The 288,358-nt window shown below is 45.5% G+C and overlaps 4 protein-coding genes across 12 annotated transcripts in view; 1 reads left to right on the top strand and 3 right to left on the bottom strand.

The window, feature by feature from the left end:
* INPP5K (inositol polyphosphate-5-phosphatase K) overlaps positions 1-44,042 on the bottom strand; it is a 153,443-nt gene extending 109,401 nt beyond the window's left edge. The window contains exon 1 of one of the 2 annotated variants that reach the window (XM_078780531.1): positions 43,626-44,042. In XM_078780531.1, the coding sequence (XP_078636657.1) occupies positions 43,626-43,909 (284 nt within the window). In that variant the 5' untranslated portion in view covers positions 43,910-44,042. The remainder of the gene's footprint in view (positions 1-43,625) is intronic. The other variant, XM_068121063.2, reaches the window with a different exon arrangement.
* A 14,982-nt stretch (positions 44,043-59,024) lies between these two features.
* Positions 59,025-131,142, bottom strand: HPD (4-hydroxyphenylpyruvate dioxygenase). The gene is made up of 14 exons (XM_068121057.2): positions 130,996-131,142; positions 107,846-107,872; positions 107,665-107,727; positions 102,721-102,825; positions 102,532-102,574; positions 96,153-96,235; positions 95,903-95,992; positions 95,683-95,786; positions 81,058-81,135; positions 80,802-80,964; positions 71,162-71,233; positions 70,851-70,973; positions 70,620-70,736; positions 59,025-60,969 (listed from the first exon to the last, which is right to left on the bottom strand). The coding sequence occupies exons 1-14, from the start codon at positions 130,996-130,998 to the stop codon at positions 60,856-60,858; spliced, it is 1,185 nt and encodes a 394-aa protein (XP_067977158.2). The 5' UTR covers positions 130,999-131,142; the 3' UTR covers positions 59,025-60,855.
* Positions 131,143-137,352: 6,210 nt separating this feature from the next.
* Positions 137,353-259,569, bottom strand: LOC137430284 (huntingtin-interacting protein 1-related protein). 3 transcript variants are annotated; one of them, XM_068121054.2, is made up of 31 exons: positions 259,328-259,569; positions 246,850-246,913; positions 246,466-246,608; positions 246,305-246,361; positions 239,808-239,888; positions 239,623-239,699; positions 231,393-231,454; positions 231,137-231,277; positions 230,882-230,939; positions 230,577-230,652; positions 223,646-223,753; positions 223,473-223,519; positions 216,213-216,285; positions 203,419-203,596; positions 203,081-203,169; positions 197,365-197,481; positions 193,511-193,612; positions 193,222-193,395; positions 187,381-187,528; positions 187,172-187,258; positions 177,717-177,824; positions 173,070-173,206; positions 171,537-171,647; positions 170,800-170,858; positions 170,324-170,354; positions 168,354-168,416; positions 166,297-166,397; positions 157,405-157,510; positions 155,208-155,331; positions 155,059-155,120; positions 137,353-138,122 (listed from the first exon to the last, which is right to left on the bottom strand). In XM_068121054.2, exons 1-31 carry the CDS (start codon positions 259,430-259,432, stop codon positions 138,021-138,023), a joined length of 2,991 nt encoding a protein of 996 aa, XP_067977155.1. In that variant the 5' UTR covers positions 259,433-259,569; the 3' UTR covers positions 137,353-138,020. The 3 variants fall into 3 exon arrangements, with proteins under 3 accessions (XP_067977155.1, XP_067977156.1, XP_078636656.1); XM_068121055.2 differs by having other exon boundaries at positions 246,466-246,532; positions 246,828-246,913; positions 259,328-259,563; XM_078780530.1 differs by having other exon boundaries at positions 246,466-246,532; positions 246,815-246,913; positions 259,328-259,538.
* Positions 259,570-272,160: 12,591 nt separating this feature from the next.
* ZCCHC8 (zinc finger CCHC-type containing 8) overlaps positions 272,161-288,358 on the top strand; it is a 38,819-nt gene continuing 22,621 nt past the window's right edge. For 3 of the 6 annotated variants that reach the window (XM_078780529.1, XM_078780527.1, XM_078780526.1), the window contains exons 1-7: positions 272,161-272,647; positions 280,385-280,427; positions 283,712-283,786; positions 283,881-283,983; positions 284,078-284,149; positions 288,034-288,137; positions 288,331-288,358. The exon at positions 288,331-288,358 is cut by the window's right edge and continues 38 nt beyond it. In XM_078780529.1, coding sequence (XP_078636655.1) covers positions 272,545-272,647; positions 280,385-280,427; positions 283,712-283,786; positions 283,881-283,983; positions 284,078-284,149; positions 288,034-288,137; positions 288,331-288,358 — 528 coding nt within the window. In that variant the 5' untranslated portion in view covers positions 272,161-272,544. Of the gene's footprint in view, positions 272,665-280,323; positions 280,428-283,711; positions 283,787-283,880; positions 283,984-284,077; positions 284,150-288,033; positions 288,138-288,330 lie in introns of all 6 variants that reach the window. The other 3 variants (XM_078780528.1, XM_068121051.2, XM_068121052.2) reach the window with 2 other exon arrangements.

Genomic DNA, 288,358 nt, shown 5'->3' with positions numbered 1-288,358 from the left:
TTTTGTACGCAGTCAAGTAGGCGAAAGGATGGTTCCTCAGTGTGTGACATCAACTGTCAAACATGGAGGAGGAAGCGTGATGGTCTGGGGCTCTTTTGCTGGATCCAGAGTCGGCGACTTGCACAGAGTGACTGGCACCATGAACCAAAAGGGCTACCACAGCATTTTTCAGTGCCATGCAATACCCTCTGGTATACGCCTTGTTGGTCAGGGGTTCATCCTACAGCAAGATAATGACCCTATATACACCTCCAGGCTATGTCAAAACTACCTTCGATGAAAAGAACAAGACGGTAGGTTTCAAATCGTGGAATGGCCAGCACAGTCTCCAGACTTAAACCCCGTCGAGCTGGTTTGGGATGAACTGGACAGAAAGGTGAAAGCAAAGCAACCTACAAGTGCAACACATTTGTGGGAACTTCTACAACAGTGCTGGGAAGAACTTCCCGCACAAACAATAACAGGCATTTTAAGGCCATTTTCCCTGCAAGAGCGGGGGTTAGCCTTGCGGTTCCCATGACAATGTTCTCCATTTTGCCCTATTTTCTGCATCTCCCCTTGTTAACCCCCATGCCCGCATTTCTTCTTCGACCATCTTTAGCCAAGTCTTTCTCGGTCTTCCCCGTCCTATATTTCCTTCTACATTCATTTCCATCACTATTCTCAACCAGTCACTTTCATCCTTCCTCAACACATGACCAAACCATCTCAAACTGTTTCTCTTCACAGCATCCATCACAGGCTCTATTCCCATCGTCTTTCGCAATTCATCATTTGTCTTCCTCTCTCTCAACGATACTCCACACATCCACCGAACCATTCGCATTTCCACCCTTCGTTGCTGCTCTACGTTCATTACCCATGTCTCGCGCCCATAAATCATACCACTTCTCACACATGCCGCATACACCTTTCCCTTCAGCTTCAACGACACTCCCCTGCTCGTCAGCACGCCACTCAGTTCCCGAAACTTCTTCCATGCACATCTCACTCCAGCAACCGTTGCCGAGTTTGATCCACCTTCTCCATTCAGCATGTCTCCTAGGTAGCAAAATGTTTTCACACCTTCCAGCTTCACGCAGTCTCCAAGATCCAACTCAACATTTCCTCCATCTGCAGCTCCCTTTTTGCACACCTTGCACTTGAATGTAGCTGCCACACTGGTTAATGACCCTCTCAAACCACTACATTTTTGATGAAGCCACTCAGCGCACATTGTACATTGAATGGAGTTCACTCCGACACCCTTCCTGCACACAGCACACGGCCACTTCCCAGTTCTTTCAACCTCACCACATGCTTTACCACTTGCCATCACCTTCGTTTTTCCGATATTCACCTTCAGACCTTTTGTCTCCATACATTCCTTCCACTTGTTCATCTTCTCCTTCAGTCCATCCATACTTTCTGCAATCAACACCAGATCATCTGCATACAACAACTCCCACGGTAAACCCTATTTTACGTTCCGAGCCAGCACCTCCATCACAGCTACTTCCCTAACAATATTTGATTTCCATTGTAGAAAGAATGCCACAAGTGTGTTCGGCGGTTATATCTGCAAAAGGTGGCTACTTTGCTGAGTCAAAAATTAAAATTTGTTAAACAAAATGATTTTATGATTTATTTTTTATCTCCAATTGTTTATTTGTTCTATGCTTAATTTCAGAGTACATTGAGACATTAAACTGCGTAAATTTCAAGAAAAACTGGAAAAATTGAGGTGTTCTAAAACTTTTGACCAGTAGTGTATATATATATATATATATATATATATATATATATATATATATATATTACACAGTTTGTGTGTGTGTGTGTGTGTGTGTGTGTGTGTGTGTGTGTGTGTGTGTGTGTAATGTTACCGATAGACTCCTAAACGGAGAGGCTCACGTGCTTGATATTTGGCATAGACATGGCCATTGAGCCTGGGAAGAACATGGCCTACCTAAAAATATTTGACAAGATCCATATTTTTACCTCAGCGCATTTCAGCGAGGAATATTATACACGGAATCTGAGCCGGTGGCAGAGCAGCGCGCTGATTCGCTCAGAGCGATCACGTGATGTTCCATCCTTGCCGCCATAATCTCACAGTTACGCGTTCGCACGTAATTCAGAGCGAAAAGCGATTGCGTTTTTTCACATTTCAGCGAGGAACATTGCCATTCACACCACATAGGTTTTTTTTTCTTTCATCTTTAGATCCATATTTTTAGCCATAACGTAGCGAATGTAGCATAACGTAGCGTAGCTAACGTAGCGTTAGCATAACGTAGCGTAGCGTAGCGATCCTCGCTCAGGATCTTCGTCAGGTTCGCGAGCGAGTTAGCCAAAACGTAAAAGTGAAAATATATCGAATGACCATTGCCATTCACACCACATAGGTTTTTTTTTCTTTCATCTTTAGATCCATATTTTTTGCCATAACGTAGCGCATTATGGCTCGCTCGAGCTCGAGTTAGCCAATCACCTGGGGGCATGAGGCCACGTTGGCCACGTCCACGACACGACGCAGAGTTGCAATCTTGCGTTTGCGTCGTTTGTTTGATTGCAGAAGTTGCAATCTTCATTACCATGTGTAAATGTAAAAGTGAAAAGAATTGAATTTGTCTACGAGTGAGTGACTGGAAGACTGACTGTGATAAAGGCAATGGCACCGAAGAAAAGAAATTTGTCGCGTTCAACCTCCCGAGCAAGGAAAATCGCTGATCGGAGACTCCATGAAACCGATGAAGATACTTTTCACCATCGACAAGCCAATCAAGAACGTGTCTCTAGATTCAGACAGCAAGAGACAGAAGATGAGAGAACGGCACGTCTAAACACCAATCAACAACGTCTGGCGAGGGCCAGACAGCGAGAGACAGATGATGAGACAGAGGCACGTCTAAACGCCAATCAACAACGTCTGGCGAGGGCCAGACAGCGAGAGACAGAAGATGAGACAGAGGCACGTCTGAACGCTAATCAACAACGTGTGGCGAGGGCCAGACAGCGAGAGACAGAAGATGAGACAGAGGCACGTCTAAACGCCAATCAACAAAGTGTAGCGAGGGCCAGACAGCAGGAGACAGAAGAATAGCGCCAAAAACGACTCAACAACTGGCAACCATCAGGCAGACGGCAGCCGGCCATTGCATGGGAGAAGGCTGCATTCAGTTACAATCCGAACACTGACTACTCCTCAAACGTTGATATTGGCTCCATGTCGTTCACCTGTCAGTTTTGCCATGCCTTGAAATGGAAGGGAGAATCACCAGGAATGTGTTGCAGGGGAGGCAATGTCCTTTTGCCTTCTCTCCAATCTCCACCGGAACCTTTGAAAGAACTACTTCAATCAACTACGACTCAATCCAGACACTTCCTGAAGGAAATCCGTAATTATAACTCTTCGTTCCAAATGACTTCGTTTGGAGCAGATCGCGTCGTCACTGAGCAAGGATTCATGCCTACATTCAGGGTGCAAGGCCAGGTATACCACCTCATTGGCTCTATCCACCCTCAACCAGGTGAGCAACCGAAACTTTTACAAATCTATTTTATGGGTGACCACCGAGAAGAAGCTGCCCGACGAGGACAGAACTTCCCCAACCTACGCTCTGAACTAATCCTCGCCTTACAAGATATGCTCCACTCAAATAATGCGCTGGTCAACAGCTTCAAGTCGACATTGGAGAGAATGCCTTCACCTGATTACAAGGTCGTAATTCGAGCTGACAAACGTCCTCACGGAGAGCACGAACGTCGGTTTGTGTGCCTCCCCACATACTCCATCTAAAGGAAGGTGCTCCAATCATGCTCCTGAGAAATATCGATCCTCCAAAACTGTGCAACGGCACACGACTGGCTATCAAAACGTTGATGCCTCATGTAATTGAGGCCAACATACTTACGGGAAACTAAAGCGGGGAACAGGTCTTCATTCCGAGGATACCAATCATACCATCTGATCTGCCATTCGAGTTCAAAAGGCTCCAATTCCCCATACGGCTCAGCTTTGCCATGACCATCAACAAGGCGCAAGGACAATCTCTCAAGGTGGTCGGACTGAACCTCGATTCCCTGTGCTTCTCCCATGGCCAACTATACGTAGGATGTAGTCGGGTAGGACAAGAGAACAATCTGTACATCCTATCCGAACAAGGAAAGACAAAGAACATTGTTTACAAGGAAGCACTGCGTAATTAACTACGTGTCTGGTGTGTTGTGATGATTGTGAGAATATCGATTCTGATTCTGATTCTGATCTGATTTTTATGTGTATTTATGTGTATTTTATGTGATTTTACGTGTATTAAAAAAAACACACAAAAAAAGGCACGAAGGAAAATAGTTAACTACTCCGACACATTTAGCTGCGGTGATTGAAAAATCACCGGACAATTGTTGCTGTTTTGATGCTTTTTAGTGCTGTTTTGATGCTTTTACATTGCTGTTTTGATGCTTTTTCACTGCTGTTCTGATGCTTTTTCATTGCTGTTTTCATGCTTTTTCACAGCTGTTCTGATGCTTTTTTGCCGTTTTTTTAAATATAAAAATCTCATTTCAAAAAGAAAAAATCCAAAAAAATCTCACAATGATGACATATAATTCACCGAAAACGTTGAAGCAACCACGTAATATTGCGGTGATGTTTAACTCTGAGTGAGAATAGTTCTAAATTTTAAAAACTTTCATCTGATATTTGTGATTTATTTCAAACAAACTGTATTTCCCATCTACACGGCCATTACATGTATTCCTATTAACGTTATGTAAAGTACATAAATTGTGTGGATTACATCATTTGTGGATGTGATCAATTGCCAGTAACCATCTATATCCCTCCCCTCCCCTCCTCCCCCTCCCCCTCCCTTTCTCTCCTCCCCCTCCCCCTCCCTTTCTCTCCTCCCCCTCCCCCTACCCTTCCCCCCTCCCCTTCCCCCCTCCCCTTCCCCCTCCACACTACCCTCTCCCCTCCCCTTTCCCCTCCCCTCCCCCTTCCTTTCCGCCCAGCCCCTCACTTTCCCCCCTACCCCTTCCCCCTCCCACCCCTCCCTTTCCCCTCCACCCTACCCTCTCCCCTTCCCCCTCCCCCACCCCCATCTTCTCCCCTCCCCCTCCCCCCTCTTCTCCCCTCCCCCTCCCCCCTCTTCTCCCCTCCCCCCCCCTCCCCCCCGTTCCCCTCCCCTCCCCCACCCTGCAATGCTGGGTACTTCTGCTAGTATATATATATATATATATATATATATATATATATATATATATATATATCACAATATCTCAGAAAGTTATGGACGGATTCAGCCAAAATTTGGTGGACAGGTTGGCTGTGTGACAAGGAAAAACAAGAAAGAGCAATCAGAGATTGCAAACCCTCGCCAGGATGTAGTTTCAGTGGTTTTTAAGGCTTTTGTGTTAAAACAAATATGGCGGCCCAACCACGTTACCTATGACGTCATCATTATGTTTTTTTCTCCACTAATTTATTCCTAGATTATGCTCAAGAAGTCTCAATTGGACAAACAGTTGCAGAGAAAATCATATTTATTCTGTGCGGACAAACAGACAGACAAATGAAAAATCACTCATAGAGCGACACTTGGCAAAACAGAACAAAGCAGAATGGCACTCAGTAGAGCATCCTTTTGACCTCAAAAATAGTTGTTGGTTGAATTCAGTTAACTGATAGGTAAATCCCTTTCAAATTTCAAGTGAATCAGATGAAAATTGAGGATTTTAGAAATTTGAAATTAATAATAATAATAATTCATTTATTTTGTATAGCGCTTTTCATGAAGCCCAACGGCGCTTTGACAGAGTGCAAAACATAATGCATAACAAAACATGAAAACAACAATTGCAAAAAGACAAGAATCAATAGGGAAATATTTAAAGCAAAAGGAGGGAGAAGGAGAAGTGATAGTCAGGGGTTAAATGCTGTGGGTTGGGTTGAATGTTGAATGCAGTGCTGAACAGGTGGGCCTTGAGTGATGTTTTGAATGTGGTGAGTGAGGAGGAGTCTCTGATGGTGTGAGGTAGTGAGTTCCAGAGGGTGGGAGCAGCGATGGAGAAGGCCCTGTCCCCCCAGGATCTGAATTTGGTCCGGATGGGGGGGGGTCAGGAGGTTGGTACCAGCAGAGCGGAGGTTGCGGGTGGGAGTGTGTCTGGAGAGGAGGTCAGCCAGGTAGGATGGGGCCAGGTTATGGAGGGCTTTGTAGGTCAAGAGGAGGATTTTGTACTGGATTCTCTGGGAGATGGGGAGCCAGTGAAGCTTGTAAAGGATGGGGGTGATGTGGTCACGGGTCCGGGAATGGGTGAGTAGACGGGCAGCGGAGTTCTGAATGTAATGTAAATTGTTGTTGCCTTTGGCCTATGTTGACATTTTGGCCTTTGCTGATCTCCAAATAGTTGGTGGTTGAATTGAGTTAGCTGATGTAAATCCCATTCAAATTTCAAGTGAATCGGATGAATATTAAGGATTTTAGAAATTTGAAATTGTTCTTGACCTTTGGCCTATGTTGACCTTTTGGCCTATGCTGATCTCGAAAATAGTTGGTGGTTGAATTCAGTTCGCTGAAATGAAAATCCTATTCAAATTTCAAGTCAATCGGATTAAAATTGAGGATTTTAGAAATTTGAAATTGTTGTTGACCTTTGGCCTATGTTGATATTTTGGCCTACGCTGACCTCAAAAATTGTTGGTGGTTGAATTCAGTTTGCCGATATAAAAATCACATTCAAATTCCAAGTCAATCGGATGAAAATTGAGGATTTTAGAAATTTGAAAAACGTGTTTGACCTTTGGCCTATGCTGACGTTTTGGCCTATGCTGATCTCAAAATAGTTGGTGGTTGAATTCAGTTAGCTGTGTAAATCCACTTCAAATTTCAAGTTAATTGGATGAAAATTGAGGATTTTAGGCATTCAAAAAAAAGTGGTTGACCTTTGGCCTATGTTGAACTTTTGGCCGGTGCCGATGCTGATATCAAAAATAGTTGGTGGTTGAATTCAGTTAGCTGATGTGTAAATCCTCTTCAAATTTTTAAGTCAATCAGATGAAAATTGACGATTTTAGAAATTCAAGAAAAGTGGTTGACCTTTTGACCTGAAAAATATATATGATTGTGTCAGAGCACGAACTCTACCATTTGGTGAAGTTTCGTGAAGATCGGTTTCAAATTGTGACCTGTAGGCAAGTATAAGTAAGCGGACAGACAAACACACACACAAAACGGAGTGATCAACATACTTACAAAAAAAAAAAAAACTGCCAAGTAACAAACTGACAAAATGCAATGCCCTCTCCTCAGGCGAGGTTAATAATTGATTATATTTCGATGAAGATTCGAATCCGAATCCAGATCAGAGAACTAAGTGATTATTCACCATTGAGTGATAGGCTAAAACTAATATGCAGCACAATATCTCAAAAAGTTGTGGAGGGATTCGGACAACATTTGGTGGACAGGTTGTGTGTGTGACAAGGAATAACTGATTCAATTTTGGTGAAGATCCGAATCCAGATCCGGATACGAGAATGTTTAATTATTTTTTTAAAGTTGAGTGATCCATTGAGGGATTGGGCCAAAAACGATACACAGCATGATGTTTCAAAACTTGGTGGATGAGTTGGATGAGTGACACGAACAAGCTGATTAGATTTTGGTTCATGTCCGGATCCAGATCCGGCCTATAAATGGGATACAAAATGTAAACTGTTCAACATGGTGGAGGTATGCTCTCTTCCAAGTGCCGTACTGGTTGTTAATGTCGTGATTAAAGGCAAAAGCACAAGGCTGAACCCTAGTGGATATAATAAAATTGTCCATCCCTCAAACATTGTGGTAATTCTGCAAAATTACATCTCCTGTATTCTATAATGCTCTCATCAATATTTTAAAGAATGATCTGAGGTTCATGGAGGATCACATGATCAGGACAAACACATTAGAAAACATTGGTGTACTTATACACCAATTAAAAGGAAAAACATATGGTATATGGAATTGGAACCTGAGTACCCTGCATCATGGACCAAAGGTTCCGATGGTAACAAGCGTTACGGATTCGTCACTTCCGTCTTTGTGGTTTTCATCCACTGGAAGCATTTTTAGTTTCATATACTATTATTGTTATAGTTTGAGTGAAATGGAGATAACTGTCTTCAAAGGTAAAAATTAGTGTTTTAAAAGAAAAACGAAATGGATCGGGAGAAACCGGAAGAGGAGGAGGCTGGAGCGGGTCAAGTGAGATCGGAAAAGAAAGGCCAATCTGCTTGGAGGTGTCGAGCGGACGCTGGCGAACGTTGGTCACGAGCGAATATTGGTTTACCCGGGAAAGGGATTCCTGGGACAGAGTCGTTATCGCTGTGGCAGATAAACCTGCGTGACGGGTTTGCGGTTGATTCCGAAAGTGAATCATTGTTGGAGAGCAGATACGCCTCCATTACGGGCCCGTCTGCCATTTCACCTTGCTCCAGCCTTTTCACCGCGCACCAACCATTAACCTGGTTCTCGTGTGTGTCGTGGATTTCGATTGGGAATTCGCTGTTTTCCGCTTGGGAGCCGCTGCTCGTTCATATCAGCGTCCTTGTCTGGTGAACTGAAGGTGTGAATTCCCAGTCGCCTTTTGGGTGAACTTTTGCCTGACCGACGTCGGCCCGACACCCACCCAGCGGCTCTTCGGCAGCGTCGACTGTCAGCTGTCCTGGGTTCAGGTCTCAGTACAACCTGTTTTCTTGTGATCACCGGAGCGTGGATCGACTTTGGGCCTGGTGCCGTGACAGTGACTTTGGGGGTGTTACATTTCGTTCACGTGGAGTACCGTGAGTGATTGAGTTAAGAAACTGGTGGTACCATCATAGGAATTATATGGTGTTTTGTTGTGCAATTGAAGTTATATTGTACTTGTGCAAGTTGTTATTATTGTGCGATATTAATACAATACTTGTTTTTTTTGTAACAACTGATTGGTGTGGTTTCACCATTGGTCATTGGCACACATAATAGCACATCTTTCTGCCGTGACTCCTTTCGGGGCTCGGAGGTACACCGTGACCGGAGTTTGGGGAGGAGCACGTAACAGAAATTGGGGGCTCGTCCGGGATCGAATTCCCTAACATTCCCAAAATTCCCAAATTTGGAATTTTCTAACAATCCCAATTTTTTCTGAAAATTTGGAATTTTTTGTGTGAAGGTTAACAGGTGCTAACTAATAGTCACCATGGTGTTTGACGTAGAAAAGTTTGCGACGTCCCCTAACGAGGCACAGTTCCAGGCGTTAAAAAGATCGGAACTCATGCTATTGGCTAAATATTGTAACTTGGAGGTCCGAGTTAGTATGAAGAAAGCAGAGATTCAGACATTGGTGGTGGAATCTCTAGTGGGCCAAGGAACATGGGAAGAGGTAGCCTTGGATTGGTTACCAGAGGAAAAAGGAAATCTGGAGCTCCAGAGAATGGAGATGCAACTGCAGAGCCAGGAAAGGTTAAAAGAGTTGGAATGGAAAGCAGAAAAGGAAAGAGCATAGGAAAGGCGAGCCGAAAGGGAGTTAAAGGAACGGGACATGGAGTATCAGAGGGAACTTAAACTCAAGGAGCTTGAATTACTGGGGGAACGGAGAGAAGTAGTATCCATGCCGGCTAGTTCGACAACCAGTCAGAACTCTTGGGATGTTGGTAGGCATGTGAGGCTGGTTCCACCCTTCAATGAAAAGGAGGTAGCCAAGTTCTTTTTACACTTTGAGAAGGTGGCTCAAATGTTAAAATGGCCTGTGGGGTCATGGACTATGTTAGTACAAAGTGTTCTGGTGGGTAAAGCTCAAGATATCGATTCGGCTTTACCGATTGACCAATGTGCAGATTATGAGATAGTGAAGAAAGCCATTCTCAAAGCCTATGAATTGGTCCCTGAAGCTTACCGACAAAAATTCAGGAATGCCAGGAAGAGGGAGAGTGAGACCAATGTGGAGTTTGCCAGAATGAAGGAAACTATGTTTGATAAGGTGGTGTGACTCGAAGGAGATTGGGAAAGACCTCAACCTTTTACGACAATTGATCTTGGTGGAGGAATTCAAACAGTGTGTCCACGTGGGCATTAAAGTGCATCTGGATGAAAAAAAAGTACCGGAGTTATATGAGGCAGCAACAGTGGCAGATGACTATGCCTTGACACACAGGATGGGGTTCCACAAACCTAACTTCCCGCCTAGAGTTAGCCAGGGGAGTTACGGTAAATCAGGTTTGGAGAACAAATTTTCATGGAGGCAGCCTAGAGAGGACTATGGGGACAAATCTGATACCGCGACTTTTAGGGATCAGAAGACTGCAGTTCCAAGGCATACATATCTTCCGGGGGGCCCGAGGCAGACCACGAGTTTTTTCCTCCGGGCCTACTTGCGCTTTTTGCAAGAAACCTGGGCATTTGATGTCCCAATGTTACGCGCTGAAAAGGAAAAATCAGGAGCGGAGTCAGACTAGTGCAACTCCGAATGCTTTGGCCAATGCGAGAAATCGTCCTTGGAGGACAGTGCCTTGTGAAGGTTCCCGTGCCAAAGTTACGGCATCACAGAACGACCTTGTCCTAGAGGGTTACAAACCTTTTATTTGCGAGGGGTTTGTGTCACTGGATGGGGACTTAACGAACCAGAGACCTGTTAGGGTATTGAGTGACACAGGAGCACATCAATCTTTGATGCTTGAGGGCATTTTGCCATTTTCGGAGAAGACCGCCATGGGGGTTAGTGTTCTCTTACAGGGGGTTGGTGGCTATGTTATAGCTCCTCTTCATGTCATCCATTTAAAGTCTGAATTGGTGTCAGGACCAGTCACTGTGGGGTTACAAGCCACTCTTCCTGTAGAGGGAATCTCTTTTATTATCGGGAATGATTTGGCCGGTGGTCGAGTTTCTGGTCATCCGATGTTGGTTGAAAAGCCCAGTATGGAAAATAACAGCACAGTTAGAGCAGGAGATTCCGGGTATCTTTCCATCCTGTGCAGTGACTCGTGCTATGGGTAGGAAGTGCTCTGAAGAGAAGGAGAAGAAAGGTGATGTGGATTTGGGTTCCTTAGAGATATTGGAGGAAACGTCTGGAAGAGATAATAGGAAAGGGAGTGACATCAAGGAACCTAAGGAAAAGGTGGCTTCTGGACCAAAAGAGAAAATGGAGTGTCCGTCGGAGACATCTGGGAACGAGGCTGAAAAAACGGTGCTTGTTTGAAAGAGCCTTGTTGAAGAACAACACAGAGATTCGGAGCTCCGGAGTTTGATTGGTAAAGCCATTACAGAGGAAGAGGCTATGAAGATAACTGTTCGTTACTTCATGAAAGGGGAAATACTCATGAGAAAATGGAGACCACCGGAGGTGCCAGCAAATGATGAGTGGAAAGTTCATTACCAAATTGTGGTGCCACAGCTGTACCGGAAGGAGATATTGAGTTTGGCACGTGTGACACCTTTGGCCGGGCACCTTGGAGTGAACAAGACATGTGACAGAATTTTGGTACATTTTTTCTGGCCAGGATTGCGACGTGATGTGGCAGAGTTCTGTAAATCTTGCCATTCTTGCCAGCTTGTGGGAAAACCTAATCAGAAAGTTCCTTCTGCACCTTTAAAACCAATTCCAGCTTTTGAAGAGCCATTCAGCCAGTCATTATTGACTGTGTAGGCCCTTTACCTTAAACTAAGGCTGGACATCAGTATTTGCTGACCATCATGTGCGCTTCCACGAGGTTTCCAGAAGCAGTGCCTCTTAGGAAAATTACTGCGGCAGTTATTGTGAAGGCCTTGATTAAATTTTTCACTTTGGTTGGCCTACCTAAGGTCATCCAGTATGATCTGGGTTCCAATTTCATGTCAACGCTTTTTCAGCAAGTGGTACACCTGTTGGGAGTGGAGCAAGTAAGATCAAGTACTTACCATCCCGAGAGCCAAGGGGCCTTGGAAAGGTTTCACCAGACATTGAAGAATATGATCAGAACGTACTGTTTTGAATGTGACAAGGATTTGGATGAGGGAATACCCTTATTGTTGTTTGCTACGAGGGAATCTGTTCAGGAGTCATTGGGATTCAGTCCTTTTGAACTTGTGTTTGGACACACCGTTCGAGGACCATTGAAATTGGTGAAAGAACAGTGGCTACAGGAGGAGTCGCAGTCAACAGTGGTAGAGTATGTGTCACCGGTTAGGCACAGATTGGCAAAGGCCTGTGAAGTTGCGAGAGGAAACTTGAAAGTGACACAGGATAAAATGAAAGTGAGACATGACAAGAAATCTCAGATAAGAAATTTCAGTCCTGAGGACCGAGTGTTAGTGTTGCTTCCTGTTCCAGGTCAGCCACTACAGGCTAGGTATTTTGGGCCCTATGCAATCGAAAGGAGGGTTAATGAAACAGATTACGTGGTGACAACTCCCGACCGACGGAAAAAATATTGTGGGAGGAAGCCTGGAAAAAAATGGTTCCTGTCTCACCTGTCGTGCCTGTAGTCGGGGTGCAATAAAATCCAGAGTTAAAAGTCTTCACTGATCACAACCCCTTAACCTTCATTCAAAAAATGAAAAATAAAAATCAGAGGTTGATGAGATGGAGTTTGTCTTTGCAGGAGTTCAACTTGGAAATTGAGCATGTAAAGAAAGGGCAGGGACAATGTCGTGGCCGATGCTTTATCCAGAGTGAGCTCTAACCTTGAAAATCCCTTTAGGTTGTTTGAAAGTTTTGTTGCTTTCTTCTGGGGAATATTAATTCTTGTTGCTCACGTGAGTTGATCATTTGGGTGTGAGTTTTACTTTTGTTTGTTAAAAAGGGTTTTTGCATGAAAATAAAGTTTTCACGATGTTCAAACTTTCTTTCTTGTGGGTGGGGAGTGTTACGATTCGTCACTTCCGTCTTTGTGGTTTTCATCCACTGGAAGCATTTTTAGTTTCATATACTATTATTGCTATAGTTTGAGTGAAATGGAGATAACTGTCTTCAAAGGTAAAAATTAGTGTTTTAAAAGATAAACGAAATGGATCGGGAGAAACCGGAAGAGGAGGAGGCTGAAGCGGCTCAAGTGAGTTCGGGAAAGAAAGGCCGATCTGCTTGGAGGTGTTGAGCGGACGCTGGCGAACGTTGGTCACGAGCGAATATTGGTTTCCCCGGGAAAGGGATTCCTGGGACAGAGTCGTTATCGCTGTGGCAGATAAACCTGCGTGACGGGTTTGCGGTTGATTCCGAAAGTGAATCATTGTTGGAGAGCAGGTACGCCTCCATTACGGGCCCGTCCGCCATTTCACCTCGCTCCAGCCTTTTCACCGCGCACCAACCATTAACCTGGTTCTCGTGTGTGTCGTGGATTTCGATTGGGAATTCGCCGTTTTCTGCTTGGGAGCCGCTGCTCGTTCATATCAGCGTCCTTGTCTGGTGAACTGAAGGTGTGAATTCCCAGTCGCCTTTTGGGTGAACTTTTGCCTGACCGACATCGGCCCGCCACACACCCAGCGGCTCTTCGGCAGCGTCGACTGTCAGCCGTCCTGGGTTCAGGTCTCAGTACGACCTGTTTTCTTGTGATCACCGGAGCGTGGATCGACTTTGGGCCTGGTGCCGACAGTGACTTTGGGGGTGTTACATTTCGCTCACGCGGAGTACCGTGAGTGATTGAGTTAAGAAACTGGTGGTACCATCATAGGAATTATATGGTGTTTTGTTGTGCAATTGAAGTTATATTGTACTTGTGCAAGTTGTTATTATTGTGCGATATTAATACAATACTTGTTTTTTTTGTAACAACTGATTGGTGTGGTTTCACCATTGGTCATTGGCACACATAATAGCACATCTTTCTGCCGTGACTCCTTTCGGGGCTCGGAGGTACACCATGACCGGGGTTTGGCGAGGAGCACGTAACACAAGCCAATATAAACTTCCTATAATGTATGAAGCACCATCGACAAAATCAGTAAAGGAGAAAAGTGAACACCGGAAGGAAAATATTTTACTCTGCCACAAATTGAAGTCTGCTGCCTATATACAGACATAAATGTATTCCAATACGTTTTTGAAAAGGTTTATTTTGTTTTTAAGCATGAAGCTACAAAAATAAGTTATGAAAAATGCAGCAAGGTTTGCGACAGTTGACGAGTAAAGTGAAAAAAAAACTCACTGGTGTTCATTCGTCAAAAACATTCCTTGTTTGCGGAACTCGGTACATGCGTGGGGGACTTTTGTTTCATGTCTGCCTCCCACTCCAACCTTTGAAAACTGTTCAATTTGAAATGTATGCAGTCATTTATTATTAGTTTTGTCCATTTCTCCTGAATATTCCATGAGCTTTACTTAATCAAGAAGCATTACTTACAGAAATTGTGAGATGAAGTAGCGCAATTACTTGCTGTCCTGTCATTGTTACTGTGGCCCCAACTTTACCTGGGCTTAGAGCATCCCATTAATTAGAAACTTGTGTAGAATTTTCCAAATTTAAAACAATGACAATATAGACATTAAAAAAGTAAAATCACAGCCAACCTCTACCCCCCATCCACCTCTACACCCATCCACCTTGACACCACACATTTTCACGATTCTCAAACTCCTCACCCCCCTTTTCAACCAATGATAATTATGTACTGCACAAAAGCCTATTAGTTCAAGTTTCGACTTGCGGAGTTGTGAATACAAGAGCACACTGAATGGAGAACGGGTTTAGCGATAGGAAGCAAACACTGGTTGTCAGTGGGAGGATGTCAGACTGTGAAATTATCAGTAAAGTGGATTAAAAAAAATTGCAAGCAAAATCGAGGCTCATGAAAGAACGAGGAGACATAGCAAAAGGGCATCATGTTAGCAGTCAGGCCAGTGTTGTAGATGCAACGACCATGCAAGGGAATGGAGAGGAGCGAGGGGAAGGAGAGAGAGAGCAAATAAGAGAGGTGGTTTAGGTAGGGTTACTGTGGCACTGTGGCAGGTAGGGATGAGAATGACATGAGATGGTGGTGTACCACAAACTTTAAGTCTGGCATCGAAGAATGGGATTGACATCTCAGGAAGGCAGTTCCACAAACGAGAGAGAGAGAGACAGAGACAGACAGACAGACAGACAGACAGAGAGAGAGAGAGAGAGAGAGACTTTTTGAATTTTGAGGTCCTTTTATTACAAAATTATAAAAGTGTGTATGTACAATTTACAAATAAAAAAATCCCAACAAAACAGGAGAGAATAAGAAAGCAAGGAAACAACAAATACAACAATTAATCATTCCATTTTCACAAAAACATAAAATAAAGCAATACTACGAAAATATAGAAAGACTTGATTATTTAAGAAAGAGATAATACCAACTCATTTTGGCAAACTTCACAAACATTTTCCAAACACCATTTTTCCACAAACACATCAAGTTCAACCATGGTCTTGGAAAAATAAAATTCAAAGTTTTAACCTTGCAGAAAAAAGCACAGTGAAAAACGTCATGACGTTGCATTGGTGAAGCGGTTTACCGTTACGCTCCTCCTTTCTGGACAAGTATATAGCAAGTTTTGCTGTTGCTACAAAAAAACACAACAGTTCATACTTTTTGTCATGTTTACGTTTCTATTTGAACCCAAAAATAAAGGAACGAAAAGTAAATCTGAAATTCATTTTGTGTGACACAAAGTTTAACCAGTTAAATAATGGAAAAAGTCTTTCACAGCCAATACAAAAATGAAATACATCCTCATTTACAGAGCAAAAGGGGCAGCATGCAGATATTGGGGCAAAATTCCTCACATATGAATTGAATGGGATGATCCAGTGGGCAATGTGCCACTGGAGATCTCCTGTTCTTTTGGTGATTTGCTTACAATATATCGATTCCCATACAGGTTCAGTGGGGGGCCCGGCAGAGAGTAGTCTCTTCCAGCGTGCTACTCTGTTTAATGGAGAAACACCGAGAATTAGACACACACAACACTTATACAGGCTCTTGCTGCTTGCAGCTTGTAATTCATTTGTCCCTGTGCTAACAGGTCAAAGTTATCTGGGGGAGCAGTCAAAAATCAGTTTCGGGAAATATGACCCATCAGGATGTCCATGTGTATTCTGAGTCCATAATACCCGTAAGCTGATGACCTTTTTGTACGACTTTCCTCATTATTAAGCCGATTGTCCTCTTGGACCGAATTCCTGTCATATTTGAAATTTCTTCCACAGTCTTCCACCCTACACCAGAGTTTGGCCGTAGGTGCCATACTTTGTTCATGCCTGCATCAATGAAGCGTTGGCACAAATCACGGCTCTTGAATACATCAGGGAAGAGAGGGTTGAAAAACAGAGGTTCAACTTCGAACATCCCTGGGGAGTATGTGTCCACATTGCGACACGGTAAGACCTTTCCAGGCATTGAGAAGGCTCTGGTAGAATATAGGAAGTGTTGATGTATCCACATACTTGAGGTGGGTCAGGAATACTTCAAGACCATAGCCGAGTCTGCCCGCCTGTTGCAAAATATGACAGGCCAATGGGTGGTTTGGCAGGTGCTCAACATATAGAAGGCGCTGAATGGAGCACAAGCGAAAGGCCATGAGGCAGGATTTCACGTGAACAAGGCCTTGGCCTCCTTCAGATGAAATATGGCATATTACGTTTGGCCGCAGCCAATGATGGCCTCCCCCAAAAAAGTCCATAAGTTTGGCCTGGATCATTCTAAGCAGCACTTCTGGTGGTTGTACGCAAATAAATCGATGCCATAAAGTTGCAACAACCAAGTTATTGGCAACTAAGACACGGCCCTTAAATGAAAGGTGCGGTGCGGTAGGGCTCTTTTGCACAGGTTCAGTCTCCTCTCCATTTCTCCAATCAAGCCTTCCCAATTCTTTTTCATAAATTGTGTGGAACCAAGGGACACACCAAGGTAGTCGATACCATCTGCCTTCCATTCTACGTTTTCTGGAAGAGGAGGTAGATGTGTCGAGACAGGAAGGCAACTATTAAGGTAAGGCACCCAAATAGCTTTGCTTTTCCTCCAATTAACTTTCAGGGAAGAGGCCTGGAAAAAGGTTCTCAAGGCTTTAACAAGAGCATCAATATCCTGGTTGTTTCTGATTATGACGCACACATCATCTGCATACGCTGATATAGTCAATGGTGGACTCCTTGGGAAACACGTCAGGCCAGAGATATTCTCCCTGAGCGTACAAAGTAATGGTTCCATTGCTAATGCAAAAAGCAATCCTGAGACTGGGCAACCCTGCCGTACCCGTCTCTGAACCTGTATGGGGGAAACGAGTTCATTGTTTACCTTAATTACACAAGAGATGTCAGTGTACAATAGAGATATGAAGGCACTGAAATTAACCCCACAGCCACATACTTCCAGAACACGCCACAAAAAAACATGATCAATACTGTCAAAGGCTTTTTCAAGGTCTAGAAAAATTATTCCAAAATCATTTCGATCGTGGTAAGTGCCCATTAAATCCCGAACTAAAAAAATGTCATAAATGGATCGACTGGGGATGCAGAAAGACTGATCGGGTAGGACCAGATCACCAATGACTTTCTTCAAATGATTTGCCATCGCTTTTGAAAACAGTTTGTAGTGGGTGCACAATACTGAAACTGGTCTCCAATTCTCCATTTGCCGGAGATCTCCTGACTTTGGGAGGAGACTCACCACTGCTCTCCTTAGGCTTAATGGCATTGCACCAGTTCACAGGGATCCTTGGATTACATTTAAGAATTCTGGACCTAAAAGGTCCCAAATTCCCAAGTAAAATTCAGCTGGTAGACCATCAATTCCTGGAGCTTTTCCAGATTCCATTTCAACCAGAGCACATTCTAATTCAGAAAGGGTTAACGGCACATCCAGCTCCAGCCGTTGAGTCTCAGTCAGAGATGGGAGATGGGAGGTAAAGAGTTTCATCTTATCCTCACAAACATCTTTTTTTGCAAACAGTTCTGAATAGTACTTTGTAATGGTATTTTTTACCCCATCAAAATTTGCAATTGCATTTTCACTGGGGTCCATAACTGATAAGATAAGCCAAGCTGGCTTCGTTTTGGATTCGAGGTGAAAAAAGGATTTGCTCGGACTGTCTGATATTTTAATATTTTTTATTCTTAATCTAACTAATAATCCTGCAGCTTTCTCCTGCAATAGTTCTCCAAGTGGGTCTTTCTTTCAAGGAGTAACTTATAGTTTGCCTCATTCTCTTGTTTTGCCAGTTTGTTCTCCAGTTTTAGAATTTTAGTTTCTAACAGAGCCAATGTGACTCGACTTTCATGGGTGACATATGAATTAAACTGTTGACAAAACAGCCTTATATGGGTTTTCATATTGTCCCACCATAGGTTAATGGAAGCAAAACGGAGCTTCTTTTCAACTACTGCTATCCATAGATTGTGAAAGGCTTCTTTAAAAAAGGTATCATCCAAAAGACTAGTATTAAATTTCCAAAAGGCACTAGTATGCTTGAAATGAGGAAAGAATAGGCCAATAGTGACCATGTGGTGGTCAGAGAAGATAGATGGGACAATATTTGAGAAGGTTATCATATTCCTAAAACGTGGGGTGATGTACCATCTGTCAAGTCTCGCAAAGGACACTTGACCATTGGAACATCGACACCATGTGTACTGTTGGTCATTTGGATGTATCAAGCGCCACACATCAAGAAAACCCACGACGGAAAGGAAATGGGAGAGGTCACCATGGGCTTCGGGATGTGATTCTGGTGAGTTTCTGTCCAATTTGGGCTCAAACGTACAATTGAAATCACCCCCCCCCCCCCCCCCCCCCCATGCATATGCACTGATTGAGGTCAAAAATTTTTAATTGTAAAGAAAGTTTTACGGTCAGTACTTTCACTTGGTGCATATACATTAAAAATAATAAATTTTATGTTATTAATCACCAGATCCAGGGAAGCAAACCAGCCCTTTATCACCTCCTGAAAGAGGCAAGAGTCAGGTGCAAGTCCTGGTTTTAACAAGAACCCAACTCCAGCAGATACAGACATGTTACTGAAGAAGCATTTACCTTTAAAAATGCTGCTCCAGTCATGTTCAACCTTCTCAATGATATGAGTTTCCTGCAGTAAGATCACATCAACTTGTTCTGTTTGAATAAGCTATTTACTTGGATCTGGCGGATGTTATTCGCCCCACCACCATTTATATTAAGAGTTGCAAGAGTGAGTGTCTTCATATTTGTTTGTGAATTTTGGCTGACGCTGAGAAAACTCAAACTTTGCCTTTGTTATTACTTTCTTTAGTCGATGGAACTGTGATTTTGTTAAGTTTAGTTCCTCAGATTTTTTTAGGACCAGTTTTGCAGCCTGAATAAAGGAAGCCAAGTCGGGGAAATGATAAAAAATGACAACATTCCATTGTCTGTACGTTTCATTGAGAAACGAGGAATAAGATGAGGAGGGACTTGGGGCTGATCTACCATCGATTGTGATACAACAGTCACATCCACCTCCTCCTTTGATTCCGATAAGTCAGACATTGCCCCAAAGGGGTCTGGGTCAATACCCTCAGCCATTCCTGTTTTATGAACAAGTATGCCAGGGTCTGGGGGGTCCCCAGAGTGCTGGGTTTTGGAAATATCGGCAGTCTGACTACGACTTTCCTCAAATGGAGTCAAATCATTGTTTCCACACTCCTGTGGATTTGCGCTTACACCCTCATTTGTTAAATGGGCATAATTATGTTGGACCATAGTTTGATCACCTTCATGTGGTTGGATCAATGACGTATCATTCACTGACTCACTGTCAGCCATATTTACCTCATCACCCTCGTCCGTGCGGGAAATGGAAGCACTTTGTTGTACCGTTTGAATCCAGTTACACTTCTCCAGGTGTTCCGTTTCATTTATTTGGTCCACGTTTTGCACTGAGATTTCATGAGTATCCTGAAGAGTTTCTGCACGGAAGGTCTGCACATCGAGCACAACCTTTTTAACAGCACCTGGTGTTAACGACTCATCAGGTGCTCTTCGTTTACTAGTCACCAATATAGATTTGGTTTCCATAGCAACGCTTTGCCGAGGAGGAATAACATTGGCGATTCACCCTCATTGGGAACATTAAGCCGTGCATTAACGTTTACCTCCTCCTCGTTGGGAATGTTAATTTGTGTAGTAACGTTAACCTCCTTCCCAATAGGAATGTTAATTCATGGAGTCACAGTAACCTCCTCCTTACACACCGCATCAGTGTGACCTTTTTTTTTTTCCCCACACCTGACACACGAGGTTTTGGGACAAAACTGTTTTAAATGCCCGAAAGCTCCGCACTGAAAACACGTTAAGGTGGCGGACGATGCGTACAGCTGGTAGTTCGTGTCCTCGAAGTTTATTTTAAATGATATATTGAGGCCCGTATCGTCCCCACGGTCTGGTAGGACCATGCACACCTGCCTTCGGAAACTCATGACGTGTTTAACACGTTCATTCCGACAGCCAAGAGGAATTGTCGAGATCCTGGACACCATTTTACCATAACGCGATAACACGGTCATAATATTGTCATTGGAAATAAACGGAGGTGCGTTTGATATAACAACTCTCGTCGCGGGAGACAACATCGGCGACGCCCTCACAAAATGACCACTTTCTGTGCTTATTGCGGCACTTACAACATCATGGACGAGTTCATTGTCTGAAACGAAAACAACTACTTTCTGATTCATACGTGATGCAGCTCGAATTTTTTTGTCGCCAAGAATATTCCCAACTGCGAGGATAATGTCCTCGACAAGAAGTCCGTCGGGAGGAACGCACACAAACGCATGCTTCCGGGTTAAACCCTCGAAATCCTCACATCGAGAGCGTACATTCGCCATGTCGGCGATATTATCGCCCCCTTCTTGTCCGAACCGGACAAGAAGGTATCAAACCTAAATAAACAAGCAAAAATGAAAAACCAAAAACGCATTATAAGCATAAACAAGGCTTACAAAGCGTCAGAGAGAGGGGAGAGAGAGAGGGGGGAGAGAGAGAGAGGGGAGAGAGAGAGGGGAGAGAGAGAGAGAGAGGGGAGAGAGAGTGTTATAGGTGTTAGCTTGTGTTGATAACACCGCCCAGTGTACTGTGCACATGTACTTCCGGAGTCACCTCCGGGCCGGGAGTGCCAGACGCGGAACATGGATTGCTTGAACTACTAACGGTTCCGTGTCCTTTTATACGAGCGTCTGAAACATGGTGACAGAAGTGGCTTGATGCAAGTTACCCCATAACGGACTCCTTCAAGCACCACCGCGTGTACAAAAGTGAGTGAATAACTGTGATCTCCCGCCGCAACGTGCTGTGCTGAACCGCCTCGGGCATAGGCCTGGATCAACATGGCTGCCAACATTCCACCCCCGGACACGAAAATGAGTGGTGACTGGAGCAGTAATTGGGACAATTTTAGAGCTGAATTTGAGGATTATCTACTCGCAACCGGTCTGAATGAGAAGCCAGAGGAAGTGCAAGCGGCAACTCTGAGAATGGCGATGGGCAGCGAATGTCGTCATGTTTATAAGCACAACTTGAATCTCACAGCCGAGCAGGAGAAAGACGTGTTGGCCATACTAATTGCATTGGCGACGTACTTCAAGCCGGCAAGAAACGTGATTTTTGAACGATACGTGTTCGGCAGCTGTAAGCAAGAAGAGGGAGAATCGATTGACAATTTTGTTACGCGTCTCAGAGAGAAAGCGGCATCTTGTGAATATGGCTTATTGAAGGACGAGCTGATTAGAGACAAAATCGTTCTCGGCATTGCTAATGAGAGTACACGCCGTCGCCTCCTGAGGGAACGGGATTTAACCCTAAACACAGCCATCGGGACATGCCGGGCAGCGGGGCTCACGGACATGCGGATGAAAACAATGGAGCAGGAAAAGCCAGTGATCGACAGTGTCAATGTCACAGCGAGGCAACAGTGCAGCAGGACCGGCCCTCCAAAAGCAACAAGGCAAAACGACCACCCTCCCAGATGTCGACAGACGACCGGGCCACATGTAAATACTGTGGCAATGCACACAGACGAGGACGAGAACACTGTCCAGCCTATGGTAAGGCATGCAGGTTATGTGGCACGGCTAATCACTTTGCCAAAGTATGCTTTAAGAGCACGAGAAGGCCTGCAGCAGGGCAGCTGCACAAGGTGGAAAATACTGAATCTGAAGAGGAAGATGATAACAGTGGCAATTTCATTTACACAAGCGAGTGCATCGGTGCTTTGAGGTCGAGAGGGAAAAAATGGTTCATCACACTACAACTGCATACCAAGTTACAGCAATGCCAGCTTGACTCTGGGGCAACGTGCAACGTAATGAGCCGTAAAGACAAGATGAATCTCGCACCGAAAGCGCGGCTCTTACCAAGTAACACGAGACTGAAGTTGTATTCTGGCGAGTTGTTGAAGTCACTGGGACTTTTCAAAACAAAGTGTGTAATACGTGGACGAACACACAAGCTTGAGTTTGAAATTGTGGAGGTCAGTCAGAAACCCCTGTTGTCAGGCTCCACATGTGAGCGCTTGGGACTGATGCACTTCACTGTCCCTGCTGAACTGCACAAAATGGAGCACCACCTGACTCGGCCTTTGACCAAACAACAGCTCATAAGCATGTACAACGATGTTTTCAATGGGCCAATAGAGTCAGTTCCAGGAGAAATACATTTTGAACTGGACGCCAAAATCAGTCCAGTCCAGTGCTCCCCACGCAATGTACCCGTGGCCATGAAGTCCGCCGTGAAGGCACAGCTGGACAGACATGAGGCAGATGGGCACATTATCACTGTGACCGATCCGACAGACTGGATAAGTAACATGGTCATAGTAAAAAAGCCTGAGAAGCTGAGAATTTGCATAGATCCAAAGTTTTTGAACCAAGCACTGCGAAGATCGCACTACCTCATGCCAACACTTGAAGATGTCTTATACAAATTACCAAAGGCACGGGTATTCACACTCGTAGATGCACGTGATGCCTTTTTACAATGCAAGCTAGACGAGAAGAGCAGTTACATGACAACATTTTGGACTCCCTGGGGCAGGAAACGGTGGCTCAAACTGCCTTTTGGAGTCTCCGTAGCACCAGAGGTGTACCAACGCAAGCAGCATGAGCTATTGGCTGGGCTAGATGGAGTAGAGCCCATTGCAGATGACATCCTCATTGTTGGCTGCGGGGATACAGATGACGAGGCAGATAATGACCATGATGCAAAGTTACTGGTGCTGATGGACCGCTGCAGGCACGTTAAACTAAGACTTGGCCTGAAGAAGCTGCAGTTCAAGGTAGCAAAGGTCCGTTTCCATGGACATGTACTGTCTTCAAATGGCCCGATGGCTGATCCTGAAAAGGTGAGAGCCATTCTGGAAATGTCACACCCAACAGATGAGAAGGCGGTCCAGCGTTTCATTGGCTTTGTGACCTACCTTGCCAAATTCATGCCACACCTTTCTGAGGTTTGTAAGTCATTGAGGAGACTGCTGGACAAGAATGCGATATGGCATTGGCTACCGAAACACGATGCTGCAGTGCAGGAAATAAAGCGCCTGGTCACCATGATGCCTGTATTAAGGTACTATGACATCTCAAAGCCAGTCACTATACAAAGTGACTCGAGCCAAAATGGACTGGGGTGCTGTCTCATGCAAGAGGGACAACCGGTTGCATTTGCATCAAGGGCGCTAACGCTGACGGAACAAAACTATGCACAAATCGAAAAAGAATGCCTGAGCATAGTGTTTGCCTGTCAACGCTTCCATCACTATCTGTATGGCCGGGAAGTGATCACCGCAGAGACTGATCACAAGCCGCTCATTGCCATTTTCAGCAAGCCTCTCCTAAGCGCACCTAAGCGACTCCAGAGCATGCTGCTCACACTCCAGAACTACAGCCTCAGGGTTGTGTACAAGCCTGGGCCTAAAATGTATATCAGCGACATGCTCAGCAGGGCAACAGCAGCGGTCAGTACTTACTTCCAATGTGGAACATGAGTGACACACAGTTTGTAGCATGCAGCAGGAGCAGTATGATGTGGAGCAGATAAATCAGGCAGATTACCTGAACGTCACTGATCGACGCCTGCTTCAGATCAGACAGCACACAGACAGAGACGAATACCTGCAAGCACTAAAAGCTGTTGTCTTGGCCGGGTGGCCTGACCAGAGAGAGGAGACATCTCTTGCTGTTAGAGATTATTGGCTATGCAGAGATGAAATCAGTGTGCAGAATGGTGTGCTGTTCAAAGGTCAGAGAGTTATCATACCGAAGTCTTTGCGCCCAGAGATGCTGGCACGAATCCACTCCAGCCACATTGGAGGGGAAGCATGCTACAGGCAAGCACGCGATACTCTCTTCTGGCCAAACATGCAAGCAGAGATCAAAGACTTTGTCAGTAAATGTTCCGTGTGCAATGAATATGCACATGAGCAGCAAAAGGAGACGATGATGTCGCACGAGTTGCCCACACGGCCCTGGCAGATCATCAGCATGGACTTATTCAAGTACATTGGGAAAGACTTCCTGCTGATGGTCGATCACTATTCTGACTTCTGGGAAATTGAGCTGCTCCCAGACCTGTCTGCTGAGACAACAATCCGGCGATGCAAGGCACAATTCGCACGTCACGGTCAACCGGACCGTGTAATCTCCGACAATGGGCCTCAATTTGCAGGCGAGCAATTCAGACGCTTTACCATCGAATGGGAATTCGAGCATCTCACATCCTCTCCACGACACCCAAAAGCCAATGGCAAAGCTGAGTCTGCCGTCAAAATCGTAAAGAACCTGTGCAAGAAAGCTACATGTGATGGCAATAATAATAATAATAATAATTCATTTATTTTGTATAGCGCTTTTCATGAAGCCCAAAGGCGCTTTGACAGAGTGCAAAACATAATGCAGAACAAAACATGAAAACAACAATTGCAAAAAGACAAGAATCAATAGGGAAATATTTAAAGCAAAAGGAGGGAGAAGGAGAAGTGATAGCCAGGGGTTAAATGCTGTGGGTTGAATGTTGAATGCAGTGCTGAACAGGTGGGTCTTGAGTGATGTTTTGAATGTGGTGAGTGAGCAGGAGTCTCTGATGGTGTGAGGTAGTGAGTTCCAGAGGGTGAGAGCAGCGATGGAGAAGGCCCTGTCCCCCCAGGATCTGAATTTGGTCCAGATGGGGGGGGGGGGGGGGGTCAGGAGGTTGGTACCAGCAGAGCGGAGGTTGCGGGTGGGAGTGTGTCTGGAGAGGAGGTCAGCCAGGTAGGATGGGGCCAGGTTATGGAGGGCTTTGTAGGTCAAGAGGAGGATTTTGTACTGGATTCTCTGGGAGATGGGGAGCCAGTGAAGCTTGTAAAGGACGGGGGTGATGTGGTCACGGGTCCGGGAATGTGTGAGTAGACGGGCAGCGGAGTTCTGAATGTATTGGAGTTTATTGGTGATTGTTGAGGGTGAACCATAGAGGAGGCTATTGCAGTAGTCCAGACGGGAGGTGATTAAGGCGTGGATGAGGGTTTCTGCAGCCGTGGAGGAGAGGGGTGAGCGGAGACGGGCGATGTTTTTCAGGTGAAAGAAGGCTGTCTTTGTGATCTGTTTAGTGTATTTGTCGAAGGAGAGGGTTTGGTCAAAGATGACGCCAAGATTCCGGATGAGAGGGGAGGTGGATACTGGGATACCGTCGATGTTGAGGGCAAAGTTATGGGTGGATTTTGTGAGCGTTTTTGGGCCAATGATTATTATTTCAGATTTATCACAGTTAAGTTTGAGGAAGTTGATTTGAAGCCAGGATTTTATTTCAGAGATGCAGTTTGTCAGGATAGAGTGGGTGTCGGTGGAGACGGACTTGGTGGAGATGAAAAGCTGGATGTCATCGGCGAAGCAGTGGAATTGGAGACCATGACGGCGGATTAAGTGACCGAGGGGGGACAGGTAAAGGATGAAGAGGAGGGGGCCAAGAACAGAACCTTGGGGGACACCTTGGGGGAAGGGAGCAGTGGGGGATTTGCAGTTATTGATGGAGATGAACTGGCGTCTGTCAGAGAGGTATGATTTAATCCAAGAGAGGGCAGTGCCGGTAACGTTAAAGGTGGATTCAAGTCGGGTGAGGAGGATGGTGTGATCGATGGTGTCAAAGGCAGCGCTGAGGTCGAGGAGGACGAGAATGTTGAGGTTGCCAGCGTCAGAGGAGAGGAGAAGGTCGTTTTGAGGAGAGCAGTTTCAGTACTGTGGTTGGAGCGGAATCCGGATTGGAATGTTTCATACAGGTTATTGGCAGAGAGGTGATGTTTGAGTTGAGTGGCTACAGCGCGTTCCAAAACTTTCAACAGAAAGGGTAGGTTGGAGATGGGTCTGAAGTTGTTTAGGGTGTCAGGGTTTAGACCAGGTTTTTTTAGAATGGGGGTAACAGCAGCAATTTTGAGGGATGGCGGGACGATGCCTGTAGACAGGGAGGAGTTTATTGTTGCAATGATAAGTGGAGAGAGAGCAGGGAGGGAGGCCTTGACAAAGCTGGAGGGGATGGGGTCAAGAGTTCAGGTGGCAGTTTTCATTCCTATGAGGAGTTCAGAGAGGTCAGTAGGGGAGACCGGGGAGAATTGAGACAGGGGAAGGCAGGATAAGGGGGGAGCAGGTGGTTGGAGGGGGAACGGGTGCGGCGGTGGTCAAGCTGTTGTAGATGTTGTCAATTTTGCGTTGGAAGAAAGAAAGGAAGGAGATGCAGTTGTCTACTGTGAATGACTGGGTGGTGGTGTCCAGGGGGCGGAGGAGTTTGTTTATTGTCGAGAAGAGTGCTTTTGGGTTTCCGGAGCCAGAGTGGATAATTTGAGAGTAGTAGGCGGAGCGGGCGTGGGAGAGGGCATCTTTGTAGTGTTGTAGGTGGTCCTTGTCGGCTTGGGAGTGAACTGTGAGACCTGTTTTATTGCGGAGTCTTTCAAGTTGGCGAGCACGAGTTTTCATCAGGCGGAGTTCAGGGGTAAACCAGGGAGCAGAATGGGTGAAAGAAACTGTTTTGGTTTTTACAGGCGCAAGCTGGTCAAGGCAGGAGGAGAGAGTGTGGTTGTAGTAGTCAGTCAATGACCCCTGGAAGGCCATACTCCAGTGGAGGAACACACCAACTGAGGGCATGGACAGCAGCCCAGCGCAACGCTTGATGTCAAGAAGGCTGAAAACACCTTTACCTGTGACCAACAAGTTGCTCAAGCCTTGTGTGGTGCCAGGTGTTTTGGAGAAACTGCGTCAAAAAAAGCAGATATCCAAGCTCGGCTATGACAGGTCAGCCAGAGACTTACCTGAACTAAAAGTTGGTGAGTGCATCCGTATGAAACCACTGCCTGGAGACCGAACTGGTCGCTGGAAAATTGGAACCTGCGTGCAACAGGTTGCCCCACGCTCCTATCTCGTGGACGTGGAGGGTGCCCTGTATCGCCGCAATCACGTGGACCTGAGAGTAGCTGAGTCAGCACCACCTCCCTGTTATGGACAGCCCTCGGATTTGCTAGCGGAGGAAAGGCACAACCAGAGCATCACAAGACCGGATGTGCAAAGTGAAGACAAAACTGCCATTGAGCCTGAAGGCTGCAATGCTAAGAAGAATTTAGTGAGAGTGAGCACACCAGCAGGGAGGACCTGCAGCACACCCTCAACACCGGCGATAGTCAAAGAGCCTCCCTCACACAGGAGCCCTGTTTTCTCCCGCAGTGGAAGACTGTCAAAACCCCCAAACAGACTTGATCTGTGAACTGTTACAAGTAACAGCAAGGACATTTAGTTATTGATTTGATGTCATTGATTGGTGGAAATGTTCAGCTCCTGGCATAATCCTATGTTATAATTTAGCCAGAATATTGTTATGTTGTGTTACCAGTTTACATCTCTTTTCGAAATTTTGGTAGAATAGATTGCATCACATGATATTAGTAATGTTAAAAAAGGGAGATGTTATAGGTGTTAGCTTGTGTTGATAACACCGCCCAGTGTACTGTGCACATGTACTTCCGGAGTCACCAGGAGTGCCGGACGCGGAACATGGATTGCTTGAACTACTAACGGCTCCGTGTCCTTTTATACGAGCGTCTGAAACAGAGAGAGGGGAGACAGAGAGAGGGGAGAGAGAGAGAAGGGCGAGAGAGAGAAGGGAGAGAGAGAGGGAGGAGAGAGAGAGAGAGGGGAGGGAGAGAGAGGGGAGAGAGGGGAGAGGGGAGAGAGAGGGGAGAGAGAGAGAGGGGAGAGAGGGGAGAGAGAGAGAGAGGGGAGAGCGAGAAGGGGGGGAGAGAGAGAGGGGGGGAGAGACAGAGAGGGGGGAGACAGACAGAGAGAGAGAGAGAGAGAGAGAGAGAGAGAGAGAGAGACAGAGAGACAGAGAGAGACAGAGAGCGAGACAGAGACAAAGACAGAGGAGTAACGAAAGAGTAGAGGTTAACAGTAGGCCTGGGTTTTAGAAGCTAACCAGGTGTGCCTTGAAGAACGTGTGCATTCTGAAGTAGTTGGAGAGAATGAGAGGACAGAGGGAGTAAGACCAGAACAGAGGCGAAAAAGAAAAACAGAGGCTTCCAACCTGTACATAACCTCCGAGCAACAGGCCTTGATTTTATCGTAGCCAGGAGACAGATACATATTGGGGGTGGCAGCCCAGATGGGAGAGCAGTAATCCATTGAGCGACTGACAAAGGTCTTGCAGTCTGTGAATAGTTCTGCTTATTCAAGGAATGACTTGGACGACGAATAATACCAAGTCAACAACTAAATTTGGAGACCAGCTTTGCTGTATGATTGGCCCAGGAGAGGTAATGGCTAATTATGTGGCCTCGAGGTTCAAAAGACTGAACCTCTTCCATTTCCTGACTACGTAAATATATCGGTGGGTTCACTTGACAATCCTTCCAGTGACAGGGTAAGATTGGGATATTTGCCAGGATGGAAGGTTCCATTTATCTGACCAGTATCGAATAAATTCCAGATCAGCAGTGAATGACGTAGGTACTTTCTGCCCATCAATGGGATGGAGGCACTGTACACACTATGTTCAGTCATCTAACAAAAAAGGAATAGCACTTTCCAGCACATCAGAGAGGTCATTAATGTATTATTTGGAACGACACTGGGCTTAAGACTGCTTTGGGAGATTACAGTCTCCATTGGGAGAGAGAGAAAAAAAAAAAAAAAAAAAAAAGAGCAAAGGATTACATTGACAGCAATGCGTTGACTGCATGAGTTGAAGAAGTCAGAAAAGCATGTATGACGCTGGCCATGTATGCCACAGGCAGCGAGCTATGTTGTTGTTGTTGGACCATTGCTGAGAGAGGAGCGGCAGAATGTCCAGCACAAGAACAAAACTGATGGTTTGAGGTGAGGTTGTTTAAAGAGAGGGTTGTCGGTGAGGAATGAAAAAGTGGGTTGTAGGGTGAGGAATGAAAGGCAACAACAAGAAAAGCATGAAGAATTTTCACAAGGATTCGCAGAAGCATTGTTTATATATTGTTACGGTTTTTAGAACCTTCACTAGTAAATTTTAGTAAATGTATCCCTTATAAATGTTTCCCCTGTAAATATCCCCCTCAATTGCCTGGTTAAAGATCGCACCCTAGTTAGTCCATGAACAACATGTAGCGAACCATAGGCCCTCTTCGTAGTTATTTCATTATTATGTGTTTCAGTTAAGGATCTGTTCCCAGTAGTTGAATCTGTGTTGCATTAATCAAATAAGATAGTAAAGCGCGGCGTTACGCGCGCTGCTTGTGAGCAAGGAGGAAGCGGACAAGCGGTAACATATAAACGTCTTTATTGTAAGACTACACTGTAACACTGAACTCCTCCGGGCTGGTCGCCCGGTGTATATCATGAGGCCACGCCTACCCCTCGGGCGTGGCCACCGCCCACTTGGTGCGTGGAATGATGTCACCACGCCAGTGGGCTTTTGTGTCCGCCACACGCGCCCCCCCAGAATTCCCGCGCACCTGGAGGGCCAGTTTGCGGGGCAGACGAATGACCCGGCCGAAGCGCCCCCTGGCGATCGGCGGCGTCCGGGGTGCAGGGATGCTAGGTGGGATGCCCCTGGCTGCCCCTGGGATGGGTGCAGGACCGGGGGGCGGCGTGGCGGCGGGGCTGGGCGGTGCCGGGGGTCCGCCCGCAGGAGGGCGGCCCCGACGTGGGGGTCGGGCCACTGGCGGTGGATGGTCCACATCGAGGTGGGCCGGCTTGAGGCGGTCTACCGAAACGCGGTCAGGAGTACCGCCGATGTCCAGGGTGAAGTGCTTCGCCCCGGTCTCCAGCACGCGGAAAGGCCCGTCGTACGGGGGCCGCAGTGGTGTCCGATGGGCATCGTGGCGGACGAAGACGTACTCCGCCGTGCGAAGCTCCGGGGCGACGTGCGTCGGTGGGTGCCCGTGGCATGCTGTTGGCACGGGGGCGAACCTCTGGGCGGTCTCTTGCAGAGCGGAGCGCTGCTGTGCCGCGGACCATGGTGCCGTGGAGTCGGGGAGGAACTCGCCCGGCACCCGCAGCGGTTGCCCGAAGACCAACTCCGCCGCGGATGCGCGCAGGTCCTCCTTGGGCGCCGTCCGGAGGCCCAGCAGGACCCAGGGGAGCCTGTCGACCCAGCCGCCGTCACGGAGGGTGGCCCGGAGCGCGGCCTTCAATGAGCGGTGAAATCGCTCACACATGCCGTTAGCCTGGGGGTGGTAGGCCGTGGTTCGGTGCAGCCGGACCCCGAGCCCCTGCGCAACCGCCACCCAGAGCTCCGAGGTGAACTGGGGGCCGCGGTCGGATGAGATGTCTGAGGGGGCGCCGAACCGGGCGACCCAGGTGGCGATGAAAGCCTGCGCGACATCGGCCGCCGTTGTCGACGCCAAGGGCACGGCCTCCGGCCACCGGGTGGTGCGGTCCACCATGGTGAGGACGTAGGTGAAACCCCGCGAGGGGGGCAGAGGTCCCACCAGGTCCACGTGGACGTGGTCAAACCGGCATTCCGGCACCGTGAACGGGGCGAACGGGGCCATGGTGTGCCGGTGCACCTTGGCGCGCTGGCACGCGAGGCACGTCCTGGCCCAGCCGCGGACGGCCTTCCGGAGGCCATGCCAGACGAACTTGTCGGCGATCAACCTTTGGGAGGCCCTCGCGCCCGGGTGGGACAGGCCGTGGATGGCGTCAAACACCTGGCGCTGCCAGCCCGCGGGCACAATGGGGCGAGGACGCCCGAGGGAGACGTCGCACAAGAGGGCCGCGCCCGCGCCGTCGAACGGCACCTCGGTGACGCGGAGGCCCGTGACGGCGGTCCGCAAGGCCTGGACGTTGGGGTCAGCGGCCTGGTCCGCTGCCGTCCGGGCATAGTCGATGCCGAGGTGGACTGCATGGGCGACGGCCCGGGAAAGGCAATCCGCCACCGGGTTGTCCTTCCCCGCGACGTGCTGGATGTCCGTCGTGTACTCGGACACGGCCGAGAGGTGACGCTGCTGCCGGGCCGACCACGGCTCGGTGACCTTGCCCATCGCGAAGATCAGCGGCTTGTGGTCGACGAAGGCAGTGAACGCCCGGCCCTCGAGCAGATGGCGGAAGTGCCTGACTGCCAAGTGAAGTCCGAGCAACTCGCGGTCGAAGGTACTGTAACGGCGTTCGGGCGGGCGAAGCTGCCGGCTAAAGAACGCCAGCGGTTGCCAAGCTCCACGCACCCATTGCTCGTGCACCGCGCCCACCGCATAGTCCGAGGCATCGGTGGTGAGGGCGATCGGTGCATCGGGCGCCGGGTGCGCGAGCATGGTGGCGTTAGCCAAGGCGAGCTTCGCGCCCATGAACGCCGTGTCCATCTGCTCGGTCCAGGTAACGTCGCCTTTGCCCGGCTTACCTCGGAGAGCTTCGTGCAGGGGGCGCAGGAGCTGGGCGATACGGGGCAGGAACCGATGGTAAAAGTTCACCATGCCCAGGAACTCCTGCAGCCCTCTGATCGTGCGGGGGCGCGGAAACCCCTTCACTGCCTCCACCTTGGCCGGCAGGGGGACGGCTCCGTGCCTGGTGACACGGTGCCCCAGAAAATCGATTGTGGCGGCGCCGAACCGGCACTTTGCGGGGTTCACAATCAGGCCATGCTGGCCCAGGCGTTCGAAGAGCGTGCGGAGGTGGCGTAGGTGCTCTTCGCGGGACGCGCTGGCGACGAGGATATCGTCCAGGTAGACGTAGACAAAATCCAAGTCGCGCAGGACGCTGTCCATCAGTCGCTGGAACGCCTGAGCCGCATTCTTCAGACCGAAGGGCATGCGCAGGAACTCGAAGAGTCCGAATGGCGTGATGACCGCCGTCTTCGGGACGTCCTCCGGCCTGACGGGGACCTGATGGTAGCCGCGTATGAGGTCCACCTTCGAGAAGAAGGACCTGCCCGCCAAACGGGCGGAAAAGTCCTGAATGTGGGGGACGGGGTAGCGGTCGGGAGTCGTGGCGTCATTGAGACGGCGATAGTCCCCGCACGGTCGCCATCCCCCGCCGGGCTTCGGCACGATGTGCAGCGGCGACGCCCAAGCGCTCTCTGAGCGCCGAACGATGCCGAGTCGCTCCAGGGTAGCGAACTCCGCTTTTGCCACCGCCAGCTTCGTCGGCTCGAGGCGGCGTGCCCGGGCGTAGACCGGTGGCCCGACGGTGGGGATGTGATGGGCCACCCCGTGCTTGACGGCCCCCGCCGAGAAGGTGGGCCGCGTGAGGGCCGGGAAGCCGGCGAGGAGGCGGGTGAATGCGTCCGCTGCCGGAAGCGTACAGACCAACGTGGCCGGAACCGAATCGTTCGGCAAGCCGCTTGGCAAGCCGCTCGTTGAGCTGGGCAACGCACAAGCGAGCGAGCTGAACGTCTCGGCCTGGACAAGCCGTCTGCGCTTGACGTCGACCAGGAGCCCATTAGCGCACAGGAAGTCCGCGCCAAGCAGTGCCATGGGCACGTCGGCGGTGACGAACGTCCATCGGAAAACCTGCCCTCCAAACCGCAGAGAGAGGCAGCGTTTTCCGTACGTACGGATGGGCGTCCCGTTCGCGGCAAGCAGCGCGGGGCCCCCACCCGCGGCGTGCTTGTCTGACGTGCCGGCGGGAATGACACTCACCTGCGCTCCCGTGTCGCACAGGTAACGGCGCCCGGAGAAGGTGTCCGTTATGAACAGCAGGCTGCTCGAACGGCCGGCGCTCATCGCCACTATTGAGCGCCGGCCCTGGCGTTTCCCGACCCGTTGAAGGAGCACGGCGGATGACACCGCCGAGCTTCGTGGCCGAACTTGGCGTGGAACCAGCACCAGGTGGTGGAGCTGGAGGAGCGCGGCTGGCTCCGCCAGGCCGGTGGAGTCGACGGGTTTCCCCGCGGTGGCGGTTTTCGCCGCGGCGGTGGGCGGGGCGTGGCGGCGTTCACGAGGTGCGTATCAGCATGCTGCTGAACATCAGCATGCTGCTGAACATCAGCGTGCTGTAGAAGATGATGCTGTGGAACATGCTGCTGAACATCAGCGTCGAAGGCCGTGACGGCCACGCCGACGCTCGCTCGCGTGTCCGAAGCGGCGAAGTACTTGTCCGCCTCGGCCGCCAATGCTCGGGGTTCCGTTAGCCCGGTCCCGGCCAACGCGAGGCGAACCTGCGCTGGAAGTTGGCGACGGAAAAGCGCCCGGAATAGCGAACCGGGAGCTTCGTCACCCAACAGTGACAGCATATGGTCCATTCGGACCGACGGGCGCGTCTCACCGAGCTCGGGGAGATCCAGGAGGCGGTCGGCCCGTGCGTCGTCCGTGAGGCTGAACGTGGCTAGGAGTAGCCGCTTGAGTGCCTCGTACTTGTGGCCTTTCGGTGGGTGGCGAAGGACGGACACAACTCGAGCGGCCGTGCCGGGCCCGAGGGAGGCGACGACGTGGCAATAGCGCGTGTCATCGCCGGTGAGGTGCCGAAGCTGAAATTGGGCTTCGGCCTGGACGAACCAGACTTCGGCCTGAGCCTCCCAAAATTCCGGAAGTTTGACGAAGTCGGCCATGGCGATGGCGTCGCGTGTGGAAGGATCGCTCCGGCAGATCCAACGTCGAGGGTCACCAGTAAAGCGCGGCGTTACGTGCGCTGCTTGTGAGCAAGGAGGAAGCGGACAAGCGGTAACATATAAACGTCTTTATTGTAAGACTACACTGTAACACTGAACTCCTCCGGGCTGGTCGCCCGGTGTATATCATGAGGCCACGCCTACCCCTCGGGCGTGGCCACCGCCCACTTGGTGCGTGGAATGATGTCACCACGCCAGTGGGCTTTTGTGTCCGCCACAATAGGTCCCTTTCGTTCCCTTCAAAAGCGGTGCGAGTGGTGTTCTAACTCCCCACCAGCCGCCATTGGCTATGCGGTCGGGCCGAGCAGAAGGGGGAGGAGCCGCCAGATCACAGGCTTGGCACGTCGACGCGTCATCGAGGTGGAGTCAGCAAGCCCTTACCGGCCAAACCAGCACCGCGGTGAGCTAACCGGTAGGCGTGCCCTCGGAGCTGGCGGCTTGATACGGCCACAAGCAATAAAAGCGACTGCAAGGGACTGCTTGGGAGTTGAGTGAGAGGGTTCTGAAGGGGGTGGACGGAAAAGGTACGAGTCGGTGAGAAGGCACGAGAGAGAGAGGTGATCCGGCGAGTGGGTCCGTGACGGCGACCACAATACAATCGTCAAGTGACATTGGCCTGGCAGTGCGTGTGAAAACGAATATGTGGAGCGGTGGCTGGCTGTTCGCCTCGAGCCCGTAGCGTGGACTGGAGCCACCTTTGACGCTGCGCACCGGCCCGGACTACCCTCTCACCTGCACGGACCCTTCTTCTTCGTCCAGTGATTCCTGCCTGCTATTCCCTTTCGTGTGAGTCTGTGTTTGTTCTGTCTGGGAATTGATAATTAAGACTGTTTTAAGGCTTGCCCTGTGTATCTTCTTCTTCTTTGTCCTGTATATTACTTTTGTCTCTTCCTTTGGTTTTCTGTACATAATTAATAAATGTCTGTTATTCCTTACCTTTGGTTTCTTCTTTCTCATCCGATCGCTTTCATCCCTTCTTTCGATTGACTACCTGTGGCACGATTTGGCCAACGCTCGGAATCGGGTTTAGTCAATTGATAACGGCTCGGACCGCGGATTGCTAAACCGCTCGGCAAATACCATCTTGTCCGCGGTTTGAGCGGTACTTGTCTCCCTGTTTTGCGGAGGGATTGGTGAAGGTATTCGGGAGAACACCTCGACCAATAACCCTGATCAATCCCACCCCGCAAAAGAGCGTTACAAGTACCAGGACCAGAGACGGCCGGCTTAACAGGCCAAGGGGATTAACCCCCCCCCCCCTTGCTAAGGGGAGTGCCGTCTCTGAGATCCATAACAATATTTAAGGAGATGGTGTTGAAGTTAAACAGGAATTTCATGAGGCCTTGCTTCCATTATTGGGTAGTTTTGGTTGCCTTGTTTGAGGAACAACATAGCTACCATATGTATAGGGTTCAGCGCAGACCTACTGAAACATTTCCAGGGTTAGATGGGTTAATATGAGGGAATGTCATGGAACTGTTAAAGAAAATGAAGGAGGGTGTGGATAAAATGATACAGGAAATTTTTTTTAATCCAGGAAGGATAGCAACAGGATGAGGAGAGGAGGATTAAGATAACAGAAAGGCAAGATTGGAATGATATCCCTGGGAAGGTGGTAGCAGCAGGGATACAAGGTAGATTTAAATTTCAATGATAGGTACCGATAAGTAGTGGGGATAGAAGCGGACAGAGACAAAGATATAAGTGTTAGGCAGATTTGTGATTGCATCATGGATGTAATCTTCAGGCATGAGCAGGGACCTGTGGAAATTCCACTTAATGTAGAATGTGATCTCCTTCAAGTCCTCAACTCCCACCCCACCCTACATCCCAAGTCCTCACCCACCACCCCCACCCAACCACGAGTCCAACCATCCAGCAAGGAGATGGCGTCTCCTAAAAAACACCCATCCGGTTTGGACCGGTACAAGTCACACCAAAAGACTTTAAAAATGGTACGTGCTGTGCTTCCTTGTGTTCAATGATAGGTACCGAGACGTAGTGGGGATAGAAGCAGACAGAGACAAAGATATAAGTGTTAGGCAGATTTGTGATTGCATCATGGATGTAATCTTCAGGCATGAGCAGGGACCCGTGGAAATTCCACTTAATGTAGAATGTGATCTCCTTCAAGTCCTCAACTCCCACCCCACCCTACATCCCAAGTCCTCACCCACCACCCCCACCCAACCACAAGTCCTCAAACGCCCACCAAAGCATCAACCCGAGTCTCTGAATTTTGTCCCCTCTCTGTAACACACCATAGCCGAGCTCCCTATCCTCCCTCCACCTTTCTTCTTCAAGTCAACAACCCCCCATCCAAACTCTGTCACTTCTCTGCTGCTCTCCCTCTACACCAAATATCTGTCCTCCCCTGCCACTTTCTTCTTCAAGTCAACAAATCCCCCTCCCAACTGAACCAAAGCCTCAAACCACCCTCTGTGCCCCCCCCCCCAACTCTGTCCTCCCCTCCCCCTTTCTTCTTCAAGTCAACAAATCCCCCTCCCAACCGAACCAAAGCCTCAAACCACCCTCTGTGCACCACCCCCCCCCCCCCAAACTCTGTCCTCCCCTGCCACTTTCTTCTTCTTCAAGTGCTCAACCCCCCTCACAACCCTAAGTCCTCAACCACTCTTCCCTCCAGTGCTTCAGCAACTTCTCTCAACTCCCCCCCCCCCCATCCTAACTCTCTTTCCTCCCCTCTCCTTTACCTTCCATTCTTAACAATGTTAGCTAAGGAACTTTGGTGCAGGAGTAGGCCATTTAGAGAAGGAAGCCAATCATTTCATTTCATTTCATTCTTTTTTATTGTCCACATGAAACCATAAACCATTTCATTCTTTTTTATTCCAGGTCAGGTCAGTCTTTTGGGACTGCCACTGGTAACATGTAACCCAGTGCTACCTGCCGCATGGTCGGGTTGTCGGTGACTAAACCGACACCCCTCACTGGCTTTGCTAGTGGGGAGGGTGAGTGTGACACCCTGCCACGACCAAAAACAACACATGGAAAAGGGCAGATGAGCTCCCGTAGGGAGCCAACAACCATCCAGCAAGGAGATGGCGTCTCCTAAAAAACACCCATCCGGTTTGGACTGGTACAAGTCACACCAAAAGACTTTAAAAATGGTATGTGCTGTGCTTCCTTGCTTGAAAAGGATCGAGCACAGACAAGTTGGAATCCATGGGGAGGAGGAAATTCCTCTTGAGGAAATGCCCCACTGAGTATGGCGAGAAAAGTGGCGCCATTGTTATGATGTCGCTGGTACCCAGAGTACCCCAGGAAGTGATGGCACGCCACTTCTCCCAAGCTCAGTGGCTGTGTTAAGTGTTTGCCTCGTCAGTTTGTCCGTGTCCGTGTGTGTGTCCGTGTGTGTGTGTGTGTCCGTGTGTGTGTTCTATTATGAGCCTTAGCCCAATCAAGATCAAATATAAAAATAAAACATGTATATGTACAATATACTAATAATATAAAGTATATTGTGTCTGGGATAACGATTGTTTGCTGAAATGGCTCACAAAGCTTGCAAAAGAAGTCGAAAATGCTTGGAAAAGTGCGTGAGAGAAATGGCTACACAACAAAAGACTTGAATAACTTTCTCAGCTTGCCGGATAGGCAGCTGCTCATACTGCAAACTCCCAACCATGTGGGTTGGTGTAAGGTGCGAATGGAGGGGCGTGTGCTACACAAGCCTATGATGGATCGCTACCTGTGAATGGACTGTGCATCTGGATTAGGTGCTTCGAAACCCTGATGGGAGGGACATATTTGGGACTTGTGAGTGAGTGTACAGGGTAAGTTTAAAATGATGATATTTACTCTTTTAAATCATATTGGGTGAAGGGTGGAGGGGTGTGAGGGGGAAGAGGCTATGGAAACTGTGAGAGCTGTTATAAATATATTGTTGGTTTAGTTATGGGGCCACAAGAAAAAGCATAATGTATTTGTGTGTCTATTGTTAAAAAATCTATTGCTGAAAGGAGAAGTGTGTGTATGTCATTGTTTGTCGTGTGTGTGTGTGTGTGTGTGTGTGTGTGTGTGTGTGTGTGTGTGTGTGTGTGTGTGTGTGTGTGTGTGTACCCTCACTCCCAGCAAAGCAAAGTGTCCAAGTGTGTGTGCAAAGTGTCCAAACCAAATCCCAGACCCTCACTCCCAGCATGACAAAGTCAGAGAAACCCAGCAAGACCCCAGGCCTGGCCTCATCCCAGACAATCCACGCAACCTCGGGCACCACATATACGGCCCTATGCCCCATAAAAGCTGCCGTGCACTCTAAAGTGGCCGCACACGGCACGAATCCTCGATCTCACCTCAACACAAGTCCCACTAAGCCCCAGAGTCAGGTCGCCCAAATGCACATCGAACGGCGTGACACCGACCACCATCTCGTCCATTAACAGCTGCCATTCTCAGGTAAGTCTTAACTGACTTCGAAACTGATTTATTCAACATGGCTCCTTGTCGTCTCTGTCCCAGGCGAGAGGGAGGCAGCATGACCAGCAAGTCATGCTGCCTGTTCTGTGTGTGTGTGTGTGTGGTGTGCGTTTGTGTATGTTATTGTTTGAAATTGGATGTGTAGGTGTGTGTGAGTCGTTGATTGCTATTCCATTATTTTGGTTTTAGAAAGTGGAGCGGAGTCCTCCCAGGACGCTGAAGTATCCACCCCCGGTTCGGTGAATGATTGCGATTCATGTGCTAAGTGGTGAAGTTGTGGTGTTCTCAGGATTTTGTTCCAAGGGCAGTGTGAAACATAGAGCCTCCAACTGTAGTTTGTTTGTGGTAATGTTCCTGGGGATGGTTTTTAAGATCTATGTAAGGTTCTTCTTTATCATTCCCGTTGCTCCAATCATCACTAGTACAATTTTGGTGCTCTTCAGCTTCCAGGATCTTTTCACTTCATTCGTGAGGTCTTAGTATTTCACCTTTTTCTTGATTTCGGCATTATTTAGGCAAAAATCGCTGGGTATTGATATCCCAATCAGCAATGCTGTCTTTTCATTTTTGTTCCTGAGTACTATGTCTGGTCGCAGTGTTTTCCACTGAATGGGATCATCAGGTCATACGTGAGCATTATGTCTTTGTTTTCAATTATTGCTTTTGGTTCATGTGCCCATTAGTTTTCTGAAACTGTGAAATTTCTGCACATGTGCTAGTGGATTACTCTACATACATTGTTGTGCCTTTGGGTGTACAGCTGTTCTGACATACGTGTTTTACATCCTGATAGGAGGTGACTCATGCTTTCTGTTGCTACCTTGCAGAAAGCACTTGTTTGATTGATTCAGTCCTGCCATCTTCTTAAAGCCATTGGTGCAGTGTCCTTGGTCTTGCGCATTAAATAATGATTCGTTCTCCATCCCAGTTGAGCTGACCTCTTCTTAGCCATTCGAATTTATGTTGTCCGTTTTTGTTGATCTACCTTGCACGAATGTGCACTTGGCACACTTGGAGGCCAAATTCCATTTGGATGTCGTCGGAGAACCGTATCACTAATTTCAGTTGTTCTGCCAATTTTCCGTTGTTCGGTGCAAAGAGTTTTAAATTATCCAAAATTATCCATATACAGAAGGTGCATCACCTTTTTTGTTTCGATGGACGCTCTTTTATTTCACGTTAGAGTGTATCCATGTCCGTGCTCATTAATGAGGTATGAGGTTACTTAGTGGATCCAGGTCCAGGCCAAACAGGAGGGGGGGTAGGTGTGGGGAGGGGAGGCTGTCTCCTTGGAAGATCCCACGTCGTATCTTTACTCCTGGTATTTCAATTTTTCTTTCTGTGTGCTGCAGGATTCGTGTGGTATTTCATAGATCCATGGCTTTCTCAATCAGCTTGATTATTTGGGGATTTAACTTGTACATTTGCATGTGCTTTATCATCCATGAATGTGGGACACCATCAAAAGCTTCTTTTTTTTGTCTATCCATGCTGTGGATAATTTGGTTCTTCTCATATTGCAATTTTCGAGTATGGTCTTGTTTAATAGTAGGTAGTCTATTGTTTCATAAAATCCTCTCTTGCATCCCTTCTGTTCTGCCTCGAGGCTTCCTTGTTGTGTTAGGTGGTGGTACATTGTTTCTGTGATGATTCCTGTTAAAAGTTTGTCTGTTGTTGGTAGACAGGTTATTGACCGGTATTTGTGGGGCATTTGGGTCTCTTCAGATTTTGGGATGAGGAAGGTGTTACCTTCTGCGAGTCATTCATTCATTTCCTGATCCCCTTCGATAAGTTCATTGAATGCTTGAGTGTAATGAAAGTGGAGAGCGTCAAATTGCTTTAACCAGAAGTAAGGGAGTGTGTGTGTGTGTGTGTGTGTGTGTGTGTGTGTGTGTGTGTGTGTGTGTGTGTGTGTGTGTGTGTGTGTGTGTGTGTGTGTGTTCCATCTGCTGCACCGGTCTTCATCTCCACTCGCAGGTACCAAGACTGAACGGAGCCTTCCCTGGTCTCGAAGTACCCACCTCCAACCCAGGAAGGAAGCACGAAACATGGACTGAGCTGACTCCTCATTCGTACTCAGTTTCCGCCTCCACCTCTGCAGGTTTGCCCAATCCTACATGGGGACATCCCCGCCCACACAGACACGGCACTGCCACCGGTCAACATTTACCTATATTTCTGTGTGTGTCTTTTATCCACAGCCAATGCTGGCTTTTACTAATAGAAAATGCTACAAGCCTGACAACTCTCATCCACTGATATTTCTCATATTACCAATATTTCCATTAGTCCGATTTGCATTTAGGAACAGAAGAATTATGGTTAACTATTCTGAAATTTCTACTCTTTCCTCTAAATGCTGAAAATTATCATCATAATCATCATACTAAAATATGCAATTTGGTGCCTGTCTGACGATTTTTGACCGCAATATATTCAGTCGTTACTCATGCAATCTCAACCAAACTATACATGGAGACTAACGGCCACCCAAAGGAGGTTGTAGCGCATTCATTTGCCCCCTTCCCCAAGGGGGTTTTCCCCGCCAATGGGGATGCATGTTGAGGTGTATATCTGTGCTGAGATAGTTTTATAGTGGCGTTTTTTCACGGCCGCTTCTAATAACAAAAGCATAATATTAATGCAACTACAAAACAAAATTAATACTAATAAATACTGTATTTCCCCCTTCCCAAAGGATATTATTAACTCTGTGTCAACGTTTATAAATAGTTTATCGTGCTGTTTCGTGGGAGCACTGGCCCATACCAGAAGTAAAAATATTATAAACCACAAACACATATGATTACCTTTTTAAACAGTCGCTAATGCTGTTTAACACTAAACTAAAATAAATTTGTAGGAATCCCGACATCCGTTAGGCAAATTTTACTTATGGAACTTAGCGAAGCTGCACGGTTATCTATATACCCCACAAGGGTGAACTACATGACTCTTCCTGTCACTCCCATAGAAAACGGGTGTACTGGTGTTTAAAAGACAATTTTAACAGATTTTATGCTAGTAACGGCAGGTTAAAAGTGCCTGGCGAGGTGAGCAGACCTGAGTCACTGTAAACACACACAAAGCATGTGCAATGGCCTGGTTTTGCATTCACATGTCATTAGCATTAAACACGTGAATTTCATGAGACAAATTATAGTCGAAAGCGACAGGAGCACGAAGGTGAATGTCTGAACGATTAAACCATGCCTGCATTGTTCCTGTTCCCATTCGTTAAGAACAATGTTAAAAGTAAATAATGACAGAAAGTTAAATTCACAATCCCTTCACCCCGTAATGTTAAATTCACAATCTCTTCACCCCGGAATGTTAAATTCACAATCTCTTCACTCCTTTCTTCCTGTTGTTAACTACATCCCCATTCTCGTTAGTTAAGAACAATGTTAAAATTAAATTTTAAAAGATAAGTTTAATTCACAATCTCACGATATTCCGTCATCTCGCGATTCTTCAGACAAAATAGTGGTTATATAAGCTAAATGATAAAAAAAAACAAAAAAAACATACGAGGTCATTCGTGATAGAAAAAGAATATTGCTATGGGAACTCCTCAGACAAAGACCTTTATAATGAAATAGGTTTTATGGTCCCTGGTCAGTCGTTTTAGAGAAGATCATTGGATAGACAGACAAAGAAAAACAAATAAACAGAAGAAGTGCATTATTATGTAGGATGTGTTGTGTCGATAGGATATTGAAAGGTTTGTTTCTTAGAGGTGTGGGAGTCTTATCCTGTGTAAAACATGTGATCTGTCACTAGGTTATTGTTGTTGTAGTTGTTGTTGTTTTATAGCCCCAGACAGTCTTGTTGAACAAGCCCGCACCACGGAGATAAGTCGATTGAACTCAAAGGAGCGACCCAGAGATCCCTCTCATCTTGGATGGTGTACCCTCGCCTTCACTAAGTGGGGCCCACGACAGAGTTACAAAGAGGGGGAGAGGGAGAGAGGGAGAGAGGGAGAGAGGGAGAGAGAGCGAGAGACAAAAGGGAAAGGGCTGGTCCGTGGGGACCGATCGCCCCTCCCGGACGAATCTGGGCAGCAAGGAAGAATAGGGACGATTTTGCCCACGATTTGCATTGGGGTGGGGGGGGGGGGGAGGGAAGGGGGGTACAACCACCACAAAGAGGCGTCCCTGATAGTTGTCACTGGGTTGTGAAGGGGTTTGTCTGTTCCTCTTCCACCTCCAAAGCTCACACTTTCCTGCCCTGCTTTCCCTCTTTATACATGTTTCCCCACCCCTTTCCTTCTAACCACCACCTCCCCCCCCTTATAAATTCCCCATCCATCCCTTCTTTCTCTGCCAGGACTACTTTCTTCCTTATAATCAGATCTCATCCCCACCCCCACCTTAATCCTTCTACACATCTCACCTCACCCCAATCGTCATCCACCCCACCTTCCTGATATTTTCACCCACCACTCCTCACCACCCCCCATTACTTGGAATTCTACAGGTATCTAGAAAGTGTGGATATAAGGGGCATGAGACGCAGGTAAAAATGTATGTGGATTTGGGATTAAAGAGCTTTGCTCGTTTTAGGAGCACAGGGAGCAGAGCATAGTTTGGCACAGGTGTGATGGATCCGACTGACCCTTTGCTGTGTTTGTGTGACCACGTGACATTGAAACAACGTTTTAAAGTACGTCTGGTCGTTGGACCACGCGCTGAGCACATGATCCGATTTGGTCAAGCTCAACTGTCTGAATCCCTTTAATCCGGTCGCTTCTCTGCCTTTGGTCCCATCCATCTGAAACATTGCATTGTAACATCCGTGCCACAAATCAGATTCCAACCCTATATGCGCTCCACGGTAGATCCTCCAAAGGCAATTCAGGAGAGCATCCTGCTTATCGCAAGGTGGGAGCTCCACCTATCGACCTTCAAAATTCAAGGAAAGACACAACGTATATACATACACCTGTATTTTACAAGTTGAATTTCAGAGCAGTTACACAGATCGCAGGGAATTAACGACTTCAAGGGAATAATTACATTGCAACTCGGACTAAGACCCCATTGTACCACGTTTGTACCAAAATAACCGAGCCGTGACCGGGAACCCTCAGTTGCGTGCACCCAAATACCCGAGCCGTGACCGGGAACCCTCAGTTGCGTGCCACACGCCTCACTGACCCATGAGGTTTCACAGTGTTCCTCTCATTGCCTTTTTCTTATATCCCCTCATTCTTACCGCAACTTCTGCCTCGGTCCTCCGTCGGTCTTCTTTTTCTCACTGTCAGTCACTTCAACGACCTCGCCCACCACAGCTCCACGGTCCTTCCTTGGTTCGTCTCCCTCCGGCTCTTCTTCTTCACTCGGCTCACTCAGACTTTCTTCATCTTTTCTCGCAGCCTCTCCTTCAATCTTGTCCTCCACCGAATCCATTCCTGCTGCCGGAAAAGGCCGCCGTTTCTCTCTCACCGATTCGTTGTTTTTTCCGACTGGTAAACCGCTAGCACACGATAAAGGGAACATGACGCGTAAGCCCCGCCCCTGAACAAGTCTCCTCCATTCTCTGCCTTGTCCATTCACAGGATGTACCCACTGCCAAATTAACCACACACACCCTTTTCCCACTGACTCACTCCACAGTGCCGATACAGTTTAAAGTTACTGCTGCATTGTTGAGTAAACAACATAAATAGGTAAACAAAAATAAAAAAAATTGAGATAATCCAACCACAACAAAGTTTATTACAACTATTTAGGCAAAATCTCGAATACCTACTAATATCATATTTCGAGAAAGGTTGTTTCACAAAATCTTTTTTTATACAAGGACAAGGACATAGATAGATAGATAGACTCATGGAGTGGCTTAACGACGAAAGGTATCAGATTGACAAATTACAAAAGGGTGAGTGCACGAGGTAGTGATGTATGAGAGCACGGAGTAGGGATGGGTGAGGTGAGGGCACGAGATAGTGATGGGTGAGGTGAGGGCACGAGGTAGTGATGGGTGAGGTGAGGGCACGAGGTAGTGGTGAGTGACTGAAGGCACGAGGTAGTGATGGGTGAGGCCACGAGGTAGTGATGGGTGAGAGGATGAAGTATTGATAGGTGAGGACACAAGGTAGTGATGGGTGAGGGCACGAAGTAGTGATGGGTGAGGGAACAAGGTAGCGATGGGTGTGGATACGAGGTAGTGATGGGTGAGAGGATGAAGTAGTGATAGGTGAGGACACAAGGTAGTGATGGGTGAGGGCACGAAGTAGTGATGGGTGAGGGCACAAGGTAGTGGTGGGGTGAGTGCACTCGGTAGTGGTGAGTGAGTGCACTAGGTAGTGATGGGTGAGGACACGAGGTAGTGACGGGTGAGGACACGAGGTAGTGACGGGTGAGGTCACGAGGTAGTGATGGGTGAGGGCACGAGGTAGTGACGGGTGAGGGCACGAGGTAGTGATGGGTGAGGGCACGAGGTAGTGAAGGGTGAGGGCACGAGGTAGTGATGGGTGAGGACACGAGGTAGTGATGAGCGAGGGCACGATGTAGTGATGGGTGAGAGGATGAAGTAGTGATAGGTGAGGACACGAGGTGGTGATGGGTGGTGATGTAGTGATGTGATGGGTGAGGGTGAGGTAGTGAAATAGTGATGGGTGAGGTGAGGGCACAAGGTAGTGATGGGTGAGGGCACGAAGTAGTGATGAGTGAGGGCACGAGGTAGTGATGGGTGAGGACACGAGGTAGTGATGGGTGAGGAAACGAGGTAGTGATGGGTGAGTGCACGAGGTAATGGTTGGTGAGGGCACGAGGTAATGGGTGGTGAGGGCACGAGGTAATGGTTGGTGAGGCCACGAGGCAGTGATGGGTGAGGGCACGAAGTAGTGATGTGTGAGGGCAGGAAGTAGTGATGAGTGAGGTCACGAGGTAGTGGTGGGTGAGGACATAAGGTAGTGGTGGGTGTGGGCACAAGGTAGTGATGGGTGAGCGCACGAGGTAGTGGGGGATGAACACACAAAGTAGTGATGGGTGAGGACACGAGGTATTGATGGGTGAGGGCACGAGGTAATCTTACCATAATAGAGCAAACGTATATGGTTCGCTATGCATGTTTACATGCGACGAAAACGTCTTCTTCTTCTTCGAAAAAAATTACCACCCTGTGGTGCTGTGCATACACGACTCGATTGCCAGAGAGGTAGGCCACAACGCGTTGGTATAACAAATAGTCTTTATTCAAAGCTCGTACTTCAGCACTGGGCGGTAGGCTGGGCCAAATCGGAGGTGATTTTCCTAATTCAATGTAATTTACCTAAAAGTTGTGAGTGAGTATCAGGAACAAAATCATGAAAAAAAAATTCAAAAATATTGACGTTTTACGGTCAGACAGCCCGTTACCATAGCAACAGTTACAGACGACTCAAAAAATGCCTAAATTGACGATTTCTCAAGCTGTGTTTGACCCCCAGAGTTGATTCTGGTACCAAAAGATGCAGAATTGAAAGCCAAGGATGATTGGATAGCTTAACAATGTCTGTGACACAATTCAATACCACTTTTATCCAAAAAACTGATTTTTGTCTGAAATTTCAAGCATATTTATGGAAAAAAATTGAAAATTTTGCTTTTTAATCATAGGATAACCATTAATCAGATTAAATTTACTTTAAATTGTCTTTTACAACCTTGTATTGTCCAGTTTTTATAACTGTTATAACGTTGTTTAAATTTGGCCATCTTCATTTCAATAAAAAAAAGTTAACAAAAGCAGCTTACAATCATTAATTTTAATGCCTGCTTTCGGTTGTTACTGTAACCATTCATCAGGGCGTTCAAGGCGCCCTTGCACACATCAAGGATAGGCGCTCTTGTCTTCGATACAACGGCAGTGAACTCTGGGGTCAAGAGTGGAGTCGTAGTAAGACTGGAGACTGAGTTTGGCAGGAGTCTTCTGCAACTGGCGTGTCGGCACCACATCCACGAATTGGTTGGAGGGGTGTCTTGCTCAATAGTGTATGGCCCCACCACAGGACCTAATGAACAGCTGTTCAAGCGACTGCTCAACACTTGGAGTGAATTGGACCAGGGCAACTACACATTGGTCGAGGTGTCTGCTCAACAGAGAGAGCTGGCTGGCCATGTACATGCCACCATCACCTTCCTTCAGACGTGGATGGACAATAGCACAAAGGAGACTCTTCGACACGACTACCTGGAGCTGGCACACCTCACACTGCTGTTTCTTGGAGGGACTGTCCCTGATGGTATGAGGACCATCACTATCAAAGCTCCTGGGGCATTCCACCACGCCCGTTGGATGAGCAAGACTTTATACACTATAAAGGTGGCACTCTTCCGTTGGCAGCTGGGAGATATCTACACACCCGAAGAGCTGGAAGACATGACCAGTCTCGCTGCATTCATGTCAGTCTTCTACACTAAAGCGTGGTTGACATGTACCAGTGCTGCAGATGCACCATCTAACGACATGTACCTGATGAAGAACCTCCTCAAGGCTGAGGCCAGTATCGCAAAGAATCCAACAAAGTGGCCTGCCAAATTTCTGTCCTTTGTGACTGTGGCCCGAGAGAAGCTACAAAACCATTTGTGGTACCTCTCAGAGAGATTGGTCTCTTTGGCACTGTTCTCGGACAGAACGTCATCTGACAAGCAGACTATGAGAAGGGCTATGCTCAGGTACCATGGGACTGCACATAACATGATACAGGAGATGCCAGCCTCACAGCAATTGGGGAGTAAAGCCCTCAAAGACTTTGTTGGTTACGACTCTTGGAGCATGTTTGAACTCTTGGGTATTGACTCCAGTTTTGTCAAGCTCCCCGTTGCACAGTGGCCCACCTCAGACAGCTATCGTCATGGCAAGGAAGTTGTGGCCAAACTCCCAGTTGTCAATGACGCAGCAGAGCGGACACTTGGACTCGCCACAGATTTGAACACTAACAAGGCCCCCAAATCTGAGGCGCAGCTCCAGGCTCTATACAGGGTTGTGAAGGGCGTCAGGGAGAAGCTGCATGGACTGGCAACATCCACTGAGGTTGTGACTAAGAAGTCATTGGCCTCCATTGATTACAATTGGGACTAGGTTTTTTATTTTGTTATCAATGTTCAATGTCAGACCTTAAATTTGAGACAAAAAAGCTTAATCAATGACAAAAGTTAATTTAAAGTACATTTAATTTGACTATAGCTCTGATTAATGATTATCCTATGATTAAAAAGCAAAATTTTCATTTTGTTTTCAAACAAATGCCTTAAATTTGAGATAAAAATCAGTTTTTGGGATAAACGTTGTATTGAATTGTGTCACAGACATTGTTAAGCTATCCAATCATCCTTGGCTTTCAATTCTGAATCTTTTGGTACCAGAATCAACTCTGGGGGTCATACACAGCCTGAGAAATCATCGATTTTAAGAATTTTTTGAGTCGTCTGTAACGGTTGCTATGGTAACGGGCTGTTTTACCGTAAGACGTCAATATTTTTGAAAAAAAATTTCATGGTTTTGTTTCTGTTACCAGCCACAACTTTTAGGTAAATTACAACCTTGTAGTATGAAAAATTGAAAATCACCCCTGATTTGGCCCAGCCTACAGTGGGCGGGCTCGAGCTGAGAGCCCGCATATATGTCCCGAGGCCACGCCTAGTCCCCGGGCGTGGCCGATCGGTCGAAGGGCGGGGCATGTGCTTTTGCTCCCCGCCTGGACGCTCGCGCCACCCACTGGTGCGCGGAATTATTGCCCCTTGTGCCCGCCACACGCGTCCCCCAGAATTCCGGCGCACCTGAAGGGTGAGTTTGCGGGGAAGCCGGATGACCCGGCCGAAACGCCCCCTGGCGATGGGTGCAGGGCTGGGGGGTAGCGGGACGGTGGGGCTGGGGGGCTGGGGGGTCCGACCGCCGGGGGGCCACCTCGACGCGGAGGCAGAGCTGCTTGCGGGGGGTGGTCCGGATCGAGGTGGGCCGGCTTGAGGCGGTCCACGGAGATGCGATCCGGGGCACCGCCGATGTCGATGGTGAAAAATTTGTTCCCGGTCTCCAGCACGTGGAGGGGCCCGTCGTACGGGGGCCGTAGCGGTGCCCGGTGGGCGTCATGCCGGACGAAGACGTACTTCGCCGTGCGAAGCTCCGGGGCGACGTGGAAAGGTGGGCAACCGTGGTGTGCCGTCGGCACTGGGGCGAACCTCCGGGCGGTCTCCTGAAGGGCGGAGCGCTGTTGCGCTGCGGACCAAGGAGCCATGGAGTCGGGGATAAATTCACCCGGTACCCGCAGTGGTTACCCGAAGACCAGCTCCGCCGAGGACGCGCGCAGGTCGTCCTTGGGCGCCGTCCTGAGGCCCAGCAGGACCCAGGGGAGTCTGTCGACCCAGCCGCCGTCGCGGAGGCTGGCCCAGAGCGCGGCCTTCATTGAGCGATGATAGCGCTCGCACAGGCCATTGGCCTGGGGGTGGTAGGCCGTGGTGCGGTGTAGTTTCACCCCGTGCCCTTGCGCCACCGCGGCCCAGAGCTCCGAGGTGAACTGGGGGCCGCGGTCGGACGAGATGTCCGAGGGGGCACCGAACCGGGCAACCCAAGTGGCGATGAAGGCTTGCGCCACATCAGCCGCAGACGTCGCCGCCAATGGGACAGCCTCCGGCCACCGTGTGGTGCGGTCCACCATGGTGAGGAGGTGGGTGAACCCCCGCGAGGGGGGCAGAGGTCCCACCAAGTCGACGTGCACGTGGTCGAACCGACACTCAGGCACCGCAAACGGGGCCAACAGGGCCTGGGTGTGGCGGTGGACCTTTGCGCGCTGGCACGCGGGGCACGTCCTGGCCCAGTCGCGGACGTCCTTCCGGAGGCCATGCCAGACGAACTTCGCCGCGACGAGCTTCTGGGATGCCTTCGTGCCCGGGTGGGACAGGCCGTGGATGGCGTCGAAACTGGGCGCCGCCGGCCAGTGGGCACGATGGGGCGATGCCGGCCGAGGGAGACGTCGCATAGGAGGGTTTGCGCCCGCGGCGTCGAACGGCACCTCGGTGACGCGGAGGCCCGTGACGGCGGTCCGCAAGGCCTGGACGCCGGGGTTGGTGGTCTGGTCCTCCGCCATCCGGGTATAGTCGACCCCGAGGTGGACCGCGTGCACGACGGACCGGGAAAGGCAATCCGCCACCGGGTTGTCTTTACCCGCCACGTGACGGATGTCCGTCGTGTACTCGGACACTGCAGAGAGGTGACGCTGCTGCTGTGCTGACCATGGCTCGGCGACCTTGGCCATCGTGAACACAAGGGGCTTGTGGTCAACGAAAGCCGTGAACGGGCGGCCCTCCAGCAGATGGCGGAAGTGTCGGACCGCCAGGTGGAGCCCGAGCAGCTCGTAGTCGAAGGTGCTATAGCGGCATTCGTGCGGGCGAAGCTGCCGGCTAAAAAACGCCAACGGTTGCCAAGCACCACGCACCCACTGCTCGTGCACCGCGCCCACCGCGTAGTCCAACGCGTCGGTGGTGAGGGCGATCGGTGCATCGGGCGCCGGGTGCGCCAGCATGGTGGCGTCGGCCAGGGCCAGCTTTGCGCCCGCAAACGCCGCGGCCATCGGCTCCGACCAGGCGATGTCCCCTTTGCCCGGCTTGCCCCGGAGGGCCTCGTGCAAGGGGCGGAGGAGCTGGGCGACGTGGGGCACGAAGCGGTGGTAAAAATTTACCATGCCCAGGAACTCCTGGAGTCCCTTGATCATGCGGGGCCGCGGGAAACCCCTGACCACCTCCACCTTGGCCGGTAAAGGGACGGCCCCGTACCTGTTGATGCGGTGCCCCAAGAAGTCGATGGTGGCGGCGCCGAAACGGCACTTGGCGGGGTTGATGATTAGGCCATGCTGGCCCAGGCATTCGAAAAGTGTGCGGAGGTGGAGCAGGTGCTCCTCCTGGGACGCGCTCGTGACTAGGATGTCGTCCAGGTAGACAAAGAGGAAAGGTAAGTCGCGCAAGACGCTGTCCATAAGCCGTTGGAACGCCTGGGCCGCATTCTTCAACCCGAAAGGCATTCTCAGGAACTCGAAGAGGCCGAAAGGGGTGATGACGGCCGTCTTCGGGACATCGTCTGGTTGGACGGGGACCTGGTGGTAGCCCCGGATGAGGTCCACCTTGGAAAACACGGTCGTGTTTGCCAACCGGGCGGAATAGTCCTGGATATGCAGGACCGGGTAGCGGTCGGGGGTGGTGGCATCATTGAGCCGGCGGTAGTCCCTGTACGGCCGCCATCCACCGCCGGGCTTCGGCACAATGTGCAGAGGAGAAGCCCAAGCGCTGTTGGAGCGCCATACGATCCCCAGTCGCTCCAGCGTGGCGAACTCCGCTTTCGCCACGGCGAGCTTCGTGGGTTCGAGTCGGCGTGCCCGGGCATAGACCGGCGGCCCGACCATGGGTATATGGTGCTCCACCCCGTGTTTAACGGCCACCGCTGAGAAGGTGGGCCGCGTGAGGGCCGGGAAACTGGCGAGGAGGCGGGTAAAGTCGTCCGCTGCCGGAAGCGTGCAAACTAAACTCGCCGGGACGGAACCTTCCAGCAAGCCGCTTGGCAAGCCGCTCAGTGAGCCGCTCAACGAGCCGCTCAGCGAACAAGCGAGCGAGCTGAAGGTTTCGGCCTGGACGAGCCGTCTGCGCTTCACGTCGACCAACAGCCCATTCGCACATAGGAAGTCCGCACCGAGCAGTGCCATTACAAATCACCGAGCAGTGATTCAGTATACAAAAAAAAAAAAAATTGACACGCTGGCAGTCACGAATGACCATTGAAACAGAGAGAGGCAACGATTCCCGAATGTGCAGATGGGTGTACCGTTGGCGGCAAGCAAAGCGGGGCCCCGGCCCGCGGTTTGCTTGTCGGACGTGGAGGCGGGGAGGACGCTTACCTGCGCTCCTGTGTCGCAAAGAAAACGGCGCCCGGACAAGGTGTCCGTGATGAACAGGACGCTGCCGGAATGGCCGACGCTCATGGCCACAAGTGAGCGCCGGTCGTTTCCCGACCCGTCAAAAGAGTACGGCGGGCGACACGTTTTAGCCTGGCGGCCGAACCTGGCATGGTAGTAGCACCAGGTTTGCGGCGGTAACGGCCGCGGCGGCTGTGCCGGCGGCGGTGGTGGTTGCGGCGGCGGTAGTGGACGGGGCATAGCAGCGGCCACGAGGGAAACCGGGGGCGCAGGAGCCTCCGCACCGGGATCCACTACGGCAGCACCGTACACCGACCGCGTGACGCAGGCCGCGAAATACTTGTCGGCCTCTACGGCCAGGGCGCGGGGATCCTTTATTTTGGAACCGGCCAGCGTGAGGCGTACCTGTGCAGGTAGCTGGCGTAGGAAAAGTGCCCGGAATATGAAATCCGGGGGCTGGTCTCCAAGCAGGGACAGCATGGAATCCATCCGGACGGATTGTCGTGTGTCGCCGAGGGCGGGAAGGTCCAGGAGGCGGTCGGCCCGTTCGATCTCCGTGAGCCCGAACGTGGCGGTGAGGAGACGTTTGAGCGCCTCGTACTTGTTGTCGCCCGGCGGGCGCCGAAGGATGGACACGACTCGGGCGGCAACCACGTGGTAGTACCGGGTCTCGTCCGCCGTTATGCCTCGGAGTTGGAATTGAGCTTCGGCCTGCAAAAACCAAACGTCGGCTTGCGCTTCCCAAAACTCCGGGAGTTTGACTGCGATGGCGTTGGTAGCCATGGCGCGTTCGGTGGTCAGCAACGGCTGAACCAATCGGGGTCACCAGTGTGGTGCTGTGCACACACGACTCGATTGCCAGAGAGGTAGGTCACAACGCGTTGGTATAACAAAGAGTCTTTATTCAAAGCTCGTACTTCAGCACTGGGCGGGCTCGAGCTTGGAGCCCGCATATGTTTCCCGAGGCCACGCCTTGTCCCCGGGCGTGGCCGATCGGTCGAAGGGCGGGGCATGTGCTTTCGCTCCCCGCCTGGACGCTCGCGCCACCCACTGGTGCGTGGAATTATTGCCCCTTGTGCCCGCCACAACCCTCTTAATTAACCCTCTGAATTGCGTTAAGACTGCTGAGCCCCTCAGACCTTTGCCGACCCTTTAATTCCCCCAAGACCCTTCAGACCACCAAGACCCCTGAAGGCCCAAAATACCCTGAAGACCCCCAAAGACCCAACATACCTTGAAGACCCCCAAAGACCCCAAAGATCCAAAATACCCTTCAAGGCCCTGAGGCTCAAAAAGACCCTGAATACCCAAAAAATCAAAAGACCCCGAAGACCCAAAACACCCCGAAGACCCAAAACACCCCGAAGACCCAAAACACCCCGAAGACCCAAAACACCCCGAAGACCCAAAACACCCCGAAGACCCAAAACACCCCGAAGACCCAAAACACCCCGAATACCCAAAACACCCCGAATACCCAAAACACCCCGAAGACCCAAAACACCCCGAAGACCCAAAACACCCCGAAGACCCAAAACACCCGGAATAACCAAAACACCCGGAATAACCAAAACACCCTGAATACCCAAAACACCCCGAAGACCCAAAACACCCCGAAGACCCAAAACACCCCGAAGACCCAAAACACCCCGAAGACCCAAAACACCCCGAAGACCCAAAAAACCCCTTAGACCCAAAACACCCCGAAGACCCAAAACACCCCGAAGACGCAAAACACCCCGAAGACCCAAAACACCCGAAGACCCAAAACACCCCGAAGACCCAAAACACCCCGAAGACCCAAAACAACCCGAACACCCAAAACAACCCGAACACCCAAAACAACCTGAACACCAAAAACACCCCGAAGACCCAAAAAGCCCCTGAAGACCACGCAGACCCAAAAGACACCGAAGACCCTTAAGACTCAAAAGCCTCTGAAGACACCAAAGACCCAAATGGCCCTGAAGACCCAAAACACCATGAAGACCCAAAAGACACCGAAATGGTCAAAGATGCCTACCCCTCTGAAACGACGTGTGGTGAGGAGTGCAGAGCGCGCTGAGTCACGCCAATTAATGAACGTAAACTGCATTTGTGATTTCACGTACACTGTAACTACAAGAACAAACGGTCATTTTGGAAGTCAGACCGAGCTACCCATTATAAATATTAACCCCTTGCCCCCTCAAATAGAGAAGTCAAACTATGCCTTTGCATAATTGGTTGAATTAAAATCCATATCTGAAAAATCAGAAACTTCATATATCTGATGTATGAACCGGTGTGAGGGAAGAATTAAATTTATGATGTACTTAACCAATGCTAAGTAACGATGTGACATAATAGGGTGCATGGATGATAGGGCGCATATGTACCATAATACCAGTGGGCCATAATAGTAGTGTGTTCAGTTAACGATGGTATTTTTGTTCAGAATGAATGTGCGAGGCAAGACTATGCACTCTACGAGTGCCATTCTAGCTTGGAGTGCATTTGTTCAATCAAATCCATGTGAAATTTTTCAAAATGCAGTACTTATTACAATAAGCATGACAGTCCATTTTTAAAGACCGTTTGAATTCCCTCGTTTAATGTTCCCAATTTCATGAAGATCGATCGTTTGGTTTTGTTTGAAGGGGATTGAAACTGGGGATTCAAATTTCACCTGCAATCTTGTTTATAAAAGGCAGGGTTATTAGTGTAGATTAATATTTAAAGCTATTTATCTACAGTGCATTCAGAAAGTATTCAGACCCCTTCACTTTTTTCACATTTTGTTATGTTGCAGCCTTATGCTGAAATTGTTTAAATTCATTTTTTCCCTCATCAATCTACACTCAATACCCCCATAATGACAAAGAGAAAACAGGATTTTAGAAAGTTTTGCAAATTTATTAATAAGAAAAAACTGAAATATCACATTTACATAAGTATTCAGACCCTTTGCTATGACACTTGAAATTTAGCTCAGGTGCCTCCCATTTCTCTTGATCATCCTTGAGATGTTTCTACACCTTGATTGGAGTCCACCTGTGGTAAATTCAATTGATTGGACATGATTTGGAAAGGCACACACCTGTCGACATAAGGTCTCACAGCTGACAATGCATATCAGAGCAAAATCAGGCCATGAGGTCGAAGGAACTGCCTGCAGAGCTCAGAGACAGGATTGTGTCGAGGCACAGATCTGGGGAAGCCGACAAAAAAAATTCTGCTGCATTGAAGGTTCCCAAAGAGCACAGTGGCCTCCATAATTCTTAAGGCCCCCTTTACACAGCACGGAGATCGTTGGGTGACCATTGAGCGATCAAAAATTGGCCCGATCTCTCAACGATCTCCGAAGCCTCGAAAAAGCCGTTTCTGTGTAAATGTTTGGGAGATCCTTGTGCGCTCGTTGTGCGACCCGAGCGTTTCGTGGGCGACAGGGAGCCTCTGGGGTATATACAGTCACGTGAAAAAGTAAGTACACCCCATGTAAAGTTTTGACTTTTTCAACATATTTCAACATACAGCTATTTGATCTTCATTTCAACAATATTGATAGATAAAGGTGAGATAATATAACAAATATCATGAAACATTTACATTTTGTAGTCCATTGTATAATTTAAATAAACATAAATGCAAATTCCACATGTGGAAAAAGTAAGTACACCCTTGGCTCTAATAGGTGGTATTGCCCCCTTTGGCAGAAACGACCTCAAGTAGGCGTTTCTTATAACTGTCTACCAGTCTCTGACATCGACTGGGAGAAATTTTTGCCCACTCCTCCATGCAGAATTCTTTCAGCTGTGCGATGTTTGCGGGTTTTCTTGCATGCACAGCTCGTTTCAAATCCCCCCACAACATCTCGATGGGATTTAGATCCGGGCTTTGACTTGGCCATTCCAGAACCCTCCATTTCTTTCTTTTCAGCCATTCCTTGGTGGATATACTAGTATGTTTAGGGTCATTGTCATGTTGCAAGGTCCACCTTCGTTTGAGCTTCAACTTTCCGACAGATGGCCTGACATTATCCTCAAGCACCCTCTGGTACAATGAAGAATTCATAGTGGATTCTATGATGATGAGCTGCCCAGGCCCTGATGCAGCAAAGCTGCCCCAAACCATAATTTTTCCACCACCATGCTTTACAAGTTGGTATCAGGTTCTTGTGGTCAAATGCTGTCTTTGGTTTTCGCCAAACATGTCTTCTAGTACTGTGGCCAAATAGCTCTACCTTTGACTCATCTGTCCAGAGCACATTGTTCCAGAAGTGCTGGTCTTTGCCTCGGTGTTCATTGGCAAACTTTAGTCTTGTCCTGATGTTCTTTCTGGACAGCAAAGGTTTCCTCCTGGCACACCTCCCATGTGGATCAAATTTGTGCAGCCTCTTTCTAATGTTAGACTCATGCACTTTGACATCAACAGTGGCAAGAGCTACCTGTAGGTCCCGTGATGACATGCTGGGGTTCTTAGAGTCTTTTTTCAGCATCTTGCGGTCTGTTCTCGGGCTGAACTTGCTGGGGCGGCCTGGCCTAAACAAGTTGGCAGTTGTTTGGAATCTTCTCTACTTGTAGATGATCTTCCGGACAGTCGAATGATTGATTTCAAATTGTTTGGAGATCTTTTTAAATCCCTTCCCAGACTCATAGGCATCTATAACCTTCTTTCTGAAGGCCCCAGAGAGCTCTTTTGATCTAGGCATGGTGATGCCGCACACTTCAACAACAAAGAGCAAACCAAACTAAATGTCTGAGGTTTAAATAATACAGGTTCCTCCAAGATCCTCTCTAACGATGATCTCATCATTTGCACCTGAGCTGGTGCAACTGATTCTAATTTTAGGTATTTGAAGTAGTGATAAATGTAGGGGTGTACTTACTTTTACCACTTGCGAAATTTGCATTTATGTTTATTTAAATTATACAATGGACTACAAAATGTAAATGTTTCATGATATTTGTTGTATTATATCACCTTTATCTATCAATATTGTTGAAATGAAGATCAAATAGCTGTATGTTGAAATATGTTGAAAAAGTCAAAACTTTACATGAGGTGTACTTACTTTTTCACGTGACTGTATATGAGAGGTTTCTAGTGCTCTTCCATCAGTCTCTGACAAAGTGTTGAAGAAGAAAAATTTCCAGAAGGTCAAGAGTCCAAGATGAACAACGAAGCTTTGATACATGGTGCCATCCTACTAGGTCACCAAGCACTTCTCCAGAACCAGATGGCCATTGCTCTCGTCCGGAGGAGGAGGCAGAGGCACAGAAGAAGGAGACCAAGAACCTGGTGGGTCCGCCCCTGGTTGACACAAACAAGAAGGCTATGAAAAATAGGGGGTTTAGCACCTTCATAGCCCCCAATGCCGCACTTCTCATCACCGTGGCAATCTCTCCCCAATCTCTCAACGAACGCTCAACAATCTCTCAAGCGGAAATTGATCGCCCAATGATCTCTCAGCAATCTCCGCCCCGGTCTTTCAATGAACTCTCTTGATCTTTCATCGAATGCTCAGCGATCCCTTACTGATCACTCAGCCATCTCTACCTTCGGGGTGGAAAAATTTGGCGTTCATTGAAAGATTGCTGAGAGATCATTGGGAGATCGATGAGATCGTTGAGCGCTCCTTGAGCGTTCGTTGAGCGTTCGTTGAGAGATCACTTCCCTTGGCGATCGTTGAGAGATTGTTTTGGACCGAGTCAAAACTTTGAGGAGACCGTGGCAACCGTGGAGATCACTGGAGATCACTGGAAGATCATTGAGAGATCATTGAGAGATCTTGGTGATCGCTGGGCGCTCATTGAGATTTTTTCATCACTCAACGATCTCTCAACGATCGCCACCCCTGTGTAAAGGGGGTATAAAGGGGGTATAAATGGATGAAGTTTGGAACAACCAGGACTCTTCCAAGAGCTGGCCGCCCGGCCAAACTGAGCAATCGGGGGAGAAGGGCCTTGGTAAGAGAGGTGACCAAGAACCCCATGGTCACTCTGGGTGAGCTCCAGAGATCCTGTGTGGAGATGGGAGAAACTTCCAGAAGGACAACCATCACTGCAACACTCTACCGGTCTGGGCTTTATGGCAGAGTGGCCAGACGGAAGCCTCTCCTCAGTGAAAGACACATGAAAGCCCGCTTGGAGTTTGCAAAAAAGCACCTAAAGGACTCTCAGTCTGTGAGAAACAAGATTCTGTGGGCTTTCAGACTGTCAGTCTCAGACTGTGAGACCTTCCTGCTTGTGGCCCATATAACCAACATAACACACATAATTTGCCACTGTATCAACACCCATGCAAAAATATCCATCCCTCTCACCTTTCTACTCTGACGACCTGCTTGCTGACCTCTTTCGATTCTATTATTCTTATGTCATTACCCCTTCCATCCCCACCTGCGTGCAACCATGTCCCCTTCTATCTGGCCTCCTGCACACATAACGCTTCCAACCTCCTTCTCTGCATCATTTGCACCACTTCGACCCCTCATACCCCCCCCCCCCCCGCCTTTCCTCCTCCCCCCACTAATTGATCCAACATTCAAACTACCTAGCCTGACCTCGCTTCTGAACCGCTGCCCACCTGGCAGAGCTAGTACCATCTTGATTAATTAGGGCCACTCAGGTCATCAACCAGCAACGCTGCCTGGGGCTGGCGGGTATCATACAATACTGTGATAAAATAAAAAGTTGGGAAATCCAATTTAGTGGAAGAGGGAAGTTGCTGCATAATGCAACACCCAGGGGGTGGCCATTTAGAAGTGTTTGGGCTTCACCGTGCTATCTGCAGTCTGCACCCAAAGGTTACCAAAAGTAAGCTCTACCACAAGGTCTTTATTTTAATGTGATCAATATACCATGCACATGGTAGCTTTTCTGAAATGTCAAATAAATAAATAAAGCAAAGTGCCTTAGAAATAAATTGGCTCTTGGTTGAGCTTGCACATTATACATTACATCGATTCATCCATATGCATCGACTGGCTGCTGGTTGCATCAACCTGATGTTACATCTATATTATATTTTATTCAATAACCCAAAAGATAATTAGAGCAGGAATTTGGAATAGGGCCATGGCACAATGGCCTATTCTTTAGGTGATGTACCACGTGGTAATATTATCTTCTCCTACTTGGGATAATCTTCAAAGGGCTCTTCCAGCATATCACAAAGGTGACAGCCAAACTTACTTGTCCTACTTTTATGTCCACAAGTGAATGCTGGCAGATGCTTCAGCCAAATTTACTTCTCATACGCAGGAAGGTACACCACTCATTGATGCAACTCTGCCGCAGAAGCACGAGGACGACAAGTCCATATCGTGATGTCAGGCATAACTAGATAGTTCAAAGAAAAATTTTCTACCTTTGAGTTCTCCTGTCTGCCTACATGTCCCATAGAAAGACAAGGATGTATCGGAACACACTGCACTTTCCAAACACATCTAGAACATTATAGGAGACAATGGTCAAACTTTTACTTGGCATAGTCAGAGATACCCTGCTTGAATCAAGAAGAATCAACAATCAATTAAAATAATAATAATAATAATAATAATACAAATAATTAATCATTTCAATAATAATTATTAAAATAATGATAATTAAAATAATGATAATGAAAATAATTAAAACAATCAATAATTAATAAATAAAAATCAATAATCAATAAATTACCCTTTTCACGTATGAATCAAGAAGCTAATCCTGGATATTTTTTTCAATTAAAACAATGAATTGTACACAGAATTTTGACATATTTATTTTGTTTCAAAATGCATTCCACATGCTTGATAATCATACAAGTCTTCATAATAATCACCACCCAATTTGTGTCATAAAGACAGGTGTATTAAAATGTATGGCACAAAACAGTAGAACGTTTGTTTGGCTTTGGTGTTCATTTGGTGCTCAGCTGAGAATTATACAGTACGCAACTAAAGCTCTCATAATCCTGTAAGGCACCTTCGAAAAAAAATCCTAAAAAGTGAAAAAATCCATGCAGAGGAACATGTTGGAGAAAACGTTACCTGATACAATTGTTGCTGTAAATCGAGGGGAGTACAAGGGCTTCCAAGTTGGTGGTTGTTGGAGTTGTAAAGAAAGATCAAGCATTCTTGTAATTAAATACTACATCCATTCGGCAACATCTCCTTGTCTTTTCAAAGCCACAAGCCTGGAATCACACAGCTTTGTCAGCAGATAAGAACAAGATATCCCAGAGTGAATGTCACGTCAGTGCACCTTGATTGCAAGAAAGCAGCCAAGATTGTGCAAATGCGATTGTTTGGGTTCCGCTTCTTACTTTAGGATTGCTCCTCGAGCTGCATGCACAACAATGCCATTGCCTGTCGGAGTACACTCCTAACATGGGCGATCATTCGGAATTGTGAGTAATTATACGAAAATATATGTACGCATGTATGTTTTTTTGTATGTATGCAGATATGTATGTATGTATGTTTTCTGTAGGTATTTATGTTTTCTGTATGTATGTTTTCTGTATGTATGTTCTCTGTATGTATGTATTCTGTATGTATGCATATTATCTGTATGTATGTAAGTATGTTTTCTGTATGTATGTTTTCTGTATATATGTATGTATGTTTTCTGTATATATGTATGTATGTATGTATGTATTTATGTATGTATGTGTTCAGTATATATGTATACATGTATGTATGTATCTATATACGTATGTGTGTATATATGTATGCATGTATGTATGTATGTATGCATGTATGTATGTATGTATGTATGTTTTCTGTATCTATATACGTATGTGTGTATATATGTATGCATGTATGTATGTATGTATGTATGTATGTGTTTTCTGTATATATGTATGCATATGTTTTCTGTATGCATGTGTGTATGTATGACTGTATGTACGTTTTCTGTATGTATGTATAAAATGTATGTATATATGTTTTCTGTATGTATGTGTGTATATATGTATGTATGTTTTCTGTCTGTATGTATGTATGTATGGATGTTTTATGTATGTATGTATCTATGTATGTATGCATGAATGTACATATTCTGTATGTATGTATATATGTATGGATTACATAAGTATGTCTGATCACTATAGAATCGAAAACGGCTGGGCCAATCTCCACCAAATTTGGCATGCTTGCTCGGGGGTAACCAAGGTCAGGTCATGGGCACAAAATGATTCCCAATCTTTCCCCCCCTCTCCTCCCCCACAGCGAGAAATGGGAGACTTTCGATTTTCACTGGTACTGGTACATGGAGAATAGTGCAATCGGTTGCATTACTGACCCTGCCGGTGGGAGCGGGTATTGAGGATGGGGAAACGATGCCTATTCTGAAAACAAATCCTCTCGCTCCTAGAGGAAACATGTATTACTAGTATAGAAAATTATTGAAATATTCCATTGTGGTGGATACTGCTTGTGTGAAATACACCTTTGTCATCAAAATGTGATTGTACTGTTTGCCATTAATTATGTCGAGAGTGGTAGTGCAGGACTGATATTTCTCGGTTGTCGGGTTGTGGTACAGATTTCCTATATTTTTGATGAAGATGTCAGCATATTTATGCAAGACAGACCTATTTCAAGGTTTGAACATCGTTTTGAGGTGTCAGCACGGTAAGGTTCCCCCGAGCAGCCTGTTCATGCTCGATCGCTTCAAAGAGAGACTTGAAATTTCCAGCACCAAAGCCCTGTCACAGAAAGGAGCAAACAAAGTGTGAGAGGAATGGAAATGCAGAACTACAATGTTAAAAAAGGAAAGGGATGTGGGATGAGACAATTACAAGTTATACTCTTTTTTTTTTTTCATTGATTATCTTTGACCATTATATATACTAGGGCATGCCCGTACTATATCTATATCTAAAATTATATCCCCCCCTCTATTTACATGAAATGGTTTGGTCCATGAAATGTTTTGGTCCATTCGCAACGCCAAAGCGAACGGCGAACGCTTTACATGAAATGGTTTGGTGCATGAAATGTTTTGGTTCATTCGCAACGCCAAAGCGAACGGCGAACGGCTTGCGAGTACAGTGACAATCCCCCCCCCCCCCCCTCTATTTAGATGAAATGGTTTTTATTAGTTTTAAAACATAGTTTAACGCCAACATAGCGGCAACATAGTTTGCAAACGTGAAATAAATGAATACGCTCTCAAATGTGCCATCCGAGGCAGAGTGTGTCCGCCACGTTCGGCACACGCGATAGCTCGCTGCTCTCTGATTGGTTGAATCGTTTTTTGGACATAGCTCGGTAAGTAATTGTCCGATTAATATGAAACCTTGAAAAGGCACATCCTCGGGTCCCCAGCAATATACCTGGCAAGTTTAAAGTATATCGGACCCGTGGTTGTCGAGAAACAGCGGTCACAGACAAACGTACAAACAAACAAACACACAGAGATTACTGGAATTATAGATAGATAATATAACTTATCATTAGTAGGTGCACATCTCCTTTTGTAAAATAGTTCCAGCATGTCAAGTTAATTAAAAAAACAAAAATGAAAAAATACAGGTAAAAAGGTGTGACTAACAAAAGGACCCAACACTTTAGGAATAATACTAATAACAAGAGGGGAGAATTGCTTTGCAACACATGTCCCATATCAGTCCCAATGAATGTTCTTCTTCCAAACAAAAAGGACGTAACTCCATGAAAAATTGGCGAAACACCCAAACTTGTTCTGTAACTTGTCATAATAAAGTCATTTACCAAGTTTCAGTTGAATATGTTAAAGGGTATGGGGGAAAAGTCTGAAAAACTACAGGTGGGACGGATTTACGGACGGACGGATGGACGGACGGACGGATGGAGAGCAAGTCGATAGTCTCCTCCGGATAGGGGACTAATAATAAACGTTTTTTTTGTTTGTTTTTTTACAAGGAACTTTCACGAGCAGGCCATTAGGCCCATCAAAGCCTGCACTACTATTGCAACTTATGGTAGTTTGTTCATACTCTATCCTTTTAAATGTTGATCATCAAGCAAGGAAGCAGTACGTGCCATTTTAAAAGTGTTTGGTATGAGTTGGCCAGGATTCAAACCGTTGACCTCCCAAAATCGGAGTGGATGGTCTAACCATAACGACACCGAGTCTGGTTAAAGCATTGAGGGTTTTGTTGTTGTTTTGCTCTTCGATATGAACTTTGGTTCCTGGGTTCTGGCAGTACTCTGTTCAAGAGGTGCACGTAAACCACGTTTCACATTTCCAGGTCAGGTCAGTCTTTTGGGACTGCCACTTGGTAACATGTAACCCACTGCTACCTGCCACATGGTAGGGCTGTCGGGAACTGAACCGACACTCCTCACTGGCTTTGCTAGTGGGGAGGGTGAGTGTGACGCCCTGCCAGGACCAAAAACAACACCTGGCAAAAGGCAGATGAGCTCCTGTAGGGAGCCAACAGCCGTCCAGTAATGAGATGGCGTCTTAAAAAAGCACCCATCCGGTTTGGACCAGTTCAAGTCATATCAAATACTTTAAAATGGTGTGCTGCTTCCTTGGTTGAAAAGGTAGAGAACAGACAATCCCCATCGGTTGGCATCCATGTGGAGGAGGAAATTCCTCTTGAGGAAATGTCCCATTGAGTATGGTGAGAAAAGCAGAAAAGCGGCGCCATTGTTATGACGTCACTGGTACCCAGAGTATCCCAGGAAGTGACGGCAGTGACGGCACTTCCCCCAAGCTCAGTGAATGTGTTAAGTGTTTGTCTCGTCAGTATGTCCGTGTGTGTGTGAGTGTGTGTATGTGTATGTGTATGCCACCTCTATTATGAGCCTTAGCCCAAGTATTTAAAAAAAAAAAACTTAAAAACCCACCACGAGTTATACAGAACTAGCTGAAGGACCCATTTACAATGACACGTTCAGTACTGTTCTTCTCAAACAGCTCATATAATCATGCTCTGTGAGAGTTGCATCATTTAGTTAGTTTTAAATTAACTTATTTTGTGTGCGCATATATCTTTACAATCAAATTATAGCTCGTTTCCCATCCACTTCTGAGCTCGCGCACGCACGTACCACCAGGGGGCGTCATTTCAGCTACATACAGACTTGGCATTTAATATGGAATATTTTTTTTGTGGGGGTGAACTTACTTTTCAAGATGTCTTAGAACCAAAAGTTCATTGGAATTATGTTGAAATTATTGTACACCGCTCCTTTCCTATGCCATCTCCAGGCATTGCAAATCGTCATTGCCAGGCACCAAAGGGGGCTCGGCAGTGACGCACGCTGAAAGAGAGTACTCAGTTTTCACTCTGGTTTCTTTCTTGTTTTCTTGTTTTCTTTCTTGTTTGTTTGTCCGGGCGATATCTCAGCCATCCTTTGAGCTAGGAAGCTGAAATTTCGGCACAATAGTGAGCAAGTCCTTTGTCAAAAACGGTATTTTTTTTTTGATTAATCAATAAATTGAGGAGTTATTTAATTATTAGCGATTAATTAAGTACTTATTTAATTAATCAAATTTCCTTTCTCTTCTGACCATTAACTCAGGCACCTTTTGAGTTAGGAAGCTGACATTTGAACATGCCAATGACCAGGTGATTTGGCTGCAAAGGATATTTTTGATTTACTAATTAATCAATTAATCGATTAATTATTTAATTATTCGATTAATGACAAATTTTTTTTTTTTTAAAGTTACAGATTCTGATGAAATAGTGGTAGTTTATGTGTTCTCTGACCAAATTGATTAGTAATTTAATTTTTTTATGATTATTATTTATTTATTTTCATTATTAATCATTTATTTATTTTCTTTCTCATTTGGCCAATATCTCAGGCACCTTTTGAGCTGGGAAGCTAATATTTGGACATGAGTGACCAAGTGATGTGGCTATCAAGGATATTTTTGATTTATTGATTAATCATTTCATCTATTAATTATTTATTGATTAATCGATTAATTATTTATTGAGTAATCAATTAATTATTTAATTTTTTATAAATGACTTATTTAATTAAATTTCTAAAAGATACATCTTCGGATGAAGCACTAGTGCTTTAGGTATGCTATTAGCCAATTGATTATGAAAATATTTTGTGATAATCTTTTATTGATTTTAATTATACAATTAATCAATCAATTAGTGTACACCTCTCCCTCCCAATGCAGCCTCAATGAGCTGCACTGCGGTATTGCCGGGCGCCAGAGGCGCCCCGGCAATGCCGCGCTGCAGCATATTTAATTATTTGGCATGGGGCGGTGTACTTTGAATGTATGTGTACTTGTTCTAGATTTTGTTAATGTGACCTTTAGAAGAAACAAAAACCACATTTGACATTTCGAAACAAATAAATTGATCCTTGAAAGTGATGTAAACTGATATCGAACTCAATTCATGGACAGTACTGTGTTAAACTTCTGTACGTTTTCCAGAAGTATCTCTTTATTTTGCACATTAGCCAATTTTTTTTTTAACAAACACAAAAGTTAAATTACGACTGGGATTACGGACAGTAAAATTACAGTTCAGTACTTCGTGTAACCCCCACAAGCATTCAGGAGAGCACGTACACGTTGAGGCATGCTGTTCACGAGATTTGCCAAGGTTTGGACAGGAATCGCTTGCCATGCAGTGACAATAGCCTGCTGCAATTCACGCACAGAGGTCGGCTGCTGGTCCAAGTGGTCGATTTGACGCGTTAATTCTGCCCACAAGTTCTCTATCGGATTCATATCCGGGGACATGGCAGGCCACTCCATATGCTCTGCACCATGGTCAGCAAGAAAGTGTTGGATCATGCGAGCACGATGAGGCCGTGCATTGTCATCTTGGAAGACAAAGTTTCCTCCAAAGGCTGCACGAGCAAATGGAAGCAATGTTTCTTCCAGAATGGCCCTGTACTTGAACTGGTTCAGGTTTCCATTCAGAACAACCAGGTCAGTTTTGCCCCCTGCATGAAAAGCAGCCCAAACGGTCACCCCACCACTTCCAGCTTGGACTCTTGGCACTATACAATCTTTGTTGTCGGCTTCATGCACTTGTCTGCACACTCGGACGTGGCCATCTTGACGATAGACCAGAAATCTAGACTCGTCACTGAAGATCACGTGATTCCAGTGTCCTGGCTGCCATTGACGGTGCTCTCTGGCCCACTGCAATCGGCGCTGGTGGTGTTGTCTGGTCAGGCGTGGCTTTCTCAGGGGACGCCTGAGAGAGAGATAGCCTGCTTGAACCAGTCGTTGATTGGCTAGCCTTCTGGATACAGGCACATTTGTCAATTGCTGCCACTCAGCCCTAAGCCGATTAGCTGACTTTGTACGGCCATTGCGGACTAACCGGTGCACCTGGCGATCATCCCTCCTTGTGGTTCTGCGGGGACGTCCTGGCCTCGGTATTGGAGTAGGGACACCCCTCTGAGCATTTCGTTTCAGGATCTTTGACACCTGACCTTGAGTGATGCCATACTGCCGAGCAATAGCATGCTCTTTCATGCCGTAATTTCGTAAAGCCACCACTCCATGACAAAAAGCATTGTCGAGTTGACGGAGCATCTTCAGAGGAAGCGGCAATAACTTTTGGAGACGTGCAGCAGTTGTTTTCCACTAATACAGAACGCAACAACCCTTGTATACCCGACTGTGAAGCCAATCGTCAAATGCACCTGTCCGTACATTTTGCCACGCCACCTGTGATATAATGCTGTTGTTGACTTCTTGTTGCGACAGACAATCAGTGACATGGTTCTTTTAACAAATAAATCACCAAAGTGTAAAAGAAACTCACCAGATTGATATACTGAGTTAAGAAAGTAAACCCAAGTCAATAAAAAAAAAAAATTCCATATTAAATGCCAAGTCTGTAGATGCACACATACCCACATACACGAGAGCTGCATTATAGTAAGATGTCACTCTGAAGCAAAACTACCAATCAAATGGATATGTGAGTTTACGTGCCTCTGGTGTGGAGAAGAGGAATAACGGACAAAACATTTTTCTAACAGAAGAGAGTTGTCAGTGACCACAATGCAAAATGGTGTTCTTGGAATGGACGCGAAGTGGATGGCAAGTATTCTGAAAGAATCACCAGAACTTTTCCTTAATTCCAAAAATACCAAACAATGGATTTAAAACGTTCCCTTTGAAAGTTATCACGGACACATTGGTGGAACATAAGGTCGTTATTTTGGCAGCTGAGTGTATCTTCGCGTCCTTCAGCACCCCATGTCATCAGTCGTGACTTTCTGGCACAAATCTGAGCTAAGCTTTATCTGACTTCTTAAAAACAGATAACGGTCTTTACGTTATCCAAGGCTACCATTGGAGCACAGGCAGGGCTTACCGAAAATCATGGATATATGAATTTAGTGGATATTCTTGGTCTCTGGCATGCATAAACTTAGGTACATAAACTAATAGGGTGTTAAACCACCTAAATTTATTAGAGCCATATATGACTAAGTTTCTGCACAAATACCACCAAATCTGCAGATTCCTAAAAACCATATAACTGCAAGTAAAAAATAATAATAATGGAGGATTCAGTCTGCTTTACGTGCAAGTGATGCAGCATGATGGGCAAGTAAGAATGTGTTTGCTGCAGGGAGTTATCAAACTCAGGAGCAAACTTCAGAAGGCAAACTAGTCCAAAGAGTTATATCTTTCAGCTGCTTCTTCTTTTATTTAGCATTGGGAGAGCAACATTTATAAGTTCATGTCCAGCTGAGATAACCAACTCAATTGCATCCGCAGATGCTGAATGAATACGGTGCATCTCACTTGGGAATGCCTGACAGTGCAATCGTATACATTGTATTGTATGGTCTGACTAGATGAACTACAGTCACTTTTGAATAACCTTTCTTCTTTCATCTAGTCTAGGATGGTGCAGAGGTAGCACAAGAACATCTGAGCTGTCTGGGTTCGATTCTCGACACGACTATCACCTTTCCTAATGGTGAATCTCAGACAGGTTGTTGCACAGATGAGTGTGCCCTCCCTCGGACTGATGTTAAGACTGATACCAACCTGTTAGTGCAAAAAACACAAGTTTGTGAATTTTGAAGATCCCACTGTGTCTTTTGACAACGAGTAAGTGAGGCATTGCCTGCACCTAAGCTAAGTTTCAAATTCCTGTCCTAAACTGCAGGGAGTAAATGGTCTGGTGATCTCAGATATTCCTTGGACTCCAGGTTAAACTGCTTGCCATCTCAAAGTATGGTTGCTGTCTGGGTAGCAGCTCTTTCACTACAAACAAATTCATGCACCCATGATGTTTAACTCCGGCACGTGACCTCTGAATGGCCGTCTTCGTCGATGAAAGGTAACAATGCTTTATTATAATCTTTCATCTAGAAGAAATGATGTCGGCGATGGCTGCAGAGGGCCTCGATTTAAATTAATTTCAAACTATTGTTTTCTCAGTCGATAGAAACCAGGCATTTTGGATGATGTGTAGCAAGAATGTTGGATTTATTTGTCTGGGTGAACCATGACTGACCAGACATTTCTCCAGCGTTCTTCTGCTGGGGATCTCCATGTCCAAAAGTCTCTTGCCTTCTTGTCCGCCAGGTATGATATCGGCCAGCATCGGAAGCCATGGTTAAGGAATTATATTGAGACTGCTGGAAGTTATCCGAGTTATGCGAGACTCCTGGATGGTATGAAAACTGTATTTGGTCATTTTCCTTGTTAGTTGCATTTGGAGATAGTGGCAAAGTCCTGATGACAACATTGCTACAGTACATTTCTAAAAGCTTTTAGTTGTTTAAAAAAACGAAAACCCTGCTCCGCAAACATATTTTCCATCTCCACAAATGCAGAGAGGACAGTCAGCTTGATGTCCTCACTGAAAGATGGAATACTCTATAATGCATCTTTTATCTGTAGGCACCAAAGTAGATGAATTGTCAAAAAACTATAGCAATGCGACTGCGTCACCAATATGCTTCCGCACAGTCCCTGCCCGTGACAATGGGTAAATGCCCTCGTTAGTTGTCCTAAAAATGAAGAAGTTTGATTTAAATCCCTTCAGCTGTTTTGAAGTATCACATTTTTTAACCACAGGACAGGTTTCACATCGATCGGTGAAGTGTTTTCGATATTTTTTTAATATCGGCTTTCAATCTAATAGGGCTGCCAAACCACTTGGCATAAGACATCAAAATGTACACTCTGCATATGTATGGGGAGGGATCACGTTTGTGAAGTTTCGTGTTGATCTAATAAGGTTCGTTTTTCTATCCAAATTTTTCAATTCAGCGGTTTCCAATAATTTTTTATTAATTATTTGCGTTTAATCAAAGATGGCTGCCATACCACGTGACCTATGACGTCACCATTATCGAAAAACATTCTACATGGGCATCACTCCTACCCTGAAAGTTTCATCTCAATCGGACATGTGGTTATTGAGAAAAACGAGGTTTAGCCCATACGGACGGACGTACAGACAGATGGACAACCTGAAAACATAATGCCTCCGGCCACCTTCAGAGGCGAAGGCATAAAAATCACATGACACAACTTTTTTAGGGGATTAAACGAATAACCTGAAGCAAGAGAAGTGACCTATCCTGCTACCAAGTGACTGCTACCAGGTGATGCTACCAAGTGACTGCTACCAGGTGATGCTACCAAGTGACTGCTACCAAGTGAGGGTACAGTTGTGGCCAAAAATATTGGCACCCTTGCAATTTTTTTCAAATAATGCACCATATCTTCCAGAAGATTGTTTAAATTTAAAAAAAAAATTTGGTATCCAAACATGTATTTCTTTGGTTTGCAGTGAAGTATAATTTTTTTTTAAAGCTGAAAAAAGTACTAAATCTCAGCTTTTTCCACACATAAATCCTAAAATGGCCCAGACAATATTATTGGCACCTTTTAGAAGTTGTTAGAAATAATTAGATTTTAAGCAGGTGATTCATCTTTACTTTGGAAGTGAACTCACCTGTGGTGAGTTGCAGGTGCCTGCAATATAAAAATCACTCATTCAACCAGATTTAATAGAGAAAAGGAGTCATTCTGATGTTTTGTGTCACTGTGTGTACCGCCATGAGCATGGAGAAAAGAAAGAAAACCAGAGAATTCTGAGGAGGTCAGACACAAGATTGTAGCCAAGCATGGACAATCTCAAGGCTACAAGTCCATCTCCAGAGACCTTGATGTTCCTGTATCCACCGTACGCAATATTATCGGGAAGTTTAAGGCCCATGGCACTGTAGCCAACCTCCCTGGACATGGCCACAAGAGAAAACTTGGTCGAAGATTGCAGCGAAGGATTGTTCGAATGGTGGAGAAAGCACCTCGATCAACTGCCAAACAGATTCAAGCTGACCTTCAGACACAAGGTACGACAGTTTCAACTCGCACCATCCGTCGCCAACTCAGTGAAATGGGGTTCTATGGTCGGAGACCCAGGAGGACCCCACTGCTGAGAGAGAGTGACATAAGAAAGCCTGACTGGAGTTTTCCAAAACACACCTGAACAAGCCAAAATCCTTCTGTGAGAATGTCCTGTGGACAGATGAGACCAAATTAGAGCTTTTTTGGTGAAGCACATCATCTCCATGTTTACAGAAAACAAAATGAAGCCTTCAAAGAAAAGAACACCTTCCCTACAGTCAAACATGGAGGAGGTTCAGTAATGTTTTGGGGTTGCTGTGCTGCCTCCGGCACTGGGTACCTTGAATGTGTGCATGGCATCATGAAATCAGGAGATCACCAAGGCATTTTGGAGCGCAATGTTCAACCCAGTGTCAGAAAGCTGGGTCTCTGTCAAAGGTCATGGGTCTTGCAGCAGGACAATGACCCCAAACACTTCAAAAAGCACCCAGGAATGGTTCAAGACAAAACGCTGAACTGTTCTGAAGTGGCCAGCAATGAGTCCAGATCTAAATCCCATTGAACACCTGGGGGATATCTGGAAACAGCAGTTGGGAGAAGGCACCCTTCAAATCTGGGAGAACTGGAGCAGTTTGCACAAGAAGAATGGGACAAACTGCCAGTAGAGAGGTGGCAAACTTCATGGATATAGGAAGCGCTTGACTGCAGTTATTTTGTCCAAAGGTTGTGCTACCAAATATTAAGTCTGGGATGTCAATTATTTTATCAATGCCATTTCTTTTTATTTTCTGATTTAAAAGGATTTATTAAGTTCTGTAATATTAACAGTGAAATAAATTTGGAGATTTGGAGAATTGTGGAGACCAAATACCTTTGTCAATTTCAACTTAGTTTTAGAGAAAATTGTGAGTTATTTGAATAAAGTGCAAGGGTGCCAATATTTTTGGCCACGACTGTATGCCGTTGAACTTTGGAGATGCATTTAAGTGGGAGATGGGGAGGGAAAAGGTGCAGAGGTAAAGATAGTAAAGGATTTATTACTTTGTGGTTATGTCTCTGGATGATCTCAAAGAAGACAGTTGGTCTATCCTGCATTGGCTTGGTAAAGATCTGGAGTAGGTAACCGTTTTCATCAAAATCGACCAGGATCTTTAACTCCTATGAAAACAGAAAAGGAACACAAGGCAAATCTGTGAACACAAGGGAAACCTTTGTGATTAGAACATTAAACTTGATCCCTTGCACACAAACCCTCAGACATTGCTCGAGCACCTGCAGTTTATCAAGATCCTCACTGACGGTGATGCTAGCTTTACGTAGGTTGTCTCGGAGGATATCGTAGTACGAATCAGGTATTGACATGAACTGTACACCTCGTGACTTCAAATTTATAACCTGGTGGGAAAACGAGTGACAAAAAGCCAGCAGGACAATGGGAGAGGAAGATGAAACTTTTTTGTTACAAAATCAATTGGGAACATAAAAGTGAAACTTTGGTTCTTGATGTCACATTATGCTGTGAGCATCTCCATTGGCTAACAGCAAGCTCTGAAGAGCATGTATCTAGCAGCATTTGCCCTCACCGATTTGATGATGTTGTCGGTGTTGAGAGCTACATGCTGGACCCCAGCTCCGCCGTAATAGTCCACGTACTCCTGTGGAGGGTATCGGACAGTCACTACATCAGGTAGGGTAAAGAGGTGAGTGAGAGCACCAATATTGATATTGCAATTAAAGATTACACCTCAGTAACGATTATACGTATGAATGCCACAACTTTCTTTTTGAGCTTTTGTCATGAAATCTTCTATAAACCTTTATTGTGTAATTTTTTGAATAAAATTGTTATTCAAAAAAAAAAGAATAAAATGAATCAAATGTAATTTTTTGTTGAACTGTCGTTTTCGTCAAGTTTAGTTCGTGCACAAAGCAGACGAGGACGGACTTCGCATTTTGAGATGCTTTCTTGCTTATTGTCATATTGGGACTTACAGGGTCTGAGACACATGGCAGAAATCTCTCTCTCTCTGTCTCTCTCTCTGTCTCTCTCTCTCTCACACACACACACACACACACACACACACACACACACACACACACACACACACACACACACACACACACACACACACACACACACACCACCAGATTTGACCTGACAAAGCCGCCAAGCTTGAGAGAAGTGACATAACGTCTTAGGGCATTCTGGGTACCAGCGACGCCATCTTGTGATCTATGACATCACTTTTCTCTTTGCACTCAGTAGGGCAGCTTCAGAAGAATCCTCTCCTCCACATGCTTACGGTTGTTTGGCCGTGCTTTCTCCTTTTAAATGCTTAGCATCATGCAAGGAAGCAACAAGTTCCATTTTTTAAACTCTTTTGGTAATGACCCGGCCAGAGTCGGAATCGAGTCACTGACCTCCAATACTCTGAGCGGACACTCCAACCATTATGTCAACGAGTCTGGTTTGTCCATTGGGTTGTTGAAGTGTTTTGCTCAAAAGTGAATGTAACCCAGTGTATTATATCTGATGATGTTTTTGGTGATATTTAAACTATTAATTATATTTTATATCTGATACGATTTGAACGAATTAAACTTAACTGCATTGATTTGTCATGGGATTTAATTATAAAAACACACAATGATAACACTCATTGATCAATACTGAACATTCATTTTGAGTGAAACATGCCAATGAAAAGTCATTCACAGAACGACTTGTGGCACTTCTTGATTCCTTTCTTTGCACTTTGTAACCTTGCGCATGATCAGAAAGGAAGGAGCTTTCATGTATAGAGCTTATAAAACAGGCATTTTGAATTTTTCTTTTGTGACGCTTCTCGTTGTAACTTTATAATTTATAGTGAAAACAGTATGTGTGTGTTGTAGAAGGGAATAGTGGTTGCAACAAAGTGTGGAAGATGAAATAGCTCTCCAACCTTGTTTGTCTCTTTATTGCTGTTATGTAAACAATAAGAAAAGGTTTTGGAGCCTTGTTGCCAGTAATATGCACATGCATATAAAAAAACACACACACACACACACACACACACACACACAATGTGGAACACAAGTGGGCCATTGGTGAGCTAGCCCCAGGGATTTATTGTTTATATAGATAAAGCAAAAACAAAGTCCCAGTTTTTTCTGAGGTTTGCCTTTGTAACTGCCTGTGACATATACTGATGGATGAATAATGTACTGTATACTGTGGTGTGAAAAGTTTTTTAAAAATAAAAAAATAAAAGGAAAGAAAGTAAGAAACTAAAATGCCAATGGGCTGGTCACGTAGACCTAGCAAGAATGTATCATCGTTGGACCAAATAAATCAAGGAGTGGATCCAAAGGGACAAAAACGACAAAGACGAAGAGCTCTTGGATTAAGATGAATTTTTTTGTACACATAGTCGAGGCTCATGGAAGAACTGGGACACAGAACAGATCAGGAGACAACATAACAAAGGTAACAGCAGGAGAAAGGGGAAACACCAATAGCAGGGCAGAGGGAGAAAGAGAAGTTAGACGGATATGGACAAACAAGGGATGCAGGTAACTATGAAGGGTCAGGGACAACGCAAGGGGTGGACAACGTGGATGCATAAGCAAACTTTTGAGAGGGGAGGTATGGTTTAAAGGGTGTAGAAAAGATCATGGTTTGAGATGGGGAAGAATTGGATCGGAGAGAGTGTGGAATGTGGTTCCACAGGCGGAAAAAGAGAGGAATAAATTAGTGGAGGTAAGCTGTGGTTCTGGATTTATGCAGTTTTATTAGGAGGAGGTTGCTGGACCGGGTGTGTCCTGCGGATACTTGAGGGGGGCAGAGCACGGAGAGGGAAGAGGGTGCAAGACCAGAAATAACACGGAAGAAGACAGAGAGACCACCGACCTGTCGGCGATGGTGAAGTGATAGGCCCATCGACTCAGCTTCAACGCGAGAGATTCCAATGATCTTGAAGACCTTGGTTTCTTTCCATGGCGTCAAGCTGAGCAAGATGTGAGGCAGGGAAGCCAGCCCAGAGTAAAGAGCCGTATTCCATCAAGCTGTGGACGAAAGCCTTGTAAATTAGGAGGTTTGCAGCAGTAAGGTGGATGAGACTTGCCAAAGAAAGATGTTTGTGGAACAGAGAAGGACACTCGGTAGAGCGCATACCCCCACCAGGCTGAACAGTTTACGTTTTGTATCCCACTGATGGGCCGGATCTGGATTCGGACCTGAACTAAAATCTAATCCGCTTGTTGTCGTCATCGAAACAAGTCGTCCACCAAGTTTAGTCATAATTCGTCCATAACTTTTTAAAATATCATGTTATATATCGCTTTTCGCACGACATCTCAATGGTGAAAAATCACAAAGAAATTAAATAATTCTCATATCCGAATCCACATTCAGCGCTTCACCAAAATCTAATAGATTCGTCCTTGTCACACACCAAACCTCTCCACCAAGTTTCATCAAAATCTACCCACAACGTTTTGAGATATCCTGATATGCATCGTTTTTTGTCCTATCTCCCAATTGTGAAGAATCACTTTAAAAAATTATGCTAGCAGGATCCGAATCCGGATCTTCACCAAAACCAAAATCAAAATTTCGTCATTGTCACAAAAACTACATCTCTGCCAAATTTTGTCTGAATCCGTCCACAACTTTTTGAGATGTCTTGTTCACAGACAGACAGACAAACAAACAAACAGACAGTTAGGGGTGAAAACATAACCTCCAACCACCTTCGGTGGCGGAGGAAAAAAATCCTTATTCCGGGTTTCTAAAGGGGCATGGCTTGCATTCCAAATCCGGTCACGTTTACCCATAAACATATAAACAAGGTCGCACAAAATCACAAAACCTTGAATTTAAATTATAGCTTCAGTTTGAGAAGGAGGATTGATAAAGAGGGCATATTGATAAACTCAGTCCTACCATTTACCAGCATACGCATACAATGACATCGTATGGTTCAGCGTAAAGCAAATTAGTGTCTGTCGTCAGAGGATTCTGGCTTACCGAATTTGCTTCATCGATCAATATTAATTTCAGAAACTTGGGGAAAGTGAGGAAGAGATTGATATTCATCAAATAAACATAAATACACCAATTTGAGTAGGTCTGACTTATTTGTTCCAGGTGCAGGTGTGTGCAAAACCCATCACTTTGTTGACAAGTTTAGTTAAACCACAGCATATTGTACTTCCAAAACTTTCTGCGGGTGCGATTTTTGAAGTACACAGTCACGTGAAAAAGTAAGTACACCCCATGTAAAGTTTTAACTTTTTCAACATATTTTAACATACAGCTATTTGATCTTCATTTCAACAATATTGATAGATAAAGGTGATATAATATAACAAATATCATGAAACATTTACATTTTGTAGTCCATTGTATAATTTAAATAAACATAAATGCAAATTTCGCATGTGGAAAAAGTCAGTACACCCCAACATTTATCACTACTTCAAATACCTAAAATTAGAATCAGGTGCACCAGCTCAGGTGAAAATGATTAGAACATCGTTAGAGAGGATCTTGGAGGAACCTGTCTTATTTAAACCTCAGACATTTAGTTTGGTTTGCTCTTTGTTGTTGAAGTGTGCGGCATCACCATGCCGAGATCAAAAGAGCTCTCTGAGGAGAGGTGTACAATAATTGATTGATTAATTGTGCAAAAAAAATAAAATAATAATGGTAAAATAATTAATTTCTTAATCAATTGACTAATAGCATACCTAAACCACCAGTATTTCATCCGATGCTGTAGCTTTTTGAAAATTAATTTGTTAATCCAAAAAATCAAATAAGTAATTGATTATTTGATTAATGAATAAATAATTAATCGATAAATTGATTAATCGATAAATGAAAAATATCCTTTATAGCCAAATCACTTGGTCACTGTCGTGTGGAAATATTAGCTTCTAAGCTCAAAAGGTGCCTGAGATATTGCCCAGATGAGAAATAAAATAAATAAGTGATTAATAATAAAAATAAATAAATAGTAATCGTAAAATAATTAAATGATTAATCAATTGGCCAATATAATACATAAACCACCACCGTTTCATCCAAATCTGCAACTTAAAAAAACTTAATTGAGCAATTAATCGAATAATTAAATAATTAATTGATTATTTAATCAATCAAACATACCCTTTACCCAAATCACTTGGTCATTGTTGTGTCCAAACATCAGCTTTCTGGCTCAAAAGGTGCCTGAGATATTGCCCAGATGAGAAAGAAAATAAATAAGTACGGTACTCAATAAATCGATAATAATTAAATAATTGATCAATTAATTGATTGATCAACAAATAATAAATACAGTTTTTGCGAAAGCACGTGCTCACTATTGTGCCCAAATGTTAACATCCTAACTCAAAGGATGACTGAGCAACAAACAAACAAATGGAGTGAAAACTGAGTACTCCCTTTCAGCGCGCATCATCGCGGGCCCTCTTCAGGGCTGGCGATGACGTCATGCAGTGCCTGGAGATGGAATAGGAAAGGAGCGGTGTGCAACACATTCAAGTGACCAACAGTCTCAGTGCCCAATAAATACATCGGCAAACCAAATTGCAAGTGACATATTTACTTCTGGCACCTGAGGTGGACGGAGGGTTATGTATTCACTGCTTTTTTGTCTATTTGACTGTGGAAAGCTCAAAACGTTATGGACAGATTCAGACAAAACATGCTGGACAGGTTGGGTGTTTAACAAGTATGAATTGATTAGATTATGAAGATGTAATCTGCCGAACAGAAACTTTCCTCTTTCAAGATGTCTCTGATTCGTTAATATCTCTTCCTGGTTACTCCCTCCCCCTGTATGATAGACCTGAGCCTCGTCCTGGTGGTGGGGTTGCTATCTTTATCAAAAACTCTCTTCCTCACTCTCCTTGCACTGCCCTCTCTCCACTCAACCCCCAGGAGTACCTCTGGCTACAGCTTCCTCTCTGCTCCCACCTTTTGTTTATATGTGTTTTGTACCGTCCTCCAAACAGTGATGACTCCATTTACATTTCGCTGTCGGACAACATGGATCAACTTCTATCCACTCATCCCAACTCTCTCTTCCTCATATGTGGCGACTTCAACTATCATCATGCCAGCTGGCCGATTGTGGGTACCTCTCTCACCAGCCATGGCTCCTCAGCAAAGGACTTCTGCGACTCATTGCGACTGACACAATCTGTCAATTTCCCGACCCGGATCTCAGTCAACGGAGCATCCTCTCTTCTAGACTTCGTTATGACACTTCCCTGCAAATGTCTGATGCTCCTCTTCTGCACAATCGGTTCTTCTAACCATATGCTTGTGTTACGGATTCGTAACTTCTGTTATTGGGGTTTTCACCCACTTGACATGTTTCTGATATTAGGTATTATTATTATTCTCAAAAGGTTTATTATTCAGGAACAGCTATCTAAAGTTAAAAAGGTTAACTTAAAATGATACAGGAAATCGTGGACCGGAAAACGACGAGCGAGGAAGAGGAGGCGGTGAGAAAAGTCGGAGAAGAAGCTGGTTGCTTTGCGTTCTGGATCGACCGTTGTCGAGCAAGAGACACGAGTGAACTTTGGGGTTTCCTGGAAAGGGATTCCGCGATAGAGTTGTTATCGCTGTGACTGATCAAACCTGCGTGTCAGGTTGGCGTTGGATTCGGAGGAACCATCGTCATGTGATTACCCCTCAAGTATGAGCCGTCCGCCATTTTGACTCGTGCGCTTCGCGCGTCGAGCAAACTTTCTTTGCTTCGTCAACCGTTTCCACCACGTTCAGACGTATCTGTGGTGTGTGTGCATCGAGGCTTCTGACGATTACTTTGCGGCTCGCCGACCGTGAACAGTGAAAGTTCGTACCTGGAGGGGGCCTTTGGATTTCCCAGTCGCCGTGAGTGCGCCTTTGTGCCACTTTAACCACGTGACCCTTTTCTCCGCTTTGGGTCGCGTGCGCCTTGGTGCCGTTTTGGGTGGCGTGTCTGTGCCTGCCCTCGGAACGTGATTCTGGTTTAGAGTCGACATCGTTCCGTTGATCACTGGAGGGGACCAACTCTGAGCTCGAAGACGGGAATATAGAGACATTGGGGAAGGTTCTTTCCACTCACTTGGAACACTGTGAGTTACATTATGCATGCTAGCTGATGGAACAGAGAGTGCACTCTTAATTGTCATTTGTGGTAATGTTATTCCTGTGTGATTTATAATATATTATTGGTTTGTTTGTAATCATTGGTGTTGTTTCCTTATTGATTTCGACACGGAAATATATATATTTTTCTGCCGTGATTCCTCCTGGGGTTCGGAGGTATACCGAGACCAGGAGGTCAGGGAGGAACACGTAACACTTGTTAAAGTGGATATCTGTCTGGCCATTCTCAGAGAGCCTCCTCTGCGCCGACGAGTCTGGCATTTCACTCAGGCCGACTGGCATGGTTTTCAAGCAGCCACCAAACATCTGTACTGGTCTCTCATCTCTACTGTCTCTGCAATCAACTCTTCCTGGGAATTCTCCCAAAGTAAACTGCTCTCTCTCATGCACAGATTTATCCCATCTCTTCTTCAGTTGTCATACCCTTCCTCCCGTCCATGGTACACGGAATCTTGTGGTGAGGCAGTTGCCCTGAAACAACTTGCCTTTGCCTCTTGGAAGGCTAATCCAACTGAAGGCAATCTCAGTTCCTCCCACCAAGCTCGGAACAAGTGTGTGTCTACCCTCAGGAGAACCAGGAAGCACTATCTCTCCACTCTCAAGAATAAACTCTCAAACCCGCCTCCTTCCTCCAAATCCTGGTGTCATCTGGTGAAATCTGTTTCTGGTGTTTGTTCCCCCTCCATCCCCTCGCTTACCTCAAATGGCTACAGAGCTGACTCCGCATGTGAAAAACTTGAATGCCTCAACTCGGTCTTTGCCTCAAACTCTTGTTGCCCAAACCCATCTCTCTTTGTACCCACATTCTCTTCACCCTCTCTTTAGCTCAAGGTCATCTGCCATCAGTTTGGAAATCAGCCAACATTACTGCTTTACACAAAAAAGATGCAAAAACAGATCCTTGCATCTACAGACCAATCAGCCTGCTCCCAATTATCAGCAAAGTCATGGAATCCATCATTGCTTCGGATATCAAATCCTTCCTCTTCTCCAATGGCTTGATCCCTGATCATCAATTTGGTTTCAGACCAAGTCACTCTACTTTGGACATGCTGCTTTTGCTGTCTCAATAATGGATGGAGGTCCTCAATGCCAAACAAGAAATCAGAGCTGTCTCCCTTGACATATCACGTGCCTTTGATACCGTCTGGCACCCTGCTCTGCTCACCAAACTCTCCTCCTATGGTATCCATGGAAATCTCCACGCATGGCTTGCGGACCTCCTCTCAGGTCGTAGTCAACGTGTGGCCCAGAATGGATTTCTCTCATCTCCCCTTCCTGTTCAGGCTAGAGTTCCCCAAGGCAGTGTTCTGGGCCCTGTGCTTTTTGTAGTCTTCATCAATGATGATCTCTCAGACCCTCTGGAAAATCCTCTCTATCTCTTTGCTGATGACTCCACTCTCTGCCGCTCCATTCCTCATCCCTCAGATCGGTAGTCTGCAGCCTCCTCTCTCTCTGCAGACCTGGACAAAATCACAGACTGATCAAACAAGTGGAACATGTCCTTCAATCCTGACAAATCTCACACTCTCACTATGTCTCTCCGAAAAGACTGACTGGACAACCCTCCCATCTACTTTCTGAACAATCCTCTCCAAGAAGTTCTTTCACTCAAGCTTTTGGGTCTCAGTATCTGCCATGATCTCTCCTGGGAAAACCACACTTCCAAGCTGGCCTCCAAAGCCAGTTGCCGACTGGGCATCCTCCGTCGTGCGAAGTCCTTCCTTAGCACACACGAGCTCCTCACCACATACAAGGCTTTCATCCGCAGCTCAATGGAACACTGCTCTCCCCACTGGGCTTGTGCACCTGCCTCACACCTGGCTCGGCTTCACGCAGTTGAAATCAAAGCTTTCAGAATCATTGGAACCTCCCACAACGAAGCTGATTGTGAGGGCTTTTCACTCACTCACTGCAGGCAGGCGCAGGCAGGTAGGTGGTATTTCTGTCTTCTACCGACTCCTATCCGGCCTTGCTCCCCCAGCTCTCTCTGTGCTCTGTCTCCCAAATATTCCTAATTGTCGCACAAGATCTGCCAGCAACCCTCTTCTTGTGACATTGCCAAAATCAAGACCCTCTGCTCACCTTCACTCTTTCATTCCTCTTACTCCTGCCTCTGGAACAAACTCCCCCACTCCCTTCAATCCCACTCCTCCCTCCAGGTCTTTAAAACAGCTGTTCACCACCATCTCTTATCTCTTCCCCCATCCAAAACCTTGATCTTTTCTACCCCCGTTAATTCATCCCAGATCCACTTTTTTGAAATTCCGACTTCTTTCCTGGAAGTCCTTGCAGTGTCCATGTTTTTTTTACCTCTCCCACCCAACCTCTCCCCCTCCCCCCCCCCCCCCCAAGCCCTCTCCCTCCCACAGATCTCCCGATGTCCCTGCTCTCAAATGTTGTACTTGTGTGCCTCCCTCTCTCTCCCCATCTTGTCTCCCGCTCCCTTTGTTATATGTTTTATGTGTCAGTTTTTTTTTGTGATTAATGTTAGCTCTTACACGAGCCACGATCTTGCATACAAAAATAATAATAATGTGGATCCGAGAATCTTTCAAATGATTCTTCATGATGGAGAGATAGGGTCAAAACTATATACTGTTCTGTGTTGCACAATATTTCAAAAACGTTGTATATGAGAAAACCTGGTGGATGAGTTGGTTAGGTGACAAGAACAAGCTGATTCGATGTTGGTTCAGGTCTGGATGCAGATACGGCCTAAACTGCTCAGCCTGGTGGAGGTATGTACCCTACCTAGTGTCATTATTGTTTAAGGTTGTGTTTGATTGATGTTTGCATGGCCGGATGATGGGAAAATTGCAACAAAATATTGCTTACACACTGATCGAATGAGAAATAGGCCCTTGAACAGTAGATTTCAGTGTTTTCATTGTGCTAATGGACTAGTGCAAAATCCCAATGCTTTACAACATAAATACCTGTTGGACAAAATACGTGAATCAACTTTCAGCAAATTGAAACAAAACAATTCCAAAGTGGATCCTCCATCAAAAATAGGTCGGAAAAAGTTATTGGAACCGAGGAACCCGAGATCAACCTGCGAATCGTACTTGAATCTGGGACTTGCGGCGGGCACTCGCTGGCTCGTTTATCGGCATCTTAATCGTTTCTTCATAGTTCGAGACGACGACAGAACGTAGTGCCGAATACGATGTATGCATCTGCTTATCATCCACCGACCAAAAACGATGAAACAGCAAGATCTTTTGGTACCTGCAATGGTAAGTACTGTAAAAAGTACACAAAGCAAGAAGATCTTTCCAAGGACAGAAATGGAAATGTCACCAAAATCAGGATTCAACTTACCATTGCACGGTGGGTTCCATCTGTTCCTCCGGCATGTTTCCCACAATGTGGTCAATGAAGTTCAATTGTGTTGGAGGTCTTTGGAGGGGGCAGCAGGAGTAGGGGTGGGAGATTAGAAATGTGCCACAGTGTCTTGAACTCAAGAAGAGCTCGTAATGATGTTCAAACGGTTACCTCAAACAAGCCTGCTAATGACATTATGTAACACTGCTGATGCCTTGAACTAGCTGGCAGGTGACACCAGGTGTTGCAAAAACAGTTCGACAGACGAGAGCAGTTCATCTTGTAGTGATTAGGGGCCAGATATTTATTACCCCGCGCAGGCAAATCGAAGTGCGAGGTTAAGCAATTGGTTCGTGTCTGTCCGTCGGTCCGTCCATCTTATCAGTTTGTGATCGTCAGTTTATTATTGAGGAAAAACTTGTTCAAATTGAACATTAAATTTTGAACATGCATCGGAACATGAATGGGAAGACAAATTTGCCGTACTTGTGCTTTGCGCATGCACGTACATCCCGATTGCGCATGCACGGAGAGGAATGAGATTATATTTTAACGCTGTCTGCCTGGCAGTCAAATAAAATTGAAAATTATTCCAAACAGGAAAATTACTGTTTTTAGGGATGTTATAAAGGACTCGTACAACAGGCACGAATAACGAATGTAACCTGTTAGATAAGGTGGTGTAATAGACAATGCGTAAAACAGCGGTAAAGGCCGGAATTAATTTATTTGTATGACTTTTACAATCTTTATTTTATTCAAATTGAATTTTATATTTAAACATTGTAGAACACAAATCGCCTTCACAATACTTCCAATTTTTTTCCTGACAAATCTCACACTCTTACAATATCTCTCCGAAAGGACCGACTGGAAAACCCTCCCATATCCTTTCTCAACAATCCTCTCCAAGAAGTTCTGTCGCTCAAGCTTTTGGGTCTCACTATCTGCCATGATCTTTCTTGGGAAAACCACATTTCCAAGCCGGCCTCCAAAGCCAGTCGCCGACTGGACATCCTCCGTCGTGCGAAGTCCTTCCTTGGCACACCTGAGCTCCTCACCACATACAAGGCCTTTATAAGGCCACATACAAGGCCCAAGGCCATACAAGGCCTCAAGGCCAATCCGCAGCTGAATGGAATACTTTTCCCCACTCTGGGCCGGTGCTCCTGCCTCACAACTAGCTCGGCTTCACGCTGTTGAAACCAAAGCTTTGAAAATCATTGGAATCTCTTGCAATGAAGCTAACTCCGAGGGCCTTTCACTCACTCACTGCAGGCAGGTTGGTGGTCTTTCTGTCTGCTACCGACTCCTCTCCGGCCTTGCTCCCCCAGCTCTCTCTGTGCTCTGTCCCCCAGGTATTCCTCCAGGTCGCACAAGATCTGCCTGCAACCCTCTTATGGTTAAACTGCCAAAATCTAGGCTCTCTGCTCACCTTCACTCTTTCATTCCCCTTTTCTCCCGCCTCTGGAACAAACTCCCCCACTCCCTTCAATCCCACTCCTCCCTCCAGGTCTTTAAAACAGCTGTTCACCACCATCTCTTATCTTCCCCCATCCAAAACCTTGATCTTTTCTACCCCCGCTAATTCACCCCAGATACACTTTTTTTGAAATTCCAACTTCGTTCCTGGAAGTCCTTGCAGTGTTCATATGTTTTATACCTCTCCCACCTCCCCCCAAGCTCTCCCTCTCCCACATTTCTCCCGATGTCCCTGCTCTCAAATGTTGTGTTTGTGTCCTTCCCCCTCTCTCCCCATCTTGTCTACCGCTCCCCTTATTTTTTGTGTTTTATGTGTCGGTTTGACTTTTTGTGCGATTAATGTTAGCTCTTTCACGAGCCTCGATCTTGTATACAACAACAACAAAAAAAAACCCCTCCAGTTTTGCAGTACTTGGACATATTCTATAGGGTGGGTATAAGGATTGTGTATAAGACAGCTTCAACAGCACGATACTTCCAGATTAAAAAAAAAAGATGTTTAAAATCATTATTGTATTAAAATTTAAGTACATTATTGAACACTTGTGGGGTGTATCGTGTTCTATTAACTCTCGTAATTACTTCCGCATATACGGCAGAATTTTTGACGCATCTCCTGTGTCCCCAATATACTCCACACAAGCCCCTTCCCTTTCCTTATTCCACCTATTCCTATCTCCTCCCAAACTTCTTTCTGTTCCTTCATCGCCCCTCTCAAATATATTTGCTCTGCTTCCAAATCCATATGCCTCATTCGTACCACAAAGCATTCCATTCTGGGGGGTGCAACCTCTCTGCAATGTTCTGAGTCATGAGCTGAGTATTTATACTTCCTCACAGGTAATGGGTGACGTGCTTGCAAAACAGTAATTGCGCATGATAAGCCATTGCAGGCCTATTCCCAAGGCCATTGCCGAGTTGAGTACTAGGCCGTAATGGGTGCTGCCGCTCTTTTCTTATTGTTGTCCTTCATTTGCTTGGATGCAAATTTTTAGGTTTTACCCTTTATCCCGAAATTGCTTCACACAACGATTCATGTCCTGGAACAACAACTGTGCTGAAATGCAACTGCATACCTATTCATTTCTTGAACTTAAAGCTAGTTCAGTCTTAAATGCGTTGGATGTGTTCAGACTTTGCTGGCTTCGCTGTCTGCCTTGTCTAACTCGGTGACAGAGCGTTATGAGGCATCCCTGAACAACAACCGGCTTCAGATTGTCCCCGTGAGCGTGATGACAGGGTGCTGGCGATGTGATGATCCTACTCTTCCAATCAGGGGTAAGAGATACTTCATTATCGAATCAAGAGTATCCCGCCAGGGATACTTCACCGGCACTGATGAATGAGGGGTTTCCATGTGGCAGGTTGGATTTAGGTGGAGAGGTGGCATTTAAAATTGTTCCAGAACTCATGTTGTCAGCAATGCATTGGAATATAAATCCATAAGACTACTGCCTTCAGCTGGATATGAAACAACAATCAATCCTTTCTCTCCTATCGTCTTCCCTTCTCTTCCTTACTGATTTCTTTCCTCTGCCCCCTTTTGTCAGAGTATGTAGCCTTATATAATAAAAAGATGGCCACAAGTGACTTCAGACACATTTTACACTAAAACGTGGACCTGTTCTGTTCTTGCAAAGAAGCTAAAGCAGAAGAATATCTCAGACTTCTATATGCCAAAATGTTAACCCATTCAACCCCAGACTTCCTCATCAGGTGAACCATAAGCTTCCACATCAACTTCTGACCTTATAAGTACATGGGTATTGTATATTTAGCAATCTTTGCAGTAAGCCAGACACCCTACATCCGGAATAGGCCGAGCCCTAAGTAGTCCATTGATGCGAGGTTTTACTGCATTTGCAAAGCAATCTGGAAAAAGTAAGTAGTCATCGTGTCTAAATAAACGAAGTAACAAGAAGACCCCCCCCCCCCCACCCCCAATACTCGGCGACTCGGGTCAACAGGATGAAAAGTGATGATTTTTCAGATGAACAGTGATGATTTTGGAAGTTTGACCAAGTTCAATTTTCGTGAAGTTCGGTTTGAGGACCTTCGACCTTTTGACCTCAAAAATAGTTGGTTTCCCAATTCAATGAGGCACTATACAAATGCTGTTAAATTTTGAAGTCAATCGGATGAAAATTCATGATTTTGGGAGTTTGACCTTGAGTTTATAATTGACCTTTTGACCTCAAAAAGTTGGTTTTCCAATTTAGTGACTTAATATATAAATGCTGTTCAATTTTAAAGTCAATCGGATTAAAAGGGGTGATTTTAGAAATTTGACCTCCAGATGAACTTTGACATTTTGACCTCAAAAATAGTTGGTTTCCCAATTCAGTGAGGGACTATGCAAAGGCTGTTAAATTTAAATGTCAATATGATGAAAATAGATGATTTTCCAGATGAAAATTGATTTTGGAAATTTGACCTTGAGTTGACCTTTGACCTTTTGACCTCAAAAATAGTTGGTTTCCCAATTTAGTGACAATGTGCAAATGCTGTTCAATTTCCAAGCAAAATAGGATGAAAATTGAAGGTTTTTCAGATGAAAATTGATGATTTTGGAAGAATGACCTTGAGTTGACCTTTGATGATTTGACCTCAAAAATAGTTGGTTTCCCAATTCAGTGAGGCAATATGCAAATGCTGTTATATTTTCAAGTGATCAGATAAAAATTGACAGTTTTTCAAATGAAAATTAATGATTTTGGAAGTTTGACCTTGAGCTGACCTTTGACCTTTTGACCTTAAAAATAGTTTGTTTTCCTATTTAGTGACAATGTGAAAATGCTGTTCAATGTCCAAGTAGTCCAATGTTGTCCAATGATGTCCAATGTTGTCCAATGATGTCCAATGTTTGACCTCCAGATGACCTTTGACCTCAAAATCAATAGCTTCTCAATTGGGACGACCTCTACAACTTGGTGAATTTTCGTGACGATCGGGTTAGAATTGTGACCTGTAGGCCGGTGACAAACAAACAAACAGACAGACAGAATAACAAACGCAACCGACCAATATACTTGAAAGATCTTCGATTTTGCAAGTAATAAAAGGACTAATTCAAGCAATAAAAGAAGAAGATTTTTCGATTTTTCAAGATGGCACCTGTACCACATGAGCTATGACGTCATGATTGTCATTCAAAAAATTATACAGGAGCCACTCATATTCTGAAAATTCGTGCTCATGGGACTAACAGTTGCAGTGGAATTTTTTTTCTTTCATACTGATCAGATCAAGCGTTGTACTTGTCGAATTATGACGTCATAATGAAGGCACTGATGACATCATCATCAACATATCTTATTCGCCATGGGGAGTACTTGACAATGATTTATGTTTCAATTTTTTTTTTCCATTGAGCGCTTTGGGAGATACAGTCACGTGAAAAAGTAAGTACACCCCATGTAAAGTTTTGACTTTTTCAACATATTTCAACATACAGCTATTTGATCTTCATTTCAACAATATTGATAGATAAAGGTGATATAGTATAACAAATATCATGAAACATTTACATTTTGTAGTCAATTGTATAATTTAAATAAACATAAATGCAAATTTCGCATGTGGAAAAAGTAAGTACACCCTTGGCTCTAATAGGTGGTATTGCCTCCTTTGGCAGAAACAACCTCAAGTAGGCGTTTCTTATAACTGTCTACCAGTCTCTGACATCGACTGGGAGGAATTTTTGCCCACTCCTCCATGCAGAATTCTTTCAGCTGTACGATGTTTGAGGGGTTTCTTGCATGTACAGCTCGTTTCAAATCCCCCCACAACATCTCGATGGGATTTAGATCCGGGCTTTGACTTGCCCATTCCAGAACCCCCAATTTCTTTCTCTTCAGCCATTCCTTGGTGGATTTACTGGTATGTTTACGGTCATTGACATGTTGCAAGTTCCAACTTCGGTTGAGCTTCAACTTTCCGACAGATGGCCTCACATTACCCTCAAGCACCCTCTGGTACAATGAAGAATTAATAGTGGATTCTATGATGGTGATCTGCCCAGGCCCTGATGCAACAAAGCTGCCCCAAACCATAATATTTCCACCACCATGCTTTACAGTTGGTATCAGGTTCTTGTGGTCAAATGCTGTCTTTGGTTTTCGCCAAACATGTCTTCTCGTACTGTGGCCAAATAGCTCTAACTTTGACTCATCTGTCCAGAGCACATTGTTCCAGAAGTGCTGGTCTTTGCCTAGGTGTTCATTGGCAAACTTTAGTCTTGCCCTGATGTTCTTTCTGGACAGCAAAGGTTTCCTCCTGGCACACCTCCCATGTAGATCAAATTTGTGCAGCCTCTTTCTAATGGTAGACTCGTGCACTTTGACATCAACAGTGGCAAGAGCTACCTGTAGGTCCTGTGATGACATTATGGGGTTCTTAGAGACTTATTTCAGCATCTTCCGGTCTGCTCTCGGGCTGAACACTGCTGGGGCGGCGTGGCCTGAACAAGTTGGCAGTTGTTTGGAATCTTCTCCACTTGTAGATGATCTTCCGGACAGTCGAATGATTGATTTCAAATTGTTTGGAGATCTTTTTAAATCCCTTCCCAGATTCGTAGGCATCTATAACCTTCTTTCTGAAGGCATCAGAGAGCTCTTTTGATCTTGGCATGGTGACGCCGCACACTTCAACAACAAAGAGCAAACCAAACTAAATGTCTGAGGTTTAAATAAGACAGGTTCCTCCAAGATCCTCTCTGACGATGTTCTAATCATTTGCACCTGAGCTGGTGCACCTGATTCTAATTTTAGGTATTTGAAGTAGAGATATATGTAGGGGTGTACTTACTTTTTCCACATGCGAAATTTGCATTTATGTTTATTTAAATTATACAATGGACTACAAAATGTAAATGTTTCATGATATTTGTTATATTATATCACCTTTATCTATCAATATTGTTGAAATGAAGATCAAATAGCTGTATGTTGAAAAAGTCAAAACTTTACATGGGGTGTACTTACTTTTTCACATGACTGTATATCGGTGTTACGTTTTTCCAAGAGAGCGTCCATACCACGTGACCGATGGAGTCATAATTATGAATTAAAAAATTCTACAGGCGGAGGCGCTTCTATGATAAAGTTTCGGGTCAATTGGACCAAAGGTTGCAAAGAAAATGAATTTTAAAAATGCAGACAAGTACGTATGCCACACGTACGCAACCAAATGCCTAACTCTGCTTTTTGCTTCACGAGTGCAGGGTAATGAAGTTCTAGGACCCGGATCTTCACCAAACTCGAATTCGTCCTTGTCACACACCCAACCTGTCCGCCAAGTTCCGTCCGAATACGTCCATAAAACTTTTTGAAATATTTTGCTGACAGACATAGACAGACAAACAGGGGTGAAAACATAACCCCCGTCCACCTTAGGTTGTGACCGTCCCCTTTTTTCATTTCCCACCTCTTCCTAAATGCAAAGCCAACCTCCATACACCATTCTTCAAGCCATAGGTTGGCATATATTGCTCTGCTCATAATTTCTATTCAATTTCCTAGTCTTGGGTGAATACCAGAAAACGTTACCTCTTAACCGATTGCCCAATTTTCCTGTGGCCTTTCTTCAAATCCTCCGCGTAAACCTTTCCCCACATAATTTGCTCCTTGGTGTACCAACACCAACGTCTTCCTGCCGTGACCTGACATGATCTCATTTAACCTACTTTCGACGTACCTAACTCCTGCTCCTTCAAAACTGCACAGAACTCTCTGTCTACAATCGTTCTTGCAGAATGAAAAATTCACATTCAAAATACACAATCCACACAAAATTCTGCAGCTCAATGGAATACTGCTCTCCCCTCTGGGCTGGTGCTCCTGCCTCACACCTAGCTTGTCTTCATGCTGTTGAAACCAAAGCGTTCAGAATCATTGGAATCTCCCGCGATGAAGCTAACTCCAAGGGCCTTTCACTCACTCACCGCAGGCAGGTTGGTGGTCTTTCCATCTTCTACCGACTCCTCTCTGGCCTTGCCCCCCCCCCCCAGCTCTCTCTGGGCTCTGTCCCCCAAATATTCCTGCAGGTCGCACAAGATCTGCCTGCAACCCTCTTATGGTTAAACTGCCAAAATCAAGACTCTCTGCTCACCTTCACTCCTTCATTCCACTTTTCACCCGCCTCTGGAACAAACTCCCTCACTCTCTTCAATCCCATTCCTCCCTCCAGGTCTTTAAAACAGCTGTTCACCACCATCCCCTATCTTCCCCCATCCAAAACCTTGATATTTTCTACCCCCGCTAATTTCACCCCAAATCCACTTTTTTGAAATACCAACTTATTTCCTGGAAGTCGTTGGTGTCCTTGTGTTTTATACTTCTCCCACCACCCCCCCCCCTTCCCACGCCTCCTCCCCCCAAGGCCTCTCCCCCCCTCCCACACATCTCCCGATGTCCCTGCTCTCAAATGTTGTGTTTGTGTGCTTCCCCTTCTCTCCCCATCTTGTCTACCGCTCCCTCTTTTTATATATTTTGTTTGTCTGTTTGATTTGTTTGTGTGATAAACGTTAGCTCTTTCACGAGCCTCGATTCTGTATCCAAAAAAAAAAAAAAAAAAAAGGATCCACATACTTAGGTTTCATCACCCACAAAAACTGTCTTCCTGGGCTCATTGCCACATATTTCTATTTTATATATGTATATATATATATATATATATATATATATATATATATATATATATATATATATATATATATATATATTGTTACAGACACGACTTTGATGTTAAAGTGGGCCGAGCGGAATGGCCGTCGTGTCCGCACAAATTACCCGACTATACTCGACGTTGACGAAGTCGCGCGATGCTGGCTCAATAAGAAAAAGAAGACACCCGGCTGGATTACAATAACACAATACGACACCAGGGGTTCAGTTCTCAAGACCTCCGGAGGAGGTTATATTAAGGCGGAAGGTTAGATTACAACTACAAGAGGGACAGCATAGAAAGACAAGCACTTAGACACAATCTTATATTATTCCCAACAGACGACAGATAAACGGGACAAAACTGACTCACACGGGGATTGATGGAAAGGACAGGCGGGTAGCGATGGCTCCAGGTGCACCTGGGCTCAAAGGTCAGAATCGACTCGGTCCGGTCCAGAGATGCGGGGAGGTCGCAGCGCTCGGATGGCGTCTTGTCTGCTCAAGCTGGGGGCGCATCTGACTCAGCGCTCGCAGGTGGCTTTCCTTCTCCAAGCTGGGTGCGCATCTCTCTCAGCGCTCGCAGGTGGCTTTCCTTCTCCAAGCTGGGTGCGCATCTCTCGTCACATCCGGCGCGTGGCCGCGTATATCCGGCGGGGAGTGACACGCCCTCGGCTCGTTAGCTCCGCCTCGTGGAATCGGCACGTTGCTTCTCATTGGGTGCGTGCGGGGGGTTTACCAGGCTCCGCCCTTGACGAGGAGCTGACAAGGAGCCCCTTCGTGGTAACCCCGTGGAGCGCATGGTCTGGAGCTAATCGAGCCGGTGTGAGGACGCATCCTCCCCCGCTCCGCCGCCATCTCCTCTGTTGTTGTTGTAATTGTTGGGGAAGAAGATGGAAGGAGGTATGGGAAAGGTCCTAAACTCACTACTGATGCCATATAATCACATTCTGGTGCAACGAAGAGTCATAATTAATGGAGACGAGGCCTTAACTGACATAGAATAAGAATAACTAGGAAGATGTCCGAAAGTTGTCTACGTGTGGTGCGGTGGACCTGGGCACGACATTTAATGGGGGAATAAGGGGAAGGTCGGCTCTACTGATTGTTATTTACATGCAATGGGACTAGGGAATGGGGGATCGGGGAAAGTTGGGGAGTATTGGAGAAAATAGGGGAATATTTACAAGCGGATATGGAGGCCAAATTCCATATTCGCAACAATATATATATACATACACACACAGGCAGTCCCCGGGTTACGAACGCCCGACTTACGAACGCCCGTACTTACGAACCGACCTCCGTAAAGCCTATGAATTTAAAATATATATATATAAATTTAAATTTTTAAAATATTTTTTTGGGATACAGAATCGAGGCTCGTGAAAGAGCTAACATTTATCACACAGAGAAAAAATCAGACACACAAAGTATATAATAAGGGGAGCGGTAGACAAGAGAAATATGAGAAAAGCTCTGTTCAAGCCACCCTTGATGTTTACTTTAAGAAAATTTACCAGCACCAGGTCCATCCTCTCCAGCACCAGGTCCATCCTCTCCAACACCAGGCCCATCATCTCGGAGAGATATATCAAGGTATGATCGTTTCAAGGTTTGCAAGACATCAATTGGAACGAGAGTAAGTGTTAACCTTTAATCATTATCTTTTCTTTTCTATCTAAACAGTTTAAGAAATGTTTCTTTCATGTTTTTTATACCTATAGATGTTTTAGGTAAAACATATATTATATACTAAGACAAACATTTGACTAATTGACGCTAGATGTGAACCGTACGCAACTGTTCCGACTTACATACAAATTCGACTTACAGACAGACTTAAAAACGGAACTCGTTCGTAACCCGGGGACTGCCTGTGTGTGTGTGTGTGTGTATATATATATATATATATATATATATATATATATAAAAACGGAACTCGTTCGTAACCCGGGGACTGCCTGTGTGTGTGTGTGTGTATGTATGTATGTATGTATGTATGTATGTATGTATGTCATAGGTTGGCATATATATATATATATATATATATATATATATATATATATATATATGCCAACCTATGGCATACATACATATATATATATATATATATATATATATATATATATATATATATATATATATATATATATATATATATATATATATATATATATATACAGTATATATATATATATATATATATATATATATATATATATATATATATATATATATATATATATATACAGTATATATATATATATATATATATATATATATATATATATATATATATATGTATATGTATGTATATACAGTGTGTATCAAAAAAAAGGTAATCCGAATTCAAGGGGTTGATATGCAAAGGTTATTTATTTTGACAATTTACATGTGGTTTACTAATTAAGAGGAGATCCTCAGCTTTCCATTGATACATTCCATGCATCATTGCTGTCACACATGACCGAGTACATGTTCATTGAAAATGACAAGTTCAAATCGCATTTTTACAAGTTTGGCTAATCGATGCAAATCAGGATAATTGGTGCAAAATGAACGTCAGATGTGAACTTTTCTCAGGAATGATTGGCCTTTAAACACCCACACCTTCAACATGTCCACCTCCCCTTTCAACACAACGCTCACAGCGGCGGAGCATGCCCTGAACTGCTCGTCTCACCATAGCCGGGTCATTGCGCAAAGCATCCACTTCAAGTCGAATACGGCCCTGCAATTCGTCAAGATCACGGGGAGGAGTTACAAACACCTTGTTCTTTAAATGTCCCCAAAGGAAATAATCACATGGTGTGAGGTCAGGCGATCGAGGCAGACATTCCACTGCATGGTTGAGGGCGATGACTCAGTCTCCAAAGAGTTCCCTCAGTCGATCTCGGACAGCGATAAGATGATGTGCTGGGGCGCCGTCTTGGGCCCACCAGAGATATCTGAAGACACCATGAACCTGTCGCTCAAAGTTCTCCTCCAGCTGCGGTAAAACTTCATCATTGATCATCTGCAGATACCTGTTACCATTGACATTCCTTTGAAAGAAAAATGGTCCGATCACCTGACCACTTCCACAAAGTCCCAACCAAACAGTCCACTTTTGTCGATTCATGTTGGTGTTAAAATTAAATTCCGGGGGTTGTCCTGTCGGTGCATATTCAAGAACATTATGGGTATTGACCTTGCCGTCCATGGTGAAAGCAGCTTCGTCGCCGATAACGAGATACCGCAGGAAATTGACATCTGCTTCGCAACGTGCTATCAACCATCCGACAAGCACCAGCCTTCTGGCAAAATCACCTGGCGTAAGTTGATGCCGGATGTGAATACGATATGGATGTTGGTGGAGGTCCAGTCTTGTGATTCGGTTGAATGTTGCCGAAGGCAATCCCGTCCTATTTCGTCTTGCGCTGGTATCCCTAGGATGCTCCAAAATGTGCTGCATTACTGCTGCAATGTTCATCTCCGATCGCCCAGTGCGCCTCCTACCAGAATTCCCCTTGTTGCGGTTGAGGCTAGTGCCATGTTCTTGATATTTTCTAATATTCGCCCTGATGGTTTTGGCTGCTGGAGGCTCCCGTTCTGGGAAACGTTCCCTGAACTCATCACGAGTTCGCTGCAAACATCCAGTTTGGTGAAAGGTTGTAACCACGAAGGTCCGCTGTTCAGTCGTAAGTTGAACCATCTTTTCAATGACTCAGACTGTCTCTAAACCCATACACTGTAGGCCCATCTTAAATACCCATCTTAAACAAAGGATGACGCAACCGACGATTACCAGACCAGCTTAACAATTTTACACAATCAACTTGGCAGTCGACAAGTAATGCGTCCATTCCAAACTGTCTTGCATCGATTAGCCAAACTTGTAAAAATGCGATTTGAACTTGTCATTTTCAATGAACATGTACTCGGTCATGTGTGACAGCAACGATGCATGAAAGGCATCAATGGAAAGCTGAGGATCTCCTCATAATTGGTAAACCACATGTAAATTGTCAAACTAAATAACCTTTGCATATTAACCCCTTGAATTCGGATTACCTTTTTTTTGATACGCACTGTATATACATATATATTGTTACGGTTCTCTACACCGGCCTTCTTCCCCTTATCAAGGGGGGATTAATCCCCTTGTCTTCCTGGGCCTGGCGGAACCGAGACTTATTACGTCCCTCCCGGACACACGCAGAGTAGGGTTTCGGGACTACTGCTCGCTCATACCTAATTACCCGCGCTGCCCTGGGAGCGAGGAAACAAGCCTCGCACGAACCACGTGTGGTTTGAGTACGCCGAGCGGATTGCGTACACGTGGTCCGCACAGTCTTAATTAGTGGAACCCGATTGGAGCGATCTTAATCGTGCCACGCTTAGTCAAATGAGGAAACCACAGAAACGGTCGAATCAGGAAGAAAGGAAGAACAAATGGTTTAATTATTCCCACACGTATATACAGGTTCAAGGACGAAGAGACACAGAGCAATCCTTAAGCAGTCTTAACTTATCCCTTGGACAACGGGCCCATCTCACACTCACACAGGGAATTGCAGAAGGGCAGGTGTTCCCCAACGCGTCGAGAGATGGTCCCCGTCCGGCTCTCCATGGCCCCCGGCACGTCCCGCGAAGATGGTGGCAGGTGAAGGCAGGGACTCATAGCGCGTCTCTCGAACAAGCAGATGATGGGGCGGAACGATAGAGGGCGGACTTTAGCGCGGCTGGTGGTTACTCAGCCTTGCTCACTCGCGCGTCTCAAATGCGCTGTATTCGTTATAAGCACGTCTGGCTGCACCCGCATATTTGTACTGTTCGCGCACGCGGCCAACTCCTCTTCTTCGATACACTCCGAGCTGGTTAGCGCGTGCGTTCTCGTGCAAGTGCGTCAAGTTCATCAAGTTCATTCGCGAATCTTTTTGCCACAAGTCCTGTCGCGCTTATCCTGCGTTCCTCTGCGAGTCCTTCTATTTTTCTCTCACGCAGCAAGTCCTCTCAGACAAGTCCCCCCGAGGGCTTTCGCGCAGCCGATTTTATAGCTACGCCCCCCGAACCTTCTGGAACTCACCCGAACCTTCTCACCACGCCCTCTGACGCCACGCCGCCGTCACCACCTCCGAGCTCTGATTGGCGGCTCGTGCTTACCGTCATCGCTTCTGCCACTCCACCCTCGATCCCGCACCGACCTACCTAGGCCTGCCTCGTGTTAACTCCCCCAATAATCAACCAATGCTTAGCAAACTGGATCGAGGCTAGCTAGGGTGGCTGGAAAATCGGTGGCAAGTAGGGCCTAAAAGGGGGCATCATTTAATTTAGGGCTGTTCTTTCTTTCTTTCTTTCTTTTTTCTTTTTTTTTTTGTGTACAAGATCGAGGCTCGTGTAAGAGCTAACATTGATCACAAAAAGACAAACTGACACATAAAACATAAAACGTATGATAAAGGGAGCGGGAGAACAAGATGGAGAGCAGGGACATCGGGAGATCTGTTGGAGGGAGAGGGCTTGGGTGGAGGAAGCATGGAAAGGGGATGGGGTGGGGGGGGGGGGGGTGGGAGAAGTATAAAACACATGGACACTGCAAGGACTTCCAGGAAAGAAGTCGGTATTTCAAACAAGAGAAAAATGACCACAGTGTGGTCACCAGCTGCGACGTGTAGAATCATGAGGATATCCGTTGCAATATGCACTACCAAATTCGACCAGTCATTAAATTATACGCATGCACTAGCGTCCTTTTGTCTTTCAGTTCTGGTCTTGTCCTTTGTTTTACGACGCAATATGCTTCATCAACCGATTACATACAATGTATGGACGTGAATGTTATTTCTGTTTATGTTAATGTTAATTCATTAATGTTATTTATTAATGTTAATTCTGGGTGGCAGAGGGATAATTTGAAACGGGCTTGGTCGGTAGGGGAAGTCCGAGTGTATGCGCATGCGCTATTCAATAATTACACCTAATTTGTGTCAAGTTCTGTGAAACGTGATTGATATGAAAACATTAATGTTGTCTTTGTTGCTAAATTTATTTTGGTTTCTTCAAACAAATCGCGATTTTAGTCCGCGATGTTCTTACCTCATACCAACGCACGTCCGAGTGTATGCGCATGCGCTATTCAAAAAGGCACCCCAACAACAAGAACAACAACGCGGTCCTCTCCTAGAGCTGCTCGTCGCAGCTAAAAAGTGGATCTGGGGCGAATTGACGGGGGTAGAAAAGATCAAGGTTTTGGATGTGGGAAGATCAGAGATGGTGGTGAACAGATGTTTTAAAGACCTGGAGGGAGGAGTGGGATTGAATAGAGTGAGGGAGTTTGTTCCAGAGGCGGGAGAAAAGAGGAATGAAGGAGTGAAGGTGAGCAGAGAGCCTTGATTTTTGCAGTTTAACCACAAGAGGGTTGCTGGCAGATCTTGTGCGACCTGTAGGAATATTTGGGGGTATACAAATGCATATTTAATGAAATACTACTCACAGTTTAGCAAGCAATGGGTTTTGAAATGAAGAGGGCTTGAACCCTGGCAGGAAGCAACCCTGATAGTCAATTCTCTCCACCAGAGTATGCGTTGTATCTCCATACTGTGACAGAATAAGATGCACACCAGTGACCCCTCACCATGGATAAGTGCTTACGTTAAATGGATGAAGGCATCACACACCCATTTCCCTCGGTTCAAACAGGAAGTACAACATACCGTTTGTATCACTGCCATCTTCACTTTACCATGTTCGTCCTTCTCTTCCCAAGGTTCCCGAACAATGACTGCGCCACGTGAACGCGCCATCTACATGTGATACACATGCAGACATCAGTGGTCTTACATCCAAGCTAAACACAACTGGACAATGGTTGGTATCGTTAAGACTCCATGACAATCCTTCGTCTCCAACATATTTTGCACTAATTTTGTCGGACGATGTCAGTGAATACTTTTCAGCTCTCACCTGAACCAGGAAATCACAATCCTCCACAGTGAAGGCGATATCCTTCACTCCATCTCCATGCTTCACCAAGTGGTGGCCCATTACTAGAGTACACAAGAGAAATATAACACTACATTGGCATTTATAAAGGACTCTAAATACTACAAGTTAGAGCAGATGGAGAAAAGGCTGCGCCTGAGCCCAATCTACAGTGTGGGCCATAAAATGGTAAAAAAAAAATTTAAAATATGAAAATCAGAATGAATGAAATCTATATATACTAGGGCATGCCCGTACTATATATAAGCTAGGACGTGCCCGTACGTGGGTGCCCGTTCCTTGCCAAAAAAAAAAAAAAAAAAAAAATTTGTGTAGGGGTGTGTGTGTGTAAACATCCTAGGGCGTGCCCGTACGTGGGTGCAAAAAAACATGCGTGCAAACAACAACAACAAAAAAAAACTTTGAAACCACGTGGCAGTAACGACCACAGAACCCCCCCCCCCCCCCTCTATTTACATGAATGGTTTGGTCCATTCGCAACGACCACAGAACCCCCCCCCCCCCCTCTATTTACATGCAATGGTTTGGTCCAAAGCGAACGGCTTGCAGTGTTTGGTAAAGAAATCGCCATAGCTCGGTAACTACTTCTCCGATTAATATGAAACCTTGAAAAGGCACATCCTCGGGTCCCCAGCAATATACCTGGCAAGTTTAAAGTATATCGGACCGGTAGTTGTCGAGAAACAGCGGTCACAGACAAACATACACACATACACACATACACACATACACACATACAAACACACAGAGATTACTGGAATTATAGATAGATAAAACACAGTTTGTGTGTGTGTGTGTGTGTGTGTGTGTGTGTGTGTGTGTGTGTGTGTGTGTATAATGTTACCGATAGACTCCTAAACGGAGAGGCTCACGTACTTGATATTTGGCACAGACATGGCCATTGAGCCTGGGAAGAACATGGCCGACCTAAAAAAAATTATTTCATAATATTTTTTTACCATATTTTTACCTCAGTGCATTTCAGCGAGGAATATTATGCACGGAATCTGACCGGTGGCAGAGCAGCGCGCTGATTCGCTCAGAGCGATCACGTGATGTTCCTTGCCGCCATTAACTCAGTTAAACGTTCGCACATATTTCAGAGCGAAAAGCGATTGCGTTTTTTCACATTTCAGCAAGGAACATTACCATTCACACCACATAGGTTTTTTTTTCTTTCATCTGTAGATCCATATTTTTTTTCAGCGAGGAATATTATACACGGAATCTGACCGGTGGCAGAGCAGCGCGCTGATTCGCTCAGAGCGATCACGTGATGTTCCTTGCCGCCATTAACTCAGTTAAACGTTCGCACATATTTCAGAGCGAAAAGCGATTGCGTTTTTTCACATTTCAGCAAGGAACATTACCATTCACACCACATAGGTTTTTTTTTCTTTCATCTTTAGATCCATATTTTTTTTCAATGAGGAATATTATACACGGAATCTGAATCGGTGGCAGAGCAGCGCGCTGATTCATTCATTCGCGCTCATTGATGACGATCACGTGATGACGTGATCACGAATGATGTTCGTGACGCGATCACGTGATGTTCCTTGCCGCCATAAACTCACAGCAAGTAGCATAGATTTTAGCATGATTAGCATTTAGCATGATTTAGCATGATTTAGCATAGATAGTAGCATGTTTCACATACATTTTTTTTCAGCGAGGAATATTATACACGGATTCTGACCGGTGGCAGAACAGCGCGCTGATTCGCTCAGAGCGATCACGTGATGTTCCATCCCCGCCGCCAGTTGGCTTCACTTTTCACGGAGTATGAGCATTCTATATACTGTATTTTCAATTCAGTGTGCTCGACTCGCTCACGTACTTGATTTGTGGCATAGACATGGCCATTGGGCCTTCACGGTGTAATTTGTGCGAGGCTTTTGTCCGAGTGAGCTTGAGTCGAGAGGGCGAATGTACGGGTTGGGAATGTACGGGTCTCCCTTCCCCCCCCCCCCCCCCCGGCAACGCCGGTACTGGAGGGCGTCACAGGATCGGTGAGTCTCCAAAATCCGCTTCGTGCTGTTGCGAAGATTCAGGACGATGTCGCGATTGTTGTGCTGCTCTCCGACCATGAGAACTGCAACGTCATTGTTGACTGGCCCTCCCCTTCCCTCCCCCATCCCCCCTCCCCCCCTCCCCTCCCCCCTACCCCTCCCTTTTCCCCCTCCCCCTCCCTTTTCCCCCTCCCCCTCCCCCTCCCTTTTCCCCCTCCCCTCCCTTTTCCCCCTCCCCATCCATTTTCCCCCTCCCCCTCCCTTTTCCCCCTCCCCCTCCCTTTTCCCCCTCCCCCTCCCTTTTCCCCCTCCCTTTTCCCCCTCCCCCTACCCCTTCCCCTTCCCCTTCTCCTCCCCCTCCCCTCCCCCCTCCCCCTCCACCCCTCCCCCCCCTCTTCTCCCTCACGTTTATACACGGAATGCCGGGTACTCCCCCCCCCCTCTTCTCCCCTCCCCCCCTCTCCTCCCCTCCCCCCCGTTCCCCTCCCCTCCTCTTCCCCCTCCCCCTCCCCCACCCGGCAATGCCGGGTACTTCTGCTAGTCTACTATATAAGAGAGATGTCTGTCTGTCTGTCTGTCTGTGTGTCACCATTTTTCTAAGAGTTGGCTGAACGGATCTTCATCAAACTTTCAAAGGTTCATCAGTGAGTGCCTGGGAGTGTTTTCGGCAAAAAAAAAACAATTATGAAAAAAGAAATATCGTTTTTTTGGAGTTCAAAAAAAAAAAATCGCTCGATAGTGTCTAAACTTTGTTCAACTAATGACAGTTAAATACAAGTACACATTCGCATAAATAAATACAAAACAATCACCAGATATTTGAACACAAATAAATCAAACAATTCCGGAAGTGCAGGAAGTTGGTAGTACGGCTTCTTCTTCTTCTTCTTGGTCGGCATCACACTTAACGCAGAAACAGGATGAACGACACATTCACCAGCATATATTTAACGAAAAGGTGATGAATCCCCTTCCTCTCCTGCCTCCCTCCTTCCCTCCTTCCCCCCCTCCTGACCACCCCACCTCCCCTCCTTCTCCCCCCCCCCACCCCGCCCTTCTCCCCCCCCCCCTCCCCCGCCAAGCAACGCCGGGTACTTCTGCTAGTAATTTATAAATGTGAAATATTTGGACAATCCTCAAGTTTTAATACTTAAACCAAGTGCTCATTATGACCTCCCCTCCTCTGTTCTATACATTTTCTTGTTTGCAGCAACAGGTTACACGTAACTTTCTGAAGGGTGTCTTGCATTACTCCTGAGATGAACTGAATAAGTGCATCTTTCAAATCAGCAACTGTCATTGGTTTAAAATGAAACACTTCCTTTGACACGTCTCCATAAAAAAATAATCCAGTGGTGATAAGTCAGGGGATCTGGTGAGGAGGGTGTCATGGAAATTCAGTACTTTGACTAATAAGGTGATTTGAAAACTTCCCCTCAGTCAAGCAACACATTCATTCGAGGCTAATGTCTTCATTCAGTATTCATCACACCCATGTGCGATTGATTCAGGTTTCAGCTGAGAGTTGTCTTGTTGATTTGCATTGACTTCTCTCCATGGAATTCTTGCCGTATACACGAGTTGATGGTAATCTTCTCTGAACTCTCTTCGTTGACTTTGTTTCAATGTATAAGTATATGCCACAAATAAAGATGTGCTGCTCGCTGTTAAATTGCCCCATTATTTTTAAGACTAACTGGATTCGATTTGTCATAATCAGTTCGAGAAAGCGGATAATAAGCTCGTTACATACACGTCAAGTGGGTCGACGACAACCGTTGACTACCTGTTGGTGCGTAGGCGAGATAGGGGGCACCTCCAGGAAACAAAGGCGATCCCGGGGGAGGAGGCTGTTTCACAGCACCACTTGGTTGTCTGCGACATAAGGGTGAAAGGTGCGAGGAGAGCTCGGCGGGTGAAGTACCAACCGAGAATGAAGGTGTGGAGGTTGAAAGAGGTGACAGTGAGGGAGGCATTAAAAGAGAGGCTGAGTATGGTAGAGGGTGGTGTGGTTGAGCTTTTACAGTGGTTGGATATCAATGAAAGATAGTCTGTTGGGAGCCATTGGTGAGGTATGTGGATGGACAAAAGGACCACCGAGGCACTCGGAAACATGGTGGTGGGATGATGAAGTTGGAAAGAGGATTGACGAGAGGCAGAAGAAGTTCAAGGAATAGCAGAAGGCGAAGGGTACGTGGGCAGAAAAGGCAGAGCATGAAAGTTATAAGGCAGCCAAGAAGGCTGCAAAGAAAGAGGTAGCAAAGGCGCAGGAGGCATGTAGGAAAATGTTCGGAGAATGCTTGGATTTGGAAGAGGGTCAGAGAGCGGTATTCAGGATTGCAAAGCAGATAGCGAAAGAGAGGTGTGATGTGATGGGGGTGAGTTGCTTGAAGGATGAAGTGGGACAAATCATTGTGGACCCAGATGGAATTAAAGGAAGATGGAAGAGATGTATGGAAATGCTGTTGAATGCAGAGAATGAATGGGATGGCAACATAGAGAGTAACCCAGTTTTAGGACTGGCAGAGAAGATAACTGAGAAGGAAGTTGAGGAAGCGATAAAAGCAAGTAGAAAAGGAGAGTAGAAAGGTGGGAGGGCCGACAGGAGTTGTGGGAGATATGTTGAAGGAAGCGGGAAGTTGGGGTGCGAAGAGATGATGACAGAGATCTGTAATCTGGTGGTGAAAGAAGGCCGCATTCCAGTGGATTGGGAACTGAGAACTGAGGCAATGTACAAGACAGCGCGCACAGCTGTAAGGAAGAAGGACGGGAACAGTGGTGAGTTTGAGGTGAAGATGGGAGTGCATCAGGAGTCAGTACCAAGTCCACTACTATTTGTAGCTGTGATGGAGGTGCTGGCTCGGAACGTAAAGGAGGGTTTGCCGTGGGAGTTGTTGTATGCAGATGATCTGGTGTTGATTGGGGAGAGTATGGATGGACTGAAGGAGAAGATGAACAAGTGGAAGGAATGTATGGAGACAAAAGGTCTGAAGGTGAATATCGGAAAGACGAAGGTGATGGCAAATGGTAAAGCATGTGGTGAGGTGGAAAGAACTGGGAAGTGGCCGTGTGCTGTATGCAGGAAGGGTGCCGGAGTGAACTCCATTCAATGTACAATGTGCGCTGAGTGGATTCATCAAAAATGTAGTGGTCTGAGAGGGTCATTAACCAGTGTGGCAGCTACATTCAAGTGTAAGGTGTGCACAGAGGGAGCTGCAGATGGAGGAAATATTGAGTTAGATCTTGGAGACGGCGTGAAGCTGGAAGGTGTGAAAACATTTTGCTACCTAGGAGACATGCTGAATGGAGAAGGTGGATCAGACTCGGCAATGGTTGCTTGAGTGATATGTGCATGGAAGAAGTTTTGGGAACTGAGTGGTGTGCTGACGAGGAGGGGAGTGTCGTTGAAGCTGAAGGGAAAGGTGTATGCTGCATGTGTGAGAAGTGTTATGATTTATGGGAGCGAGACATGGGTCATGAACGTAGAGCAGCAACGAAGGCTGGAAAGGGTGGAAATGTGAATGGTTCGGTGGATGTGTGGAGTATCGTTGAGAGAGAGGAAGACAAATGATGAATTGCGAAAGATGATGGGAATAGAGCCTGTGATGGATGTTGTGAAGAGAAACAGGTTGAGATGGTTTGGTCATGTGTTGAGGAAGGATGAAAGTGACTGGTTGTGAAGAGTGATGGAAATGAATGGAGAAGGAAGTAGAGGACGGGGAAGACCGAGAAAGACTTGGCTAAAGGTGGTGGAAGAAGAAATGCGGGTAAGGGGGTTAACAAGGGAAGATGCAGAAAATGGGGCAAAATGGCGAAGATTGTCATGGGGCCCACAAGACTAACCCCCGCTCTTGCAGGGAAAATGGCCCCAAAATGCCTGTTGTTGTTTACTTGCAGGGGTTTCAACATTCAACCTCAATTTGATGTTTCAGAACGGCAGGAGCATTTTAAATACCTGCAAGTAACCCAATTTTTTTTTTTTAATGTAAGGAAACTTTTAATTTATTCACAACCATACGAAGAAAATATTGGCATGATCAATGTTACCCTTTTTTGACCATCCTGTACTTTAAATTTTAGGGGCACATCATGCAATCAATACCCTTTCAGTAAAATAGGATAAAATACGAGAAGCTTCTGCCGTGCCACACACTCATTGTGCAGAAATAAAACACAAATAGTCAGAAATGGTTACGAGTAAAGAACAACATAACTACCATATTATTCCTGAGTTACTCAATATTACTTCGAGAGGTATTTATAAGGGAGTTCAGATGTTTCCTCGGCTTTCAGAGGTTGCGAAGAAATGGATAAGGTAGACCTCTCACCTTTATTATCTGGGTTCAGTGCAGACTTGAAAACAAATATAATCTGCCAAAGGACACATATTGCATCAAAGTCAAGGAACAACAAATTCTAACTTTCAACTTTAAAAATAAGGAAAGGAGGCACTAACATTTAGTTGTGAATCATCTGCCCTGACTCCACAGTCTTACGCAGTCCAATCAAATGCTCACCTTGTTCTGCTGGATGACGTGTGCAGCCACATCCCGATTGCCTGTTTCCAGTCCTTGATATGCGACTGGTTCAAAGTTGAATGCGAAACAGTAGAAAGCAGCTGCCTGGATGGTACGAGGAAAAGGAAATACGCTTATAAATGAGAAGCAAGAAATGCAAAGTTACAAGATTTGACTTGATCCCATTATTTTATTATGTCATAAACAACATTCTCTTATATCTGCATTTACGTTTTGCAACAGGAATACTTTGCAACACTGCAGTGGTCAGAACCTGCGACAAAATCTAGTAATGGGCCGATTGGGAAACGCACATTTAAAACACTCTTAAAAGATGAACAGCATGAATGGGAAACACAGATTTAATCTGCTATTAAAAAATTAACTCGACACCTCTCATCCATGACAGCCTCCGCCACAGTTATATCACAACAATCTGAATTGTCACTCGGTCTCTGATTGGTTAACCCCAATATTGGGCCGTTCAAAAATTAACGCTATATTTTTTGGGAGGCACGTACTGTCTGACGTGACGGACTTGATAAAACCTTACTAATAATTTTTATTCGACAATGTTTCGATTTTTCGGGGTCCCTCATCGTGAGCAACACTCGACCCAAACAAAGCCAATGGAAATCTGCCGGGCAGTGTATCATCAGCAGATGCCGACAGTCCTGATGTCTTCGGCCCACCATAAAACCAAGATGGCGGCTATAATATTATTTCGTCTCGTGCCATGTTGGGTGGAGTCAAGCGACAAATGTGGGCGAGGGTCCGGCAACTGAGCTAACCGACCAATGGGTGCACATTTCAAAAATCGACCACCAACAAGAACCACAACAACAACAACCACCACAACCTGTGACAGGTTGCAGGGAAAAACATTCTAAACTAGATCGGCACTCATACAGTGCATAGTGTTGCCTTGCTCATTCATTCTGAATAAAAATACTATCGTTAACTGAACACGCTACTATTATGGCCTGTATACCCATATCATCCAAGCACCCATCTATGTCACATAGTTTATTGGCATGGGTTATGAACGTCATACATTTAATTCTTCCCTCACATCAGGTAATCGACCAGAATATATGAAGTTTCACATATTTTGAATAAGGAATTGCATTCAACCAATTATTGCTGGAATACCACTTCACCGATGACATCATTGTTATCACCTTATATACCCATAAGGAGTTGCAGGGAAATATAGCCAAGTTGCGAGTTGATGACATATGCGAAGTTTCAATTTTTTTCGTTGAGTGGTTCTCAGCAAATGATGTCGAATTTTTGTCCTTTAATCCAATATGTCTGCCATGCCATGTGACCTATGCCATCAGAGTTATCACTAAAATATTATCCATGCGGATTTCCTTTTATGTTTAAGGTTTCACATTGATCGGGCAAGTGTTTGTAGAAAAATAATTTAAAGAAAAATATATAGATGTGGACACACACAAATACATAGACAGACAGGCAGACAGGGGCATTACAATATTCTCGGAACCTCTTCAGGGCAAAACTAGCAAAGCTGCAGGCGTGCATTTCGACCCTACGGGCGAAGTACAGAGTCCAACAAAGCTTGACAAACCAGTGTACACATGTACTTCAGGCCAAAGGCTGAAGTACATGGTCAACCTAACACACGTATTACCCAAATAGCCAAGTTGCGGGGTCATAAAATAATGGGCCCATCCTCAGATGGAGCGGATTCTCTTCGGAGTTCAGCTGGAAAGCTTAGGTCATAATCTTATGTGCAAATTAGAACTCTTCACTGGAATGGTGACCTTGAATCATTGTGTCACACCAGCATTTGCTGCATGAGTTCTGACCAATAGGGAGTGCCTGCTGCATATCCATCCTATGTTTGCATCCATTACACAGTTTACAAGGATTTCTGCAGCCGGGAAGTAAGTAATTTACAGTTAAAATAGCAACTTCCCTGTTTGCAGTGGGCAGTTCTGTGTCTTTCGCAGTCTGCAACTAAAAGCTGGATATAGATATTTTAATTGTAATAAGCAAGGTACCCATCTCCGATGGGTTCATAGATGTCTCACCTTAAATGAGCAATTTCTTGGAGTGTGATTTGGTAGAAACGGGAATTCAACGTAAAGTGATGATGTGGACTGTGACACGTGGTACATGTTTCTCTTATAAATAATGGGGGTCCACTCAGAAGAACTATTGTTAGTGATCAAAAATATGCGTCATGCATAGCATGATACTTGCAAAACCCAAATAAACAATAGTTGCCATGGAAACAGCAATTTGGTAATTTCGAAAAAACTTGACATATCAAGTGTTTTACATGATGGAATGTAGCACATATTACCCGCATTTCTTCTTCCACTACCTTTAGCCAAGTCTTTCTCGGTCTTCCCGGTCCTCTACTTCCTTCTACATTCATTTCCATCACTCTTCTCAACCAGTCACTTTTATCCTTGTTTGATCAATTTTCTAATTGGCATGGAAAAGGTGTTTTAGGTGTTTTGATTGGCATTGACCTTGACCTCTGACTACTTTTGAGCATGCCACGTGGGACTTTTCTTTTTGCCACGTGGGACTTTTCTCTTTCCCACGTGGGAGGTTTCTCTTAGCAAAGTGGGACTTTTCTCTTTGCCACGTGGGAGCTTTCTCTTACCAAAGTGGGACTTTTCTCTTTGCCACATGGGAGGTTTCTCTTTCCCACATGGGAGGTTTCTCTTAGCAAAGTGGGACTTTTCTCTTTGCCACGTGAGATGTTTCTCTTTCTTGCCACGTGGAACTTTTCTATACCAAGTGGTACTTTTCTCTTTCCCACGTGGGAGGTTTCTCTTAGCAAAGTGGGACTTTTCTCTTTGCCACGTGGGAGGTTTCTCTTTCCCACATGGGAGGTTTCTCTTAGCAAAGTGGGACTTTTCTCTTTGCCACATGAGATGTTTCTCTTTCTTGCCATGTGGAACTTTTTCTATACCAAGTGGTACTTTTTGCTTTGCCACGTGGTACTTTTCTCTTTGCCACATGGAACGTTTCTCGTTGCCACATGGAACGTTTCTCTTTCTTGCCATGTGGAACTTTTTCTATACCAAGTGGTACTTTTCGCTTTGCCACGTGGGACTTTTCTCTTTGCCACATGGAACGTTTCTCTTTGCCACGTGAGATGTTTCTCTTTCTTGCCATGTATAACTTTTTCTATACCAAGTGGTACTTTTCGCTTTGCCACGTGGGACTTTTCTCTTTGCCTAATGGAACGTTTCTCTTTGCCACGTGAGATGTTTCTCTTTCTTGGCATGTGGAACTTTTTCTATACCAAGTGGTACTTTTCACTTTGCCACGTGGTACTTTTCTCTTTGCCACATGGAACGTTTCTCTTTGCCACGTGAGATGTTTCTCTTTCTTGGCATGTGGAACTTTTTCTATACCAAGTGGTACTTTTCGCTTTGCCACGTGGTACTTTTCTCTTTGCCACATGGAACGTTTCTCTTTGCCCCAGAAGATGTTTCTCTTTCTTGCCATGTGGAACGTTTTCTATACCATGTGGTACTTTTCACTTTGCCATGTGGTACTTTTCTCTTTGCCACATGGAACGTTTCTCTTTGCTACGTGGGACTTTTTACATGCCACGTGAGAGTTTTCACTTTGCTACCAAAAGATGAGCAGAACCTGAAAAAAAAATACTGGAAAAAACAATTAATCAATTCTGTTTTGTACCCGATTAGCTTGGTACTGAGGCAGTTTACCAATGGGGGGCATTTTGCTTATGGATGGTGACCCTCAAGTGTTTACTGCAGAAGGCCCTCAAACGCAGGGTTTTAGGGGTCTAAGGGTTCTAATGAGGTCTTTAGGATATATCAGGTCTGAAAGAGTCTTGGGTTATAAAGGGTCTAAAGGGTCTTCAAGGCTCTTAGGGGTCCTCAAGGTCTAAAGTATCTTGGGGAGAATTAGGGGGTCTTCAGGTTCTTAACATTCTTAGGGTATCAATGGGTCTTCTGGGTTCCAATGGGTCTAAGGGTATAGAGGGGTCTGGACCACACGCACACACGCACACCTCCTTTACAGTATAGATTAATATCTTGTTTGCTGGCTGCAGTAATCTCCATAAAAATGACAAATTCTGTGGCTATTTAATCGATCATTAAGCGGCCATCCTGCATGATTAATGCCTTGAGCTAGGCGAGTTTGTAGGTCAGTGGCATGTGCCTGCCGTCCTGACCTGGGGTCATATTCAAGGGGTTCATGTCCATGTTTAATGTCAACCATCCATTTGTTTACTTTAGAAAGAGGGAACATCTTCGCCATAGACAATCTCAATACATTCGCTGATTAATTTGGAGCTGGCCCCTTATTGTCAATAACGTTTTGATGACACCTCGAGGCTCAATTGAAGTATTCTAGAAAGATCCATAATTGTATGATGCAGTAAACTTCTGGATTATATTCCGAAACAAACAATATTGGTTTAATGAAACTAATGGCATTCAATAAGCAAATGTGCAAGTTCATAATGACTAAATATCGCAGCTTTAGGGTGACAACCAATACTCCTGTTCTAGAACTCCATGAACTCCATGAACTCCATGAACTCCCCTCGATCATTGCTGCATGAACAAGGTCACGTTTCATTCCTGGAGCTTATCATCCCAATCGCACACGACGGATCAACATTGGGACAAAGGACGAGGGAGGGATGTGGGAGAGAAGGGTTCAAAACAGGCATGGTAACCCACCCCCTGGAATCACCAATGGCCATGGCTCAGTCACGGATTGAACTCGGCATCACCTCTCATGGCAGCATCCTGGTGCCTGATTTGGTCAGTCATTAACTCCTTGCTTAAATAACCCTCGACTCGGTTGGCAAAGTTCAATACGGAAAGATTGTACTGTGATAGACAATGATTTCACATGGGCCATCTTCACAGACTAGTGTTTTTGATGGTGGTGTTCATGTGTTTAAGACCTTACCTGTTTTGCATTCCCCACCCAGAAAGTTAGATGGTCAAACTTCAGATAACGACCCCTCTCCGGCTATAGGCACACAGAAAAGAAATATGGTGGAAAAGAACATGAACATTAGAGCTTTGCACATCACGCCATCTAGAAGAAATGAATACAACGATGCAATTATGTTTTCAAGTCAACTCACCTTTTCCCCTTTATCTGTGTACGAGGTCTGCAAAAGAAAATGAGATTTTAGAAACTTCATGCTTAATTATGTGACATCCGTTATCTACTTCAACCCTATCTTCAAAATATGACACAGCATCAGTTTATAATCAACTTTCATCAGTGTCTACACGTGCAGGAAGGATGCCCTCGGTCCTTGAGGGCACACATGCCCCTGAGCTGGCAGCCCTGGGTTTGAATCTCGACCTTGGTATGAACTGCCATCCGGGCGTTTTATAGCGCCAGCAAAGGTAAACACCTCTCCTTCCTTCTGTGCGAATGTCCAACCAAAACACGTTCAGGCTTTGTTATAACGTCAGCTTTTATTGATCACACTTTTGGATGGCGAGACAACATCGGTCCCAAGATGGACGAGACGCCAGAACAGCTGGATTGCGCATGCGCAATACCGACCAAACATACCTATACAACAACACAACAACATGCATTTTAAGGCCATGTTCCCTGCTAGAGCGGGGGTTAGCCTTGCGGTCCCCATGACAATCTCCATTTTGCCCTATTTTCTGCATCTCTCCTTGTTAACCCCCTTTTTTTCTTTTTTTCTTTTTTTTTTGTATACAAGATCGAGGCTCGTGAATGAGCTAACATTAACCACACAAAAAGACAAACCGACACACAAAACACAAAAAACAAGGGGAGCGGCAGACAAGATGGGGAGAGAGGGGGAAGGACACAAAAGAGAGGGGGAAGAGGGGGAAGGACACAAACACAACATTTGAGAGCAGGGACATCGGGAGGACTTGGGGGGAGGTGGGAGAGGATTAAAACATATGAACACTGCAAGGACTCTGGGGTGAATTACCGGGGGTAGAAAAGATCAAGGTTTTCGATGGGGGACGATAAGAGATGGTGGTGAACAGCTGTTTTAAAGACCTGGAGGGAGGAGTGGGATTGAAGGGAGTGGGGGAGTTTGTTCCAGAGGCGGGAGAAAAGGGGAATGAAAGAGTGAAGGTGAGCAGAGAGCCTAGACTTTGGCAGTTTAACCATAAGAGGGTTGCAGGCAGATCTTGTGCGACCTGAAGGAATATTGGGGGGACAGAGCACAGAGAAAGCTGGGGGAGCAAGGCCGGAGAGGAGTCGGTAGAAGACAGAAAGACCACCAACCTGCCTGCGGTGAGTGAGTGAAAGGCCCTCGGCGTTGACTACGTCGCAGGAGATTCCAACGATTCTGAAAGCTTTGGCCTCAACAGCGTGAAGCCGAGCAAGGTGTGAGGCAGGAGCACCAGCCCAGAGGGGGGAACAGTATTCCATTGAGCTGCGGATGAAAGCCTTGTATGTGGTGAGGAGCTCAGGTGTGCCAAGGAAGGACTTCGCACGACGGAGGATGCCCAGTCGGCGACTGGCTTTGGAGGCCAGCTTGGAAATGCCTTGCCCGCATTTCTTCTTCCACCATCTTTAGCCAAGTCTTTCTCGGTCTTCCCCGTCCTCTACTTCCTTCTACATTAACTTCCATCACTCTTCTCAACCAGTCACTTTCATCCTTCCTCAATGCATGACCAAACCATCTCAACCTGTTCCTCTTCACAGCATCAATCACAGGCAATATTCCCATCATCTTTCGCAATTCATCATTTGTCTTCCTCTCTCTCAACGATACTCCGCACATCCATCGAACCATTCGCATTTCCACCCTTTCCAGCCTTCGTTGCTGCTCTACGTTCATTACCCATGTCTCGCTCCCATAAATCATAACACTTCTCACACATGCAGCATACACCTTTCCCTTCAGCTTCAGCGACACTCTCCTCCTCATCAGCACGCCACTCAGTTCCCGAAACTTCTTCCATGCACATCTCACTCGAGCAACCGTTGCCGAGTCTGATCCACCTTCTCCATTCAGCATGTCTCCGAGGTAGCAAAATGTTTTCACACCTTCCAGCTTCACGCCGTCTCCAAGATCCAACTCAACATTTCCTCCATCTGCAGCTCCCTCTGTGCACACCTTACATTTGAATGTAGCTGCCACACTGGTTAATGACCCTCTCAGACCACTACATTTTTGATGAACCCACTCAGCACACATTGTACATTGAATGGAGTTCACTCCGACACCCTTCCTGCACACAGCACACGGCCACTTCCCAGTTCTTTCCACCTCACCACATGCTTTACCACTTGCCATCACCTTTGTCTTTCTGATATTCACCTTCAGACCTTTTGTCTCCATACATTCCTTCCACTTGTTCATCTTTTCCTTCAGTCCATCCATACTTTCCGCAATCAACACCAGATCATCTGCATACAACAACTCCCACGGTAAACCCTCCTTTACGGTCTGAGCCAGCACCTCCATCACAGCTACAAATAGTAGTGGACTTAGTACCGACCCCTGATGCACTCCCACCTTCACCTCAAACTCACCACCGTTCCCATCCTTCGTCCTTACAGCTGTGCGTGCTCTTTTGTACATTGCCATCACTACTCTGATCAACCATTCCTCCACTCCTAACTTCCTCAATGCCCATGTCAATACTTTGCGTGGAACCCTATCGAATGCTTTCTCCAGATCAACAAACCCAAAAAACAACTTCTTCCTCTTATCCATGTACTTCTCCTGCAACTGCCTCACAATGAAAAGCGCATCTGTCGTTCCTCTTCCTGGCATAAATCCAAACTGCATTTCGTCGATCTTCACTTTCTTCCTTATCCTCCTCTCCAACACCCTTTCCAATACCTTCATTCCATGCTCCAATAACTTTATCGCTCGGTACGAGCCACACTCCAGAGGTTCACCTTTCCCCTTGTATAGAGGGACGAGGGTACTCAGTTCCCAATCCACTGGAATGCGGCCTTCTTTCACCACCAGATTACAGATCTCTGTTATTCTCTTCACACCCCAACTTCCTGCTGCCTTCAACATATCTCCCACAACTCCCGTCGGCCCTCCGGCTTTTCCACTCTTCATTGCTTTTATCGCTTCCTCAACTTCCTTCTCAGTTATCTTCTCTGCCGGTCCTAAAACTGGGTTACTCTCTATGTTGCCATCCCATTCATTCTCTGTATTCAACAGCATTTCCATATATCTTTTCCATCTTCCTTTAATTCCATCTGGGTCGACAACGATTTGTCCCACTTCATCCTTCAAGCAACTCACCCCCATCACATCACACCTCTCTTTCGCTATCTGCTTTGCAATCCTGAATACTGCTTTCTGACCCTCTTCCGAATCCAAGCGTTCTCCGAACATTTTCCTACATGCCTCCTGCGCCTTTGCTACCTCTTTCTTTGCAGCCTTCCTGGCTGCCTTATAACTTTCATGCTCTGCTGTTTCTGCTCCCGTACCCTTCGCCTTCTGCCACTCTTTGAACTTCTTCCTCTTCTCGTCAATCCTCTTTCCAACCTCAACATCCCACCACCATGTTTCCGAGTGCCTCGGTGGTCCTTTTGTCCATCCACATACCTCACCAACGGCTCCCAACAGACTAGCTTTCATCGACATCCAACCACTTTCAAGCTCAACCACATCATCCTCTACCCTACTCAGCCTCTCTTTTAAAGCCTCCCTTACTGTCACCTCTTTCAACCTCCACACCTTCATTCTCGGTTGGTACTTCACCCGCCGAGCTCTCCTCGCACCTTTCACCCTTATGTCGCAGACAACCAAGTGGTGCTGTGAAACAGCCTCCTCCCCCGGGATCACCTTTGTGTCCCGGAGGTGCCCCCTATCTCGCCGACGCACCATCAGGTAGTCAACGGTTGTCGTCGACCCACCTGACGTGTATGTAACAAGCTTATTGTCCTCTTTCTGGAACTGAGTATTACAAATCAACAAATCAGCTCCATCAGCAAACTCCAAAATCCTTTCACCTTCTCCATTTCTCACACCATATCCGTAACCCCCATGAACTCCCTCAAAACCATCCATACTCCTTCCCACATGTCCATTCAGGTCTCCTCCCACCACAACAACTTCCTCATCTTTCACGTTTTCCATCAGCTTCTCTATCGCACACCAGAACTTGTCCTTCTCTTCATCGCTTCGACCAACCTGCGGAGCATATCCCGAGATGACGTTCACCAAGAGCTTTCCAATCATCATTTTCACCATCATCAACCTATCACTCACTCTAGTCACACTCACCACACTGTCTACAAACTCCTCAGAAAACAGGACACCAACACCATTCACGCCCTCCGGGCACCCTTGCCACACAAACTTGTATTTCTGTCCCTGCCTACCCTTCACCATTCTCACACCACTTTCCTTCCATCTCGTCTCTTGCACACAACATATGTCCACTCTTCTTCTGACCAATACTTCCACCACTTCTCCTGATCCCCCTGTCATTGTCCCCACATTCCATGTCCCAAACCTCAGAAACCGATCTCCACTTCGGGCTGCACCCTGCCCATATGTACTTGTGATTGTCATGGTTCTCTTTTTGAGGCAATGTTTTTATGGCCGGATGCCCTTCCTGACGCCAACCCTCTTAGTCGTCTCTTACGACACGCAGGGATACGGTGTACCTATTCTGACCAGGGTACACACTGGGAAACGTTTAACACATGTAAATTCTGGGGGGGGGGGGGGGGGGGGGGGGTCAGCATCACGGCTGCGGTTTAAACATATTCCAACAATATCCAAACAGAACCATGAAAAAACAATCCGGGAAAAGTCTCCAAGCGAGAACGTGGATTTGAGAAAGAAGGAGCAGAGGCGGAGGAAAACGAGATACAGGAGGAGAGCGAACAAGCGCGTGTCCGGGAGGAGAGAAAGAATCAATATATAATTATTTGTCTAGGGAGGTGAGGTGAGGGGGAGAAAACAAAATAAAAGAAACAAGCAATACAGCGAAGGAAATAACCCAAACCGACAAAACACCGACGGGGGGAGGGAAGCCCCAAGTCACCAGGCCGCGCACGAGGAACGACTCAGAAAACGATTAACTACACACAAGTTTGCACGAACCACAAACCAACACCAACTAGAAACACACAATAACACGTACACAGCAAAATAACCAGTGGAAATTTGACAAAGCCAAGAATGGGAAAACACTCAAACTTCGATGCCGTGGAGAGCTCGAAGCACGCCTCACATCATAGCAACCAAACATACCTATGTTTCTTTTTATTTATTTATTTACGTATACAGAATCGAGGCTCGTGTAAGAGCGAACACATTGAACATGAAAACATGCACAGACACATAAAACATGCAATGAAGGGAGTGGAAGACAAGAGGGGGAGAGAGGGAAGTACACAAGCACAACAATAGAAGAGAACAGGGACGTCGGTAGATCTGTGGAAGGGGGAGGAGGGAGGGGTACACGGTACACGGTATAAAGCAAGTGAACACTCCGAGGAATTTCAGGAAAGAAGTTGAAGATTGAAAGAAGCGGATTTGGGGTGTCTATCAAGACTGTCCCAGTGTCCCATTGGCATACACATGCACCTCAACCCAAAGGCTGAAGCACATGGTCAATCAAAACACATGCATCCTGACGCCGAAGGGCCAGAATGCTTGGTCATACAATTGGACCCCTCCTCCATAGGAGTGAGTCCCCATGACTTCAACACCATGCCGTCCCGACGAGGGCTTATTTTTCCCTCATCAGGAAATATACTGCAAATTGTTCATTTGTGACCAATCTAAGCCGCTAATATACACAGGTTGAACCCCTTAACTTGACGAGGAAGCAAGGCACAGATTGAGTCTCACCCCAGCAATTGCTGCACGACCTGTTAGCAACAAGTGTAGCCTGCCATGCTGACACATTGTCTCTGCCCTGCTCAGCGACAATTAGGAGGTTTGCAGTCAGGAACATTAAATTTAACTAAGGAAGCACACTTTATGGAAGTATGTCATTGGGTTAGTGTGCTTCCTTCGTTAAATTAAATATATATATATATATATATATATATATATATATATATATATATATATATATATATATATATATATATATATATATATATATATATATATACATATATATACAGACTTGGCATTTAATATGGAATTATTTTTTTTCTTGACTTGGGTTTACTTTCTTAACTCAGTATATCAATCTGGTGAGTTTCTTTTACACTTTGGTGATTTATTTGTTAAAAGAACCATGTCACTGATTGTCTGTCGCAGCAAGAAGTCAACAACAGGATTATATCACAGGTGGCGTGGCAAAATGTACGGACAGGTGCAATTGATGATTGGTTTCACAGTCGGGTATACAAGAGTTGTTGCGTTCTGTATTAGTGGAAAACAACTGCTGTACGTCTCCAAAAGTTATTGCCGCTTCCTCTGGAGATGGTCCGTCAACTCGACAATGCTGTTTGTCATGGAGTGGTGGCTTTACGAAATTACGGCATGAAACAGCCTGCTATTGCTCGGCAGTATGGCATCACTCAAGGTCAGGTGTCAAAGATCCTGAAACGAAATGCTCAGAGGGGTGTCCCTACTCCAATACCGAGGCCAGGACGTCCACAAAGAACCACAAGGAGGGATGATCGCCAGCTGCACCGGGTAGTCCGCAATGCCCGTACCAAGTCAGCTAATCGGCTTAGGGCTGAGTGGCAGCAACTGACAAATGTGCCTATATCCAGAAGGCTAGTCAACCAACGACTGGTTCAAGCAGGCTATCGTGCCAGGCGTCCCCTGAGAAAGCCACGCCTGACCAGACAACACCGCCAGCGTCGATTGCAGTGGGCCAGAGAGCACCGTCAATGGCAGCCAGGACACTGGAATCACGAGATCTTCAGTGACGAGTCTAGATTTCTGGTCTATCGTCAAGATGGCCGCGTCCGAGTGCACAGACAAGTGCATGAAGCCTACAACAAAGATTGTATAGTGCCAAGAGTCCAAGCTGGAGGTGGTGGGGTGACCGTTTGGGCTGCTTTTCATGCAGGGGGCAAAACTGACCTGGTTGTTCTGAATGGAAACCTGAACCAGTTCAAGTACAGGGCCATTCTTGAAGAAATATTTTTTGTATACTGAATCGAGGCTCGTGAAAGAGCTAACATTTATTTCACAAACAAATCAACCAGACAAACAAAATATACAAAAAGAGGGAGCGGAAGACAAGATGGGGAGAGAAGGGGAAGCACACAACCACAACATTTGAGAGCAGGGAGAAGTGTGGGAGGGAGAGGGCTTGAGGGCAGGAGGCTTGCTTCCATTTGCTCGTGCAGCCTTTCGAGGAAACTTTGTCTTCCAAGATGACAATGCACGGCCTCATCGTGCTCGCATGATCCAACAATTTCTTGCTGACCATGGTGTAGAGCATATGGAGTGGCCTGCCATTTTCCCGGATATGAATCCGATAGAGAACTTGTGGGCACAATTAACGCGTCAAATCGACCACTTGGACCAGCAGCCTGCATCTGTGCGTGAATTGCAGCAGGCTATTGTCACTGCATGGCAAGCGATTCCTGTCCAAACCTTGGCAAATCTCGTGAACAGCATGCCTCAACGTGTACGTGCTCTCCTGAACGCCCGTGGGGGTTACACGAAGTACTGAACTGTAATTTTGCTGTCCATAATGCCAGTCATAATTTAACTTTTGTTTTTGTTAAAAAATTTTTTGGCAAATGTGCAAAATAAAGAGATACTTCTGGAAAACGTACAGAAGTTTAACACAGTACTGTCCATGAATTGAGTTCGATATCAATTTACATCACTTTCAAGGATCAATTTATTTGTTTCGAAATGTCAAATGTGGTTTTTGTTTCTTTTAAAGGCCACATTAACAAAATCTCGAATAATTTCAACATAATTCCAATGAACTTTTGGTTCGAAGACATCTTGAAAAGTAAGTTCACCCCCACAAAAAAAATATTCCATATTAAATGCCAAGTCTGTATATATATATATCTATCTATATATATATCTATATATCTATATATATCTATATATATATCTATATATATCTATATATATATCTATATATATATATCTATATATATCTATATATATATATATATATATATATATATATATATATATATATATATATATATATATATATATATATATAAAGAAGACACTTCCAACCAGAAAGTAAAACTAGATCTACTCCACAGAGACGAGCAAATAAGCAAGAGCAGACCCAGTCTCAGGCGACGTTTCACCCACTTCACAGCAGGCTTCCTCAGGCCAATAGACTATTCTCTCTTTATTGGCCATCTCTCAGGCTCGTGTATCCCTGTTTGAAAGACCTGATACCCTAAGAAAAGCAAACCTTGTCTAGACCCTGTTTGAAAGCTTCAATAGACTGAGCATATGTGAATACACTCGGTGTACAAAGCATTAGGAACACCTGCTCTTTCCATGAAATAGACTGGTCAGATGAATCCAGGTGAAAGCTATGATCCCTTATTGATTGCACCTGGTAAATCCACTTCAATCAGTGTAGAATGTCGATGAAAGGGAGGAGACAGGCTAAAGAAGGATTTTTAAGCCTCGAGACAATTGAGACATGGATTGTGTATATAGCCTAGTGTTGGCTTAGCAGTTAGGGTGCTGGCTTGGGATCCTAGGATCCTGCATTAGAATCCCGGTCGATCACTGAATGCGTTAGAACTCAACCTGTCATTCTTCTGAGGTAGGCAAATTGAGCACCAGTTCACTGGTAATTCCCTGTGTGTCGCAAGAGGCGACTAACAGGGTTGGCGGCAGGAAGAGCATCCGGCTGTAAAACATTGCTTCAAAAAGGGGACCACGGTGCCAGAAAAAGGCCAACCCCTGCTCTGCGGGGAAAAAATGGCCTCGAAAGGTCGTTCCTTTTATTGTGTATGTGTGCCATTCAGAGGGTGAATGGGAAAGACAAAATATTTAAGTGCGTTGAACGGTGTATGGTAGTAGGTGCCAGTTGCACTTGTTTGAGTGTGTTAGGAACTGCAACGCTACTGGGTTTTTCACACTCAACAGTTTCCCGTGTGTATCAAGAATGGTCCACCACCCAAAGGATATTCAGCCAACGGCAGGGCCAGTGGTCGTAAACGGTTCGTCGATGAAGCAGGCCAAAGGAGGCCGACACTAATTGTGCAGAGCAACAGACTGGGCTACAGTTAGTCAACTGACAGTCGAGTACAACATTCAGTGAGTGATTGAACATTGGTGCTGAAAGACCCATAAAAGAATGCTCAACTGATGAATACACAAAGACCTATAAAATAATGCACAACTTGACAGGAATGGGGTATGGCAGTCAAAGACCGTACAGAGTTCTACTTCTTTCAGCAAAAAAACAAGAACCTGCGGTTGCAGTGGGCTAAGGAACGAAAACACTGGACCCTGGAGGATTGGAAAACATTGCCTGGTCTGATGAATCCTGGTTCCTGCTGTTTCACGCTGATGATAAGTCTAGGGTATGGAGAAAAACACATGAGTACATGCATCCATCATGCCATGTGTCAACATTGCAGGCTGGTGGTGGTGGTGTGGGGTGTGGGGTGTGTTTTTATGGCACACATTGGGCCCCTTGATAAAAGTGGAGCAACGTTTGAATGCCACAGGATATCAGAACATCATTGCCAATCAGATGCATCCCATCATGGCAGCAGTGTCTCCATCTGTGAATGGATTTTTTCAGCAGGATAATGCCCCATGCCACAAGGCTAGGATTGTCCAGGAATGGTTCCACGAACAAGACAGTGAATTCAGATTACTGCAGTGGCCTCTGCCCAATCACCAGATCTCAATCAAATTCAGAAGCTTTGTGATGAGATGGAACGAGCTATTCGGAGTAGAGATCCATTACCAGCCAATTTCACAACTGTGGGAAGCAGTGGAGTCAACATGGGCCAACATCCCTGTGGAAAGCTTTCCACACCTTGTAGTGTCCATGCCCTGACAAATTGAGGCTGTTCTGAGGGCAAAAGGGGGTACAACTCAATATTAGGAAGGTGTTCCTAATGTTTTGTACACTGAATATATGTATATACAATGGCGAGATCATATTCCCCTTTGACTGCTGCTTCATCAGGATGAGACGCAATTGAGCAGACGTCCAGGCTGTCACCAAGCATGACAGGAGCCATGTAGGTCAGGCGTAGAGGAGAGCTGAGGGCCAGCAGTAGACGGGAAGAATGGATGCGAGCCTGAACCGGACAACACTCATCCTGACGAACCCCATAGGCCATTGAATGCAGCTCACCACACACGATCCCACGGACATATCACTTCTGGTGGGTGAGTGATGCCACAAGATGTCGGTGTCATGCCGAGGACACACCACGTTCCACTGCGAGGCAAACGACGCCACCAACAGGGGGCAAATCCACACAAACCAGTCATGGCATCAAGCAGTGTCGCCCCATGCCCATCGTTGACAAAACAGGTGGCGATGAAGGAAGCGACAGCCCCCCAAAGAACAAAGACCAACCAGAGGTAGTACTCAAGGATGTCGGTAGCAAAGGAAACTGCTACCATGTCCGGGGACTTGTGTGTTATTTTTTTTTTTTTTTTTTTTTGTATACTGAATCGAGGCTCGTGAAAGAGCTAACATTTATTTCACAAACAAATCAACCAGACAACAAAATATACAAAAAGAGGGAGCGGAAGACAAGATGGGGAGAGAAGGGGAAGCACACAACCACAACATTTGAGGGCAGGGAGAAGTGTGGGAGGGAGAGGGCTTGGGGGCAGGAGGCGTGGGAAGGGGAGGGGGGGGGGGGGGAGAGGTATAAAACACAAGGGGACCGAAATTAGCGGGGGTAGAAAAGATCAAGGTTTTGGATGGGGGAGGATAAGAGATGGTGGTGAACAGCTGTTTTAAAGACCTGGAGGGTGGAGTGGGATTGAAGAGAGTGAGGAAGTTTGTTCCAGAGGCGGGAGAAAAGAGGAATGAAGGAGTGAAGGTGAGCAGAAAGTCTTGATTTTGGCAGTTTAACCATAAGAGGGTTGCAAGCGGATCTTGTGCGACCTGTAGGGATATTTGGGGGACAGAGCCCAGAGAGAGCTGGGGGAGCTAGGTCGGAGAGGAGTCGGTAGAAGACAGAAAGACCACCAACCTGCCTGCGGTGAGTGAGTGAGAGGCCCTTGGAGTTAGCTTCATCGCATTTACATGTCTTTTTAGTAATAATTATTATTTACTTACATAATTAAAAACGAATCGGTTGGCATCCGATAACTTTTTGAATGCCCCTCAATTCCCTCAGGGAACCACTACCGAAACAAACAACAATGATCATGTTGTCATGGGAGCATATCGAGCTCTGTCATGGAACAGAAAATAAACTTTACGCAAGTTAGGACGTAAAGGCAAAGGACTGTCAAAGATATACCTCCAAACACCTGCTACGACTACAACTACTCCAAATAATCCTACCTTATAGCTGGGGAGAGTTTTGGCCCCGTCTTTTATGAACCTGAAGTTCGATTGCATTTCTGCGACATACACCTGGCCTACTCTTCATTAAAGACTCCGTGGGAACCTTTAACATCCAGGAGCTAATGCGAGCAGACAGGACAGCTGGCATCACATCCATCCAAGTTACGGCGCACATCGTGATGCAACGTCAACCTGGCGAATCACCAGGTCGGCAGTTTATAGTCGGGTCGGAAATCGAACCCCGGCTCGAGACAGCTCAAAGGTACGTCTGCGACCTCCACATGATCCTTTTGAACTACCATGACATAAAGAGCCATGCAAATACCATTTGCAATATTTGCTAATATTGTACCTGCACATCATTTGATCAAAATTGCATCGTATCAGGTGCATATTGTAGCTCTTATGAACATTAATAAAACATGAATCATTGGAATCTTCCGCGATGAAGTTAACTCCGAGGGCCTTTCCCTCGCTCAACGCAGGCAGGTAGGTGGTCCTTCTGTCTTCTACCGACTCCTCTCTGGCCTTGCTCCCCCAGCTCTCTCTGTGCTCTGTCCCCCAAATATTCCGACAGGTCGCACAAGATCTGCCTGCAACCCTCTTATGGTTAAACTGCCAAAATGAAGACTCTCTGCTCACCTTCACTCTTTCATTCCTCTTTTCTCCTGCCTCTGGAACAAACTCCCACACTCTCTTCAATCCCACTCCTCCCTCCAGGTCTTTAAAACAGCTGTTCACCACCATCTCTTGTCTTCCCACATCCAAAACCTTGATCTTTTCTACCCCCGCTAATTCACCCCAGATACACGTTTTTGAAATACCGACTTCTTTCCTGAAAGTCCTAGCAGTGTCCATGTGTTTTATACTTCCCCCAACCCCTCTCCACCGCCCCCCCCCTTCTCATGCCTCATCTCCCTAAGCCCTCACCCTCCCACAGATCTCCCGATGTCCCTGTTCTCTACTGTTGTACTTGTGTGCTTCCCTCTCTCTCCCCATCTTGTCTGCTCACTGGCTCCCCATCTCCCAGAGAATCCAGTACAAAATCCTCCTCTTGACCTACAAAGCCCTCCATAACCTGGCCCCATCCTACCTGGCTGACCTCCTCTCCAGACACACTCCCAACCTCAACCTCCGCTCTGCTGGTACCAACCTCCTGACCCCCCCCCCCCTCCATCCGGACCAAATTCAGATCCTGGGGGGACAGGGCCTTCTCCATCGCTGCTCCCACCCTCTGGAACTCACTACCTCACACCATCAGAGACTCCTCCTCACTCACCCCATTCAAAACATCACTCAAGACCCACCTGTTCAACACTGCATTCAACATTTAACCCACAGCATTTAACCCCTGACTATCTCTTCTCCTTCTCCCTCCTTTTTGCTTTGAATATTTCCCTATTGATTCTTGTTTTTTGCAATTGTTTTTATGTTTTGCTATGCATTATGTTTTGCACTCTGTCAAAGCGTCTTTGGGCTCCCTGAAAAGCGCTATATAAAATAAATGCATTATTATTATCTATCTATAATTCCAGCAATCTCTGTGTGTCTGTCTGTGTGTCTGTGTGTTTGTCTGTGACCGCTGTTTCTCGACAACCACGGGTCCGATATACTTGAAACTTGCCAGGTATATTGCTGGGGACCCGAGGATGTGCCTTTTCAAGGTTTGTAATTAATCGGACAAGTACCTACCGAGCTATGTCCAAAAAACGCTTCAACCAATCAGAGAGCAGCGAGCTATCACGTGTGCCGAACCGTTAATGCAATGCAAGCGTTAATGCGTTAATGCAAGGCTTTTCTTTTTTTCCCTCTTCTCTTTCTACTTTTCCTTGCGATTAAATTGCAAACAGCCAAAATACGTTGGCGCTAATTGAATAATTGGCCATTAACACTAAAATAATCGTAACTGCGATATGCCAACTTCCGGACAGTGCAGCCTTCCATGTTGTTGTTGTTTGCAGCAGCTGTTTGCAGCAAGGCAAGGCTTTTCTTTTTTTCCCTCTTCTCTTTCTACTTTTCCTTGCGATTAAATTGCAAAAAGCCAAAATACGTTGGCGATAATTGAATAAATGGGCATTAATAGATAGATAGATAGATATGCGATATGCGAACTTCCGGACAGTGTGCGCGTTACGAGCTGACCGCCATTACGGTACGTAATTCGATTTCTTATGCGCATTATTTCTCCCAATTCAGTCAGAGCGAAGGGCGGAAGCGAAGAGCGTTGTTATTTTTTGTTTACGGGCGTACGGGCGGGGTAGAGCGTACGGGTAGCGTTTTTTTTTTTTTTTGGCAAGGAACGGGCACCCACGTACGGGCAATGCCCTAGTCTATCTATAATTCCATTAATCTCTGTGTGTATGTGTGTGTGTATGTGTGTATGCGACAACGATTTCTCGACAACTACCGGTCCGATATACTTGAAACTTGCCAGGTATATTGCTGGGGACCCGAGGATGTGCCTTTTCAAGGTTTGAAATTAATCGGACAAGTAGTTACCGAGCTATGGCGATTTAGCCGTTCGCCGTTCGCTTTGGCGTTGCGAATGGACCAAACCATTTCATGTAAATAGAGGGGGGGGTTCTGTGGTCGTTGCGAATGGACCAAACCATTTCATGTAAATAGAGGGGGGGGATTGTCACTGTACTCGCAAGCCGTTCACCGTTCGCTTTGGCGTTGCGAATGGACCAAACCATTTCATGTAAATAGAGGGGGGGGATATAATTTTAGATATATATATAGTACGGGCATATATATAGTACGGGCATGCCCTAGTCTATCTATAAATTCCAGTAATCTCTGTGTGTTTGTTTGTTTGTACGTTTGTCTGTGACCGCTGTTTCTCGACAACCACGGGTCCGATATACTTTAAACTTGCCAGGTATATTGCTGGGGACCCGAGGATGTGCCTTTTCAAGGTTTCATATTAATCGGACAATTACTTACCGAGCTATGTCCAAAAAACGATTCAACCAATCAGAGAGCAGCGAGCTATCGCGTGTGCCGAACGTGGCGGACACACTCTGCCTCGGATGGCACATTTGAGAGCGTATTCATTTATTTCACGTTTGCAAACTATGTTGGCGCTATGTTGGCGTTAAACTATGTTTTAAAACTAATAAAAACCATTTCATGTAAATAGAGGGGGGGGGGGGGGGGGGGGGATTGTCACTGTACTCGCAAGCCGTTCGCCGTTCGCTTTGGCGTTGCGAATGGACCAAAACATTTCATGGACCAAACCATTTCATGTAAAGCGTTCGCCGTTCGCTTTGGCGTTGCGAATGAACCAAAACATTTCATGGACCAAACCATTTCATGTAAATAGAGGGGGGGATATAATTTTAGATATATATATAGTACGGGCATGCCCTAGTTATTATAATATTAAAATGCATATTTTGATACTAGTGATTGTTCCATGGGCAAAAATATTCAAAGTGCCGATGAATTTCCTTGCAATTTAGAGCAATTATAAGATGGGAAAAAGTAATGGTCGTCACAAAGATGAATGCAAAAATAAATAATAAACTCCAAATCGCAGCAAAGGAGCGAATTCTGACAAAGACTTATGCGCGTGTGGCATGGAATGCATGCAACCTGACATTCCAGGTGGGCTGTTCCATGCCAAATCACTGAACTTTCAAAAAGTTCCCCATGCGACATCTCATGGGTGTCGATTAACTTCGTCTCCAAAAATGTATTTCTGGGTAATATGACAAGGGGGAAAATTTCAACCCCCAACTCCAAGTGATTTGTGAGAAACCACCCCCCCCACCCAAGCTTTCTTCTACTATAAATGAATGGTGTATGTGTATGTGTATGTGTATGTGTGTGTGTGTGTGTGTGTGTGTGTGTGTGTGTGTGTGTGTGTGTGTGTGTGTGTGTGTGTGTGTGTGTGTGTGTCTAATACTTTGTGTCTAATAATTACGTACGTCTATTATTTACGTACTATTGAAATGTACCTTTTAACTCTTTACACTGCTGAGAGAGACCCCTTTGACCTTTGAAGACCCTTTAAGACCCCTAAGATCCTTAAGACCCAGAGGCCAGAGGACCCATAAGACCCAGATGACTCAAAAGTTCTGAGGACCCAAAAGACCCGAAAGTCCCCGAGGACCCAAAATACCCAAAACTCCCCAAAGACCCAAAGGACCCAGATGACCCCAAAGTCCCCGAGGACCCAAAAGTCCCTGAGGACTCAGATGATCCCAAAGTCCCCAAGGACACAAAAGACACAGTAAACCCAAAAGTTCATGAGGACAGTGTCCATATGTTTTATACCTCTCCCACATCCCCCCAAGCCCTCTCCCTCCCACAGTTCTCTCGATGTCCCTGCTCTCAAATGTTGTGTTTGTGTCCTTCCCCCTCTCTCACCATCTTGTCTACCTCTCCCCTTATTTTGTGTTTTATGTGTCGGTTTGACTTTTTGTGTGATAAATGTTAGCTCTTTCACGAGCCTCGATCTTGTATACAAAAAAAAGAAAAAAAAAGACACAGAAGACGCAAAAGGTCCAAAAGACCCGAAGCACTCAAAATACCCCCCTCACTCCCGGCCCCCCCATGAGTCCAGCAGGCAGGTGTGCTGCAAGGTGGTGAAGACCAATGAAGAAACGGGCCCCCTCGTATTGATAAAGGTATGAATCTTAAACTTTGAAGCTGAGATACACTGCATTACCAAAAGTATGCGGACACCCCTTCTAATTAGTGCATTCAGCTGTTTCAGCCACACCAGATGGCCTCACATTATCATCAAGCACCCTCTGGTACAATGAAGAATTCATAGTGGATTCTATGATGGTGAGCTGCCCAGGCCCTGATGCAGCAAAGCTGCCCAAACCATAATATTTCCACCACCATGCTTTACAGTTGGTATCAGGTTCTTGTGGTCAAATGCTGTCTTTGGTTTTCGCCAAACATGTCTTCTGGCACTGTGGCCAAATAGCTCAACCTTGGACTCATCTGTCCAGAGCACATTGTTCCAGAAGTGCTGGTCTTTGCCTCGGTGTTCATTGGCAAACTTTAGTCTTGCCCTGAAGTTCTTTCTGGACAGCAAAGGTTTCCTCCTGGCACACCTCCCATGTAGATCAAATTTGTGCAGCCTCTTTCTAATGTTAGACTCGTGCACCTTGACATCAACAGTGGCAAGAGCTACCTGTAGGTCCCGTGATGACATTCTGGGGTTCTTAGAGACTTCTTTCAGCATCTTGCGGTCTGCTCTCGGGCTGAACTTGCCGGGGCGGCCTGGCCTGAACAAGTTGGCAGTTGTTTGGAATCTTCTCCTCTTGTAGATGATCTTCCGGACAGTCGAATGATTGATTTCAAATTGTTTGGAGATCTTTTTAAATCCCTTCCCAGATTCGTAGGCATCTATAACCTTCTTTATGAAGGCCACAGAGAGCTCTTTTGATCTCGGCATGGTGATGCCGCACACTTCAACAACAAAGAGAAAACCAAACGAAATGTCTGAGGTTTAAATAAGACTGGTTCCTCCAAGATCCTCTCTAACGATGTTCTAATCATTTGCACCTGAGCTGGTGCACCTGATTCAAATTTTAGGTATTTGAAGTAGTGATAAATGTATGGGTGTACTTACTTTTTCCACATGCGAAATTTGCGTTTATGTTTATTTAAATTATACAATGGACTACAAAATGTAAATGTTTCATGATATTTGTTGTATTATATCACCTTTATCTATCAATATTGTTGAAATGAAGATCAAATAGCTGTATGTTGAAATATGTTGAAAAAGTCAAAACTTTACATGGGGTGTACTTACTTTTTCACGTGACTGTATCTGGGCTTTATGGCAGAGTGGCCAGACGGAAGCCTCTCCTCAGTGAAAGACACATGAAAGCCGCTTGGAGTTTGCAAAAAAGCACCTGAAGGACTCACAGACTGTGAGAAACAAGATTCTGTGGGCTTTCATGTGTCTTTCACTGAGGAGAGGCTTCCGTCTGGCCACTCTGCCATAAAGCCCAGATCGGTGGAGTGTTGCAGTGATGGTTGTCCTTCTGGAAGTTTCTCCCATCTCCACACAGGATCTCGGGAGCTCAGCCAGAGTGACCATCGGGTTCTTGGTCACCTCTCTTACCAAGGCCCTTCTCCCCCGATTGCTCAGTTTGGCCGGGTGGCCAGCTTTAGGAAGAGTCCTGGTTGTTCCAAACTTCTTCCATTTAAGAATTACAGAGGCCACTGTGCTCTTGGGAACCTTCAATGCAGCAGAGATTTTTTTGTAGGCCTCCCCAGATCGGTGCCTTGACACAATCCTGTCTCTGAGCTCTGCAGGCAGTTCCTTCGACCTCATGGCCTGGTTTTTGCTCTGATATGCATTGTCAGCTGTGAGACCTTATATAGACAGGTGTGTGCCTTTCCAAATCATGTCCAATCAATTGAATTTACCACAGGTGGACTCCAATCAAGGTGTAGAAACATCTCAAAGATGATCAAGAGAAATGGGAGGTACCTGAGCTAAATTTCAAGTGTCATAGCAAAGGGTATGAATACTTATGTAAATGTGATATTTCAGTTTTTTCTTTTTAATAAATTTGCAAAACTTTCTAAAATCCTGTTTTATCTTTGTCATTATGGGGTATCGAGTGTAGATTGATGAGGGAAAAAAATGAATTTAAACGATTTCAGCATAAGGCTGCAACATCACAAAATGTGAAAAAGTGAAGGGGTCTGAATACTTTCTGAATGCACTATGTTTTGAAAGGGAAATGTTCTTTTGTAAATACCAATCTAAATGCTAATCCCCAATAGATCAAGACTTGATTCACAACCTTAAGAAAAATGTGACATTTATCCACAACCTCGCCATAACAGCACTCAACCGCACATTTCCACCAGGCTGAACAGTTTATGTTTGTATCCCACTGATAGGCCAAAACTGCATCCGGACATGAACCAAAATCTAATTGGCTTGCCCATAATCACACACACAACCTGTCCACCAAGTTTCGACCGAATCCGTCCATTACTTTTTGAGATATCCTGCTCACAGACAGACAGACAAACAAGGGTTAAAACTTAACCTTTGATGGCGTAGGTAAAGTAAGACAATATTATTAGGTTGCGATGAGGAAAGGCAAATGTATTTTTTCTTCGGACAGGGAAACGAATCAAATTATTGCTTTAGCACTAAAGGTTCAATGCTAATAACATTTCCTGAAACAAAGACACATTATTGTACACAAAAGATGAAATTAATCTGACGTCGCAAGAACTGCGCTAATAATGCTGAAACTTGGTGTAGATGTAGATCAGATCAATATGTTTTTAGCTTACCTGGAACGAAGTTCAGGGGAGCTTATGCGATGGTGTGTCGTCCGTCCGTCCATAAACACTTGAAACTTCTCCGAAACCCGCTAAACGGATTGTGACCAAATTTGGCACAAATGATATTTGTTATGTTGTGACTAAAGTTTGTTCATGGCATTAAAAAAATCGGGGTCTAATGGGGTCTACCGGGGTTCAAAGTGGATCCGGGGTTTGACCCCCCCAAAATAGGAATTTGCTTTTTTCTCTGAAACTACAAACACTATTTCGATGAAACTTCACAACCTTCATCACCCATGATGTACCAATGTTTGTTCACGGCACTAAGAAAATTGGGGTTTTGTGATGGGGTAGATGGGGGTAGGAGTTGGGGTTGCTCCCCAAAAATAGGAAAGTTTTTCTTTGTTTGTTTAAAGTCTTATGATTATGTTAGTATGATTGTACATGTTGCCCTGTCTTCGAGCAAGCATTCAAATTGGTTTAAAATACCTTTAATCAGTGCAGTATACTGTTTATTCGACCAGGTGAGCGCCAGGGGTATTGCCCCTATGTTTTTTTTCAGTGCGAGCTTCAATACATTGAGTACCTTTTCTTGGTATGTCTTTTTGCCCCCTAGTTGTACATTTATAAATTACCTGATTGATTGTTTGTTTTGAGGGAAATGCCTACACCTAAAAGTGATAAATCTACAATATGGAATTATTCTGGCCACTTTTGTGGGAACAGGTTGGACACAAACCTTGAAAATCTATGAACATGACAAAATTTTTGTTTTGAGATGCCTCTAACATGAAAATGACAAAAGCACTGTTTGAAGGGGCGGGGGAGGTCATAGCCCCAAACCACATGGTCACTTCACTCAAAAAGGTAAACATTTTTTTGGAGGGTAACTTTCCTCAACTTCAGATGTTTCTCGTAATTATTTTGTCAATGTCTTAGATGGATGCGTGTTGGTATGGAATGATCCAGAAATGACATATGAGCAGCCTGGCCTGCACAGGGTAAGAAGATGCCCTTTCAGACAGAACCAGCGAGCAGGGAAGGACGAGCAAAACATCAGACGTTGACAACCACATTCTTGTGAACGTCTATATGTTTTTAACCACAGTACTAAACTCATCAAATGATATCTGTGCAACTTCGTCTGTCAAAGTATGATGGGTTTGTCGAGTATTTTCTGCTGCTGTGGATCTTCCAGGTTGTTTCCAAGCATCGCCTGAAGAACCTGGAAGAGCTCATTACTCACCTGTTTACAAAGACAAGCTATTTTTTAAATAATCACTTGTAGACTGCCAGGTGTTCCAATTTTTCATTTCATTTCGTGACCTGAAAATCGGGTGGGCATCAAATTGGCATGATAATATAGAAAAAATTAAGAAATAATGTTCATGACTTTTCACAAGTCAGATTCTGGTACGTTAGTCTGTAATATAATGTTGAAATTTATAATTTTATTTCCAAAATCTCCGTTTAGCCTCGAACGCATTTCGATGTATTGACCAATGAGGATCGCGCTTATTCGCGCTACGAACGATGTCTGGGCGTCCGGCTGCGAGTAAACAAAATGGCGGCCTCCAGTAGCAGCGACGGTGACGAGGGTGGGAGCGAGAAACGCTGTTATATGTGCATTTCTCCGGCCAAAAGATCCAGTTTAATACCTTTTAGTGATATAACATGGCCGCGATATTTGCAATTTGTTCTTACGTGGCAGAATTTAGAAGGTGATCAAGCTGAAATTGCGAGAAATTTCGTGAAGAACCACGTTGACGAATTCGGCGAACGTGGCGAACAGTATGGTAACAATACCTGCTATAGCTATACCGCATGACGCAGCGTTTCATCAAGTGTGTTATTCACGATTTACCGATAAACGAGTGAGCAGGGTGCAAAGCAGCATGAAAAAGAGAGAAGAAAATGCAGCCAATACTGGTAGGTTGAATAACTTGAATAATAAATCATGACAATGCTTCAAAAACTTAGTTTGATTTTTTTTTTTTGTGAGGTATATGTAAAATGATTTTGTGTGTAGTCGAACGATTTTGAATTGAAGGAACTGTCCAATATTTATGCAAGGAGGTAGGGCCGAGGTGAAACAAATAAATTTTTAAAAGGAAGTCTGAGGAAGGTGGGGGGGGGGGGGGGGTGGGAGGGAATCTAGTCGGGCTAATCATGACTTGAGGTCTAGACATTTTAAACTCACATAATTTTAATTGTTTTCTTTTATGTGTATTTATTGCAGCTTCAACATGCAACGACATCACGTTGCAACGACATCAACGACACCTTAGAGAACACTACTTCACTGCGCTACAATTGAGAAATGCAATAGATGAGATCAAGCCAAATATGCCATGGCCCCCAACCTCTGAGCACCTGACAACAAATGCCGCAGAAGCAATTGTACCTGCCTGTCTCTATAACTTTATTGCATGGATGGTGGGAGTGTCAGACGAACCTGATTCTGATGAGTTTGTAAAGATAGAATCTACAATACATAGAAGAATTCTCACAATTGCACAGGACATCATATACCTCCAATCAAAGGGAAGGAAACAGATGCCCAAACATTTGTCACTTGCAATGACAGTACGTCATCTCTCAGGTTCAGCCCAATTAATCAGCCTACTGAACGGGTTTGGTTACTGCGTCTCAAACTCTGTCGTCTTAAATCATGACACTGCACTGGCTAACCAAGAACTACATCGTGGAGAGGATGCTCTTCCATCAATCATTCAGGCGGGCAAGCATGTCACACTCGTATGGGACAATAATGACTTCGGGGAGGAGACATTGTCTGGGCGTGGAACAACGCACAATACCAATGGGATTATAATACAGCGACCAAGTCAATCCCATGAAGTAGTACAACCAGCACCAGTCACTACAGTTAAGAGGACGCGGGAGAGATCGATGCAGCCACCTGCAGTGAACCTTGCCACATATTATGGAGGGAAAAACGAAGGACCCGCTCCATTCGCAGCCAGCGTTCCATTGGATCGAGCAACGTACTTCCCATTACTCCAGCACCCTAAGACGATAGACCTAGCATACCACATCACCAAGTACAACATTGACGGGACTCTGCCATCTTGGACAGGATTCAACCAACTACTGTCTTGTGTTGAAGTTCCACCAAAGAGCGTGATAGGGTATCTCCCTGTCATTGATGCCACTCCGACTGAAATGAATACGGTACTAACAATACTGCAGAGAAGTGTTCAGATCGCCGACAAGTTACAGTTGGAAGCAGTCGTCATTGTCGTTGACCAAGCCATCTATTGCAAGGCACAGCTCATTAGATGGAAGAATGCACAGTTCATGAAGAGACTGGTAATTCGACTTGGGGCATTCCACACTGCAATGTCCTTTCTTGGCTGTATTGGAAAGAGATTTCGAGAAGGTGGTCTCCAAGACATCCTGGTCGAGTCAGAGATTGTTGCAGTGGGGTCTGTGAATGGAGTGTTCAGCGGCAAGCATTACAACAGGGCAGTTCGAGCCCATAAGCTGATGTCAGACGCGATGCAGCAGATGCTCCTGGATGCATATTTTGAATCTATTCCAGAACATGAAGCGGGTAGAGTGAAGGAACTTTTGTCAAACTTAGCTGAAGCTTTCCCACATCCAAACTACCATGTCATTCTCAACAGTGACAAGTTCAAAGACTTCAAAACCTCCTTTGACAAATTCTTAGAAGCAAGTGACACCAAACCAACATTTCGCTTCTGGAGTTCATACATTGAGACGGTGGAGCTTCTCTAGCCCATCTCGAGTTTATCATGACGTCAATGCGCACTGGTTCGCTTGTACGCCGCGTAATTGTCTTTGATGGGTTAAAATATCACCCCTTACACACTTATTGGACCTATTAACAGTTTCAAAATAGCATTGGTAAACCACCATGGATCGTAGTAGCAACACCAATCACAAATATTGTACAAAAATTTAAAATTATGCAGGTTTTAAGGTCCAAAAACATGACTTTCTGATAAATGCATCAACAGCATGTTATTTTACCAAGTCGTTAAAACAACATTTTTACTACTTTTGGGGGTCTGAATTAATAAATATTGCTGCCAAGACCAATGTGAACATGACATCATATAGTTTGTGTTGTTTTTTTACTGTGTAAATGGGTATTTCAAATGTAACATACAATTGGTGTATACTGGTGTTTTGGGGCAGCGGTTCTCGGTAACGTACCACGATATCGCTTGTGAAAAAAAACAAGATGTTTTGGAGGTCATAAGGCTTCATCCCACACCCTTCTTGCCAAATCCCTAGGTTCAGGTCATGAAATCAAAAAAAAAAATAGATATCCACCCTATGGCCCTGTGTCTATTACTAGTAATAAGTAAATTGCAATCAGGCGACAAGGATTAGTCCTTACCGTCTCCTATTGAGCTCAACTTGGTTTGAATTATGGCTGAAACCTTAAAATCCTATCTTCCAGGAAAATAAAAACAAAACCCTATGGATAGTGCAATCACACATTTCCCATCAGGAATGTAATCATATCTAACTGAACAGTGTCAACTACCTGCGATCAGCTTTAGCTTACCATGTTGTGTGGAGATGCAGTTCCAAGGAAGAGTGTCTCGAGCAGATGAAGAGCTGAAATGACCCTGTTACGAGATATTACGCTCAAATACACCCTCCCTCACCACTTCAACCTTCACAGCCCTCCCTCAACACAAACACCACCACCACCCCTCCTCCTCCTCCTCCCCCCCTACCCACTCCCTTTTCATGGCATGTTTTGTCGACTAGTTTAAAATGTTTGAAAATAAAGGTGTAATGTCAACGAGAGCAGCTGCTTTGTACTGGACCAAAAGAGCAGTCCTCACAAAAAATACATTTTTAGCAAGTAATTACTGGGCAGCATATTTTAACATGACGATTCATGTTAATTTAAAATTTAAACAGCTCAACTTTGCCATTCATTCCTCCTTACTGATACTTCATAATCATTTACAGTTCTTCGCTTCTAGGGCGAAAAAAGAAACCTTGTGGTATGCTGACGCTGCACTTGGCGGTGACAGCAGCCTTGGGACATTTTGTAAAGGTGGCGGCCTATCCGAGTAAGGTAAGAGAGATTTACACCACCAGGTATCACCAAATAGCAAAGACACAATAGCTGGACTCAGGTAGCGAGCAACAATGTAAGAAAAGCAACACAAGCGAAACAAGTGGTAAATCCAGATCAAGGTAACTGCCCCCCATTTCCGATTGAGGTTTCCGATGTTGAACCGTAACGACAACAAACAACACAACATGCATTTTAAGGCCATTTTCCCTGCTAGAGCGGGGGTTAGCCTTGTGGACCCCATGACAATCTTCTCCATTTTGCCCTATTTTCTGCATCTCCCCTTGGGAACCCCCTTGCCCGCATTTCTTCTTCCACCATCTTTAGCCAAGTCTTTCTCGGTCTTCCCCGTCCTCTACTTCCTTCTACATTCATTTCCATCACTCCTCTCAACCAGTCACTTTCATCCTTCCTCAACACATGACTAAACCAGCTCAGCCTGTTGCTCTTCATAACATCAATCACAGGCTATATTCACATCATCTTTCGCAATTCATCATTTGACTTCCTCTCCCTCAACGATAGTCCGCACATCCATCGAACCATTCGCATTTCCACCCTTTCCAACCTTCGTTGCTGCTCTACGTTCATTACCCATGTCTCGCTCCCATAAATCATAACACTTCTCACACATGCAGCATACACCTTTCCCTTCAGCTTCAGCGACACTCCCCTCCTCGTCAGCATGACACTGAGTTCCCGAAACTTCTTCCATGCACATCTCACTCCAGCAACCGTTGCCGAGTCTGATCCACCTTCTCCATTCAGCATGTCTCCTCGGTAGCAAAATGTTTTCACACCTTCCAGCTTCACGCCGTCTCCAAGATCCAACTCAACATTTCCTCCATCTGCAGCTCCCTTTGTGCACACCTTACACTTGAACGTAGCTGCCACACTGGTTAATGACCCTCTAAGACCACTACATTTTTGATGAACCCACTCAGCGCACATTGTACATTGAATGGAGTTCACTCCGACACCCTTCCTGCACACAGCACACGGCCACTTCCCAGTTCTTTCCACCTCACCACATGCTTTACCACTTGCTATCACCTTCATTTTTCCGATATTCACCTTCTCCATACATTCCTTAAACTTGTTCACCTTCTCCTTCAGTCCATCCATACTTTCCGCAATCAACACCAGATCATCTGCACACAACTCCCACGGTAAACCCTCCTTTACATTCCGAGCCAGCACCTCCATCACAGCTACAAATAGTAGTGGACTTAGTACCGACCCCTGATACACTTCCACCTTCACCTCAAACTCACCACTGTTCCCGTCCTTCGTCCTTACAGCTGTGCGCACTCTTTTGTGCATTGTCATGACTACTCTGATCAACCATTCCTCCACTCCTAACTTCCTCAATGCCCATGTCACTACTTTGTGTGGAACCCTATTGAATGCTTTCTCCAGATCAACAAACCCAAGAAACAACTTCTTCCTCTTCTCCATGTACTTCTCCTGCAACTGCCTTACAATAAAAAGCGCGTCTGTCATTCCTCTTCCTGGCATAAATACAAACTGCATTTTGTCGATCTTCACTTTCTTCCTTATCCTCCTCTCCAACACCCTTTCCAATACCTTCATTCCATGCTCCAATAACTTTATCGCTCTGTACGAGCCACAGTCCAGAAGATCGCCTTTCCCCTTGTATAGAGGGACGAGGGTACTCAGTTCCCAATCCACTGGAATGCGGCCTTCTTTCACCACCAGATTACAGATCTCTGTCATTCTCTTCACACCCCAACTTCCTGCTGCCTTCAACATATCTCCCACAACTCCCGTCAGCACTCCCGCTTTTCTACTCTTCTTTGCTTTTATCGCTTCCTCAACTTCCTTCTCAGTTATCTTCTCTGCCGGTCCTAAAACTGGGTTACTCTCTATGTTGCCATACCATTCATTCTCTGCATTCAACAGCATTTCCATATATCTCTTCCATCTTCCTTTAATTCCATCTGGGTCCACAACGATTTGTCCCACTTCATCCTTCAAGCAACTCACCCCCATCACATCACACCTCTCGCTATCTGCTTTGGAATCCTGAATACTGCTCTCTGACCCTCTTCCAAATCCAAGCGTTCTCCGAACATTTTCCTACATGCCTCCTGCGCCTTTGCTACCTCTTTCTTTGCAGCCTTCTTGGCTGCCTTATAACTTTCATGTTCTGCCTTTTCTGCCCCCATACCCTTCGCCTTCTGCCACTCCTTGAACTTCTTCCTCTTCGCGTCAATCCTCTTTCCAACTTCATCATCCCACCACCATGTTTCTGAGTGCCTCAGTGGTCCTTTAGTCCATCCACATACCTCACCAACGGCTCCCTACAGACTATCTTTCATTGACATCCAACCATTTTCAAGCTCAACCACATCATCCTCTACCCTACTCAGCCTCTCTTTTAATGCCTCCCTTACCGTCACCTCTTTCAACCTCCACACCTTCATTCTCGGTTGGTACTTCACCCGCAGAGCTCTCCTCGCACCTTTCACCCTTATGTCGCAGACAACCAAGTGGTGCTGTGAAACAGCCTCCTCCCCCAGGATCACCTTTGTGTCCCGGAGGTGCCCACTATCTCACCTACGCACCATCAGGTAGTCAATGGTTGTCGTCGACCCACCTGACGTGTATGTAACAAGCTTATTATCCTCTTTCTGGAACTGAGTATTACAAATCGACAAACCAGCTCCATCAGCAAACTCCAAAAGCCTTTCACCTTCTCCATTTCTCACAACATATCCGTAACACCCATGACCTCCCTCAAAACCGTCCATACTCCTTCCCACATGTCCATTTAGGTCTCCTCCTACCTCAACAACTTCCTCATCTTTCACGTTTTCCATCAGCTTCTCTATTGCACACCAGAACTCGTCCCTTTCTTCATCGCTCCGACCGACCTGCGGAGCATATCCCGAGATGACGTTCACCAAGAGCTTTCCAATCATCATTTTCACCATCATCAACCTATCACTCACTCTAGTCACACTCACCACACTGTCTACAAACTCCTCAGAAAACAGGACACCAACACCATGCACACCTTCCGGGCACCCTTGCCACACAAACTTGTATTTCTGTCCCTGCCTACCCTTCACCATTCTCAAACCACTTCCCTTCCATCTCGTCTCCTGCACACAACATATGCCCACTCTTCTTCTGACCAATACTTCCACCACTTCTCCTGATCTCCCTGTCATTTTGTCCCTACATTCCACGTCCCAAACCTCAGAAACCGATCTCCACGTGGGACATCAGACGTTTCGTCGTCATAAATGGAGTGATTTCCACCCTTGCTTCAATCGGGTTCCCCACCTTGAGTTTTGACGAGTGGGGGCGAGGTACCCCATGGGGTACTTCGGGCTGTACCCTGCCCATATGTAGTTGTAATTGTCATGGTTCCCTTTTTGAGGCAATGTTTTTATGGCCGGATGCCCTTCCTGACGCCAACCCTTTTAGTCGCCCCTTACGACACGCAGGGATATGGTGGATCTATTCTAAACCGGGGTACACACTGATGTTGAACCGTAACTAAAGAGAATATTTTATTAATTAGTTTCCCATGTAATTTTAGTTGTTACCATTTGGTGAGATGCCGTCTCTTCCCTCCTGGTCTTCAAGACAGCTGTTCACCAACACCTCAGATCACCTTCCATCCAAAACCATGATATTTTCCACTCCCATTTAACCCTCCTTCCTTATAGTTTCCTTCTATTATAGTTTTTCCTTCCTTATACAGACTTGGCATTTAATATGGAATATTTTTTTGTGGGGGTGAACTTACTTTTCAAGATGTCTTAGAACCAAAAGTTCATTGGAATTATGTTGAAATTATTCCAGATTTTGTTAATGTGACCTTTAAAAGAAACAAAAACCACATTTGACATTTCGAAACAAATAAATTGATCCTTGAAAGTGATGTAAACTGATATCGAACTCAATTCATGGACAGTACTGTGTTAAACTGCTGTGCGTTTTCCAGAAGTATTTCTTTATTTTGCACATTAGCCAAATTTTTTTTTAACAAAAACAAAAGTTAAATTACGACTGGGATTACGGACAGTAAAATTACAGTTCAGTACTTCGTGGAACCCCCACGAGCATTCAGGAGATCACGTACACGTTGAGGCATGCTGTTCACGAGATTTGCCAAGGTTTGGACAGGAATCGCTTGCCATGCAGTGACAATAGTCTGCTGCAATTCACGCACAGAGGTCTGCTGCTGGTCCAAGTGGTCGATTTGACGCGTTAATTCTGCCCACAAATTCTCTATTGAATTCATATCCGGGGACATGGCAGGCCACTCCATATGCTCTACACCACGGTCAGCAAGAAAGTGTTGGATCATGCGAGCACGATGAGGCTGTGCATTGTCATCTTGGAAGACAAAGTTTCCTCGAAAGGCTGCATGAGCAAATGGAAGCAATGTTTCTTCCAGAATGGCCCTGTACTTGAACTGGTTCAGGTTTCCATTCAGAACAACCAGGTCAGTTTTGCCCCCTGCATGAAAAGCAGCCCAAACGGTCACGCCACCACTTCCAGCTTGGACTCTTGGCACTATACAATCTTTGTTGTAGGCTTCATGCACTTGTCTGCACACTCGGACGTGGCCATCTTGACGATAGACCAGAAATCTAGACTCGTCACTGAAGATCACATGATTCCAGTGTCCTGGCTGCCATTGACAGTGCTCTCTGGCCCACTGCAATCAGCGCTGGCGGTGTTGTCTGGTCAGGCGTGGCTTTCTCAGGGGACGCCTGGCACGATAGCCTGCTTGAACCAGTCGTTGGTTGACTCGCCTTCTGGATACAGGCACATTTGTCAGTTGCTGCCACTCAGCCCGAAGCCGATTAGCTGACTTGGTACGGCCATTGCGGACTAACCGGTGCAGCTGGCGATCATCCCTCCTTGTGGTTCTGCGGGGACGTCCTGGCCTCGGTATTGGAGTAGGGACACCCCTCTGAGCATTTCGTTTCAGGATCTTTGACACCTGACCTTGAGTGATGCCATACTGCCGAGCAATAGCACGCTCTTTCATGCTGTAATTTCGTAAAGCCACCACTCCATGACAAACAGCATTGTCGAGTTGACGGACCATCTCCAGAGGAAGCGGCAATAACTTTTGGAGACGTGCAGCAGTTGTTTTCCACTAATACAGAACGCAACAACCCTTGTATACCCGACTGTGAAGCCAATCGTCAAATGCACCTGTCCTTACATTTAGCCACGCCACCTGTGATATAATCCTGTTGTTGACGTCTTGCTGTGACAATCAGTGACATGGTTCTTTTAACAAATAAATCACCAAAGTGTAAAAGAAACTCACCAGATTGATACACTGAGTTAAGAAAGTAAACCCAAGTCAAGAAAAAAAAAATATTCCATATTAAATGCCAAGTCTGTAGTTTCCTTCTATATCCATCTAGTTCACCCCATGCATCTTCTCCTACCCCTCATCCTCACTGCAGCAGTTCAAGTCTCCCTCTATTTTGTCCCTCAACCCTGTTGTTGGTGTGTTCCCCCCTCTCGTTCTACTGTTCCTTTTGCTCTGTTACATCCTCATATGTTCTAGATTCTAGCTCCTCCATAAGCCTCGACTTTGTATACAAAAAAGAAGTGTCTTTTTTGTGACTGATGGAAGGTGTGGTGAAGACAATACAATTGTATGGGCAGCTCTAGATAAACCTCAGACATTGCTAACTGTTTAATTTGATCATGAATGCAAGAAACAAAAAAGTAACATTTAAAAAAAAGATCAAATAATTATAAATCCCAAGATACCAGTTTTTTTTTTTTCAATAAAACTTTTTATTGACGATTATTTATCGCAAGGCACGCGTATATGATGGGCTTTCGACAGTTGGTAAAAGGTTCAGCTGTATAAGAGTAAATAAGTTAATGAAAATTGATAACATTAACCATCTCTGGTCCAGCCCAGCACTCGTAGCACCCCGAAACATCTTCACAAACACAAATAATCCCAAAAGCTGCTCCTTGAAAAAGTAATGCAATGTAAAATAAATACATATTTAAAGTCCTTAGAAAACTCAACCAAAAGTCATGGTCAAGCCCCAAGCAATGTCGGAAACTTGCAAAGTTTCCTGCCGACCCAGACTCCTCTAATACCCTCCTCTAGGGGGTTGGAAGCATTGGTGGAAAAGGTTTGGAAGCGGAGGAGATAAAGGAATGATAGGAGTTGTCGATGAACCAGGATAGTTGAGTAAATCTGATAAACCTTGGTTCTGTGCGCAGAGTTATGTTTGCGTGAGAGAAAGAGAAAAAGAGAGAGAAAGAGAGAGAAAGAGAGAGAAAGACAGAGAGAGAAAGAGAGAGAAAGAGAGAGAAAGCGAGAGAAAGAGAAAGAAAGAGAAAGAAAGAGAAAGAAATAGAGAAAGAAATAGAGAAAGAAAGAGAGAAAGAAAGAGAGAAAGAAAGAGAAAAAAAGAGAAAGAAAGAGAAAGAAAGAGAAAGAGAGAAATAGAGCGAGAGATTTTTACAAAGGCTCATTCGGTGGTGACCCCTGCGAGGTGATAGTGCTTTCGTCGAAGTTCTCCCAAACGTTGTCGCTCTTTCTGCACCAGACTCTCCAACTCCAGCAGCCGCACCTGCCACACAGGTAATACAGGCGTGCATGTTGCATTCGTTAAGAGTGCCATGAATCATTTTTGACAGATAAACTCAAAAATAAACTTCCTTTCTCTCCAGATTGTCTCGAGCTTTAATGCCGGTAAGGAATTCTACAACACACACCAAACAGTTTGGCACAGTGAATACTTTTCAGCAAAGTTATTTTGTCTTAACATTCTGGCATTTAATTGGAAGATACTGTAGCAAGTGTAGCAGTATTGAAAAAAAAATATTGGCACACCTCAATCACCCAAAGCCCTTCCCTTATTCCCCCACACCCAATGCCACTCCCTGTAGCCTCCTTATGCAAAACCACCCCTCCTCCTCTCCCTCATCTACACTCCTATATCCCCTGCCCTCCCCTACCTCATTCCCTCACCTTCTACCATTCACCCTCTTCTCACCTCTTCCCCTACCCCTTCTCACCCCATCTTCCTGACTCCTCCCATCCAAAGTGATCAGTAAATCCAACAGTCAGCAGCAATGACAAGTATTTACACCATTACTTGGGTTACATCAACACGTACGCAAGTCTTTGACTTACAAAAAAAAAGAAAAAAAAGACCAAGTCCAATGACGGAAATTTTATTGTAAAACTAAACCGACAATTTTTTTTTTTTGACATCTCAGATGTTGAACCCATATTTATTGAAATACAAAGATTTAAAATTCACTACCGGGATATGTTGTCGATGCAACTACTGTAAACCAGTCTGCACTGGAGACATTGGGCTGATTAATTCATTGAAGTACAGCCCTCATCAAAGAGTTTTTGGGATTAGTAACGAGAGGCAAATAAGCAATACTTCATGTCTCGAGCTCCAGCAAATCCAGTAAAAAACAAGGAAAGAAAACACAGAAAAAGGCAATTGTGCCCATATAGCCTGGCCCCAACACAAGAGATTGCACACTCTCAACTTTGCACCCACCTATTTATCGATCCATAAACAGTAAACACCCTCAGCCAACTACCCCCACCACAGCAACATTTACCTCAACATCCCTCGTTGGTCCCAGACACTTATACCTGTCGATATTTGCAATCCCCCATTATTTGTCTCATTCTCTCGTGAACTCGCCTAATGTCCTTGCATACAGTGCATTCAGAAAGTATTCAGACCCCTTCACTTTTTTCACATTTTGATATGTTGCAGCCTTATGCTGAAATTGTTTAAATTCATTTTTTCCCTCATCAATCTACACTCAATACCCCATAATGACAAAGAGAAAACAGGATTTTAGAAAGTTTTGCAAATTTATTTTAAAAAAACAACTGAAATATCACATTTACATAAGTATTCAGACCCTTTGCTATGACACTTGAAATTTAGCTCAGGTGCCTCCCATTTCTCTTGATCATCTTTGAGATGTTTCTACACCTTGATTGGAGTCCACCTGTGGTAAATTCAATTGATTGGACATGATTTGGTAAGGCACACACCCTTTTTTTTTTTTTTTTTTTTGTATACAAGATCGAGGCTCGTGAAAGAGCTAACATTAATCACACAAAAAGTCAAACCGACACACAAAACACAAAAAACAAGGGGAGCGGCAGACAAGATGGGAAGAGAGGGGGAAGGACACAAACACAACATTTGAGAGCAGGGACATCGGGAGGACTTGGGGGAAGGTGGGAGAGGTATAAAACATATGAACACTGCAAGGACTCTGGGGTGAATTACCGGGGGTGGAAAAGATCAAGGTTTTGGATGGGGGAAGATAAGAGATGGTGGTGAACAGCTGTTTTAAAGACCTGAGGGAGGAGTGGGATTGAGGGGAGTGGGGGAGTTTGTTCCAGAGGCGGGAGAAAAGGGGAATGAAAGAGTGAAGGTGAGCAGAGAGCCTAGACTTTGGCAGTTTAACCATAAGAGGGTTGCAGGCAGATCTTGTGCGACCTGAAGGAATATTGGGGGGACAGAGCACAGAGAGAGCAGGGGGAGCAAGGCTGGAGAGGAGTCGGTAGAAGACAGAAAGACCACCAACCTGCCTGTGGTGAGTGAGTGAAAGGCCCTCGGACTTGACTTCATCGCAGGAGATTCCAATGATTCTGAAAGCTTTGGCCTCAACAGCGTGAAGACGAGCTAGGTGTGAGGCAGGAGCACCAGCCCAGTACAGAGGGGGGAACAGTATTCCATTGAGCTGCGGATGAAAGCCTTGTATGTGGTGAGGAGCTCAGGTGTGCGTCTATATAAGGTCTCACAGCTGACAATGCATATCAGAGCAAAAACCAAGCCATGAGGTCGAAGGAACTGCCACACGAAGGAACATCACTGCAACACTCCACCGATCTGGGCTTTATGGCAGAGTGGCCAGACGGAAGCCTCTCCTCAGTGAAAGACACGTGAAAACCCGCTTGGAGTTTGCAAAAAAGCACCTAAAGGACTCTCAGACTGAGAAACAAGATTCTGTGGTCTGATGAAACCAAGATTGAACTGTTTGGCTTCCGTCTGGCCACTTCACCCTTCTGGAAGTTTCTCCCATCTCCACACAGGATCTCTGGAGCTCAGCCAGAGTGACCATCGGGTTCTTGGTCACCTCTCGAACCAAGGCCCTTCTCCCCCGATTGCTCAGTTTGGCCGGGCGGCCAGCTCTAGGAAGAGACCAGGTTGTTCCAAACTTCTTCCATCTAAGAATTATGGAGGCTACTGTGCTCTTGGGAACCTTCAATGCAGCAGGAATTTTTTGTAGGATTCCCCAAATCTGTGCCTCGACACAATCCTGTCTCTGAGCTCTGCAGGCAGTTCCTTCGACCGCATGGCTTGGTTTTTGCTCTGATACGCATTGTTAGCTGTGAGACCTTATATAGACAGGTGTGTGCCTTTCCAAATCATGTCCAATCAATTGAATTTACCACAGGTGGACTCCAATCAAGGTGTAGAAACATCTCAAAGATGATCAAGAGAAATGGGAGGCACCTGAGCTAAATTTCAAGTGTCATAGCAAAGGGTATGAATACTTATGTAAATGTGATATTTCAGTTTTTTCTTTTTAATAAATCTGCAAAACTTTCTAAAATCCTGTTTTCTCTTTGTCATTATGGGGTATTGGGTGTAGATTGACGAGGGAAAAAATGAATTTAAACGATTTCAGCATAAGGCTGCAACATAACAAAATGTGAAAAAGTGAAGGGGTCTGAATACTTTCTGAATGCACTGTAGATTTCCCCTTCTTGACAAACAGGCCAACATACTAACTATTCTTTGAGTAAAGAATATTTTTTTTAAAGCAGAACAGCATTTGGTGGAACGTATACCTCTGCTAGGCTGAACAGTTTACGTTTTGTATTCAACTGACAGGCCGGATCCCAATCTGGACCATCACCAAAATCAAATGAATTCGCCCTTGTCACACACGCATCATGTTATGTCCACCAAGTTTCGTCCAAATCTGTCCACAACTGTGAGGTATCCTGCCATGTACCATTTTTGGCACTATCTCTCAATGGTGAAGAATTATTTAAGACATTCTAGTATCCTGATCCAGATCCGGATCTTCACCAAAGTCTAATCAATTAGTCATTGTCGCACATGCAACCTGTCCACCAAGTTTCATCCGAATCGATCCATAAATTTGAGATATCCTGCCAACAGACAAACAAACAAGCAAACATGAAAGATGTTGTGCATAGAATGATACTTGCAAAATCCATGAAACGAATTTGACCGTAAAAATAATTGGTGGTTGAGTTCAGTGACCTGATATGCAAATCCTTTTCAAATTTCAAGTCAATCGGATGAAAATTGAGGATTTTGGAAATATCACCTAAGTTGTTGACCTTTGGCCGATGTTGACCTTTTGGCCCATGTTGTTGTTCTCCTTTTTCCTTTACAAGGGGTGAGATCCGATTGCACCAAGCTCCTGCCCGGCCTTTACCACAATACTCCTCCACTCCTTTCTGTCCTCTCTCTCCCACCACCTTACTGATATCGCTCTTCACACAATCCTCCCATCTCACCCACAGTCTACCTCTTTTCTTCCTACCTTGTTGCCTCAACATATCCGTTCTCTTTTCCATTCTTTCTTCTCCCATCTGCACCAAGTGCCCAGCCCATCTCAGCTGGCATGTCACAAATCTCCCATCAAGCTCATTTGCACACCAATCTCCTCTAAATTAATCCATTCTCCTTCTATCCACCCTCTTCACTTGGTGACATTGAAGTCCTAAACATCGAGCTTATGGGGATCTCTGTATGAGCAGTGCACAAGTCACCTACCTAATGAGTTCTCTTTCCCAGATGGTTTTACGGATAATTCTGTTAATGTGATGATAGGTGGCTTCAACAGCTATCGTGTACTTTGGGGATACTCAGAGAGAAACGATGATTGGGAATTAGATGAAAGCTGGTCAGATGCAAGGCAGTTGTCCCTCGTTCATGATGCAAAGTACTGCTAAACTGCAAGTTCGTTTTATGATTCATGTTCAGTTTTTTGTGTTCGAAACATAACATTCAATTGACATCAAGTTGTTCCTCAATCAAAAACTGACATTTGTAGGTGGATGGACAGACAGGATTAGACCCTATTGCTTTTCCCCACTTTTTGCTTAGCTTGTGTGGGGTAACGAATGAACAAGAAAATTATTAATAGAGATCTGTAGAAGGATCTTCCATCTGCTATAAAATGAGAAGCGAAATCCAGAGTTTTAATTTCATGATGGATGATCACACGGCTTCATGCCAATACCCTATCTACAACTTTTCCCCCCAAGAATATGAAGCGGGACAATTGTCATTGAAAACTTACGATAGCTTTTAAATAAAAATGATTTTTAAAAAATGTTATAATCCCATCCCAATGTCGAGCCATCAACTGATATATACCTGCCCACATTACTACATCGTGATACATGTACCAAGTTTGATTTCAATCCCTTCAGCTGTTCTCAAGTATCACATTTTCACCTGACATGGCCTTTGACCTCTTCATGCAGAAATGTAATCAGTTCATCTTTGCATCATAATATATACTTATACCAAGTTTGGTCAAAATCCCATCACTGGTTCACAAGTTAGCTCGGTAACAAATATTTTACCTAATGGAACCTCTGACCTTTGACCTCTTGACCACATAATATAATCAGTTTATCTTTGCATCATAATATATACTTATACCAAGTTTGGTCAAAATCCCATCAATGGTTCACAGGTTAGCTCGGTAACAGAATTTTTACCTAACGGAACCTCTGACCTTTGACCTCTTGACCACATAATATAATCAGTTTATCTTTGCATCATAATATATACTTATACCAAGTTTGGTCAAAATCCCATCACTGGTTCACAAGTTAGCTCGGTAACAGAATTTTTACCTAATGGAACCTCTGACCTTTGACCTCTTGACCACATAATGTAATCAGTATATATTTGCATCATAATATATACTTATACCAAGTTTGGTCAAAATCCCATCACTGGTTCACAAGTTAGCTTGGTAACAAAATTTTTACCTGACGGAACCTGTGACCTCTGACCTTTTGACCACATAATATAATCAGTTTATCTTTGCATCATAATATATACTTCTACCAAGTTTGGTCAAAATCCCATCAATGCTTCACAGGTTAGCTCGGTAACAGAATTTTTACCTAACGGAACCTCTGACCTTTGACCTCTTGACCACATAATATAATCAGTTTATCTTTGCATCATAATATATACTTATACCAAGTTTGGTCAAAATCCCATCAATGGTTCACAGGTTAGCTCGGTAACAGAATTTTTACCTGACGGAACCTCTGGCCTTTGACCTCTTGACCCCATAATCTTATCCATTTATCTTTACTTGTACCAAGTTCTGATTTATGTTCAAAATATAACATTCAATTGAAATCAACCTGAAAACATAATGCCTGCGGCGACTTAGTCAGTGGAGGTATAACAATTGCAAACAATTGCAATCCCATAGCATATGAAATTATTCAATATCTTTCAAGATTGCTCGCCTTACTCAGGAACAAGGTGCTGACTCCAATAATAATGTAATAGACATTCAAAATCAAAATATACAGTGTCCTACATAAGTATTGGAGCAATGAAGTCAAATTTGTTATTATTGCTATACAGTATACTCAAAGAAATCAAAAGATCAAATTTAAGATCAAAATATGAATATGAGGCAAGAGTACAGAAGGTCAGATTTTATTAATTGGTATTTTTATTTGTACATGTTTTACTATTGCAGAACAACAGCTCTTTTTATGTTCAGTCTCCATATTTTAGGTAAGCATAGGTATTGGAAAAAATGACTGGCAGGTGTTTCTTAGTGCTCAGGTGTTTCTTGTTGCATTGATTGTTCACACATAAACGAACTGTGAATGTCCAGTCTTGGTTTTAGCCTTTGCATTTACCTTGGGAGTCTGCCTATGGTGGCACAAGGCATAAACTAACATGAAGACCAGAGAACTCTCTATGAAAGAAAAGCAAGCAATTTGGAAGCTGAAAGAATAGAATAATTCAATTAGAACCACAGCTCAAAAATTGAGCATCGCAAGTACAACAATTTGGGATATCTTGAAAAAGAAATAAACCACTCGTGTACTCAGCAATATACAACGGCCAGATCAGCCAAAGAAAACAACTGCAGTTGATGATAGAAACATAGGGGCAATACCCCTGGTGCTCACCTGGTCGAATAAACAGTATACTACACTAACTGAAGGTATTTTAAACCAATTTGAATGGTTGCTAGAAGACAGGGCAGCATGCAGAATCATACGAACATAATCATAAGACTTTAAACAAACAAACAAAAAAATACCTTTTTGGGGGGCAACGGCGCCCTCCCCAACCCCGTATACCTTCTCAGATGCCAATTTTTCTAATGCCTTGAGCAAACATTGGTACATCATGGGTGATGAAGGTTGTGGTCAAGTTTCATCGAAATTGTGTATGTAGTTTCAGAGAAGAAAGCAAATACCTATTTTTTTTGGGGGGGGGGGGGGGGGGGGGGTCAAACCTGAACCCACCTTGACCCCCGTAGACCCCTTTAGACTTCGATTTTCTTAGTGCCGTGAACAAACTTCAGGACATCACGGGTGATGAAGGTTGTGGTCAAGTTTCATCAAAATTGTGTGTGTAGTTTCAGAGGAAAAAGCAAATTGCTATTTTGGGGGGTCAAACCTGGATCTTCTTTGACCCCGGTAAACCCCCTTAGGCACAGATGTTTTCAATGCCGTGAACAAACTTTAGTCACAACACAACAAATATCATTTGTGCCAAGTTTGGTCACAATCCTTTCAGCGGTTTCGGAGAAGAAGTTGCAAGTGTTTACGGACGGACGGACTGACTGACTGACTACACGCCATCACATAAGTTCCCTGAACTTTGTTACAGGTGAGCTAAAAATCATCAGAGCTGTGAAGAAAAACCCCTAAAACAACTTTTAGTGACATCACCAACAACCTCTAGAGTGCAGAGGTGAAAGCATCACAAACTACTGTTCGCAGAAGACTTTGACAGCAGAATTACAAATGCTACACCACAAGATGCGAACCTCTCCTCAGCACCAAAAACAGAAAGGCCAAATTATAATTTGCATCAAGAAGTACAGAGAGGAGCCAATAAGTTCTGGAACATTTATGGACAAATGAGACAATGATGAACCTTTACTGAAGCGATGGAAATGTGAAAATATGGAGAAAGGAAGAAACTGCATATGATCCAAAGCATACTTCCTCTTCTATGAAGCATGGTGGAGGTAGCATCATGGCTTGGGCCAGCATGGCTTCCTCTGGAACTGGCTCACTCATCTTTATTGAAGATGTAACTAATGATGGCAGCAGCATAATTAATTCAGAATGTACAAAATTTTTTGTCTGCCTATGTACAAAAAAATACCTCGAAACTCATTTGGTGACACGTCACCATGCATCAATGACCCAAATCATACTGCCAGCCCAACCAAGGAGTTCATCAGGGAAAAAGGTGGAAGTTTTAGATTGGCCAAGTCAATCTCATGATTTAAATCCAACGGAGCATGCATTTCACTTGCTGAAGAGGAGACTTACGTCAGAAACCCCCCAAAACAAAACTGAAAATAGGTGCAGTAAAGGCTTGGAAAAGCATCTCTAAGGAAGATACCAAGAGTTTGGTGCTGTCGATGGGTCACAGGCTCAATGCCGTTATTGCATGCAATTGATATGCAACCAAATACTAATTATTATACCACTTTAATTCACGTTAAGTTAATCTGTTCCAATACTTATGCTTACCTAAAATGAGGGAACTGAACATAAAAAGTACTATTGTTCTGCAATGGTAAAACATATATACATAGAGACACCATGAAATAAAACCAGACCTTCTGTACTCTTGCCTCATTTATCTTTTGATCTCAAATCCAAATTTCTTGAGTTTAGAGCAATAATAACAAATTTAACTTCACTGTTTCAATACTTATGGAGGGCACTGGAGTTCAAAAATCAATTTTACATGTGAAAAACAAATAAGTGATTTCAAAATTAATAACCCATTTAAAAGAGCATTTGGTTTTCATGTGAAGGAGATTGAAACCGACACTTTGTCAGTGATATTATTATTCATAACATCTTCCAGCAAAAGTTCAATATTGATCAACTGTGACCTAAATAATAGCTCAGAATGATGGGATATGAATATATATTTTTTATTCTGCACATACTCCAAGAATCTGAACCAAATGGGTGCGAATCCAATATGCAACCAAAAAATATTGTGCATCTTCCTATGTTGGAAGAAAAAAATCAAGTGGGTTTGAAAACTGCTGATCAATAACACACAAGCATCAAATTCCTGTAACTTTACAGAAACACCTTGCTATGTTCCACAAATGTATGAAAGGAAAGCATGTTTGTTACGCATCCAGGATATGATTGACTCATAATGTACGTTTCAAAACTACATAAAACAATAATAACCATTCTTTTCACGCCGTGAGGCGAATAGGAGCTGCAGAGGCAGTTTCATTGGCCAAGGAGTATAATCCTGGACGGGTCGCCACTCCGACACGGGATACGCAAATGGCGTATTACTCCAGCAAGCTAGTACTCATTTTGTCGACCTCGGAAGGCACGCTGAGAAATGGATTTAGACATAATTTGCTATTGATAAACGTACAGAGGCAGAAGGAAGTGGAGGAAGAGAGAAGATAAATTTTGGAAGATCTCAAAGTAGCTCAGTATTATCCATTTACAGACACAATTCTATTTAAAGACACAAGTTGATGATAAAAGAAAGCAGAACAAACTAGAATAATAAGCAACAATATCAGTATTGGAGATAATGGTGAACGGATTTCACTCCTAGGGGCTATATATTTATTACTTTAAAAAGGGTGGGTTTATTTTAGCCTCCCACCCGATTGGACAGAGTGTTCATCATGTGTGACGTATTGCTCAATACGTCACACATGATGTACACACGTCACATATGATGCACACACCTCTGTCCAAATGGCGTTCCCCATTCCCATGACGTCAGTGATGATGTGATTTGCAGAAGTCTTATTTTACCAACCCTTTTGCTCTGACAAAGGATAAGCTTCTTTAGACGAAGACGAAGGATTGTTTGAGTCACCGTAATTTCCAGAAACAGGCTGGGCAGCGCTGCCGATTGATGACCAGAACATCACAAACTGAACAAGATAGTACTAGCTTTGCCAGGCGGACAATGGTTCAGAAGCTAGGTCCGGCTAGGTAGTCAGAAAGTGGGATCAGTGCAGGGGAGAGGAGTCAAGGTGATGGAGATGATGCAGAGAAGGATGTGAGAAGTATTGTGTGTTCAGGAGACCAGATGGAAAAGGGACAGGGTGAGGCGGTTGGTAGGAGAGTACAGGCTGTTGCACAGGTGAGGGTATTTGAAGGAGTAATGGCGTTGAAATCATAGTATTGGAAGAGATCAGTAAGGATTTCATCAGAGTGAAAAGATTTGAGGGATGGATAGTTATGGCATGGTTGATGATACAGAAACAAATGGTGTTATGTTGATATATGGGTCACATACAGGAAGGACTGAGGCAGAGGAGCAGGAATTCAGGGATACACTGGACAGGATGATGGGAATGGTTGAGCTGGATGTGATGCTTTGTACTGTGGGAGACTTTAATGCGGATGTGGGCGTAGCGGAGCCAGGGGAAGAGGAATGTGTTGGTACATTTAGATGGGAATGAGGAATAGAGAGGGGTAAGAGCTGGGGGAGAGGAATGGCTAAACCATAGCTGCTTTGTTCTTTCAGAAGCGGGACAGCCACAATATTACCTATAGGAGCGAACAACACAAAACAGAACTGTATTTGTTGGTAGTTAGGATGCAACAGTTGTGGAGGATCAAGGAATGTAAGGCAGTGGAGGGAGAGCATCTCACCACCCAGTACACGCCTATGATGTTTGCTGTACATGTTGAGTCTATGGGCCTATCACTTTGCCATTTGTAAACAGGTTGATTCATTGTCTCTCTGTCTTCTACCGTCTCCTTTCTGGTTTTGTACCCTTTGCCCTCTGCGCTTTATCCATCTCAGGTATCTATCTGCAAGGTGCACACAGTCCACTAGCAACCCACTTCCAGTGAAACTCCCAAAATCCAAAATAACTGCTCATCTGCACCCATTTGTTCCTCTTTTTTCCCACCTGTAGAACCACTTCCACATTATCTGCAATCTCATTATTCCCACAAGGTCTTCAAGACAGCTGTTCACCACCACCTTATACTTGTACAATGGCTTTGAGGTCAATAATTCACCTTAATGATCTCACAATACAAAACTTCCTGCAATACAGCAATTATTTGTAATGGTTCATGAACACAAAAAGTATGAAGAACAAGTACAGATACATTCAGAGTACACCGCCCCATGCCAAATAAATAACATATCCTCCAGCGCTCAACATTGTCGCTATGCAGCACATAGAGGCAGTATTGGAAGGGAGAGATGTACAATAAATTGATCGATTAATTGCGCAAAAAAAATAAAAAATCGTTAAATAAATACTTTCTTAACCAATTGGAGAATAGCACAACTAGACCACCAGTGTTTCATCCGAAGCTGTATCTTTTTGAAAATTAATTGAATGAGTTAATCAAAAATTAAATAATTGATGGATTAATCAATAAATAATTAATTGATTAATTGATTAATCAATAAGTCAAAAATATCCTACAGAGCCAAATCACCTGGTCACTGTTGTGTCCGAATATCAGCTTCCTAGCTCAAAATGTGTCTGAGATATTGCCCAGATGAGAAAGAAAATAAGTAAGTGATTAATAATGAAAATAAATAAATAAAAATCATAAAATAATTAATTTCTTAATCAATTGGCTAATAGCAAACATAAACCACCACAGTGTCACCCAAATCTAACTTTTTGAAAATTAATTAATTAAATCATTAAATTAATTGGAATAATTAAATAATTAATCAATTAATCAATTAATCAAAAATACCATTTACAGCCAAATCACTTGGTCATTGTCATGTCCAAATATCAACTTCCTAGCTCAAAAGGTGCTGAGATATTGCCCAGAAAGAAAATAAATAACTGACTAATAAATCGATAATATTTAAGTAATGAAATTAATTGATTAATCAAAAAACAAAAAATACTGTTTTTGCCAAAGCACGTGCTCACGATTGTGCCAAAATTTCAGCTTCCTAGATCAAGAGATATCGCCCAGACAAACAAACAAACAAACAAACAAAAAAGAAAGAAAGAAACCGGAGTGAAAACTGAGTACTCCCTTTCAGCGCGCATCATCGCCGGGCCCCCTTCGATGCCCGGCGATGACGTCATGCAGCACCTGGAGATGGAACAGGAAAGGAACCGGATAGAGCAAATGGCACTTAGAATGAAGAAGTGCATGCATGGGTAGTGTTGCCAAATAATGAGTGAAATCTGGAGTATCAATAAATGTTACATATGGCAATAGTTGGGTTTATGGTTGCAGTGTGGCTGCAGAAACCTTTCCATTTTGACACGTAGCCCACAGTAAAAGAACACCACATATTCGCATCAAATTCCCCTCCCCTCCCCAAAAAAGGTTTGGAACAGGTTCACCTGGACCTCGCAATTATTTTTCCAATTACATATGGGCTGGTGTTTTTCCATTCCACTTGTGCATGTGACAAGCTCAGGCGACCTGAAATTCGCTTAAAGAAGTTGTTCATTTTTATCGATACATTGGCCTTCGAACCACGAGTCTGTGCCAGTCAACCTTAAACGGACCTCTTCTTCTTCGTGTTCTTCCACTTCCATCGGAACTGAATATTATTCAAATTTTAAACAATTTGTCAAATGCATACCAGATTAGTTGAAGTGCAAAATGTAGTTTTTTGAAAAGTTTTTTTTTTTGTATACAGAGTCGAGGATCGTGAAAGAGCTAACATTTATCAAACAAACAAATCAAACAAACAAGCAAACAAAGTATATAAAAAGGGGAGCGGTCGACAAGATGGGGAGAGAAGGGGAGGAAGCACACAAACACAACATTTGAGAGCAGGGACATCGGGAGATGTTTTTGGAGGGAGAGGGCCTGGGGGGAGGCAGGATAGGTATAAAACGCAAGGACACCAAGGACTTCCAGGAAAGAAGTCAAAAGTCACCTCAAAAAAGTGGATTTGGGGTGAAATTAGCGGGGGTAGAAAAGATCAAGGTTTTGGATTGGGGAAGATAGGAGATGGTGGTGACAGCCGTTTTAAAGACCTGGAGGGAGGAGTGGGATTGAAGAGAGCGAGGGAGTTTGTTCCAGAGGTGGGAGAAAAGAGGAATGAAGGAGTGAAGGTGAGCAGAGAGTCTTGATTTTGGCAGTTTAACCATAAGAGGGTTGCAGGCAGATCTTGTACGGCCTGCAGGAATATTTGGGGGACAGAGCCCAGAGAAAGCTGGGGGAGCAAGGCCGGAGAAGAGTCGGTAGAAGACGGAAAGACCACCAACCTGCCTGCGGTGATTAAGTGAAAGACCCTCGGAGATAGCGTCATCGCGGGAGATTCCAATGATTGTGAACGCTTTGGTTTCAACAGCGTGAAGACGAGCTAGGTGTGAGGCAGGAGCACCAGCCCAGAGGGGAGAGCAGTACTCCATTGAGCTGCGGATGAAAGCCTTGTATGTGGTGAGGAGCTCAGGTGTGCCAAGGAAGGACTTCGCACGACGGAGGATGCCCAGTCGGCGACTGGCTTTAAGGCCAGCTTGGAAATGTGGTTTTCCCAGGAAAGATCATGGCAGATAGTGAGACCCAAAAGCTTGAGTGACAGAACTTCTTGGAGAGGATTATTCAGAAAGTAGATGGGAGGGTTGTCCAGTCGGTCTTTTCGGAGAGACATCGTAAGAGTGTGAGATTTGTCAGGATTGAAAGACATGTTCCACTTGTTTGCCCAGTCTGTGATTTTGTCCAGGTCTGCAGAGAGTGAGGAGGCTGCAGACTGCCGATCTGAGGGATGAGGAATTGGAGCGGCAGAGAGTGGAGTCATCAGCAAAGAGATAGAGAGGATTTTCAAGAGAGTCAGAGGGATCATTGATGAAGACCAGAAAAAGCACAGGGCCCAGAACACTGCCTTGGGGAACTCCAGCCTGAACAGGAAGAGGAGATGAGAGAAACCCATTCAGCGCCACATGTTGACTACGACTAGAGAGGAAGTCCGCCAGCCATGCGTGGAGATTTCCATGGATACCAAAGGAGGAGAGTTTGGTGAGCAGAGCGGGGTGCCAGACCGTATCGAAGGCACGTGATATGTCGAGGGAGACAGCTCTAATTTCCTGTTTGGTATTGAGGACCTCCATCCATTGTTGAGACAGCAGAAGCAGCATGTCCAGAGTAGAGTGACCTGGTCTGAAACCAAATTGATGATCAGAGATCAAGCCATTGGAGAAGAGGAAAGATTTCATATCCGAAGCAATGATGGATTCCATGACTTTGCTGATAATTGGGAGAAGGCTGATTGGTCTGTAGTTGCTAGGATCTGTTTTTGCACCTTTTTTGTGCAAAGCGGTGATGTTGGCTGATTTCCAAGCAGATGGCAGTTGACCTTGAGCAAAAGAGAGGGTGAAGAGAACAGAGAGAGGGAGTGAAAGAGCGGAAGAACAGGATTGTAGGACCCGTGGGCTGATGCCGTCAGGTCCAGTTGCAGAATCAGAGTCGAGGGTTGACAGAAACTTTTCCACCTTGTCAGGAGGAAAGGACACGGAGTCCAGGAGCAGCTGGGTACGACTGGGTATGGTGGGTACAGAGAGGGATGGGTTAGGGACACAAGATTTAGAGGCAAACACAGAGTTGAGGCATTCAGCTTTTTCACGTGGGGAGTTAGCCGTGTAGCCGTTTGAGGTAAGGGAGGGGATGGAGGGGAAACAAACACCAGAAACAGATTTGACCAGACACCACCAGGATTTGGAAGAGGGAGACAGATAAGAGAGTTCGGTCTTGAGAACGGAGAGATATTGTTTCCTGGCTCTCCTGAGGGTGGACACACACTTGTTTCGGGCTTTGTGAAAGGAAATGAGATTTCCTTCCGTTGGCTTTGCTTTCCAGGAGACGAAGGCAAGTTGTTTCTGGGCAACAGCCTCACCACAAGATTCCGTGTACCATGGACGGGAGGAAGGGTATGACAACTGAAGACGAGATGGGATAAATCTGTGCATGAGAGAGAGCAATTTACTTTGGAAGAATTCCCAGGATGAGTTGATGTCAGAGGTGGTAGAGATGGGAGACCAGTCCAGATGATTGATGGCTGCTTGAAGACTGTGCCAGTTGGCCTGAGTGAAATGCCAGACTCGTCGACGCTGAGCAGGCTCCCTGAGAATGGTCAGAGAGATGTCCACTTTAACAAGCACATGATCAGATGATCCGATTGGAGCAGAAGAAGAGCAGTAGACATTTTCAGGGAAGTTAGTCATAACCAAGTCCAGAATAGAAGATGCTCCGTTGACTGAGATCCGGGTCGGGAAATTGACAGATTGTGTCAGTCCCAGTGAGTCGCAGAAGTCCTTTGCTGAGGAGCCATGGCTGGTGAGAGAGGTACCCACACCCAACCAACTGGCATGGTGACAATTGAAATCACCACATATGAGGAAGAGAGAGTTGGGATGAGTAGATAGAAGTTGGTCCATATTATCAGACAGCGAGATGTAGATGGAGTCATCACTGTTTGGTGGACGGTACAACACACATATGAACAAGAGGTGGGAGCGAAGGGGAAGCCGTAGCCAGAGGTATTCCTGGGGGTGAGGTGGAGAGAGTGCAGTGCAGCGCGAGTGAGGAAGAGAGTTTTTGATAAAGATAGCAATCCCACCTCCAGGACGAGGCTCAGGTCTATCATACCGGAGGAGGGAGTAACCCGGGAGAGATACTAAGGAATCAGAGACATCATGAAGGAGGAAAGTTTCTGTTAAGCAGATCACGTCTGGTTTGACAGAAGCAACCTGTATGGAGAGATCAGTTAAGTTTGAACGAAGGCCCCGGATGTTTGAGGTCCATACCGTTAATGAAGAGGAAGGGGGAGCATTGGATACAGAACAGGGGGGAGGAGGGGTAGGGTAAGATGTGGAAGAGGTGGACGAGGTAGGGAGAGCTGTTGAAGGTGTGTCAGAGATTTCAGAATAGCTCGGAGAAAGGGAAGGATGGGGCGGACAAAAGGTTTGATCATGATTGGGTGAGGCACAATGAGGTGTTATTTGAGGAGGGGGAAGAGCGAGGCAGAAGGTTGGGGGAGATGGAGGTGAGAGTTGGAAGGGGGAAGAAGCGGGGAGGACGCTTTGAGGAGGGGGAGTGGGAGGGGGGAAATTGAGAAGAAATGAGGGTGGGGAGATTTGAAGGGGAGGGGCGAGGGGGGAGTTGAGGAGGGAAGGGACAAGGGGAGGGATTTGAAAGGGATGTGATATAAAATGTTCATTTTCTTGCATTCATGTTATATTTAAATATCGTAAAGCGATGATGAAGTCATCTGAGTGATGGTGTTAGTGTATTTGGCCAATGTTTATTCCCATTTTCTACCACAATTTACTGATTGTATTGCTCACATTATTATTGTTTATTTGTATTCGGTTATATGCATTGTAGTATAAAAGCTCCGATTAAACTATTATTACTTGCACCGCAAAAGGTGGACAGAGTTTATGTTTTCACCCATGTTTGTCTGTCTGTGAGCAGGATATCTCAAAAAAGACGGATTCGGACTTTGTGACAAGGACAAATTTATTCGATTTTGGCGAAGATCCAGACCCGGATCTGGATACTAGAATTTTAAAAGCGATTCTTCATTATTGATAGACGGGGCCAAAAACGACATATAGCACGATATCTCAAAAAGTTATGGATGGATTCGGATATAAATTATGGACGGATTTGGAAACTAGGTGGATGAGTTTGGTAGATGACAAGAAGAAACCGATTCGATTTTGGTTAAGGTACAGATGCAAATCGGGCCTATTAGTGGGTGACAAAAATTAAACTGTTCAGCCTGGCAGAGGTATGCTGCGCTCTACGGAGTTCTGTTCTAGTGGAATATGGAACAGTGTGGAACTGAACCCAGTTATTCCCATTGCTTTATATTACATCTGCATTGTGTTTCAGTCGATCATGTGCAGTGCAACCACATGATCAAGTGGTGGTCTAATAGTTGTGTAATGTGCAAGACAATCGGCTGTATGGCTTGATTTAGGAAAACTGTGGTCATTGTGTTTAGATGGTCAAGCTGCCTACAGCAACGACAACATGGACTTTGACACTTTCAATTAACCAATGCTTTTTATACACACATTATTGAAAGAATTCAGCTAAGAAAGGCATGATATGATGTTAGACCCTGGTGCCTACGCTTACAATTATAAAATTGTGAATCATGAAGTTACTAAGGTCCCACTGTATTGAGTGACATCATGTGTGACACTCCGGGGAATATGGTGTGGCAAAATTGGATGAGAGTCGTCAGTATAATGGGTTTAAATAACAGGACCCACCTGACAGTCCATTTCCTGCCGCTTGATTTGGGTCAGCGAAACTCCTGTGAAGGTGAGAGGTTCTGCGAAATAAAATTAAAACAGGGATGAAAACCAGAAGAAACAGACGTGGTAGACCATCCAAGAAGCAAAGACTTGTTTTTCCTCACCTCCTTCTTCAACCTGGGCCTTCCCATCCTTGGTGGAAGCAACGACTTTCGCCGTTGCCTCGTTGACATGTTTTGAAGCTTCCTTCAGCTGGGAAAGCTTTTTGCTGTTGCTTTCAGCCTTCACCTGTGAATAGGAAATGGAAGAGACAAAATCTAGGTGGGGGCTGTAGTTCGGCTCCATAATATTAATCCAACAGCCTGAGATTTTTAGCTGGGGTAGATCAGAAGATCCGTATTATTCAGGTGATGACAGCAACAAGCACCCATAAAAAACAGGAACCACCTTTCAAGGCCATTTCCCCCCGCAGAGCAGGGGTTGGCCTTTTTCGGGCACTGTGGTCCCCTTTTTGAAGCAATGTTTTATGGCCGAATGCCCTTCCTGCCGCCAACCCTGTCGGTCGCCTCTTACGACACACAGGGAATTACCAGTGAACTGGTACTCAATTTGCCGACCTCAGAAGGATGACAGGCTGAGTCAACTCCCCTGGCGTTAATTCAGCGATCGACAGGGATTCGAACCCAGGATCCTAGGATCCCAAGCCAGCACCCTAACCGCTAAGCCAACACCAGGTTAGCAACAACCACCCATGAAAGGTAATATATGCATGGGGTCAGTGACACATTTTTTGAAACACTGCAGCTGGCTCAGGGAATACGTACAGGAAGCGCAACAACAGACGTGAACGACAGTGATAGCAAAAGTACACCGGACAAATTGTTACTGTTGTCATCGGCCATTTTTTTCAGTAAACTAATCATTTTCAAAGGAGGAACATTAATCTGTCAACCTCTGGGCCAAGTGAGAGTGGTCAGAGAAATCCAAGGACACTTTGGAATGGCAAGTAATGATGGCAATATTAGAGTTCATTGTTGGAGCCATCACAATATTTTGTAGGTATATGGATGGGGTGGGGGAAATGTGGTGAGTGGGGGAATGCGAGGAGAGGGAGAGGAATGGCAAGTAGATAAGTAAAGGAAAAAGGAAGGATAGGAGAGGGAAAATATGGAATGGGAGTACAGGAGTTTTCAGCCTGAAGAAAAGGTACAGGAATAAAATAAGTGATTAAGTTTCAAGGTTAAAATGTAAAAACTTAGATATGTGTGTAAAAGTGTTGGACAAAAAAAAAAAAAAAAAAAAGATGTAGAGGACTTATTTTGCAATGGACAATTTTCACACCACTCTCATAATACACTGCATCATCGCAATGGAAGCCTGTGGCTTCTGTGTGGAGTAAATTCTCTTTCACCCTGTCTCTCCACCATCAAACCACACGTGTTGTTATCCCAAGCATGCAAAGCAAAAGTGGGGTTTAGTGATTGGTTCACTTTGTCTGCCCACAAACATCAGTTTATGATCGAGGAACAACTCAATTCCAATTGAATGTTATATTTTGAACACGGATCGGAACATGAATCGGAAAAGTAGTTTAGTAGAACTTTGGTTTGTCTCTGAATTTGTCCCGATAGCACATGCGCAGAGAGGAGTGAGATTAAAAAAAATTTACTCTGTCTGCCTGGCAATCAAAACAAAATTGAAAATCATTCCAAACAGGCAACGTACTGTTTTTAAGGACGTCATAAAGGACACAAACAACAGGCACGAGGAACTAATGTAACGTGTTAAATAAGGTGGTGTGTTAAAAACACTGCATTTACAGCAGTAAACTTCCGGGTTTGTTTTTCTACGCCATTTAAAATCTTTATTTTATTTCAAGTGAACTATATACTTGAACATTGGAGAACACCATTTTCTACTTTTAAAACCCTTCCGTTTATCAGTACTTGGACATATTAAATAAGGTATTAAGGACTAATATATTAACATATTAATACTAATATATAACTATTAATATAACTATTAATTATATCAATATAACTAATATATAACTATTAATAATATTAATATATAACTAATATACTAACATATTAAATAAGGACTGCATCGAGGGAGCTAAACTTCCGGAATTTTTTTTATACGAGCTTTAAAATCAGTCTTTTATTTCAATTGAATTATAAACTTGAACACTGCTCAGGGTAAGATGTCCTATGAACTGTCTAGTTACCAATGCAGTGTGCTATAAAACTATTTGTTGTTTGTTGACCGTGTAGTGTGCCACAGCCAATAACAAAAAGGCCTTCAGGATATTAGTGGTAATTCCGTGTGTGCGAATCATTGCAGTGTGTTGTAGAGACCAACCTTTGAAGCAGCTACCAGTTGGGCAGTGCTGGCAGCAATTTCATGAGAACACACGACCAGCTCCTCAAACTTTCCATCAGCACTCACGGCTTTGTCAGCCGCCTCCCTAGAAGATAAGGTGTCATGATCATATGATATGGTGTGCTTCATATACCTGACCATCCACAACTTGAGCTCCTTCAACCCACTTGCATTGTGTCCATATATTCGTTCAATCTCACATGCAAACTATGATAATAATCTCCTCATGTTTACAACACATTATAGTAGCACATCCCAAACGTTTTGGCATGAGGCCACCCTTTTGGTTTTCACCAAACCCTCACGCACCCCTCCCCCCTCCCCCCCCATTTTTTTATTGAAATACATTTTATTTTGGATGCAGTAAAGCGCAGTCGGATACTATGCCACCATGGCCACTGCCCACTGTTGATACTACGCTGCTACAGAGACGATTGAAGAATATGAGCGCACAGCTCCTTCAGGCTTTAAGTCCAGGCAGAAAGTTCTGCGAGTAGGTCCCACCGGCTTTACGTCGTGCAAAAATTTAATCCCGCAAAGTGAATTGCACGGGAGATGCTGACCCCGCGATCGCTATACCAACAATGATTCCAACATCCTCTTCCCACCACCAAGGCAAGGGAAAACTAAGCTTCTACTGTTTAGTTGTTTTTAGTTTACAAATCTATTAGTTGCGGCGTTATTCACAGGCGGCAGCAAGTATGGAGCTGGCGCGATGCTTAAAGGTCGTGGGGATGGAGGGGGTATTGTAAGGCAGAGAACGTTGGTGTTTGTAGATATATTGGCCTTCAATGCCATAGGCAGAGAGTTTGGAGAGCAAGGCGGGACGACAAGCTGTATCGAGAGTTCGAGATATGTCCAGAGAGACGGCCCTGATCTCAAGTCTGACATTGAGGGCCTCCATTCATTGTTGGGAGAACAGACACAGCATGTCCAAGGTAGAGTGACCGGGTCTGAATCTGAACTGATGGTCTGAGATCATGCTGTTGGAGAAAAGGAATAATGCAACAGCAACTGTGACTGTGTCAATTTGACAACATGTCCCCTGCAGTGGGCAAATTGCAGGATGTAGCGAGATTTATCACAAATACAGCACATTAAGGTATAAATCAGTAAACTTGAAAAAAAATCAACCCAGAAGGTCGCTTTATGTATGTACGTAGTATAGCTGTACTCGATTCCAAAAATAAAGTCAATAAAATAAGCGTACCAATGTGTTTACCTACCAGGCTACCATGGTAAATCATGATCCGGCATGCCAAGGACAACATTCTCACTTTTTTGTTACAAGAGACTCATCGTGCAGTGCTTGCGCATCAGAATTGGGGAAAAAACAAAAAAAAACAATAGTATTCTCGAAAATTTAGAATAAGTAGCCTTAGTAAATAAATTGCCTTGAAAATAAAGTATTTAGGATTAAAGAAAAAGAATTAAAAAACCAGGGTCAAGATGTCCATTATATTTTTTATTTACAAAGAGGATACAAAGAACACAAGCAGATTAGTTTTACCAGCTTGGAACACGAGCAGAACTCACGGGGTCTGTCGTGTTCTATCCTCTAAATGCTGAGGGCTGTGCGAGGAAGCAGCACATGGAATTTATGAAATCTTTAGTTTGATTCACTCGGGGTCGGAATCGAACCGCCGACCTCACAGACTCAGAGGGGATGCTCAAACGACAACATCGATGAGTCCGGACAATATTTTTTTGTGAAATGGAATGTAAATGAGCAGGAAGCACATCGTCATGGAATTCTCGCACAATTCTAGAATGGATCACGTGGCGAATACATTTTATACACGTATTACATTGTGTAAGGTTTGATTCCTGTTTGGATGTTGTGTGTTGTTGGTAGAGACGTTATTGTTCTCTATATCTGAGGCAGGTTCTTTCCCTTGAAATTTTGGGACGAGGAAGGTGTTTCCTTCTGTGAGCCACTTATCCATTGATCGCCTTTCCTCCTCAGATGAGTAATCCCTCGAGGATGTTTGACCTTGCCATTGTACACAATAAAAAGCTATATACAATGTCTGCAAGACTTTGAAGCTGCAAATTCATGTATTACATCTTCAATGTCCGTCTGTCACAGTAGTTCATTTACAATGCTGAGGAAGCATTGTGCACCGAGCTGGTCATGTTGAATCGGAGTATGCAGTTTGTTTTTGATCAGAGCAAGCTTAATGAAATATCTCTCCCCACTGCAGTTTGTAACCCTCATACACTCTTTGCAAGGGGCGTTCAAGACCACGATTCATTATTCTTAGCTAAACCGGTAGGCTTGGACTCACAACCATCTTTCCCTTCATCTACTTTGTCAGTTTCGTGATTGGGATCAGGTGGCATACATGATGCCGCGTCTGCTGACCTGCTAGGTTGAGTCATGGAAGAAAAAAAGCAGTCAGTCTTGGGGTTTTTGAAAGAATTTCCATCATCTCATTCGACTTCTTCTTTGCCGTTCACCGTTGGTGAGCACCAGATTGCAGCATTTTTCATGGCATTTAAAAATTTAAACAGCTTGGTCATGGCCAAAAATAATAAATAAAAGGCCAAATCACAAAGAAGGAAAATTCTTTACATCACTAGGTTTGTGTGGACAAGTTCACCTTAATTTGCTTGCTGGTCTGATCGCGTGTAACTATTGCATGCATGAAAATACGCGGTAAAACCAAGTGACCTAGCCATTGGGTTTCGGGGGCAATTGCACTCCGCCTTCCCCCCTGGCGCTCCCCTCCCTGAATTGACCAAAGATCATGGACAAAAAAACAGCGCTAATTGAATATAAGCACCAGTAGTAAAATGTATCATTCATGGTCATGCACAAAAACGATAATAAAAATAAATACATGGGTATGTGCACAGGAAGATCAGTGCTGATCTAAAACAGCTAAATTAATAAGTTGCAAAATCCTTGATAACTAAGTTTGTGTGGATAGGTTTGCCTTCAGTTACCTGGAGATTATTGCACCAACCTGATTGCGTGATTAGTGCGTGTATGAAAACACATAATAAAATGTTTTTTTCAACATTTTTCCCGGGAAAAAAGCAAACAAACCCCCGCTTTTTGGGGGCTTTTACATAATTAAGCATAGATAACCCATTGTGTTTTTGAGGGGACTAGGTGGTCCAAAGTCACGTGCACCCATGTGCAAAGTCACGTGCATCCAAATCCGTTAATCCAGCCCTGAGGAGGATGTACTTTTGCACCATGTTTATCTAATACGGTGATGTGGGCTGGCTTCCAAGTAGACGGAAGGTGACCTTGGACAAATGATAGGGTGAACAGAGCAGAAAGAGGATGAACAAGAGCAGCAGAACAGGTTTTTAGGACACTGCAATGAAGCCATCTAGGGCCAGACAATCGCATGAAAAATAGTGCTCTACTGTATCTTATCCATGCAATCAATGATATCTGAGCATTGTAAATCATTGTCCAAAATCACACCGGTACCGACATTGACTATGATTTGTACATCACTTCCACCCCTTGTTTATCCATTCTTCTTTTCTTCTTCTTTTTTTGTTTAGTTTCCCACTTCTTCACAACCTTACCTTCTACTCGTCCTCCTTTTTCTTCCTGCCTTTACTTTCTATTTTCCTTCTCCTTCTCCCTTTTTCTTCTTCTCCTTTTCACATTTTTATTATGACATGCAAGAACAGTACAGCACCAACTTCTTGCTTAGACGTTATATATTGTTGCAGTTTTGAGAATAAAGGCAAACCCCCCTCTTAGTTAGTTGCACCACAACATGTAGCCTCGCTTAGTTCAGTTATCTATCTATAATTCCACTAATCTCTGTGTGTATGTTTGTTTGTATGTTTGTATGTTTGTATGTTTGTCTGTGACCGCTGTTTCTCGACAACCACGGGTCCGATATACTTTAAACTTGCCAGGTATATTGCTGGGGACCCGAGGATGTGCCTTTTCAAGGTTTCATATTAATCGGACAAGTAGTTACCGAGCTATGTCCAAAAAACGATTCAACCAATCAGAGAGCAGCGAGCTATCACGTGTGCCGAACGTGGCGAACAGACTCTGCCTCGGACGGCACATTTGAGAGCGTATTCATTTATTTCACGTTGGAAAACTATGTTGCCGTTAAACTATGTTTTAAAACTAATTAAAACTACTATCTATAATTCCACGGGTCCGATAAAAAACACCGTACTCGCAAGCCGTTCGCTTTGGACCAAACCATTTCATGTAAATAGAGGGGGGGGATTGTCACCGTACTCGCAAGCCGTTCGCTTTGGACCAAACCATTTCATGTAAATAGAGGGGGGGGATATAATTTTAGATATATATATAGTACGGGCATGCCCTAGTGTCTTATTCAATGTTAAGTATAGTCTCCTTTCCTGTGTTAGTATGCGTTGAGACAGGCCAGTAAGTGTAGGCCTCATTGGGTTGGAATACCATGTGCTAGGGCCTGGAACAGGTCTGGGAGGCCCGAGGGAGGAGCTGAAGGGGAGTGGCCGGTAAGCGGCAAGCAGCCAATGGGAGCTAAAGGGGAGTGGCCAGCGACGGCGGGCAGGGGAGGTGCTTCAAACATTCGGGTGGGACTCTGGGAGGGGCTATAAAACCCGGTCCGGATCCCCGAACTGAATCTCTGCCCCAGCGCTCTCGCTCTAGCCCAGGACTCCGAAGCACGAACTCACTCTGTGGCCAAGCTCCCAGCTCCCTCTCTGCGCTCTGTGGTTGAAAGCACGAACTCTCTCTGTAGTCTGCGTTCTGCCCTGCCCTACCCTGTTCTCTGCCGCCTGTTATAAGCACTTTCGCTGGCCGATCTCTCCCGGGGCCACAGACTCCAACGATCTCCCTGCACGTGCCGCAAACATCTCAAGGGACACGCCCAGCGAGCTGACCGGGGCGAACGGCACCAACGGCCGTGCTTTGAGCACGTCCTTCTTCTTCCTTCCTTTCCCCGCGTGAGTGAGAGGGCCCTTGTCTGGGGAATTAAGTTAAGGACGTTAAGTTTTTACCCTGTGTCTCTTCCTTGCCCTGATCACTGTACATTTACAAAGAAACCTGTGTTCTTTGCTTCCATTTGGCCGTTCACGTCTTTTCCCACCATTGGCCTCGCATTGTACGAAATAAAACCGCTCAATCGGGTTCATAATCATTAACGGCACGAGTCACGTGACACGCAAACCGCTCGGGCGTATCAGACTAGTGTGACTCGTGCGAGGTTCAGCCCCCATCTTCGTGGCGGCGTGTGTATAGAAGGTACTTGGGAATTTGACCAGAGACCCTTCCGCACGCTCGCTGCGGGGGTGGCGACTGGAATTGCTCCGCAATCCGCCCCACGAGTGTAAAGTGGGTAGCGGCCTCGTGGACTCGAAGGCCTGAGGGGGAAAAGGGTTTAACCCCCCTCTGTACGTCGACGGGCTCGAGATCCGCAACAATATTCTTTTAAAGTCAATACCTCTATATTTGTATGCTGGTACTGTCAAATTCATATAGATCCTGAGGCACCATTGTTGTTAATACCTGCTCTCGTATACTTCCGGTCTCATTTCCATTGTCTGTATTCATAGTGGTCCTCATAACGTTAGATTTTATTTTGTTCTATTTGTTTGTTGTTGCAAATGTGCAATGAAATGAATGTATGATGAACATATATTGATATTACAATCTTTTTATTTTTAAATTGTAATAGATTTTTACTTGCGGAATGTTGCTGCTGTTATTGGGGTTATTCTTGTGGGTCAATTTTTGAAATGTGTACCAATTGGTCATACAGATGCCGGAACACACCCACACGTCGATCGACTCCACCCACCATAGTGCCGAGACAAAATGACATGGCCGCCATCTTGTTTCCTGGTGGGCCAAACTGTATCGGCCTTTATAGGCCTCTGCTGATTTATACAATGTCCAGCTTTATTGTGTCAAATTTACATTGGCTTTGTTTGGGTAGAGTGTTAAATTATTATTAATGTTTAATCAGGCCTGTATGCGCCTTCCTGAAAAAACGAAACAAAAAAAATGTTAAGTGATTTTTGAACGGCGCCATCTGCGCATTTCCCAATCAGCCCATTATCGGACTTTTAAAGTCAATTCAGTCGCGTTTAAAGGCACAGCCCCATACCTCGAATGACCATATACAGGTTTTTATGAACAAAAGCTTTATTACCACAGAGAGAGGGAGGGCGGAAACTTGGTAACTGAATCTGACGTTCTTGAAGCCTGAGCCTAGATCTACTGTAATCTATACACCCTAGATATGATAACAACATAACCCTTCGTGCTGCTCCTGTTCCGAGTGGTTTGGACTAGTTGCCTCAAAACCAAAACCAGCTCAGAACTCGTAAAAAGTCAGACTCGGAATTCATATTGAACCAAACTGTGAAGACCCTCAGAGATGAATTGTATAATATCTTCAACAGCAAGGATGAGGGAGATGAGTGGACAGAGGAGGTGAATATATATATATACTTTGTGTCGCATGTTGTGCCCACAGTGCAGTCATTCCTAGTCTCGTATTTTAATTTGATTATTTATATTGATAATAATAATAAGATGCAATTTCACAACGTTTTACTTATTCCACTAATTTGTATGCACTATTTCAGATGTTTGTATCTTTTTATACTCTGCATGATCATTGTATGTAAAACCATGTGCAATGTGGCCTATCGTCACGATACATTGGAAGAAATTAAAACATTTTTTGATTTGATTTGATTTGCCCTGTTGCAGAATTAGAGTCGAGGGTTGTCAGAAGTATATCCACCTTCTTATTACTTGTTTCTGCCTTAATGGTTTCGTCAGCAGGCCAAAACTGTCAATATGAAACTTGTGAAATAATACCCGACTAAAAGGCAAACGACACCATGAATATGCACGAATCTCAAAAAAACACAACAACCCCAACTCACAAGGCTTGAAGGAATCAACGATTGAAATAACAGTAGAAATACAAAAGTGAGAATACAAATATATTTTCCATCTCCTGCATAGCATTAGCAAAATGACAATTACTGACAAGGAAGCTACTAGCTTCAGGAGGGAGGGAACTCAAATTCACTTTTTGACACCGAATTACTGGAAATACAGTCACGTTATAAAGTAAGTACACCCCATGTAAAGTTTTGACTTTTTCAACATATTTCAACATACAGCTATTTGATCTTCATTTCAACAATATTGATAGATAAAGGTGATATAATATAACAAATATCATGAAACATTTACATTTTGTAGTCCATTGTATAATTTAAATAAACATAAATGCAAATTTCGCAAGTGGAAACAGTAAGTACACCCTTGGCTCTAATAGGTGGTATTGCCCCCTTTGACAGAAACAACCTCAAGTAGGCATTTCTTATAACTGTCTACCAGTCTCTGACATCGACAGGGAGAAATTTTTGCCCACTCCTCCATGCAGAATTCTTTCAGCTGTGTGATGTTTGAGGGGTTTCTTGCATGCACAGCTCGTTTCAAATCCCCCCACAACATCTCGATGGGATTTAGATCCGGGCTTTGACTTGGCCATTCCAGAACCCTCCATTTATTTATTTTCAGCCATTCCTTGGTGGATTTACTGGTATGTTTGGGTCATTGTCATGTTGCAAGGTCCACCTTCGGTTGAGCTTCAACTTTCCGACAGATGGCCTCACATTATCCTCAAGCACCCTCTGGTACAATGAAGAATTCATAGTGGATTCTATGATGGTGAGCTGCCAAGGCCCTGATGCAGCAAAGCTGCCCCAAACCATAATATTTCCACCACCATGCTTTGCAGTTGGCATCAGGTTCTTGTGGTCAAATGCTGTCTTTGGTTTTCGCCAAACATGTCTTCTGGTACTGTGGCCAAATAGCTCTACGTTTGACTCATCTGTCCAGAGCACATTGTTCCAGAAGTGCTGGTCTTTGCCTTGGTGTTCATTGGCAAACTTTAGTCTTGCCCTGATGTTCTTTCTGGACAGCAAAGGTTTCCTCCTGGCACACCTCCCATGCAGATCAAATGTGTGCAGCCTCTTTCTAATGGTAGACTCGTGCACTTTGACATCAACAGTGGCAAGAGCTACCTGTAGGGCCCGTGATGACATTCTGGGGTTCTTAGAGATTTCTTTCAGCATCTTGCGGTCTGCTCTCGGGCTGAACTTGCTGGGGCAGCCTGGCCTGAACAAGTTGGCAGTTGTTTGGAATATTCTCCACTTGTAGATGATCTTCCGGACAGTCGAATGATTGATTTCAAATTGTTTGGAGATCTTTTTAAATCCCTTCCCAGACTCGTAGGCATCTATAACCTTCTTTCTGAAGGCCGCAAAGAGCTCTTTTGATCTTGGCATGGTGACGCCGCACACATCAACAACAAAGAGCAAACCAAACGAATTGTCTGAGGTTTAAATAAGACAGGTTCCTCCAAGATCCTCTCTGACAATGTTCTAATCATTTGCACCTGAGCTGGTGCACCTGATTCTAATTTTAGGTATTTGAAGGTAGGGGTGTACTTACTTTTTCCACATGCAAAATTTGCATTTATGTTTATTTAAATTATACAATGGACTACAAAATGTAAATCTTTCATGATATTTGTTATATTATATTACCTTTATCTATCAATATTGTTGAAATGAAGATCAAATAGCTGTATGTTGAAATATGTTGAAAAAGTCAAAACTTTACATGGGGTGTACTTACTTTTTCACATGACTGTACGTCAAATCCCATTTTTCTTGAGGGAAACCCGTGCATTTCGTCTCACATTATACGGCAGTAGATCACCCATTATAAATCTCATATGTTTTTTCGAAAGTGGAAATCTATAAAAACTTACTTGGGTAAGGGTAACCCACATCTCTCCCCTCCCCCCCCCCCCCACACCCCCCTACCCCCCAAAGAGAGGAAAAAAAAAAAAAACTTACACAAGTGCTGTGGCCCCCCAACCAACCGCTTTTGCAGCAGAAATTAGTCCCTCTGTCCAGCGAGAATTCCTCGCATAAAATTCCTTCGGGGATGCTGCACCCTGCGAGAGACAATCTCTTAGCTGACTTAATGAAGAAATTTATTACATTATTAAGCATGGACGACACCTTGGTCTTGTCAATGATAGGCATGTGTCAGAAAAATCAAAGGTGGAAGGAGGTTTCTTTGAGCACCTTTTGCGACTTTAAAATAAGTGTTGCAGTAAAAACTTCTGATTTCTCCTTGTTAAGATTTTAAAGTTCCATACGTTCTAACCCACAAGTTAAATTTTATCAGTGACCAAGAAAATAGGAACCACGATGGAGCTAGAAGTCATGAAGAATACACTCTTTGCGTTGCAGCAGTTGAATTTACAGTGTGCATTTGCCATTGACAGCAAATCTCAAGATAAAATAACATACAAGTCAAAAGAAGGGATCAGAAGCAGAAAGATAATAAAGACGAAGATAATCTGCTTGTAATCTTTAAGTAATAGGGTGAAATATTGTGGGAAGAGAATAAATTGTTTAACTTTCAGAATTTGTCTGTATACAGTGCATTCAAAAAGTATTCAGACCCCTTCACTTTTTTCACATTTTGTTATGTTGCAGCCTTATGCTGAAATCGTTTAAATTCATTTTTTCCCTCATCAATCTACACTCAATACCCCATAATGACAAAGAGAAAAACAGGATTTTAGAAAGTTTTGCAAATTTATAAAAAAGAAAAAAACTGAAATATCACATTGACATAAGTATTCATACCCTTAACTCAGTACTTAGTTGAAGCACCTTTGGCAGCGATTACAGCCCTGAGTCTTCTTGGGTATGATGCGACAAGCTTGCACACCGGGATTTGGGGATTTTCTGCCATTCTTCTCTACAGATCCTCTCAAGCTCTGTCAGGTTGGATGGGGACCGTCGGTGGACAGCCATTTGCAGGTCTCTCCAGAGATGTTCGATTGGGTTCAAGTCAGGGCTCTGGCTGGGCCACTCAAGGACCTTCACAGAGTTGTCCCAAAGCCACTCCTGCATTGTCTTGGCTGTGTGCTTCGGGTCAATGTCCTGTTGGAAGGTGAACCTTCGGCCCAGTTTGAGGTCCTGAGCGCTCTGTTTCAGGTGTTCATTAAGGATATCTCTGTACTTTGCTCCGTTCATTGTTCCCTCAACCCTGACCAGTCCCCCAGTCCCTGCTGCTGAAAAACACCCCCACAGCATGATGCTGCCACCACCATGCTTCACCGTTGGGATGGTATTGGGCAGGTGATGAGCGGTGCCTGGTTTCCTCCAGACATGACGCTTAGAATTGAGGCTAAACAGTTCAATCTTGGTTTCATCAGACCACAAAATCTTGTTTCTCACAGTCCAAGAGTCCTTTAGGTGCTTTTTTTGCAAACTCCAAGCGGGCTTTCATGCGTCTTTCACTGAGGAGAGGCTTCCGTCTGGCCACTCTGCCATAAAGCCCAGATCGGTGGAGTGTTGCAGTGATGTTCCTTCGTGTGGCAGTTCCTTCGACCTCATGGCTTGGTTTTTGCTGTGATATGCATTGTCAGCTGTGAGACCTTATATAGACAGGTGTGTGCCTTTACAAATAATGTCCAATCAATTGAATTTGCCACAGGTGGACTCCCATCAAGGTGTAGAAACATCTCAAAGATGATCAAGAGAAATGGGAGGCACCTGAGCTAAATTTCAAGTGTCATAGCAAAGGGTCTGAATACTTATGTCAATGTGATATTTCAGTTTTTTCTTTTTAATAAATTTGCAAAACTTTCTAAAATTCTGTTTTCTCTTTGTCATAATGGGGTATTGAGTGTGGATTGATGAGGGAAAAAATGAATTTAAAAGATTTCAGCATAAGGCTGCAACATAACAAAATGTGAAAAAAGTGAAGGGGTCTGAATACTTTCTGAATGCACTGTATGTGTTCGATACTCGTGTGACAGCTCATCTATGAGCCTTGGACGATTAAAAATAAATAAAACCTTGTGTCCTTCAAACCCACTCTCCAATCTCACCCGTCCACTCTCCACAATCTCTCTCTGCAGCTCCTTAGAGGCTTGAATGAGTACTTTAATGGCCTGAAAAAGGGACAACCACACAGCGCACCATCAATTCCAAAAACAGGCTGTGATTTTCTAGTTTTGTTCATGGTAAGATAACTAAATAAAAATACTATAAAAATACTATAAAAAAGACAACTATCATAAAGTATATATGTGGGACAATTAAATGCCCAGACCAGGAATTGAACCCAGGTCCTCTGGTGAATCGTACCAGTGTTCTGCCATTTGAACTATCTGGGCGACCCTGACCAAGCACGTAATTTTCATAGATAGCAGTGGTGTTTATAATAGAGGACATGGATTTGTCCCCCCAATGGAGGAAGACCCTCTCATGTTCAGGCAGTTGGTGCTCCTACAGTTGGCAGTGAGTGCCCCAGAAGCATTGGCAGAAAGAGAGTGGCAATTCTATGCCAATTCATTGATGGAAAGAGAGTGGCAAAATAGAGTCGAGTGTTGTGTAATTTTCCCACATATATCAATTTAATTATTTATAATCCTGTTCATTCATGTAATTATCATCAAAGACTGAGAAATAGAAAATATCTTCCGTATATTAAATATAATTTCACATTGGAGTCTTTCTGCATTCTTGACATTCCATGATAAAAGAAAAAACATTTTCAAAGTAACAGAAAAACAAATAAACAGTTTATACCATATACTTATATAAATTTTAAAGTAAAACAAAAGGGAAATTTAAAAATTAAGAATCACCAGAGGTAACAGCTGTTAAAATTTTCATTTTACATCATGTGAAATAAATAAACAATGAAAGAATAAGTGCTACTTCAGTGAATATGGGACTTTCAAAATGTCGTATGAATGTTAAATGAGGCCTTCTGCGCACGTGTGTGAGTTTTCACCAATTTGGTTCTGCTCATCGGGCACTTTTAACCTGCCGTTGCTGGTGCAAAATCTGCAATTAAAATCGTCTTTTAACCATAATTTTCAGCATTTCGACGAACAAGTGGCAATTTCAAGATGGTTGACCATAATTGTTATGTTCCTAAATGCAAATTTGACTCGCGTCAAATATCTGTGGATGATAGGAGTCGGGTTTCTATCATTTCCTGTTAATACAATTAATTAGATAGCGATGGCCATGTTTATAACCAATCGATGCAAAAACTAGTAGAATTTCCATTGCGGCCCCCCGAGTCAAACAATTAAAAATAATATCCAGTATACTTGTAACGGCACTCACAGCTCAAACAACTCCAACTCCCACCCCTAATCCCAAACTTGATTAATAGTAAATATCATCATTTTAAACTTGCCCTGTGCATATACAAGCCACAGATATGACCTTACCATCGGTAATAGAAGCATGAAGGTTTAGTTGGAACGCGTGCACGCACACACATACACACACACACACACACACACACACATACACACACACACAAGCCTTCAGCCTTTCACTGGCCCACATCGACCAAAATATCAACTCTTTAGACAAGTTGATCAGGAAGTTCTCTAACTGTTTCCGTGTTCAGGGGCACACCCCTTTCTCGTAGGTATGTTTGCACATATTTTGGGCTTCTTTAAAAGTTTTTGTAGTCCTTCCATTCTACAATTCTTATCTGGCAGGCATGAATTATGTCCAGGCCATCCCCAATTGACTTCGTTACGAGGGGTTTCGAGCAATCTGGGGCGGATTATGCCATTTTGAAAGTGCCATATTTCCCGCAAACTTATAAAGGCTGCCATGTCATGCCAATTACTGGCCGCAACGCATGTGATGTCTCACGTTTAACAACCAATCATCTAGTCACAAACAAGTCGCATCACTTGACTGTTTCACTTGTACACAATTTTACCTGTTGTGCCTTGCTGACGATTATTCCCCACTTGACACAATCTTTAGATTATTCAAAATTCCATCACATGATCAAGTAACACAAACAATTCCTTAAACTCACCCGCATAAGCTCTGTGCACGATGCCAAGATTCTGCAAATACAGCACCATGGTTATCATTCACATGGTCACCAGAACAACGATCATCCATAGATTGACATCATTATCATTCATTAGCTGACTACAATAGGTAGGAAGCTCATGGATCCAACAAAGTTCAAGTGCAATCCTTAGTTTCCTTTTCAACTTGTGCCTTTGTGGAAAGTGGATGAAAACAAACAAAGTCCAAGATTTTCAGACCTCGTCGGCCACATAAGCATAGACCGTGTCATATATAAAAGCCCCTCAGGGACCTTAATGTCATCATCTCCTCCAACATGTACATTTTACCTTAAAATGTCGGCCCCCAATAGTAAAAGGGGACTGTGAGGAAAATTGTCCAGACAAGGTGAAGATGGGAATCATATAAATATATTCATGAACCGTAAATGACGATGGGGGAATAAATTAGTGAGGGATGAAGGAATTACAAACTCACCGCTCATTTACTTCCAACTTTACTCCAGTATCTGCAGCACGAGACTTGTTGAGCATTTCCTGATGGAATTGGTGGGTGAAGGGGAGTGTGAAGGGGAAGGTTGACCACCCACAGTGCAGTTAGGGGTTTTAAAATTCACCTTTATCTGCTTCGGCCCAAGTTATTTAACCGTTGTGGGTCAAAGTAGACCATATTTATTTAACCTCTGCGACTAAAGCAGCTCTGAGTACCTTATTCATTATAGCTAAAACAGGCCCGAGGTCTTTAGCTGCTGTGGCCAAAGCAGCCATGAGTTTTCTAGCCACTTGGCTAAAGCAGGTTCGAGTTCTTCAGCCATTGCAGCTAAAGCAGGAAGTGTTCTTTACTTTGTCATAAATGTACCATTGTTGAATAGTTTGTCAAAAAGTAATGAACAGTAAATGTATAAGCTGGCTCCTTATTTTCCATTTCCGAAATCCCCTCCTTCAATCCAATCCTTTGATGGGCCTAATGGGCCTCCTCCTGCAATGAAGTTCCTTGTCAGGTAACTCGTATTAAACCCAAAGCAAAGTGGACCTTCATGCTCCCTCAGGTGAAGGTGTTTCTGCAGCTAAGGCAATAACGGTGAGCGGCTGAACAGTCAGCAGAAGATTACTGGGCTTTACTTCACATACATTTACAACTTTACACTGCACCAGTGGATGTAGTAAACCTAAGGTCATTGTTAATATATTTTTTGGTTTAAATCCCTACCACACCTCGATTCGTGCTGCCGCATCCTCCACTGCCGAGCTCGTGGTGGCCATCTCCTGCTCCACCAAGTCCCCCAGCTCCTGCTGTTGCACGTCACGGCCACGTGGACGCAAAGCCTGTGGACGAACTAGTTTTAGGCCACAAAACACAATTCTTCAATTAAGGATGTCAAATTTTTGGGAAAATATTGATGGTTGAAATAGACCAAGCATGATATCATTCATGATTATATTAGCAGAGACCTTTTCATTCTCATCAATGAAGACCACTAATTACCATCAAGTTATTCAGCTCTTTATTGAACAAAAGTGTCTGCAACAAATTTACAGCTGGCAAAATAGTCTAGGCCCTAGAGATACGCACACGCACCTCCAAGCTGTATAATTGGGTTTAAATATTGGCCCAGCTATAAAACTGTCATCTCGGTGTTTCATATGCAGGGTGATTCCTCAATTTGTGTGCCGTCCCTCGGATGGACGTTAAGCGGGTGTCCAATCTGCCGGCATTAGTTGGTGAATGTTAAAGATCCCACGGTGTCCTTAGTGAAGAGTTGGCAGACTATCCTGATGGAATTGCTCTGTGCACGATGCCAAGATATGGTCTGGTTATTGTTTCAGTCAACACAATGGCCAAATTCGAAATTTCTGCCCCAACATCACGTTCCCCCTGTCCCAAGGGAATGCATTGCAACAGGATCAAGCCTCCAAGAGGGTTACTATGCCCCTTAGCTGGGCATGTGGATTAGTAGTAGTCGTATTAGTCTGCAACAAATATGCAATTTTAATAGGAGGCACAATAATAAAATGTTTGGTGAAAAGTGGAGTCGTGGGAGGGTTGCGGAAGCAAAGCGAATGACGGTGCCTCCAAGGCTTTCAGGCAAAGTGAACAAGAGTTACTCCAAGTCATGAGTACAAGAGTGTTTGGGAATGTCCTTCATTTGAGAGTAACTTAAGTTGCATCTCCCATATCTTTCGTAAATATTGGCTGTTCATTATAGAAGAACAATAATTTACAGTGACAATGTGGCAAAATAATATGAACATGGATGATTCCTCAAAATTCCAAAATAGTTACATCGACTACTGGTGGGTGGAGCGAATTAACTTTTTTCCTTTTAGAAAACAAGGGCTTTCTTTACATAGCCACGTCATTGACCTCTGGTAGTTTTCTGCGTCACCATTGATCTCTCGACCCATCACAAGTAGGAATGTACAGAAACGAGAATGTTCGTTTAAGAGATATCCATTAGAGAATCAAGTAAAAACAACATGAAAGGTACGAAAACAACACGAAAGGTACAACAAAACAACACGAAAGGTACAATGTGCAGGATGTGCTCGAGAGGAGAATATGGTGGAGGGATGTGGAGGTGGGGGAAGAGTATTAATAGCATTAAATGAAAGCCTTGAGGATCTCACAATAGGTAGCTGAGATTGATAATGGGGTGAAACAATATCATACATGTTAGATTCCCTAAGCCTCGGGAAGTCATGGAGGGCCGAGAAAAATCAGGGAGGAAAAGAAGAGACTGCAGATACCTGTGCAAGCTCAAACAAATGTTTCAGCTGCGTTTGTACATCATGAGTCGAAGCCTGAGCACGGCAGTTGTCATCAGCTAATGCAGACAGGAATCTCAGCGCTTCCTCCCCGGAGACACGACAAGTTTCAACCAGGTCTGCAATGACCATGAGGGACACAGGCACTTAAGAATGCAGACAGCACCTGTTACCATCATAGTATTGACATGCCAAGCTGGAAACCTTTACTAAACCTACAGTCTGAATATATAATACCCGGATTACTCTCAAACTATTAATTTTTGATGCAAAGCTAGTGGAGGACACATCACATCATGAGCAAAGAAGAACATTAGGAGACATAAGCATGTTTTAAAATGATTTACAAGGACATTAGGTAGACAATGGACAAGTTAATATAACACAAGGAATTTAAACTTGGGATCGCAGCATCATGTCCTCTGGGCTCAGATAGAAACAACAAGCCAACGCAACTGCGAAAGATTTGCGTCATACATGCTGGAGCTTCATACGGCCAACTTTTGTTTTTTGTTTTTCATGTTAAACAAAAGAAAAAAAACTTGCATCAACCATTAATTTGTTTTTATTTTGCTCCATGTTAAACAAAGACAAGCATATACAGGGAACCATGCAAATAGACAGCTGCACAAGCCAAATAAAAAAACAAATGTAGTTTGCAAAACCATCAATGAAAGTCATCTTGTTTATATGCTTTTATGGGGAAGAGGGAAGGGATAAGGAAAAATACAATTTCAAACGGTCTCTCTTGATCACTTCAATTAACAAAAAAAAAAAAAAAAAAAAAAACTTTACCCTAAACATTTCAACAAGATCATTTAGTAATCAATAACGTCCAAAGTAATCGATCCGAATGGAGTCATTGAAGTAATAAGTGCTGTTACCAAAGTTCCCGATTGTTGAACTTTCAAAATGTCACACAAATGTATACACCGAGTGTACGGCAAACTTACAACATAAAACAGTGTTTTATTAGTTCATGTAGGTATTTGAAAATCTCCAGGAACAAAGCTATGCACTCGGAATGGAAATTTTTACCTAAATTTTGTTACATTTTCAGGTGGCAAGTCTTGTTGAAGATTTGGATTGAATACATATGAACCTCTGCATTAGAATCCCATTTTACATGTGTGTAATTAAATTCCATTTTACATGTGTGTACTAGAATTCCATTTTACATGTGTGTATTAGAATTCCATTTTACATGTGTGTAGTAGAATTCCATTTTACATGTGTGTACTAGAATTCCATTTTACATGTGTGTATTAGAATTCCATTTTACATGTGTGTACTAAAATTCCATTTTACATGTGCATACTAGAATTCCATTTGACATGTGCATACTAGAATTCCATTTTACATGTGTGTACTAGAATTCCATTTTACATGTGTGTACTAGAATTCCATTTCACGTGTGTAGTAGAATTCCATTTTACATGTGTGTACTAAAATTCCATTTTACATGTGCATACTAGAATTCCATTTTGCATGGGTGTACTAGAATTCCTTTTTGCATGTGTGTACTAGAATTCCATTTTGCATGTGTGTACTAGAATTCCATTTTGCATGTGTGTACTAGAATTCCATTTTACATGTGTGTACTAGAATTCCATTTTGCATGTGTGTACTAGAATTCCATTTTGCATGTGTGTACTAGAATTCCATTTTGCATGTGCGTACTAGAATTCCATTTTACACGTACGGATTAGAATTCCATTTTACATGTGTGTACTAGAATTCCATTTTACATGTGTGTACTAGAATTCCATTTTACATGTGTGCACTAAAATTCCATTTCACATGTGCATACTAGAATTCCATTTTACATGTGCATACTAGAATTCCATTTTACATGTGTGTATTAGAATTCCATTTTACATGTGTGTACTAGAATTCCATTTTACGTGTGTACCAGAATTCCATTTCACGTGTGTAGTAGAATTCCATTTTGCATGTGTGTACTGGAATTCCATTTTGCATGTGCGTACTAGAATTCCATTTTACACGTACGGATTAGAATTCCATTTTACATGTGTGAACTAGAATTCCATTTTACATGTGTGTACTAGAATTCCATTTTACATGTGTGCACTAAAATTCCATTTCACATGTGCATACTAGAATTCCATTTTACATGTGCATACTAGAATTCCATTTTACATGTGTGTATTAGAATTCCATTTTACATGTGTGTACTAGAATTCCATTTTACGTGTGTACCAGAATTCCATTTCACGTGTGTAGTAGAATTCCATTTTGCATGTGTGTACTAGAATTCCATTTTGCATGTGTGTACTAGAATTCCATTTTACATGTGTGTACTAGAATTCCATTTTACGTGTGTACCAGAATTCCATTTCACGTGTGTAGCAGAATTCCATTTTACATGTGTGTACTAAAATTCCATTTTACATGTGCATACTAGAATTCCATTTTGCATGTGTGTACTAGAATTCCATTTTGCATGTGTGTACTAGAATTCCATTTTGTCTGTGTGTACTAGATTTCCATTTTACATGTGCATACTAGAATTACATTTTACATGTGTGCACTGGAATTCAATTTTACATGTGTGTCGTAGAATTCCATTTTGCATGTGTGTACTAGAATTCCATTTTGCATGTGTGTACTAGAATTCCATTTTACATGTGTGTACTAGAATTCCATTTTGCATGTGTGTACTAGAATTCCATTTTGCATGTGCGTCCTAGAATTCCATTTTGCATGTGTGTACTAGAATTCCATTTTACATGTGTGTACTAGAATTCCATTTTACATGTGTGTACTAGAATTCCATTTTACATGTGTGTACTAAAATTCCATTTTACATGTGCATACTAGAATTCCATTTTACATGTGCGTACTAGAATTCCATTTTACATGTGTGTATTAGAATTCCATTTTACATGTGTGTACTAGAATTCCATTTCACGTGTGTAGTAGAATTCCATTTTGCATGTGTGTACTAGAATTCCATTTTGCATGTGTGTACTAGAATTCCATTTTACATGTGTGTATTAGAATTCCATTTTACATGTGTGTACTAAAATTCCATTTTACATGTGCATACTAGAATTCCATTTGACATGTGTGTACTAAAATTCCATTTTACATGTGCATACTAGAATTCCATTTTACGTGTGTACCAGAATTCCATTTCACGTGTGTAGTAGAATTCCATTTTACATGTGTGTACTAAAATTCCATTTTACATGTGCATACTAGAATTCCATTTTGCATGTGTGTACTAGAATTCCATTTTGCATGTGTGTACTAGAATTCCATTTTGTATGTGTGTACTAGAATTCCATTTTACATGTGCGTACTAGAATTACATTTTACATGTGTGCACTAAAATTCAATTTTACATGTGTGTCGTAGAATTCCATTTTGCGTGTGTGTACTAGAATTCCATTTTACATGTGTGTACTAAAATTCCATTTTACATGTGTGTACTAGAATTCCATCTTGCATGTGCGTACTAGAATTCCATTTTACATGTGTGTATTAGAATTCCATTTTACATGTGTGTACTAGAATTCCATTTTACATGTGTGTACTAGAATTCCATTTTACATGTGTGTACTAGAATTCCATTTTGCATGTGTGTACTAGAATTCCATTTTAAATGTGTGTACTAGAATTCCATTTTACATGTGTGTACTAGAATTCCATTTTGCATGTGTGTACTAAAGTAGAAACTGTGATCGTCATCACAGTCGTAATTGAGAGTATTCACGCTCGGATTTTTGTGTCATTATCTTACAATCAACACAGTTTGTTTGCTTCCAAGACTGGATTGTATTAGTTCTGTCCTTATTTTATCCTCCAAGTTAAATGGCTACCTGCCGTTCAGTAGGCCAATATAACCAGGTTTTATCTAGTTTGGAACAAAAGCGTGTATTCCTGTACAGATGTCAAATAAGCCTATTTTACTTCTCCATTTACTTATTGGCATCTATAAGAATGAAGTCAACAAAATTTACTTCCTCAAAAACTCTTAAGACTATTCTCTCTTTTTCGTCACTTTTCTATCAATGCAGCTCTTTTAAGGCCTGGCCTTGATGAGGACTATATAGTCCGTGACTGGAGCCTTCAACATAAAAAAACAATAATAATAATAATATAAAAAATGGAAGCTACCCATAATGCGGCAGGAATCTAATGATTGGTATTAACATGAATAACTAAACTCTGGAAAATTCTGCACACTACTGTTATTTTTGACTGTTTTGATTTTTTATGGAGTGGGAGGGTGGAGATGGGATGGCTTTGGAAGGGGGACATTGAGGCTTTTGGATGGGAGGAGGGCAGAGAAAAGAGATGGGACAGAGTTGTGAGTGGGAGGCTGAGGCTTTTTGTTGAGGAGTTGTCAGAATTGCACGTGTAAGTTTAAATATTTAATTGTGTGTGTGTGTGTGTGTGTGCACGCGCATGTCTGACTGTAGGGAGGGGGGTGGTGGGGTGGTGGGACGCAATCATCCCCATGAATAATGTGCGAGGAAAATATGACTATTATAACCCCCAATGTATTATTTTACAAGCTTTTTCACTACATAAGTGAAATCAACATTGTTGGCTTATCATCCAAGCTGATTAGAAAAAGTGGATGTCTTACGAATAACATACCCTCAGCAGAATCTCCTCCAGCCTGATGCGACGTGGCACTGCCCTGAACCATTGCATCACTGAGGAGGTATCCAAATGCAGACACCCCTTGCAGCAGAGCCACAGCATCTGCATAATAAAGCAAAAAGGTTGATATCATCATGCCATGTGCAGCCTATGGCTGCTGATTTGCATCATTCCTGGGAGCGTGGCTGTGCTGCTGAAAGGTTAATATAGAAACAAAGATAACTTGATATATGTGAACCGACATGAAGGATAACAAAAGGATATTATAATTTAAGTTGGCTTAAGCATTTAAGTTGACAACAAGTAACTTAAATTATGCAAGCCTAAGAGGATGGAGGTATGGCAACAAGCACAATTACTGAATGAAAAAAACACTGTAGCGGCTACCGCTGGGTTTTCACAATCGCCTTGCACCTATCAAGGACGCGGAGCGATCACCATGCCGGGCTCGTCCAGGACGCCCGGGCAGGCTCGCCCTCAACTTGCCAGGCCGCAGCCAGGACGCTGGGCCACGCCCCCTCTCGCCTTTCCTGGGCAAACGCTCCGGGATAATATGTATATATATTGCTGCCCGATAAACGGGCTTTTCAGAGTGCCTGAGTGTTTGGTTTGATTAAAGCAACTCGGATGAATTCCAGCTTTTTGTCGCGTCCATTCTTCCGATCGACGTGGGAGCCCCAGCTCCTTCATTGGTGACCTACCGACATGGACACGGCAGTCGCCCTTAAACTGCCTACCTTCTGGGAGGCTCACGCGGCGGTTTGGTTCGCACAGGCGGATTCCCTGTTCGCCCTGCGAGGCATCACGGCCGACGACACCCGCTTCCACCATGTGGTAACAGCGCTCGGTTCGGCCACCGCGGCCCGCGCCCTGAGCCTCCTCGAGAGCCCGCCAGCCGCTGACAAATACGGCGCGATTAAGAAGCTTCTCCTCGACGCTTTCGCCCTCCCATCGGCGGAACGCGCACGGCGCCTGCTCGACCTGCCCGAGCTCGGCGACACGCGCCCTTCCGAGCGAATGGACTACATGCTTTCACTGCTCGGCGAGCACTCTCCGGCATTCCTGTTCCGGGAGCTGTTCCTCCGTCAGCTGCCTAACCCGGTACGCCTCGCCCTGGCAAGCACGACGATCACAGATCCCCGGGCCCTTGCCAGAGAAGCCGACAAGATCTCCGCCGCAGGACAGCGCATCGCAGCGGCGACATGGGACCCACCGCCGTCCGACGCAACACCCATGGCGCCCGAGCACCCGGCACGGTCGACGACCGAACTGCCGACGCAATTGGCGGCCGCTACACCGAGCCGACCACCTCCAGCACGACGACCGGGGCCTCCACCTGACCAAGCGTGGTGTTACTATCATGCCAGGTTCGGACAGAAGGCCCGGACATGCCGACCCCCGTGCAACTTCGGCAGGCCGGGAAACGGCCGAGCCGGCGTTCATTACCAGCCATGAGCGCCGGCCACACGGGCAACTTACTGTTCATCACGGATAAAGCGTCCGGACGGCGCTTCCTGTGCGACACCGGTGCCCAACTGAGCGTCATACCCGCCTCTGACCAGGACAGGCAATCCGCGGTTTGCGGCCCCTCCTTGGTTGCGGCCAACGGATCGACCATCCGCACCTTCGGCCCGCGCAACGTCACCCTCTGCTTCGGCGGCCAACGCTTTGCTTGGACGTTTGTAACCGCAAACGTGCCCATGGCTCTGCTAGGCGCTGACTTCCTCTGCGCACACGGACTGCTGGTGGACGTCCAACGGCGTCATTTAATCAACGCCGAAACCTTCAGCTCCCTGGTATGCACATTGAGCAGCTCCGCGCCGACCGAGCTGGCATGCGCCGTCCCGGCGGCGAACGAGTTTGCTCGCCTGCTCACGGAGTTCCCGGCCCTCACGCGGCCGACGTTTTCGGCCGTCGCAGTACGGCATGGGATCGAGCACCACATACCAACCACGGGCCCGCCGGTCTACGCCAGGGCCCACCGCCTCGACCCAGCCAAGCTCGCCGTGGCGAAGGCCGAATTTGACGCGTTGGAGCACCTCGGCATCGTGCGGCGCTCTGATAGCGCGTGGGCCTCGCCACTGCACATCGTGCCAAAGCCAGGGGTGGATGGCGCCCGTGTGGCGACTACCGCCGTCTCAATGACGCTACCACCCCCGACAGGTACCCGATCCCGCATATCCAAGACTTCTCCGCCCGTCTGGCGGGACGGGTCATTTTTTCAAAAATTGATCTCATACGGGGATATCACCAGGTACCTGTCAGGGCGGCCGACGTCCCTAAAACGGCAGTCATCACGCTGTTCGGCTTATTCGAATTCTTGCGGATGCCGTTTGGTCTCAAGAACATGGCTCAGGCGTTCCAGCGCTTGATGGACGGCGTGCTGCGTGACCTGCCGTTCCTTTTCGTTTACCTGGACGACATCCTCGTCGCCAGCACATCCCGGGCCGAGCACCTCCTCCACCTCCGAACACTGTTCGGGCGCCTCAGCGAGCACGGCCTCATCGTCAACCCGGCCAAATGCCACTTCGGCACGACGGCCGTTGATTTTTTGGGCCACCACATCACCAAGAACGGGGCCGTGCCGCTGCCAACCAAGGTCGAGGCCATCACCACGTTCCCACGTCCCCGCACCATAAAGGCCCTGCAGGAATTCCTGGGAATGGTGAATTTTTATCACCGCTTCGTGCCCCGCGCTGCTCAACTCATGCGGCCCCTCTACGAAGCCCTCCGGGGCAAGCCGGCCAAGCACGACATCGCCTGGTCCGCAGCAATGGATGCGGCCTTCCAGAGCTCAAAGCGGGCCCTCGCCGACGCAACACTGCTCGCTCACCGGTGCTCAACGCTCCCATCGCCCTCACCACGGATGCCTCCGACTACGCGGTGGGCGCCGTACATGAGCAATGGGTGAACGGGGTTTGGCAGCCACTCGCATTTTTCAGCCGGCAGCTCCGGCCGAACGAGCTCAAATACAGCACGTTTGACCGGGAGCTCCTCGGTCTACACCTGGCCGTCCGCCATTTCCGCCACCTCCTGGAGGGCCGACCTTTCACGGCGTTCGTCGACCACAAGCCGTTGGTTTACGCCATGGCCAAGGTCACGGAGCCGTGGTCGGCCCGCCAACAGCGCCACCTCTCCGCCGTGTCGGAGTTTACCACGGACATCCGGCACGTCGCCGGCAAAAACAACGCCGTGGCCGACTGTCTTTCCCGGGCCAGCGCGAACGTGGTCCACCTGGCCGTGGACTTTGCGCTTATGGCGGCGGACCAAACCACCGACACCACGGTGCAAGCCCTCCGGGCGGCGGACACGGGCCTCCGCCTGGCCGACATCCCCTTCGCGGACACTGTCCTGCTCTGCGACGTCTCCCAAGGCCAGCCTCGCCCCATCGTGCCCGTCACCTGGCAACGCCGCATCTTCGCCTCCCTCCACGGCCTTTCCCACCCGGGCCGGAAAGCTTCCCAGAAGCTGGTGTCGGCGCGATTCGTCTGGCACGGCCTTCGTCGGGACGTCCGCGATTGGACCAGCACCTGCACGGCCTGCCAACGGGCCAAGGTCCACCGACACACCCAGGCCCCGCTGGCACCTTTCACCGTGCCCGAACGACGTTTCGACCACGTCAACGTGGATCTGGTGGGCCCCCTCCCCCCGTCACGGGGGTTCACACACCTGCTCACCATGGTGGACAGGACCACCAGGTGGCCGGAGGCCGTTCCCCTCGTCTCCACCACCACCGCCGACGTGGCGCAGGCTTTCATCGCCACCTGGGTCGCCCGCTTCGGCGCACCGGCGGATATCTCTTCAGACCGCGGACCACAGTTCACCTCCGAGCTGTGGGGCGCGGTCGCCCGCAACCTGGGGGTCAAGCTCCACCGTACTACGGCCTACCACCCCCAAGCAAACGGGTTGTGCGAGCGATTCCACCGCTCCATGAAGGCCGCGCTCATGGCCGGCCTTCAAGACGGCGGTTGGGCCGACCGGCTGCCGTGGGTCCTTTTGGGCCTCCGCACGGCCCCCAAGGAGGACCTCCAGGCATCCACCGCCGAGCTTGTCTATGGCCAGGCGCTAAGCGTCCCGGGCGAATTCGTGCCCGACGCTACCAGTCCCTGGTCCGCAGCTCACCAGCGCTCGGACCTCCAGGAGGCCGCCCGACGGTTTGCCCCCGTGCCAACATCCCACCACGGTGACCCCCAGTCCTACGTCCCCCCAGCACTTCGCACAGCGGAGTATGTTTTTGTGCGTCATGACGCACATCGGGGGCCACTCCGGCCGCCGTACGACGGGCCCTTCCGGGTGCTGCGACGGGACGACAAGTCGTTCGTCATCGACATCGGCGGCAGGTCGGACCGGATTGCGGTGGACCGCCTCAAGCCGGCGCACGTGGACGTCGACCACCCACCACGGGTGGCCCTTCCGCCGCGGCGAGGCCGCCCCCCGTCCACGGTGCCCCCCACTCGACCGCCCACCACCACACCGGACCCCCTCCCACGACCCGCCAGGGGTCGCTTCGGCCGGGTCATCAGGACCCCCCTCAAATTGACCCTGCCGGTGCAAGTCGATTCTTGGGGGGACGTGTGTAGCGGCTACCGCTGGGTTTTCACAATCGCCTTGCACCTATCAAGGACGCGGAGCGATCACCATGCCGGGCTCGTCCAGGACGCCCGGGCAGGCTCGCCCTCAACTTGCCAGGCCGCAGCCAGGACGCTGGGCCACGCCCCCTCTCGCCTTTTCTGGGCAAACGCTCCGGGATAATATGTATATATATTGCTGCCCGATAAACGGGCTTTTCAGAGTGCCTGAGTGTTTGGTTTGATTAAAGCAACTCGGATGAATTCCAGCTTTTTGTCGCGTCCATTCTTCCGATCGACGTGGGAGCCCCAGCTCCTTCAACACCAACAAATACCAATGTCCCACTCTTGTACAAGCCTCCATGACAGAAGGTGCAAAATTAAACTGGAGAACAGCTGGAAGTGGGATATAAAGACAATATATCTGTTTGGATATCGATACCTATGTGAAAACAAATACACTAGGACCCCGACATTTGCAGGGGATACGTTCCTGAAAAGTACCGCAAATCCGCGAATGGTGGGACATTGTTTCAATGGGAAAAAGGGGGATAGGTTCACAAGAGAGAATTTAAGTTTAAGAACACGAATGTACGTACATGATTACAGTTTCATTAAAGATATTTACAAATAAAAATTTTGTTTACTTTTGACGTGATTATACCGATGAATCAGCTGTGCAAATCGAATGGAGAAAGTTGTAGCTGTATCATGATCTGCTGTGACACGCTCGCATATGAGCTTAACATTCTGGAGGTTGTACCACTTTCTGAACTGGTCAAATTTTCCCGTACTAGCTTGGAAGAGACTGGGGCCACTCGTACCCACATCACTCGTGGAAGAAACACCACCTGCGCTACTAACCAGATGACCATACATGCGCTTTGCCTTTTCACGAATGATAGGCCAACTTAAAGGCACTTTTTTCTGCACATTGTCCTCAAGCCTTACATCCAATGCCTTCTCCATTTTCTCGATATGGACATGTGATTGCAACGTGCCGCAGTGGGAGTGTAGCGATCTCATTCCAACTGGCTGCTTTGTGAGTGCTTCGTTCTCATTCCATCCGGCAACTGTGTGAGTGCATCGTTCTCATTCCAACGGGCCGCTGTACCTCTGTGGGAGCGCTTCATTCTGATTCCAAAGTACTGCTGGGGGAGTGCTTCATTCTCATTCCATCCAGCCGCTGTATAACTTCTTCATTCTCATTTCAACGTGCGGCTGTGGGAGTGTAGTGATCTCATTCCAACAAGCCGCTGTACGAGTGCTTCGTTCTCATTCCAACGGGCCGCTGTGGGAGTAGTTCGTTCTGATTCGCTCTACTCATTGATGACCTGAGCATCCCAAATTAATCAAGATGGCACTAACTCTGTCAGGCGGGCAGCGATTCAGAAGCGAGGAGTGGCTACATAGTTTGAATGTGGGATCAATGGAGGGGAGAGAAGTTGAGGTGGTGGAGATGATGCGGAGGAAGTTGGAAGCATTATGTGTACAGGAGACCATATGGAAAGGGGACAGGGTGAGGAGGTTGGTAGTAGGGTACAAGCTGTTGCACATGGGTAGGAATGGAAGGAGTAATGGTGTGGGAATAATAGCATCGTAAGTGATCAGCAAGTAGGTGGTCAGAGTAGAAAGATGTATAGTTATGGCATGAGTGGTGATACAGAGGCAAATGAGTGGTGATATACGAGTCATGTCGGTATATCGACCTCAAATGGGAAGGACTGGGGCGGAGAAGCAGGAATTCACGAGAGAAAAATGGGAATGGTGGAGCTGGAGGTGATGCTATGCATTACAGGGGAGTAGCGGAGCCAGGTGAAGAGGAACCTGGTGTAAATTTGGTTGGGGAATGAGGAATAGAGAGGGTCAAGAGCTGGTGGAGTTGGTGGCGAGGAATGGGATGGCCATAGCTGATACATTCTTTCAAAAGCGTGAAAGCCACAAGATTACCTACAGGAGTGGACAGCATAGAACAGAATTGGATTTCATGTGGGTAAGGAAGCGACAGTTGTGAAGGGTTAACCCTCTGAACCCTGAACATGTGTTTTATTGTTTTATACTGTTTTGAACATGAACTGCAATGTTATTTTATACTGTATTCATGTTATACTGTATACATTATTTAACATGAACTGTATTTTATACTGTTATATTTTATACTGTATTGAACACGTTTTATACTTTACCACCTCCCCCCCCCCCCCCCCGCCTTCCCATGCCTCCTCCCCCTAAGCCCTCTCCCTCCCACAGATCTTCCCTTGTCCCTGTTCTCTCTCCCCATCTTGTCTCCCGCTCCCTTTTTGTATGTTTTGTGTGTCCGTTTGTTGTTTTTTTGTGATTGATGTTAGCTCTTACACGAGCCTCGATCTTGTATACAAAACAAACAAACAAACAAACAAAAAAACCCTTGCAGCTAGTTTACCGGCCCCCACATGCTTTGTTCATTTATTTATTTTCATGGTCTAAGGCTAATTTTCTCTTCTTCACAAACATATGAGCAACTTCCTGGTCAATAAGCAGCTCCATTATATTACACCTAATATTTGGTCTGTGTTGCCGCTAATTGCTCAGGAAGTGCGAGGGAGATTTTTGTGGAGAATTCTTGTACCGTATATCGGAAAGCCGGGCAATAACTGCTGGTTTAACTCGTACCACAAAGTAGAGTAAAAAAAACCAAAAAAAAAAACACAAAGTAGAGTATTGGCGGTAAATTCAAAAAAGAAGAAAGTAAGACTGTCTATGATTGAAAATATCATTTTTTTGTAATTACAGGGCTCGAAAAACATTTTTACAGGCAGAATAACTAAATAAAACAAATTTCAACTTTTCAGTGAATTTTCTCCAAGGGTGAGGGAGCCGAAAGCCCGAGGAGCTCAGGGTGAAAAAATAAGATTGTAAGGCAGTGGCTGGGTGGCATGTTTCCAAACAGACGTTCGGTTGGTGGAAGGGATGTACACGGGAATGAAGGGAAGAGTTTTGGTTGGTCCTAGGATATCGGAGGAGTTCAGTGTGAAGTTTGAAGCAAGGAAGAGCTCTAAGCTCACTCTTGTTTATCATGGTGATGGAGCTGGTGAGCAGGAAGGTTAATATGAGGGGTATTCTGGGGAGGATGTTGTATGCAGACGATTTGGCTGTTGTGGTGGAGAGTGGGTGGGAGATGCAGTAAGTACTGGGGGAGTTGAAGGAGGCATTTGGTAGGCATGGGCTGAAAAATGAGTAAGGAGAAGACTGAAGTGACATGGGTCGGGCAGCAGAGAAAATATATGAATTTGAGGTTGGAGGGGAAGGAGATCACACAGGGAAATAGGTTTGGGTGTCTGGGGGGGAACAGTGACCGAGGATGGTAAGTACGAGGCAGAGGTGCGGAGGAGGATTCAGGTGGGTGTGAACGCGTGGAGAAGGGTGGAGAAAGTAATGGCAGACAGAAAGATTTCAAGGAGATTGAAAGGGAAGTTTCTGATGTCTTGTGTAACACCGGCCTATCTTTATGGTCTGGAAATGGTGGCACTGACAGAGAGCCAACAATAGAGGTTGCAGGTTTGTGAGAATAACAGGGTCAGGGGGCTTGCAGGAATGAAGAGTGTGGATAGAAGGATAATGGATAAAGTGACGGAGGAGATTGGTATGCAGATGAGCTTGATGGAGAGATTGGTGAAATGCAGGCTGAGATGGGATGGACATCTGGTGCAGATGGGGGAAGAGAAAATGGCAAAGAGTGACTATGTTGAAGGAACAAGGGAGGAGGCAAAAAGGTAGACTGTGGTTGAGATGGGAGGATTGCGTGAAAAGGGATACGAGTAAGGTTGGGGTGGTTGGAGTGTGGAGATAGTTGGCTGAGAACAGAGGGGAGTGGGGGAGTATCATAGTAAAGGCAAGAGCCTGGTGTTGGCTTCACGGTTAGGGTGCTGGCTTGGGATCCTAGGATCCTGAGTTTGCATCCCGGTCGATCGTTGAATTAACGCCATGGGGGTTGACTCAGCCTGTCATCCTTCCGAGGTCGGCAAATTGAGTAACAGCTCACTGGTAATTTGGGCACTGCATCAGTAGCACAAACGCCTTCCAGAGAAATGATGCAACCAGCAGCCAGAGGCTGCATACAAAAAACAAACAATAGTAAAGGCAGGGAAGAAGCTTGGTGCCATTGGACCTCACCTCTTATAAAGGGAAGAAGGGGAGGAGAAGAGGAAGAAGAATATGAGGAAGAAGAAGATGTCCCTGACCTGTGTAACGACTTTGGCACTGGGTGCTGCACTAGCCATGACAATTTCACGAATCGCCTTCTCGTTTTTCATTTATGTATCGGACAGTGCACTCGTTCATACCATAATGTCTGCACACAGAGGCCACACTCTCGCCTCTTTGTAGCAGCTCGACTTTCTGGCCCAAGCTCATCTTTTTTTTTTCTGCCTCGTGGGAGCAGATGCATCTCCTGCACTGCTCATATACTTCGGCCCTATGATTGACCTGAAACAATGAGCACAAAAATTCACAAGTGCGAGGAATCACAGCACGTTCAGGCCATGGGACGAGAATAAAGAGTTAGACCCAGGCTGTGCAGACAAATCCATGCAGGGGGTTGTGGGTAGATGGAGGAGGAGTGGGTAGTGTGCCCATTGTTTGTGGGGGATGGTCCATTGTTTGTGGGGGATGGTGGCAGGGGATGGGTTATGCCTGCAAAAACCACTAACAGCTGGTGCACGGGGGCTGCGAAAGTAGAAGCAGGTCACATTTTATAAATCACGAATAGGTGGGTTCCGCGAAGTGTGAGGTTCTATGGTATTGCCATATGAAAAATGAGAACCTTGAACAACTTGAGCAATTAATATATGTTCAACCATGTAGAAATCAAAGCATGCAAACAAAATTCTATACTTTAGATACCTTCTGGGTCACTCAAGAACCGGGAATGGCCTTCCATGACCTTGTCCGTGGCCTCAAGGGCAGCCTGGGCACGGCCTAGCAGAAATTCTGAATTGCAGAATGTGGGGAAGGAGAGGGAAGTCGAAATGCTGATAGACTTTGCATACATAATAAGTAAATTGCCTCAAATACAAAGTGACTGCTTTGCTGCAGACGTGTTTTGTTTTCACCCGGTGAAGCCTTGCAGGTGAGGTGCAGTGGATCAGACAGCGTGTCCATTGCCTCATTGACTCGACCTTCGGCCTCCGTGACTGCAGCTTTGAGCAGAGCCAACCGCTGTCGGGTTAGCTTCTCGAGCAAGCTCTCTTCATCCTGTGTCTGCATTCCAGGAGCAAATGCGAGGATATAATTACAATACTGCATCTTGTTCGACGATTTAAATTGGTCATAACAATCCCAAGGTAAAATGACAATGAAAATCTGCCAACCATCATAAAATAAGGCAATTCTTTGTAAGTGTGTATGTACAGTATGTATGTATGTATGTATGTATGTATGTATGTATGTATAATGTATGTATTGTTGTAGTCATCGGACTCATTCCAGTTGCACGGTCCGAATTCCGATGAACCGCGTCAAAGTGTTCACACCGGCCAACAAATTTGGGATCTCTGAGCAAGTTTCCAGGCCTGTTTGCCACGTTGCCATTCTCAAGTGGAATGCCTCAGCCAGTCAGGAGACGTGCTCCCGTTTGCCACGTTACCATGCTCAAGTGGGACACCTCAGCCAGTCAGGAGACGTGCTCCCGTTTGCCACGTTGCCATTCTCAAGTGGAATGCCTCAGCCAGTCAGGAGACGTGCTCCCGTTTGCCACGTTACCATGCTCAAGTGGGACACCTCAGCCAGTCAGGAGGCCACACTCCCGATGTCTCAAAGTCGCAACCCGACCGGTGGTTGCTGAGACGCAGGCACATTTCGCAACAACCACTAATTGCTTGAACCTCATCTGTCCTTTAACGGACATCATACTAAAATACGCAATTTGGTGTCTGTCTGATGATTTTTTGACCGCAATACATTCCGTTGTTACTTATCCAATCTCAACCAAACTTGACAGGATGACTAAGGGTTACACAATGAAGGCTGTAGCGCATTAATTTCCCCCCCCTCTCCAAGGGAGTTTCCCCCCTACCCCTCCCCCGAACAGGTTTTCCCCACCATTGCCGTCATTGGGGTCACATGTTCAGGTGTATATCAATGTTAAATTAGCTTTATCGTGGCATTTTTCCAAGGCCGCTTCTAATAACAAAACAAATGATAATAGCATAATAATAATGTTATTACAAAACAATATTAATACTAATAACGTCCCACCTCCCCAAGGGGTTTTTCCTCCTTGAATAAATGTTGAGTCAACGTTTATAAATAGCTTATCATGGCGTTTTCGTGGGAGCAACGGCCAACGGCCTCTACCAGCAGTAAAAATATTATAAACCACAAACACGTATGATTAGCTTTTTAAACAGTCGCTAATGCTGTTTATAACACTAAATGAAGAAATTTAGAGGGATCCCGGCATTGGTGAGGGAATTTTTACTTACAGAACTGAGCGAAGATCTACGGTACCCCATATACTACGCAAGGGTTGGGTTAATAACATGACCCTTCCTGCCGCTAACGTGGCGTTTTTCATAGTGAACATTTGAAACTCGCTCCTGCTGTTAAACACGAAACTGAAAGGGAGGAAGACCGGGGTATGCTCATTTACCAAGCAGCTAGCTTGCACTTGCCAAGCCAGCCGTTCCTTACCGGTTTTGAATAGAGTGCTTCCTCGAATGTTTAAACGACTTGGTGATCTCTCCACAAGAAACTTGGTAAATGAACACACACCCAATGTTCTTGAGACCCGACCATAGATCGTCTGTAATCTATATACCCCAAAGAGGAATGACCCTTCCTGCCGCTCCCGTAGTGAGCGGATGTACTCGTATACTAAAAGAGAGCCGTTTGTCTGTGAGTGCGTGTGTGTGTCTCTGTGTCACCATTTTCCTCAGAGATGGCTCAACGGATCTTCTTTCTTTCAGAGGTTCATCAGTGAGTGGGAGTGTTTTGGCAACACATTTTTTTAATTTTGAAAAAAAAAGCTTTTAAAAATGTTTTTTAAATATGAGATACTGCCTGCCACAAAGCCTACAGGGCCACTCGAGGTGGGGGTTACACAAAGAAAACAAAAGCAGAACAACCAGCCCTTTGGATTGAAACAAGACAAATATAGAAAGTTGCCTCTTCACAGAGCAAAAAGGGCTGGGAGGGGTGTACCAGTTTATAAAATGTACTAATGAACAGAGCAACTCAAATACTCAGACACCCAGTGGATTTGTAATGTGTATTAACAAGAAGAAGGCGGGAAGACAAATAGAAGTAATACCATTTCTGTACAATAATAAAACCCTGTATACACCCCCAAGTAAGCAAACGATTGGCTAGTCCTTATCTATTTAATTTGTAGGGCCTGAAACACACCACAGAAGAAAAGACCAGAATAAATTGATGACTGAAATACCAGGGCAGTATCCGGTAGGACACCTCAAGTCCCAAGTCGAGATATGGCCACAGTTCATGCCATGAGCAGAAGTTGACAGGAGGGGAAAGTGGCTTGTGTTGGGGGCATCGGGAAGCTGAGGAACCAATGCATGCCATGCAGTGGAGAAAACCTCAAGAGTAAGCGTGCAGACTCTCAAGCAGAGTTTCCGTGCCTCTTTTTACACCGTTTGCACCCCCTTCTTTAATAATCTTTGCCCCCACAGTCAGCCATGATGCCACTATCCCCACCACGCTCGGCTGCCATTGTCTGGTGTCTTAGCCTGCGGGTGGGGCAACCAGCCCTGGCCATTCACCCACTTTGATGGCATGCTTTCTGCCATGATAGCAGCGTTTTCCTGTGAAAAATAATGCCGGCAGCCTGTTGAGTCGCTTAAAGGAACAAACAGGACAGATTACAAAGGGATAAAACATTAAAAGGGTGCGAAGGGATAGCGGTTTTTGACAAAGGTGCGGGGAGGGAAGCCGACAGCTTTCTGTACATGTAACTATGTACCTCACGTTTATGCTCATACATGCAGTATGGGAAATACCAATCGCTATACTATCTAAAGTTACCCCTTAAAAGGCATTCCCACAAAGTACGTATGTATGAAGAGTTTCATACGCAAAAACCGATAAACGCCATTACCTGCCAAAACGAATTCCATGTATTGTAAAATGTGACTTCAAGAACCCCTCCCCCTCCCCCCCCCTCCTCCCCTACCCTTCCCCTCCCCCCTCCCCTCTCCCCCTCCCCCCTCTTCTCCCCTCTCCCTCTTCTCCCCTCTTCTCCCCTCCCCTCCCCCCCCATCCCCATCCCCCCCCTCTCCCTCCCATCCCTCTTAGCTCTTTCACGAGCCTCGATTCAGTATACCAAAAAAAAAAAAAAAAAAAAAAAAAAAAAAGACCTCAAATCTTCCCCCTCCCCTACCTCCCCCTCTTTCCCCTCATCCCGCACACTGCACAGGGGAGAGTCGGAAATGATTGCACACAGGGGAGGAGATGACACACATAGGAGAGGAGGGGGAGGAGGGAGAATCTGCATTGACTGACTTATTTCTTTTGTTCATTTTAAAACTTAAATAGCATCGAATACACTTCACTTTACAAACTAAGAATTGCTTAAAATCAAACATTATTAATTTACACTAGTGTATTCCATAGTTAATCCACATTTTTTTTTTTTTTTTTTGTATACAAGATCGAGGCTCGTGAAAGAGCTAACATTAATCACACAAAAAGACAAACCGACACACAAAACACAAAAAACAAGGGGAGCGGCAGACAAGATGGGGAGAGAGGGAGAAGGACACAAAAGAGAGGGGGAAGGACACAAACACAACATTTGAGAGCAGGGATATCGGGAGGACTTGGGGGGAGGTGGGAGAGGATTAAAACATATGAACACTGCAAGGACTCTGGGGTGAATTACCGGGGGTAGAAAAGATCAAGGTTTTCGATGGGGGACGATAAGAGATGGTGGTGAACAGCTGTTTTAAAGACCTGGAGGGAGGAGTGGGATTGAAGGGAGTGGGGGAGTTTGTTCCAGAGGCGGGAGAAAAGGGGAATGAAAGAGTGAAGGTGAGCAGAGAGCTTAGACTTTGGCAGTTTAACCATAAGAGGGTTGCAGGCAGATCTTGTGCGACCTGAAGGAATATTGGGGGGACAGAGCACAGAGAGAGCTGGGGGAGCAAGGCCGGAGAGGAGTCGGTAGAAGACAGAAAGACCACCAACCTGCCTGCGGTGAGTGAGTGAAAGGCCCTCGGCGTTGACTACATCGCAGGAGATTCCAATGATTCTGAAAGCTTTGGCCTCAACAGCGTGAAGCCGAGCAAGGTGTGAGGCAGGAGCACCAGCCCAGAGGGGGGAACAGTATTCCATTGAGCTGCGGATGAAAGCCTTGTATGTGGTGAGGAGCTCAGGTGTGCCAAGGAAGGACTTCGCACGACGGAGGATGCCCAGTCGGCGACTGGCTTTGGAGGCCAGCTTGGAAATGTGGTTTTCCCAAGAAAGATCATGGCAGATAGTGAGACCCAAAAGCTTGAGCGACAGAACTTCTTGGAGAGGATTGTTGAGAAAGTAGATGGGAGGGTTGTCCAGTCGGTCCTTTCGGAGAGACATTGTAAGAGTGTGAGCTTTGTCAGGATTGAAAGACATGTTCCACTTGTTTGACCAGTCTGTGATTTTGTCCAGGTCTGCAGAGAGTGAGGAGGCTGCAGACTGCCGATCTGAGGGATGAGGAATGGAGCGACAGAGAGTAGAGTCGTCAGCAAAGAGATAGAGAGGATTTTCAAGAGAGTCAGAGAGATCATTGATGAAGACCAGAAAAAGCACAGGGCCCAGAACACTACCTTGGGGAACTCCAGCCTGAACAGAAAGAGGAGATGAGAGAAACCCATTCAGGGCCACACGTTGACTACGACCAGAGAGGAAGTCCGCCAGCCATGCGTGGAGATTTCCATGGATACCAAAGGAGGAGAGTTTGGAGAGCAGAGCAGGGTGCCAGACCGTATCGAAGGCACGTGAAATGTCAAGGGAGACAGCTCTAATTTCCTGTTTGGCGTTGAGGACCTCCATCCATTGTTGAGAAAGCAGAAGCAGCATGTCCAGAGTAGAGTGACCAGGTCTGAAACCAAATTGATGATCAGAGATCAAGCCATTGGAGAAGAGGAAAGATTTAATATCTGAAGCAATGATGGATTCCATGACTTTGCTGATAATTGGGAGAAGGCTGATTGGTCTGTAGTTGCTGGGATCTGTTTTTGCACCTTTTTTGTGCAAAGCGGTGATGTTGGCTGATTTCCAAGCAGATGGCAGATGACCTTGAGCAAAAGAGAGGGTGAAGAGAACAGAAAGAGGGAACAGAAAGAGGGAACAGAAAGAGGGAAAGAGAACACATATACAATTTATTACGTACAAGGTTTTTTGAAGTATTGTTAAATGACATTGTTGGAAAAGAGTTAACTCGCCTTAAACAAACTCTTCATATATACCATGGGAATATGAAACAACATTAGACCACAGTTCAATCTGTAACTTCAGTTTTCAGGTATTTGACCTTTTGAAGTTGCCCCAGGGGTCGTGCCAAAATGATACTTTTCTTGCATCTTTGTGCCATGTGCTGATTATAACTACCACGTTTGGTGACTTTCTGCCCAACCGTTTACGAGGAGATGGCGTGACGGATGGACAGAGTACAAAACCCCCCCATTTTTTTTTCCAAAAAGCGTGGGAATTAATTCAGTACAACAAAAAAAACCTTTCAGCTTTTTATGCACAAAACACGTTAGAAGATTCACATTTAACTTAATTTTGATATTTGTGTTTAATATTAAATTTCCGTTTGATGATTTGGTGGAATCCGACTGGCAAACCACCTGTTGTACGAAGTTAATTTTTGACTTAATCAAATTAACAAGTACACAAAAAAACCCAGAGCTGGCTACCAGTTTTGATAGGCTTAAGCAACACCTTTAAATCTATCTTACCTTGACAGCTAAGAGTTTCTGCAATAGCTGGAGTTCCTCTACGCTCTGCTGCGATTGTTTCTCAAGCTCCATCTTTCTTCCCTCCAACGTCTTTTCAAGCTCTGCCATGTCCTTCTGCAGTTGCTCTCGCTCACTCTCCTTGGACGCCATCTGACCCTGGGCCGTAACGTTTGTCTACGGAACCACGTGGTCACACCATTATATAATTTTGTTAGATTACTGCATCTCTGTGTCAAATTGAGCCTACTGGGACTCGACTGCATTCGCACAACCCATAATGTGACTGTACCTGTTCGGCTGCCTGCAGCAAGAGTTTGAGTGAGTCGACATGTGTTTTGGCCGCATGTAGCTCTTGTTCCAGCTTCTCTGCTTGAATACCCTGCTCCTCAACCTGATGGAAAGTGGAAAAGGTCGTGGCAAAAATCCAACAATCATATTCTGTGATCCACACCTTGACAGAGACAGTCAATGTATCTCCTGAATACAAGTATCAAACTTGTTCTTGGTAACATTAAAGGTGACCTCTTAAATGAAAATAGTGGGTTATCCATCCATCATGCAAAATCACTTCCTGGTGTTACTCAGGTACGTATGGCACGCATACCTTTGGAAATAATTTAATCCATATGGGGAAACCCCAGTTCTCCAGGATGCAAATGGATATAATCATTTTAAATAATACATGCTGCTTTTCCTTTGGAAACCAAGCTTCCATCACACCTAACCACTTCGTCAGATCTGCAATCCATCAAAAATTCAAGGCAATCTACCATTCAATGGCAGAGCTATTGCAATTAGATTGACCACATAAACATGGAAGCCACCCAGTGAGTGCTATATTGCCTTCTAGAGGTCATCAGGTTCAAGCAAGTTTGAAATTAACATGAAGGGAAGTTTTCATTTTATACAATTATGACATATAATTTCATTATTGGAGGATTTAAGAATGGGAGAAAGGGTGCAGCTTGAGTTAAAATATTGTCAAGTCCGTGGCCGATGAACACCGGCCGCAGACGAATAGCCGAACGTTGTTATTCCGAGGCGTATACCCGAACTTGGCGGGATTATCTTTTCATGCGTGCGGGAAGGACCGAATCCTTACCTGAACGGACGGCCGCCACAGGGTTTATTCCTCGAACCCACAAACAAACAAACAAACACACACGACAAGGAAAATTCACAACACAAGAATGAAATGCAAAAATAAAGGATTTAATAAAAATAAAGCACGGAAATAAAATGAATGGTGAGGTAAAACTATAATTCCTATATGGAGGATCCTCCACTCAGACACAATTACACTACAGAGGAATTATAAAAGAAAAATGGTTTGGTGAGTTGGCCGATACTTAGCTTTGCTCCGACGAGGACAAGCGCGACTGGTCCTCAAGTCTCCGCGTGGGAGCGCACAAGATGGCGTGAATCACCACACGACACGCTGAGCCATGAAGCGGCTGCAAAACATCTTCTTCCTCCGGTCGTTCCACGCTCCACAAAGCTCGGATGAAGTTCGCCTCGCGATGCCGACTGCCCCGTACCGGTCCTGCTCAGTCTTTTTCCACCAGCGCACACGAGCCAGGAAAATGCGACCGCCCACGACCAAGCCCAGAACGAGAGAGTGATGAATTCTGCGACCGCCCGCCACACAGCCAGTACCAGAGAGAGGGAGGAGGGACGCACCCCCCTTTTTCCCTCGCTGTCACACTCGACCAATCCCGATGTCACATCACATCATCCCATCTCCATGGCCAATCATCCCCTATGGGGCAAGGCCTCATGGCCTGCTTGACGCCGAATGACGAAGCTCGGGTTGTGGCCTGTCAATTACGGTCCTTCGAGGCGGAGTCCAGCCGTCCTCCGGGAACGTTTGGCTGGGCAGGGTGTACTTGCCTGTCGTAATGTCCGGGCACTGTCAGCGATTATGGTTGTTGTAATGGCGGCACTTTTAAATGAAATAAAAAGGGAGGGAATATCACAGGTGGCCAATTACACACTGGGGGTTATTAATCTTACGCTCTAGAACTAATTAACACAAAAGCCACGCCCCTTATGGCGACATGCAAACACTCTTACCCTGCCAGGTTCCCTACTTATGTACATCGAGGGTCCACTTCTTCGCGTCACACGGTCCATGCGAAACCATACATTCCTATCTCCACTACTGTATTTCATCCCTACCCCCACAAACGTAACAATATGTAAAGAAGCAATGTTTCGAGTTTGAACATGGACCATTATATTATGGCCGAATTGAAGTTAATTTGTCATCACCTCCTTTAGACCAAACATGATCGTGGAATCGCACTCTCTGACTTCCACAGGCTAGAAGCTCGGTTGTCTACTTATTAAATCTCCTTTCCGACACTTGAAGGATGAAACTTCCTGGCTCCAGTTGTGCCTATCATTCAAATCTTTGAAGGTAATGACTTTCTGACAGGATGTGGCATGCCTCAAATCTATTCACAATAATTCTGCTCTTCACAGGATCAGCATCATCTTGTATAGATGTGTTACAATGTTCTCGAAGTATAACATGATGCCCTTCCCATGTTCAAACTCATTGCAGAGCATAGGTGTTGCTGAATTAGTCTCTCGGCTGAGAATACACTGCGAGATTTGCCATTGTTTTTCCTAGCAGCAGCCAGGGCAGGAATTGGAAAATTGGCCAAGGTGCCAACACACAATAGCCTACACTTGTGAAAGACATCATGGGATATTTAACACATACTGAAGACTAGAACGGCACTCGGTAGAGCGCATACCTCCGCCAGGATGAACAGTTTGTTTTGTATCTCGATGATAGGCCGGATCTGGATTCGGACCTGAACCAAAATCGAATCGGCTTGTTCTCGTCACCTAAGAAACTCGTCCAACAAGTTTAGTCATAACTCGTCCATAACGTTTTAAAATATCATGTTATATAATCGCTCTTCGCCCGATCTCTCAATGGTGAAGAATCACTTAAAAAGTAAACAAGTAAAGTCTCGTAAAGTAAAGTAAACAAGTAAAGTAAAGTAAAGTAAAGTCAAAAAGTAAAGTCTCGTATCCGAATCCATATTCAGATCTTCACCAAAATCGAATCGATTCGTCCATGTCACACACCCAACCAGTTCACCAAGTTTCGTCCAAATCCATCCATAACTTTTTGAGATATCGTGCTATGTATCGGTTTTAGCCCCATCACTCAATGGTGAAGCCATGGTGAATGGTGAATGGTGAAGAGAACAGGTGAAATGGTCAAACCCTGGTGTTGGGCTAGCGGCTAGGGTGCCGGCTTAGGATCCTAGGATCCTGGGTTCGAATCCCGGTCGATCGCTGAATTAACGTCAGGGGGGTTGACTCAGCCTGTCATCCTTCCGAGGTCGGCTAATTGAGTACCAGCTCACTGGTAATTCCCTGTTTGTCGTTAAAGGCGGCAAAAAGGGTTGGCGTCAGGAAGGGCATCTGGCCGTAAAACATTGCTTCAAAAAGGGGACCGAAAAACAACAACAACCACGGCTCCCGAAAAAGGCCAACCCCCGCTTTGCGGGGAAAAATGGCCTCTAAAGGTGGGTTTTTTTTTTTTTTTTACTCAATGGTGAAGAAGCACTTGAAAAATTAAATAATTCTCATATCCGAATCCATATTGAGATCTTCACCAAAACCGAACTGATTAGTCCTTGTCACACACAACCTCTCCACCAAGTTTTGTCCGAATCCGTCCACAACTTTGAGATATTCTTCTATGTATCGTTTTTGGCCCTATCTCCCAATGGTGAAGAAGCACTTTAAAAATTCTACTAGCCGGATCGAAATCTGGATCTCCACCAAAATCTAATCATTTCGTCCTTGTCACATAGACTACCTCTCTGCCAAATTTCGTTTGAATCCATCCACAACTTTTTGAGATATCCTGTTCACAAACAAACAGACAGACAAACAGGCAGGGGTGAAAATATAACCTCCATCCACCTTCGATGGCAGAGGTAAACATCATACTCATTGATGCAACACCCACCCTCTGAAGCACCAGAAACCAGGATGACGGTTTATAGTTGGTGCAGAACTCAAACAGGAACTTGACAACTAAAAGGCGAGTACACCTTGTCCCACATTCTCCCTTACACATGCATAATTAAAAGGTGTCCCTTAGAAGGAGCTCACCTGCTGCCGTACTTGGCTGTATGCCTGATCAGAAGCTTGCTCCTGTTCTTTCTGTTGGCATTTATTCTGTTCCCTTTCCTTCTGAATCTCGCTCAGATGCTTCGACACTTCTGCACTCTGAAAGATAGGGGTCAAATTCAAAAACGCAACATTGTATTTACACTGTATTGTGTATTTACACTGTATTATACTGTTACATACACGTCAGGTGGGTCGACGACAACCGTTGACTACATGCTGGTGCGTAGGCGAGATAGGGGGCACCTCCGGGACACAAAGGTGATCCCGGGGGAGGAGGCTGTTTCACAGCACCACTTGGTTGTCTGCGACATAAGGGTGAAAGGTGCGAGGAGAGCTCGGCGGGTGAAGTACCAACCGAGAACGAAGGTGTGGAGGTTGAAAGAGGTGAAAGTGAGGGAGGCATTAAAAGAGAGGCTGAGTATGGTAGAGGATGATGTGGTTGAGCTTGAAAGTGGTTGGATGTCAATGAAAGATAGTCTGTTGAGAGCCGTTGGTTAGGTATGTGGATGGACAAAAGGACCACCGAGGCACTCGGAAACATGGTGGTGGGAGGATGAAGTTGGAAAGAAGATTGACGAGAAGAGGAAGAGGTTCAAGGAGTGGCAGAAGGCGAAGGGTACGGGAGCAGAAAAGGCAGAGCATGAAAGTTATAAGGCAGCCAAGAAGGCTGCAAAGAAAGAGGTAGCAAAGGCGCAGGAGGCATGTAGGAAAATGTTCGGAGAACGCTTGGATTTGGAAGAGGGTCAGAGAGCGGTATTCAGGATTGCAAAGCAGATAGCGAAAGAGAGGTGTGATGTGATGGGGGTGAGTTGCTTGAAGGATGAAGTGGGACAAATCGTTGTGGACCCAGATGGAATTAAAGGAAGATGGAAGAGATATATGGAAATGCTGTTGAATGCAGAGAATGAATGGGATGGCAACATAGAGAATAACCCGCTTTAGGACCGGCAGAGAAGATAACCGAGAAGGAAGTTGAGGAAGCGATAAAAGCAATGAAGAGTGGAAAAGCAGGAGAGCCGACGGGAGTTGTGGGAGATATGTTGAAGGCAGCAGGAAGTTGGGGTGTGAAGAGAATGACAGAGATCTGCAATCTGGTGGTGAAAGAAGGCCGCATTCCAGTGGATTGGGAACTGAGTACCCTCATCCCCCTATACAAGGGGAAAGGTGACCCTCTGGACTGTAGCTCGTATCGAGCGATAAAGTTATTGGAGCATGGAATGAAGGTATTGGAACGGGTGTTGGAGAGGAGGATAAGGAAGAAAGTGAAGATTGACGAAATGCAGTTTAGATTTATGCCAGGAAGAGGAACGACAGACGCGCTTTTTATTGTGAGGCAGTTGCAGGAGAAGTACATGGAGAAGAGGAAGAAGTTGTTTCTTGGGTTTGTTGATCTGGAGAAAGCATTCGATAGGGTTCCACGTGAAGTAGTGACATGGGCATTGAGGAAGTTAGGAGTGGAGGAATGGTTGATCAGAGTCGTGATGGCAATGTACAAAGAGCGCGCACAGCTGTAAGGACAAAGGGCGGGAACAGTGGTGAGTTTTAGGTGAAGGTGGGAGTGCATCAGGGGTCGGTACTAAGTCCACTACTATTTGTAGTTGTGATGGAGGTGATGGCTCGGAACGTAAAGGAGGGTTTACCGTGGGAGTTGTTGTGTGCAGATGATCTGGTGTTGATTGCAGAAAGTATGGATGTACTGAAGGAGAAGATGAACAAGTGGAAGGAATGTATGGAGCCAAAAGGTCTGAAGGTGAATATCGGAAAAACGAAGGTGATGGCAAGTGGTAAAGCATGTGGTGAGGTGGAAAGAACTGGGAAGTGGCCGTGTGCTGTGTGCAAGAAGGGTGTCGGAGTGAATTCCATTCAATGTACAATGTGCGCTGAGTGGGTTCATCAAAAATGTAGTAGTTTGAGAGGGTCATTAACCAGTGTGACAGCTACATTCAAGTGTAAGATGTGAACAGATGGAGCTGCAGATGGAGGAAATGTTGAGTTGGATCTTGGAGACGGCGTGAAGCTGGAAGGTGTGAAAACATTTTGTTACCGAGGAGACATGCTGAATGGAGAAGGTGGATCAGACTCAGCAACGGTTGCTGGAGTGAGATGTGCATGGAAGAAGTTTCTGGAACTGAGTGGCGTGCTTACGAGGAGGGGAGTGTCGTCAAAGCTGAAGGGAAAGGTGTATGCTGCATGTGTGAGAAGTGTTATGATTTATGGGAGTGAGACATGGGTAATGAACGTAGAGCAGCAACGAAAGCTGGAAAGGGTGGAAATGCGAATGGTTCGGTGGATGTGTGGAGTATCGTTGAGAGAGAGGAAGACAAATGATGAATTGCGGAAGCTGATGGGAATAGAGCCTGTGATTGATGCTGTGAAGAGGAACAGTTTGAGATGGTTTGGTCATGTGTTGAGGAAGGATGAAAGTGACTGGTTGAGAAGAGTGATGGAAATGAATGTAGAAGGAAGTAGAGGACGGCGAAGACCGAGAAAGACTTGGTTAAAGATGGTCGAAGAAGAAATGCAGGCAAGGGGGTTAACAAGGGGAGATGCAGAAAATAGGGCAAAATGGAGAAGATTGTCATGGGGACCACAAGGCTAACCCCCGCTCTTGCAGGGAAAATGGCCTTAAAGTGCCTGTTGTATTATACTGTAATGTAGCACAACATATTATACTCTAAGTAGACCATTTTAGCTCTTACATGAGCCTCGATCTTGCATACAAAAAGAAAAGAAAATACACCAATGTCTTTTTTTTTTTTTTTGCATTCTATTGTGTTCAGTTGTGTATTGGGCTGATAGGATAGCCGGGAGGTGTACGCACCCGTCTCGCCTGGGTTTTAATCTCGCCCCAGATATAAACTGTCATTCTGGTGTTTTGCAGGCAGGACGAGGCAACAGTGTGTGTTGTCCCTCAGATGGACGTTATAGTTTCGTCTGCTGGCAATAGTTGGTGGATGTTGAAGATCCCACGGTGTCCTTCACGAAGAGTAGGTGTGCTATCGCCAACACCTTGGCTAAGTTCCAAATGTGGCTAAGTGAGACTTTAAAAAGAGGCCTATTCAAGATTTATTGACTATGAATTGTCAGTATTCCAATTGCATGGTTGAAACTGCAGAACTTTTGGAACAAGGAAAGTAACGAGCAAAACGACTTCTCACTATATGGGTTCTGGGGCCATATCCCCAAAGTGTAAATCTTGACTTCGTAAAAATGTAATGTAAATAAAAATGAACTTTTATTTTGGATATAAAATAAAATGAAATTCCAACACAAGGACTGCGATGCCAGGGCATTTAAAATTATGCAAATTAAACTCAACGTCTTTCTTTGTAAGATAATGCGGAGTGCCATGTCTTCCTTCAGGCCTGGACTCCGAGCAGTTAAAAAAAAAAACTATTTCCACGCTTTGGGGATCATGCAAAATCGCAGCAAAACAAACGGTTTGTTTTCGATAAAATAACATGACACTCGTTGGCTAAATAATGAACTCACCTTTGGGAATAGTTTACAGTATTTTCATTTTTATTTGCAAGAATTTTTAGTGAAACTTTAATTATGCGTATTCGTGTTCTTAAACTTTAAATAAATTTCCTTATGAATCAAGAACCTCAAGGAACCTATTCCCCTTTTCAAAATGAACCATTGCCCCGACAATTGCGAATTCGACATTCGTGACATTTTTCAGGAATGTATCCCCTGCCAATGTCAGGATCTTACTGCAAACAAATGATTTTAACACATTTCGTTTATTTGCATTGATAACATTCTAGTCTCTGTACTTGCCACACTTTTCTCATCCCCACTCCTCCCCCCCCCCCCCCAAGTGAAACTGAGTCGAGAGCCTGACGGATGTATTTAATGTGGTCGTGGTGCAGCACAGGCATGATGGGCCAAATGGCCTCCTGCGTCAAAGTTCCTTGTTAAGATTTATTGGACTTGCATCAAAGTGGTCACAAACTTCACCGCAACCAACAGACTATCAGATTTTGTATTTTTGTGCAACAGAATCACGTCTTTACTTCATGCAACGTAAAGAAGACACTTAGGTTTTTTCCCATGAAGTTCATAGCATCAAACGGCAATGAAAATCCAACAGTGGAAGCTATTTCCATACTTACCAACATAGACAGACGTTTTCCTGCCTGGCGGACATCTGATCACGGTAACGCGCTGGCAAGCTTTTGCACCCAGCTAACTTCTATAAAAATACCTCATAAAAAACGACCATGTGAGTATTTCACATAATCATGGTCACAAAGCATTAGCATTGCACCGTATCCAGATGACATGGGTTAAGAAACGAATCAGCATGTCAGAACAGCACCTCAATTCCCTATAATCGTGGCAAGCTTTTTTGACGACGGAAATGGAAACCTCCATATGGGTCGTCACAAAAAAAGGATTTCCATACTACACGGAAGGAGTTTCACCCATGCAATTGGTAAGAATAATCTACATAAGGCCCTATTCAAATCACCAAATACAAATTGACCAGCAATCGATTTAGTCTACTATATTATTGATTCGGTGGCAACGTTTGGGAAGCTTTACTTTTATGCTTGAACTAATAGTGGGGCAACTTAGCATAACAATTGTGCATTTTGTGAGGAAAGCACCACATTTGGCACACTAGTAGACTATCATATTATGAAAAGATCTGGATATTGGGCCATCTCAGATTCAGAGATTTGATTTTTGCAAGATTTCGATTCGATTGGGATTGAAGAGAACACCTTCTTCGTCTTCTGTACAGTGAAGTTGCCAGCCCTGAATTCTCTTGCGACATCTGGGTGCTTCATTGGGAGTGCAACCATGTCCCTCAGGTGAACAGGGACCCACCTGGCATAGTGTGTGTGGTCTAAGGCATGGAACCAGTTCCGTCAGGGCATCAAGGTACATCGTGAATGAAGCCTGCCGCAGAGAACGCACGTAGACCAGTACCAACATCTCTAGTTCCAGCACAGTTGCCCAGTACTGAAAGTTGGGAATGTCTTCTCCTCTCTGGTGACACCAGTCTTCGAACTCAGGCAGGTCTTCTGCATCATCAGCATATGTCATACAGTGGCGTTCATACGCACGGTGTTGCAGGATGTGCAGTGCCGCTGCAGTGATTTGATGAGCTCTTCTTGTGCGGGTGATGTGGGCAGCTCGCAGGAAGGAGTCGGCCGTCCCTGGCGTTGCAATCTCAGCTTGCAAATCTGCAAAATCTGCAAATCTTGCAAAAATCAAATCTCTGAATCCGAGATGGCCCAATATCTAGATCTTTTCATAATATGATAGTCTACTAGTGTGCCAAATTTGGTGCTTTCCTCACAAAATGCACAATTGTTATGCTATATTTAGCTTAGCTGCCTATATAAGTATTTTACCTGAATGAGCCGGTTATCCCACTTTGCCAATTGGACAAACTATTCCCAAATAAAAACAAATTGGTTCGACAGTACAAAACGGCACACCTAAGGCACTTCCTCACAAAAGTAGATGAACGGGCAAGTGACATCATCAATGCACCACGTTGGGAGACAGTATGCTGCATACATTCATAGCTTATAAAAAAAGTATAGATTTCACTGAACAATCCTCATCCAAGCTTGTTGTATGTAGTCAATTTGATTTTACATACAAATTGCTTATTTACGTACTACATGAGGAAAGTCACAGCACGCTGAAATGGCATGACAATATCGCCACCGACCTTTCGCAATAGCTCTGCATGTGTCTTGACCAGCTCTGTATGCTTCTCTTTCATCTTCCCATACCGCTGTTCACTTGCCTGCACCTTCTCTGTAGGCATGTGAGGGCACGCAGGATGACATGGCTGGTTTAGAATGCAGGCAAGCATTTACTCTGCTATACATTGCCCGAGGAAGCTCCGATACAATTACGACAAATTAATCATGACGTAGTACAACAAAGTAGTAAATAGCAGCTAAATAGGCTCACAAAATGTCAGGCTTCAAAAAACATGAAAATAGCCACTCAAAACGCAAGTTAGCTCTGCTTTTTGAGTCGGCATTAATTTCTGGCTCATACTCTCAGCTTCAGTGAACCCTTGCTGTGCTTGTTCGGCTTGCTGCAGGCGCAGCCCATCTAATTCAGCCCGCAGGGCGAGGGCGTCGGCCTGCACATGCTCCCGACGGCTGCGATCGCTGTCCAACTCGGCCTCAAGCTCACGCACTCTCTCCCGAAGACTTTTCACCGCTTTATGGGCCTATTTGTTGGTACAAAAAGCATAAACAAATAAACACAATTGTGCAATCGATGCAAAACATCATTAATTAAGCATCGTACAGTAAAGTCTGAAATTCTGAGGGTGCCACAGATGTCTGTCATAAAGAAATCCTACAATAACAACTGTGCGTCTATTTGTTGACACCCTAGGGCAATGACAATTTACAGTTAAGGCACAAACTTAAGATTTCCTGCTTTGAGTGGAACTTCAAAATAGAATACAAAGGTATTTCTGAAACCAAACACACATCATAGCAAACAATGACAGGTACTAAAATTTGTAAAAATGCTGTACGACCTGGAGGTAATCTACACAATCACTCTAGCATGTTTGTTTCATAGGGCAAGGTAAGGCTGATCAACCAAGACTCTCCATTAATAGCACCACATGCACTGCCTGCTTTTCAAAATAAAAACAAAAGAAACATCACTGGTCACCCCCGGAGCTTGCGATCATAAAAGGAGAGCTTTCATGTTGTGTGTGACATGACAAAAAAAAACAACAACATATTTGACTGATCTACTCGCTTCTTCTTTCATATGCAGCACAAGAATGTGGGGTAACATCATTGACTGAAGGTGCGGCTGCGTCGCTGATGCAGTGCCCTCTGCCAGTTCGGGCAGGAATTTGGAATTTGGCCATTGTACCGGCAATAGCTCACCTACTCTTCAAGAAGGACACAATGGGAACCTTAAAGTCCACCAACTACTGCTGGCAGACGGGACACCCATTTAACATCCAACCGATGTATGGCACACATATTGATAAATCACCCTGCCTGTGAAACACCACTGTGACAGCTTATAGCTGGGTCGGAATTATGAGCCTAAGCTAGACAGATTAGAGGTGAATGTGCGTACCTCGAAGCCTGCCAGCCCTACCTTTATTTATCTATATATATATATATATATATATATATATATATATATATATATATATATATATATATATATATATATATATATATATATATATATATATTGTTGCGGATATGAGGATTGTATTTTTTTGATTGTGTTGTATTGTATTGGAAATTGTTATGAATTATTGCTTGAGTCTGGCCCCTCCTGCCTCCAGTGTTGTGTAAAGGTCAAAGGGCGTCCCGGTAGTTAATTCCATAAAGCATCCATTGAAGGACACTATAATACCCTTGTTCAGTAGTTTATATCCTTATTATGTGTTTTAGGGTAAGGCCTTGTCTTCCATTAAAATGACACTCCATTGCACCAAGTGAAATAGATAGATTCCCTTCATTCCCATTCCCAAAAACCTCCATTTCCCCTTTCGTCAATTGCCATTCGCATTGCCAACTACAATTGCCGCCATTGGCCACGAGGCAGGGTCGGGGAAGAAAGGCGTGCCCACCCGTCGTCATCAAGGGCGGAGCCAGAGGGTCGCGCGACCAACCATGGCCAAGGTGAGCACACCGACGGGCGTGTCCTAAAGGCCGGCGGCTTAATCGCCAGAGGCGCTATAAAGGCGCGCGCGCAAGAAGTTGCAAAAAGGGTCCAAGAGAGAGCTGAGTTGTGAGGTCCAAGGCTGAGCTGGGTTGTGAGGTCCAAGAGAGAGAGGAGGGAGATCATCCAGCAGCGATTCTTGTCCAAGAGAAGAGATCATCCAGCAGCGATTCTTGTTCAAAGGAGATCATCCAGGGAAGCACAAAGCCTGCTATTCGTCGCCTTGCTCGCCAGCAGCAGCGTCCACAGCAGCAACAACACTCAACAGCAGCAACACCACTCAACAGCAGCAACAACACTCAACAGCCGCTTGGGGCCTGGACGGCGGTTTTGAGCAGGGCCGCGAAGGAACGGCGGCTGCCCAACGCGCCGATCGTGCTGCCGGACCCGTTGGACCTCCCTCTCCTTCCAGCCAATCCACTCTGCAATTCCCCGTGTGAGTCCGTTTCTGTTTGTTCTGTCCTGGGTAGTTAATTAAGTTTGTATAAGCTAGTAATTTTCACTGTGTCACCTGCTTTTTCATGTCCCCTGTAAATAACCGTGACTGCTCCTTTTTGCTTGTGTGTGTAAATAATAAATCCCGTTACTCTTCTGTACGTCTTCTTCTTCCTCTTTACATTCGGTCGCTTTAGAGTTTTCCCTCATTGAATATCTGTGGCGCGATACGGCCAACGTTCGAGTGAATTGGGTGAATCGGGGAAACTGTTAGGTCGCGGTGCCTCCGCTCGGCAAACCAACATCCTTAACCGCGGACCGTAACAATATATATATATATATATATATATATATATATATATATATATATATATATATATATATATAGTTGCGGTTTTGGAATAAAAGTTAATTCCCCCTCGTAGGTAGATGCACCACAACATGAAGCCTCGCGATAGTTCAGTTATTTCTTAGTAAATGTAAGCGTAGTCCTTTCCTGTGTTTAGTAGGCCAGTGAGCTTCGGTGTTCTTTTGGCGCTTTGCTTTGGTGTTTTTGGTTTGGCGCTGAAATGCCATGCGGCAGGCCTGAACAAGTCTACCGAGGCCGAAGGGAGGTGCGGCAGGAGGAGTGGTCGGTAAGCACGAGCCGCCAATCATGGCTCGAGGGGAGTGGCTAACCACGACGACCAGTGGCGGGGTTTGGAACATTCGAGTCGGGCCGGGGCGGGGCCATATAACCTTGCTCCGAGCTCCCCCACCTCAGATGGGTTGAGAAAGAGTTGAGTTCCGAGTTGAGATGAGTCGCGCAGCTCATGAGATGAGATGAGAAGGAGTTGAGTTGGCAGTTGAGTCCTCAGCAGTTGACTAAGAGAAGTTCTCGGTCAGAGTCGTGTGCAAGTTACAGTTCCCTGTGAGACGATTTACAGTTCCCCGTGAGAGTGGGTTGGGTTGAGCTTGAGAATGCAAGTGGAGCTGCAGGACGAACGAATTGAATTGCCGATTGTACACGAACTTTCCCTGTGCCCTTCACTCTGCGCTGTATTAATCGCGCGCTCGAGAGGACGACCCGCGCCGGGCCACAGACGCGCGATTTCCTCCTGCCTGCCTTCACCTGTGTACGTGCCGCGAACATCGGAGAGCCACGTCGGGCGAGCTGCCCCGGAGCGACCGACGGCAAAGCGCGTTTGGCGCGCGAACATTCTTCTTCCATCTCCCCATGTGCGTGAGTGGGCCCTGTGTCTGGGCTTTAGTTAAATTGGTTAAGCTTCTGCTCTGTGTCCCCTTTCCTTCATCATGATCATTGTAAATAATAATAAATTGTGTTATTCCTTTGATTTGACCGTTCTTGTCCCTTCCATCCATTGGCTTCGCATGGTATGAATAAAACCGCTCGAATCGGGTTCCAATAAAAGTAACAGCACGAGTCACGTGATACGCATACCGCTAGGGGCGTACTCGATTAAGCGTGGCTTGTGCGAGGCTCGATCCCCGCTTTCGTGGCAGCGTGGGTTAAAGGTACGTGCGAATTTCCTTTTTCACGTTTGCCCGGAAGTGGCGATTCGGCTGGCGGACCCGAAGACCCAGAGGGAAAAAGGGGTTTAATCCCCCCTTTGTAACGGGAACGGGCTTCGGGAGATCCGCAACAATATATATATATATAAATATACAGTCATGTGAAAAAGTAAGTACACCCCATGTAAAGTTTTGACTTTTTCAACATATTTCAACATACAGCTATTTGATCTTCATTTCAACAATATTGATAGATAAAGGTGATATAATATAATAAATATCATGAAACATTTACATTTTGTAGTCCATTGTATAATTTAAATAAACATAAATGCAAATTTCGCATGTGGAAAAAGTAAGTACACCCCGACATTTATCACTACTTCAAATACTTAAAATTAGAATCAGGTGCACCAGCTCAGGTGCAAATGATTAGAACATCGTTAGAGAGGATCTTGGAGGAACCAGTCTTATTTAAACCTCAGACATTTCGTTTGGTTTGCACTATGTTGTTGAAGTGTGCGGCGTCACCATGCCTCGATCAAAAGAGCTATCTGAGGCCTTCAGAAATAAGGTTATAGATGCCTACGAGTCTGGGAAGGGATTTAAAAAGATCTCCAAACAATTTGAAATCAATCATTCGACTGTCCGGAAGATCATCTACAAGTGGAGAAGATTCCAAACAACTGCCAACTTTTTCAGGCCAGACCACCCCAGCAAGTTCAGCCTGAGAGCAGACCGCAAGATGCTGAAAGAAGTCTCTAAGAACCCCAGAATGTCATTATGGGACCTCCAGGTAGCTCTTGCCACTGTTGATGTCAAAGTGCACAAGTCTACCATTAGAAAGAGGCTGCCCAAATTTGATCTACATGGGAGGTGTGCCAGGAGGAAACCTTTGCTGTCCAGAAAGAACATCAGGGCAAGACTAAAGTTTGCCAATGAACACCGAGGCAAAGACCAGCACTTCTGGAACTATGTGCTCTGAACAGATGAGTCAAAGGTGGAGCTATTTGGCCACAGTACCAGAAGACATGTTTGGCGAAAACGAAAGACAGCATTTGACCACAAGAACCTGATACCAACTGTAAAGCATGGTTGTGGAAATATTATGGTTTGGGGCAGCTTTGCTGCATCAGGGCCAGGGCAGCTCACCATCATAGAATCCACTATGAATTCTTAATTGTACCAGAGGGTGCTTGAGGATAATGTGAGGCCATCTGTCGGAAAGTTGAAGCTCAACTGAAGGTGGACCTTGCAACATGACAATGACCCTAAACATACCAGTAAATCCACCAAGGAATGGCTGAAAAGAAAGAAATGGAGGGTTCTGGAATGGCCAAGTCAAAGCCCGGATCTAAATCCCATCGAGATGTTGTGGGGGGATTTGAAACGAGCTGTGCATGCAAGAAACCCTTCAAACATTGCACAGCTGAAAGAATTCTGCATGGAGGAGTGGGCAAACATTTCTCCCAGTCAATGTCAGAGACTGGTAGACAGTTATAAGAAACGCCTACTTGAGGTTGTTTCTGCCAAAGGGGGAATACCACCTATTAGAGCCAAAGGTGTACTTACTTTTTCCACATGCGAAATTTGCATTTATGTTTATTTAAATTATACAATGGACTACAAAATGTAAATGTTTCATGATATTTGTTATATTATATCACCTTTATCTATCAATATTGTTGAAATGAACATCAAATAGCTGCAGTCATACCCCGTTTTACGCCATTTCGACCTACGTCAAATCCGACTTTACGCCACTCTTCTAGAGTAAATTTCAGTTCAGCGAACGTCATTATTTGCGACTTTACGTCACTCCTACGGACATGAAAAAAATTAAACAATTTAAACAATTGGATGTTTTAACGATCGTTGATCGTTGTTTTAACGTTGATGTTTTAATGATCGAAACAATTTAAAATACAATAAAAAGCACATTAAAAATATTTTAAAATGTACGTACAGTATACGTACGCGTAGCTGCTGGTTCTCATTCAAAACAAGGGCGACGCCATATGCATTTTGTCCTGTGCTGCGGTCGCGTGCTTGCTTTGCCTTTCGCTGGTATTTTTGTGATTATTCCTTTACTGTGTAAAACAACCAACATAACGTGGCAACGGCAAAACACGACGATGCCGGCTCGGATGTACAGTATACGTTTGTATATATACAGACTTGGCATTTAATGTGGAATTTTTTTTTTTCTTGACTTTGGTTTACTTTCTGAACTCAGTATATCAATCTGGTTAGTTTCTTTTACGCTTCGGTGATTTCTTTGTTAAAAGAACCATGTCAATGATTGTCTGTTGCAGCAAGAAGTCAATAACAGGATTATATCACAGGTGGCGTGACAAAATGTACGGACAGGTACATTTGACGATTGGCTTCACAATCGGGTATATAAGGGTTGTTGCGTTCTGTATTAGTGGAAAACAACTGCTGCACGTCTACAAAAGTTATTGCCGCTTCCCCTGGAGATGGTCCGTCAACTCGACAATGCTGTTTGTCATTTAGTGGTGGCTTTACGAAATTCCGGCATGACACAGCGTGCTATTGCTCGGCAGTATGGCATCACTCAAGGTCAGGTGTCAAAGATCCTGAAACGAAATGCTCAGAGGGGTGTCCCTACTCCAATACCGAGGTCAGGACGTCCCCGCAGAACCACAAGGAGGGATGATCGCCAGCTGCTCCGGTTAGTCCGCAATGGCCGTACCAAGTCAGCTAATCGGCTTAGGGCTGAGTGGCAGCAACTGACAAATGTGCCTGTATCCAGAAGGCTAGTCAACCAACGACTGGTTCAAGCAGGCTATCGTGCCAGGCATCCGCTGAGAAAGCCACGTCTGACCAGAAAACACTGCCAGCGCCGATTGCAGTGGGCCAGAGAGCACCGTCAATGGCAGCCAGGACACTGGAATCACGTGATCTTCAGTGACAAGTCTAGATTTCTGGTCTATCGTCAATATGGCCGTGTCCGAGTGCGCAGACAAGTGCATGAAGCCTACAACGAAGATTGTATCGTGCCAAGAGTCCAAGCTGGAGGTGGTGGGGTGACTGTTTGGGCTGCTTTTCATGCAGGGGGAAAAACTGACCTGGTTGTTCTGAATGGAAACCTGAACCAGTTCAAGCACAGGGTCATTCTGGAAGAAACATTGCTTCCATTTGTTCGTGCAGCCTTTCGAGGAAACTTTGTCTTCCAAGATGACAATGCACGGCCTCATCATGCTCGCATGATCCAACACTTTCTTGCTGACCGTGGTGTAGAGCATATGGAGTGGCCTGCCATGTCCCCGGATATGAATCCGATAGAGAACTTGTGGGCAGAATTAACGCGTCAAATCGACAACTTGGACCAGCAGCCTGCCTCTGTGCGTGAATTGCAGCAGGCTATTGTAATTGCATGGCAAGCGATTCCTGTCCAAACCTTGGCAAATCTCGTGAACAGCATGCCTCAACGTGTACGTGCTCTCCTGAATGCTCGTGGGGGTTACACGAAGTACTGAACTGTAATTTTACTGTCCGTAATCCCAGTCGTAATTTAACTTTTGTTTTTGTTTAAAAATTTTTTTGTCTAATGTGCAAAATAAAGAGATACTTCTGGAAAACGCACAGAAGTTTAACACAGTACTGTCCGTGAATCGAGTTCGATATCAGTTTACATCACTTTCAAGGATCAATTTATTTGCTTCGAAATGTCAAATGTGGTTTTTGTATCTTTTAAAGGTCACATTAACAAAATCTAGAATAATTTCAACATAATTCCAATGAACTTTTGGTTTAAGTCATCTTGAAAAGTAAGTTCACCCCCACAAAAAAAAATTCCATATTAAATGCCAAGTCTGTATATATAGGCAGGACCCAGTACCTCCAATGACGGGGGCTCATAGTGCAAGAGGACTGGGGGGTGATAGTGGGAGATAGTGTCCGATGTAGAGGGATGGTAGCTCTACCATCCCTCACGTTGGGGCAAAGGAGCAGTATATTTATGGGGTTTGGCAGTGTGAACTAGCCGAGGGCGGGCTAGAACATTGTGAGGGATTTAGAAGGAGGACAATAGGAGATCGAGATTTACGTAGAGACATTGATACAGGTAGAGGGGACGTAGTCAGATTAGAAGGATGTTAATGACAAGGGAAGTGCTTAGTATAAGCGAAGACAGGGAAAGCACAAGTATTAGAGGGAAGTAGTTCATTAGATGATGCTGTGTGTGTGTAATTGTGGGTGCCTCTTGGGCTTGGTGAAATGAGGCATTGGTCGAGAATGGTTGTGTGTGTGAGAATCTGGTTATCGTTGAACTTGGTGAAATGAGGCAATGGTCTGGGATGACCGGAGAAAGTGTATGAGTGGTGTATTGAGGACATGTTCAGGCTGTTCCCCTTCCTGTTCAGGCTGGAGTTCCCCAAGGCAGTGTTCTGGGCCCTGTGCTTCTTCTGGTCTTTATCAATGATCTCTCCGACTCTCTGGAAAATCCTCTCTATCTCTTTGCTGATGACTCCACTCTCTGCCGCTCCATTCCTCTTCCCTCAGATCGGCAGTCTGCAGCCCCCTCACTCTCTGAAGACCTGGACAAAATCACAGACTGGTCAAACAAGTGGAACATGTCTTTCAATCCTGATAAATCTCACACTCTTACTATGTCTCTCCGAAAAGATCGACTGGACAACCCTCCCATCGACTTTCTCAACAATCCTCTCCAAGAAGTTCTGTCGCTCAAGCTTTTGGGTCTCACTATCTGCCATGATCTTTCTTGGGAAAACCACATTTCCAAGCTGGCCTCCAAAGCCAGTCGCCGACTGGGCATCCTCCGTCGTGCGAAGTCCTTCCTCGGCACACCTGAGCTCCTCACCACATACAAGGCTTTCATCCGCAGCTCATTGGAATACTGTTCTCCCCTCTGGGCCGGTGCTTCTGCCTCACACCTAGCTCGTCTTTACGCTGTTGAAACCAAAGCTTTCAGAATCATTGGAATCTCCCGTGATGAAGCTATCTCCGAGGGCCTTTCACTCACTCACCGCAGACAGGTAGGTGGTCTTTCTGTCTTCTACCGACTCCTCTCCGGCCTTGCTCCCCCAGCTCTCTCTGTGCTTTGTCCCCCAAATATTCCTACAGGTCGCACAAGATCTGCCAGCAACCCTCTGATGGTTAAACTGCCGAAATCTCGGCTCTCTGCTCACCTTCACTCTTTCATTCCTCTTTTCTCCCGCCTCTGGAACAAACTCCCACACTCCCTTCAATTCCACTCCTCCTTCCAGGTCTTTAAAACAGCTGTTCACCACCATCTCTTATCTTTCCCCATCCAAAACCTTGATCTTTTCTACCCCCACTAATTCACCCCAGATCCACCTTGTTTGAAATTCCAACTTCTTTCCTGGAAGTCCCGGCAGTGTCCATATGTTTTATACCTCTCCCACCCCCCCCCCCCCCTTCTCATGCCCCCCCCCAAAGCCCTCTCCCTCCCACAGATCTCTCGATGTCCCTGCTCTCAGATGTTGTGTTTGTGTTCCTCCCCCTCTCGCCCCATCTTGTCTACCGCTCCCCATGTTATATGTTTTATGTGTCGGTTTGTCTTTCTGTGTGATTAATGTTAGCTCTTTCACGAGCCTCGATCTTGTATACAAAAAAAAAAAAAAAAAAGTTTAATGGTGTTGGGTGATTGACTTGCATGGGGTGCAAATGGATAAATGGAGAGAATACTTGGTGTGTGGGAATAAATGGTGTGTGGAGTGAGTAGTGTGGATTGAGTGGTGTGGAGTGCATGGTGTGAAGGAGTGGATGGGGGAGGATGGACCCCTTCACGAATACCCGGGGAGGGTAGTTTAAAGTTAGGTAGAGGTTGTAGGTAAATTGTTTGGAAATTGACATCTGTGGTGCAGGGAGTAGCAAGTTGTTGCTTTGAGGGGTGCATGAGTGAGTGGAATGGCTGGGCGTGTGGGCTTAATTAGTGAGTATGGTTAAATGGGCACTCCGCCACTGGTAGTCTTTCGGCCAGGTGAGGCTGCAGGTCGGCTCTGGGAGCCAGGTAGCGCTCAGTGTAGAGTTCAGTGGGGCCCGAGGATCCTAAGAGAGGCCCCGGGTAGCCCAATGCCAGAGAGGGCATCAGATGGGTGAGATTGCCAGGGGGACCTTCCTCGAGTTAGGGTAGTTGAAGGAGCTAGACAAGCTCGGGTGGCGACTTCAGTGGCGGAGGTGCACAGGTAAGTAGGACCTGCTGGTAGAGCCACACGACCCAGCCCCAAAATTGTGCGAAGGCACAGATAGAAAAAAGGGGGGAGTGAGACCCCAAATTTGGTAGGGCACCACAGGGTGGGTCAATGGGAATTGGTTTTTAGAACCACATAGTGTAAAGAGGCCAATTGATTGGCAGGGCAAGACCCCGGGTAGTTAAAAAAGTTAATGTCAATTAGAAGGATAGTTAAGATGAAATCTCTTCGCACCATCCACATCCACTCACCAAGGTGACAGGACTCCACACCAGGTTTTGCAGATGATTTGGAATGAAAGACTCGTCATGACGTGGGTGAGAAATTGTGTTTATTCCATCTCTTCGTTCTTGGGAGGGATTGGAAACGAATTTGGCATAAAGGGGGATAGAAGAGACAAGACGGTAAAGACGGAATTTGTAAAGTGTAAATACGGGGAGGGGCAAGGGTAGTGTAGGTTGACATGGGGGGTGACGAACGGCTCGGGACAAGCTTTCTCCGCTCGCTCTCCCGCGCCCCTCATGTTGCATTACCTTGTTTTGACGTGTACCCTTGCGCTCTTTCCCCCACTAACCTCTGCTTTGTCTTTCCTCCCCACCATGGACCCATATCCTTTGTTGAGGGGAGTGTGCAGGAACCCTGAGCTGTGCGGCTGCACTTTTGTAGTAGATATACCAAGTAGATACCCTTGATGCATATCCTTGTAAAGAACCGATCGACGTGTGCATGTGCACATGTGCATGGATTTGCAAATGCCTGCCTGTACGTCGTCATTTCTGCGTATATCGCATCGTCCAAAAATAAAGAAGCAAGCAACTTCGGCTGCTCGAGGAAAGACGGGGCACGCCTACGACTCGGAGGCGAGCGTCGATCCCCGGGGCGGCCGGGTTCACGGAACCCTGAGCTCGTTCGTTCGTCACAGACGACACGACATGACATGACCACCGGTGAAACTGCTCGGACACGTTGGGTAAAGCACGCCATGGTGAAGCAGGCCGCGGAGCCACTCGACACACAAGCCAGCTCACGGTCGACACGTCCGTGCCGGTCACCCCGTTTGAGGAGAAGACCCGACCGATAGAAAACAACGGAGGGACTCCCGACGGGGAGCGGCAAAGATTCAGGGCGAAGCCGCAGCCTCCTCCAGTTATTTACTCTAGTTTTACGAATTACGGTGTTTGTCTTCATTTTAAGGCATTTTTAAGACATTACGCCCGGTTTACGTCAAAAACCGAGTTACGTCACGGCTTATGGAACCAATTAATGACGTAGGCCGGGGTATTACTGTATGTTGAAATATGTTGAAAAGTCAAAAAGTAAGTACACCCCATGTAAAGTTTTCACGTGACTGTATATATATATACATATACTGTGTTGATTTGTACATTTTCTCTTAATGTCCTTTTAACTCAGAAAAAAGTGAATAATGTTTGTTCATATTAATGCAAGCTTAATTAATGGTGTATATGTACAAGATCCATCATGAGTTCCAGAAGAAGAGTTTTTCCATTATTATTTAAAATTAGGAAGAAAAAAAATGCATGGTAATTAAAATTTTAACTATCATTTGTGGACATATACATATAACCTTCATGAATAAATGAATTCATGAAGAAATAATACCATGGGGATTGTCTGTGTTCTTATCCATTTAAATGCTGAACATCAACCAAGGAAGCAGCACGTACCATTTTTATTGTTTGGTATGAGTCGACTGGGGTTCAAACCGCCAACCTCCGAAACGTCTCGAACCATTACACCACCGAGTCTGGGATTTATGTATTGGGTTTTACCACCCATGACATAAATGTAGGGGCATTGTGAGGGTTGGCAGTGACCGTGGCCAAATTTTAACCTTTGCCCCTTTGTTAGTTCCACGAAGCATCTTGAGGATCGGAACAGTGCCAAACCCCAAGTCCTCAAACTCCAGCCCCCAGCTCCAAGTCCTCACCCTCCCCCATGTCCCAAGCCTAAGGCTAATGCATGACTCCCCTCCCCACTCCAAGTCTTCAAAACCCCTCCCACAACTCCCCAACCCCCAGCCCAAAGCCTCAAACCCCCACTCCCAACTTTGTCCCATATTCGGTTTCATCCCCTCACCCCAACCCGAATAAGGAGTCAATCCCCTCCCCACTTCAAGCTAACAAAACCACTTCCCACCTCAACTCCTCAAATCCCACCCCCCACCAAAAGTCCTTAACACTACACTCCCCAAAGCCTCGACCTCCACCTACCAACACATCATTGCTCTTCTCCCTCCAAACCCCAACTCTGTCCTGCCCACCACACCCTCCTCCTGCTCGTAAAAGCAAATGGGCATTCCCACACAGTATTTAACACTTACCCCTCCCACATCACGTCATCACCAACTTCAAAGAAACCACGACCGAAACAGCTCCTACATGTCATAGGTCATCACGGTCGCCTGTCCAACTCAATCATGTGAGGTATGCGAAAACCCCGTTGAATTGCAACTCTCAAGTGACCACAAGCAGGTTAATTGTGGCAATAAACCACCCAAAACCAATTATAATCTTCCTGATGCATATATACACATCGCTAAAAATAAATAATGATGAATGTTTTCTTTCGCAATGTCATAAAATTCCCAGAAGTCCACAGAACAGAATAATGACAGGAGATTTATGGTCTCTGGTGGAGTCTTCTAAGAAAAAATAGCATCCCATAAGCTCATTCAATTCATAGGGAAGCAGCAAATAAAATGGTTAAAAATGAGTTATTCCATCTGGAGGTATAAATAAATAAATAAATAAAATCCAACAGTTCATTCAGCATGCAAATTATACGAAACACCACGCACTTAACTAGCCAGTGTAACTACATCTCCAGTACTTCAAAGTGAAATATTAAACTTAAAGGCATTACTTAAAATGATTGCTTTCCACCATTAATAACCTAAATGATACATTTTGCCAAATTACTGCAAATCACACCAACATTGCTAACTGTAATCCCTCAAAAGTCACCCACTTCGCTCTTGAGAGACTGCAGTTCAGCACGCAATGCCCTGATCTCCTGACGTAAGGTCTCTATCAGCAGATCTCTGGTATGTAGGAATGGAGCAAAATATAATGAGAAACACAGATGTAGGAAGAACATTATGCAATATACATTTTTATTGAAATTCAAGATACAGGTAAAGATTCATTCTGACCCACTCCGTACCTAAAACACTTAAAAATATGGTTGAAACGCATGAAATGCATTTCATTAAATCAGGGACACCAAGAGTAAAATCATTGAGGAAGATCTTTCTTCTTTATCCTTCCGTAAGCCACAGAGGGGTATGAAATCAAGAGGAAACTGTCTCTTGGGGATGGGGGGGGGGGGGGGGTGTGGTATTCCTGATTTGGAAAAAAAATATTTGGAGTAAGGCAAGGTGAAGGAAAGGGCATGTGTGAAACATACATGAAAGAAAGTGGAAAGGGCAAGGGGGCATATTCAAAATTTTCTGCCCTTTTTGTTTTGCACATTTAATAACTAGAAGGTCCCCAAAACTATAGACAACCAGAATGGAACAATTTCAAAAAGGGTGAAATTCCCCTGCAGCAACCTGTTTTTCATCCATGAGTGACATCAACAGATGCTGGTGAAGTGAAAATGAGAGTGGAAACATGAAGCTGTGTTTATCTTAGAATGAAATAAAATGTAAAAAATAAATAAACCAGTATCTCATTGATGGAAAGTCCTGTCGTCAAACCAACCTGTAATCTATCTATAATTCCAGTAATCTCTGTGTGTGTGTGTGTGTGTGTGTGTGTGTGTGTGTGTGTATGTGTGTATGTCTGTGTGTTTGTCTGTGACCGCTGTTTCTCGACAACCACGGGTCCGATATACTTGAAACTTGCCAGGTATATTGCTGGGGACCCGAGGATGTGCCTTTTCAAGGTTTCATATTAATCGGACAAGTAGTTACCGAGCTATGTCCAAAAAACGATTCAACCAATCAGAGAGCAGCGAGTTATCACGTGTGCCGAACGTGGCGAACAGACTCTGCCTCGGACGGCACATTTGAGAGCGTATTCATTTATTTCACGTTGGCAAACTATGTTGCCGCTATGTTGGCGTTAAACTATGTTTTAAAACTAATTAAAACTAATTTGCGATTCTTTCGCTTTCCTGCGCGTTTGTGCACGCTATGGCGATTTCTTTACCAAACTCCGCAAGCCGTTCGCTTTGGACCAAACCATTTCATGTAAATAGAGGGGGGGGATTGTCACCGTACTCGCAAGCCGTTCACTTTGGACCAAACCATTTCATGTAAATAGAGGGGGGGGATATAATTTTAGATATAGATATAGTACGGGCATGCCCTAGTATATATAATTATAATATATATAATTATAATATATATGAATGAATGAATCGTTTTATGAATGATGAATGAATTTCATGATGAATGAATGATGAATGAATATGAATTTTATGAATGAAATGAAATGAATGATCGTTTTAAGGCCATTTCCCCGCTAGAGCGGGGGTTAGCCTTGCGGGCCCCATGACAATCATGGTTCCCTGTTTGAGGCAATGTTTTTATGGCCGGATGCCCTTCCTGACGCCAACCCTTGGTCACGCTCTTACGATGCGCAGGGATACAGTGCACCTATTCTAAATCGGGGTACACACCGTGATCATTCATCCCAGCAAGCTGGTACTCAATTTGCCGACCTCGGAAGGATGACAGGCTGAGTCAACCCCCCTGGCGTTAATTGAGCGATCGACCGGGATTCGAACCCAGGATCCTAGGATCCCAAGCCGGCACCCTAACCGCTAAGCCAACACCAGGCTAATTACGTGGTATTATAATGAATTCTAATATATATAATTATAATATATATAATTATAATATATATAAATAATATATATATATATATAATCAACGACATGACAGCGTGACGAGCGCTGTCCCGATCTCCTGTGGACCGAGATCCTAGACCAAAGCGCCACCTCCGTCCCACGCCCGGCCACTCTGTCAAAGACAGAGATTTATTCTTTGGTCCCCATTGGCTAAACATCAAGCAGAACCGCCAATCTAGATTTCGGGCTTATTTGCCCTCATCTGGATGGCATACTGCAAAAAATCTAACCAAATATTGGTTTATAAATAAATTGGTGTTTAAATAAATAATATATGTATTATATATTATAAAAATTATACATATATATATATATATTATATATATATAAACAATATAAAATATATATAATATCTTTGTACACACAGTCAAAGCCAATAGAAAAGCTACAATACAAAACAAAACAGAACAAAATAAAATAAAACAGGACCAAACAGTAGCACAAGGGCTGAATGGCTTTCTTCTGCATCGATATTCCTTGATATCCCCTTGTAATAGAACAAAACAGCTAGAACAGAGTGGAACGTGGGGAAACACCTCAACAGCAAGGTTGAGGGGTATAACATATGGACAATTGAAGAAAGAATGGGTGAGGAGAAGAATGAGAGAGTGAGAATGAGAATGAGAATGAGAATATGAGAGAAAGAGAGAAAGAGAGAAAGAGAGAAAGAGAGAAAGAGAGAAAGAGAGAAAGAGAGAAAGAGAGAAAGAGAGAAAGAGAGGAAGAGAGGAAGAGAGAAAGAGAGAAAGAGAGGAAGAGAGGAAGAGAGGAAGAGAGAAAGAGAGAAAGAGACAGAGACAGAGACAGAGACACAGAGAGAGAGAGAGAGAGAGAGAGAGAGAGAGAGAGAGAGGGAGAGAGAGAGATTAAAGGGTAGGGGAGGAAAGGGGAGAAAGACGCAGTCGGTGAACAAGTCCGACACAGCTCAAGTACAGGAAAGGGGCTCAAATAAAACATGATGGGAAGACTGGGGATGAATGAGAAGACTGGGGATGAAACAGGAACGGAAGAAATAAACAGAATGGAGGGTGCAGGGAGAGGCAAGAAACAATAACATGGAAAGTAAGGGCTGGGCTGTGGGGGGGTGTGGGGGGGGAGGGTTAATGGAACTAGAGAAGATCATGTTGAATATGGTTAGAGGGTGACTACAGAATGATAAAGTTGGTTCCACAGACAGGAGAAAAGAAGAACAAATGAGTGGAGATGAGCGAGCCTGGAGTTTCGGAGTTTCACTAAATATGAAATATGGGTTAGTGGCAGAATGCATGCGTTCCTGAGAACCATCAGGTGACCAAGAAGACAGAGCGAAGACCAGAAATGAAGCAGAAGACAGAAAGACCTATTTACTATGCTGAAGCAATAGGGTCAGAGAAGAGAATCAGCTTAATCACAGGAGATTTCGATTTAGAGGGCCTTAGACTCCATAACACCAAAAGATGAAAAAGATGCGAGGAAGGAGCACCTCCACAAAGGGGAAAGGAGTACTCCATCAAGTTGCAGATGAAGGCCTAGTCAGTGCTATTATTCCCATGGTCAGCAGATGGAAGTTTCAGTCTCTCGAATGTTTCGGCCTCACCATCAGTCATGCCCTCTCCTGGATTGACCAAACAACAAAGCTTGCCTAAAAAGCCAGCCAAAGACTGGGCATCCTCTATCATTACCTTTTTATTATCAGAACTACTCTTGGCCTACCAAGCCTTTACCCATATCTCCATAGATTCCGTGGTATTATCTTTCATGGATTCTGTGGCATCTAAAGTTCTCAATATTATTGGAATATCCCACTGTGAGGCCAAAGCACAAGGTTCGTTTCCTTCACATTGCAGGCAGGTCAGTAGCCTCTCTGTTTTTCCCACCTCTCCTCTGGTTTAGCTCCCCTGGTTTCACTCCCCTCACAACCATCCAACACTCCCCAACAACTCCAACAAGCCTGCATTCTCCCCATTCCTGGTTAAACTTCCAAAAGCCAGGCTGACTGGACTTCTCAACTCTATTGTTCCTCACTTCTTGAATCTGTGGAACTGCCCACCTGAAACTGATCTATCCCATTATTTCCTCCAGAGCTTTAAGTAGGTGGTGCACCACCGTCTCGTACTATCTCCAATCCCTATACACAATGTTTTTCTTCTGCCATTCATCCTCTTAGCCGAAACCACATACTTGCAGATTTCTGTGTTTTCACTTTCTCTATCTGTCTCTTTTCCTGTTTATTAATTGACATTGATTATTATGTCAAACCGTTACCCCATTGCTCCTGTGTGAGTTCATACAATCAGTCACTCTGCTTTTCCATGAGCCTCATTATTTCAAATAAATAAATAAATAAACAAGACGACGTCATGCGGAGCATGATACTTGCAAAATCCGCCCCCCCCACCCACCTCACCCCCCCCCAAAAAAAATTCCATTGATACAGCAAATTGTCCATTTCATGAAGATTAAAATTGACAATCTTGATCAAAGCTCGGGTCAATAGGAAGAAAAGTGACGATTTTTCAGATGAAAAATGATGATTTTGGAAGGTTGACCTTGAGTTGACCTTTGACCTTTTAACCTCAAAAATAGTTAGTTTTCCTATTTAGTGATTCAATGTGCAAATGCTGTTCAAATTTCCAGTCAATCGGATGAAAATTGAGGACTTTAGATATTCAGCCTATGTTGACCTCAAAAATACTTGGTGGTTGAATTCAGTGACCAGACAATGCAGGCCCTCTTCAAATTTCAAGTCAATTGGATGAAAATTGAGGATTTTAGAAATGTGGCCCATGTTGACCTTTTGGCCTATGTTGACCTCAAATATACTTGGTGGTTGAATTCAGTGACCAGATATGCAAGTCCTCTTCAAATTTCAAGTCATTCGGATGAAAATTGAGGATTTTAGCAATTTGGCCTATGTTCACCTTTTGGCCAATGTTGACCTCAAAAATAATTGGTGGTTGAATTCAGTGACCAGATATACAAGTCCTCTTCAAATTTCAGGTCAATCGGATGAAAATTGAGGATTTTAGAAATTTAGCAAAGTTGGTGACCTTTGGCCTATGTTGACCTTTTGACCCAAAAACAATAGGCTTCTTGCTTTTGACCAACTCTACCATTTGGTGAAGTTTCGTGAAGATCAGTTGAAAATTGTGACCTGTAGGCCAGTGACAAACAAACAAACAGACAGACAGACAAATGAAAAATCGGTCAGAGACCGAGGACTTGCCGGAATGTACTTTTTTATCGGCCATTTTGGACAAATATGGCGGCCAAACCACGTGACCGATGACATCATCATTACCATATTTTATTCCCCATGGAGAGTTCTTTACAATGAGCCATGTCTCAATTTTTTCTATACAGCACTTTCGGAGATGTAGAGGTGCAAAGTTTTTCGGTTTTTCCAAGATGGCGGCCAAACCACGTGACCGATGACATCATCATCGACATATTTTATTCCCCATGGAGAGTTCTTTACAATGAGCCATGTCTCAATTTTTTCTTTTCAGCACTTTCGGAGATATAGAGGTGCAACGTTTTTCGGTTTTTCCAAGATGGCGGCCAAACCACATGACCTATGACGTCATCAATTTGGCACAGTCTATTCCAGGGCAAGACAAATACGTGTGCAAAGATCGACGATTCTACGTGCAACGGTGTAGACGTAGTGCGGCAAACAGACAGACAAACGAACAGATCAACATACTTGCCGGAATCTTTTCCGGCAAGTAACAAACAAACAAGAAGACATCATGCGGAGCACGATACTTGCAAAATCCGCTCCCACCCCCAAGAAAAAAAATTCCATTGATACAGCAAATTGTCCATTTCATCAAGTTTAAAATTGACAATCTTAATCAAAGCTCGGGTCAACAGGAAGAAAAATGACGATTTTTCAGTTGAAAAATGATGATTTTGGAAGGTTGACCTTGAGTTGACCTTTGACCTTTTGACCTCAAAAATAGTTTGTTTCCCTATTTAGTGACTCAATGTGCAAATGCTGTTCAATTTTCAAGTCAATTCGATGAAAATTTAGGATTTTAGAAATTTGGCCTATGTTGACCTTTTGGCCTATGTTGACCTTTTGGCCTATGTTCACCTAAAATATAATTTATGGTTGAATTCAGTGACCAGATATGCAACTCCTCTTCAAATTTCAAGTCAATCAGATGAAAATTGAGGATTTTAGAAATGTGGCCCATGTTGACCTTTTGGCCTAGGTTGACCTCTAGAATACTTGGTGGTTGAATTCAGTGGCCAGATATGGAAGTCCTCTTCGAATTTCAAGTCAATTGGATGAAAATTGAGGATTTTAGAAATTTGGCCTATGTTGACCTTTTGGCCTATATTGACCTCTAGAATACTTGGTGGTTGAATTCAGTGGCCAGATATGCAAGTCCTCTTCAAATTTCATGTCAATTGGTTGAAAATTGAGGATTTTAGAAATTTGGCCTATGTTGACCTCAAAAATACTTGGTGGTTGAATTCAGTGACCAGATGTGCAAGTCCTCTTCAAATTTCAAGTCAATCGGATGAAAATTGAGGATTTTAGAAATTTAGCAAAGTTGGTGACCTTTGGCCTATGTTGACCTTTTGACCTATTGACCCCAAAAACAATAGGCTTCTTGCTTTTGACCAACTCCACCATTTGGTGAAGTTTCGTGAAGATCGGTTGAAAATTGTGACCTGTCGGCCGGTGACAAACAAACAAACAGACAGACAAACAGACAGACAAACAGACAGAACCACAAACACAACCGACCAATATACTTGAAAAATCTTCGATTTTGCAAGTAACAAACGCAACCGACCAATATACTTGAAAAACCTTCGATTTTGCAAGTACTGTAATAAATGAGAAGAGAATGTAAAGAAAACATTTGATATCGATATTCATACATACATCAGCTCCCATATGAAATGTACGGTACCCAAGATTACACGAGTTGCCAACAACTAAAAACTGCCATTTTTATGCATTGCCAACAGGGGTGAGGACTCTAAGGGTACCATGTCTTTCAAGTGATGAGGTAAAGGCTGCCATTACATCTGCATTTAGGTTGTGGAAGGTAAAATCGTATGGTAACCTCTAACCTTAAAAGAGAGCAAGTGATTATTTTCCAATCCCCTCAATGTGCCATTAGATGAATACAAGGTACGACTTGCGGTAGGAGGGAACACTAGATGTGGATATGATGCACACACAATCAGCCAAGTGGCCTCTTCCTATGGCTAAATTTCCTTATACAATATATAAATTATAAACCTGGGATGAAAGTCAAGTGAAGCATGCAAACGTAGTCTGTGAACATTTACAATACATCTCGATTAAACCTCCGAATTGACATTTTTCTCATTGCACGATTCAGTACGCTCCCTTGCCTCTATACGTACTTTTCATCAGGTCCTTCTGTGATGCTGGGCTCCGGAATCAGCAAAGGCTTATCATGAGTTCAGGTAAAAAGGAAGAAGGAGAGAGAAAGAGAGAGTTTGTAGGAAATGTTACTTTGACACTTGCTGAACACAACAACCAATTACCACTAGTCTCAATTCCTTGTGATAATCACCTGTGGTTCTGGTTCCGGTTCAACTTCCGGCTCTTCCTCGTCTGCAATCACCACTACTGGGCTCACGTGCTCAGCCAGCGCAGACGCCCTCAGAAAATCTGGAGATTTCTGTAATGGGATAAAAACAGAGAATCCAGGTTCCGAAAACCTTTCCCATTTTGAAGAAACTGAAGACAATATTGTGGACGACCTGCAAATACGTGCTGCAAATTAGTACACCCCACATGTGAGAATCCATCTCTGCAGATCCGAAAAAAACAATCCAGCTCTGCATCCGCTAACTGGAACATGCTCATCAACGCAAAAAAAATCTCATGCTCTCATGATGTCCCTTTGCAAAAAGTGGCTTACTTATTCCCTTCCTGCCCTGGAGCTAGAGCTACACCACCTAGAGCCCCAAGGCCTCACACAAGTATCACATGTCTTGAGTGAACTACATCATCAAACTGGTCTCCAAGGCAGGATGAAGCCTGGTATTCTTTGCAATGCTAAGTCCAGCCTGAGCTGCTCAGAGCTCATTACAGTGTATAAGACTCAAAAAGCTATGCACTGCTTCGGACAGAACTTGGTGGGCAGGTCGGGTGTGTGACAAGGATGATTTTAATATATTTTGGTGAAGATCCGGATACTATAATTTCTTAAGTATTTCTTCACCATTGAGATCAGATAGGGCCAAAAACTATACACAGTACAGTAGAGCGTGATTTCTCAAAAGGTTGTGGACGAGGTATGACAAAACAAGATGGATGAGTTGGTTAGGTGACATGAACAAGCTGATTCGATTTTGGTTCAGCTTCAGATGCAGATTCCGGATTATCAGTGGAATGCAAAACATTAACTGTTCAGCCTGGCGGCAACATGGCTCTGAGGGTCGTTCTAGTTTCCATTGCTTTTTATAGCTTGTGTGCTAAGAAAATCATGTGCTTCATGTACAGAGTGGCCACAATAGACGGGTCAATATACAACCAGAACAGCCGTACCCCAAAAAAATTGCAAATTTTAGTTTTATTGCATTTCCTTATATTTTAAGACTTACTTAGGAACATATCAAAACTTGGACAGAAATGGACCATGGGAAAATAAAAATTTACTTTACGATAAAAATTTACGATAAAAAGTGATCGCCCAATTGACATATATGGGAGATGTCATTTTGCTTCGAAAAGAGTGCACCAAATTGGCAAGGCATGATGCACTTTCTGCATGAGGAGTGTGATCACCCAGGGAAAGCCTCAATACAGTTTCTCCCAATGATTGATATGAACCCAGGTGACAAAACCTGCATCTTGTCAACTCTTGATTACCTGAGCAAACTTGCATCAAAACACAACATGCCAGCAATCATCACATTTGACCAACCGCTGTTTTGGAAGGCCTCTGAGATAGTGAATGCTCTTCCTGCTGATAACCCAATCCATAATGCAGTGCTACTGATTGGGAGCTTCCACACATTAATTAATTTGTTGGGTGCCATTGGAAGTTTGATGGATGGAAGTGGACTGAAAGAGATCCTGGAAACAGTGTATGGTCAAAATGCTGTTGTGCACATGCTGAGTGGGAAGGCGGTGCAACGTGCTTTTCGTGGCCATTTGCTTGTGGATCAGTGTCTTACACGTCAGGTTGTTGGCAAGATTGTGGAAGTTGACCCTGGGTTTCAAGAACAAGTGGCAGAACTGGAGCGACTGTACATTTCCCTGGAGACTGTCGAAAGTGACACTATAGAGTCTGTGTTGCAATCAGAGTGCATTCATTTCATTGACAATAGATTGAATCAGGAAAGGAATAAACTTGCAAAGGACTCGAAAACCAGTGCACTTTGGATCAACTACCAGCGTATGTTGGGAATTGCAAGGGCACTTGTGGCAGCTGATCGGACGGGGTCCTGGGAGATGCATCTCCAAGCCATATCAGCTTGCTTGCCGATATTTGCAGCTGCTGGCCATCCCAATTACCTGAAGTCAGCTCGACTCTATCTCGAGAAGATGCTTGCGTTAGAGGATGACAACCCTGAGGTTCATCAGAAGTTCCAATCTGGTTATCATGTAATCCGGCGCAGTGACCAATACTGGGCTGGCCTAGGCTCTGATCTTGTGATAGAACAGACATTAATGCGCTCACTGAAAAGCCAAGGGGGGCTGACTCGAGGAAGTGGGATGTCAGAGCACCAGAGAGCAGTTTGGACTCTGTCTTCAACCATATCGTCCTCCTACAACCTTGCTATGCAAGAACTGACCTTGAGTAGCTACTCAACAAGTGAACAACATAAGGAGTTGACAACATCCAGGGTGAGTCGAGATGAAGCTGATCGTGGCAAAGTTGCCGAAAAACTGGACAGCTTCACACCATTTTCTGATGACAAGTCATTGCGCAATATCATCACAGGGGTTACTGCAAATGAGGATGTCAATGTTCATGACCTATTCAAAGTAGGTAGTGACATTGTCAAGAAGATGAATGATCACCCAGCTTACTCCTATTCACACAAAAGGAGTTCTAAAGCCAAGACACTTGCATTCAGCAGGGCAGTCAAAGTTGCTGAGGACCGCACAATAGATCCAGCGTTACTATTCCAGAGGTTCTTAGTGGTGTCACAGACGGGAGATCTCCAGATAGGTGAAGTGATGAAATATGAACTCTGCCCATACCCAATGTCTCTTTTTGAGGCAAAAAACATCCTGCGCCAGCCAGATAAACCACAGTTGGCGGAGGCAATAAGGAATTATGCTACAACCAAATCTGACAATGCTGTCAACCAGACAGTTCCAGGAACAGATCACTATGTTCTTGACGGGGGATCACTTATTCACCGCTTAAAGTGGACAGAGGGATTCACCTACAGTTCCATTGCAGATGAATATGCCTCATTTACAGTACGACACTATGGCAAAGCTACTGTTGTGTTTGATGGTTATGAGGCTGGGCCAACCACAAAGGACTGTTCTCATCAACGTCGGAATAGAAACAAGAATGCCACCAAGGTTAACATTACGGAGTCAACAAAATTTGTTGGGAAAAAGGAGGACTTTCTGTCGAATGAGTCAAACAAGCAGGCAATGATACTGTTGATTATAGAGGTGTTGCACAAGGAAGGCTGTGAGGTGATCCAAGCAGAGGGAGATGCTGATGTTGAGATTGCAAAAGCGGCCGTCGCAAATGCGGCTTCCAGATCTACAACCCTCATTGGAGAAGATACAGATCTCCTTCTCCTCCTGCTCTTCTATATGGTGGAGACAAACTGCATTGAACTCTATTTCCGTTCTGACAAGGCAAAATCAAATGTCTACAATATCAAAGTCCTTCAGCAGATACTTGGAAATGCAGCCTGCAGAGATATATTGTTCCTTCATGCATTAACTGGCTGTGACGCAACGTCTCGTGTCTTTGGGATTGGAAAGAAGTCAGGGTTTCAAAGAATCATCAAGAAAGAAAAGGAACTGATAGACAGCTCAAAGGTGTTCTGTAAACCACAGCAGAGTCAGGATGTTATTGAAACTGCAGGCTGCAGAGCAATGGTGGCATTGTTTAAAGCAAATCAGAACGACTCATTGGCATCGATCAGATACAACATTCTCTGCAAAAAGGTTGCAAGGGCTAAGGCATTTGTCACTCCTGAAAGACTGCCACCCACATCCGCTGCCTGCAAGTTTCATTCTCTGCGGACCTATTACCAGGTAATGGAATGGATGGGCCTTTGTTGTGGAATGGAGCCAACGGAGTGGGGATGGAAGGTAGAAGGAGGAAAACTTGTTCCAGTGATGACAGACAAAAGCCCTGCTCCAGACATACTACTTCAGATGATTCACTGCAACTGTTCAGGGGGGTGCAAAACACTAAGGTGTTCATGTAGGAAGCATGGATTAGAGTGCACCAGTGCATGTGGACATTGCCAGGACAGCAACTGTGACAATATGCGTGTTGAACCAGACATAGAGGAGGAGGAGGAGGACGATGAAACTGGAATCTAAGACTAGAAGGCATATGGTACTTCCACATGTGTCAAAATTGTCCAATTTTTTATATGTTGCTTTCCATGTCATAGACTGGCAGAAACAATCAAAGAACATATATTTGTGCAAATATTTACTTTAAATTGCGAATGGTCTCAGGATTAGCACTGCATAAACTACCAGCAACGATCATAATACAAATATTGGTGCAAAATTAACTTTAAATTGTTAGTGGTCTGATGATTAATAATTATCAGTCAATTTTTTTACGTTTTATCTGCCGGCAGCCATCTTGTTTTCTGACGTCACTGAGGGACTTTCCCATGCGTCAAAATTGTCCAACTTTTAATATGTTGTCTTCCACTTCATAAACTACTAGAAATAAGCATAAAACAAAAATTTGCAATTTTTTTGGGGTCAGGCAGTATATTGACCCGTCTACAAAGGCCCTATGCATAATAGTGTGTCTTCTGTTAATTATTTGTTTTATTTGTTTTCCAGGTACGGCTTCAGCATGAGGAACACCAGTGAGTACACGATAGAAGACAGACTGATTACTTGTGTTTGGGTTCACGACCGCACGCGAGAAGGAGCAAGTTTTGAAGACATAAGGACAAGATTTTCTCAGAGGTTCGATAAGCCAGATCCTACACACGACATGATGCGGGCATGGGAGCAGAAGGCTTTTTCAACAGGGAGTGTCCTTGATTTAAAGCGTTCTGGTCGTCCAGTATCACGTCAACGCCATGTGGATATTACTAAAGCGTCCTGCTCGAGATCACCACTGAAATAATCTTGAAAAAGATCTTCAGAGTTAGGCATTCCAAGCTCAACAGTCCAAATCAAACGCCATGTGGAGATTACTAAAGCGTCCTGCTCAAGATCACCACTGAAATAATCTCGAAAAAGATCTTCTGAGTTAAGCATTCCACGCTCAACAGTCCAAAAAATAATGAAAAAGGTTCTGGGATTGAAGCCATTTAAGCCTGGATGTGTTAATGAGCTTTTCTATAAAGACATAGCCACTCGCGAGGTCGCTTTCAAGGCTCATCTGCAGCGATTTCCCACCATTAAATCAAGACGAAGCGTATTTTTTTCCGGATGCTGTGCTAATTACCTCGACAATCGATCCAGGAATATTTATTTTTGGTGCAAAGAAAATCCTCATTTTTATGAGGAAATTGAACAGCATCCTCCTCATGCCATGATGTGAGCAGCAATTTCAGAAGATCACTTGATATGGCCATATCTTTTCAAAGCAAGTGTCAATCACACTGCTTATTTGAACATGATTCAGACGTGGTTTGTTCCACAACTGCATGAGAGAGGTCTCGAGGCTACAGCTATCTTGCAACAAGACGGTGCACCAACACATTATTCTCTCGCAGTTAGAGAATATCTAGACGGGAAATTCAGTGGATGATGGATTGGATGTGGATCTGAGATAGTGTGGCCTCCAAGAAGTCCGGACTTAACAACATGTGACAACTCGCTTTCGTGCAATACAAGAGGAAATTGTGACAACTCACAAGAGGAAATTCACCTAACAACAGTTGAATACCACAAAACAGCTGTCAGGGGCTGCTTTTAAGACCTCCAACCCTCAACATGGAAGATGTCCAGAAGAACATGAAATGAATGAATGAATGATCGTTTTAAGGCCATTTTCCCCGCTAGAGCGGGGGTTAGCCTTGCGGGCCCCATGACAATCATGGTTCCCTGTTTGAGGCAATGTTTTTTTTTTATGGCCTGATGCCCTTCCTGACGCCAACCCTTGGTCGCCTCTTACAATGTGCAGGGATACGGTGTACCTATTCTAAATCGGGGTAATCACCGTGATCATTCATCCCAGCAAGCTGGTACTCAATTTGCCGACCTCAGAAGGATGACAAGCTGAGTCAACCCCCCTGGCGTTAATTCAGCGATCGACCGGGATTCGAACCCAGGATCCTAGGATCCCAAGCCAGCACCCTAACCGCTAAGCCAACACCAGGCTTGTTGTCCAGAAGAACATGGAGAAAAATGTCAAATTTGTTTGGAGAATGGAGGGGAGCATATAGATAAACTCTAACTAAATTCTAACTGCGTGCATATGGACTTTGTGGCCACTCTGTATGTGGTGTAACGCAGACACACAGACACACAGGGCTTTATGTCAGTTTGCTCCTTGGCATAGGGCTCTAAAATAAATTTTGGGAGGTCTATTGTCCCCCGTCGCACCACGGAGCGAAAGGGGGACTATGGTTTTCCCCTCCGTCCGTGTGTCCGTCCGTCCGTCCGTGCGTGCGGGTGTGCATGCGTACGTGTGTGTGTGTGTGTGTGTGTGCGTGCATGCGTAAGCGAAGGACCGCATTCGAATTTGGTGTGTGGGTGCACCCACGTCAAAATCCAAGATGGCCACCGCCATGTATGTCTGATGCCATGTATGTCTGAACATTGTGAGCGGAATATCTTGAAAAATAAGCGAAGTACCAACTTCTAATCTGGTGTGTGGGTGTATCTGGGCATAAGGAAGAACCCTATTGAAAATTGGGTCGCCACGTCAAAATCCAAGATGGCCGCCTCCATGTATGTCTGAACCTTGTGAGCTGAATATCTTGAAAAATAAGCGAAGTACCAACTTCTAATCTGGTGTGTGGGTGTATCTAGGCATAAGGAAGAACGCTATTGAAAATTGGGTCACCACATCAAAATCAAAGATGGCCGCCGCCATGTATGTCTGCACCTTGTGAGCGAAAAATCATATCATAGCATGTTTTCTGCGTCTTCCACTTTGTCAACTCACATCACTTCCCCGACGGGGGACCTAGTCGTAACGCTTGTTTTATTTATATCAATGATCAGCACAAAGAGGAAAGGAAGCCACTACTTTAGGGTTTTAATGTTTTTTGTCATTGATCGAGTGAAGATTAATCGTTTAACACAATAATAAATACATTTCAATCGATTTGGATCCATAGCTATTCTTCCGATGACATGCGCACCTCAGGTAAGCAAGGAATTTGGATGAGCCGTTTGAAGTACTGCAGGTTGCGTGACTTGTGGAAATACGTTCTGAGCCTTGGGTAACAGGGCAGAAGAGAAACGTCACAAAGCGAAGTGTGGAAATTTTGATAACCCACATACAGCAGTTCAAAGGTAAGCACAAACTGCCTCAGAGACACACGCACACAACTGCCTTGCCACCAGGTACCCATATAAACCAAATTATAGCCAGAGGCGACAAAAGTGTGTGTGTACAGGCCGTAAATTAGGCAAGAACACAACACCTGCGTATACATTCACCCACCGGCGAAACTGTCCATTGAATCGCTCCCTGTGTCCCAGAAGAGTGTCTGCTGGCAAGCCTGGGATAGACAGGACATGATTGGAAAGGAAAAATTAAGACGATGTTGGTAGACGTGACAATGTATGAGCAGTCAATGAGCAAATAAATTGTGTCTCTTTGCACTTCATCTGGTTCCTCAGTGATAACTCTTTATTTATTTTACAATTTGAACCACCATCAGGTACCATACTCTAACATATGTAACAATTGCCTCACTGGAATGCAGGCGGAAGAGAAGGCGAACAACATAATCATAGAGGTGGCTTGAATCTTGTATGACTTGGGTGAGAGGTGCTAGACGACATTGTCCAGCTTGCGTCATGGAGATAGCACGCGAAAGATCCAAAGATGCAAAAACTAGAGCCAGAGAGAAAAATACGACTACAACAGGCAACCATTGGACATAATCGGAAGTCAAGGCAGCAAAAGGGCACAATCTGGTATAATGGTTCTGATTGCAAGTATCATGTACCTGCTTCGAAAAGGCTGAGCTCACTGTCCATATAGTCAAACAGCTCCACTGTCAGCTGAAAACTGTAAGATGCAAGTGAAGATATAAGTTAAATCAATAACATCTAAGCCTGGGTTTGCAGTCCGTTTCATCAACAGAACTCAAATCCAGAGCAGAATTCAATTTTGCATCCTTGCCATCATAAGGAACGCACAGCACAGGGCAGACACCATTACAATCTATACATATGGTATGCCCACTTTCTGTTCAACCTTAATACCATACCAGCATAATACAGTGGACTTAAGAGAAACACTCAATAAGACTAACCCGATAAGGTGAACACAATTAATTTAAACACAATTGTAAAGTTCATGGAAGGGCTATTAGATACTGTATTGGATATTAAAACCTCGTACATGACCATGAAGGCCACAGATTGACCCTGTCTGTGTAGTGCTTAGCAATTACGTAATAGGAGTTTACAGGCTGGCGAGACAGCCGAGAGTGGGGGTCGGTAACCTGCTGCTCCGGAGCCGCATGCGGCTCTTGAAGGACTTATGTGCGGCTGCTGACCCTAATCGATCAAACTTCGTTTTTTTCTCCATCAATTTTCAGAAAAAACTTTATGCATGTTGTGAAAGATGAAATAATACTTGATAACTTTGGCAATGCTAAACAGGAAAATACATCCGATTACCGGTGAATTCTTCGATCACAAGTTACAGATTGTGCACCGCGCATCGTCCCCGACAAGGCTCTTTTGGACATCTTGTCAGGCGTCACGTGTTGCGATACAACATCCTGTGGAGCTGCCTCAACCGCCTGCCTCAGTTTATAATTCAACCCACCCTTCGAAAAAGCTAGTGATGCAGGTAAGCGAGAATCCCAACAATGAAACACTTGCGTCTAAATAACAAGTAAGATGTTTTGATAACATTTGATCACTCCCCCTTCAATAGAGGGTGTGCATGTGACATCACCACACTTGCGGTCCACAATTTTGGAGTACAAGCAAACAAAGCAAAATGACATGTGGACTGCATCATTACCTCCACCACCAAAGGTGGATGGCGGTTATGTTTTCACCCCTGTCTGTCTGTCTGTTTGCTACTTGCAAAATCGAAGATTTTTCAAGTACGAGTGGGGGCACCCGTGGAAAATCCCACAGGCATGGAGGTGTGTGACATTTGGACATCTTCATTTAGATGCTGCACATTCAGTTTTACAAAATGGCTACTGGCAATTCATCAGGTCCACAAATGATGTAATCCACACAATTTATTTACTTTACATAATATGTTACCCCTCACTCATCTCCTGTAAAGTATCTCGACAAACTGCGATCAATTGTCGTACGCGTTTATTCACTCTGCCAATCAAGGCCCGATTCACAGCAGCGCCATCCGAGCTCTGGCGTAGGGATACAACCCGGTCCCGGTGTAGGGATACAACGGTGAACATTTGCACTGCATACATGACATCCTCCCCTTTAAGTCCAAAATTACCAAGAGCAATATACGTGCTAGATTTCCAGAATTGACATTTCAAAAGCAACATTTCCAAAACATGTGAAAATATGTGTGCAAACGGTTATGAGAATAATGAAAATACGTGAAAATAGAACATGTGTCAACGTGAAAAAAAACATCTTCAAAGATTCAACCGGTCGGGTGCTTTTCTCTCACGCATTGAGCGTCGCGGTGTACCAGTGGATACAGAGTCCGAGGTGATTCCTTTGGGTCGCGGTGTACCAGTGGATACAGAGTCCGAGGTGATTCCTTTGGTCTCCACGAAGGGTGTAGCGTTTGCAGAGGTTTTCGGGGCATCCGAGCTGGCTGGAGCGGCCACGACGATCTCCGGCAGTGGCGGGTCGAACTGTTGTCCTGACTGTGACGATGCTACAGGCTCCATCGACTCACAGTGACGGTAGGTTATGTGGTCCTGATGTCGACGAATTTTGCGGCCGTCCTGCAGGCGAATCACACTGGACAGTGGACCTGGCTTCTCGATGATGTCTCCCGGTAGCCACGTCGCACCTGCACCAAAATTTCGGGCAAACACTGGATCTCCAATGTTGATACATCGACTGTTGGACGTCTTATCGTGCACCAACTTTTGATTAAGCTGGCTCTGATAAACATTTGATGATATGTCTGGTTTGAGATTGTCAAGTGTCGATCTCAAGTGTCGTTTCATCAATAACTCAGACAGAGCTGCTCCGGTTGTTGATTGTGGCGTGATGCGGTATTTGAACAGGAGACGAGACAGCTTTGTTTCCAGGGTTCCCTCCTGAAGTTTCTGCAATCCGGATTTGATGATTCCCACGGATCGTTCGGCCAAGCCATTTGAAGCCTGGTGATGTGGGCTGACAAACTTATGTTTGATGCCGTTCCGACGTGTGAACTTGGCAAACTCGGTACTGGAAAAACACGAACCGTTATCACTCACGATCATCCTGGGCAGACCATGAGTGGCGAAACAGCGTCTGAGTCTTTCGATGACAATGGCTGACGTAGTACCACGCGTCACATAGGCATCAATCCATTTTGTGTGCGCGTCCGTAATTATTAGAATCATGCTGCCGTTAATAGGCCCGGCATAATCGAGATGTAGGCGATGCCACGGTTCGCTGGGCCATTCCCAGGGATGCAGTGGCGCTTTCGCAGGTGTATTCCGGGTGCTCTGGCAGGGGCAACAATGTCGAACATGATGTTCGATATCAGCATCAAGATTCGGCCACCACACATAGTTTCTGGCGAGTGACTTCATCTTCACAATCCCGGGGTGACAGTCATGGATTTCATCCATGACCCTGGAACGCAGATTTTTCGGGATCACGACACGACATCCCCAGAGTAGGCAACCATTTTCCACGCTGAGTTCGTTTTTACGTGCTTTAAAAGCCGCAAAATCTGGGTCACCCTCAGGTAGCAAATGCCATCCAAGCTGTACAGCCTGGACAGTTCTGGACAGAACGGGGTCTCGTCGAGTATGAGTGCGGATCTGGCCAGAATCGACAGCACAATCTTCCAGATGATCCATCAGTGCGATAATGGATCCTGGTGTAGGGGAATCATCAACGGATTCTGGAAGGGGTAACCGACTCATGGCATCTGCATTTGTGATAGACGAACCGGGCTTATAACATATGGTGTAGTCATAAGCAGCGAGAAACAGGGACCAGCGGATGATCCTGGGTGGTAGTGTGTCAGATGTCGCCTTAGTTGGACCAAACAGACTGATCAGCGGCTTGTGATCAGTGCGAATCGTGAAATGATGTCCAAGAAGGTACTGGCGAAATTTGCCAACGCCGAAAACGATTCCCAATCCTTCCTTGTCAAGTTGGGAATAGTTTTTCTCTGCCGGGGTCAACGTTCTGGATGCAAATGCAACCGGTCTTTCTGTACCATCAGGCATCACGTGCGATAATACACTCCCCACTCCATACCGACAGGCATCGCATGTCAGCACAAGATCCTTCTCTGGATCAAAATGAACGAGAACATTGGACGATTTGAGCAGATCCTTAGAGGTCTGGAATGCTGATTGTTCACTAGACCCCCAGCTCCAGGAGACTCCTTTCCTCAAAAGCCGATAAAGGGGGCCCAAAACGTCGGTCACATTCGGGATGTAACGACCATAGAACTGAAGCAAACCGAGGTATGACTTCAATTCGGTCACATCTCGTGGAGAGGGAGCATCCTTGATAGCTCGGACTTTCTCATCTGTCGGGTGTAGACCCTCGGCATCAATCGTATGACCCAGGTACGTGACTGATGGCACCATAAACTTGCACTTGTCTCGACGCAAACGTAGGCCGGAGTCCGAAATCTTCTTCAGAACTCTCTCCAGGTTCTGTAGATGTTCCGCGTCCGTACGACCAGTAACCAGAATATCATCCTGGTAACAAACGACGTTGCGTTCGGCGGCAAACAAACTGTCCATGACACGCTGATAAATTCCAGGTGCAGATTTCACTCCAAAACTAAGTCGGTGGTACCTATACAACCCACGATGCGTGTTGATGGTAAGATACTGTTTCGAATTCTCGTCCAAGCAGAGCTGTAGATAGGCGGATTTGAGATCGAGTTTCGTAAAAGTCTTGCCTCCCGTGAGACGAGCATAGAGGTCTTCGATCCTCGGGATTGGATATTTATCCAATGAAGAACACCTGTTCACGGTCATTTTATAATCTCCACATATGCGGATGGACTGGTCCGATTTTATGACTGGAACGATGGGCGCCGCCCATTCGGCATACTGGATTTGCTCGATGATCCCCAGATTTTCAAGATGATCCAGTTCCTTGTCAATCCGCTCACGCAGGGCGAAAGGGACTGGGCGAGCCCTGCAAAATATAGGATTGGCATCCCGGTCAACCCTGAGTTTAGCCGTATGTCCTTTCAAGGTTCCAAGCTCATCCTTGAAGACATCCGGGTACGTATCCAGCACATTTTTGAGTGTGTATGCTGCGGTAGGAGAAACATTGGCTGCCCGGAGTTGATGAATGCTTTCCCACTTCAGTCGAATTATGCTCAACCAGTTCCTGCCGAGTAAGGAAGGGCCCTTTCCAGGAATGACGATCAGGGGTAGGTGAAACTCACGGTTATCGTAGCCCACCGTGACATCACATGTACCGCAGGGAACAATCTTCTCACCTGTATAGGTGGAGAGTCCATAGGTAGTAGGTTTCAGATGGGGTCGGTCAGCATCACTCCACAGGTTTGTGAAAACAGCATGGCTGATGAGCGAGACGGCCGCACCAGTGTCGACCTCCATTTGCAATGGTCGATTGTTGACGACAACATTGGCAAGAAGAGGGTCCCGCCTATGGTGAGAATCAATATGAAGCAGGTCATACGATTCTGAGTTGTCGGAAACAGAGCTCACCTGGTCAAGCTCGGGTTCCTCCGAACCGATAAACTGATGAATCTTGTCAGCAGCTTTTCCTTTTCCCGATTTGCGAGTGATGCAAGCTGGAGCAATATGGCCAGTTTTCGAACAGAAATGGCAGGTGGCATCTTTGAACCGACACGTCTCCGGAGGGTGCTTTCCGTTGCACCGAAAACAGTTGTTGTGGGTTTGAGACTGCACTGGCTTCTGACGAGGAGCCTTGTTCCAACGTTGTGGCTGAACATGATCCAACCGATTCACAGCAGGGCTGGTACCAGATGAGCGAGTGGCACCGATGCTTGTAGCGTTGCGTTCAGCACTTTCCATGGAAATTGCGGTGTCTCTGGCATTTTGGAACGTCAGTCTTCTCTCAGCAAGCAGGCGTCTACGAGTGCGGTCATCGGACATGCCAACCACCAGCAAATCACGAAGCATGTCATCAATCGTGTCCCCAAACTCACACAGATGTGACAGTTTTTTGAGGTGTGCAATGAAGTCTGCGATCGACTGACCTTGCTGCTGTCTGCACATGTAAAAATTAAACCGACACAGGATGACTGAAGGAGATGGGTTGCAATGTTCCTTCAAAGCGGCCTTGAGCTCTGCATACGTGAGCTCCTGGATTGTCCGAGGCCGAATCAGGTTTTTAACGAGTGTGAACGTCTCACCTCCGCAAACGGACAGGAAGACGGCCTTCATCAGGCCTTCGGTCGCAATGCCGTTCGCCTCGAAGTAGAAAGACAAACGCTCAGAATACGTGTCAAAATCCCCCTCATGAGGGTCGAATTCATCGATATGGCCGAAAGATGTCATGGTCTAGATGTTTACCTTCGTCGCCATGTAAAGTATCTCGACAAACTGCGATCAATTGTCGTACGCGTTTATTCACTCTGCCAATCAAGGCCCGATTCACAGCAGCGCCATCCGAGCTCTGGCGTAGGGATACAACCCGGTCCCGGTGTAGGGATACAACGGTGAACATTTGCACTGCATACATGACATCTCCTCTCCTCTCCCCCTCGTTCATCAACCCTCCCACTTCCCCCCCCCCTCCCCGTTCATCAACCCTCCTTCTTCCCCCCCTCCCACCCCCCCAATCACTCCACTCCTCTCTCTGCCTCATATTCCTCTCCAACTCGTCCTCCTTTTCTCTTCCCTTTACTTCTCTTCTCACCACTCCCTCCCCACTTCTCCCTTCACTTTACTCCTCTGCCCCATGTGCAGAACCAACTTTCTATTGTTGACTTTTTATTGTGACTACATCCAAATTAAACATTTCATCGTGACGACTGTCATCAAATGGCAAAGTCCTTGGGGAAAAAAGTCTTATGGGCGGTGTATACCCCCTTCTGTCCGGCAAAAAAACAAAATGTCTATTTTCATTACAGCATACACGATACAAAATGACATTTTTAAAATTAAAGATTTCAAATAAACTTCTTTAACGTGTACGTGCACATATATATGTATATATATATATATATATATGTACGCGAGGTGTGTGTGTGTGTGTGTGTGTGTCCAGTTTTTGTGTGTCTGCGTTTTATTCAGAGATGGCTGAACGAATCTTCATCAAACTTTCAGAGGTTCATCAGTGAGTGCCTGGGAGTGTTTTAGGCAAAAAAAAAAAAAAAAAAAAAAAATTTAAAGTTGTTCTTTTTGGAGTTGGAAAAAAAAAATATAATAATAATAATAATAATGATAATAATAATCGCTCGATTGTGCCGAAGCCTTTTTTAATTAATGGCAGTTATATAAAAGTACACATTCGCATAAATAAATACAAAACAATCAGACATTTGAATAGCCTGGTGCTGGCTTAGCGGTCAGGGTGCCGGCTTGGGATCCTAGGATCCTGGGTTCGAATCCCGGTCGATCGCTGAATTAATGCCAGAGGGGTTGACTCAGCCTGTCATCCATCCGAGGTCGGCAAATTGAGTACCAGCTTGCTTGGATGAATGATGCAGTGTGTGTGTGTACCCTGGTGTGTACCCCGGTGTGCAGTGTGTACAGTGTGTACAATGCAGTGTGTACCCCGGTTTAGAATAGGTACACCGTATCCCTGCGCATTGTAAGAGCGTGACCAAGGTTTGGCGTCAGGAAGGGCATCCAGCCATAAAAACATTGCCTCAAACAGGGAACCATGATTGTCATGGGGCCCGCAAGGCTAACCCCCGATCTAGCGGGGAAATGGCCTTAAACGATCATTCATTCATTCATTCATCAGACATTTGAATACAAATAAATCAAACAATTCCAGAAGTGTATGAAGTTGGGAGTACGGCTTCTTCTTCTCCTTCCTGATCAACACACTTAACTCAGAAACGTGATGAACGCCACATTCACCCAAAAGCATATATATGAACCCCCTTCCTTCCCTCCCTTCCCCTACCCTTCCCCTTCCCCCCTCCCCCCTTCTCTACCCTCTCACCCCCTCCCATAAATGGTGATAAGTTTGCAACTTTTTTTTTCCCAACGTCTTTTAAAATCTTCTTTAATTTTCAGATGTGGCTTTTTGCACTTTCAAAAACTTTCCAGTTAGCAGTACTTGGACAAAATATTACAGCATTTGACATCATCATGACCAATCAGATTTTCCGCTCCTAGACCCTGCCCATGTCCTTGGTTTCTCAAGACAGCAGGTGTAAGGTGTTCTATGAACTCTCCAGTATTTTAGGTAACTAGGACGTGCCCGTACGTGGGTGCCCGTACGTGCGTGCAAAAAAACATGCGTGCAAACAACAACAAAAAAAAACTTTGAAACCACGTGGCAGTAACGACCACAGAACCCCCCCCCTCTATTTACATGAAATGGTTTGGTCCATTCGCAACGACCACAGAACCCCCCCCCCCTCTATTTACATGAAATGGTTTGGTCCATTCGCAAAGCCAAAGCGAATGGCGAACGGCTAAATCGCCATAGCTCGGTAACTACTTCTCCGATTAATTTCAAACCTTGAAAAGGCACATCCTCGGGTCCCCAGCAATATACCTGGCAAGTTTCAAGTATATCGGACCGGTAGTTGTCGAGAAACAGCGGTCACAGACAAACACACACACACACACACACACACACACACACACACACACACACACACACACACACACACACACACACACACACACACACACACACACACACACACACACACACACACAGAGATTACTGGAATTATAGATAGATGCAGGCATAAGATCTCGAGTGCAGGTGAGTTTCAGAGTTGTCTTCACTCGATGCAGGAAGACAAATTTTTTTTTTTAAAATAACGATTTCGAGCCTGACTAAAGATATATAGCATATTCTCACTGCATGGAAAAGCTAAGTCCTATAGGAGTCAAACATGGTCCTACTCACAAGGTGTTAATATCATTCTCTCCTGCAGCGTCAAGCTCTTTGTCCGTCATTGCCAAGCCAGGTGGAAAAACTGGCCGCTGCACATTGGGAAGGATAAAGAAGAGTTTCAATTTAGAATAGTGCAAGACATACAGAGCAACATGTGAACACACTGGGATAACATGAAAATTAATCAAGACACCAACCTTAATGTGGAAGTCAATTTTTTTCATGATCAACATGATGTAGGTGGCCACAAGTTGACCGTAATGATCATGAAGGTGGTTCTGTTGGAGAATGGGGCAGACATTCAAGTCAACACCCACTAGAACCTCAGAAAGCACCAATAAGCACATAAACACCCTTTACACTAGTAACAGGACAGAAAAATCAACAGGGTCACATGACTTTCATTAATCCAGAAGCATTATCGCACCGATACCTCAGCACTCCCACCAGCGGAGAATAATTATCCAGTACCCACATTTCCCAGAATGTTTGAGCATTCATTTCTTTAAATAAAGCGAGGTTCCTCATGCATGTGGAGAACATACATTATTTATATCAAGAACAAGGTCATTGCAAAAAGGACAAAGGAGTTGTGGCAATGCACCATGTGCAGCCACATTTACAAGGATGCAGTTTAATGGCATCAGCCTGCTTGCTGTCTTCACATTCAAAATGTCAGGATAAGGACATTAGTGGAATGCTTCCATATAACAAAAAAAACGTAAAGTATTCTAAATTATTGCTATGGACCCTTTGGGAAAATGGGGAGAGAGCATTGGCAACATAAAATGGGGTAATGGTGTTTATCGTGATCAGGGAAAGGAAAGTTGTACATGTATACGATACAGAAACCACGATGATCTACCCTCATCCACACAGAAATGTTTACCTGGATGGACCAGCATTTATGACTACGCAGTTTAAATAAAAACAAAAAACCACCTCCAGAGGCCATTTTTCCCCGCGAAGCGGGGGTTGGCCTTTTTCGGGGACCGTGGTTGTTGTTTTTTTTTGGTTTTTTTGGTCCCCTTTTTGAAGCAATGTTTTACAGCCGGATGCCCTTCCTGCCGCCAACCCTGTTTGTCGCCTTTTACGACAAGCAGGGAATTACCAGTGAACTGGTACTCAATTAGCCGACCTCGGAAGGATGAGAGGCTGAGTCAACCCCCCTGGCATTAATTCAGCGATCGACCGGGATTCGAACCCAGGATCCTAGGATCCTAAGCTGGCACCCTAGCCGCTAGCCCAACACCAAGGTTAATAACCTCCCTTATTTCCCACTCATTCATTAAACTCCTTGTTCTATGCCTGCCTGTTCCCCAACACCTCTCCCACAGCCGTGACTACTGTTACGGGGTCCTCACCGATCTCCTGGTCTCGGTACACCTCCGAACCCTGCGAGGAGCCCCGGCAGAAAAAATATGTTATCCGGTGTCAAAACAAATCAATAGTGGAACCACACCCAAAGATTGTAAATGAACCGATTGTATTAAAAGCACACAGGAAAAACATACAGCAAGGAAAGCAATCAGTCATACAATTAACCTCAAGATGGTACCACCTTATTACGTAACAGAAACTCACAGATCCCAGTCCCAGCTCAGCAGCAGCTCGGCAGTGATCCGCGCTCCGAGTGAATGGAGCCCAACCCTTCAATGTCTCTATAACTCAACGGAGATGAGGCGGGGACGCGAAGAGGCGAGTACGGCGGTGTAGGTAAGGCATTGACCGTCACGTGGTCTAATCCAACAGCAACCTGACCATGGACAGGGAATCCCAAATAAGCGATCCGGATGTGCACCTCCTCCGTTCCGTCAACGAACCGCAGGGCAATCTTCCGACGCCGCTTTAGTGCACACACCTATTTCGGGCAAATCACCAGATGGCGGGACCCGCGGATGCGGCCAACCCGAGGTTCCGCGAACGACGCGCCAGGTCCTGGTAATGGCGGCTGGCTCGTCCTCGAGCCGTCGCTGCTCGGCCAAGATTCTCCGGAGTCACACCTGAACCTGGCTTCACAGGCTTTTCCACAATTCCAGCGATCACCAATCGCGCAAGATTCCCTTCCCGGACTCAAAGTTCTCTCGCCATGTAAGCTCGCCCAAGCCAGGTGCGGAGCTTCGTCAGAACACCTCCTTCTCCTTTTCCTTTTTCTCCCGTCCTCCTTTTCTCCCTCGACTTCTTCCGGCCCACTATGCCATTTCCAGTATTATTTTATCATGAGCGCTGTTAAACCTTTTAACTATAATAACCCTTTCCCTTCAACCACAATCACCAGAATGATTAGAACCAACAACAATAATCATAACAACAATCATTAGGGCCAAATCCATAACACTTCCCCCCCTCAAGAAATAAAGTTTGAACACAGCGAAAACTTTCTTTGTAAGTAAAGTCTGGAAACCACCAAAAGTAAACTCAACACCCACATCATCCATTCCCATGGGCAACAGTACTCAATATTTCCCCAAAAATAAAGCAACAAACTTTCACACCACCCCCAGAGCTTTCCCAAAATTAATTCCCTCTGGACAAAGCATCAGCCACGACATTGTCCCGGCCCTTTAAATGTTCAATTTCCAAGTTGAACACCTGCAAAGCCAACTCTATCTCATCAACCTCTGATTTTTGTTTTTCATTTTTTGAATGAAGGGTAAGGGGTTGAACACCTGCAAAGCCAACTCTATCTCATCAACCTCTGATTTTTGTTTTTCATTTTTTGAATGAAGGGTAAGGGGTTGATCACAAATCCAAAGTTAAGCAATTCGATAGCACTTTTTCCGGGAGGCCAAGCCGAGTATTCACGACATGGACGCCTTTAGGACCGTGGAGTTCATGGTTAGTCCGGGGAGGAAAGTTCACTACCTGGACGCCTTTAGGAACGTGGCGTTCACGGTTAGTCCATGTAGGAATCTGGGCTCGGCGGCTCCGCAGCATTCAGTGCTTCAACTTCTCCGGACTCCTAATAATTACGGTGGGACCACTTGTCACAGTAGTCACCTGACTGGCGGTCTCCTTCTCGGCCACTGCTCTGATAATCCTTCCTTCGGGAGCTGTCATAACTCTGGAAGCCTCCATAATAATATCGATTGCGGCCACCACCACTACTATTCCGTGGTCCTCTTCTGTAGCCCCCTCGACCCCCAGGAAATGCCTTCCCGACTGTGATGGTCCGACCCTCCAACTCCTTGCTATTCAGATCCTTTTCTGCCTCTTTGGCGTCCTTTGTGTTTTCAAACGTGACAAAGCCAAACCCTCTTGACCTTCGTGTCTCCCTGTCTTTTATCAGCAGCACTTCCAAAAGCTGTCCATATTTGCTGAAGGCAACTCCAAAACATCTTCCTTTGTTTTGAAGTTCAGTCCACCTACAAATAACTTGCTAAACTTGTCGCCATCCCTAACTGATGTGGTGTTATTTTCCCTACTGGGCTTTTTAACAACCACCGGGTTACCATAAACCTGACCACCGGCCAAATCATTCCCGATAACAACCGATACTCCCTCTACAGGAAGCGTGGCTTGTAAACCGACGGTGACCGGTCCTGACACCAAATCAGACTCCAAATGGATGACATGAAGTGGAGCACTAACACAGCCACCAATCCCCTGTAAAAGAACACTATCCCCAGTTGCCGTCTCCTCAGACCATGGCAAGATGCCTTCAATCATTAAAGATTGATGTGCTCCTGTGTCCCTCAATATCCTAACCGGTCTCCGGTTAGTCGAGGCTCCATCCAGTGACACAAACCCCTCTGAAATAAATGGTTGGTACCCCTTTTGAGGGCGATTTCTCACAATGGCCATCGCATTGGGAGTCATACTAGTTGAACTCCGCTCCTGATTTTCCTTTCTCAGAGCATAACAGTTGGACATCAAGTGTCCAGGTTTATGGCAGAAGGTGCACATAGGCCCGGAGGAGAACCTCGTGGTCTGCCAAGGCATGGGGGCGGCGGTCTGCCTCGAGCCCCCCAGATGATAGGTCTGTCTTGGAACCGCAGTCTTCTGATTTCTAGAAGTCGTGGTGTCAGAGTGGTCCTCATTTTCATCTCGAGGCCGCCCCCATGGATTTTCATTCTCTGCCCCTGATGTACCATAGCTCCCCTGGCTAGGTCTGGGCGAGAAGTTCGGTTTGTGGAACCCCATCCTGTGTGTTAAGGCATAGTCATCTGCCATGGTGGCTGCCTCATACAGCTTTGGTACTTTCCTTTCCTCCAGATAAACTTTAATGTCCTCGTGGACACACTGTTGGAATTCCTCCACCAGGATCAATTGTCGCAACAGTTCGAAGTCTTTCCCAACTCCTTTTGACTCACACCACCTATCAAACATGGTTTTCTTCACTCTGGCAAATTCCACATGGGTCTCACTCTCCCTCCTCCTGGCATGCCGGAATTGTTGCCGGTAAGCTTCCTGGACCAATTCATAGGCTTTGAGAATGTGTTTCTTCAATACCTCGTAATCTGCACATTGGTCAATCGGTAAAGCCGAATAAATCTCTTGAGCTTTACCCACCAGAACACTTTGCACTAGTATGGACCAGTACTCCTCAGGCCAGTTTAACTGTCGAGCCACTTTCTCAAAGTGTGGAAAAAACTTGGCTACCTCCTTTTCATTGAAGGGTGGGACCAGCCTCACATGTCTGCCAACATCCCAGGTGTTCTGACTAGGTGTCGAACTAGTCAGCAGGGATGGTACCTCTCCCCGTTCTCTCATTAACTCCAGCTCCTTGACTTTAATTTCCTGCTGACGCGCCAATTCACGGTCCTTTAACTCCCTTTCGGCTCTTCTCTCCTCTGCTTCGAGTTCTCTTGCAGCTCTCCTTTCCTCTGCTTTTTTTGTCTTCTAACCTTTCCTGGAGTTCTCTTTCCTGTACTTTTAACCTTTGCTGGAGTTCTCTTTCCACTCTCCTTTCCTCTGCTTTCTTCTCTTCTCTTCTCTCTTCTGCTTTCCTTTCTTTTGCTTTTAATCTTTCCTGGAGTTCTCGCTCCACTCTCCTTTCCTCTGCTTGTTTCTCTTCTCTTCTCTCTTCTGCTTTCCTTTCCTCTGCTTTTTCCCTTTCCTGGCTCTGTAATTGCATCTCCAGTCTCCGGAGCTCCACATTTTCTTGTTCTTCTGGTAACCACTCCCAGGCTACCTCTTCCCATGTTCCTAATCCCACCATAGATTGTATCACCACTGTCTGCAACTCTGCCTTCTTCATATTAGTTCGGACCTCCATGTTAAAATGTTTGGCCAATTTCCAGAGGTCCGATTTTACTAACGCTCTGAACTGTGCTTCACTAGGGGTCACTGTAAACTTCCCTGCGTCAAACTCCATGGTGACTACTGCTAACACCTGTTAACCTTCACACAAAAATCCAAAAAAAATTACTATTTTTTTTTTGTTTGTTTTTGGGAAAAAATTGGGAATGTTGGAAAAGTTCCAAACTTGGGAATTTTGGGAATGTTAAGGAATTATTTCCCGGACTATATTTAGGAAATTTTATATCCCGGACGCAGACCCAATTTCGAGCCCACGAGTCAATTGGACGAGCCCAAAATTTCTGTTACGGCGTCCTCACCGATCTCCTGGTCTCGGTAAACCTCTGAACCCCGCGAGGAGCCCCGGCAGAAAAAATATGTTATCCGGTGTCAAAACAAATCAATAGTGGAACCACACCCAAAGATTGTAAATGAACCGATTGTATTAAAAGCACACAGGAAAAACATACAGCAAGGAAAGCAATCAGTCATACAATTAACCTCAAGGTGGTACCACCTTATTACGTAACAGAAACTCACAGATCCCAGTCCCAGCTCAGCAGCAGCTCGGCAGTGATCCGCGCTCCGAGTGAATGGAGCCCAACCCTTCAATGTCTCTATAACTCAACGGAGATGAGGCGGGGACGCGAAGAGGCGAGTACGGCGGTGTAGGTAAGGCAGGGACCGTCACGTGGTCTAATCCAACCACAACCTGACCGTGGACAGGGAATCCCAAATAAGCGATCCGGATGTGCACCTTCCCCGTTCCGTCAACGAACCGCAGGGCAATCTTCCGACGCCGCTTTAGTGCACACACCTATTTCGGGCAAATCACCAGATGGCGGGACCCGCGGATGCGGCCAACCCAAGGTTCCGCGAACGACGCGCGAGGTCCTGGTAATGGCAGCTGGCTCGTCCTCAAGCCGTCGCAGCTCGGCCAAGATTCTCCGGAGTCACACCTATACCTGGCTTCGCAGGCTTTTCCACAATTCCAGCGATCACCAATCGCGCAAGATTCCCTTCCCAGACTCAAAGTTCTCTCACCATGTAAGCTCGCCCAAGCCAGGTGCGGAGCTTCGTCAGAACACCTCCTTTTCCTTTTTCTCCCGTCCTCCTTTTCTCCCTTGACTTCTTCCGGCCCACTATGCCATTTCCGGTATTATTTTATCATGAGCACGGTTAAACTTTTAACTATAATAACCCTTTCCCTTCAACCACAATCACCAGAATACCTAGAACCAACAACAATAATCATAACAACAATCATTAGGGCCGAATCCGTAGCACTACATATAAAAAGTGTAAACACAATAAAGCCATAACCAGGTGAGTGATATGAAGTTTAACAAAAACAGAACTAACGTGCAGCAGTCAGGTACAAGTATGCAGCCTGTGACGTACAAGCAATCAGACAATAACTGCAATTCTAACAGTCTAGAGTTTTAAAACCTACCCACATGCGACCAAGTTCTTTCAATCGGGTAACTTGAAGTGAGGAATCCTGCAGAACCTGAATAGACGGCAAATGTGTGAGGACACAGTACCAGCATGACCAAAGGAAGCTTATGCGAAGAGATATATGGAATAGGTGTTGTGAAATGATCGATGACGCACATTGGGGTGTCCATCGCGCAGAAGCTTGTGGAGCAAATTGCAGAACTTCCAGCTGAGAACAGAGTTGCTGGAAAGGGAGAGAGTGCCAGCAACGTTCCAAAAGGTGTGCGCTCCCTGTTCGCGGTGTGTGCCCAAGACGCAAACTGAACCGGTCCGTTAGGGCTCTTTTCTCATAAAATCGCATTTAAAAGTGTTTTCTCAGTTATTTTCAGCACAAATGACCACACTTCCAACTCAGTTCTTCCACCATATCTCAAGGATCTCGTTTACTCCAGTCCCTATTGGCCAAACTACAAGTCAGCTCAACACAACAGTGATTATGTTCTTCAAAGAAAACAACAACAAAAACCTTTCAGACAAACCGAACAACCCACGAGAGGATACTGCGGGCATGTTTCTCTTTTAATGGTGTTTCTTGCGTATTCACAGCTTTGTTGATGCTCACCATCTAAGATCAAAAACAAGGAACAAGGTTAGACATTGAGAGTGAGCAGGATAAAGCAAGAATGGATAGTGGCATTTAAAAACTCAAATATTTGTTAATGCCACGGAAGGAAATACAAGGCACAAGTTTTTGGTATTGGACCATAGTGCTTGCATGGGATTTGAAGAAGAAGCTTTCACCATAATCTGGGCCCTATTAAATGTGGGGAAACAACTCGTGCCATAATGCCATGATTACAAACAGCTCGTTAGATCCCTTCATAATTGCCTCCTTCCTAATGTATGAAGTCCTCTCTTCTTAGGCTGTAAATCAAAGCTTAGTCTAGCTAGCCCTGCAATCAATCCAGTCCATCTCAGACGTGGTGACAAAAACTGTGCACAATATTCTAGATGAGGCTTCATTAAATTCCTATTCATGGTTAACACTACATCTTTGGATTTATAACTTATCCCACAGTGAAAAAAACTAAAACCCCATTAGTATTAACTATTTTGATGTCTGCTTACACTTCCAAACATCGCCCCATCCCTCTGCCCCCCTCCCCCACCTCCTCATGACCCCCTTATTTATGACCACCTCCATCCAGTTCCTTCTCTTGCGTCATTGTACAATGAAATACTGTCCACTGCATTATACAATTCCCATTTTCATTATTCTTATCCACACCCGGATTAACAACTGTGCTCTAGGCCCCCCCCCCCCCCCCCCCATCTTCAGTTTCCACCGATTCCTTCACAACAATGTGTGATAACCCAGCTAACACCCACTTTGGGCCAACATGGGCTAGACAATCAGTCCCACCTTAGTGCAGCTGCAAAGCTGCATTGGCCCAATCCCTGGCCCCACTCAATCAATAGCGCCAAGTGTGACCAGGCCCTCTCCCCCTCCCACCCTGCAATACCATCAGTCCATGACAGCTCACGATTCTCCTGCCACCACCACTCAGCTTCCATGCCCAGCAGCATCACCTATACTGAAATCTGGGCGGAGATCTCCGAGAGGTGCCCCAGCAGCTTTGGCATGGGCACACTGGTGATTACGCCATGTGCCAACTTCCATCTCTGCCAGAGGTGCCCAAAGAATTTCTCCATGAGGTTTGTGGTCATGTGGGGGGACCCCTTTACTTCCGCACCAGATCTGGCCCCTTTAACAGGATCATTTGTGACATGGTAGAGATCACCATTCAATCCAAAAGCCCGCCTGGATGACCTTCGTAGCGAAGAGATTTCCCCTCCCCTTCTCCCCACCCCCATACGGAACGTGCGTCGGGCTGGTGCGGAGGTAACGGCCGGCCACCACGTGCTCGGTGACTTCAGTCACAGATGCGTGCCATCCCCCTCTGGTCGCCACATTGATGGGATTGGAGAGCACTGCCAAATCCTAGATGTTGTTGTTTCGTATGCACCCAGTGGCTGCTGGTTGTATCATTTCTCTGGAAGTGTGTTTGTACCGCTGATGCAGTGCCCCAATTACCAGTGAACTGGTACCCAATTTGCTGACCTCGGAAGGATTACAGGATGAGTCAACCCCTGCTGGTATTAAGGGGGCATTATACCATTGAAGGCAAAAAAAAAACATTTTTTTACAAATATACAAATGCATCAATTAAAATGTTTGTTTCCTAGTATTGTATATACTAGGGCATGCCCGTACTATATCTATATCTAAAATTATATCCCCCCCCTCTATTTACATGAAATGGTTTGGTCCAAAGCGAACGGCTTGCGAGTACGGTGACAATCCCCCCCCTCTATTTACATGAAATGGTTTGGTCCAAAGCGAACGGCTTCGGAGTTTGGTAAAGAAATCGCCATAGCGTGCCCAAACGCGCAGGAAAGCGAAAGAATCGCAAATTTAAGGAAATGCCCGTACTTCCGTAAGGAAGAGAAAAGAAATGAAAAGGAAAAACATTCCAAACCGCGAGGGAAAACAACACGGCACGTCGACACAACAACGTGTCCTGTGATTGGCCGTACGTCGCTGCCAGTAGCTGCCCCCAAAAAAAAGCTTTCACCGTCCGGCGACTGAATTTAAGGGGAAAAATAAAACGCTCTTCGCTTAAAACAACGCCCTTCGCTCTGACTGAATTGGGACAATGTTTTTATGTTTTTAATTGAATTACTATCCGTAATGGCGCACGCTCTCACGGGAGCTCCGGAAGGTCGTATATCGCAGTTACGATGAATCGCAAATTAGTTTTTATTAGTTTTAAAACATAGTTTAACGCCAACATAGCGCCAACATAGTTTGCAAACGTGAAATAAATGAATACGCTCTCAAATGTGCCGTCCGAGGCAGAGTCTGTTCGCCACGTTCGGCACACGTGATAGCTCGCTGCTCTCTGATTGGTTGAATCGTTTTTTGGACATAGCTCGGTAACTGCTTGTCCGATTAATTTCAAACCTTGAAAAGGCACATCCTCGGGTCCCCAGCAATATACCTGGCAAGTTTCAAGTATATCGGACCGGTAGTTGTCGAGAAACAGCGGTCACAGACAAACATACATACAAACATACAAACATACAAACATACACACAGAGATTGCTGGAATTATAGATAGATGTACCAAGTTTGAACGTAAATGGACTTGTCATAGAGAAGATATAAGCTGTAAAGTGGTAATTCATCATTTGTATGCATCTGGTTACCATGGTAACCATGCATAATATAATGCTATGTAATGTATACCAATGTAATGTTCATATATCAAGCAACATGTACATATATAGTTTTGCATATTTTCAATCAAGACATTTTATCAAAAAGTGCATTACTGTGATTCAGTGTTGTTTTTACTGTGTTCAGTGTAATGGGGAGCTTATATCTTCTCTATGACAAGTCCATTTACGTTCAAACTTGGTACATCTACCTATAATTCCACTAATCTCTGTGTGTGTGTGTGTGTGTGTGTGTGTGTGTGTGTGTGTGTGTGTGTGTCTGTGTGTGTGTGTGTTTGTCTGTGACCGCTGTTTCTCGACAACCACGGGTCCGATATACTTTAAACTTGCCAGGTATATTGCTGGGGACCCGAGGATGTGCCTTTTCAAGGTTTGAAATTAATCGCAGAAGTACTTACCGAGCTATGGCGATTTAGCCGTTCGCCGTTCGCTTTGGCGTTGCGAATGGACCAAACCATTGCATGTAAATAGAGGGGGGGGGGTTCTGTGGTCGTTGCGAATGGACCAAACCATTCATGTAAATAGAGGGGGGGGGGGGTTCTGTGGTCGTTACTGCCACGTGGTTTCAAAGTTTTTTTTTGTTGTTGTTGTTTGCACGCATGTTTTTTTGCACCCACGTACGGGCACGCCCTAGGATGTTTACACACACACACCCCTACACAAATTTTTTTTTTTTTTTTGGCAAGGAACGGGCACCCACGTACGGGCACGTCCTAGCTTATATATAGTACGGGCATGCCCTAGTATATACAATACTAGGAAACAAACATTTTAATTGATGCATTTGTATATTTGTAAAAAAATGTTTTTTTTTTGCCTTCAATGGTATAATGCCCCCTTAATTCAATGATCGACCCGGATTTGAACTCAGGATGCTAGGATCCCAAGCCAGCATCCTAACCATTAAGCCAACACCAGGCTTAAATCCGAGATGAGCAATGCCCATGCCCAACATGTGTGGCAGCGCACAACCCGACCCGCCCGCATGCGAGTAAGGCCTCCCCGTGGCTCCAGCCCCATACCCCCAAGCTGCCTCGGCACATATGTAGCAATCCCCTGTGCTAGCGCCTACCTTGCCAAGCCAGGATGGACAATGCTTGGGACCTCCGCTATGCGGACCTCACAGTTCGGCTGCTGCCACGCCAAGTCAGAGGCTGTTAGCAACTTATCCCCCTGGCGAAGCTGCTGCCACGCCAAACCGGTAACCCGGAACCGAGTCGAGACCAACCTTGAGAGGGAAGGCCTGGGCCCAGTGTCCAAAGACAAAGGCACAGCGGCACGAAGGCCCACAGTCATGGGAAAGTCACACTCCAGCTTGACAGATAACCAGGTCGAGCTTCACCAGGCAGTGGGGATCCATTGCTCAAGGAAGATTCTGTAGTGTGATTACACACGGTGTTTGCCCTTTGAGAACTGGCCTCCGCAAGTGGTGACCAGTTCCTTGTAGACAGACACAATGTGTGGATCCTAAATTGTGAGTAGATCGCGGCAAATCCAAAAGGGTCTGGGGCCATTCAGGCTCCGGGAGTCCCAGATAATATTGGGACAGGCGTGAGCAGATGTGGTGTCAGAAGCAGAACAATACCGTCGCAGAGCAATTTTTGCGGCTCGTTGTCTTTCTTTTAAGGCCCTCACACCTCATCATAGGTGGTTGACACATAACATGCACCCACGAGAGGGGCAGCCCCATAGCGATGCCCCTAATTGAGGTGCCATTCTCTCCATCTGGCCTCATCACCTGATGTTCAATAAGCCCCAGGCAGTCGACCTTGGCCATCCATTCAGGAAGGCCAAGACATTCGAGCAAGCCCACCCACACCACCCCAACTAAGTCGACGGGAGGAGGTCCGTAACCGAGGTTTAGTCGGCAGATTGTATTTGCCGGGGACCGGAGAGTGGGTGTGGAAACATTGACTTCACAGCACCATCATCGTCTCCTTCAAGCAGCTGTGCCAAGGCAGGGTCATGCCGCAGAGCAGTGAGGACCCGATGTCCGCTGATAGGCCGACGTGATTTTGTCCGTTCTGCTCATGTTGATCAAACGACAGGGTGTGGATGCAACTTTTCCTAATATCACCATTTGCCCTGATAAATTCCCTGTCACTACATGTGACAGTCTGTGAGGCCGAGTCAAAATCGAAATTAGTGAAGAATGTGTGGTGTGCGACCATGGACAAAGACAAGTCATGTCGATTGAAAGTGATCTGATGCGTATGATTGAATTTGACAATGTGGTTTTCCAATTAGCTGTCATGAAATCCTGGAGAGGCAGGGTTTAACGATGAATGGATGAGTGGCTCACAGAAGGCAACACCTAACTCATTCCAAAATCAGAAGAAACCAAACGACCTCACAAATATCATCCAATATCATCCAACATGTCAACCAACAACATCCAAACTTCTGGCAGGATTTATCACAGAAATGATGTACCACCACTTGATGTAATCGGTATTTCAATAAATTTGGCTTTATTTGAAATTAGGATTTTTTTGTCAATACAAGGGAAGAGGGAGGCCTTTACAGATGCAGTGCCCATGGCGTTCGGGTGTCTTAATCTGGCTCTGTTCTTATCCATCTCCTGCACCTTATATTGCCAAATATTCAACTGAATCTGGCAATCTTTTGTCCAATCTCTGAAAGTATTTAGATTTCCTCTCACCCATGCCCACCCCGACCCATCCATTTTGCTATATACCTAAACTCCAAACTCTGTGTCATCTGCAAATATGGAATACCGACCAGAACCCTGAGGAAACAAACAAACAACAACAGGCATTTTAAGGCCATTTTCCCTGCAAGAGCGGGGGTTAGCCTTGCGGTCCCCATGAAAATCTTCTCCATTTTGCCCTATTTTCTGCATCTTCCCTTGTTAACCCCCTTGCCCGCATTTCTTCTTCGACCATCTTCAGCCAAGTCTTTCTCGGTCTTCCCCGTCCTCTACTTCCTTCTACATTCATTTCCATCACTCTTCTCAACCAGTCACTTTCATCCTTCCTCAACACGTGACCAAACCATCTAAAACTGTTTCTCTTCACAGCATCCATCACAGGCTCTATTCCCATCATCTTTCGCAATTCATCATTTGTCTTCCTCTCTCTCAACGATACTCCACACATCCACCGAAGCATTCGGTTCACGTGGAACCGAAGCATTCGCATTTCCACCCTTTCCAGCCTTCATTGCTGCTCTACGTTCATTACCCATGTCTCGCTCCCATAAATCATAACACTTCTCACACATGCAGCATACACCTTTCCCTTCAGCTTCAACGACACTCCCCTCCTCATCAGCACGCCACTCAGTTCCTGAAACTTCTTCCATGCACATCTCACTCCAGCAACCGTTGCCGAGTCTGATCCACCTTCTCCATTCAGCATGTCTCCTAGGTAACAAAATGTTTTCACACCTTCCAGCTTCACGCCATCTCCAAGATCCAACTCAACATTTCCTCCATCTGCAGCTCCCTCTGTGCACACCTTACACTTGAATGTGGCTGCCACACTGGTTAATGACCCTCTCAAACCACTACATTTTTGATGAACCCACTCAGCGCACATTGTACATTGAATGGAATTCACTCCGACACCCTTCCTGCACACAGCACACGGCCACTTCCCAGTTCTTTCCACCTCACCATATGCTTTACCACTTGCCATCACCTTCGTTTTTCCGATATTCACCTTCAGACCTTTGTCTCCATCCATTCCTTCCACTTGTTCATCTTCAGTCCATCCATACTTTCTGCAATCAACACCAGATCATCTGCATACAACAACTCCCATGGTAAACCCTCCTTTACGTTCTGAGCCAGCCCCTCCATCACAGCTACAAATAGTAGTGGACTTAGTACCGACCCCTGATGCACTCCCACCTTCACCTCAAACTCACCACTGTTCCCGTCCTTTGTCCTTACAGCTGTGCGCGCTCTTTTGTACATTGCCATCACTACTCTGATCAACCATTCCTCCACTCCTAACTTCCTCAATGCCCATGTCACTACTTCACGTGGAACCCTATCGAATGCTTTCTCCAGATCAACAAACCCAAGAAACAACTTCTTCCTCTTCTTCATGTACTTCTCCTGCAACTGCCCTGAGAACAACTGCAAGAACCCTGAGGAAAGCACTGCTAAAAACCACCCAGCCAGACATCCGCCGACTCACAGACACTCTTGCATCTTACTATCTCCCAGTGTGATCTCAATTGGCTTAACATGCTCTTTATCCCCTATATCCCAAAAAACACCTGTGCTGGTGTTAGGGAAGAGGCGTAAGGGGAGAGGGGCCCCTCTCACCAACTGATGGAACCGCACGCGCCTGCTCCACTCCCCTATGCAACCACTCCGCACCTCTACGCAACAACACAAACCCCTACTTGACCACATACACATCTACGCGACTGCACGCACACCTACGCGACCACAAGCACCCCTATGCGACGGCATGCACCCCCACTCCACAGCCACCCTCACCGGCTCCACAACCACACACACCCGTTCTGTCCCATGCACCTTCACCCTCTCCCCTCTCTTCCCCGTGTGCGCATCCTCCATCTCTATGTAACCTCACACACCTGCTGCTCCGCCTCCCTACACGACCACTCCAGGACCCCACAAGCTCACTCCGCCTCACTATGTGACCACGCACACCCCTATGCGATCTCACACCCCTGATCTGTTCCCTCCCACTGCACCCACCCTCATGTGCGCCTGTTCCACCCCCTTCACAAACTCCCCCCGCCATCCCCCCCCCCCCCTCCGTACATGACCGGACACACCCGCTGCCCCACCCTAACCGACAATACACACCCACTCAGCCTTACCTACCATAACCAATCATAAATGTCCCCTCCGCCCCACAAGCCCACTCCATCCCATCATGCAACTGCACCAGTGCATATGCTCCCCTCTCTGCCTCTCTCTCCCCTTACTCCACCACACGTGCCCACTCCGCACACCTACACGACCACAGATTTTTCATACTACTGCAAAGTTTCTTATCAATTACCTCAACCAAAAAGTTATCAATTCTTTCAACTTCACCATAACATAACAGGCTCGATGACAATAGTCACGGTGTCCGCTCTGAGTCTGGGAGGTCGGTGGTTAAAACCCCGACCGAGTCATACCAAAGACTATATAAATGGTATGTGCTGCTTCCTTGCTTGACGTCAGCATTTAAAAGTGTAAAGTAATGACAAACACCACTGGGAAGGCAATAGCAAGCCACCTTGTATAACCCTTGCCAATAAACTGCTTTGGCAGCACCAGCGCTCTGCAAAGAGTATGGTACATCAAAATAAAATAAAAGCATCACAATCCTCAAGTGAGCCATTTCTGCACACTTCCAACTGCAAACAACCTTCTGTCTTTGAGATGCAGGTCACATCAAATATTTATCATAACTATATAATCTTCCTCTATTCTCCATTTTTCCCCCCCATTGACTCACTCTATATTAACCTGTTACCCAACCATGTTTTCACTATTTCCCCTTACCTGCCTTGCCCACAGACTAATCCAATACCAGGATTAAATAAAATCTACCACTAAATCATTAATCCCTTTGTCATTTATTTTTATGCGGTGGTGGCAGCTGTAACACCTGATATAAAACGTCATAATTACATCCCATAATTAATGTTGGATATTAACAAACAAGCATTCTGAGTATTGCGCTGCAATACATGTTCCCTACCGGCAGTCTGTCGTCCGGAAAACTGTTGGGGAAATTACCAAAGTTCAAAGTGCCATAATTTTGTCAAAATTGATCGAAACGTCGTGAAGTTCGAACTTGATCTGTAACTTATCATGAGGAAACCATGTACCAAGTTTGAAATCATTAGCATTAAGAGTTTAGAAAAAAAGTCCGGAAAACGGTTCTTTGCGTGACGGACGGACAGACTGACAGACGGAGGGAGGGACGGAGTGGAAACCTATAGCCCCTCCGGTGTACACCGGTAGGGGACTAATAAAACGAGTGTTTACATTCCGACTGACTGATGTGATGCTAATACTGACTGATGTGATACACTGGGTGATGCTAATACCTCACCTGACCTATGTTCCAGGTGAGCTAAAAATGTATTATGATTACAAAAACCTTATGGATAAGGAACTGTGCAACCTGTGCAAAACATACCAAAACACAACAATAAACCAGACAACTAATTCATCACCATGGGGATGGACTGCGTGGCACTCCCAGGGTGTTGGGTCCTTTGTGCAGATGCAACAGTAGCAATTGTTGGATTGTTGGGATGGTAGATCGCGGTAAGTCAAACGAATGATACAAGCCCAACCGGTTTATGACCTTTATCGACAAAGGAACACCTAACTATGTAGAAATGTAGAAATTCCGAACTCGTCCCTTTAGCTTATTAAGACAACAGAGTGAAGTTACCAGTCTCCATGAACCTGATACCGAGTGTTCAACAAGCTAAACTCATTCGATTATAAATAATACCCAAATGCATGTTTACAAGTGGAGAAGAGAACATTCGGTAATTATAATCAACAACGAATGGAAGAAAAAGAAGAAACCATTCAGCAACCACCTTGAAGATCCTGAAAGCTAGCAATCACCGAATACCCAAAGCAGTCCCAGATATATCGAAAACCCCTGGGAGGGACAGACAGAGACGGTCCACAACAACCTTGGGCAGGGATGGGAACCAATAGGGAGGCGGCAATCCAAGAAAAGTGGGCCATCACAATCCAAAAAGAGTGGGCTACCACAATCCAAGAATAGTGGCCCATCGCAATCCAAGAAAGAGTGGGCCATCACAATCCCAGGAGAGTGGGCTACCACAATCCAATAAGAGTGGGCTACCACAATTCAACAAGTGGGCTACCACAATCCAATAAGAGTGGGCTACCACAATCCAAGCAGGGTGTGACACCACAATCCAAGAAGAGTGGGCAACCACAATCCAAGAAGAGTGGGATAACACAATCCAAGAAGAGTGGGACACCACAATCCAAGAAGAGTGGGCAACCACAATCCAAGAAGAGTGGGCAACCACAATCCAAGAAGAGTGGGATAACACAATCCAAGAAGAGTGGGACACCACAATCCAAGAAGCGTGGGACACCACAATCCAAGAAGCGTGGGACACCACAATACAAGAAGAGTGGGACACCACAATACAAGAAGAGTGGGACACCACAATACAAGAAGAGTGGGACACCACAATCCAAGAAGAGTGGGACACCATAATCCAAGAAGAGTGGGACACCACAATCCAAGAAGAGTGGGACACCACAATCCAAGAAGAGTGTGACACCACAATACAAGAAGAGTGTGACACCACAATACAAGAAGAGTGTGACACCACAATCCAAGAAGAGTGGTCTACCATGATACAAGAAGAGTGTGACACCACAATCCAAGAAGAGTGGGCTACCACAATGCAAGAAGCATGGGCTACCACAATCCAAGAAGAGTGTGACACCACAATCCAAGAAGAGTGTGACACCACAATCCAAGAAGAGTGTGACACCACAATCCCAGAAGTGTGACACCACAATCCAAGAAGAGTGTGACACCACAATCCAAGAAGAGCGAGCTACCACAATGCAAGAAGAGTGTGATACCACAATCCAAGAAGAGTGTGACATCACTATCCAAGAAGAGTGGGCTACCACAATCCAATAAGAGTGCGACAACACAATCCAAGAAGAGTGGTACACCATAATCCAAGAAGAGTGGGACACCACAATCCAAGAAGAGTGGGACACCACAATCCAAGAAGAGTGGGCGACACCACAATCCAAGAAGAGTGGGACACCACAATCCAAGAAGAGTGGGACACCACAATCCAAGAAGAGTGGGACACCACAATCCAAGAAGAGTGGGCAACCACAATCCAAGAAGAGTGGGATAACACAATCCAAGAAGAGTGGGACACCACAATCCAAGAAGCGTGGGACACCACAATCCAAGAAGCGTGGGACACCACAATACAAGAAGAGTGGGACACCACAATACAAGAAGAGTGGGACACCACAATACAAGAAGAGTGGGACACCACAATCCAAGAAGAGTGGGACACCATAATCCAAGAAGAGTGGGACACCACAATCCAAGAAGAGTGGGACACCACAATCCAAGAAGAGTGTGACACCACAATACAAGAAGAGTGTGACACCACAATACAAGAAGAGTGTGACACCACAATCCAAGAAGAGTGGTCTACCATGATACAAGAAGAGTGTGACACCACAATCCAAGAAGAGTGGGCTACCACAATGCAAGAAGCATGGGCTACCACAATCCAAGAAGAGTGTGACACCACAATCCAAGAAGAGTGTGACACCACAATCCAAGAAGAGTGTGACACCACAATCCCAGAAGTGTGACACCACAATCCAAGAAGAGTGTGACACCACAATCCAAGAAGAGCGAGCTACCACAATGCAAGAAGAGTGTGATACCACAATCCAAGAAGAGTGTGACATCACTATCCAAGAAGAGTGGGCTACCACAATCCAATAAGAGTGCGACAACACAATCCAAGAAGAGTGGTACACCATAATCCAAGAAGAGTGGGACACCACAATCCAAGAAGAGTGGGACACCACAATCCAAGAAGAGTGGGCGACACCACAATCCAAGAAGAGTGGGACACCACAATCCAAGAAGAGTGGGACACCACAATCCAAGAAGAGTGGGACACCACAATCCAAGAAGAGTGGGACACCACAATCCAAGAAGAGTGGGGCACCACAATCCAAGAAGAGTGGGGCACCACAATCCAAGAGGAGTGGGACACCACAATCCAAGAAGAGTGGGACACCACAATCCAAGAAGAGTGGGACACCACAATCCAAGAAGAGTGGGACACCACAATCCAAGAAGAGTGGGACACCAAAATCCAAGAAGAGTGGGACACCACAATCCAAGAAGAGTGGGACACCACAATCCAAGAAGAGTGGGACACCACAATCCAAGAAGAGTGGGACACCACAATCCAAGAAGAGTGGGACACCACAATCCAAGAAGAGTGGGGCACCACAATCCAAGAAGAGTGGGACACCACAATCCAAGAAGAGTGGGACACCACAATCCAAGAAGAGTGGGACACCACAATCCAAGAAGAGTGGGACACCACAATCCAAGAAGAGTGGGACACCACAATCCAAGAAGAGTGGGACACCACAATCCAAGAAGAGTGGGACACCACAATCCAAGAAGAGTGGGGCACCACAATCCAAGAAGAGTGGGACACCACAATCCAAGAAGAGTGGGACACCACAATCCAAGAAGAGTGGGACACCACAATCCAAGAAGAGTGGGACACCACAATCCAAGAAGAGTGGGACACCACAATCCAAGAAGAGTGGGACACCATAATCCAAGAAGAGTGGGACACCACAATCCAAGGAGAGTGGCAAACCACAATCCAAGGAGAGTGGGACACCACAATTTCGAGTATTCAAAGCGTTGAAGGAACTGCAGCTCCAAAAGAGTCAAAAGGAAATTAGCACAATACACTGAAAAGGCCACGGAGGCACCACCATCGCCATCAGGCTGTAGGGTAGTACTAGTAGTACTAGTAGCTCGTACAGATACCGGTAGTCACTTAGAAGTAGATACATCCCAAGTGCACTCACAAGTAATCATAAGTGTACTGTAGACACAAACAGAGGTTAGTCCAAGCGTCATATCTGGACAAATCGAGCACGGACCAGGTAAGTGAAGGAGGGATAATAGTGCGTTTCTCTCGACGTTCCCACCTGCAAGCGTTCGAAGGTTTCCCGGTCGCCCTCAAGCGTGTTCACCGGACGTCGGTTGCGTAGCGATGTGGGCACGCCACGAATAGTGTTCGCAACGCGGTCCATGGTCCCGGTCCGGCGCGTAAGGTGCACCAGCAATGCTCACACCTGGGAGCCCACGGTCCGGGCGGCTACCACCGCATATCGCTTTCATAACATGCGTGGCTTGTCCGGAGCTTCCCCCCGACCCTCCCGGCTCCGCCCTACAATTGAGCAATGACGTCATCAGGTGCTATCCGAGCAGCTGTGCTCTCAAACCTCTCCTTTTCATAATGGTGTTTAATGGCGTCCTTGAGACGCTGTTGCCTCTGCATCTCCAGATTCACGTTTATATATTCTCTTTTTCCACTTTACAATATAATTCTGTGATTATTCACAATATTCTTTCAAACGAGTACACTTTCTCACTGTGCAAGATCTCACAATTAAAGCAGCTTTTAAATGAATTGTGAATGGCTGGCAGGTAGCCAGCCGAGAGGTGTGCATATTGGCCTCTGTGTAGATGCCCCGGAAGCATTTTAGGGTTGGGAGGGGACGTGAACAAAATGACGTTGTTGAAGGTAAATACTCGCTTGGAGAATACTTAGGAGTGTGGCAGACTGTAAGTGTAAGGCCAAATAAAGAAATATACCAGTTGATGGTCTGGAATTTTTTTTTTTTTTTAAGGAGGCCATTTTCATTTGTTACTAGCAGAATACCCGCTTTACGTGCGATGTTATTACAAGCACGCAACACCTTATTTTAATGCATACCTTTATTTGGGCGCTGTATAGGAAATTGACAGCTCCTCATTCGCTCCCCCCCCCCCCCCCCCCAAAAAAAAACCCGGGTTATTTTTATAATTTTAATATCTTTTATAATAATTATATATTTTATAATTATTATATATAATTATTACATAAACTATATATAAATATATATTTTAAAATCTATCTATAATTCCAGTAATCTCTGTACGTCTGTACGTTTGTACGTTTGTACGTTTGTTTGTCTGTGACCGCTGTTTCTCGACAACCACGGGTCCGATATACTTTTAACTTGCCAGGTATATTGCTGGGGACCCGAGGATGTGCCTTTTCAAGGTTTCATATTAATCGGACAATTACTTACCGAGCTATGTCCAAAAAACGATTCAACCAATCAGAGAGCAGCGAACGATCGCGTGTGCCGAACGTGGAGGACACACTCTGCCTCGGATGGCACATTTGAGAGCGTATTCATTTATTTCACGTTTGCAAACTATGTTGGCGTTAAACTATGTTTTACAACTAATAAAAACGAATTTGCGATTCATTCGCTTTCCTGCGCGTTTGTGCACGCGATGGCGATTTCTTTACCAAACTCCGGAAGCCGTTCGCTTTGGACCAAACCATTGCATGTAAATAGAGGGGGGGGATTGTCACCGTACTCGCAAGCCGTTCGCTTTGGACCAAACCATTTCATGTAAATAGAGGGGGGGGGATATAATTTTAGATATAGATATAGTACGGGCAATGCCCTAGTATTTATAATTCAAAACACCTCACTGGACTGGAAAACATGGGGACAGGAATACTGTAAAGGTTGAGGACTTGTAATACTCTCTCCCACCTCGAGGTGGCGCTACACGATGCACATTTACACCGAGAATTTGCGTCCCTCCTTCATCCCTCCCTCCCCTCACCCCAAATAAAACACAAATCATGCACCTGACACACTAGTTTTTTTACCTCTCCCCCTCCCCACGCAAAAAACCGACATGAGTCATGTGCCAGACATGTCAGTTTTCTACCCCAAAACAAACATCATGACGTGGGTCATATACCTGACACGTCACCTGCACAATCACTCGTGAATTAAATATACTAGTGGGGTCACCCGTGGGAATCCCACGGGCATGGAGGTGTATCATTGCGATCGGTGCGGCCGTTTTTGCGGTACCCGGGACAATAACGTTAGGCGGAAGTCCAAACCTGAAAATGCAGGAGACCAAAGCTGAAATTGGAAAAATAATGTAGCCTATTTTACTACAGGGGGTCCCAGGATTACCCACCCAAAATTTTGTTGCGATCGGTTCCGCCGTTTTTGCGGTACCTGGGAACGGACGGACAGACGGACGGACATTTTGTGAATTATAGTAAGATGATCCAAAGTTGTAAACAATTATTGTAAATGCAGAAAAAAGACAAAAAAAACTACATTTGTTGTGCAATTTGCTCGTTTTAAAACCAGTCGTATTTTTAGTCAGGTTCAGTATGTCCAGATTTAAAGTTTCGTTGGATTTTTTGGGGGATTTGGAAAACTATATATTTTTGGAAACTATATTGTATAGTCAGTCAGAAAACCAATGTTGCTATTTGCACAGACTCCTGTATGGCGGCCATCTTGGATTTTCAAAATTGCCACCGTATAACTAATTTTTCTCAATATCTCAGCTTCTAAATAACATAGAGCTTTGATTCTAACGGCTAAACATACATTTTCAAGGGCCCCGAATCCAATGGTAACAAGTTCGATAAGCTAGACATGACCATAGAGCTCCTATGTGGCGGCCATCTTGGATTTTTCAAACTGGCCGCCGTAAAATTGATGTTTCTCAATATCTCAGCTTCTAAACAACATAAAGCTTTGATTCTAACGGCTAAACATACATTTTCAAGGGCCCCGAATCCAATGGTAACAAGTTCGATAAGCTGGACATGACCATAGAGCTCCTATGTGGCGGCCATCTTGGATTTTTCAAACTGGCCGCCGTAAAATTGATGTTTCTCAGGATCTCATCTTCTAAATAAGACGGAGCTTTGATTTTTCTAAATCCCAAAAACAATCCAACGAAACCTAAAATCTGGACATGCTGAACCTGACTGTGTTGACTGTAATGAGAAATACTATTCTACTGCGAGTGTTTTGCCCTTTGTGGGCCTTTGTGGCATACTGCCAAATAACACACAGATACTCCTAATGTTCATGAGAGAGATCAAATACAAGCGGCTCTGGCCCCGATACATCGCAGACATGTATGACCTAAGAACCAATCACCCTAGGACCTGGGAAGAACTAGGAGCTGGCAATCTATCAGTAACCAAGAATGACATCCCGTTTGTATCCATTGGACCAGATCATGCATGTGAACATCTGAACAAGCTGATGAAGATTCACTCTGGACTGATTGGCATCTCTAACAATGCCAATGCTAGACAGAGATTCTTCATGGTTACACCAGAATTATCACGCCTGTCAAAAGACTTCAAGAGTCAGTTTGGCCTGGAAGGTGACAAGATCACAGAACATCATGACCTTGGTCCAAGTGCAGTCAAGAGGGAGCATGAAGCAATCAACAAGATCAAGGCTGCGATACTGAGTCACGGGAATCCATTTGACACTGAAGGTGACAAGCTGCACAATATGATAACGAATGCTTACATCCCAGACGAGTATGTACCACAGATCTTGAACATTGATGTCACTGGTCAGAAGTTGTATGAAGACTACGTGTCGGAGCGTATCAATGGAGATGTTAGCCTCTGGGCACCAGTCAAGAAGGAGAACAACAAGATGTTCACGTCTGGGAACAAGAGAACCACAGTGAAACTCAGAGACAGGACTGTGGATCTGAAGGAGACTAAGGAACTGTACGGAAGGCTCATGGTCCTTGCCAAGTCAAACAGAGACGTCAACCAGAAATATGCCATCGGAAATTACGAGTTCACTGTGACACCAAGAGCACTGTTCGCTCCAGATGGGACAATTCTTCCATGCACTGACAAGTCGAAGTTAATTCATCTCCTCGACAAGTTAGCAAGAGCAGAAATTCACCCCGAAGATCAGCAGCAGACACCAGCTGCAAGTGTTCTACAAGAAGATCCAATGGACACAAGAACTATGGCATCCACATCTAGTAAACCTACAAGTCGGAAGATTGCACTGGTGGATGGGATGGTACTTGTGCATAAGCTGACAAAGAAACCAGCCACTGTAGTGAAAGTCAATGATCTGGGTGAATGCTTCAATGACAGACTCATGTCTCAAACAAAAGATTGTGATGAGATCATACTGGTCTTTGACACGTACAAAAACGATTCTCTGAAGAGTGCTACCAGGGCTAAAAGAAGGCAAGGAAAGGATGCAGTACAGTATCAAGTCAGAGATGACACCAACATCAAACACATCCCAATGAGCAGATTCCTTTCTCATGACAAAACAAAGGCTGATCTGACTGACTATCTGGCAGCGAAAACTCTAGAATACAACAGTCACTCATCCAAGTTGATCATCACATCTGCTTCAGGGTGTACTAGGAGCAACAGTGACCTGCTCTTCGAGGACAACAACCATGAAGAAGCTGACACCCTGTTGATCCACCAGGCCGTGCTGGCATCCCAGCGAAACCCACATGATGCGCAGTTGGTGTTCTTCTCTCCCGACACAGATGTCCTGGTACTAGTCATAGCAAACTATGACCTACTGCTGAGGAATACATCCATTTCCATGGCCTCTGGAATACTTCAAATAGAGCCACTGTGGACAGCTCTAGGGGTCGAAAGAGCAAAGGCGTTGCCAGCCTTTCATGCTTTCACAGGGGCAGACAACACTGGGAGGTTGTCTCGAATAGGCAAAGCAACCTGGCTGCATGTCTACCTCAAAGCAAGTGAAGATGTCATAGACACCGTGCGAATGCTTTCAGATGCAACTGAAGTGACGGAGGACATGTTGTCCACACTAGCTAACTTTGTATGTGCTGCTTACTCTCCAAATGGCATCCACATCGACAGCATCCCCGAACTACGATGGTATCTCTTTTGCAAACACATGGCAGAAAGTGACAGGCTTCCTCCTACTCTTGGAGCTCTCAAGCAGCACATCCTTGGAGTCCATATCCAAGCCAGAGTGTGGGGTTAGGCAAGCATTGCTCAACAGGATCCTCAGCTGAATCCCCCTGCAAAACGGCTTTTACAAAGACACGGATGGACAAGTGAAACCAACCACAACTGAGGAGCCTCCAGCCCCCAAGGCCATCATTCAAATGGTTAGATGTCAGTGCAAAACAGACTGTTCTTCATCTAGATGTTCCTGCAGAACAAACAACTTGGCTTGTACAGACCTTTGTCAGTGTGACATCCAGTGCCAAAATGATGAGGACTCTCAAGATGTGATGAACGAAAACGATGATGAGGATGATGATGACTTTACTCAATGATGAATCAAAGCTCTGTGCTCTTTAGAAGGTGAGTTACATCAGTTTTACGGCGGCCAGTTTGAAAAATCCAAGATGGCCGCCACATAGGAGCTCTTTTGGTCATGTCTAGCTTATCGAACGTGTTTACCATTGGATTCGGGGCCCTTGAAAATGTATGTTTAGCCGTTAGAATCACAGCTTTATGTTGTTTAGAAGCTGAGATATTGAGAAACATCAAGTTTACGGCGGCCAGTTTGAAAAATCCAAGATGGCCGCCACATAGGAGCTCTATGGTCATGTCTAGCTTATCGAACTTGTTACCATTGGATTCGGGGCCCTTGAAAATGTATGTTTAGCCGTTAGAATCAAAGCTCTATGTTATTTAGAAGCTGAGATATTGAGAAAAATTATTTCTACGGCGGCAATTTTGAAAATCCAAGATGGCCGCCATACAGGAGTCTGTGCAAATAGCAACATTGGTTTTCTGACTGACTATACAATATAGTTTCCAAAAATATATAGTTTTCCAAATCCCCCAAAAATTCCAACGAAATTACATAGTGAACCTGACTATTTACATCATTTTAATCGGAAACGTGCACTGAGTTTTACTGCAGCGGCTGCAATGGAACTTATGTACAGATCACAGACATGTACGCAGATCGGTATTGCTAACAAATATCATGCATACGATATGGTGGGGACAGGGAACTGAAAGTGGCAAAACAGCTCTCGGCACTGCACCTCGGTAGAAGCTACAAAAACAAGGGGTGAGGGGAGGGGAAGGGAAGGCAGCATGAGAGGAGGGGAAGGGAAGGCAGCATGAGGGGAGAGGAAGTGAAGGCAGCATGAGGGGATATGAAGTGAAGACAGTATGAGGGGAGGGGAAGGGAAGGCAGCATTAGGGGAGGGGAAGGGAAGGGCATCATGAGGGGAGGGGAAGGAAAGACAGCATGAGAGGATGGGAAGGGAAAGCAGCATGAGGGGATATGAAGTGAAGACAGTATGAGGGGAGGGGAAGGGAAGGCAGCATGAGGGGAGGGGAAGGGAAGGTAGCATGAGGGGAGAGGAAGTGAAGCAGCATGAGGGGAGGTGAAGGGAAGGCAGCATGAGGGGAGGGGAAGGGAAGGCAGCATGAGGGGAGGGGAAGGAAAGGCAGCATGAGGGGAGGGGAAGGGAAGGCAGCATGAGGGGAGAGGAAGTGAAGGCAGCATGAGGGGAGGGGAAGGGAAGGCAGCATGAGGGGAGGGGAAGGCAAGGCAGCATGAGGGGAGGGGAAGGGAAGACATCATGAGGGTAGGCGGGAAGGCAGCATGAAGGGATGAATGCAGCATGAGGGGAGGGGAAGGGAAGGCAGCATGAGGGAGAGGGGAGGGAAGGCAGCATGAGGGGAGGGGAAGGGAAGGCAGCATGAGGGGAGAGAAGTGAAGGCAGCATGAGGGGAGGGGAATGGAAGGCAGCATGAGGGGAGGGGAAGGGAAGGGAGCATGAGGAGGGAGGGGAAGGCAAGGCAGCATGAGCGGAGGGTGAAGGGAAGACATCATGAGGGTAGGGGAAGAGCAGCATGAAGGGGATGAATGCAGCATGAGGGGAGGGGAAGGGAAGACCGCATGAGGGGCAGGGGAAGGGAAGAACGCATGAGGGGAGGGGAAGGGAAGACAGCGTATGGGAAGGGGAAGTGAATGCAGTATGATAGGAGGGGAAGGGAAGGCAGCATGAAGGGATGGGAGGTGAAGGCAGCATGAGGGGAGGGCAAGGGAAGGCAGCATGAGTGGAGGGGAAGGGAAGGTAGCATGAGGAGAGGGGGAGGGAAGACAGTATGAGGGGAGGGGAAGGAAGACAGCATGTGGGAAGGGGAAGTGAATGCAGCATGAGGGGAAGGGAAGGCAGCATGAGGGAGAGGAAGGAAGGCATGTGAGGGGGGTGGAAATGCAGCATGAGAGCAGAGGAAGGGATGGCAGCATGAGGGGGGAAGGGAAGGCAGCATGATAGAAGGGGAAGGGAAGGCAGCGTGAGGGGAAGGAAGGCAGCATGATAGAAGGGGAAGGGAAGGCATCATCATAGAAGGGGAAGGGAAGGCAGTGTGGGGGGAAGGAAAGGCAGCATCATAAAAGGGGAAGGGAAGGCAGCATCATTTAAGGGGAAGGAAGGCAGCGTGAGGAGAGGGAAGGAAAGGCAGCGTGAGGCGAGGGGAAGGAAAGACAGCATCATAAAAGGGGAAGGGAAGGCAGCATCATTGAAGGGGAAGGGAAGGCAGCGTGAGGAGAGGGGAAGGAAAGGCAGCATGAGGGGTGGGGAAAGGAAGGCAGCATGAAAGAAGGGGAAGCATCATACTCATAGAATATACTAGAGTGTGGCGAACCTAACAATATGCGCCATGTTGTTACTCAACTGCTCATGGACTTAACTTTGAGACCTTTAAGATTCCTAAGAGTAAGACCTTTTTGTCGACCTTTTTTTTAACCTTAGACCCTCAGACCCTAATGTAGATAATGAGTACCGGTACCGTACACAAAACAGGGGTACACCTCAGCTCTGAAGTCTGAACATTTCATTGGTTGTCGTATAATTATCTCTGCAACCAAAGGTGGTGTGCCTAGTTGTAGTTCACCCCTGTCTATTTGTTTGCTTGTCCGTAAAAATGATATTGTAGCGGTTACTGGTAGCATGACACAATTACCCTGCACTGGCCGATGACGCAACCGGCGAGCGGTCACGTGTCCGGACTCGCCCGGGCGTGTTGAGACTTGCCTTTACCGGGCGAACGCTTGCCTTGCATACCACGCCCCGTTGAGAGGCGTGGCTTATCTATTTGCATACCACGCCCCGCCTGAGAGGCGTGGCTTTTGTGTGTTGAGTTTCTGATATATATTGCCGCCCGTTCGATGGGCTGATTCAGTGCTTTGGAGTTCGTTTGAGCGAGCTGGGAATAAATAGCTCAGAGAAACTTAATTCCTGGCGTCGTCCATTTTGTCCGATTTTATCGTGCGAGCACAGCTCCCACAATTGGTGACCCCTTTCTATGAACACGGCGATGGAGTCAGCTGTAGCTTTGAAGCTCCCGGGCTTTTGGGAATCTCACGCGGCCGTTTGGTTTGCTCAAGCGGATTCTCAATTCACCCTGCTGAACATTACGGAGGACACGAAGCGCTACCACCACGTGGTCTCCGCCCTCAACGCCTCCTCCGCTTCCCGGGTTCTGAGCTTCCTACAGCACCCGCCGGACGGCGACAAATACGGCGCGCTCAAAGACCTACTCCTCGGTGTGTTTGGACTCACGGAGACCGAACGCGCACGACAACTACTACACCTCCCGGAGCTAGGCGAGGTCCGTCCGTCCGAAAGCATGGACCACATGCTTGCTCTTCTCGGTGACCACAGCCCGGACTTCCTCTTCCGCGAGCTGTTTCTCCAGTGGCTACCAGGGCAGGTACGATTAGCTTTGGCTAATTCGCCCATCACGGACCCTCGCGCCCTGGCCAAGGAGGCCGATAAATTTTGCTCGGCCAGGAGACACGTCGGAGCGGCCGCCTGGGACCCTGGGCCGACCGAGGCAACGCCCACGCCACCACCGGCGCCTCCACCAGCCGAGTCCACGCCACTGATGGCTGCGGCCGCCGTGACGCCCCGTCGACCGAACCCGACGCGACCGCCGGAGCCTCCACCAAAGCGGACCATGTGCTATTACCACGCCAGGTTCGGGCAGAAGGCCAGAACGTGCCGCCCACCGTGCACTTTCGGCAGGTCGGGAAACGACCAGGCCGGTGCTCGCTGCCTGCCATGAGCGTCGGCCATTCAGGCAGCCTTCTGTTTATCACGGACACGGAGTCCGAGCGGCGTTTTTTGTGCGACACCGGCGCTCAGCTGAGCGTGATACCGGCCTCGGAGGAGGACAAACAGGCCGCGCATTGCGGCCCCGCTTTGGTCGCCGCAAACGGTTCCTCCATCTGCACCTTCGGTTCGCGCAGCATCGAATTCTGCTTCGGGGGCCAGTGCTTCAGGTGGGACTTCATCACGGCGAACGTGCCCATGGCCTTGCTGGGTGCAGATTTTCTTTGCGCGCATGGGCTTTTAGTCGACGTCAAAGGGCGTCGGCTCATCAACGTGGAGACCTTCAGCTCGCTCGCTTGCTCATTGAGCGGCTCCGCTCCGACCAAGCTAGCCTGCGCGCTCCCGGCCGTGGACGATTTCACCCGCCTACTCGCCGAGTTTCCCGCCCTCACGCAGCCGACGTTTTCGGCCGTCGCCATCAAGCACGGCGTCGAACACCACATCCCGACCACAGGTCCACCGGTCTACGCCAGGGCTCGCCGCCTCGACACGGCCAAACTCGCCATAGCGAAGGCGGAATTCGACGCGCTGGAGCGATTGGGCATTGTGCGACGCTCGAATAGCGTGTGGGCCTCGCCCCTGCACATCATGCCCAAACCGGGTGGCGGATGGCGACCATGCGGCGATTACCGCTGCCTCAATGACGCCACCACCCCCGACCGGTACCCGATACCACACATACAGGACTTTTCCGCCCGTTTGGCGGGGCGGGTGATCTACTCCAAGGTCGACCTCATTCGGGGCTACCACCAGGTACCTGTCCGGCCGGCCGACGTTCCGAAGACGGCTGTAATTACACCTTTTTGCCTCTTCGAGTTCCTCCGAATGCCGTTCGGCCTTAAGAACGCAGCCCAGGCCTTCCAGCAGCTGATGGACAGTGTGCTGCGCGATCTCACCTTTCTGTTTGTCTATCTGGATGACATTCTCATCGCCAGCACTTCCCGGGCGGAGCACCTCGTCCACCTGCGCACGCTTTTTGAGTGCCACGGCCAGCACGGCCTCATCATCAACCCGGCGAAATGCCAGTTTGGCGTAACGGCCGTCGACTTCCTGGGGCACCGCATCACAAAGCGCGGGGCCGTCCCGCTGCCTACCAAGGTGGAGGCAGTCACAAGTTTCCCGCGCCCTCGCTCCATCAAGGCCCTACAGGAATTTTTGGGGATGGTAAATTTCTACCACCGGTTCGTGCCTCGCGCCGCCCAACTCATGTGCCCCCTGTACGAAGCCCTCCGGGGCAGGCCGGCCAAGCACGACGTCGCCTGGACCACAGAGATGGACGCGGCGTTCACCGGCGCTAAGCTGGCCCTCGCCAACGCGACCATGCTGGCGCACCCAGCGCTCAACGCACCCATCGCCCTCATCACGGACGCTTCCGACTACGCGGTGGGCGCCGTGCATGAACAGTGGGTGAACGGAGCTTGGCAACCGCTGGCCTTCGTCAGCCGGCAGCTTCGCCCTAACGAGCGCAAGTATAGCGCTTTCGACCGCGAGCTCCTCGGCCTTTACCTGGCTGTTTGCCACTTCCGCCATCTTTTGGAGGGCCGCCCGTTCACGGCGTTTGTAGACCACAAACCCCTGGTCTTCGCCATGGCCAAGGTTATGGAGCCGTGGTCGGCCCGCCAGCAGCGCCACCTCTCCGCCGTGTCCGAATTTACGACGGACATCCGGCACGTCGCGGGCAAGGACAACGCTGTGGCCGATTGCCTCTCCCGGTCCAGCGCGAACGCCGTCCACCTGGGTGTGGACTTCGCCCACATGGCGGCCGACCAGACCGCCGACCCCACGGTGCAAGCCCTCCGGACAGCGGACACAGGCCTGCGGTTGGCTGACGTCCCCTTCGAGGACACAGGCACAGTTCTCCTGTGCGATGTCTCCCTGGGCCAACCTCACCCCATCGTGCCCACCGGATGGCGGCGGCACATTGTTGATGCCCTCCACGGCCTTTCCCACCCAGGCCGGAAAGCATCATAGAAGCTCGTGGCAGCGAAATTCGTCTGGCACGGGCTCCGTAAAGACGTCCGGGACTGGGCCAATGCCTGTGTCGCCTGCCAGCGCGCGAAGGTCCACCGGCACACCCAGGCCCCGTTGGCACCATTCAACGTGCCCGCGCGGCGCTTCGACCACGTCAATGTGGACCTGGTGGGACCCCTTCCCTCCTCGCGGGGCTTCACCCACCTCTTCACAATGGTGGACAGGACCACCAGGTGGCCGGAGGCCGTCCCGCTGGCATCAACAACATCCGCCGACGTGGCGCAGGCCTTCATTGGCACCTGGATTGCCCGTTTCAGCGCCCCCTCGGACACCTCCTCCGACAGAGGTCCGCAATTCACCTCCGAGCTTTGGGGCGCGGTCGCCCAGGCCTTGGGGGTCAAGCTTCACTGCACCACGGTCTACCACCCCCAAGCCAACGGCTTGTGCGAGCGGTTCCACCGCTCGATGAACGCCGCTCTCAGGGCCAGCCTCCAGGACGACGGTTGGGCCGACAGGCTCCCGTGGGTCCTATTGGGCCTCCGAACGGCCCCTAAAGAGGACCTCCAGGCTTCCACCGCCGAGCTGGTCTATGGCCAGCCACTGCGTGTGCCGGGCGAATTCATCCCTGACGCCACCGGCCCCTGGTCCGCGGCTCGCCAACGCTCGGTCCTCCAGGAGGCCGCCACGAGATTTGCCCCCGTGCCCACGTCCCACCACGGCTGCCCCAAACCCCACGTCCCTCCAACACTTCGCGCTGCGGAGTACGTTTCTATCCGGCACGACGCATACCGGGGACCGCTCCGGCCGCCGTACGATGGACCTTTCCGGGTCCTGAAGAGGGACGACAAGTCGTTCACCATCGACATCGGCGGCAAGGCGGACCGCATCTCCGTGGACCGCCTCAAGCCGGCCCATTTGGACCTCGACCAACCTCCACGGTTGGCCCTTCCTCCACGACGGGGCCGTCCCCCGTCAACCAGGTCCCCCGCCCGACCATCCACCGCCCCGCCACCTACCACCCCCACACGAATCATCAGGGGTCGTTTCGGCCGGGTCATCAAGACCCCCCTCAAACTGACTCTCCCGGTGCATGTTAATTCTGGGGGGGTGCGTGTAGCGGTTACCGGTAGCATGACACAATTACCCTGCACCGTCCGATGACGCAACCGGCGAGCGGTCACGTGTCCGGACTCGCCCGGGTGTGTTGAGACTTGCCTTTACCGGGCGAACGCTTGCCTTGCATACCACGCCCGTTGAGGGGCGTGGCTTACATATTTGCATACCACGCCCCGCCTGAGAGGCGTGGCTTTTGTGTGTTGAGTTTCTGATATATATTGCCGCCCGTTCGATGGGCTGATTCATGATTGCCTGATTCAGATTCAGTGCTTTGGAGTTCGTTTGAGTGAGCTGGGAATAAATAGCTCAGAGAAACTTAATTCCTGGCGTCGTCCATTTTGTCCGATTTTATCGTGCGAGCACAGCTCCCCCAATATCTCAAAAAATTGTGGACGACTTTTGACAAAACTTGGTGGACGAGTTGGTTCGAGAAAAGAAACAAGTCGATTAGATTTTGATTCAGGTCAGAATCCAGATCCATTCCGTGATGTATTATCACAGTAAACTGAAAAACGCTTTGTTATATTAGGACTTAAACTCAAAAAGAAGAAACCATCCGTTTTTACATTATGCAATGTATAGCAGCCATGGTGTTATATTGCGTAGTAATAATAATATTATTAATGATCATCATCATTGTTAGACGGAAGTAGAAGGTAACCGTGTTAAATATTCTGATCATTAAAAATAGATGTTTAGAATTTTTTTTATTTTTAACGTCGCTGCCAGGAAGTAATTGCTTAAAAATGGCGTCATATTAATTGCTGGGCCGAATTTGTTTTTAACACACCGTGTTCTCTGGCCGACATTTGAAGGATTGGGCGTTGTTTATTGAGGATACTCATTCTAGGAACGACCAACGACTTTATCCCTTCTGCTGTGAACGTGAAGGATCCCGTGGCGCCTGCCTTGAGTTTCGGGGACACGTGAGTGCGGATACAGGACCATGGCACCTTCGGAATGTACCTTGACATGTTTGCCTGGTTGATTAAAGGAGAACGACATCGCTGTTTAGCGGCATTTTCCGCGTCAAGCTGTGTTACCATAGGCGCACTCGATTGCCTTGATTCGAAAACCGGATCTACAATCATTGCTGCCGGGAAAGATGGCGAAGCACTCACGATTCTCGGATTCTGACAGCGAGGAGGACTCGGGCCTGTCTCCGTTACTTGCCTGTGAGGAAAAGGTGGCGCAACTCCAAGATGAAAATATCCTTGGTCTGACGGTGATTGTACTTGTTGTTTGTGGTCGAGGGACTGTCTGCCAGCGCTGCTGTTGGTGTTTAGCGTGAGCAAATGGCCTGTGTCTGTGGTGGTTGTCGCTATGGGAATATTGCGGATGTCTCTTTGCCGTGCCGCAGGTGCTGCCGTTGCCGCTTCCCGGGCTTTGTGCTGCCTTTTCCGCTGCCGTGCCGCAGGTGCTGCCGTTGCCGCTTCCCGGGGTCTGTGCTGCCGTTTCCGCTGCCGGGGTCTGTGCTGCCGGTTCCGCTGCCCGAGGTCTGTGCTGCCGTTTCCGCTTCCCGGGATCTGTGCTGCCGTTTCCGCTGCCGGGGTCTGTGCTGCCGGTTCCGCTGCCCGAGGTCTGTGCTGCCGTTTCCGCTTCCCGGGGCATGTGTTGCCGTTTCCGCTGCCGGGGTCTGTGCTGCCGTTTCCGTTGCCCGAGGTCTGTGCTGACGTTTCCGCTTCCCGGGGCCTGTGTTGCTGTTACCGTTTCCACTGCCGGGGTATGTGCTGCCGTTTCCGTTGCCGGGGTCTGTGCTGCCGTTTCTGTTGCCGGGGTCTGTGCTGCCGTTTCCGCTGCCGGGGTCTGTGCTTCCGTTTCTGCTGCCCGGGGTCTGTGCTGCCGTTTCCGCTGCCGGGGTCTGTGCTGCCGTTTCCGCTGCCCGGGGTCTGTGCTTCCGTTTCCGCTGCCGGGGTCTGTGCTGCCGTTTCCGCTGCCGGGGTCTGTGCTGCCGTTTCCGCTGCCGGGGTCTGTGCTGCCATTTCCGCTGCCCGGGGTCTGTGCTGCCGTTTCCGCTGCCCGGGGTCTGTGCTGCCGTTTCCGCTGCCCGGGGCCTGCACTGCCGTTTCCGCTGCCCCGGACCTGTGCTGCCGTTTCCGCTGCCCCGGGTCTGTGCTGCCGTTTCCGCTGCCGGGGTCTGTGCTGCCGTTTCGGCTGCCGGGGCCTGTGCTGCTGTTTCTGCTGCCCGGGGATTGTGTTGCCGGGGCCTGTGCTGCCGTTTCCGCTGCCCGGGGCCTGTGATGACGTTTCCGCTACGTGTGTGTGTGTGTGTGTGTGTGTGTGTGTGTGTGTGTGTGTGTGTGTGTGTGTGTGTGTGTGTGTGTGTGTGTGTGTGTGTGTGTGTGTGTGTGTGTGTGTGTGTGTGTGTGTGTGTGTGTGTGTGTGTGTGTGTGTGTGTGTGTGTGTGTGTGTGTGTGTGTGTGTGTGTGTGTGTGTGTGTGTGTGTGTGTGTGTGTGTGTGTGTGTACATAGTCATGTGAAAAAGTAAGTACACCCCATGTAAAATTTTGACTTTTTCAACATGCAGCTATTTGATCTTCATTTCAACAATATTGAGAGATAAAGGTGATATAATGTAACAAATATCATGAAACATTTACATTTTGTAGTCCATTGTATAATATAAATAAACATAAATGCAAATTTTGCAGATGGAAAAAGTAAGTACACCCCTCCATTTATTACTACTTCAAATACCTAAAATTAGAATCAGGTGCACCAGCTCAGGTGCAAATGATTAGAACATCGTTGGAGAGGATCTTGGAGGAACCTGTCGTATTTAAACCTCAGACATTTTGTTTGGTTTGCTCTTTGTTGTTGAAGTGATCCCGGTGTGTACCCTGGTTTAGAATAGGTACACCATATCCCTGCGTGTCGTAAGAGGCGACGAAGAGGGTTGGTGCCAGGAAGGGCATCCGGCCATAAAAACATTGCCTCAAAAAGAGAACCATGACAATTACAACTACATATGGGCAGGGTAAGTCCCTGGTGTTTGGCTAGCGGCTAGGGTGCCAGCTTAGGATCCAAGGATCCTGGGTTTGAATCCCGGTCGATCGCTGAATTAACGCCAGGGGGGTTGACTCAGCCTGTCGTCCTTCCGAGGTCGGCAAATTGAGTACCAGTTCACTGGTAATTCCCTGGTAATCGTAAAAAGGCGACAAACAGGGTTGGCGGCAGGAAGGGCATCCGGCCGTAAAACATTGCTTCAAAAAGGGGACCAAAAAAAACAACAACAACCACGGTCCCCGAAAAGGCCAACCCCCGCTTTGCGGGGGAAAATGGCCTCTAAACGGTGGTTTTTATATGGGCAGGGTACAGCCGGAAGTGGAGATCGGTTTCTGTGGTTTGGGACATGGAATGTAGGGACAATGACAGGGAGATCAGGAGAAGTGGTGGAAGTATTGGTCAGAAGAAGAGTGGACATATGTTGTGTGCAAGAGACTAGATGGAAGGGAAGTGGTGTGAGAATGGTGAAGGGTACGCAGGGACAGAAATACAAGTTTGTGTGGCAAGGGTGCCCAGAGGGCATGAATGTTGTTGGTGTCCTGTTTTCTGAGGAGTTTGTAGACAGTGTGGTGAGTGTGACGAGAGTGAGTGATAGGTTGATGATGGTGTAAATGATGATTGTAAAGCTCTTGGTGAACGTCATCTCGGGATATGCTCCGCAGGTTGGTCGGAGCGATGAAGAGAACGACAAGTTCTGGTGTGCGATAGAGAAGCTGATGGAAAACGTGAAAGATGACGAAGTTGTTGTGGTCAGAGGAGACCTAAATGGACATGTGGGAAGGAGTATGGACGGTTTTGAGGGAGTTCATGGGGGTTACGGATATGGTGTGAGAAATGGAGAAGGTGAAAGGATTTTGGAGTTTGCTGATGGAGCTGATTTGTTGATTTGTAATACTCAGTTCCAGAAAGAGGATAATAAGCTTGATACATACACGTCAGGTGGGTCGACGACAACCGTTGACTACCCGATGGTGCGTTGGCGAGATATGGGGCACCTCCGGGACACAAAGGTGATCCCGGTGGAGGAGGCTGTTTCACAGCACCACTTGGTTGTCTGCGACATAAGGGTGAAAGGTGCGAGGAGAGCTCGGCGGGTGAAGTACCAATCGAGAATGAAGGTGTGGAGGTTGAAAGAGGTGACAGTAAGGGAGGCATTAAAAGAGAGACTGAGTAGGGTAGAGGATGATGTGGTTGAGCTTGAAAGTGGTTGGATGTCAATGAACGATAGTCTGTTGGGAGCCGTTGTTGAGGTATGTGGATGGACAAAAGGACCACCGAGGCACTCGGAAACATGGTGGTGGGATGATGAAGTTCGAAAGAGGATTGACGAGAAGAGGAAGAAGTTCAAGGAGCGGCAGAAGGCGAAGGGTACGGGAGCAGAAAAAGCAGAGCATGAAAGTTGTAAGGCAGCCAAGAAGGCTGCAAAGAAAGAGGTAGCATAGGTGCAGGAGGCATGTAGGAAAATGTTTGGAGAACGCTTGGATTCGGAAGAGGGTCATAGAGCAGTATTCAGGATTGCAAAGCAGATAGCGAAAGAGAGGTGTGATGTGTTGGGGGTGAGTTGCTTGAAGGATGAAGTGGGACAAATCGTTGTGGACCCAGATGGAATTAAAGGAAGATGGAAAAGATATATGGAAATGCTGTTGAATACAGAGAATGAATGGGATGGCAACATAGAGTCAGGTTCACCATGTTTTTTCATTCAAAATTTTGGTAGATTAGCAAAACTATACATTTTTGGAATATTCAGAGCATGAGGAATCCAAAAATTAATGTTTACATTTGTGTAGACACCTTTGCGAAAATGACACTCAGGACAGTGATGAAGATCTGTAAAAGCATATTCCTGAACGGTATAGACCTCGTAGATCATGTGTATAGGACTTATAGTTCAATCTGATACTACCTATAACTTCCTATAACAACCTATAACTTCAAAGGACTTGCAATATCATGTATTATGTAATACAGTTATATCACAAATATAAAGACAATGGTTTTCAATTACCTTTGTTTGTTGCTTTTCTATAATCCTGAGCACTATTTTGAGGCCTTTATTGGATTCCTTGACCCAGAAAACATAGGATTAGCATATTTAATCAAGTCTCTAGGTTGACTAGAAGCCGAGATCGCGCAAAATATGTATTTTATGGCGGCCATTTTCAAAATCCAAAATGGCGGCCATGCAGGTGTCTGTGCAAATGCCAACATTAATTTTCAGATTCTCCATGCTCTGAAGATTCCAAAAATGTACAGGTTGGCTAATCCCAAAATTTTGAAAGAAATTATATTTGTTAACATAGTGAACCTGACTGTCTTCATCACTGTCCTGAGTGTCATTTTCGTAAAGGTGTCTACGCAAATGTAAACATTAATTTTTGGATTCCTCATGCTCTGAATATTCCAAAAATGTATAGTTTTGCTCATCTACCAAAATTTTGAACGAAATTATATTTGTTAACATAGTGAACCTGACTAATATCGTAAAAAGGTGAGACAAACAGGGGTGGCGGCAGGAAGGGCATCCGGCCGTAAAACATTGCTTCAAAAAGGGGACCAAAAAAACAACAACAACCACGGCCCCGAAAAGGCCAACAGTTTTAGGACCGGCAGAGAAGATAACTGAGAAGGAAGTTGAGGAAACGATAAAAGCAATGAAGAGAAGAAAAGCGGGAGGGACGACGGGAGTTGTGGGAGATATGTTGAAGGCAGCAGGAAGTTGGGGTGGGAAGAGAATGACAGAGATCTGCAATCTGGTGGTGAAAGAAGGCCGCATTCCAGTGGATTGGGAACTGAGTACCCTCGTCCCTCTATACAAGGGGAAAGGTGACCCTCTGGAGTGTGGCTCGTACTGAGTGATAAAGTTATTGGAGCATGGAATGAAGGTATTGGAAAGGGTGTTGGAGAGGAGGATAAGGAAGAAAGTGAAGATCGACGAAATGCAGTTTGGATTTATGCCAGGAAGAGGAACGACGAAGGTGCTCTTTATTGTGAGGCAGTTGCAGGAGAAGTACATGGAGAAGAGGAAGAAGTTGATTCCTGGGTTTGTTGATCTGGAGAAAACATTCGATAGGGTTCCACACGAAGTATTGACATGGGCATTGAGGAAGTTAGGAGTGGAGGAATGGTTGATCAGAGTAGTGATAGCAATGTACAAAAGAGCGCGCACAGCTGTAAGGACGAAGGACGGGAACAGTGGTGAGTTTGAGGTGAAGGTGGGAGTGCATCAGGGGTTGGTACTAAGTCCACTACTATTTGTAGCTGTGATGGAGGTGCTGGCTCAGAATGTAAAGGAGGGTCTACCGTGGGAGTTGTTGTATGCAGATGATCTGGTGTTGATTGCGGAAAGTATGGATGGACTGAAGGAAAAGATGAACAAGTGGAAGGAATGTATGGAGACAAAAGGTCTGAAGCTGAATATAGGAAAAACGAAGGTGATGGCAAGTGGTAAAGCATGTGGTGAGGTGGAAAGAACTGGGAAGTGCCATGTGCTGTGTGCAGGAAGGGTGTCGGAGTGAACTCCATTCAATGCACAATGTGCGTTGAGTGGGTTCATCAAAAATGCAGTGGTCTGAGTGGTCTGAGAGGGTCATTAACCAGTGTGGCAGCTTCATTCAAATGTAAGGTGTGCACAGAGGGAGCTGCAGATGGAGGAAATGTTGAGTTGGATCTTGGAGACGGCGTGAAGCTGGAAGGTGTGAAAACATTTTGCTACCTCGGAGACATGCTGAATGGAGAAGGTGGATCAGACTCGGCAACGGTTGCTGGAGTGAGATGTGCATGGAAGAAGTTTCGGGAACTGATTGGCGTGCTGATGAGGAGGGGAGTGTCGTTGAAGCTGAAGGGAAAGGTGTATGCTGCATGTGTGAGAAGTGTTATGATTTATGGGAGTGAGACATGGGTAATGAACGTAGAGCAGCAACGAAGGCTGGAAAGGGTGGAAATGCGAATGGTTCGGTGGATGTGCAGAGTATCGTTGAGAGATAGGAAGACAAATGATGAATTGCGAAAGATGATGGGAATGGAGCCTGTGATTGATGCTGTGAAGAGGAACAGGTTGAGATGGTTTGGTCATGTGTTGAGGAAGGATGAAAGTGACTGGTTGAGAAGAGTGATGGAAATGATGTAGAAGGAAGTAGAGGACTGGGAAGACCGAGAAAGACTTGGTTAAAGATGGTGGAAGAAGAAATGTGGGCAAGGGGCTTAACAAGGAGAGATGCAGAAAATAGGGCAAAATGGAGAAGATTGTCATGGGGACCGCAAGGCTAACCCCCTCTTTCGCAGGGAAAATGGCCTGAAAATGCATGTTGTGTTGTTGTTGTTTGTTGTTGACGTGTGCGGTGTCACCATGCCGAGATCAAAAGAGCTCTCTGAGGCCTTCAGAAAGAAGGTTATAGATGCCTACGAGTCTGGGAAGGGATTTGAAAAGATCTCCAAACAATTTGAAATCAATCATTCGACTGTCCGGAAGATCATCTACAAGTGGAGAAGAATCCAAACAACTGCCTACTTGGTCAGGCCAGGCCGCCCCAGCAAGTTCAGCCCGAGAGCAGACCGCAAGATGCTGAAAGAAGTCTCTAAGAACCCAAGAATGTCATCACGGGACCTACAGGTAGCTCTTGCCACTGTTGATGTCAAAGTGCACGAGTCTATCATTAGAAAGAGGCTGCACAAATTTGATCTGCATGGGAGGTGTGCAAGGAGGAAACCTTTGCTGTCCAGAAATAACTTCAGGGCAAGACTAAAGTTTGCCAATGAACACCTCGGCAAAGACCAGCACTTCTGGAACAATGTGCTCTGGGCAGATGAGTCAAAGGTAGAGCTATTTGGCCACAGTACCAGAAGACGTGTTTGGTGAAAACCAAAGACAGCATTTGACCACAAGGACCTGATACCAACTGTAAAGCATGGTGGTGGAAATATTATGGTTTGGGGCAGCTTTGCTGCATCAGGGCCTGGGCAGCTCACCATCATATATTCCACTATGAATTATTCATTGTACCAGAGGGTGCTTGAGGATAATGTGAGGCCATCTGTCAAAGAGTTGAAGCTCAACCGAGGGTGGACCTTGCAACATGACAATGACCCTAAACATACCAGTAAATCCACCAAGGAATGGCTGAAAAGAAAGAAATGGAGGGTTCAGGAATGGCCAAGTCAAAGCCCGGATCTAAATCCCATCGAGATGTTGTGGGGGGATTTGAAACGAGCTGTGCATGCAAGAAACCCCTCGATCATCGCACAGCTGAAAGAATTCTGCATGGAGGAGTGCGCATAAATTTCTCCCAGTTGATGGCAGAGACTGGTAGACAGTTATAAGAAACGCCTTCTTGAGGTTGTTTCTGCCAAAGGGGGCAATACCACCTCTTAGAGCCAAGGGTGTACTTACTTTTTCCACATGCAAAATTTGCATTTATGTTTATTTAAATTATACAATGGACTACAAAATGTAAATGTTTCATGATGTCTGTTATATTATATCACATTTATCTATCAATATTGTTGAAATGAAGATCAAATAGCTGTATGTTGAAGAATCTTGAAAAAGTCAAAACTTTAAATGGGGTGTACTTACTTTTTCACGTGACTGTATGTATGTGTATATGTATGTATGTATATATATATATTTATATATATATATATATATATATATATATATATATATATATATATATATATATATATATGTATGTGTATATGTATATGTATGTATATATGTATATGTATGTATGTATGTATGTATGTATATATATACATGGCTGTAGCCTATACCTTTTTGTTTCACATGGCACCAGTAAATTGTTTCACAAGTATGTTCGATATCATCTTTTTTGTGTTCTGCTGTGGATTATTTTGTCTGATAAAAAATATTTTGCAGATGTTTTCTCTTCTCTTTATACATTCCTTGTCCTGCCTTCCTTGACTGCCACTGGTTTCACATGATTCTCTTCGCAGGCAAATTCGGCTCCTAACCCGACCCAGGTATGCAATCGATATCCATCGTCTGTTTCCACAGTGGTCATTTTGCTTTTTTTCCTTATCTGGGCAAGGTATTAAATGCAAGTTCACATTATTTTAGTTCCACTCGACTTTTCATATGTTTGAAAAGAACGGCCTCCTTTTAATTATCCTGATTATTGTCGGTGTCTGTTATTGCTTTTGAAGCATTTGTTTTTATTTTAGAAGTCTGCTCCTTTGCCTTGTCTCCACGACAACCCCTCTGAGCTGTAGCAACCTCAAATTTCCCTTCTCTATGATCAAGGGCGATTATGTGAGCAGACGTTGCAATCATATTGATTTATGATTCATTTTAATTGCAGTTCTTCAAAATTGTACAATACATTTATCAACTAGAAGTTTATAATAGCAAGGCTCAACATTACCGGATGCCCGTTTACCCGGGCAACCAAAATTTGGCGTTGAGGGACCAAGCTAATGACCTGGTTGCCCAATTGGGTGATCTCATTATCATGCCTTGAACATTCATATTGACAGCATTGAATATGTATCTACAAACCACTGTTTTGTACTTGAATCGTTGTATTAGGTGTACCGGAAAGTAATGCATTTTTCAAAAAGGAATATGCAGCTTCAAAAAAACATTACTTTCCGGTACACATAATACATACACGTACAAAACGACCTCCCGGATCGATAATCTTAATATAATTCACCAAATGTCCATCCGTCTGTCTGTCTGTCCGTTCGAAAGTACCGTAAAAACTGCTGAACCGATCGCATCGATATTTTGGGTGGGTAATCCTGGGATCTCCAGGAGTAAAATAGGCTATTTAGTTTTCCCATTTTCATCTTTGGTCTCCAGCATAACATTCGCGTTCGCATAACGTTCATTGTGACGATGTTTTCATTGTGACTATGTTGTTTTCCCGGGTGCCGCACAAACGGCTGCACCGATCGCTGCACGGCTGCACCGATCGAACTCGGTGACCTCGGACAAAGACCTCTTATAAGGACACGGGTTGAATCCCTGCTTGAGAGAATTCCATCCCCCTCCCCACCATCACGGCTGTCTCTCCAACTTACAATCCCACGAGATATGCGGAAAGAATGACCCAAAACCAATATACACATCATTAAACATCATTCGTATATAAACATCATTAAAAGTAAATAATGACCTCGGCCAAAGTTCAAACGACATTTAATCTCTACATGAGGAGAATTCCACATAGCTATTTGGGCGGTGAATACGCTAACAGATCGCTGTCCCCATCGATCTTGCCAAGGCCGTAACACCTATCAGCTCAAAATCCTTTTAACTGTTGATCTGGTAGTTTTTACAATGAAGGAAACATTAACAATGTTGTTAAAAGTTTATTTTGTGATTAATTGGAGTTATGTTGTTTGGAATGAAAAAAGAGATATCGAGTTCAAGTGAATTAAGACATGCCGTGATGGTTTCTACTTTCTGAACGTGAACTTCATGGATCGCCATATGCAGATTCGCCACGGTACCACAATCGATGTTTCTATACGTGAACATACCCGTTTGTTTGCGAACGAGTACATTTTTCATGGGAGTCCTTCACGAACTTGCTGTCCATGTCTGACGTGCGACTGAAGGTGCTACAGGAATGTGGAATTTATTGGTTTCATGCTTTAGCATTCGCCGTATCTGCATTGCCTGTTTGCTTTTGGCCTTCCACCCATGCGTAGCATGGGTATCTCCCTAGTAACAGTAATGTGGTTATTATACATGATCTTTCATGCTCTTGTGAAGGCGCAAAGGTAATTTGAAAGGCGGCGTGCGTGCGTGTGCGTGTTTGTTTTTTTTGCTCAAATCCGTGATTATGTATGTCCCTTCACAAAGCTGAGCGTGTATTTGACTTGAACGAACATGTGCTGCAAAGACTGTTATCCTTCCGGCAGGTTCTCCCACCTCAGCCAAGAAACTCTGTAGTTCTGTCCGAGTGGTCATTGGGTTCTTGGTCACCTCCCTGACCAAGGTTCTTCTTGCCCAGTTGCTCAGTTTGGTTGGACGGCCAGCTCTAACAAGAGTCTGGGTAGTTCCATGTTCTTTACATTTCCTAATGATTGAGCTCACTGTGCCCTTGGGAACTTTCAGCACTCTAGAAATTGTCTTATGCCCTACCCCAAATCTATGACTCCTCACAATTATATATCTGAGTTATACGGACTGTTTATTGGACTTCATGGTAGAGTCTCTGCTCTGACATGTACTGTCAATGGTGGGACCTTATATAGAAAGGTGTGTTTCTTTCTAAATCATGTGCAATGAATTGAATTGGCCACAGGTGGACTCCAGTCAAATTGGAGAGACAGCTTAAGGGTGATCAAAGGAAATTGGACGCACCTGAGCTCAATTTGGAGTGTCATAGCAAAGGGGTTGAATACTTATTGATTCAAGACATTTCAGCTTTTCAGTTTTCATCATTTTGTAAAAAAAAATTTTACAAAAAATTTCACTTTGACATTATTGGGTATTATGTTGTATTGTGGGTATTTGGGTATTTCTGGTCAGGTTAGTCTTTTGGGACTGCCACTGGTAACATGTAACCCAGTGCTATCTGCCGCATGGTCGGGTTGTCAGCGACTAAACCGACATCCCACGCTGGCTTTGCTAGTGGGGAGGATGACACCCTGCCAGAACCAAAAGCACTACTTGGCAAAGGGCGGATGAGCGTAGGGAACCAACCGCCATCCAGTAAGGAGATGGTGTCCCATAAAAAAAGACCCATCCTGTTTGGACCGGGTCAAGTCACAGCAAAGGCTTTAAAAATGGTATGTGCTGCTTCCTTGCTTGAAAAGGATAGCGCACGGACAATCCCCACCAGGTGGCATCCATGGGGAGGAGGAAATTCCTCTTGAGGAAATGGTCTGCTGAGTACGTTGAGAAAAGCGGCGCCATTGTTGTGACGTTGCTGGTACCCAGATTATCCTGGAAAGTGACGGCACTTCCCCCAAGTTCAGTGGCTGTGTTGTGTTTGTCTCGTCAGTGTGTGTATGTGACAGCTCTATTACCGAAGTATAAACATAAAAAATAATAATAAATTTAAATAAAACAATGTGTTGATCAGTGACAACAAAAATCTCAATTTAAACCATTTTAAATTCAGGCTGTAACACAACAAAATGTGAAAAAGTCAAGGGGTGCGAATACTTTCTGAAAGCACTAAGTTTATTCAGCGTAGTTTTTGAAGCCGGTTAAGTAAATGCAGGCTGATTACAGTAGAAAGGGAATTGATTGACAAGAGAAGAACCTTTCATGTTTGTTGCACATACAGCGGAATCACGGTTCAAGAAGTGTGGCGAGATGGTCCGTTGGTGCATGTGATTTTTATGGACAATCTTTTGTCAAGGTGCGGTTGCAACATGCTCATTCACTTTTTTGCATTTGGAAACTGTGTCGTCGGGAATGGCAAGCTCGGGATTCACCGTTTTCTGTTATTGCAGGAGGTACTACAGTGAAGTGGAAGATTTCCTCAAAAAGTTACTTGAACGTGTGGAGAGGGAACAGAGCGGGACAGACAAACTCCCATCGAACCTAAAGCCACAGGTGATGACCTAACATTCTTTATTACTGTGGCCACATCTACCCAAAATGCACCTGTGGCTTATTTTCCTGTACCTCCTCTGTCCTACCCCTCCAGCCAGCTAGTGTGGTGCTGCGCTGCCACTGCAAGGATCATGCATCTTCTCCTGAAGCCGACAGAGCTTTTACAGTAAGGATTACACTTGCAAAGCAGCAGTTAATGGGGCTAGAAATCTTACTTGTGAAAGTCTCATTTAAACCTGCCGTTTGTGACAGCACCGAGAAAGTGTTTTGGGAACCATTTGAATAAGGGTCTTTTTCGCTCACCTGGAACAAAGTTCAGGGGAACTTATGAGATGGCGTGTCAGTCAGTCAGTCAGTCAGTCAGTCAGTCCGTAAACACTTGCAACTTCTCCGAAACCGCTGATGGGATTGCGACCAAATTTGGCAAAAATGATATTTGTTGTGTTGTGACTAAAGTTTGTTCATGGCATTTAAAAAATCGGGATCTACCAGGGGTCAAAGTGGATCCAGGTTTGAACCCCCAAAATATATATTTGCTTTCTTCTCTGAAACTACACACAATTTCGATTAAACTTGACCACAACCATTACCACGCGTGCTGTACCAAAGTTTGTTCGTGTGTATTCCCTCCAAAATAGGTATTTGCTTTTTTCTCGTTTATAAATAGCGTTTGTTTCAAGTCTTGTGATTATGTTAGTATGGTTCTACATGCTGCCCTGTCTCCGAGCAACCATTGAAATTGGTTTAAAATACCTTTAGTCAATGCAGTATACTGTTTATTCTACCAGGTGAGCGCCCAGGGGTGTATTGCCCCTACGTTTTAAGTAGTATTATGGCTGCAAAGACGAAGGTGGACTGACATTAAGGAAAATGTATTTTAGAACGAGAACGGAACTAGATAGAGCACATACCTCCGCCAGGCTGAACAATTTACGTTATTGTATCTACTGATAGGCCGAATCTGGATCCGTACCTGAACCAAAATCTAATCTATTTGTCCTTGACACAACCCAACTCATCCATCGAGGTTTGTCATAATCCTTCCATAACTTGATGAGATATCGTGCTATACTGTTGGCCATAAAGATGGAATATTTTTTTTTCAACAAATTTTCATAGCATAATTATTTCAATCTAAATTACCATTGGCATTTATGGTGCATATAACCACTTTTCTTTATTATTCTGTCTCTTACGTGCATTTGACAGTGATTTTTATTAATTATCAGTCCTAATCGGTTGGTGTCTTGAGCGTAAAACGACAATGACGACAATAGACAGTAAATTAAAGATTATGACACATTTCTTTTTAATCTCTGTCAGTTTTCCAGATAACATTTTTTGGGGTGATTTCATGGATCAATTTGCATCACAGTAGAGTCCTTGTTGTTACTCAGTCACTAATAGCGGGTATGTCCACCCCTGGCACGAATCAGGGTGTGCAGACGTCGTGGCATGCTGTCCACTAGCTTGTTGACGACGTCAACAGGCATAGCATCCCATTCTTCCCTCAGAGCGTCGGCCAACTCCTGCAAAGTTTGAGGAATAACATCTCTGTCGTTGATGGCTCGGCCTAGGGCATCCCATGCATGCTCTATGGGGTTCATATCCGGCGAGCAAGCTGGCCATGGCAGCTGCTCCACGCCCTCTGCCTCAAGGAATTCCCTTACTGCAGCGGCCCTGTGCGGTCTAGCGTTGTCGTCCTGCAGTCGGAAATTGTGTCCATACACTCGTCTTGCATGTGGAAGGCAGTGGTACTCCAAGATATCCCGGTACACGATGGCGTTGACGTTTCCGTCCGGAACCACCAGTGGCATTTTCCCTCCATAATGGATGCCGGCCCATATCATCACTGAGCCGCCACCACCTTGAGTCGTCTCGTGGATGCAGTCATCACGAAGGTTCTCCCCGGGTAATCGACAAACTCGTCTCCCATCTGTACGGTCAAGGATGTAGCGGCTCTCGTCCGTGAAGACATGTCGCCAGTGTCCAGGATGAAGCCTTCTGTGCTCCCTAGCCTAGCGAAGACGAGCAACTCTGTGGCGAACAGCCAGGCGTGGACATTTAGTCAACCGTTGTGCTCGGTAACCATGTTGGAGCAATCTCTGATTAACGGTTGACCGGGAAACGTGGATCCCATGATGTCTCCTCCACAAGTGACGAAGACACTCTCGTCGGCATTTTCCGGTTTCTGCGGCAGAGATTCAACAGTTGGCGATCATCTCGTCTCGTGGTTAATCTTGGACGTCCTGGAGGCTTCCGCGGCCGCACATTCCCCGCCTCACGTTGACGTTTCAGGATCTTAGACTGTACTCTGTGATATCCCGACGACATCTGCGATATCACTCTGTTTGTGGCCCTCCTGCCGCATTGCTACCACTCTCTCGTGTATTGCTGGTTCCGTTGGACCAGGCATAGCCCAGGGAACGTCTCTACCGATTTTTCTTGCAAACGGTACAAGGAACTCGGAAAAAAAAAACAGCCTCGTTTAACACAGTGTTGAATCAGGGAAAGGGACAGAATATCACATGCAAGGGCTTTTATAGTCCCTAACAAAAACATTTATTACGTAATACACATTTTTTCAATGTTATCATATCACCTGTGTAATGGGGAAACGTTATGTAATCACTCAATTACCCTTTTGTTTACACGTAGACTGTCAAATACCAAAGAAACTGTGGAATCATGTCAAAAATATTTTATTCCATCTTTATGGCCAACAGTGTATATGTTGTCTGTTGGGCCCATCTTTCAATGGTGAAGAATTGCTTTAAAAAATATGTATTATCGGACCTGGAGCTTCACCAAAATTGAATCAATTCTTCCTTGTCGCACACCCAGCCTGTCCACCAAGTTTAGTCCAAATCTGACAACCTTATGAGATATCCTGCTCATCGACAGACAGACAGACAGACGAAAACATAACCTCCATCCACCGTTGTTTCGATGTGTCATATATATATATATATAGATGTGTGTGTCTGTGTGTATATATATATATATATATATATATATATATATATATATATATATATATATATATATATATATATATATATATATATATATATATATATATATACACACACAGACACACACATCTATATATATATATATATATAAATATATAGTTTTTATAAAAGATCGAGGCTCGTGTAAGAGCCAAGTTGTCAGATTGAATACATATATTGTCAGCTCGTGTAATACATATATTGTCAGATTTGCTTTTGCAAATTAGGTCGTCAGGATAGCTCAAAGGTAGTGCATTCACTATTGAGCTGTCTCATCTCTCTCTGCCTGATTCCTGGCGTGACTAAATTTTCAGCCTGGTTTCCTGGTGTTCACAGGCAAGGCGTTGCATTAAGTAGTCTGTTTGATGGGATGTTGAGCCAGTGACCCACCAGCCATCATTTATTGTTTGGTCATCTCATCTTGATTTTCAAAAAGATGCATTTATAAAATGGGTTGTGACGTCCGGATGTCTGTCCGTCCGTCCGTTAACTTTTTGCTACTCCTCCCTTGTCACCTGGCTGATTGTTCTGAAACTTGACACATGAATACAAGGCAGTCGCTTGCACAATTGCTCAGACTTCAATTTTTCAATTTCCGATCATGACGTCTCCTGCGGGAGAGGGTGCAGGGTGGGGGGGGGGGGGGGGGGGGGGTTACCCTGCAAACTTCGGATACCTACTCATCCCTCATTTACCAACTGATTGTGCTGAAACCCGATACACCGATACAGCCCTTCTACTCAATGGTCTGCAGGATTACCTGGTCTGAGACGTTTCAATTTTGTATCGGTTGCTCCCAGTGGAGAGTGGTCAGTGAACTACAACTTAATTGAACTGCAGCTTTCCTTATGTCTGAACTACAACTTTGAGATGATTGTCAGCCCACTCGGGGCTATTTATTGGTGGATGTTAAATTAGATATCATCTAAAGTTAACATTTTGCATGAAGTATGGTGGGTTAACTAGATATAAATTGAGTCTCCACTGAGGTTGTCTTGACATGGTGTTGTCGACATACTTGGTGTGTGGTATACAGGCTGTGGGGAGTGTACAGTATTATCACAAATTCTGTGTGGACTGCATGGGACAGCCTTTGATCAACAATAACCCTGCACACGATGACAACTGGAAGTTGCCGAAGTATCCTTGTTTTTTTTTTTGTGTGAAAAATGGATGATGTTTGGTTGGTGATCGAGGAAGACAATGCAGCTTGGGATTAAATGTAGAGTGAATGTAGTTAACAGGTAAACCAGCATCTCAGAGGAAATAGTTGTGCTCAGAAGGGTTTTTATTTATTTATTTTTGTTTACATTGCCTTAGCAACTTGTGAAAGGTATAACCAGGTGTTCCCCTCGATCCTG

Source organism: Myxine glutinosa, chromosome 6 (assembly GCF_964187855.1).
Source record: "Myxine glutinosa chromosome 6, kmMyxGlut1.1, whole genome shotgun sequence".
Classification (NCBI taxonomy): Eukaryota; Metazoa; Chordata; class Myxini; order Myxiniformes; family Myxinidae; genus Myxine; species Myxine glutinosa.
Note: the sequence above shows the minus strand (reverse complement) of the source record. Positions and strands in the feature narration are given on the sequence as shown.

Coding starts and splice junctions, on each gene's coding strand:
- LOC137430284 (XM_068121054.2), bottom strand. CDS start 259,432: ATGGACCGCGTTGCGAACACTATTCGTGGCGTGCCCACATCGCTACGC. Junction 203,597..216,212: donor TGCAGTCTCTCAAGAGCGAA/GTGGGTGACTTT, acceptor ACCAACAAATAG/GCCCATAAAGCGGTGAAAAG. Junction 138,123..155,058: donor GGCAGGAAATGGACTGTCAG/GTGGGTCCTGTT, acceptor CCTGTGTGGCAG/GTGCGGCTGCTGGAGTTGGA.
- HPD (XM_068121057.2), bottom strand. Junction 102,575..102,720: donor ACGTCATCCAGCAGAACAAG/GTGAGCATTTGA, acceptor GTCCTTTGGCAG/ATTATATTTGTTTTCAAGTC. Junction 81,136..95,682: donor AACCCATTGCTTGCTAAACT/GTGAGTAGTATT, acceptor CCCCCTCCAAAG/ACCTCCAACACAATTGAACT.